A 244,484-nucleotide genomic window follows, 5' to 3' on the forward strand; every position below is an offset into this window, starting at 1 on the left:
CCTGTTTGAGGTGTTCTTGGGCACATAAGTCATCCATACAGGACAGACAGAGATGACACAGAGCCTGTTAAGTCATCCATACAGGACAGACAGAGATGACACAGAGCCTGTAGAACAGCTGTGCCCTCCTGGACTGGCAGCTGCTTGATGTCTGTTTTTTTGCAACTAAATCAGACCTTGAACACACCAGTGGGAAGCCTTTTGCTTCAATCCTATTTTCCACTTTTCTCCCACTATCCTACCCCAGCATGGCCACCAAAAACATGTTGGTGATGGAAGAAACACTAACAAGAGTGTCAGCAGAGCTGACAGCCAGGTCACTGAAGACACCTCAGCAAAGGCAAGGAGGGCTGTCAAGGTGGCTACAAGCAGCCAAACTGGCATAAGTGATGGGAATCACAGAATTGTAACATTTTCCAAAATATTTGAGATATTAGGAACAATTGGATATTAGAAAGAAATTCTTTCCTGTGAGGGGGGTGAGGCCCTGGCACAGGTTGCCCAGAGAAGCTGTGCCTGCCCCACCCCTTGAGGTGTTCAAGGCCAGGTTGGATGGGGCTTGGAGCAACCTGGGATAGTGGAAGGTATCCCTGTCCTTGTCAGGTGTTTGGAACAGGATGGTCTTTAAGATCCCTTCCAGTCCAAACCATTCTGTGATTCTATGATATCTACTACTAAAGTAATTGCCTACTAAGACGAATTCTCATATCTTGCAGTAAATAGCCTGAATATAGAGGAAAATCAAGCTTCCAAGCGAACATAGGAGCAGAGAAGGCTGTTGACATTCAAGGATCAGCATTCAAAGAGCCCTTTTGTACGTTCATTAAACACACGTGACTTGGTGCCAGAGTTGCTCATTGTTCCTTTGCTCAAATAGAGGGTTTTACCTTTTTTATTCACAACATCCTAAATATCTTGAATAATGTTTGCCTCCTGTTGACCTCAGATAAACAATGCAATCTCTTCTTATAGGAATTTATGGTCCAAGCACCCCTTTGCTCCCACATCAGGGAGGTGCCAGGTCGCACTGCTGATGTTGCAGGTCATTGTAGAACATTACTGAGGCATCAAATCTCTGCTAAAACACTGTCACTTGCTGCATTATATGTAATTTCAGTCACTGCCTCACTGTGAGTCTGTAGATTGCGGTTAATTTGGAGCCAGGCTTGACATTTAAGTATGGTTTAGACTTGTTGTCAGCTTCCTCATTTACAAATTCCTGGATCTTCTTTCTCTAGAGGTTTATCACTCAGTTTGGTCCAGTTTATTACTTCGTTTTCAAACCTTCATGTCAAAACTCTCTACATAATTTCAAATGAGTTCTCATCGCAGTTTTGTGCAGAAAAATTAATAATTTCTTAAATCTACTGAAGACACCTCTCTGAGCAACCACAGCTGCTTTTCACACATCTGTGTGCTATTGAACCCTCTCCTCCTATGACTGTCAAGAATATTCTGATCTTCTTCCCTTAAGATGTTACTGAGTAATGACCTAGAAGTTTACACAGAAAATTCTTGCTATTACTCCCTCGGCTCATGAACTTCCATATCTTAGTAAGACATTAAATCATCTTTACACTTTACTACATTACTGGTTTCTTCCTGTGTGGTATCTATTTTTATCACTGCATTGACAATGTCTTTCTCACTCATCTCATCAGCAAACTTCATAAGCAATCTCCTATACTTCATGTCAAGACTGTTTAAAAACTAACAATGCATGAATCCAGCCTCTTTCAGTAAGATGCTTCTAGCTTCATATCACCTCTTTTAATAGAGTTTCTTACCTCTTTAAAGCTCTTGAAGGAATTCCCATTTTCTGTCCCTTAAGAGCAAATATCTTATGTGGCAACAACTGAGCTTTATAGTATGATTTAGGTCTACTGCATTGACCTTTCTTTTTAACAAAAAAAAAAAAAAACAACAAAAAAACCCCAACAAAACAAACAAACAAACAAACAAAACTATTTTATTTGAGAAACATACTGAGTTTCTTTATATCATTTCTCTATGTCCATCATTTGATGGACATAGATGGACATTTGTTCCTTGGAGGCTCCTGAATTGCTGAATTCTATTGAGATTAAATTGACGAACCTGAAGTGTAGTGGCTGATTTGCTTTCCCTCTGCTAGGTATGGGTGCCAAGTTTTTTATTTTCCACTTGTTATACATGATGACATCTAACTTAATGCAAACACATTGTCATTCATACATGGTGTGATTCTTTGGGTTTTCCTGTGCAGGGCCAGGAGTTGGACTTGTGGGTCCCTTCCAGCTTGGAATAATCTGTGATTTTGTGAAACATTTTTTTATAGTGTCGTTATTTTAAGCAAGTTTAGGACAGTGTCCCTCACACCTGTTATGGGAACAAAACTATGAGGCATTGACTCTGTGCTGGTTTAGGTCATTTCAGGGCCCATATCTTCATTACAATTCCAACCTTAATATCAAAATGATCTAAAAAAACACAACGGAAAAGTGTGCATCCATACTTTTATGGATGTTCTAGGACCAGTCCTGTGCTGACCATGCTTTCCTTTGTCTTAGGAGGTGGAAAATTAAGGATTGCACTAAATCTCTGTTCCTTCCCCACCTCCCTTAACTGATGCTCATAGGAGGATGTCCCAGCTGCTGAGAGTTGTATCCTCTCTACACTAGTAGCAGAAAGAGACAGATTTTATTCATACAGGGGTGTGTGGGGGGGGGCTGTCTGTCCCTTAGCCCCTTGATGTCTGTTTTGGGTTATTCAGAGTTTAAGCTCTCAGTCTCTTTGGGATCTGACTTGTTTGCAGCGTGTTTCTGCCAAATTTCGTGGAGTTAATTCAGGACTCAGAATGAAAACTCCCTTTTACATGGCAATTTTATTGACCCCCACAGTCAATAAATTTCCCCTCCCTCCAATGAGTGAGTGAGCACAGCATACAACCCATTTCTCACCACTGTTTTTCTTTGGTTTCATCTCTTAAGAATGAAAGTTATTTTGATTCCTCTACTTGGCCTCCGTAGGTTAAAAAGACAGATGAATTTGGGTGAAATAGTACAACTGTCACCTACTAGTTTCAAATGAGGGTTTGGGAAAAGACTGCTCAGGACTTCAGGTGGCAGATGACTTTTTTTCTCATACTGCAAATCAAAAATTAATTTGTGGGAAGAAAAAAAATGCTCTTGAAGAAAAAAATAATAGCTTTGGTGTGATATTGTAGATATTCCAAACTTCACTTTCTATTCTTAGAACTCTGATACTCACACTCAATAGCCAATTAATCAATCCCATTCTCTTATGGACTATTATTACTTCTGTGTGTAGAGCAATTAAATCTCATGGACATGACTCTCCTCATTTTCCATCTGTCCTGTGTCAATGAGCTTTGCCAATGACCTTTTCTACGACCATGGCCATACTCTGTTTCTACTGAAATTTCCCCACTTGTGGAGTGAAAATAATGGTAACTTTCTTTCCAAGGGCATAGAAAGATATTACAATGAATAATGTCCCATTGGCCTAATTCAAAGTCCACTGAAGTAGCTGAGAATCTGAATTCAACATGCATTCAATCAGGTGCTACAAAAGGCCAAATAATTTTATTACAGAACAAATCTCAGGATTAATGTAGCCCCATTTGTGAGGCAGCAAATCATTTAGCAATCAACACTAATTTCTGCAAACAGATTTGTTTATTAATTTATTCATCATTCATTTTTCATTCCATAATTTTCAGCCTTTGGCAGGTTCCCAGTAAAATTATTCAGAGCTTGTTGTCCGGAATGCTGTTCTGTGATTGCCCATCTGAATCATATGGCAAGTATTTTAATCTATTTGTTGCAATGACTGAAAGATAAGAGTAATCAATTGGGATAAGTTTTGCTTTTATTTCCTTTTTTTTTTTTCCAAATTATGAACTCCTAGACATTTTTCAGACCGGTGCAGATCCCTGGATAAATTTTACTTACATAGATTACTATGTCAAATGTCCAAACATGACTTTTCTTTGTGGCCTTGCCTGGAACTTTTGGAATTAGGCAACAGATTATAGGCTATGTCTGTTCTGGTAAATTAGGTGTTTCTGGTACTGTTGTTTGACAGTAAGGCCAACAGCCAGAGATCAATCCACAAATAACATCTCTTACTGTTCAAAGCTGAGTGGCTGTATGCAAAATGTCTTCTCAGATTGGCTTATTGTCCATGGAAACTTCCAGCATATTTTGCTTGTAAGACGATGAGTCAGCCAAGGTCAATGTCACACAAGGGAAAACTTCTACAAATAAACATTTTAAAAGATGGTGCTATTCCCAGAATCTGGGAATACTCTTTGGCAATCGAAACTGCTGAGTCCAACAGAATGAAAAATGAAAGATGGTGCCTTTAGATGAATAAATTATTTTACTTAACATCAGAAAAGGCTGATGGGCCCAAGTAAATTCAGGCATATGATTTGGTCATCTAACATCATCTTCAGTTTCAGGTATCTCTGTTTATAGTTAAGGGAGAAAAGCAAGTGCCTCCAGAGACTCATTTGGGGAAACCACATGATGTGAAGAGTTTTGGTGCCTTTAAATAGTTGGAATCATGAACACTTTGATTACATGAGACTTGGAAAATTTATGCTTCCTTAAATACGTTAAAATCTCTCTCTTGTTCATGTTCACTTCTATTTCTTTTTTTCCCCCCCGAATCTAGCCTTCTGTTTTTAATTCCTGATTTTATAAAATTATTTGTATTTAAGGAGAGTAAAAACTATGCCTGAAATTATTTGAGCTTATTCATAATGAAAACTCAAGAACATATTTCATAGCAAGGATAGGGAAACATGGGTGGTTTGCCTGGGGAAGCTGTGAAATCCCCAGCATGGGAGGATTTTAAGAACAGACTATACAAACATCTACCTGAAAGGCACTGTCTGAGCTGATATTTTCCTGGGGCAAAGGAATGGATCAGAAGATCTACTGGTACCCTGATTATCTTAATATCTAGGAGCCAAGGATTTTACAGATTTTTGGTTGTTAAAATCTTATGACTGGAATTTCACCTCACCGTCCTGGACAACAGACAATTAAATAAAACTAATCACATTAGACTTTTCAGTTTTGATAAATGTATACTTAAGTCTTTTTTTTCCGAATAAAAAATGTCAGTGATTATTTTAGTGGACATTTTGCATAATGTTATCCTTTCAAATAAAGTTGTTCAATAATTATATGCTTTTCTCCAGTGATTTTCATATTAAGATCTAAAAGTGAATTAAAGAAACATTTTATCTACCAGTGTTAACATCATAATAATTATGGATATGGAGACAGAGGCAATGTGGGGAAAACAAAACAAAACAAAACAAAACAAAACAAAACAAAACAAAACAAACTACTTCTGAAATCCTTGTGAATCCTGCAAAGACAATTTTATATGTGTTTTCAAGGATTAACAGCCAGTTTGACATCAATAACTTGAGTCAGTAAAATACTTGAAATACAAATTTTGACACCATTTTTGACAACATACTGAGTCCTATGGATATGTCTAAAACAAAACATTTGGACATCCAAACATCACTGTGGGAGAAGAAGGCCTGTGGACCTGAAAAGTAGATACACTTTGTGTTTGTTGAAATAAGTTAAAACCCCTTCAAACAGAGCTTAAAGAATTGTTCCTTGACTTTGGGATTCAGCATCACAGATTCAGAACAGTGACCCTGTTTATCTCTGATGAATTCTCTCACATACCACCTCAGTCACGGCTCCCATCTTCTAATTGAGCTCTTTCCAGTGTAATCTAACAAATTCATTATTTTCTACTGGAGTTAAATCTTTCATTGTTACTCATTTTTTGTGACTCCACAGAAGCAAACAGAAGGACTTCATTCAACCTGCTCCACCAGTGACCAACAGACCAACTTTTAAGGTGTCCAGAATATTCTTTTCTAGTGAGTACAGTTTTAGCAGAAATTTAATCAACTTACCACTGTTAAATATTTATCCAATTATGCAAGTGACAAGCGAAAAATGAATGAATTCCTTTTAACGTAATATAAAATAGCACATAGCAGAAGGGAATTTTATCATTAAAGATATAATGAGATCATGAACACCTCCAAAGGGGTGAGTTAATCAAATAAGGCCATAATATGACAAGCAGCCTGTCAGAAGAAATTCTATTTGCTGCAGTACGCGAGTTGCATTTGAGTTAATAATTGAGTCGTGTAACCACCCTACCAACCTTGTTAGAGGATGTCACACTCAGCTTCATTGATGAAGGAGGACAAAAGTAGACTGTAGTTGTATGAAAGGGGAATTCCAAGAGCTGATATTGGCAGTGGGTGTAATTACAGAAACTGCTGACAGTTACAGATACAGACCTTTTCCTCAGGTACATAATGGGTATTGCCCTCCCTTCCCCAAAATAATAATCACCCCCAGGTATTAAGTATTATAGATATTTTTATACACATACTTAAAGTACTGGCTGTATAGATAGAACAGCCTGAAGCACATGGTGGAGGAGATTCAAGATGCTTATTTTTCTTTGGAAAAGGAAGAGTTTAAGGCTCATATCTTTGAAGTCTGAAGTCTTATAGCTCCACTGGCTTCAGCTGAGCTCTGGTGATTTACACAGTCTAATGCTCTGTCTCACAGTACGTAATCTTTTCCCATTAATATTTACCTGCTGTGCCATAATGACTACAAAATGCCTGACAATAGCTAGACAGTGGGAGTTCTGCGACTACACAAATCATAATCATGCTACTGGTACCTTGTGCTTCCTCCATTTATTTGTCATATCCATCTGGTGTTCCTCCTACATAGGCTAAGAGTAGACACTGTCTCCAAGTACAGTTATCCTGCATTGGGAATGAAAATAGTATCACAAGAGCAATAGGCAAAAAGCAGCATCTGATTTCTAAGAGCAACCACATGATAATATAGAAGCTCTTTCCCTCCAGAAGCTCAAGGCACATACAATTTTGGGATGATTTGCAAGTTGTATTCTGTAGAATAATAAATATAATGTTCTAAGAGATAAAAGGATTAGCTTGTGATAGTACTATTGGCAGATCTTCTTCCAGCTGTAAAAGCAAAAAAAAAAAAAAATAAAAAATGAGGAAATTCATGCTATATTAAGAATAACTTCACTACAGGTACAAAATATTACTGAGTCTAAAGCTGCACAGTAGCTGTCATAATAAATCATGAATCCTGTCGAAAGTCATTGAAATTCATATTTCGTGGACTTTCTGAAAAAGCACCAAATAACTGCTGACACAGTTTGCTAGCTTTGGATAAGTTTGTCTTTTGAAAACTTCAGGAATTAAAAACAGCTCATGCAGAGGGAACTACTGTGCATTTAAGCTGAAAATCATGTTAACTTGTCTACAGTGACATATCTTACTGATATTGTATTGTCTATCTGATCTTGTGACCTTTGTATAAGAGAAGACATGACAATGACATCCTTGAAACTTGTCCACCTGAAACACAGCTTCATCTGAAAACAATCATTTTCCAGGAACTGGAATGTAGCAATCATATGTATCTGAAAGGGCTTAAAAAAGAAAATACTGTCATAGCAGTGGGTAGAAATAACACCAGCAACGGCACACAGACGCATATATATTATAAAAAATATATATATATAAAAAAATCAATGTTCTACATTGGATTTCAGATGATCCTTATACAAGACTGTCTTTATCACTTATCTTGTGATTCTACCATAAACCCATAACTCACTATTTGTTCCCTGTTTTACTGAGCCTTGCAACATTTTATTTGTGAATCAATTTCTACATGTCAGTTCAGAACTACTGTGCTTCACTTCCACCACCCTTTGTTTCTATCTATTCTTAGTACCTTTAATATAGAGAAAGCCACTTTTATGAGTTACTGCTATGCCTGATGCAATGGAACACTCACCTTGGATGGAGAAGCAGGCACAGTTGATTACAAACACCAGAACATCCTGACCTCACCAAGGAGTGAGTTATAGGGCTTGCAGGACACCTACAATATTGTCCCCAAAGGGGAGGACCCCTCTCTTCAGTCAGATGGAGCTGACAGCTGCTCAACCTTTCTGCTTCAGCTCCTCCCTAATTTTGCATCGTGACACTTTGCTGACTTTTTTTTTAGTAAAATATACATTAAACCAACCTGGAGGGTTGCTTAAGTAGCTGCAAGTATGTCTTTTGTATCCTTCATGAAAAAGCAAACAGCTCCAGAGAGGAATACTAAACGGCACCCAGTGAAATCAGGTAGCAAATGAAATGATGGACTTGAAGGAGATGGCTGTGCATTAAAACGCATCTCCCATGTCTAAGCACTCAAGATGCTAAAGCACTGAACGAGCTTCTGGAAGTTCAGGCTGGAAAAGATCACACAAAGAGGCAGCAATTTTAGTCTCAGGAACTGGCAGAACCACTCTGTGTTCGTGAAACTCCGTATATAGGGGATAGGTACAAGCCATAAAGAAAAATAAGTGTATAGGAAAACATCAACCACAATAGAAAGACTTCGTCACCTAAAACAGAGTCTAAGGGGGGACATCAGCACCTCTTTTCTTAAGCTATGCAAGTTATCAAGTACAGTTGTCCAAGCAACTCAGTCTGTGATTTGATCTTAATTGAGCTCAATTTAGGCCTCCAGATGTAGGCATTGAATGTGGGGTAGATTTCTAAGCTATTTTTGCAGTCAGTGCAATGAGATAATACAATCCCATTGGTATTTCGTGCACAAATTCAAAACCAGGTTGGACAGGGCTTTGAGCAACTTGATCCAGTGGAAGGAGTCCCTGTACCTGGCAGATGGAACTGGGTGATCTTTGAGGTCTGTTCCAGCCCAAACTATTGTAGGATTCCACAGTTCTATGAATTTAGATGAGTAGCCAGTTTGTGGTGATGATGTGATTTGTGGCAGAGAACAATCCAACAGGACCAACCACCCTGGCAAGCTCTCCACTCAGTATAAAGAGAGTTCATCCTCCAGTGTAAAAATAGACACTTATATCCAGGCATTTAATTTTGGATATTTTACCCAAAATCTCAGTCCTACTGACTGGGGTGTTATTTTTTGGAGTGGAGTTCTGTGGTTTGGCGGGGGGGGGCGAGACAGTTTCTTTACATTTCAAAAATAAGGTGTGTATTGCATCCGGACTTTTCCACTTTCTCCTGTTAGAGAAGCTTTTGGAAATTATTCTCTTAAAATTACTTAGACTGTTAATCTGACTGAGTGCTGCCCACAGGAAAATGTGTTTGCCGTAAGTCTGACAAACTCAGAAGAGCCGTGTATTATTGCTGATGGGCAGCACCAACTCACTCAGATTCTCCTGTCAAGTATTAGGGCAAGGACAGTTGCACAGCAAAAGAGGATGTCGAAATATGGTATAAAATGCTACCAGATTCCCATCAAATTGTTACCCATTCCAAATATCAGTATGACTGCTACGAGCATGTCCCCTATTTCAGTCATAAACTAAGCTTTCTGTTGCTAGTAAGGCTACCTAAGAACTTACATATTCAGTAGGCATTCTGGCAGGGTACCACAGCATGAAGACACAGAAGGCTAAACAGCAGAGCTATAAATAAAGTGGGACCCTGCTTCCCAGAAATACTAACACCTACACAGCTCACTATCTGTAATTAAACAGAGTACTGAAAGACTGAATTTTTCCTTACTTGTCTTCAGACTGGGCAGCGACAGGGAAAGGGTACAACAGAAGTGAATGAAAAGGAGAAGAAACTTCCATGAGCAAATAAAAAAATACAAAAGAAATAGTTTGTGCCTTGGGGAGATTTAAATTCTTTATCTTATGGTATAGCTGCAGAAGAGACAATGGGTTATTCACAGCATGCTTCCTTTGCAGCCAATATATTCCAGACAAGGCATTTTGGTCACACTTTCTGCAAGTCCATGTATTGTCAGAACTCTAATTATTGTCTCTGCTTGATCAGATGAATTGTAGTTTCTTTAGATCGTTCCTGCATTTCAACTTGTTTATTAATTTATTTCCTACCGGGTACAAACTTCTTCAGAACAAACTCTGGAAAGGGATCTGGGGACAGTGCTTTGAAACTTGGTCACTCCGTGCCCCTTTGAGCTGTGTATTTGCACTTGATGGCCCTCGAAGATTTGTGAATGCTGCAGAAGGTGTGGAGCTGAGTTAGATGGCTGCAATTTTATGTATCATTAACTTCTCCTTCCTGAGTTGGAACAGATCATCTCTGTCCTTTCAGTAATGTTGATAACAGCAGAAAGAATTTTTTCCTTGTCTAAAGATTTTGAAGAAGCACAATTGCAATTCTAGTCCTGATGCCATTGTGCTGCTTTGAAGAGCTGTGGTAGACAGGGCTGTTGTAAGAGAATTATAATTCAGTGGGTATAATAGTGCCTTCTAGAACAGGAAAATTTCAGACTTTTTTTTTCTTGGGAATTCAGGATTCTCTCTTGAAAAGAGAAAATACACTCTTTAATAGAGTTGGAGATCAGTGACAGATGTACAGATTTAGCTGAAACTACATTCCCACAAACATACTGGAATAAGAAACTCAAAAGCTTGTAAGCACCTAGAGAGGAAAAGAGAAGAGCAACAGTGCATTTACATTCACCAAAGACAAATCATGTCAAACTAATCTGATTCTTATTATGACAAGCTAACTGGCTTTGCGCATAAGGGAGAAACAGGAAATATAATATACTTTAGCAAGGCTTTGCCACTGTCTTACATGAAGGACTTAGAAAAAAGTTTGAGAAACATTATCTAGATGATCATCTAGAGTGTGGGATTTCATAGCTACTGTCAGAGCATCAAAATGAGATAGCTACCACCAGTCAGTACCATGGGCTATTTAGGATTATGTCCTAAGTGTGATACCATTCATAATTCCATAAGTGGTTTGGATGAAGGAATAGAAAGCATATTTATTGTAGTCACAGAGAGCACCAAAATGAGCATCTGCAAGCAGTGGGGAAGAGGACTAGAATTAAAAGCAATCAGAGAGAAGTGGAAAAAAAAAAGTACAGTGCTGTTTCAGAAGGTCAAATGTAAAGTGAAACTCTTGGAAATGCAAAACCACACACATACTAAAGGGAATTTTTGGCCTGGCTGAGGTGTGGCAGAATAGGATCTGAGTAACATTAGGCTAAACTGAGCAAAAATCAGAGATGAAGTTGCCATAGAAGCACAGGTTGGTTTGGGTTGGAAGGGACTGTCTTGCCCAAAACACCTTGTCATGGGCTGGGACACCTTCCACTAGACCAGGTTGCCTCACCACCCTCACAGTGGAGAACTTCTTCCTAGTATCTAGTTCAAACCTGCCTCTGAGAGTTTAAAGCCATTCTCCCTTGTACTATCAGTCCATGCCCTTGTCCAAAGTCCCTCTCCAGCTCTCTTGTAGCCAATTTAGGTCCTGGAAAGTGCTCTAAGGTGTCCCTGAAGCCTTCTCTTCTCCAGGTTGAACAACCCCAACACTCTCAGTCTCAGCTGGAGTCAAAAACCCTGTGCTGGTGCACAGAAGGCCAATAATTTAGAAGAATGGGGACCATTTGTAAAGGATCCTCAAAAGAGGAGGAGACTGATTTGGTGTAGAAAATATGATCAGGAGAAAGGTTTAAAAAAATCTAGTGAAAAGCAAAAATGGGAGAAAATGTGGAAATGGTCTTCAATGGTAAAAGGTAGGTAGAGGAAAGAAATAACCTCTTTTCTCAGTCTACTGTTGTTAGACCAAGCAGTAATAAAGCAAAGAAGATTAAAATCCAACATCAGGAAAACATGTTTTTATCACTGAAGATTTTTAAGAAAAATTCAACCAGCATTTGTCACAATTGACAAAACTGACCCTACCTTTATGAAAGGAGATGACTACATGACCTATTGGTATCCCTTGTAGTACCATTTTCATTGATTTCTCCAAGAAAAACAAAACAAAACAAAACAAAACAAAAACCAAATTTCTTTCTATGAAAGATACACTTTTCACAGTAGCATAAATACTTTGAAAGTAATAACTCTGTCTAGTAGTTATGGTTCACCAAATATGTAACATCAAACACTATAAAGCAAAACACTTGCTAACAGAGGAAGCATCTCACTCACAGGGGAGAACTATGAATGGAAACAGATAATCTCAAACATTTTTAATGTGGGAATTGCTAGTTTGATGGGGAAAAGAAAGTTAGAGCAGAAGAGCACACACCCCCTACCAACCTAATTTGACTAATTGATTCACTGATATACTACATTTACTGACCTATTTCTGTAAGACATCTGAGAATGGAGCAAGGGAGAATTAGTGGTGTTCTCTCTATAATCCTGAGAGGTACATGAGTGACACAGGGGGGAGAGGCTCAGATAGCACATGGAGTTAATTTGCTTTCGTTGTTACTGCTCTGTTAGCTGGAAATCCTGTTTGAAAAAGAATGGAGTATTCAAACACAGGTCTGGCTCTATGACTTTCCAAGACTTGTTGGCTTCTCAGCAACTAGAATTGAACTATTCCAACATTACTGTCCTTGGCAGATGTGATGACCTCCACTCTCAGGGGCAAAGAACATATCAAAGCAAACATGTCTTGACTGAAAATTGAGATAGATTGAAGAACGAAGAAGGACACTGCTAATTGGTCATGCCTTCCGCCAACTCAATATCAGCCAAATTCCCAAGAAAAGACACCCCCCCAACCTGTCCCCCCAAAATGTAAAACCAAAACCAGAACAAGATATATCCTTACAAAACCAGCTAAAATAATTAAATAATAACAGAAACAAAACTTCAATAAAACTATATTTAAGAATTTCCATATAAACTGCATTAAGTATTTAAATGTGATGGCAGTTTTTTCAGAATCCAAACAATCCTTCAAAGAATTGGAATTTTATTGCTCTACTTTTTAGCCAGTGTGACAGTTCAATAGAATAGATTCCCTGAGATGCTCATTGCAGCTTTATCTTGGGAATTAATTAAAATTTGATGAGGTATTCTTATTGTGATCAGGCTTTCAAAAATGAATTTTAAGGATGCACTAGAACCATAATAGAAGGGGATAAATAGATATGTGAAGTCTTAGCAAAATGTATGGATTGCCCATGTGATATATCCATCTGGTCAGACTCACCTCCTTTTTGTGACTGGGAATATTTATTTTTTTTTTACTTCATTGTAATGATTAATTAAATTCAGTATTCCATGGTGTGAATAGAAATAGTATTCTGCCCTTCCTTAAATCTTATTTCCTTTCACTTACAGTAATAGCACAGTTAGAATATAAGTAATAGCAGAATTTATCCCGTACATGTTGATTGTACTAGGGAAAGGTACTAACAGATCTGGTGGGGTCTTTGGGGTACTGCAAGCTGTGAGCCCAAGGATTATTAAACATTCGACCTTTTCAGTTCTATATAACATTTTTTCATCAAAAATGAAATGTTTCATAGAAGAAGAGTGATTACAATGGCAGTGGTGTTTCAAGGGGTGTTGCTTTCATCTCCTGAGTTAACAACTTAGTCAGCAAAAAGGCGGGGCAGAGATTTCCATAAATGTGACAAANGAGTGGTGGAAAATATTACATGAGACACAAGTAAAATCCTAGCACAGATGAGACACTGTTGGTGACAGAACCATGTACAGCATAGCTGCCATGAATGATTTTACCAATGAAGCATCTTGGTCTCTTGTTTTCCTGATGCTTTTGTGACAAGAAATGTGGTTTAACTTTCAGATAACTGTTCTAGGGTAAAAAAAGGGTGTTGAGGATATGAAAGATACTGGACTCCCTTCAAACAGTGATCAAATGATAACTTGATTATCACTGCAAATCTAAGTACAGAAGTAGGAATGAATTGGCTCAGGTCAAATGCCTGCCCCATCAGGCTACCTGGTCTTTAACAGCATCTATTAGTAGATAGATAGGAAAAGGAAAATCAAATTGAAGCTTTTTTCCCCCTCTGAATGGACTTCCAGCCTTTTGTGCTCTGCTGCTCCCTGAGCTGAAGTTACTGTCTTTCATTTAACATGCCTGGACAGCTGCACTTTCCATTAGTGAATATCCCCCAATCACTTTTGAACCAACGCAAAATTTAAACACCCACTGTGTCCATAGCAAACAGGTTCAAAGCTCAGCCACAGAAATAGAAAAACTATCATTTAACAGCCCTGTGTCAAAGTTGCCAATAACAATAACAAAGTCACAGGGTTTAGTATGGAAGGCAAGGTATGTAAAATCAGCCTTATACTCCACCAGATTTTGAACAGATACAAGAACAACAATAATTTGGACCTTGGGGAAGTGTGTTGAATTGGGGGTGTCCTGTAAGTCCAGCTGCTCTAAAACTCAGAAATTCCTGGGGAAAGACTCTGTGAAGGCCTGGGGGGTTGTACAAGGTGCAATTTTAAAGTGCAGTACTTTGAAGATCGGCCTGAACTTCGCTGCCAGGTGCCTGTGTTAACCACTTCAAAAACTGGCTGGGGTCTGTCTGGAGGCAATGAGCTGCGTGTAGGACAGACACATCCTCAGGAGTAGGAACCCAGGGTTACATGTGGGCCTTCGCTCCTCCACTGTAAACTCTGATCTACTGACAGCTGGTACTGAAAGCGTTCATTCGTCTCAGTTAAATCATCAAAAAATACAGGAGAAGGTCATAATACACATATATCACTGACCCAGGTCACATTCATTTGGGCAACATAAAAGCAAAAGCCCTAAAAACGTGTAAATCTATGATTCTCTGGCACTTCAAGAGTGCCTGAAACATCCATTCTTAAGAGTACGAAGCTGCCAATGGCTGATCTATGTCTTATCAATTCTGAATCAGAAATAATGAGGTAAATCAGTTACATCTAGGCTGGTGCAAATCTTTTGGGTTTTTTTTAACTCCTCTCCTTTGGAACCAATTACCAAAGTAACTGTGAAACAGCTAATGTGAAATACTGTCTTTCCAATCAGCAGATTTTGCGGGAGCATCCATCAGTCAGCTGTCTGCAGCTCTGAGATGGAGCTTAACTCTCTCTAAATTAATAAAAAGAAACCATCTGGAAGACACTTTCCTCCTGAGCAAGAAGACATGCTGGCTGTTCTCTGGTGTCATTGCAGAGCACTTGTAATATGTCAGGAGCGGTGGAGATTGGTTTCACATATTTACCTGTGTACTTGACGCCCCTAATTTGAATTTCACTAGCATCTTTGTCTCCCATGAGTTTCTCCTTTCTCAGATTGGAATTCTTCTACGTGGTACAGAGGCCTCTGGTCTGCCCTGAGCTGATTTGAGAGGATCCTGTGGTGGCTTTCCTGCAGCTCAGAAATGGGCAGAGCTGGGATTTGCCATGATCCTCCCAAATCAGATTAGGGCAGACCAGTGACCCCTGGTAAAGCCAAACACAGAGAAGCCCTGAAAAGAAGGTTGCAATAAAGGAGAAGAAATGCAATAAGGGTGACCGGGCATGGATAACAATAACGCAGAAAACACAGTTTAATTTCTAGATGCCAGAGTGAAACAGATGTAAAATGCATATATACAACAAATGTTTACCAGCTAGTCCATAGTGAAATGAGTCTGCACAAATGGGAAAGCCATTTTCTTCAAAATATTTTCTAATGTTTCTTGACTCTGGGGTGCAAGAGCAGCTGGGAAACTCTCAGCACCCTCTTTTGAGTAACGGGGCAAATGAGCAAAAGGGTTTGCAGGGTTTCTGAAGGAAACTGAAAATACTCCATACTGTAGCCAATTATGTATTCCCACAATGTTTAGTTTCCTTGCTCTCATATAAATGTCCATGTTTTCATAGGAATTTTTTCAGGAGTTTTCTGAGAGAATGTATTCTCTATCAAAACATGCTAGAAATGGGTTCAGCCTCACACAGGTCTAGTAAGAAAGTAATTTTACTTTGAGTATGATCAACTAAAAATTAATCATCAATACACACAAAGCAGTAGAAAAGGGGTGAGACTTTCACTGTAAAAGCTCCTGAAGGTAATATAAAATGGACTAATGTTCCTATTAGGCTTATCACACTTGGAAGATTTCAGAGTCCACACAAATTGATTTCCTCTTGGCACTTAGCCTGGACATTTAGATGGACATTTAAAAGGATTTACAATTCAGACAGTTTTAAGATTATCCAAAAAAATCCCATATATGATTGGAGGTGTATCTGTTTTACAAACCAGAAGTTGACTGAGCAGTTTTAATGGACTATCTCCTATATTCATACAAGATTCTAACATGAAAGTCATATAAGTGACATTGTAGCTCAGCTCACTATCCCTCTTTTTGACATTTACCTCTTATTTATGTGTGCTGCAGTACGCATACTTTGAAAAAATATTCTACATTTTATCTATCTTTCACTTTCTCTTATAAAATAACACAGACTCTAACCAGGAAAGAATTAGTCTGAATTGCCTCCTTATAAGTGAGAACAATAAATATTTTTCACCTAAAAAAAAAAGAAATCACAAAATCACAAAATATGCTGAGTTGGAAGGGACCTACAAAGATCAGCAAGTCCAGCTGCTGGCCCTGCACAGGACCATTGCCAGAGTCACACCATGTGCCCGAGAGTATCATCCAAACTCTCCTTGGGCTCCATCAGCCTTGGTGCTGTGACCACTGCCCTGGGGAGCCTGTTCAGTGCCCAGCCACCCTGGGGGCAAGAAACTGTTTCTAATATCCAACCTAAACCTCCTCTGACACAAATTCAGGCCATTTCCTCGGGTCCTGTTACTGGTCACATAGAGCAGAGATCAGTGCCTGTCCCTCCTCTTCCCCTCCCCAGGAAGTTGTAACTGCAATGAGGTCTCTCCTCAGTCTCCTCTTCTCCAGCTGAACACACCAAGAGCCCTCAGCTGCTCCTCACACGGCTTCAAATCAAGGCCCTTCACCATCCTCGTGTCCCTCCTTTGGACACTTGCTGATGGCTCAATATCTTCCTTATATTGTGGTCCCCAAAACTGCCCCAATATTTGAGGTGAGACCACCCCAGGGCAGAGCAGAGCAGGACAATCCCCTCCCTGGCCCGGCTGGTGATGCTGGGCCTGGTGCCCCCAGGACAGGGTTGGCCCTTCTGGCTGCCAGGGCGCTGCTGACTCATGGACAACTGACCACTGACCCCCAGGGCCCTTTCCTGGCACTGCTTTCCAGCCTCTCATTCCCATTCTGTCCATACATCCAGGGTTGCCCCATCCCAGGTGCAGAATCCAGCACTTTCCCTTGTTGAACTTCCTATGGTTGGTGATTGTCGAGTCCTCTTATTTCATCACTGTTTAGAGAGCAGGATGCAGGCAGGATACTGTAGCATTTTGTTTAAACAAATTCTACTACCCAAAATGATGGACAGCCTTTATAAAATATGCTAGATGTAAGTCAGGCCAGTTTCTGAGACCAGAAAGATGGTGGGTGTAAGGGGGAGGGTTTGCTACATCCCAGTGTAGTTATGGAGGGTCACACTCACCATTTACCTTTAAACTTCAGTGAACTCTGAGGACTTTTGCTGATCCTCTGCTCCAACATGAGCCACACTTGAGAGTGTATGGGAGCATATACTTAAAAAAAAAATGCATTCGCCTTATCCTTTTTGGTTTTTCTTCTTAGAAGACATGTTTCTTCAACACAGGAGATTGGAAAGTATTACAATTCAATATTTTCTCTCTCACTCTTTAGATTATTTCCATGAATTTCCAGTTAAATGGATTTGTTAAACACAAAACCCATCATAGAAATATTGAGGTTGGAAAATCCCTCCAAACTAATCAAGTCCAACCTCTAACCCAGAACTGCCAAGGCCTCCATTAAACTATGTCCCCAAGTGCCACATCCACATGGCTTTTAAATCCCTCCATGGATGGTGATTCTGCCACTGCCCTGACAAACCTGTACCAGCACTTGACAACCTTTTCCATGAAGAAATGTTCCATAGTATCCAATCTAAACTTCACCTGTCACAACCTGAGGCCATTTCTTCTCATCCTATCAAGTTCCTAAGGGACAGGTTTTTTCCAGCAGGAGAGGTTTTGCTTTTTCCTGAAGGGTTTTGCTCACTACTGCTAAAATTTACCTCAGAAGTAAAGACTGACTTTTTGTCCAGATGCATAGTTAGAACCACTGACACAAATGACACCTTATTACAACATCAGAGGGAATGACTGCATCTAATTTCTACCCATAGTTTCTTGGTTATCACTATGATCAAACTTTTTTTGACGAGAATTCACCCACTCTGTGATTTTCCTCCAGGATGTTTCCCCAACCACTTTTCCACAGGGCTGTAAATGAAAGATTTCTCCTCTCACAACACTATAAGTAAAGTCAGCAAACTGTCAGCTCTGGCACATTGTGCCTGGCCTCTGTAATTGAGTTTGATTAAGAGTTCTGTTGCCATCACTGGTTTTATTCCCTTGCTATGTAAACACTTTACATCTTCTTATTGTTAAATATTGCTTTGCTTTGTTTATTTGGTAGAGCTGCCACAGAAGATGAACATTCAAATATAGAATTAATGAACATTGATGTCATTGTTTTGAAAGGAACATAAGGTTGGGAGGGGGAAAAAAGACATTCTAATTATTGGAGTGTTTGGTAGGAGTTTATTTTACAAACACTATCATTATGTTGACAACAGTGAGTCAATATGTTCCACACGGTTTTTGTTACTTCCAGGAATGGGCGGATGGAGCATGGATGTTGTTTGTTTCATTGCATAAATTCTACTTGGCGGTCACAAGCAGACCTAGCTGCCCACAAGCAAGAAGAAAACAGAGTTTCTACTTTCTTCTATCTCACCATCATTTGGATAATGTAAATAGAGTGGAAACAGTCCAACTGAGGTGCGTGAACAGGCTGCAGAATCATGGAATCACAGAATGGTTTGGGTTGGAACTTGAAGATTATCTCATTCCAACTCCCTGCCATGGGCAGGGACACCTTCCACTAGACCAGGTTTGCTCAAGGCCTCATCCAACCTGGCCTTAAACATTGCCATCCTTGAAGGATGCTGTCAGAGCAGAAAGGTTTTCTGGGTTCCGTGCAGCCACACTTTTGTACGTGATCACTTCCACATCAGATGAAACACTTGCAGCGCGACAACTCTGAAATGGAGACCTCTTGGAGCAGCACCCAGAGACCAGGTAACTCTGTTGCCTAAAATCACTGCAACAAAACCAGGTGTTGGACCTCTTGTAGTAGCAAAGAGAGAAAGATATTTTTCAAAGCATCTATAAAAACATCTTTAAACTGCAAAAGGAGATGACATTTTCTTCTAAGACTTTGAAAGATTAGCCTTCCTTGGAAAGACAAACGGTTCCTTGAAAAAGAATTGTTTTACCAGCAATTTACTTAAGAGTTGTGTGTCTCATTATAACAGACACATCCAAACTACAAGCATGTCTTTCAACAAAACTGCTCAGATCTTCTTTATAATGAAAATAAAAAGAAATGAATGGTTATACTGGATTTCTTGGAAGAAGTAACATTTTTTTTTTTCCATTCTGAAGTGGAAATTTTAAAATACATTTAAAAAATTGTCAAGGCCATGCCTAAATTACAATTTTAATATTTTTTTTTTAATTTTATAAGTATCAGGAATTCAAAGATCTCTGAAAAATACATGTGGAAGAGAAACAAAATCATCTTTAAATTTTCCATCAAAAGTACTAAACAGTTGTTTTCAAATGAATTATTCTCCAGTGATGTCAGTACCTATGTCACCAGGGTCTGTTTCTACCCTCCTGAATTATGATCAGCTCTTGCGAAATATATTCTGCTAAACACTTCACTGAAGCTATAGGATTTGTATAAATTAATCCCCTTCTCTTTTTGTGTTTAATAAAAACTAGATATCCTATAGTGCTGTAGAAATAAACCTTTCCAAATTAACTCCTTTAATATCGTGGCCAAATAAATGGCATGCTTACCCCAGTGGAAGCTCTATTACACCCAGGTTGGGGTCATACTTTCTCATTAATGAGGTGCCCATAAAAGGGCCAAAAACAGGATAAATGGTGAGGGAGTCTTCAATCAGCTGAAGTTTGTTCTCATATCAGTACACTGCAGGCATACCTAGTTAGCTTTCTATTAGTGTTAATCAAGCATGGTAGTTGTGCATCAGCTGGGAGTTAAACCTTAGCCTGCACTTTTGTACCACTACGAGTCTTTGATTTAATTTCTTGCACTGAGTATCAATTCATGGATAGCTCTAAACTGATTTGTAGTTATAGTGCTTAGACCACTGTAATTGATATATGATTAATCAATAGCTATGCTGTAATTCATCAATGTCACATTTATGAACTGCATGCTAATTAATTTCTTCTGTGCCTTGATGTTTTAAGCACATGAGAGTTCACATCTTGATTATTGTTTGTATTTTTAACCTTAACAGCCTAAAACTGGGCAAGTGTGGTATGATTAAGCAAGTCAACCAAGGATGTGCAACCCACAGAGGTGACAGGTAGGAGCTGTTTGATACTTCGAGATGTTCTCTGTGGTTCAGCCTCAATTCACATGAGCAAGAAGGCAGACCCGGAGCTTTCTGAAGGGAAAGAGCCAGACCTGTGCTAGCAGGCCAGCTCTGGGCAGCCAGGTCATGGGGATGTGGTCCATTGATGCCACACTTATCAACAGCAAAGCCACCTCGACAGCAACAGCCTGGGCAGGGGCTTTCTTCCCATGACGGTGACATCTGGCCAATTTCTTTCACTGAACTCCACAAAAAATCATTGTTTCACTAAAATAATAATCCTTCCCTTGGAACTCTCATTGCTGAAGTACTACAGGCAGATGCTTCTACGTGCAGCTCCTCGGAGGGCAATGAGTGTGATCAGCCGAACACACGTGGCTTCCACCGTTAACAGCAGCAGCCAGACACCAAAACTAACTTTCAGACATTGATCTGGGAGGGCTAACAGCAGATTTGCTTTCTTGTTTTTCACTCCAGGAGCCAGAGGAGTTACATGTTTGCAGTCAAAATCGCAACTATTTGAAATTCATGGGAAATAGAGCAGGAAAAGGCAGCAGATAGGGACAGGGACTGAACAAATTTCTTTATTGTTTTGCAGTTGGCTGGGATTGCCAGTGCTGTGGAAATGCTCCCCATGTCTCCCTGACTTGTGAGTGAAGTGAGCTGCACTGGGGGGAGTAGAATTGAGCACCCTCCCACTTTTGCAATATGTTGTCTTGCTCCCTCCCATCATTTCTTTTAAAAGGAACATAAATCAACTGATAATGTTCATTCAGAGTGAAAAAGAAACCTCAGTAGTAAATCTTGTTTGGACTCCAAAATCCTCCAAAGAAAAGCCTGAAAGAACTGTCTTTTTTTCTTTTCAATTGTTACATATCCCATGCCACACATACACACACATTAAGGGCAGTTTTTTAAACCATTTACACTTTCTTTAAATTTAATACCACACTCCAGTACCACCCCAGAGAAAATCCAGTGCCCAAGCATCAGATTTACAATAATGCATGGATACAGTTTAATTGTTTTGTTGAATCCCTAGAAGAGAAGAGGAAGAAAAATAATAATTTAAAAAGGAGACTGTGAGGGGACATGGGGGAGAGTGGAGCACTGTTGGGAGAGCAAATTAGTCTGGATTTATCTCCAGAGAGGAGGAATTAATCTCATTTTTATCCTAATCACTATGTGCTGTGTCTAACTGGGATAAATATTTTTTAAATATAGATGTCAACTTTTGCTGTGTGACCAAAATGTGTATTTGCCACAACAGAACTCATCTGATGTCACCAGCCCATCTCCATGGCTGTACATCCACAGGCCATCCCTGGCCATGTGGTCCAGTCCCATAGCCCTAGGGTCTACCAGGCAGTGGTTTGACTTTGTGTTAGTACATGTGTGTGAAAACAGAGCTCCAAAAAGATTAATCATTGCTATATTTTCTTCCAGTATATGAATATTATCCATCCAACTACTCACTTGACATGGTAGATGCAGTAACATGATTTTTTTATATGAGATATATATATTTATACAGAGAGACAGAGAGAGGGAGAGAGAGAAAGAGTTGATGTACACGTGATTCTCTTTGATTGAAGGATTGTATTTCAAAGAACTGGCATTATAACTCTATCTATTTAAATTTGCAAACAAAGGGTGTAAGCACCACAGACTCAGAAGAGCATTACAGGCTAAAGGGCATTGATTGCAAAGGGCAAACAGAAACCTTAGGTCAGTGTCATAAGGTCACATTGTCAGAAGAGGAATTTTAAGTGTGGGGAAACCTAACAAATTTCAAAATGAAGTTTGATAACTGAAAATTCAGATCATAATACATGTAATGGAATAATCTGTAATACATGGCCCATGTATTCTTCTACTACTAATAGTAGTAGTCTATGCTACTTAAGAAGCTTCTTCCTCTGTTTTCATGCTTTCTTCATTGGATTTTCTCTCTAGTCTTTTACTTTGTTCCTGTTATTATTTTTTTTTTTAGCTTACTGGTTGCCTAGACAATAAAAATGGTGTGGAAAAATTTTTACTCCATTTTATATAATAGAACTAGAGCAGGAGAATATTAAATTCCCCTGATTGTTAAGATTTACACAGGCAGTTTACAGTAAAATTCTAAAATAATACCCTGATTTCCTGAAGCCAAATTCAGGTCTTTAACTGCAATGCTTTGTATCCCAATAGTGATTTTTATTCATCTTTAATGAGATATTTTTTTAACTTTAACAAATATTACAGTTAAATCCCAGCCAAGCATGCAGAAGCAAAGCATTGAGGTCACACTTAACAGCCTAAAGATGGTGTCTCAGATAAAAGTAACTCTACAAGGAGTTTGAGAACATGTAAAATTCTGGAACATCAGTCTGAGAGATTACAGGTCATCCGGGGATGTAAATCAAGGGGAACAAATGGTCTCAATAAAATTGAGACACAAAGACAAAGCCACCGTCATGTAACCTTTCCAAACATCGCTCGTGCCGTGACTGGGATACTGTGTCCAGCCCTTTACATGACATGTACAAAACACTTCAACAAAAGGGTGGAAATCCAGAAAGAACTGCAAGGTTGACCTGAAACTGGGAAAAGGAAAAAACCTTTTGGTGAGTCCAAGGAATTTCCCCTTCTCAGCCTTATCCAAAAAAAAAGGGAAAGGCTTGATTTGATCAAGCTGAAAGAATCTGCAAAAGAGAAGATAACTGACTGTCAGGTCTTTAATCTAGGAGAGGGAAAACATAATGAGTTTCAAAGGTTCATGGTAGAAGATAAATTCAAACCACAAATTGCTTCACTTCTTTAACACTGAAAGTTATAAACCACTGGGACATTTTATCATGGACCGTGATGGATTCACTTCAACTCGAAGTCTTAAATCAAGACTAAATACTTTTATAAATAGATATCTAGCAGCTTAACCAGATGTTATATTCACAAAGTAATAACAAGGTGAAATTGCTTTTGTGTGTCCTATGTGGGAAGTCACATACTATCCTCACAAAGGTCTGCATTAGTTTTATGTATCGGTATTATAACTGTGCTTTGGTAAGCACCAAGACCTGCATTTTGATACCTGGCTCAGGTTTTGTGGCAGATGCAGTTTCAGATATAAGGCCAGACCAGGCATGTTTGGAAGTCGTATAACCACGTACAGCTCACATACCCAAACAGGAGTCCACAAGATAAATGGGGAAGGATTACAGACCCCTTGGGAGAGATTGTGACAGGAAATCAGTTGCTGGAAAGTTTATCCATCCTGAAATCTGGTCCCTTCCTATACATAAGGGACAGTTGAGAAACAAAGTAGTGTAATATAATACAGCAGTTTATGCAGACAAAATAATCCTCCTGCCTCCTTCTGCTGGATTACAAAGAAATGGGAGCCAAGGGCTCAGTGAGCACTAGGAGTTACCTACTTGCCAATCTGATCAGATTACCACACACACACACACTAGGGGATAGAATCATGGTTTGGGTTGGAAGGGAGTTAAAGGCCATCTAATTCCACCCCTCTGCCATGGGCAGCGACACCTTCCACTAGACCAGGTTGCCCCAAGCTCCGTCCAACCCGGCCTTGAACACTTCCAGGAATGGGACATCCACAACTTCTCTGGGCAACCTCTGCCAGTGTCTGACCACCCAGCTCAATTTTGGAAAATTAGGGTCTTAGTATTAAACTACTCGATTTCAATCCTCCATTGTGATCTATGAGACAGAAGCATAAAAGAAGCCCAGAACAACAGTTAAAACACATTTTTTCTGTCATCCAACTATAAGCTTAATATTTAATATTACAAGCCTTTTCTTTTTTTTTTCTCTCTTTTTTTTACCAAGACTTGTTTCTTTAACTAAAGTTTTAGAAAGGCTGCTTTCTCCTGTTTAGATAACTGCACCAAGGGCTCATGTATTTCACTGAAAGGTTGATGAGTATTTCTCTCTCCATCTTAATTAAATTTGAATTCCAATTACGAGATGGCAGATATTGCATTTCTTGTTCTGGCTGAGATCTCTCATGTTGTTTACATACCACCTTTGGGGAGGCTGTTACGCCTGCTAATTTCTTCCTGGGAAAGATATAAATAGTGTGCACATTCAGGGCATTCTTTCTGAGTTTATATTGTCTGCGTGGATATTGCTAGAAATGTAGGGAGTACTTAACATGTGCACTGAAGTCTGAAGTGGGATTTCATTTGACAGAGAAGACTTATGGATGTCTTCAGTGTTGCCCTGAATGTCACTCCCAACTCTAGTGGACAAGAACTAGCCAGAATTTTTTTTGCTAATGTGTTTTTCATCAACTAGATCAAATTTGTTGAAATCAGCACATGTGGGGGATGTATGTGAGTACCTGTGTGGAGAGAGGGGGTACATTTGTCTCTCCAACTTGGATTTTCTCAGGAAGGCTTCCTGGTTCTTGGAGGGACTGTCCCAACAGTGACTATCACTAGTCCTGTACAGCTTTAGTTTCTCCCCTTGTTCCCTTCCAGACGTATCCCAAAGGATCACATTCCAATGGAGAACATAAGGCATTTCAAAATGCTTCTGAAGAATGCAACCTTTTACTTCCATAGCTAAAGGTAAGGATGGGAAGAACGGGGGTTTACTCAGACAGTTCCCACCACAGTACTGTGGCTTTTTTCCAAATCATATTTGATCCTGATTCCCACTTGATCTGTGTATGTTACAATCAGCACCCTAATATTTGGAAAGTCTCTACAAACAGGTTGTTTAACTGTGAAACAAACAGGTTACTTTTCCCTCTCCTCAACACTCAGAGCCTTTCAGCCTGAGTTGACCTGTGTTGGCTACACTGGATCAGCACAACGCTTTTCTTTCCCAACAAATTCTCCAGGTGCTATTTGGGTACTGGGAGGTTTTCCTCCAGAGGCCCATTTTCTCATTTTCACATCGTATTAGGCAGTCCTGTTTGTAATGCATTTTCTAAGCTCCTTTTCCATACAGGTTCTTTCTCTACGGCATGAAGTGATGACTTTGCAAGTCCTGGGAAATCTCAGCAGAGAGTTCTTTAACTTCTCTAAAACATCCTCCATAATGAAACCTCTCAGTCATTTTTGGCCCTTTCTCTGACTCCCTCTCAAAGATAGAAACACTTTTAAAAATGTCCAGATTTACCAAATAAAGCATCCTTCTCTGTCTAGCACACATATACCCCAACATACTAACATTCATCTTATCAGTCCCTATAGCTTCTTGTTCTCTAAGCTTCTGTCATCAAACAAAGCATAGTTTGTTTGCTCTTGGCTCCTTCTTCTAAAAAGAAGAAAGGGTTTTCCATAAAGATAATATGTCGCTAGACTAGCAGTTTTAAATGGAAAAATGTACAATACACCCATATCTGTATCCCCCAGACCACAACAGTGAAAAGAAATCTGTGGTAGCTCTCTGACTACAGGAGTGCAAAGCATTTAGCCACAATATGTTACAAAATGACTACATAACCATAGAAAAAAAAGGAGTTCATGCCTCCTTGTTGTGGTTCTCCCTATCTTGCAGTTTTACACTTCACTTCTTTTTATACATCTTAGTATAATATAAGCAAACTCAGTCTTTCTAATCATTCTTCTTTATGAGGTTGATTTTTTTTTTCATTATTTTGTTTTGTTTTTCTCCATGATTGTCATCATTATGGTGTAAGGAGACAGAATCCCAACTTTAAGGCAAATTCTCTTTCCTCAGTACGTGCCATGGATGGAGTGATGCACTTTACTTATTGCAAGACAAGTAGCAATATGTTTATTGATATAAACCAGGAATTTAACGAAGTTTCATAGTAAATGCAATGGTGGTTTGACAGGATTCAATGGAAAGGTAAACTTCATTATTTATTGCATAGAGGACAAGGGCCCACAGAACTGTCAGGGTGACCCTCCCACTGAGCCATGAGGTTCAGAAAGGATTCATTTGTGTTCTAAATTCTTTCTCAGAGAGCAGTCTGGATGCAACTGGATCCAGTTCTAGTCCCAGACTTGGACAATGATTTACATGCAAAGGTTTATCTGTGCATAATCAATCCTTTATAGCCCATAGCTATGATTTCAAAGTTTACCATTCTATTAATCGTTTACTGAGGATCTCACAGAATAGAATCACAGAGTCACAGAATATGATGAGGTGAAAGGGATGCACAAGGACCACCAAGTCCAGCTCCTGGCCCCGCACATGAAAACCCCATGTGCCCTAAAACATTGTACAAACCTTTCATGGACTCAGTTATAACAAGAGGTCTCTTACCCTGGAGGAGTAACCCTGTGAGACATCCCTGCCCAGTGGGATAGCCTGGCATGAAGCCTTAAGACTTTTAGCCATATTTGCACTTCTGGGTCACTGTTCCCCAAAGCTCACAGTAAGATGGATCCTAGCCCCCAGTGCTGCTTAGGGCTGAAGAAGGGGGGCACATTGCCACAGCATGGCTTACAAATTTTGCACACAAACTGTCTGCAGCAAAGATTTACTTCACCTAAAAAGATAACTGAATTATCTCAAAGATTAATGAGATGTGCAGTGGGTTTTATGTGACTTTGTACCGTTTGTTGATTTATTTATTAGGAAATATAATTTTAAAGGCTTTTAGAAGTCACAATATCTTTCTTCATGAAGGCAAACCTTCATTTTCCACAGGTGCTTTCTTTTTATTATCTTTATGGAAGTTTAATTGGCTAAACAACAGTACCAGAAACAGAATAAATGAAATATTCTCCTATGTTGTTTTTTATTTCCCTACTGATTTTTTCTTTTTTTTTTTTTTTCTTCCTTTATTGACCTTTAGAATCCAATTGCTGCAGTGTTTTGTTTTAAATCTCTGGTAAAGATCATGTATTTGGGTGAAGGAACAAAAGTTATATAGCACATCCCATAAAATGGTCTATGGTCTCTGAAAATGGTATTAACCTTATAAATCTATTTCAGTTTATCACATCAGATTGAGCAGTCTCTAAACGTTGCCTTAAATATATTGATGTCCCTCCTTACCATATCCATTGCCCCCTGGTTTGGTTGCATGGGAAAGCTATTCCATTACTCTCTCACACCTAGACATTTTTTAAAATGTTAAATGCTAATGTTATGAAATACTTTGAACAAACAGCCTGGACTAAATAACACAGTGAAGCAAATCTTCTAAAGCCTGCAGACGCTGCTCTGCCACTGTGTGGCTGTTGGACACCAGCAGGTTTGGCAATTCCTTTTAAGAACAAACAACACGTGTCCCCCCGAGGCTGTGGTTTAACCCCAGCTGGCAGCTGAGGTTCACACAGCCCCTGGCTCACTCCCCTCGTCCCATGGGATGGGGAAAGAATCAGTAGAGTGAAAATGGGAAAACTCATTCGTTGAGACAAAGATAGTTTAACAGGTAAAGGAAGAGCAGCACACACAAGCAAAGCAAAGCAAGGAATTCACCCATCCTCTCCCAGGGCAGGCAGGTGTTCAGCTGCTTCCAGGAAAGCAGGACCCATCACATGGTGGTGACTTGGGAAGACAAACTCCGTCACTCCAAATGCCTCTCCTCTTCCTTCTTTTTCCCCTCAGCTTTATACACTGAGCATGATGTCATATGGTCTGGGATATACCTTTGGTCGGCTGGGGTCACCTGTCCCAGCTGTGTCCCCTCCCAGCTATATAGGGCAATTAAGACCCAGCATGTTGTGAAATAGGAAATAAATAAATCAGCCATGGATCTATGTCTTTACTTAAAGGAACAAACTGTGAAAAAATTCACATTTTTATCCAAGGAAATGGCTGATTCATTGCTTCCCCCTTATATTCAAGAGGGAAAGGGGTGACAGGAGTTTTATCAGTGATCTTAAACAACATCTTCACCAGCATGTTTGGAGGGTGTAGGTGCAGATGCTTCTAGCTGCAGTTTTCTGTGCCATGCCATCAAGAAAAGTGAGCTCAATGTCCAACTTCTGCAAAAAGTCAGTCGGGACTGAGCGGGTGACTCCCTTGGAAACCTTCCACTGGTATTTCCTCCTCACTGATGTTTAACCGGAGAATATCTTTGCACTCATAAATAAATACAAGCAAAACATCTAGATTTGTATTCTCTGATTCTCCCCCAAAAAAAAAAAAAAAAAAAAAAATCAGATTCTGAAAAGTAACACATGCCATGAATTTAAGTCCAATTTAGCACAGATGAAGAGCTGCACTTGTTTGAAATTATCAGCTTTTAGAATAGGAAGATTCAAGGTCACTGCAAGCTCAGCCACTTTCCATTTTATGATGTAGATTAAGTGTTTTGCATCTCAACTTGTATAGTAAATAAAAAATAGTGTAGTTAAATATATGACTCATCTTTAGAGCTGAAGGTCATGTAGGACTTGAGACTGAATACAGAAGAAGTAGAAGGCTGTTTTACACAGCACGGGGACAAAATTAGTAATTCATCTTTAATATTTCCTCGTTTATGCTTATTGCATTTATTTCCTGGTTTCCCTAGGCTTTGATAATTTCTTCTGATACTGAGTACTTAGACAAAGACTTTGTTTCACAGACTTGACTTTTTCAGGTTTTGGTGTCAGAAAATTAAAGACCCTACAGTACAAAGTATTATGCAGTTAAGCAAGCTGTGTTAATCCCTGTGAGTACTTTCCTCAGAAATAAAAAGGAAGAAAAAAGAAAGGCTCAAATAAGTGCTTAGATTTCACTTTACAACAGCAAGAAGGAATTTAATATTATATTAAATGATCTGTGCTATTGATGCCAAAAAAATCAAGCTAGGTTTTGAATGAAATTTTTGCATTACTGGGTACTAGGATAATTTTTCCTGGAAAAAGGCAAAGCGATTGATTGTATTAATAATTATCATTCATATTTTTTGTGTAAAGTTCTCCAAACATTTTGAAAACTCTAAGTACCTATTGTGCCAGTTGTGCCAATAAATAACCGTACTAATTACTAATCTCTGTTAATTTAAGTCTTGGTGAGAAGTCCAGGATGAACTGTGCTTCAGAAAGGACAACCTTTCTTGAAAGATGTGCCTGTGGAAAGGAAGTTTTCAAACTGGCAGTGCCTGAAAGAATAACAGGATATCAGGCACTTCTGCAATAACCACCAGAAAACTCCTTCAGATCTGTGAAAAATAAATACTGTAAAATCTAACCCTTGAAAACAATTGACTCTCATTATTCTGTTTCTGTTTTATATTACATATAAAATGTAATACCCTTAGCAAAGTGATTAATTCTTCATGCCATATGCTTTTGACCATTTAGCTGCATTGTGAACAACGTGAGCTTGATTCTCTGGTCCGTATCAGACAACAGGAACTTGACCCTTGGGTCATTTGTATATAAGGCCACTATCAAAAGCTCAAGATTCCCAGGCAATTTCCCAGTACATATTTACCACCTTCAGGCAAATTTATACAAATTCGGGGTTGCTACACCTTTGAATTAGTTGTTCATATCCTTTCATACCTTGAAAAACTTTTCTAATATAATCCAGTACAATCAGTAACCCAGCACTGCCAACGCCATCACTAAACCACATCCCCAAGTCCCACATCTACACGTCTGTTAAATCACCACCACTTCCCTGGACAGCCTGTTCCAAAGACTTGACAACCCTTTCAGTCAAGAAATTTTTCCTAATAGCCAATCTAAACCTGTCCTGGTGCAACTTGAAACCATTTCTTCATGCCCTATTGCTTGCAACTAGAAAGGAGTACTGGAAAGACTGGAAAGACACAAGAAGCAAGTATATGCAGTCTCCAGACTGTAAAGTGATCTATTTAGTTTGTGTCACTTCCCATTCTCATTATGTTCCTTGTCAAGAGAATGGATTTATGTGCTGCCATTTTCTGCACTCATTACAGTGTTTGTCAAGTTAATGAATAGTGTGAGGATTTGAATTTCCAATATTGTGGAGTGAATTACGGCACACAAATTAAAATAACTCCTCTTCTTGCCCAGGTTCTGCATCCCAAACCAGGAGACCCTTTCTTTATTTCTTATACAAGATATCAAGAGTAACAACAGGACAAGTTGCAATGAGTAGTCCTGAGCAGATCAGAAAGTGGAAGCTCACACTTCTGTAATATGCCAGGCTGTAAACCTTCAGCACCTCATTTTCAGGGCAAAACCAGGACAGAAAATGGCATGAAATTAATTGCTAACACTTTTTTATAAGTGACAAATAGTTATTAATTTTTTTTTTTATTCCTTACAAAAACATTAATCATGGTAGGGTCTTTTGGACTCACTGTGACTGCTAATATGTGATTCCAGTGGAGTTCTGGTGTAATTTAGCATTAATTAATGTCCACTTACTGCAAAGTGTTACCCTATTAATCTATTTTCTGTGAACGAGGAAGAAAAGGAAATAAAATAGAGTTAATGAGATCCCAATGTTTCAGTCTTGCAGGCTGCAATGACCTAGATTGCATCATATGCCAAAAGTAAAAAAAATTTTTTCATACTCTTCTTCATGTCAGAGGTCAAGGTCAAGCTGATAAAGAGAATACCAAGAGAAAAGCAGAGACAAGACACAGAGACTTTTACTTTATGAAGGACTGGCTCGTGTAGAACTTGGATATGCAGGAAAAAAAAAAAAATCACAAATGATGCTGCCACCAAATTTTTTTTTCCCTGGCACAGTTGGCAAGGAACTAGAGAAATCCCCTGAAAAGTCTGTGTTGTTTCGACAGCAGCAGTATGACTGCCAGTGTGACAGCAACAACTGCAGATCATGTGCAGGGCCAATGCACAAACACTTGGTAAGAAGCAACCCACAGCTGTTGGCACCAGCTGTGCAAAGTACAAGGTAAAATAGAATTTATCATGTTTCCTCCTCAGTAAAATGAGGAAAATAGAAATGTAAACGAAGGTTTTGAAATCCCTGAAAGTTCTTTTGAGATTTATCAGGGAAAAATCACGTGGTTTTGTTTTTGTTTTTGTTTTTTTTTCTGCATTTCTTGAGGATATCACAAAAACAAACTGCCCCTTTGTCTGAGGGAGCCTGCAAAACTCTATCTGTCTGAGTATACCTCCAAAACAGTTTTGGCAACTGAAGGCAGGCAGGACGAAACACGCCTTTCTTATGGCAACAAGTTGTTCTACTGTTGGCATTCAGTGGAAAATGACCCCTTGCCCAGGGCTTGTCATTTTCTCTCCTCCTGCTCCACGCACCATAGTGGAATTTCCTTTTTGTCTTCACAAGTAGGTATTGCTGGTTATGTTTCAGAGAGGCACGTATGAGAAGCCCCCAAAGAATAGATACCGGTTAGACTGACCTTGTCTAATTTTAACTATTTAAAAATTAAAGATTTGCTAAAGCTGGTTGTTTCTGGCCCCTCTGTTGTCATTGAAAAAAACAGAGTGATCCAAGGAGACATTCTTCCCGGTCTGAGCTAAATGGCAGTTATTAGTAGGAATCCTTGAACATTTCCCTTGTCCATCCATTGACTGCTAAATGAACAACCATGGCCTGTTTAAACGAAATAATATTTGAGATAGCTAAAATAAAGCATGAGAAATTCCAGTTTTGCTCCACTAAGTCAGTTGCCTGCTGCTCATCTGAGACATGGCTGCTAATTTTAGCAGTCCTTCTCCTCCTCTTCCAGTTCCAAGCAGACAAGGAAACACCTGTGCCCCACAGCTCCTCTAAAGCAGATGGAAGAGGTGTTTCTCTCCTGCTGCAGGGTAGCAACAACCAAAGGGTCAGGTCTTCGACAGATGAGTTACTCTTTCTACTTAAGAAAGCAAAATGATACAAAGTCAAGTATCCACAGAAAGTCACCTGGAAAATGCCAACACCATGAGTGACATTTCAAGGCAGGACTGCACGCCCTGGGCTACTGTTACTGCTCTCTTCTTGCGTGTATATTAATTAACATTACCTAGCCTTGTTTTTGTCACACCCTGCTCCTTAAGACCATCTCACCTATTGAACCAAAATAAACTTAGTATCTTTAGGCCTTTCCTAACAAAAGAGCACAAAATGCATCAAAAATAACATTATAATGATGGGGGGGTGAGTTTTTTATTTGTGTTTGGCGATTCAGCTGTCTTGCCTGATTTTCCTCTCTTTTTTTTTTTTTTTTTGTCCTTAATAATTAGTCTTCTCTTCTTCCAACTTCTCTCTGTGGGAAAGAAGGTCAAAAAAAAAGAAAAAAAAAGGTGGGGAGAAGGTCAAAGTTAGAAAGAGAGGAGCTGGGACAATTTTAAGCACAGACTGAGATGCTCAGACTATGAAGAGCTCTGCTAGCTGGGCATACAAATACCAGTTAGGGGCATCTGTTGTTTTAATAGCAGAAGACTTATTTGGCAAGTGGTTACCTCTCACCTGCCCAGCCAGACACTGATTTTTGGCTGTTTCTGCTGTGCAGAGGAGCACACGTGTGTGTATGTGGTCATTTCTGCTGCTCTCTCACTCTGCACCCTCTTTTCCTCTGGTTCCAGCAAGGCCATATCTAGAGGCTCTTGATCCTGCCCATCATTCCAGATGAAATCCTTTCTCCTGATCAGAAAAGCACCAGAGTCTATGTTTGCCTGCATTGCTTAGGAACCCTGAGAGGGAGAAGGGAGAAGCTGGTATTTGGGTTAGCCCCAGGCTGACTAAATATTATGTGGAAAGAGAAGATTGTTTATTAATTCTCATCTCTTTAAACATTTAATGTGTCTTAATTCAGACTGAATGTCAGGATTTTTTTTTTCTTCTTGAGATGACAGTGACAAATGCACTCCTGAGATATGACGCACCAGACTTTAGAATGGTTACCAAACTTAAAATTTACTAAATAAGCCAATTCCAAGAAGAGGAACAGAACAGAAAAACACCAACATCATAAGGCTTCTGGGTAATCTGCCAGCACTAATAACTCCTCTTTGCTAGATCATGTAGATGATCAAAAGGGGAAAAAATACCTGACAGCTCCTTTACATGTTCTCCGGTGCATTATGAACCAATCACTCCTAAGTATTCCTGTGGTTCCTTTTCTAGGATTGTTCCAACACAAGGCACCCAAAACTAGGGAGATGTTGTGATACTCCGACAGTGTGGATTCTTGTTTTAGAGGTGAACCAGAGGATCTCTTTGCTTTTTTGGTGTGAGGATTGCTATATGAAAAGAAATGGATTAAATTCTCAAAGGCTACCCATTCAATGAATATCAGAATGAGTCTAAAAATAAATTACACATGGAAGGAGAGAAAACTGTGGAGTAAGTCATGCATGGGTCTTCCAGATCTTCAGCCCAAAATTTCCACCAAGAAATGCATGAACCACTCTGGATGTGTTGGACCTGCTCTACAGGCACTGGGACAGTGTTTTCATTTTCAAAAACATAAAAACATAAAGCATGTACAAAAGAAGGCCATATGAAGCTCAGTCATAAAAGTCAGATTTTCATCAAGCCTTCCCTAAATTTTTTGTTTGGTTGTTTTGTTGGTTGTTTTTTTTGCTGGTTTGTTTTTTTTTTTTCTTCTTTGTTTAGTTTTTTGTTTGGATTACTGGGTGGGTGTTTTTCTTAGCATTTACAGGATCCTATATGTACATCATTTGGAGGACATGTTTCTCTGGGCATACAGTCATCTTTATTCAATATATGTCTGACTAGTTTAGAACAAATTAAATAATTTAAAAAATTAAATGAAAGTCAATTCACTATCTGTTGGTTTCCAAGTTGTGTTGGTGGTTTGACACTGACAAGCCTCTAAAGCAAAGTCCAGGGCTCAGAAATGAGGAGAAACCTCTGTCTTTAGTATCCTTTGAAAGTGGGTTTATTACAGGAAAGATTTTTACTTCATATGAATATAATATTATACCCAACTCCAAGGCTCTTTCATCACTCAACATTCCCATTGTCAACTGATGCACCCTGGCTAAATTGAAGAGCATTATATATTGACCTTAATAACCAATTCAATAAAATAATAAAAGATGAAAAATAATGTGAATGAGGCCAGGGCTGAATTAACTTTTCAACCTCTGATGAAATTGTGTTACTATTTACTTGGAGTGCTTTATGCTTCTGCAGTGCCTTGCATTTGTCAGTGGGTGCAGACTACATAATGATATCATCATTATATTTAGACAGTTGACTGGGTTTAAGACACTTAAATTTTTTTCTTTACCAGAGATGGAGATAGTTTACTTGGTTATGGGTATCTGTCACCCTAATTCTACCATCACATCATCTTACTGCACTTCACTTCCCCCCCCTCAGCCATGTGTATTCTCGACAGATGAGAGCTTTCATTTTACACAGCCGTGAACCCCAGTCTGCTACACCAGATCTTGCTTTTTATACATCCCAACTCCCACACTGCAGTTAGAGAGTTTCAATCTTTAAAACATTTGTCCTTTTAACATCCCTGGCAAGCCGGGGAATGATATTATTTCCTTTAAACACGGGGGAAATGGTAGCACTGAGAGATAAAGTGGCTTTTTTTTTTTTTTTTTGAGAAAGCCTGCAACAAAGCGAAGACAAGAAGGAGAATTTTTCAGATAATAATAATAATCACAAGAAGTCATTGTATTCACTGTGCAATCATACAGTGACAGATTAGGGGCATTTGTTTGTTTCATCCACTAAAATAGCCTTCTCTCTTTCAGATAAGACTGTACCTTATTCCTACATATTTATTGGTTTTCATTTTTTAGGTTAAGAAATGCAACAGAGATCTTCTTTTAAATCAAGTCAGAAGAGACATGGTTATGAATTATTTTTTCTGAAAAAACTAGTCTGCTAATGCAGAAAAGGGATGCTTCAGAGAGAAAGCTATCAATTCTGTGGTTCTGTGATTACTGCAAATTAAAATTCCAATTTATAGACCTTTACAAAAATACTTTGTAAAAAAATTACCAATAAGCTGATGATATTCATTATGATATAAGGTAAATGACTTATTTCCTTAGACTTTCGAGATCATTTTGTAAAGAAAGAGATCTAAATTACAGTTTGAGCTGGTGGATAAAATTAAATCTTTCCCTCTTCCTCTTTTATTGTCAGTCTCCTGAAATGCCTTTACACTGAAGTTAAATTCGAAGGGATCAAACAAAATTAATGATTTGCTTCCCAAGAACCCTTCCAAAGCAAAACAAAAAAAAAAGAGAAACAAACAAACAAACAAGCAAATAAAAAGTAATAGAAATTATACCATAGCTTAACACAATTCTAAAATCTAGTAACAGATCCAAGTCCTGACATTACTCATGTCAGCTGATTTTTACACGGATTGAAAGTATGGACGTAGTAGGTTAAAGGAAACTCTGGTCTAATAGGAAATCATAGCATAGCATTTAGTCTACGGAAAGAGCTTGTGTGGCATCAGCCTATGTGAATCACTGCTGCCAGAATTATTTGGAATTGCAGAGTCTCTCTCCTAGGAGAGAGGTCCATAACTCTCCAACACCAGTCCCTGACTTTTCATCATGAGCTCTGTAACACTGCAAGCTTCTTTAGCTTAAATTTACAGCCACAAACTTTCCTGTCTCCATTTTACATCCAACAAGATTTTTCTTCTTCTCTTTCACCCACTGAGAAACTTTCTATAACCCTCCAATTCCAGTAGCTAGAGAGACTTGTCAGATTTCGCATGTGCATTTACTCATCTCTCATTTATATCCATTTATTCTTGGGCCAAAAATTTCCTCCAGTTTGATTACTTGTTGGTTTTTTTTCTTGATGTTCAGTCACAGGGGTTGCTCTGAACAACCACTGTATTGTGTGAATAGGTAAGTGGGTTTTTTGTGCTTGTCCTTATGTTGTGTTTCTTAGCCCATTTCTGTTTTAAGCACTTAGTCTAACCTTTACTACATGTAACAAGGTTACCCTTTCTCTAAGTCTGATAAAAATACCTTCTGTCACACATCCTGAAACACCATTCACCTTTTTGATTATGTTATTGTATCTGTGGTCCACAATCACTCCATGGTAGTCTAAAACAGCCAGAACCAAATTTTTCCTAACTGATATCCCTGTGTTCTCAGAAGAAACTCTTATTATTCATCCCCTTGCACTTCCCAGGTACATTCTGTGTTTCTCTCCCGTCATCTGTTACAGATTTATTTCATCTTTCTCCATTACATATGGCCAATCTCTACATAACTCCCATTGAGATGTCTCAGTGCCTTGTAAAATGTCTTTAATATTTCTCTATCTCTACTTACACTGACAGATGTCAGTGGCATTTCTCATGGCCTCTCCACATTGCTGCCTAATAATCTTCCCCTTTAGTCTCCCTGGTTGTGTCCAGCTGAGTCACCAGGCTTGGGCAGAAAACCTTGTTATAAATGTCCCAACTCTTTGCACTAGCACATCAACACTACAGCACCATCTTTAACCCTTCTTTGCTCAGTTGCATTGTGGTTTTCCTTTAGGATATTTCCACCGGTTCTAATTCCTAAGTCAAGAAAATTCCATACTTCAGTTTTGGTTTGGTTTATTTATTATTTTTTTTTTTTTCAATTCTAGCCACCCAGGAAACATCTGTTGTCATTTTTCCCTTACTTCCAGAGCATGGATGATTTTCTCTGTTGAGAAAGCCTCATATCTTGTTATAATCAGACCAAATAGCCTCATTTCATGGATTGCTTTTCCTGTTTCTGAAACATATTTCATAAATCATCTTATCTTCATGCATACAGCACTATTCCTTAACTTGATAGAATTTCAAATAAAAACTTTTATGCACTTAAGATTACTGACATTTCTAAAGACTTTTCAATATGTTTGCCCTTTGTGCAGCAGAGCACCTTTTGCTTTCGAGAGGTGAAGGTAAACAGAATTTTAGGTGTCCATATACATGACCTGTTGCCATTAAGAAGGGTTGAACTAATCAACACGCTTCTAAGAATCTGAAAACCTAACAAAAAAATGTAAAGGAGAGCAGAGGGGGTTGGAGGGCAGCTGCCAAGTGGCTTTTCCAACTGAGATGGGGCAGCCAGTGCATCCATCGTACAGAAGGGTCAACCACCAATACATCCCAGGGGTCTTCAGCTTGCATGGGCTGAGCCCCTGCACATCCCAGAGGAAGAGCAGACCTGAAACATAATCATCAGAATGATTCTTGAGGGATGATGGGCCATGGAAATCAAATTTTATAGGAAGCTAAATCTTGCGGTTGTGAATCATTATGCACCTGCTGGGTGCATGTGAGGCAACCAGACTTGTTTTCTTAAGTCAGGAAGGCCTCACTGACAAGTCCACGTCATCATCAGGATGCAACTCCAGGCATCCCTCTGAAGCTGGGGCAAGACACTGGATAAGAATCTCTCTATGAGGAACTTACCCTCCCCAAGGAGCTTACAGACACTCACCTCCCTCTCCTGCAGCCTCCATCATCTCTGCCTCAGTTTTACCGATTCCTGCCTGTATTCTTTCCCTTTATGGGTTTGACTGGTGTTTATGTGCCAAACATGTTTTATGTCTGGATTCCCTAGCCATAAAAAGAGCTAGACATGCTGTTATGGGAATCTCATGGGAATACAGCTAATAAACAGGGTGATCAGAGCTTAATTTAAACACATCTCATTAAAATTAATAACAACAAAGAATGTGAGAAAGATCACTCAAATGTGGCCTGGAAAACTGAGTATAAATTTTATGCTAAACAATTGTAAAACAGAAATATTTTTACTCTTCCAAATAACATGTAGTGTATAGCACAAAGTACCTCTATAAAACCTCACATTATACCCAGTGAATTACTACAGACATGTTTGTGTTGTTGAAACTGGATTAAAGATGGTACTTGTGTATATCCAGATAGACCATAAATTGAATTCACATGTGTTTGGGTTTTTTCCCCCTCTATGAAACAGCCTTATGTTAATTTATTGCTGTTAATTTACATAGGACACTTAGAGCACAGAGACCATGAAAAGAAAATACAGTAATCTACACCAATGAAAAATACATAGTTATACAGAGGAAATTTGTGTTTTCTGGTTGGTCAGTAGTGAAGTTTAACCCCTAGGATTCGGTATTTTGAAGAGAGGGGATATTACTTCTTGCCTGATAGCTTTTTTTGCTGGTTAAAAGTCACGCAGTTCCTATCAATGCTGGTTATTACTCTTGTTTTCTAAAGTGAATGTGTTTCCTGGGGGAGCTAATTCATATTTATAGCTCCAAACTCACAGGAAAGTTTCATTAAAAAGACAAAAACATAGATACATTCTAAAACTATTCAAGAACATCGACATCTGACTAGAGAAACCCCATTCATGCCCAATGAAGGTAAAAGTCTCAGCATAATTTTTGCATATCATAGGGATCAGAGAATCCCCACAGGCACACTCTGCTGAGACAGTATATGGATGAGACACTGGGGTTCAGCTTTTTGCTCCCCAGAATAATTATCACTCCCAAACCGGTCCTAGTCACAAATCTCAGCAAAAAACAAACCTCTGTGAATTCCTCTTCCAAGAGCCCTCAGTCTTTACCCAGACTGTACAGAGTGAAGAGGTGACAAACCCGTACAACACAAGGAGATTTGGTGTTTCACCACTCACAGCAATTAAGATTACTAAGATTTCTGCTGGAGTAACTGAGGCACATTGCATATGCCAATTCCACTACAGCTCGGGAAGTCATCTCCCATTCTGCAGATATCACCAATTTTCCTCCTCACAGGAGGCTTCATGAATAAAAATCAAGCCCATGAGTACTGAGGGATCACAGCAATGAGGATCAAGCCAAGAATGTGAGACAAATGCAGTACACTGAGTGTTGGAGAACAGAAATTAGACATGTTTACACCAGAAGTAATTCCTCCAACAAGAACAAAGCTCTGCCAGGATTGAATTTGGCCAAACATTTTGATACAGAGAGATGCTTTATGCTGTGACAACAAGGGAAGGATAGTCATTTTTTGGAAGATGACAATCCAGGCACAGCTAAACTCCAGCAAGCCTGGGAGCAAATCTCAGGAGACTGGCTCTCTTTTTAGGATAGAAAGCAAACATCTGCAGCTCTCAACAGCAGCTGCTTCAGGCCCTGGACAGGGCATCAGCACCACTAATCCCAGCTCTGTGGCACAGGCACGAGGCTGTGTTTAGGGCTGACAGTCTGTCGCTGTGCTGACAAGGAGGGATTGAAATATTCGTTCAAGTGCTCTATTCTCTTAAGGCTTGATTGAGAATTTTGGCAGAGGTAATTTGCAACAGTTCATAGGAACAAAAGGGAGCCCCCATTTCACACACACACACCCCCACCCACCCATCTTCCTCTGTCTCCAGAAATCAGGCAAAACCCCAGACAACTGTAAATACTCATATATATTTATTTCTCTTACTTAATGGCCCATCAGTGCCTTCTGTGCAGTCACTTGGTCTCATTCTTTTTTCTAATGTGAAGATACCCGCAGGGAAATTGCTACTAACAAGTGGCAGAACCTTCATTAGTTGCAGGAAAATATATTTGCAGCCAATCATAGCTTTAATTAAGAATTTGACCCTGCTCCTAGTGCAGACAATGTCAAAACAGGTACTAGCTCCAGAGAACAGGAGGAGGCACTGAATACAGACCATTTGAACCTGGAAGCAAGTTGCTCTCAAGAATATCACAATTTACATCAATCATTGAATACAGGGCTGCAAGGGACCCCGGAGGACTGACTGGTCAACCCTGCTTCTCCAAAGCAGGCAAGCTATTCCTGAACCACTCCTGACAGTTGCTTGTCTAACCTCTCCTTATACCCCCCTACAGCGCTGCAGGTTCCTGTGTTTCCCCACACAATGTCTCACCATGCTTATCAACCCCTTGTCTTAGAAAATCTGGATTTTATTTTTCCCTCACCTACTGTCTGACCTAAATCTCCCCTCTGGTTTTACGTGCCTGGTGTATCCTTGCCCGGGGTCTCAATCTCTGAATTCCTGTGCTGGTATTAAAGCTGGAGAAGGTGGAAAGACGAACACCACTCATTTCAGACCCACGTTGAATAAGCTGAGCTCATCCCACAACACAATTTCAGGTGGGACGTGGGTCACCTTGGCTGGACCTTCACTGAACTTTGCAGGAACCCTTGCAGTTCTCCACCTCTGGCACCATGAAGCTGTTTTGATCAAAGTCACCATTTCCCGGGACTGCTGCTTGAGGACGATAATTGTAGCTTCAGGAGGGCTGACTTTCTGGTGTTAAACCTCCCAACGAGCTTTAAGAACAAGGAGCAGGCAGAATAATCTGCTCAAAAGAGGCTCGTTTTGAATTCATTATTTATGCCAGCCTGCAGGGGGGAAATTGTTGTTATTCTCAGTTAAACACCGTTTGGCGACCCAGGACTCCTCCCATTACCTGCTGAGCCGAGTTAGTATGTTGCAAGACGCAAAGTAAAACTTAATTTATTATGATTAAGAGCCCTGTGACAAGGAAACAGTCCCAGCACAGCAGCGGCCAGAATGACTTTGTGTCTGAAAGCTCTGTCTTCCCTCATCTGATACTTGTTTTTGTTTGTATCCTTGATGTTTTTATTTCCTTTTTTTATTGTTCGACTCCATGTGGGAAAGATTACATATGTGTTTTCTTTCCTTTCAAGCTTTTATTTTCCCATGCTCTAGGGTTGTTTTTTTTTTGTGTTTAAGTGCTGAATATATTTTGTTGTATGAAGAATAATGAGGAGGGAAACAAAATTTAAAAAGCTCAAGAAAAAATGCCTCCAAAGTTAAAACTCTATCAAAGTTTATTACAAAAGTAAAGGAGCTTCCCTTGATGGTGCTATGGTTAAGAGTCAGCTATAAAGAGCTCTGCCTGCTGCTCCAGGCTCTTTCAAACTGAATAAGTGGAAATTTGGGTTAAATACACAGAAGAAATTCTTCCCTGCGGGGGAGGTGAGGCCCTGGCACAGGTTACCCAGAGAAGCTGTGGCTGCCCCATCCCTGGAAATGTTCCAGACCATGTTGGACAGGGCTTGGAGCAACCTGGGATAATGGAAGATGGCCCTGCCTATGGTAGGGATTGGAACAAGATGATTTTTAAGGTCCCTTCTGGACCAAATCATTCTGTGATTCTATGACTGTATGATTCTATGATTTTACCGTGTTACTGCTTTACCAATGTTCTTTGTTTTCTCTGGACCACTCCTGTTTGCTTATTAAACTCCAGTTTTTTCTCTGCTTCAGCCTGGTCTTTAAGCTCCTATGAGATGACCACAACTAAATTATTCCTTCTTGTCTGCTGTTAGTGCAAGATAGTCTTGGAACTGATCAAAGGCTCAGTAAAGATTCCAGACCTGTTGATTTCAGGGAACTTCAAAAAGAGTCATTAATTCTCATCGTTATGATTTATAACCTTGGCAGGTAGCTGAGCATCATTCATTAGGCACTAGAAAAATGTAGAAAGGTAATAAATTGTAAATTTTTCTGGTGGAAAAGCAGATTTAACAGCTCAAATCATTGTACAGTTCAGAATGGGTTAAAAATTGAATAAAATAAGTATTTTAAATGAAGCAGTAGTCATTTGTAACCTTAGACCTTCAGACCTACAGAACATTGTAACTACCCTTGTGCTCCTCTTAAATGGTAGGGCCCCAGTGTGTCTTTATTCCTTAAAGTTCCAGGTCTTGCAAGACAGAGAGACAGAACCAGGGGTTATACTGCAAAAAGCTGGTTATTTTTTTTTTCTTTCACTTTGATCCAGTGAATTTCCCAATACTCATCTTAATAAAAATTTGGCCTTCTCATTTCCAGTGTTTTGCTTATTTCTGTGTTTTATGCAGAAAAACAAATGCAAAGATTACCATAAATGCTATTTATGCTTGAGGAAGGAATTTTATGTCTTAAATATCCTGAAAAAAAGGAAAGTTGTTCTACTTGCTTGCTTGTGCATTTTTTGCATCTCAGTTAATTATTCTATATGTATGCTTGGCACACTCTCAAATGTCATCCACCCTTGAGCCAACGGGGAACTTTCTACAACTTTTAACTAGTTCAGGTGCCACCAAAACTAGTATTTTTTTTTTTGAGGCTGACTCTGTAATATTCCTGTGGCTTCTGCATTTGTGTGAGTGAGACAAAGAGGTAAACCTGTGGCACTAAATGAATTGCTGCAGCACAGGTATTCTTTGCTACAGGGAGCAAAAGTACCTCCTTTTAGTGAAAATAAGTCAGGCTGCCTGTAGATAGAGGTTAAAAACGGGTTGGATAGGAAAGCACAGCCTGTGGTTAAGGATTTACCATGCGTGTCCTGTGTTAGTGCTGTAGGACCAAGTTTCAGCTTTGTCACTGCCCCCATTTGTGATGCTGGGTACCACTGCTGTGCTGCTGCTCAGTCCAAACTCACACAGAAAATGTGTTTGTCTGTCTACTCACAGGATACTAAAAATGGAAGAGGAGGTTGAAGGGGTTCAAGGATGATACAAGACTTTTTATGACTCCTATTCATATCCATCAAAGACAAAAGAAAACAACTCCAATATCTTATTTTAATGCTTTCGTTTATCGTGGAGTTTAGTTGCCATAAAAAGTGTATGTTTAAAATGTCCTTTAGGGAGTTACAGTCCCATAAACTCTTGTAACCAAGTGACACACGATAATGAAACTCCCTCTGCAAAGTACAGCAAAATGAGATTTTTATTTTATGATAATTATCAAATTGCTTGCCTCGAGGTATTGATTGAATTATACAGAAACCTTATCCACTTCTGGAAGACAAAGAAGAAAAAGAGACGAAAAAGAGAGGAAAAAGAGATGAAAAAGAAAAGAAAAAAGAAGAGGAGATGGTCGGAGAGGGTCGGAGAGGAGAGAAGAGTAGAGGAAAGGAGAGGAGAGGAGAGGAGAGGAGAGGATAAAGGAAAGGATAAGGGAAAGGATAAAGGAAAAGAAAGGAAAGGATAAAGGAAATGATAAAGGAAAAGAAAGGAAAGGAAGATGGGAGGAGAGGATAAAGGAAAGGAAAGGAAAAGAAAGAAAGATGGGAGGAGAAAGGGGAAAGGAAGAATTTAGGGGAATAGAAGGGGGAAGGGGAGGGAAGGCTAGTCTAGCAGAGGCAGTGGCTTGTTAGACAGACATGAAGCAAATGATATGAAAAAAAGGAAAAAAATCTTAATTTAAATATTTTTAGGCAAATAACAGCTTCTTGCATATGGTTGTGGTTTTATTACTTACCTCCCACTGCTGTAACACCATGAAAATTAAAAAAAAATAATTAGGAGCATTTTAGGTTAAAAATTAATTTCCAGTTGGAGCATATTCATTCAGGCAGATAGAGCCATTCATCTAATAAAAAAGTTGTTTGTAACTCTTTAGGAGGAGGCTTGTTATAGTCTCAATGTTTCTAAAAACTGTATTGCAACACACTTCACACACTTACCCCTTACCTAGACACCTACCTTGGATCAAAATTCAGATTTATAAGACAACAAAACTATTAAAACTGCAGCTCAGTTCTGAGCCCAGACTTCATCAAACTTCTCCATACAGTTTTGTGCAGTTTACTTTTTATTTCAGGTCTCAGCATATCTAATTTATCTGACATTCAGCCACCACAGTTATCTGTGGAATACAGCATTTCTACACATAATGGGTAATGTGACATATGCAAATGTTTTCTTTCCATATATAGCTAGAGCAGTAGTAGAGATACCACTGTAATTATAACTGGGAAAATGAAGTTGATGACAGTATAATATAAACAGATAACAGGCTACTTACTTAGGGTTCACTTTTTGCAGAACTCAGCTATCACAGTCATACCAAGGCAAGACCAAATGCCCTGTTTGACATTGGAGCTGTGCAGTTTTTGCATCTCCTGTCTTACATCAGAAGAAGCTTTTTGCAGAACGTATAACAAACAAACAAAATAAAATATGGACTAATACCTATGGGTCATAGCATTTAATTGAATATCTATTGGATTTTGGTTGGTTAGTTGGTTGGGTTTTTTTTCTGTAAAATGGAAGTGCCCAGGGGCTTCTTTGGAAAACAGGAGAAGAACTGTGCTCTTCCCAAAGTGATTCATGTGAGTGGAAAATGCCTGACATCAAACATTTTCTCATTAATCGACAGAATTTTCTTGCTTCTCATTCTCTTAGCATTTGTTTTCATTTACTCTGATGCAGTACAGGATTCTTCACTAATAGGTATTTGCCCCTGCAAAACTTCTGGCAGTTCATGACTTTTCCATGGACATTGGGAAGTTCTGGCCATGGGACATTCCCACCTGCTTCACAGAGGGCAAAACACATTGCCAGCCATGTGAAGAGCAACACAGAAAAATGAGACATCTGACAGAATCCTCAAGCTGGGAAAATTTTGTTTTACTGACTTTTTAGCATGAAAAAAAAAAAAAGTGTTATCCCTAGTTACATTTGTGTTTTCCCCACAGGTTTCTCTGAACATCCTACATAGCACAACGCAGGTCTGAGAGTCACCAACAGGTTAAAGGCACCTGTTGAAGGAAGGATTTTACTTTTCTCCCTGCTGATATTTCAGCAGTGGCATTTATCAGGGCTTCACTAGGCACTCCATGAACCTGGGACACAGCAAAGTGACAGTTGCCTCTGGCACTCAGCACCTGTCACCAGAGCCACGATGATCAACGTTTCATTTGTCCTTCATGTCAGAGAGGATGTTAGATTTTTTTTGGTGATCAAATGTGAAACTTTCCTCAAGTTTGAAAGCATTAATACAACAGCGGGGATTAAAATGGAGACACGGGTGGCAAGAAAAGAGGGGAAGAGGAATGACATTTGCTTTAAAAATCAGCCAGCAGCAGGAGCAATCACAAAAACTTCCAGGTCCCTCCTGCCTTGTCAGTCTGCTCCAACCACCATAGATGCAGGAGGTGATGGGTTTTTTGTGGTTTTTTTTTTTTGCTGGGTACCAGGAGGAGCCATGGGACTGGAAGAGAGAATCCTACACCAGCCTTTGTTCATACCTGCTCCTGACTGTGCACAGAGTTGATTTTAATTTTTAAATCTGTATAAAAAAATATTAAAAGATTGGTAAATGAGCAAAAGTGAGACCAATGCTTCTGAAGGACATGTTATATATGCTCACTTCAGTGTTGCTCAGTACATCACCAGGGATACCTTCATTAGTGAGCCAAACAAGGCCAGGCAACAATTCCAGACAAGAGAACTTTATTATCTGTACAGATTTTTTTGCATTTTGAGGTTTTTTCTTTGGTTGTTTGTTTTAAAACAGTTGTTACAGTTTTGACCTGAATTAGTAAAATAAAAATAGGTGACCGTGGTTTCAAGGAGGCACGACGGACGGTGGCCACTCATGGTAGTTCGGATGTGGATGCCTCATCTTGAACAATAAAGGTGTTTTCATCAAGACACTAAGGTGCTGCAGCGTGTCCAGAAAAGGGCTGGGAAGGGGGCTGGAGCACAAGTCTGATGAGGAGCAGCTGAGGGAGATGGGGGGGTTCACCCTGGAGAAAAGGAGGCTCAGGGGGGACTTTTTCACTCCCTATAACTCCCGAAGAGGAGGGTGGAGCCAGGTGGGGATCAGTCTTCTACCCCAGGTACCAAGTGACAGGGATAAGAAGAAACAGCCTCAAGTGTGACAGTGGAGGTTAGTGCCATGGTCTAGTAACCACAGCCGGGTTGGATCAAGGGTTGGACTCGATGATCTCAGAGGTCCTTTCCAACCTGGCTGATACTATGACTATGATTCTATGATATGGGGAAAAATTTCTCCACCAAAAGGGTTGTCACTGGAACAACCTGCACTGGAACAGCCTGCCCAGGGAAGTGGAGGAGTCATCATCCCTGGAGGGATTTAAAACATATGTGGATGTGACACCTGGGGCGTGGTTAGTGGTGGGCTTGGCAGTGTTGAGTTGATGGTTGAATTCAATGATCTTAGAGGTCTTTTCCAGACTAAATGATTTACTTGCATGGCTGCAGGTTGTTTTGTCCTACTGATGGCAGTGCCTGTGGGATTTAGGTTTTTAACAGATTGTTTGAGGCTCAGCCTACTGCTACATGCCAGATAGATGCTGTTTCATTAGAACATCTCAACGAGGTTTACGGCAGGCACACCTTTTGTCAGGAAGTCATTACCTATTTTTGCTGCTTTAATCATCTATGATACTGTTTGGAAAGCTGACTGAATAGCTCAGAATGAACTAGTTATAAAATGAACTGTCTCACATCAATTGCTTCTGCAATACCTGTCACTGCTTGTAATATTCTTATATGTTCTGCAGTGTTTTGAGATGGATTCTTATACAGATAAATACAGAAATACATACTGTGTGTATGGTTTCTTTCATGTTTTGTGACTTTAGGTTGACTGCAAATGTTTTTCCACAGTTTCCAAAGATTTTCTTCCCTGAAAAAAAAAAAAGATTAAAAAATATCTAAAAGACTGATGATAATAATATAGTACCCCCTTCTCAAACTGGTACAGCTCTATTTCTCTAGTAATATTTGTCTGTAAACTAGATAAAAGACTGTCTCATAGCTGTCAGGTATCTCTAGGTGAATTATTTTATACTTAGCATGTAGGTAGGAAAGGGACTAAAGAAAGAAAAACAGTGACCATTTTCTCTAATTGATGATTAGATGACTCACGATGAAAGAGTACTTCCAGGGTTTGAAATCCTGTAAAATATAACTTGTGTTATAACAGAAAATATTAGAGCTCTGTATTATAAACATCCCTCTCCATTTAAATGAGTCAGAAATAGTACCTTGATGAGAATTCCTTACAGCAAGGGCTGGCATGCAACTGGGTGGAATTCTTCCTTCCTTTCATCTAAACAAAAAGTTTCTTCCTTCTGGAAATTGGACAAAATAAGAATCCAGGACATCCACTCCAGTTAGGTGCCTGTGCACATCCCCAGATTCTGGGGATGAAACTGTTCACCAGCACATCCTCCCAGGCTGCCTGAGCTCAGGGTGCTGTGTGGCACCGCACTGCTGCTGTATCCAGCTGAAAGGCACCCAAATATTGCAAGTAGAAGGGACACACTGGCTCCAGAGGTCCTATCGAGTCCAGTTTTTCAGTAGGCAGGTTGGTAAACTTGATATGAAGTACCTGGAGCCCAACTGGTGGCACCTGTCATTGTGATACCAACTGAACAGAGACGACTCAGCCTCCCTCAAGAGATGATGAGAGAATAAAGCCAGTTCTGACAGGCATTCAGAAGTTATGCAACAGTTAAGCTTTTACAGACTTTTTTGGGGGTAACAGTTAATTTTAACACAACACATGTACACACCATTTTTCTCTTTTGTTTTTGGGAGTGTAAAAGAAAAACCCATTTCTGTGACAAAGGACAAAGATCTTCGGCAAAATTGCAGACTCTTTCTAAAACAAACTTTATTTTCTGATTGCACACAAAAACAAAAACAGAAAGAAAAAAGGAAAGACTAATTGCAGTCAATATGGCATTTTCCTTTATTGCACACAAATGACAAACCCTGAGAACGCAGGAGGTTGTAAAAGGAGGTAGTTTTCTGCTTCTATTATAAGAGTTCCAAAAAATATCTTATTTAGTACATGACACTCTTGAGGCAGGAATATGGTTGCTTACCAAAAGAACGTAAGTCAAATATTTTTTAAGAGGTTTTATTTTTTTATTTTTTTTTTTTAGTTTCAGACTTAAGTGCCTTGCCATTAATCCTGGGATTTCAATGCAATAACTCCTGAAGTGGCAGAAAACAGGAGATGAACTCCTATTATACTTCTATTTCCTAAAAAGTGGCTTTTCAAGCACTACTGAGCTGACAGCAGAGGATTTTCTAGTTTATTATTTAGACACTTGTAAGGACCTTTATTCTCTCTGTCTAAAAAACACAGAGTTTCTTTATCTGACCAACCAGTGGAGTGCTGTGCGCCTCTAGAAAGAGACACTGTATTAGCAGCTGAAAACCAAGAGTTTCCCAAGCAAAAAGCTGTCTGAGGCGGCCTTAGTTCTCCAAGAGCTCCAAAAGCTGTCACAGGATGGTACCACTGCTCCTCCCTGCATTTGTCACTAGGGCCAGGCCAGTTTGGGATGTGGACCTCCACGTTTTGTTTGGAATTTGTGCCTCTCGGGGGGAAAGGAAAGCAAAGTATAAAAGAGCTTTGGAGGGAAATAATAAGAAAGAGCTATGATGACCCCAGGGAGGCTAAGCAGTTCCCTGGGCTGAGGTGAAGGATGTCCCTTGGGCCACAGTAGGAACCTAGTTTCTGCAGGGAATTTTAGGATGTTCCCCTCCAGCCTCACTGCTCCTTTAGTGATTGGTGCACTTCCCCAAAACACTAGTTGATCCACGTTCCTGATTAGGACAACCTTTTTTTCACACGTCCCAGGCAAGTCCTCTTGCAGCTGGGTGTTCACATACCAAAGGCAAGTGGTGCAACCCTTCTGTCACTCTTGAAACAAAAATAGCTTTGGCAGTCTGGGGACATGTTACATGTTCTCTAAAAATTGCCTGACAGTTTGGGTTGAGGGTCAGGTCCCCAACAAGACTTGCAGTTTTAACCTCCATGGGCTTCTCTGCATCTCGTGCAGCCTGTTTAGTTTATATGGCCTTCTGTGAGTTTGCTGTGTGCAGATCAACAGAGCACAGACCCCTCTTCACATGACAGCAAAGAGAGAATTAATGCACATTTTCCTGCCTAAACGGCAGCTTGGTTTTCATGGTCAAATTCTGTTGGACCTCCCAAGGGTGCAACCCTACTGTGATTTTTGGTCTGCTCATTCTGCCACGAAGCGAGTGTTTCAGTTCATAAGATATCCTTGTGCAAAAGTGATAGTGTTTGTGCCAGTACCTACATCTTACAGAAATTTTGGATGTGGCCAGTTTTACTCAAGGGCTGTTTGGCTTGAAGAGCACAGCCGTGATCTAATTTGCACCAGGTGGCCTGAGGACTGAATCTCATTCCTCTGGGCACATCACAGAGGGACTGCAGCTACAGTCACAGGAGATCACCCTCCTCAGCCACTTTCCAGCCATTGATCTCATCACAAGTCCACTTTTTTATTACACCCCGTCTGAGATTTTCTGCTTCCCTCTGGTTCAAGGAGCATCATTTACTTACGTAAAATATGAGCAGGTGGGGGAGATGTGCCCTGCTAAAGCAGACTCCAGCTGCAGTGGCCATATGCTGGTTTGTTAGCAGTGTTCCACACAAACTGGAAGAGTGGATACGTAACTCCTTGGTGAAGGCAGTGACATATGGAGTTCAGCATGGCTTTGCACCAAAACGGTATTTAAACTTTCAACCTTCAGGCACAGACTGCAGGCTGCATCTCATTTTGCTTCTTTCTTTCCCAATTTGCAACCAGCACTTGATTTAGTAAATGCCAGAATTCGACTTTGAGGATGAATGAAAAAGCCCCAGGAAACTAATGACCTCCTTAATAAAAGAATACGATAACTTTACTAGATTTAATATTTCAGGGTTCTATAAGGATTGAATTGGCAAGGTTGTTTTTTTTTCCTTCTTCCTTTCTGCAGGGGGAAAATGAAAGCACCTGGATTTCACAGCTGGTTACTAACTATATACAGTGATAGAAACAGAAAGTATTGGCTTTCATTACAAGTAAGAAATAGGCAGGTTACATAAAGAAGACTTTTGAAATATCCGCCACAGAAGGCCAAAGGAATATTTACCTTTCCATAGGTCGCTCTTATTTAAATGGAGATCAGGTAAATATAAAATTCATCCCAGATGTATTTACACTCACTTTCAGCTCCACTGTACAGAAAGTTTTAAGGCATTACTGGTTTCACTTATCTTCTCAAATAGTTTCTTGTGAAGCTGACATTATTTCCTTCCAAACTGCAAGTGAGGCTGATTCTTCAGGCGCAAATCCCCATCTGTTGAAGTTCTGGGGAATACATGGGCTAAAAGTTACTGCAAGATCAAAACTCATCACTGTCTTGTGAGGAATTTTTTGCAAAGCTTCATATTAACTGGATCATTCAGGTGGCTAAATTATCCACGTTCAGTGGTCAGACAGGACCTAAAATGAGATTATGCCAAAGCAAACCCACGAAATCTCTCAAACTCTGCACCAAAAGGGTTGTCCAGCCCTGGCACAGGCAAGGACAGTGGTGGAGTCACCATCCCTGGAGGGATTTAAAAGCCTTGTAGCTGTGGCACTTGGAAACATGGGTTAGTGGTGGGCTTGGCAGTGCTGGGGGAATGGTTGAGTTCAGTGATCTTAGAGATCTTTTACAACCTAAATGATTCTGCAAGTCTATGGAAAAGCTGATACCACCTATTAACATTATTGTACTAAGCCTGGGATACATCTCACCTGGGTTAAACCATACAGAAGTGAAACATCTCACCTAGACAGACACTTTGGTTTCCCCTGTAATTAAGAACAACAGATATGGAAAATAGAAACTCTAGTGGATGATTAATTCCTTCCTAGAGTAGTTCTGAAATAAGTGCAAAGAATTACCCTCCAGAGGCAGATCTCTCCACATGTCATCAATAAATGGAATATACATCATTAGTTTTGACTAGTTGTTGTAACTTTTTAACAAGGTTGTTAAGTGAGGCAATTGTCTCCTTTTAGCATTTTACTTAAAATATGCTTAAAATGCAGGACAAGCCAAAATGTTTCTTGAAAAACTTACTGGAACCACACATGAGGAATTGTGACTGAGTTGTCACAGTGATTTTCTACCCTGGCTAACAGGACAAAAGTAAAAAAATCTTAAAACCTTGGACTGACCTTGCCTAACTTAATTTGGATCATCTGAAGAGAATTTTTGGGTTTTTTTAGCCTTTGAAAAGGTTTACTTTGCCTTGATTTTATAATATAAAAACTTTAAAAGTCAGAACAAGAAAAGGTCAGTTCTACTGAAATTTATGTATTTTATTATTATAATTCTGTCAGAAATGAGGTATTTCAATTATTTGAAAATACAAATAATTAAATAATTCAAAACAGAACAATGCTAACAATTTAAATTTCCTAGAATATTTATTATCTGGTGACAATGGTTTACTAAAAAATTCCCAAATAGACCTACTTGATGTAGAAATATAAGTATTACAGAACACATGCAAAGAGGGTGGAATAAATGAGATCTCATGTGTCTATTGAGGCTGACTTCTATTTGTAAGATTGTTTTAAAAATTGATGATGATAAGGTTTTTTTTATCAAAAGAGAGCCGGAGGGGACTGGTGATGATCAGTACTGTCTTTAAACACCCCATTATCCTTGATCCAAAATGCAGACCTTGTTGCACGATCCAGGCAATGTCAAGCAGAGCTCCATGAGAAACGCTGTGAATGCTTCCAGGTATTTTCTTCGCTGAAAGGCTGCTTGCAAAACCCAGAGACTACTGAAAGAGCTTTTTTTTTTTAAGTATGAAGTAAATTTATAGTTCACAAATCAAGTTCACACCAGCAAGTTTGCTGACAACAGAGAACTGGGAGAGGTGGCTGATAGCCCAGAGGGCTGTGCAGCCCTTCAGAAGGACCTCGACCGGTTGGAGAGATGAGCAGAGAAGAACCTCCTGAAATTCAACAAGGGCAAGTGCAGGGTCCTGCACCTGGGGAGGAATAATCCTGGGCACCAGCACAGGCTGGGGGTGACCTGCTGGAGAGCAGCTCTGGGGAGAAGGACCTGGGAATCCTGGTGAACAACACTGTCCCTGAGCCAGCAATGTGTCCTGGGGGCCAAGAAGGACAATGGGATCCTGGGCTGTGTTAGGAAGACCATTGCCAGCAGGCCAGGGAGGTCATCCTGCCCCTCTTCTCGGCCCTGGTGAGGCCTCACCTGGAGTGCTGTGTCCAGTTCTGGGCTCCTCAGGACAGGAGGGACATGGAGCTCCTGAAGTGGGTCTGGAGGGCTATGAAGGTGATGAAGGGATTGGAGAACCTTCTTAAAAGGACAGGCTGAGAGAGATGGGCCTGTTCAGCCTCAACATGGGATGGCTGAGAGGGAACCCTGTCAGTGTCTGCCAGTGTCTGCAGGGAGGGATCTGAGGATCGGGGGGGACCAGCAATGGGACAAGAGGCAATGGGCAGAAACTGGTGCACAGAAATTCCACCTGAACATGAGGAAGAACTTTGCTGTGCAGTGACCGAGCACTGGAACAGATTGCCTAGAGAGGATGAGGAGTCTCCCTCACAGAAGATGTTCAAGAACTGACTGGACACAGTGTCGTGCCATGTGTTTTGGAATGACCCTGCTTGAGCAGGGAAGTTGGGCCAGATAACCCACTGTGGTCCCTTCCAACATCATTCATTCTGGGTTTCAGTGATTCTGTGAAACGTATCTTATACAGGAAATGTTCACACTAAAGACAACGGGAAAGCAGATGCAGGAACACCAGTTCAGGCTCTAATGCAAGGCTATTTTCAGCACAATTGTACACAAGTGAGCTTACTTAGATGCAATAAGGATCTGCAAAGTTGGATCTTTTACAAAATTATCCCTTAAACTTCTGAGAAAAGAAAATTTCTCTGGGGTGAAACACAGCAGTCATAGAACAGCTAAGCAGATAGAAGGGAGGGGAAAAAAATGCACCAATATATCAAAGAAAAGACTTGAGGGAGAGCAAGAATTCACACTGGCATGAAAAAAGGTTGGAATAAAGCCAGGTTGCCAGATTTGGTGCCCCATGCAAAGTGGTCTGGGAAGAAATTATGTAAAGTGTAACTTCTTATGTTAATAATACAGAAAAAAATATGAAAACACAGCATTTCAGTTTTAATAGTACCCTGCACTGAAGTTTTAATAGTGTCTTGCCTGTGTGCATAAGGGGATTTAACAATAGATAAATAAGCTGAATTTGACTAAAGGTAAAGCTTTAAATTATCTTGGGATCTTGGGAGGTGCTCAGAAAAAGATTTTCTGCTGTGGACAGAAAGCAAAAGTTGAGACGGTGAAACTGTTTTTTTTCTGGTCCAAGGCAGCAGCTCACAGTTCATGACTCCAAAGCCCAGCCTCACAAGTCTTTTGAGCCAATGAAATATCCCTCTCCCAAACCAGAAAAGCAATTGCATCTCTCTAAGGAAGGCCAAGATATTTAGGCTCTTACTCCATATATCCACACACGTTCAAAGGAAATTTATAAGTAACGATACATAGCACTGTCTTCAAAGTAAAATTCTTGATTCTTGGCAGAAGATTCAGTGTCTTTGTTTCCACTTTACCAACAGGAAAAACAGGGCACAGGCAAGGTCAGATTACACACATGTGTCATGATTCTCAAAGTGATCCTTCCCTTCTCCCTGCCTGCCTTTTGAAACTGCTTTTCCATATCTGCAGCCATCATTAAGTCTACCATACCTGTGTTTCATGTGCATTTCCACTCTGATTCAGGTAGAATGTATCCTTCTTTTTAAAACAGGATCAAAATCTTTGTAAAATGCAGTGAAAACACATCGAGACTGAGGCCATCCTTCTGTGCTGGGCATTTCCTGTGCACAGACACTGTATCCTGGCCCATAGCTGGAGTTAGTGCTTTGCCATGCATCCTTCTGCACTGATTCTGTCTGACTTTACATGACTGGGTAATTCACAGCATCAGTTTTAGTAAGGCATAAAATTTCCCTTCACTGATGTTGTATTAGTAAGGTTCTACTGTGCACTTACACTACAATTCTTTCCCAGATCTGAACTTCCTTTGGACCAATAATTCATCTTATGACAAGCAAAGGTTGAATTTATAGCAGGACTTTACTGGGGGAGGGAAAGAAAAAAAAAAAAGGAAAAAATAAAATTGAGAAATATGAATGATCAAAAAAAACCTGCTTCCAAGCCTGTAAGAACTTTTTTTTTTTGACAATTAATACAGAGGAGATTTTACAACTTCTAAATTAAATTAAGCTCTCCCTGTATGTTCTGCAAGTAATGTATCTCTTGTCTTCCACCACCCCATAAAGGCTGGCATCCTTACCACCCCTCTGCCTACTAACACCTTTCTCTACTGTGAGTGGACCAGCTCCCTTTTTCTCAAACTGCCTGACTGACATAACGAAGTTAAACTCAGAGCAATTGTTTTTGATCCACAGGCACCTTTTATATCTCCTGCTATTTCAGCCTGGCTGAAAAGCTTGTTGGTCTGAGACCCTCCTTTTCTGGAGTGGTTTGTTTTCCTCTTTGCTTGTCTCCAGCACAACTTTGGCCCTAATAGGACTCTGTAAAAGGTGGATTTCCAGTTTCTGCCTCCACCATGAAACTGCTGAGAGGAGAGCAACAAGCCTTACATGCTCAGCCTCCCTCAGTGGTGGTGGCAGATAGGATGTGCAGAGACTCTTTAGTCAGAAGCAGAAACTTTTGGGAATGCAGTATGCTTTGTCAGGGGCAGCATTATTTGCTCTGCTTGCCTATTAAACAATTTGGAACTCGGGTGAATTCACATTTTCTCGGGATAAAACTTTACAGCAAAGCCCTCATACTACTGCTTTTAATGCCACAGGAGGAGCCTTCATTGTGACACTTTGGAAATACAGAATACTTATTTCAAGAAACTAATACAGCAATTGATAAGTCTAAACACATAAATGTAGTAGTTTCTACAGACAGTAAATATTTGACAAATCTCCAGAAAACACGTAGATCCTGGTTTGTTAAAACACAGACTTATTTGCCTCAAGATGAGAATATTTAAAATTTTCTTTTTGAACACAAAATACCTTTTTAATTAAAGTAATTTAGTTGTTTTTTTTTTTTTAAGCCGACCAACATTCTGGTTATAATAGTCTGGTTCTTTCAAATTTTCATCTATGAATCCTGCCTGTAAGGAAAGTTATTCTATTACTTTTTTATTAGAATTTTTCATTATAAATCACCTATAGTAGTATAGTGCCTAAAGCTGTAAATGAAAATGATAATTGCATTGACTGTTATGCAATTTTTAATGGGCTTTACTCCCAGCCTGAAGGGATTTTCAAAGGAGAACCTTAATTCTTTACACCCGTTTATTGTTTTGTCTCTTTAACTTTTATTCTAAGTAGGTGAGAACTGAAGTGAGACTTTTCAGCTCAGTACACTTGTGGGAATGAATGTCTCTGCTCTGGAGACTGGTGGGGAGAATTAGGGTTATTCAACCTGGAGAAGAAAAGGCTCCAAGGAGCTCCTTAGGGCACCTTCCAGTACCTAAAGAGGCAACAAGACAGCCAGAGAGGGACTTTGGACAAGGGCACGGAGTGATAGAACAATGGGGAAAGGCTTCATAATGAAAGAGGGTGGGTTTAGTTCAAATATTAGGAAGAAATTCTTTCCTGTGAGGGTGGTGAGGCACTGGCACAGGTTGGATCCCACTAACACTAAGGTGATGCATTCTCCTTTTTTTCTGAATCTATTGTTTCTGCTACAACACACATTGCTCAGCAAGTGCTGTCACAAAAAAATGAGAGGTGGTTTCAGTTGTATCCTCTTCAAAATCTACCCAGAGGCAGAGTGATTATGGAAAAGAAGACAAGCACCATCTTGCTGCCAGTGATTTCACTGCAGGATGATGTCTGTGCTACTAAAGAGCTGTAACTCAATTTCCCCATGCATGAAACTGGAATACATCTTTCGAGGAGACTAATTTCAGCATCTAAGTGATGGTTAAGAGTTGAGACTGCTTTGTGGGCTCTGCCACTGATTCTTTGTGTGGTCCAACAGATTATTCAGGCTGCCTTCAACAAGGAGCTCTGCAGCAAATTCCCACCCTCACTGCCATGTTCTATCTTTCATTTCCTTTGAGCAAAATCTTCCTTTTTTGCAGTGCTTCACAGAAAGAAATACCAGTCTCTGCTAGCCTCTCTAAGCCCTTACCTGCTTGTTAAACGAGCTCTGATTGCTGCTGTGTCTTAATGCCTCGAAACTGTGTCAGGAGAGGCTTAGGTTGGGTACTAGGAAAAGATTCTTCACCCGGAGGTTGTCTGGGCGCTGGAACAGGCTCCCCATGGAAGCAACACCAAGCTAAAGAAGTGTTTGAACAACACTGTCATGGTGTGATTCTTGGGGCTGTCCTGTGTCAGGTCAGGAGCTGGACACTTATGATCTTTGTGGGTCCCTTCCAACTCGGGATATGCTGTGATTCTAAGGCTTTTTATGTTCTTTGCCCTGTGCGGGAAAACATCCTCTCTGAAGGCTTTAGCAGGTAATCTCTTCAACACCATCAGGGAAATGATGTCTGTGTTTTCAGACTTACAGCTCCTGCCTTCAGGATTTGCAGTCACCTTTCCAGAAAAGTCATACAGGGAATATTGGCAGTTGAAAGGAGCTCACAGCACTAAAAACCTACCCCCAGAGCAGAGATCTAGGCCAGCCTAGTCAGAGGGCAAGGTAATTTTTAGCTATCCATCTAATCCTTCTACATTATGAAGGAAATTCATCTCATCACAGGATATCTAATGTTAATTGGGCTCAATCATCCCAAACTAAAAGGTGTCCACTCTGTTCCTCATTCAGAGTTCATATTTAGTAGCCTATCCTCATCACTTGATATTTCAACAAATAAAAACAAATAGATCATCCTAATACTATGATGAGAATTGTCAGTCTGACAATTCTCTGAATTGACTTGATGGTTAAGGCAGTATCCTTATTTCCCCCGACTCATGTGAAACTGAGGAATTGATGCTGAAGGATGGATCTGGACAAGGTTGTGTGGGATTGGGTTTCCCACTGAGATCAATTCAAGGATCTGAACTATGCAGCCAAGGGAGGAGAGTTCCGCACTCTGCTTACAGAGCCTCTTTTGCCTGATTTGTAAGGTGGGGACAGGGCTACACAGACTGTTTGAGATTTGCAGGTGCTGGATATAAAGACAAAATATTACTATGAAAGAGGAATCAAGATTTCTTGCCCTCCACCTGGGAAAAAGAAATTGAGAGAAGACTGCTTTATTTTGCAGTATTTTGCAGAAGTGAATAGTCTTTCTTAGTCCAAAATAAGGAGTCACATAACATCCTTCAGGAAAACTGGCATTTGAGATACTTGCCAACTGTGAGCCCTTGTATTTAATGCAGTGATTGCTGCAACATCCTAACTCACAAACCCTTCCTCGTGTAGTGTTTGTTCTTACACGTCAACACCTCTAGGCCATATAGATGTGACATATGGATGCACAGACATGCCACAGACAAACTGCTATCCTTGGATCCTCTTCCTGTTTCCACAGTAACCTTACAGAAACAGCTAGCAGTCAATAGAAAAAATCAAAGGCAGGGATAAATCATAATTTTAGGTTAGCAAGGAACAGATCTTGAATACTGAACAACTGATACACAGCGTAATATAATTTAGGGCGATTATTATGCTAACCCAGGGAAGGAGTGCGTAGGCATATGATGTGGCATTTAGAACATACATTTGCTGCTGGGTAAGCAGGAGTGCAGAGGAGAGAGCAGGTACAGAGATCTTTGTGCTCACAGAATATTTAATAGCTTAATCCTCCTGCCAGACTGAGCTTCACCCTGCTTTGTACATGACGCTTCCACACACTCATCCGAGGTGTAACACTGAGACATTTATAAACAGATGCCCCGTCATTACCACTTTGTATGCTAAGGTTTGTTTGGGGAAAGTAACAATAACAAGAAAAGACCAATCAAATACTTTAACTTGAAGTGTCAAACTCGTAATATGAATTGTGCTCATTAATGTGACAAGTGTCACAGGAATTGAGTCCTTTTTTTGGTAGCTGTCAGTATACTGATGTGTATTTCACAAATAGTTTTTCTACCAAAACTGTTTCTCTCTAGGGAGCAGTTTGGGCAACAGTCAGATGAATTACCTAGTGAAAATTGAAAATTGTTTTTTTCTATTAGTCACTCAAGAGGTAGTACTCCAAATAAGGAGCCACAGCAGCTTTAATCCATTCTCCTCCAGGCCAGCAAATCCCTTTGGATTCACAGAGTGCAGTGTCTGTGGGTACCCCAGGCTTGATCTAAAGCACTTAATTCTCAAATTAAACACTAAAATTATAACTGGAGTAACATGGTGAGTCATATTTACAGGACCTATACTTCGAATATTTATTTAATATTATTCAGTCTGGATTTGAAACAAGATCAGGTTTCATGCTGATGGTATTAACCTAAAGCTTTCAGTGTTGGCTTGTGCATGCAAGGAAAAAATAGAAGGAACCATAGCACTACCATAAGCTCCACTCTGTGAGAAAACTGGTGCTTTGTTAGAACATTAAAAAAGTCCCTCTTGGGGGATCAAAGCCTATCTAACTTGACTCAGAGTGACATGTCAAATTGGAAACATAAGACTAAATATATATTCCTGCTGTTTGTTATTTTTAAATGCTATTTGTCCCTCTAATACTTTCTTTCCCTGACACCAAACAAAATAATGTTGTTTTAAGATGGATGTTGATCACTACATCACTGCTCTGCCTGGAAGAAATGCGTGTGCCTAAAGCCCGGCAGGGCACAATGTCACTCAGCTGGACTCATTAGCATGGCAAGCAGTTTGGCATTTACATCTCTGCACAGCATCTAGGGAAAGGCAGCTCCAGTTCAGAGCACAGCATGTGTCTGTCTGCAGCTGACAATGTAGACATGCCCTTAAAAGCCAGGCCATCCTTCAAGGAGCAAGGGAAGCTGGCAGCTGCGGAGAGGAGGTGGCAGCTTTTGTCGGGCAAAGGACAAGGGCTGAGTGAGTAACTCCGGATGAAATCTCTTGATCCATTGCAGACAGTCTCTATGGCCTTGAAAAAAAAAGAAAAAAAAAAAACATTTATCAGCACCTGATTCACAGAAGCACGTAGTTGTCCAGGGTTCAACTTTACATAGAATTTAATTGCCTGAGCACACAAGGACTGAGGTCATTTAATTTCTCCCTGTTGTGACAAACCAACGAAGAAAAAAAATCAGCAGGAAAGTCAAAATAGAATTCCTTCATCTTTTCATGCTTAAATCTCCTGAAAAACCTTGCCCTGCAGACGTACTCAGAACACGCCTCCAGCATGCAGCAAGCACTGAGCTGAGCAGCCGCAGTCATTTCCATCATTAATGAGGCTGGTGGGAGCACCACATCCTGGTCCAAGCCAGCTCTGTGCTCTGCACACTCAGACAGAATAGAAATGATCCTCCACACCTCTTTTTATGAAAGGGCTTCAAGCTCCTAACTCCTTTTTCCTAGTGGATGCCAGGCTTTTGGCAAGCCTATGAAGAATGGATGCCCCATCCCCAGAAGTGTGGACACCCACCCCTGGAAGTGTGTCAGGTTGGATGGGGTTCAGAGCAACTTGTTCTAGTGGAAGGTGTCCCTGCCCTTGGGAGTGGGGTTGGAACAAGATGATCTTTAAGGTCCCTTCCAGTCCGAACCACTATGTGATTCCATGATTCTAAAGACAAAAATGTGTATGTGCTTCTGTTCTTTCTGTACACATTCATAACAAAGGAGATGAGATTTCAGATGTCAGTGAGCTAGGAAATAAATACATGTAGAGACGCTTTGGTGCAAGAAAAAAAAACGCTTGAGCATCTCCCACTCAGGGATAGAACTGAAGTTGGGATATTTTAGGGAAGCCTCTCTTGACCTCATTCAGGACTCCAGGCTTGTCTCCCAAACCCAGCAGTGGGAGGAGATCACAATATACTTTTGGGACGGCTGAGTTGTCGTTTTTGTCATCAGCACCTGCACTGACTGCCTGGAAACCTAATTGCAGGTGCCTAACCTTTCCCACCACTCCACAGGAGCAATGAACTCTGTTAGGAACTCTACCATGGAGCTGGGCACACAATGCCTATGTGTCCTTGTGGGCTTTGCCAAGTTTCTTCTGTTGATTCCCATGTGGGATTTGGGGATTATATCTTTATTCTACCTCCGGGATCTGTTGTACTAGTATGCTAAAAACTGCAAGTTCTTCGGAGTGACAGCAAAGCACGAATGTGAAAACTGAGGAGAGTCCTCTGGCATAGGCAGAAAGGCTTTGTGGAGTGAGTCAATATCAAATTGCTTAGAATGAAAGAGATGTTTGAGACAAATGTTGTCAACACAGGAAAAGCGAGAACTTGTAATTTTACCAGTATTTCACAGGTTTCCCTGATCTTTCCGGGAAATCATGTGAAGAGATAACTTCACAATGAACAAGCCCTCTTGGGCAGAATTTAGAATGGTGGAGGATGTCGCTAAATGGACGATAGTGCTTCTGCTTTTTTCCAACACAGGTTAGTGCAGATGCAATTGAAAGACTGGCCACTTTGCAATAAAAGGGCTGAATGGGCTATTATTCTTTTCAATCAATCCAAGGTTGCTCTTCACGAAGGAATAAACATTCCCTCTTTGACCTTAGTAAAAGCAAGGAGGTCAGTGAGTAAAAAAAAAATAAAAATCCCAGGGTTTTTATCAGAATAAAAAGAATGGCAGGAAAGTGCCCAAAGTGTGCAATTAACAAGCAAATTAACAATAAAATATTGACCCTATTTTTTCCCCTCTATCTTTTCACTCCCAGTTTCAAGATTTGAAGAAATAATAATAACTAACAATCAATGAGTTCCTAATGAGAGCAGCTCAAACTACACCCACAATAATTATCTTTTGAAAAATCAATAGGGAAGGAAATGTGAAAACAACTTCATAGAAGGTGTGACTTCCTCTATTTCTGTTTCTACTTACATACAATATCTCCCGCTCCTTGCAACTTCTCCCACCTTAGAGGCAGGAAAGATATCTCCATCTTGGAAGATAATCAAATAATTAAGATGTATGAGATGTGCCTGCCTGTGACACGTGAAATAAAGTATAATGAAGGAAACAATAGAAGCATGTATAAAGGGCCTCCTCACCCTTAGCAATAGCATTTGCTGCCATGAACAATATTCTTAATCAGGAAAAATACTCCTTCATAATAATCATGCTGCATACAATAATATTCACAACAGACCCAGGATGGCATGGCTGAGGAGGTATAAAAATATAGAAGTAATTTTGCTATGAAATACCTAGAAAATTACATTCTGCTGTGGATGTTTCTGTTGGGACTGGATCATCACTGTTGATCCAGTTTTCACCGGAAAATAACATAATAAAGGTGGAATGAACACAGAATTTCAGCCTACTTCCATAGGCAAAGGCTATATCCTGCGATTCCTGGGTGATACTGTGTAAATTTTGAGAATTTATGAGTCTATTTCAATAAATATCACGAAACACTCCAGGAACTGAATATTTCCATGGTTGTAATGAAGGATAAAAGTTCTTTATGCTACCTTTGCCATACCCATCCTGGTGACCTTTATGCATCCACCACCTCAGCAAAAGAGTTTGTTTTTTAATTTGAGGTTGAAAGCATGAAAAGATTGGCTGCAATGAACACCTATAATGAGATATAAAGATTTTTGAACAGAATGAGATTGGGAAATGCGGGGAACTGCATTTCCATCTGCAAACTACCAGGGTTGATGTGAGAGCTGTGGATATAACCAAAGAAATCTTCACAATGTGCTACATAAATAACGCCGGTTACGATGCCATCTGAAGCTAGATCAGATTGGCCCTCCCTAACATTGCCAGGCAACAACTAACATAGGCAGGAGTGTCATTGGAAAAGAATTAAATCTGAGATTTACATCTGGCTAAAATATAGGATGATGGTGGGCAATTAGACCTCATCTACAACCCAGACAAGTAGGGAAGGAACGGAAACATCCATCCAGAAAAACTGAACACCCTCCTACTCTTACCACTCATGCTCTGCTTTAGTATTAGGATGTCTCAGGCTTTAAATGAAATGTCAGATTTAATTTGGCTCTGGATGCACAAGATATATGATTGCCCTTGGAGAAAGTTGATAACTCAGCGCAGTCTGTGTCAAATGTGCATCTACCTGATAGCTCACTCCATAAAAAGCACCAGCCTGCTTTCCCTCAGCTGTGCAAAGTAGTCAGGCCTGCCTGCAATTTACACAAATAGGTCCATTTTGAAAGAAAACCTTCCTATCAGAAAGGAGAAATGGCTTATTGAAAGTTGACTCCAACTTAAATTTCCAAATGGCACCGCTGCACATTACATTATCATTCAGTGACTGGGAGGCAGTTACCGAGCCCGCCGTGGAGGCTCAGCATCAGATGAGGAATTATGTTAAATGGCACATTTGGATCTCTTCGAGGCTTGGTTTAGAAACTCTCATTTGGAAGCATGGCGTACTTTCAGAGAGGTTTTAACTGCTTGGAATCCAAGAAGGGCAGCAAATACAGAAGGGAATTTTGTGATTATCGATGGCTTCAGCGTTCTTTACAACATCTACTGCATCTAAATTTGTGCTGAGAGAATGAACCCATTTTCAAACCTTCTGGTTTAGATGATATTTTAAAATCAGTTATTTTCCATGTACACAAGAAAAGTAATGGGCCTGCTTTAAAAAACAATTTAAAGGAAAATAATCAGAATATAATTTTGTTATGTATTTGTACTTGCTGTGTTCATAGGCCACTGGAAAGATATATTGCCAGTGAACATTTTCTGCACTTTTACCTGTTGTTTCGCAGTCATCACTCAGAAAATATTACTGCAGTCTGGTTATTTTGTATTTTATTTTTTGCTTTTGATCTCTTATGCAGGCTATATTCAGGATTGGAATGCATCATGCCTGTTCCACTACTAGCATGCAAAGTGCACTAGCAGAAAAACTCAAAACTTTGCACCTTGCCATTTAGACTTTGCCATTTTTGAAAGCCATGATCGTTAAATGTAGAGTCAGTGACAGATACTGTGCAGAAAGACATAAATAGGCAATATCCTTGTCACTCACAGAACATGAGAAATGCCTCATATACTCAATAAAAGCTTGGAATCTAAGCTTTGCAGAGATAAGGTTACATATTTGATATTTTGTTACTTTGTTCCAAGAGCAGTGGATATCAAGTTTTACTCCTGTATCTAAAAAAACCTAAAAAAACCCTCTATTTTCTTAGTAAATGTAGTGAAACTCATGCTTGAGACTGACAAGACGTTCAATTAAAACAGCAAGCTATCCTCATTTTGTTCTGTTTCTTAAATAGAGTAAGTATTAGCCCCCTCTCTGGCATTCCTCCTTTTCTTCATCCTCCTTTACTCCAGCCTGATATTTTCTTCTCTTTTTCCCCCACATTCTCAGCTCTCTGTTTCCTCATTCCTCCTGTCTCTGCTTTCCAGTCAAGACCTTCTTGAGCAGTTTTGCTTCTCATCTCAAATTCTCATCTCAAATTTCCATTTTCTGGTCTACCTGCACTGTGTCACTCACTTCATTCTAAAGCTGTTGTATTCTTCAAAGTAAGAGCTCCCAGGTGTTGAAGAGCTTCCAACAGTACTTTTTAATCCACATTTGACTCTGAATTTAAGGATGAAATGTAATGGTTAACTCTATTCTTAGGTATTAAAGTATCTCAGGAGAATACAATTCACTTCAAGGTAGAGGGAAGGACTGGAAATAAAAAAGAAACACTTATAGAAATCATGCATTATGTCAAATTTCAAGAAAAATGAGAAGTACAGATGTAGGAAAGAAATATGCCTAGATCACTAAGTTTACCTCTTTTCTCTCAACTTTGTTTCAGCAAGTCTTACACTTAATAGTTCTTCTGATGTGTGTTCCTAGGGCATTTATGCTGCCATCTCCCTTGAGAGTTAATCACAGAATCACAGAATGGTTTGGGCAGGAAGTGTCCTCTAAAGATCAACTCATCCAACCCCTTCTGCTCCAGCAGATTCACCTAGAGCAGGTTGCACAGGTTCACATCCAGGTGGCTTCTGAATACTCTCAGGGAAGGAGACTCCACAACATCTCTGGGCAACCTGTTCCAGTTCTCTGTCACCCTCAATGTAAAGTTTCCCTCATATTCAGATGGAACATCCTGTGTTTCAGTTTTTGCCTGTTGCCCCTTATCCCATCACCAGACACAACTGGAAAAAGCCTACCTCCATTCTCTTGATACCTTCCCTTCAAATACTTACAGACTTTGATAAGAATCCCCTCTCTGTCATCTCCAGACTAAACAGGCCCAGCTCCCTCAGCCTTTCCCCACAAGAGAGATGTTACAGTCCCCTCATCATCTTCATAAAATTACCAGTCTTTTGATGGAGAAAGGTCTCCCTCTTTTCTATTAATTTTGCCATATACTTAAAATCCACTGTAAGTCTGTGGACAGCTTCCCCAACATTTGATCTTGAAGTTGTCATTTCCACTGGCCTGCCTTTATAATGATGTGGTTCTATTATACAGGTTCATTTATTTCTGCAAAACCAGTGCTCTGTATTCCTTGTTCCTCTGTAGTCCTTCCTGTACACTTATTCTTATGAAATAATTTCATTACTATGAAATAATAGTATCAACACAAAAACAACCAATAATACTTTGGCACTGCAGCACAGCAAGCTCAGTCTATGTCCTCCTCAAAATCTTTAACAAAAAAGGATGGAACTAAAACAGATAGCTTTGCAGCATGACCAGGAGGTGAACAAAGCTACACCTTTTCCAATGAGCTATAAGATTATTGTTTCTTCTCTCACTAGACCAACATTGATTATATGTTCCAATTTCATTCGGATATTGAATTTGTTTTATTGGGCAAACAGCTGCAGCCTCTGTTCCCTGTCCCTTAGCAAACATTATTTGAAACTTCCTTTGAACTCACATTGCACTGGTGTGACCCTGCCGCACTCACAAAAGCTTTTCCATCACGTGATACTGGTCTGGGATCGTGTAGTTGGTCCTAACATAAGTTGACATACTGGTTTTACTGAAATATGCATTCCCTGGGTCTTTTTCGCCGTGTTAAAGAGTAACACAGTGGTCCTGCTCCCATGTGCTGCATAGCACTGGTGGCCCAGCATGGCAGACAGGTATATTGCTGTGAGAAAGCATATTGCTTGAATATTGTTTTCATAAAAGTTAGAAATTAAAATATACATCGTACCTCAAACCAGAGCACAGTAAGCATTAAAATTAGAGGGCAAATTGTTGTCTGTCACCTCACTGGAGAATATTGAAGTTGAGCATTCTTCTTCAATCACAGCCTTAATCTGCTTTGGTTTTATTTTATTTTTTTTTTTAATAAGGATTTTTCAGAAATAAATGGTGGATGAGTACAGACCTTTTGAGCACCATTTCACTTGACTTCCTGTAGTTAATAGTCTCCAATCTATTCCCTGTGGTGCTTCGTCAATGTTGTTTGAGAAAGCAGAGAGAGCAGATGTAGAATAAAACAGTCTTGGAGTCAGAAAAAAAAATACAGTTGTAGGTAATGTAATGTCACAGAACTGAAGAGATATAATTGCAGTCATTTCCATTTACATAAAGAAGAGTATGGGAAGAAAGACCACTATCATTTAGAGTGTGGCTGGTTGAGCACTTTGAGATTTGGAGACCAGTCACTGTCATGAAGCAGCTGGGAAGTGATACTATGCAAAAAGTATCATCCCTTCACACTGCTTTCAGGATTTCAGTCTGTTTTCTTAAAATTATAATGAATCTGAAACATTAGGAAGATCTCTTCAAAGTCATACTTTTTAGTGTTTTGAAATGTTTAGATTTCAACATTTTTTTTTTAAAAAATTATAATATAGAGGAAGAAGCATAGCTTTGAACAGTTCCTTCAAAAACATGTTCAAAACATTTCAACTCCAAAATGTCTAAAGGGGGTGCCAAAATATTGTCAGAGCTTCATCCCTTCACTCAACTCCTTCCTTGCAATTTCTCTGAAAGAGTGTTCACATAATGTAAAGACACATTTTGATTACATTGGGACTGCAATTTTTTTCCCCATTATTTCTAAGAAAAATATTTCAGGAAGCTTTACTATCCCATCCAAATGAATAGTCTTTTGAGGTTGGTTGAGCAAAGTTATTCCAGATCCTGTGCAAAGCTAGTTCTGAAAAATACCAATTTCAGAAACATAAAATTGCAAAGCAGATATTTCATCACCCACTTGTGAGATTTTTCCATACATCTTCTAATTTGACCTTGGTGCTTGTTCAGTTTTTCTATGAGGAATTTGAATAAGTAGGCTTAAAATAAAGGATATTCTCTAGGAAAAACAAACAAAACAAACAAAAAACCAACCAACCAACCAACCAAAAAAATCCCAACAAAACCCAAACAAACAAAATAAAAATAATAAAAAAAAAAACAAAAACAAAAACAAAAACAAAAAAAAAAAAAAAAAAAAAAAAAAAAAAAAAAAAAAAAAAAAAAAAAAAAAAAAAAAAAAAAAAAACACAACAAAAAAACCAAACCAACCAACCAACAAAACAAAAAACATCTTTTCTTGTCTTCTTGTCCTGATTTCTGCTTGTTAACATTTTACATCTATAAGAAGACTCAAACTTTAAATGGCCATCAAAAAAATTCTTAGGTCTGTAGCAAAAGCTGAAGGTGTTGTTAGACTCTATAACACAGGCTGACAAAATATGTATTTGAAAGGTTTCTATTCACTAGAATACTGACAGAAAGCTAACATACTTGCAAAAATGAAACAAATTACTATGGAAATAATCAGCATTTATAAATGAATTGCAGATGTGTACTGAAACTGCAAATCTTTGTCTCTTGATATGAAAGAGGGCAGACTTAGAGTGGTATCTTTTTTATCATCACTCCGTCACAATTCTTGTCTCTGCAGAAAAGCACACAGAATGAACAAAGCATTCATACTCAGAGCCACCCATGGAATATCAGACTCATAAAATTTGACAGATATAAAAATGGAGGAAATATCCATTACATTCTGATACATTACTGAAGACACGCAAACAGGGAGCAGACCAACTAGGTTAAGTATTGGTATAAATTAAACAGAAAGCACATTTGCTCTGGCACTGGCCTTTCAAATTGAGAGTGATGGCATGATTAAATAATTGAACCGTCTCACCTTGCACAGTCAGACAGAATTCCAATAAGAATAGTTATTCCAAAATGGATACTAAGGCAAATCAAGCTCTTTGCCAGCTAACACAGCAATCTGCAGCTTGACTTTTTGCTGCCTTGTGGATGAAAGTGGGATCAGGATCAATGGGTTGTTTTTCTTCAGTTTTGCAAATGTTGCAATTACTCCATTAGGGCCAACCCCTTCATCAGTAATTTTCTTTGTGAAGAAAAGGTCTTTATGATTGCTCATGTTGCCTAGTGTTGCAAAAAGGTGCCCTTAAACCATTCTCCCAAGAATTAATTCACGTGTCTGCCCAACATATAATTTAAAACCCAAGAATCATATCTGTCATCTTTGAAGGCTTTCTTTTCTCAAGGTCCTGTCACGAGCTCTGGGCATTGTAACTGCTGTGTAGAAACATCAGTCATCCCATCCAAAGCTGTCCCATCCTTGGGTGGCCACATCCCCGTAACACCACAAGGCTCATGATGGTCCTTTGAGAGTACATATGTAGTCATCTGAGTCACAGCACAGGTCTCTATGAAAGTGCACAGCTGAAATCTCACTTCATAAAACTTGTCCTTAAAAGCATAGAACGAAAGAAACTGAGTCAAGAATTGGCTGCTGTAGTTTTCAGATCCCTTTAGTTCTGAAATTTTAGTTCTAATTTTTTTCTCTTTCATTTTTTTGCTAACATTTAAACTGACATACTGTCCTCCTGAAGTATTTTTGTACTAAAAAGTGCACTTAGAAGTGTTTTTGTCTGTGATTAGAGGTATGTACCTGTGATACTGAGGATAAAAAAGAGGAAAAGAAGGTGTTGTGTACCTGCACAAGACCTTCCCTTCTTTCTCTTTTACCATCACCATTGCTCCTCAAATTTCTTTGACTTCACTGAGCTCAGTTCCCATGGTTTTATGAATTTGATAGATTGTAGTTGCAACCTTTCTCCCTAACTTTCTGTATTGCATCAGGCTGAGATTTGTGTTGAACCATGAGGAATTTTTCATCTTATTTTCCTCCCCTCTCTTCAGCTGAAGAGGGGAGTATTAGAGCAGCTTGATGGGCACCTGGCATCCAGTCAGGGTAAACCCACCACAGATGTGGTAAATACAGGTGTATTCAGTCATTCTTTGCAGCCTCATGTGAAAAGTAGCGATTCATTATCCTTCTCTGTCTATCTGCCTGCTTTTCTTCCCTTTAAACTCATGAAAAATACTATCTATGAACATCAAAGTTCTTGGCATCAGAGAGTTCTGATGTTATTGCTGTGGTTCTTCCTCTGAGCCAAATCTTTCTTTACTCCTGCTTTAATGACTATTGTCTGGAGAAATACTGGTAACTCTTCTTCCTTCTCAATCTCTTTTTTCAGTTCCACAGCTTGGTATTCATTTAGGGCTTTTTGGTTTTTTGTTTTTTGTTTGGGGTATTTTCTTTTCCTCTTATTTGGAGACTTCTGGCAGTTTTTCTTCCAAACAGGCCATGCAAAGTCCTTTCTCATCCTTTCCTCTCTCCTGGTGGTCCAGTAAAAGTCTGAACTTGATCTTTCTGTGTTCCTGGTTAACCCAAATTCTTACCATCCTCTTAATATCCTTCATATTTTTATATACATCTACACCAACCTCAGAAAGTCAGAAAGAAAGGAAATATTTGTAAATAATTGTCGAAAGGAAGCGGACAATATTACCTGTCACAGCCTGAGGAACAAATGGTCTGACTCGGGATAGAGGTGGAACAGAGTGAACCTTTAGTAACAGGGGACAGGGACTTATATAGGGCTTTGAGGAAACTCTCTGGGAAAAGGGGTGGAGCAAGGGCGGAGCATTCTAAGCAGGACCATATAAGGGAAAAAAGGGGAGGGTTGTATTAATAACTGGGTGGAGACTACCATACATGGAAGGGGAATGGTGCATTGCACCAACTGGGAACCAATCAGCAACAAGGAGAAGAACAAGGGCACAGACCATGAGGGATTTTTCAAACTCAATAAAAAGGAGTGTACCTAGAAAGGGTAAAATACAGACTACAAAGCATGACTTTCACATTTAGTCCAACAACCATCTCAGTCTCTGAAGGTAGAAAAGGTAGCATTATTAGAAGTTCCACAGGTTTTTCCAAGTCTTCAAGTTCAGATTTCCATATATCATATTCATCACAATTCCTGTTTTCCATGTCTCTGTCACTGTTCCCCAAAATTACCTGGTGGATATTTTTTTCATTTCAAGTAAGGTACATATAAGGTGTATTTTAGACCATAGAAAAGGAGATTTCAGGGGGAAACTTATCTTTCTCTATCATCTACCTGAAGAGAAGTTGTAGACAGATGTGGTTCAGTCTCTCCTGGGTAACAACTGATGCAACAAAACAGCCTCAAGTTGTGCCAGGGGGAGGTTTAGATTGGATATCAGAAAAACTTCTTCACTGAAAGGGTGGTCAGGCATTGAAACAGGCTGCCCAGGGAAGTGGTGGATTCACCACAACTAGAACTGTTCAAAAGATATCTGTTTGTGGCACTTGGGGACATGGTTTAGTGGTGAATATGGCACTGATGGATTAATGGATGGTTGGACTCAACGATCTTAGAGGGCTTTTCCAACCTTAGAGATTCTATGCGGACAGCCATGACTTCTACTTTCTCCAAACCACTTATAAATATTGCCAATAGTTCAGTACCTAAAAAAGTATAACACCGTGGAATTTTTTACTTTCTTTCCTGTTTCCCATCTTTCCAAACTGAAATTATATCTTCACTAAGTGTTCTAATATCTTAGCCTGTGCAACAGTTGCCCCTTTAGGAGAGATGAAGACCTCAGGCCTGCACATTTCCAGTTAGATTGGAGACTATATAACAGGAAGTCATCCTGCATGAATAGAGGGATGGGGCGTGGTCACATTACAATTCTCTCTTCTCTCTAGCATTTAGGACTTTGGGATGCACCTCATGTTCCTCCTCTCTGTGTGATATCTGTGGCTTTTCCGGCAGAAATGTCTCTTGCTGAGGGCGTGCTTTGGCAACACATCGACACAAACGAAGATGGAGCTTATTGGAGTGGTGGACTAACACGGCAAATAGTCACCTGCCTTTGAAGAAAAGGTATTTAAACCCCACAGAGGTGGTCAGCCTGACTCTGAAATCACCCAGGTAACCACTGTTGCATTGTGGCTTTCTCTTCATAAACGCCAATTATTTTCAAGGTTTGATGCAAAGCAGTGAATAAGCTTTTGACATTTTGATCAAAATTATTGTTAAACAGAGAATTCTTTATGCTTTTGTGTCATCTCTTATAGGCACAAGCCACTCATTTTTGGCTGGCAGTGCTGGTGAATAGCCCACTAAAAGAAAATATGCATAGTAAGAGCTACTCTTTACCTTACAGTTCACTTACAGGTCTGCTCTGGGTTAAGAAGAAAGGAATAAGAAGGAGTCTGAGATCAAGAATTAAGTCCTTTCCCTCCAACAACTAGTCAGCTGGTGTGGGAATAAATCCTCAGCTGTGTGTGTTTAGGGAACTAGCAGGTTTTGACAACCTATATCTTAGTTTCTGAAGCTCCATTTATGTTGCACCAGAGAGCAGTTAAACTCTGCAGTCAAATTTAAGGTTTTCCCTCCTGTTGCACCAGGTGGTCATCTGAAACCTAACCACTAGCCCCAAGTAGCAGCAAACATCGAGGACAGTTGGCAAATTAGACCTTAGGGCTGCCTTTGAAACAGTGTGGGTGTAACCTTATTCCATAAAATTATTAAAACAACAAAACCAGTTCCCTGTAGAGGAGAAGTATTGTCAGGATACCTCTAGAAATGATTCTTAAAGGCTGAACTCCAAGTGACTAATTAAATACAGCTTGTTTTATGAAACAATAAAAAGCACATTTTATTTTTCGAAATCCTTTGAAAACAGTGAGATGCTAATGAATTCACAAACTGCCTCCTGTTTCAAATGACTGATTCTAATCTGCATGAGATTCCTTTCAAGAGCAAGGCACCTAAATGCAGATGTTCACAGGTCATTGGGGATCTGCTTAGTTATATACTCCTTGGAGATTGAGCCATTCACCAAAGCAGTCATGGTGTCAAGCTTTAGAAATCTACATACAGGTCTCTGGTGACCTGAAACCTTTGTAGAGGATGGCATCTGCAATCTGGGACCATGTTTTCAGCAGCAGTTGAAAATCAGTTAGACAGCACCCAAAGACATCTCAGATAGTTCTGGCTGGACATGTGTGAACAACTGAGCTCTGAGCCACCACTGATTGTGACAGGAGGTACTTGTAGATCCCAACATATACATTGGCTTTTTTAATATGGAGATAACTCGGTTGGCTCAACCCTCAGCATCAGTCCAGGCTGGAGGGTGAACTGATCAAGAGCAGCCCTGTTGACAAGGGCTGGGGGTGCTGGTGGATGAGAGGCTGGACATGAGCTGCCAATGTGCACAATGTTCACAGCCCAGAAAGCCAAACATGTCCCGGGCTCATCCCCAACAGTAAGGGCAGCAGGTGAGGGAGGTAATTCTGCCCCTTTGCCCTGCTCAGGTGACACCCCACCTGCAGTGCTGCCTCCAGCCCTGGGGTCCCAGCACAGGAAAGACTTGGATCCATTGGAAAAAGTCCAGAGAAGGACACGAAGCTGATGAGAGGGATGGAGCACCTCTCCTACGAGGAAAGGCTGGGAGAATTGGGATTGTTCAGCCTGGAGAAGAGAAGGCTTTGGGGTGATCTCAGTGCAGCTTTCCAGTTCATGAAGGGAGCCTACAAGAAAGTTGGAGAAAGGCTATTTACAAAATTATGTAGTGACAGGACAATACTGAAAAAGAATAGGTTTAGATTAGGTATTATAAAAAACTTCTTTACTGTGAGAGTGGTGAGGCCCTGGCACAGGTTGCCCAGAAAAGCTGTGGATGCCCCATTCCTGGAAGGATTTAAGGTCAAGTTGGATGGAGCTCTGAACAGCCTGATCTAGTGAAAAGTATCTCTGCCCATGGCAGGGGTGGTGGAATGAGATAATCTTTAAGATCCCTTCTAACCCAAATCATTCTATGATTCTAGGATTCTATGAAGTAAGAAAATATTTAGTTTCACAGTTAAAATTACCCTTAGTGTCCCAGTCAAGAATGTGTCTTCTGAACTATAAATCTCCAGTATTTAGGGGTTTTTTTGGCTATATCTCTGCTTTTTTAGGAGTGCAGGGCTCAATTACAGTGAAATCGGATCAAACACCTCAAGGTTAAGTGGCTCGGGCTCATTGCATCTATGCTGTGTGCAGAGGCAGAGCAAGAGCTGAACTGCACCTTTTGCTGACATCTTTCTGCCTACTCCCCATACAAAGCAGAACATGAGGAAAATTTAGGTAGCTTGGACTATCTGAGCTTTCATGTTGAAATCAGGACCGAGGCCAAGAAAATACAGGAATCTAGATGTCACCACTTTTTTTGTTCCTCATCCATGAAAGAGAGGTTCTAAAGGTTTGACTTTTTAATTTCAGCGCTAATCTGAGGTTGCCTCAGTTTTGCACTATGTGTTTGTGCAACATCAAGTGAGAAGAGCCCCAAGCACTGTTTTGAACCCTCCTCCCCATCCCATAGACGAGTCAGGTGCACAAATTCTTCTGGCTCCATAGTGAGCTGCCCTTTGTGTTTTGGCATACAGTATCACTAAATCCCATTTTATTTTCCCTAGGTTTATAATTTAGCTGATTCCCTCATGGTGACTGCTGCCTCTTCTCAAGCCAAAGAGAAGACTTCAACAGTCAGACCCAGCAGATGTGTCCAGACAACTGGAACTCCCTTCTTATTTTTACATCAGTGACTCTGCCTTTAAGCAGCTCCTTTTGCTCATTGTGTCTTCTGATTCACTTTTGCCAGCTGACCACATGAAGCTGATGGTAACATTTCCTTTCAAAGGGCAGGTGTCTTTGTGTACCAGCTTATTCAAAGGTCTGCGTTTTTACCTTGTACAATAGAATGAAAATTCATATTTCAAACTGTTTTGTATTTTTATGTGTGTATAGAAATATCATGTTTCCTCTGCATTTCTGTAATGCAACAAATAAATGAAAAAATCCAGAGATGGAAGGAAAAGTAAAAAGCTTATTCAAATTGTGGGCTTGTCATAGGAAAATAGTTCTAAATCATCTTTCTTAAAATCAAGAAAGAGTGGTAAGATGACACAGTATTTTCACACTTATTTGGCATCTCAGCTTGTTAGTAATGCCTCAGTTATTGGATTCCATTCAGTGAATTATCAGGTCCTAAGTTATATCTCCAAGTCAATGTTGGAGCACCAAACACATAAAGAGGACACAGCTGGTTAATTGTGCCTTCCAGCTGTATCTAAAATCACAGAAAGTGTTATCTGTTAGGCTGTATTAGCACATCAATGAACTGGTAGTTGTTCTTCCAAGAGTTCTACAGATATCAGAAAGAGCTATCAGCACTCTAATTAGATAGTGGAATCTGACTGTCTTTCTTCCAGAAACAAACAGTGACCAGTGCAGTATTTTTGCCTTTAGTAGCTTATGCACACAGCAGAAATGAAATAACTGGACACTTCTTAACAGACAGAAATGATATTCTGTACTGAAAAAATAAGCCAAAGTTGTGCTTGTGTGTTTTTTTTTCCCATCTGTATTAAGTATTTACAATATTATCCTAGTATAGTATTAAGTAATTACAGAATTTAAAGGATTACAATATTATCATGGAATCATAGAATGATACAGGTTGGAAGGGATCTTAAAGGTCATCTAGTTCCAAACACCCTGCCATGGGCAGGGACACCTTCTACTATCCCAGGTTGCTCCAAGTCCCATCCAACCTGGCCTTGAACACTTCCAAGGATGGGGCAGCCACAGCTTCTCTGGGCAACCTGTGCCAGGGCCTCACCATCCTCACAGGGAAGAATTTCCTCCTTATAGCTAACCTAAATTGCCCTCTTTTGGTTTAAACATATAACTCCTTGTTCTATTGCTACAGAACCTGACAAAAGCTTGTCCTCGTTTTTCTTATAAGCCCCTTTTGGAACTGGAAAGGGCTCTAAGGTCTACCCAGGCTGAACAACCCCAGCTCTCCAAGCCTGTCTCTATAGCACAGGTTCTTCAACCCTCAGAGCATTTTGTGGCCTCCTCTGGACCTGCTTTAACAGGTCCATGTTCTTCTTATGTTGGGGATTCCAGAGCTGGATGCGGCAGTTCAGGTGGAGTATCATGAAAGTGGATTAGAGGGAGAGAATCACCTCCTTGACCTGCTGCCCACTCTGCTTTTGATGCAGCTCAGGACATATTTGGCTTTCTGGGATGCCAGTACACACATTAAGTTTCTTGTCCACCAACATCCTCAAGGCCTTCTCCTCAGGGCTGCTCTCAATCCATTCTCCTGTGTTTGTACTTGGGGTTGCCCTGACATAGGAGCAGCACCCAGCACTTGGCCTTGTTGAATTTTGTGAGGTTCATATGGTCCCACCTCTCAAGCCTTTCCAGATCCTTCTGGATGGCCCATCCCTTCCCTCCAGCAAGTGACCACACCATACAGATCGGTGTTGTTGGCAAATGTGCTGAGGACACCCTCAATCCCATTGTCCCTGTCTCTGACAAAGATGTTGAGCAGCAGCAGCCCCAGTACTGACCCCTGAGGACACTACTGGTCTCCACTTGGATCACAACTTGGGCACTTGAACAACAAAAACAGTCATTGACCACAACCCTTTGACTGTGTCCATCCAGCCAAATCCTTGTCCACCGAATGGTCCAGGTAGGTGGTGTCTACTTCTGTCTCCTTCCTCATCCATCATTGCTATAACCCCCTCATAGAAGGCTACCAAATTTATCAGGCATAGTTTGCCCTTAGTGATGCCATGCTGGCTGTCACCAATCACCTCCTTATTTTCCATGTGCCTTACCACAGCTTCCAGGAGAATCCACTCCACAATTTTGCCTGGAAGTGAGGTGAGATCGACTGGCCTGCAGTTTCCTGAGTCTTTCCTATTTCCCTTTTTAAAAATGAGTATTATTCTTCCCCTTTTCCACTCAGTGGGAATTTCACTTAAGTGCCATGACTTCTCAAATATAATGGATAGTGGCTTAGCCACTTCCTTCACCAGTTCTCTCAAGATCCACACAAGTCCCATGAACTTGTGCATTTTCAGTTTCCTCAGATGCTCTCAAACCTGATCTTCTCTGACAGCAGGCAGTTCTTCATTCTTTCACTCCCTGCCCTTGTCTTCTGCAACTTAGGCAGTGTAACTGGAGCAAATTCACAGTAATTCACAGTAAATGAAGTCTCCTGTTTCCTTCTGGAGAGGGAGAACATTTTCCATCGTCTCCCTTTAATCACTGACGTATCTATAGAAGCTCTTCTGGTTGCCCTTGATACCCCTAGCCAGATTTAATTCATTCAGGACTTCATCTTTCCCAATCTGATCCCTGGCTGCTCAGACAGTTTCTCTGTATTCCTCCCTGCTTCCTGTCCCTGCTTCCACCCTCTGTAGCCCTCCTTTTTCTGTGTTTGAGTTTGTCCATGAACTCCTTGTTCATCCACGCAGGCCTCCTGGCATTCTTGCCTGACTTTGTCTTTGATATTCCCAACTAAAACATCAGGGACAAAAAATCAAAACCCAAGGAACAAAAAAAGAGTGTAAGATCATAACAAAAAGAGCAACATGACCAGTTACAGCAGCAGAAAAAGCCTGAGGCATGAAAAACAAGCTTAGTCCTTTGTATTTGTGGTACAATGGGACTTTTTGACGGGTTATCACTATGATGCCAAGTATATAGGAAATTGGTTGTATTGTAAATCTCTGAACCTCCAGAAAACAACTCTTATAGGTACCTTTAATCTACTAAGGCACACAAAGCCTTCTTAACTCACCCATGCATTGGTCTGAGCTAAACCTGCAGCTGCAGCTGTGTTTCCTCTGAGGCCCTGGGTAAGGGTCAAGCTTTTGCTTTTGCTTTTTGACTCGCTGATTTTTGTACGTGATTCTCAAAGAAAAACAGGATTCTCAAGTCACTGCATTATCCATGAACCTGGGGCATTTAAAAATAACCCAGCGCTGATATACAAGATAAAACTGTGGATGCTGGCAACAACCTATTTACATAGATCACAGTTCAGAGCTTCAGTCTGGTATAAGGGGGGTTTTGCTCATGCAGGTATCCCTATAGATGCCAGTATAGTGGATCATGTTGTGTAAGAGTTACCAAAACAGCAGTGAAAAGCCATTCATTAGGATAGTAGGAACAGAAATATTCGATCTGCTTCATGATATTATGATCCTTTTCTTTTAAATCTACAAATTAAATGGTAAAATATAATACAGAAAATAACAGAAGTCCAACAAATTCTTGGACTTTCCCATAATATTGTTCAAAGGTAATGTAAATAGGGAAAACAGGGACAAACCCCAAGTTTTTTTAAAACATACCCCCAGCCCACAGTTACCTTATTTACCCTTTCATTTTATACTATAGGAACAGTATAAACAGTATAAACATCAGCTGAGACCTTCTGGTATCAAAACAATAATGTGAAACTATCCTTAACTATCCTGTTGGGGTCTTTTGTTGGTTTTGTTTGGCTGGTTGTTGTTTGGGTTTGTTGTAGGTTTTGTTTGCTTGTGGGGTTTGTGGGTTTTGTGTTTTTTGGTTTTTTTTTGTTTCGGTTTGATTTTGGTTTTGGGGTTTTTTGTGGGTTTTTTGTTTGTTTGTTTGGATGGGGTTTTTTTGCAATTAAGTTAACTGAGTTTACTGCGGTAGGACTGGAAGAAAGGAAGGAAGGAAACCAACCTGACTAAAGGAAACACAAAGCAAAATTATTAAATTCTGATTGGATGGAATCAAAGTGAAACCTCTTGTTTGCTTCAGAAAGAGTAGAATTTCACCCTGGAGCATTATGAGATGGTGAGACAAGAGAGATGGAAAACATGTCATGACTTATGACAGGGGGAAGAGCCTCACTGGTAACTTCTGCTCTCCTTCAAGTACCGACACCTGCTCACTTAGGATACTTGATTTATTTGAGAGCTGTGTTTAGCTGCAGAAAATGACAAGGCTGTTGCTGCTCAAAAACTTAGTGTGGCATGTGGAAGATGTGCCTTTATAAGTACAAAGATGTAATGAGGTATGATACGGACTTTTCAAAGAGATCAAAGTGCCCATGAAGTCAACACACATTTTGTACAAAATTTCAGCCTTCTGTCCCACACTTCCCCGGAATTTCTTTCACTTTTGAAGGTCTCCACCTGCTGCTCTTACTCCGAGAGGTTTTCCAGCGAAATTACCTCCCTCTTTGGCTTAACTCCACCTCCCTCTTGTCAAAATTCCTGGTTGTGCTAGTGGTGCTAGACCACCTTCTCCTGCCTACTGGGCAACAATCCTCCCAGGGACTGTGGCAACCAATCTCTGTCTGAAGCCATTTACCCTGAATTTATCAAGACTGCAGAAAAGATTACATAACATGCATCCCATTAAACTTGTAAGACTTCAGCCACTGACACTTGAGAAATCATTCGTCGCTGTTCTGCACAGAAAGTCAGAGTGTGCTGGATGGTTAATCATCTCTCTTTTTAAATATGTTGAAGGTATTTAAACTGTTAATTTAAAGTAGTTAAGTAGTCATAGTCAGATGGTGATCTGTGTGGCTTAATATCACACTAGTGTCTCTGAAATATGTTTTACTCTGTCAGTGAGAGAACCATATTATATTGACGTTTTAAGCATTGAAAATCATTACTCCCATTAATATCAGTTTGCATGCTGAATCTTAACAGGGAAATGTAACCTTAGCAATTGTCAAATCTACTGCAACCTTCTGATACAGGATGCAGAAAAATAACAACTATCAAACCCATCTTATTTTCCTGAAAAAATCTCTTTTACTCATGAGACTTTTTAAGATCAATCTTTATATTCCTCACATTAAATTTTTCAATCAGCAGCTGGGGTATCTGATATTGTAATAACATGAATGAATATTTTAGAATGAATTCTTTCATTACTCTAAATGGAACATTGTTTTAACACATACCAAGTAAGTGACAAGGGCTATCACATAAGTTTGTAGAAAGAAAAGGTAATGGTTAAGCTTTTGTAAGTTCCTTTCTTAATCATCATATCACAGAATGGTTTGGGTTGGAAGGGACCTTAAAGATCGTTCCAACTCCCTGCTATGGGCAGGAACATCTTCCACTAAAACAGGTTGTACAGGGCAGCCTGGCCTTGGACACTTGACAAAGTCTGGCCTTGAACACTTGACAATGTCTGGCCTTGAACACTAAGAGGTTTGGTACTTGCCTACCTTTCTTTCATGTCAGCTGTATCCCAATTCAATCATAGTGTTTTATTATTCATTATTTACTTTCCTCAGACCTTCACAGACATACTCTTACCCCACAGTACTTTAGCTCTTAACTCCTTCAGAATGAACAGCACTTTGTCCTTGTGGGTCAAACATTTTCCCTCTTCTTTTTGTCACTGAATTGGCAGCAAATGTATTCAGTCCTCCTCTGCAAATACTCACAGACACTCTTGAAGGCCCATTACTGAAATCAGCAGTACTATCCGCACAGACTCCTTCTTTTCATATTTGTAGCCCTGAGAGGTTCAGCCTGCAAAATAAAACAGAGACCTGCCGTGGCATTATTTTATTTTGATTTTGCCTCATAAAGTTTGACAGTTGTGAGGAAAATATCTGTGGGATCCATCACTGCAAAAATCACTTTTTCCTAGAGATTTGCAGATCCACTGAACTTAAAGTAAAAGAAACTGATAATTATGTGACAAAGGAAATAACACAGAGAATAAAAACTCTCCTGGGGAGCTGAAATTCATACTGACATCAGCAGAGGTGGGTAAAGATTATGATTGCAAACCTTTTGTAAGTAATTACTCTCTGTAGTTGAAAAACTCAGGCTAAATGGTTAACAAGCAGCAATGACAGCGTGCATTTCTCTAACACATTCTAGCTCAGAAATACACAAAAAGTCCATAATATCTTGAAAAAAGACATGTTTAGATTAATGAAAAGTTTATTAGATCCTCAAAGGTAAAAAACTTCCAGTTTTAATTTTGAAGAGTGAAACACCATCCTTCATTTATGATAGATTCTTTCCTACCTGATGTTTTAAGCTTATGTCTACTTGAATTCTCTGCTGAACATCCTAAATGACAGAAACCTTACTTGAGATTCTCTCAGATTTAATTCTTTTTTCTTAGTTGTTTGATTTTAAATTACAGGTTTAAAATTAGAATTAAAAAATTTATTAAGGAAAGTATTGGAAACATGAAGTGCATTTGCTTATCAATTCCCTTGCATTAAAGAGAATTTTATTACTGATTACAATGAAAACATCCTGTCATTAGAGAGCTATTTTGAAGTTATTGAATTTAAGAAAAATATTTCACAATTTATCATATGCAGTAAAACAGGAAAGGTGCGTCCCAGAGCTGAATATCAATTTAAAAAAATTAAGCAATTAACAAAATAAATATTGTAAATCTTTCCAGCTCTGAAGTTTCTCTTTTCAAAAAATGAACTAAAACTGGTTAAGGGCAAATGATGTAACCAGTGTTCATGACATTTAGAGCATGTTGCCTTAGGTTACCTTCCTGTCAAGCTGGCAGCTTGCAATTTCCCAACCTGTTTGTGCAGTCCTTGAGCAGGTTGTTCTGGGTGTTTATAAAAGACCTGTCAAAACACTTTTGGGAGCTTGATGCAGCATCCAGAACCCCTTGACCCACTGCTGGGCACATTTTCCAGTGGCAGGGCTGTCCTTCAGTGCTGCAGACACAGCTTCCAGCCTGATGGAGAGGTAGATGCCTGGTGGAGATCTGTGTTCCTCTCGGCACCCCTGGAGCTCAGCCTCCACCTTATGGCAGCAATGCTCTCAAAAGCCCTAAGAATTGTGATCCAGTTCACTCTCATTTGAGGTTTAATTAGTGTTACTGCAGCTTGCTCTTATAAGTCCTCTGAGTTAACTAATTTTTGTAATTGTTTTTGAACTGACTGGAGCCATCCAGGTGACTTCAGGGGAGAGAAGAGTGTGACTCCTTTGTGGGCTTGTAAGTTTGTCTCTTTTGGCTCTGTCTCTTATGAGATGTTTTTACTTATTTGAGCCCCTGAGTTTTGCAGTGGGTAAAAAACGCAAAATAAATAAATCAATAAATAATTTAAATTATACCATGTTTTGATTAACATATCTTAAAGGTTTTTTTGGGGGAAGTTGTTATTTTTTTCTCTTAACCTAATAAATTTCCATTTTACAGTATACACCTCTTGAAATAACTGATGTTTCCTTGTTAATATTCACGGTTTTGCACTATGGTACTTAGCTCCATCCTGAGACACGTTGATTATTGCTCTAACTTGTGTTTGATTTTTCTGCTCTCTTCACAGCTAGTAGCCCTTTAGATGAAGGCAAGTTTCACTGAGGAAACTTTCTCCTAAAGGACTTGCAATTGTGTTAATCTGTGAGCCACATCTGCAGTGTGGTGCAGCATATGCAAATATTCACACAAAAGGCTCTGATTCACTGAGAGGAGGAGGCCAGGAAGAAATGAGAGTGACACAGGACTCCTGAGCAACTTTTCTATCCCTTGGTAACCCTGTAAAAGCCTGTGGAAGCGAGAACAACAGGTGAGGAAACTGACCTTTACAACTCATATTTGGTCAGGTCATATTTGTCCTGGGCCACTGTCATCGAAATGTAATGGGACGAGAGGGTCTGTGTAAATCGCAGCACTTCTTGGTCAACAGCTGCATTTTCAGAAGTGGTCGTAGTGGGGGATTCAGTGGCAGAATGAAAAATATTATTTCCTAAAGTTTTAACCTTCTACCCTTAAAAAATAAGGTTTTAGAGAAGGTCGTCCCTGCTGTCCTGTCCCGCCTATGTGCACAGCTTAAGGCTCAGCACCTTGGGAACTGCACGACAGGAGGCAGGTAGATTGCACGTGGCTCAAAGCAGCTCATATTCAGCTACCTGAAATGTATCTAAGCTACACCAGGAACAATATAAATGAGATCTTTTGCCTGGTTCTTCTCCACCATAAAGTACAATGTGGTGAAAGAGGCATTTGATGTTTTAGCAAGGGCAAAAAATTTACGTACTGTAATCAAGGTGTTCTGTGATTAGTCTTTGTGAAAGGAAAAGAGGAAAACTAAAAGTGTTTCCAAGATTTTTAAAGGAGGCCAACCATCAAATTCAAGACTGTGACACCTAACATGCTTTAGCTAAAGGAATAACTGGCAGAAGTAATAAACTGTCATCTTATCTTTTTGGGTGCACCCACACGAAAAGAAGACCTTTTCTGACAGCAGATGTCAAGACTTCAGAATTTGACTTCACCTTGAAGACTCTGGAAATCAGCGTCATCTGGAGAAGTCCCCCAGTTCTACTTCTTTATTTCCAGAACTGATGTTTTAGTCTAATTCCACCCAGACATCCTTTCTCTGCCATTCATCTCAGGTAGCTAATCTAAGGTAGCTGATCTGAGATGCACTGAGACAGCAGTACCTCAGTTTTCATCCCATCTCTGTACCTTTGCACAATTTGTCCCCCCCTTAGCTGCACTGTCAGCAGACATACCTTCTATCAAATTTCTTTTCCCACATCTCCTAGATCCAGTCCTCTAAGGGCAAGTGACCCAATACAGGAATGACCCTTGCAATGTTTCAGTTCCTCTGTACTCAGCTTGGAGCAGATGTGAGTCCCAATCTTTTCATCTACAAGCACAGGCACCAAGCTGAAACCACTAATGCAATTAGTTATTTCACCAGGCTGTGACTGCAAAGTGGGGATTAAGCTCTCTTTGCACCAGCAAAAATTACATGAGATGGCATGGAGAAATGTGCATTTTGAGTGGCTGTGAAAAGCTCAAACTGAAGGATGAAGGGCTGTGCTGCAGGGAGCAGCTGAGCCCAGTCTTCCAGAAAGACAGTCAAGCACATAGATGCTAAATCACTGAGGGATGCTCAGCTTCCAGGATACTTAGCCTCGGTCCTGCCGCTCTCGACTGAATTTAATAAATACCTCCCTCCCCATATTTCTCAAAGAACAAAACAAGATCTGAATAGCAGAGTCCATTATCACTCCATATGGTGAAGCAAGGCAAGATGGACAGGATCCAAAACACAGAGCAGATGATTTGCTTTGTTCTTCCACCAGCTGCAACAAGGAAAGCGTGAGGAAAAAAAAGAAGTCTGTGTGAAGGAGAAAGAATATTTGTCAGAAGACAAAGAAACGTTGTTAGCCAAGCCTATATTACGACTTGATATTTCTGATGTTGAAGGCCTAGTTTTGCAACTTCCACTGCATAGCTCATAGAGTCATTAAGGTTGGAAAAGCCCTCTAAGATCATTGAGTCCAACCATTCCCTCAGCACTGTCAAACCTGCCACTAACTCATGTTCCCAAGTGACACAACTACACAGCTTTTAAATCCCTCCAGGCATGCTGACTCCACCATTTCCCTCAGCAGTCTCTCCCAACACTTGACCACTCTCTTGGTGAAAGAATTTTCCTTAATATCCAATCTAAATCTCCCTTGGTGCAACTTGAGGCCATTTCCTCTCATCCTGCCACTTATTAGCTGAGACTAGAGACCAACTCTCACCTGGCTACAACCTCCTGTCAGGCAGCTGTAGGGAGCAAGAAGGTCCCCCCTTAACCTTCTTTTCTCCAGGTTAAACACCCCCAGCTCCCTCAGCTTTTCCTCATCAGATTTGTGCTCCAGAGTCTTCCCCAGCTCTGTTGCCCTTCTCTGGACATGCTCCAGCACCTCAATGTCCTTCTTTCAATGAAAGGCTCAAAACTGAACTTCCCAACTAAATAACACTAACTCTGCTGCCTGGTCAGAGTCATGACAACGGAACAGTTTCTCTTTGTCATGATGCAACAAGTCTTTTGATGGCAACTGGGCTGTCCTGTCTAACACCACGCAAGTTCAGAGATGCTTCTTGCATAAAGCTTTTCCACAACAATTATCCCCCTTGATTTTTATTTCTTATTTATCTATTTATTTATAGATTTGCACAGGGAGTTTTCCAAAGAAAATCTTCTAAAGCCAGAAACAGCTGAAGACTTTTTCATTCCTGGACAAGCTCAAAAAGTCCAGAGAAGACTTTTCTATCAGTCTAGAGAAGCAGTCAGTCCCAGGGGATACAGAATTGTCTTTGGCATTGTGTGGTTTTCCCTTGTCTTTTAATCAAAAAGTAGAAATTGATGTTTTCTATTGTACTGATACATGCAAACCCCCCCCCAAAACCAAAAATCCAAACCAGAACAAGAACCTTAGTGAGGAATGGCAAACTGCAAAGCAACCAGATGCCAGCAAGATGTTATATGGAAAGTCAGAGAGCAGCATTTTCTGGCTGTCAGATGGAGTACTGCAATCCAGTGCAGTGATGACAGGGAGGTACATGTGCCCCAAGAAGTGTCTGATAGGCTCAGACACACTGAAGTCATCTCCTTTTCCTGATTCACTAATCACAGAACAGAAATATTGCCCGACATGTTTTTCAATGGAACTGGCAATGGGTATTGACTCGGTATCACCCCTGCTCTAGTGTTGTTGTGCTATTTGTTTGGTTTTTTGTTTGTTTGTGTCTAATGTAAACATTAGGGGAAAAAATTAGGTAAAATTAGATGGATGGAAAGGTTTCACAAATTTAATTTCTGTATGTATTGCATTTGTGTGGCCAGGATTCAGCAGCAGGGGGCCTACAGTGGTGGCTTCCATGAGAAGCTGCTGGAAGTTTCCCCCATGTCTGACAGAGACAATTCCAGCCGGCTCTAGGATGGATCCACAGCTGACCAAGGTTGAGATAATCTGGAATGACAGTAATGCTTCTAGGATAACATATTTAAGAAGGGGAAAAGGTTATTGCATAGATGTAGTTGCACCTAGAGTAGAGGGAGACTGTGTGAGAGCACCAGCCCTGCAGACACCCAGGTCAGTGCAGAAGGAGGGGCAGGAGGAGCTCCAGGTGCTGGAGCAGAGATTCCCCTGCAGCCCGAGGTGCAGCCCATGGTGGGGCAGCTGTGCCCCTGCAGCCCATGGAGGCCCGTGGGGGAGCAGAGATCCACCTACAGCCCGTGGAAGAGCCCACATTGGAACAAGGGGATGCCCAAAGGAGGCTGTGACCCCATGAGAAATCCATGCTGGAGAAGGGTTCTGGCAGGACCTGTGGCTCCATGGAGAGAGCAGGTCACACTGGAGCAGGTTTGCTGGCAAGACTTTTTCCTGAAGGACTGCATCCCGTGGAAGAGTGACCAACATTGGAGCAGTTCATGGAGAACTGTTGCCCATGGGATGGACTCACCCTGGAGGAGTTCTTGGAGGACTATCTCCCCAGGGAAGGACCCCACACTAGATCAGGGGAACAACTCCTCTCCTTGAGCAGTGGCAGAAGCAACTCGTGGTGAAGTGACCATGACTCTCATTCTCTGTCTCTCTTGGCCACTGGGGAGGAAGGTGGCAGAACCTGGGAAGGAGGGAGGAGTGGGGGAAGGTGTTTTTAAGAGTAGTTTTCCTTCTCATTATCCTGTTTTGATTTTGATTGGTGGTAAATTCAACTAATATCCCCAACCTGAGTGCTTTGCCTAAGACGGTATTTGGTGAGTGATTCTTCCCAGTCCTTATCTCAACGCATGAACCTTTCATTATATTTTCTCTTCCCTGTTCACTTGCAGAGGGGAGTGATAGAGTGGCTTTGGAAGGTGGCTGGCATCCAGACAGGGTCAACCCACCACACCATGGACAATAAAATCTGAGCTTCTTTGACCATATTGTGATGTCTTTGAGGCAAAGGATGAAGCCACGATTACAGCTTCTTCTAATGTGTGAAGAAATAAATAGATTTCTACTATCATTCTAGTAAATTAACTTTTTCTAAGCCAATATCCAAACATTTTGCAAATCTTTGTACATGCTATTATTCCTCTCAAGTCATGCCATAATTCTACAGAAACACATCCAACAAGGTGCAGCATCATAAAGTCATAGAATATCTCATCACGAGTGCACGGACTTAATTGCATGATTGGATCTAAATTAATCTCCCTGATTTTCTTGCTGAGCTCCCCTAGCATCCTCTAAGGCAGGCACTTTGCAATCCAGACTCATCCAGATTTACAGTGTAGCAGACTGTGACCGACTGAAGCTTTCACATACTCGTTGAGTCTTACCCGTTGAAACTTAGTTTACAGGGGGGTAAACAAAAGGTAAATAAGCCATTAATAACATTCCCCGTGTGAGGGAAATGCTGCCCCTTTAATGATCCAGCAGCTGGAACAAATGACTGCTCACTCATAACATACACATTGCAGTTGTCATAGAAACGCACTTAGCAACAAAGAATCCTTGACCTTTTCCCCATCTGTTTTGAATCTTCACAAAGGCACATTAATTTCTATATATTGATTTTTCCTTTTATTTTTTTCCCCAAATGCCTCATTTTGTGTGGCTCCCAGACTCCAGCAGAAGTCTTCCATAACTTCAGGGGCAGTACTGCAGAGGTGATGCCTCTCCTTACCCCTGTTCAGTGCGGAGCACCAGCTAGTTCCTGAAAAAGGTTTAGATTGGGTATTAGGGAAAATGTCCTCACAAAAAGGTCTGTCAGACACTGGCATAAGCTGCCCAGGGCGATGGTGGAGTGTGGAAGGATCTCTGGAAGGATCTAAAAGCCACATAGCTGTGGCACTTGGGAACATGGGTGGGCTTGGCAGTGCTGGGGGAATGGTTGGACTCGATGATCTTAGAGGGCTTTTCCAATGTAAACAAACCTGTGATTCTATAAAAAAAATTACTGCAAATTAGGCTGTGCAGCTGGGAACTCCATCTCAACCTGAAAACTTGAAAAACAGTGTTTCAGTTTGGGAAGAGTGAAGGAAGCTCGGAGCTCTGTGGTTTTAGTCATAACCAGAGAGGGTATGTACAGTCACAGCCTGTAATTAAATCAGAGCATCCCCTCCAAATGGATGCAGACCACCTAGGAAACAAGATTGTATTATCAAAGGCCAATATGTATATGGCAACACCACTGTGATGAAAAGAGTCTTGCTATAAAGGGCATAGCTAAATTCCAGGAAGAAAGAGAAATGGATGAAATTAATACAGACGCTGAGTAATGGTGAAATCACTGCATGTTCTTAGGGCACAGATATTTTAGATGAAGCTTGTCCAATGTAATCACATTAACCATCAGATTAGATCTGAAGGGTTTCAGTATTTTTCAGTAGGTATGACCCCATGTTTACCAGTTGTGATAAATAGATAAACTTCATCACAAATTGTCTTAAACTTAATATAATAAAAATGAAAATAAACTCTCTTCCTATTAGAATAATTTTGGAAAGATTCTACCTCACTTTGTGGTTGGTGTTTTTTTTTTTTATTTTACACCTTCTCTCAAACGGATGATGTTTACAGGAGGATATTTTCTCTTTTCCTCTTCTCCTCTCCAAAAAATTATACAGTGAAGAAAAGAAGACATCGCATACACACATTATCACACACAGTGTGTCACACAACATGATTATCTGTTAAGAAAATAAAAAATAACAACTTTAAAATACCTAGTGCTTCTTGAGGAAAATTATTAAATACATTATTTTCATATTAAAACAGATTTTTTAGATACTTTCAAATTACCCTTATCACCCACCTCAAATGCTTTCTGAATTGCACAGCAGAGAAAGGACCGTGTAAGAGCACGTGGGATGCAACAAGGCACTGGCAGCTTTATCAAATCTCCCAAATCAGTGGATTACTGTTTAGCCTCAAAATATTTCCTGAAACACCACACTTTCTTACTGTCAGAATTTTTATCTGGGAAGGAATATTACAAGTTATTATGATTTTGAAGATTGGTTAGGGATCACCTCCTGGGTCATTGTTGTCTGCAGAGCACGGCTTAGGTACTGCTGATGGAGGAGACTTTTGTCTTGGTTGAAGAGACAAACAGCATGACTACAAGTTACCTTCCATTTTACCTGCTCTGAGTGTACAAAAAGGTAAATAAAAGAGATACATACCTGTGAAGATCTGCAATGTGATCTGTGAGAAAAACCTGCATTTTTAGAACTGAGAAATCCTGAGTTCTAAGCTTTAAGTGACATGTCTGCAGTTTAGCTAAAAACAGATGCATGTCTGGGTCTCATGATCCTCAATACCTGTCATTTAATTGTCAGTTGGAAAAGTTATTAAAGAGGAGAGTCAAATATTTCAATACGAAGTAGAAGACAAAGAGCTAAACTGCACTCAGCAGTAACAAGAATGATCCAAGTGATGCAAGGATACTCTCAGCGTGATATAGCCATGTAGGAGCACCTCTGTACTCTGTCAATCACCTCAAAACACCAAACACATTTTTACCAGCATTTCTGGAGACATCAGAAATGTGGTAGGCATAGGGAGGATCTGGCCAGCATGTGATCACAGAATCACACAGGTTGGAAGGGACCACAGTGGGTCATCTGGCCCAACCTCCCTGACCAAGCAGGGTCATTCCAGAGCACATGGCACAGCATTGTGTCCATGGTTCTGGAATACCAGCAGAGAGGGACACTCCACACCCTCTTTGGGCAACCTGTTCAGTGCTTGGTCACTGAACAGGAAAGAAGTTCTTCCTCATGTTCAAGTGGAATTTCCTGGGCATCAGTTTGTGTTGTTGCCCCTTGTCCCACTGCTGGGCCCCACCTAGAAAGTCTGGTGGTATCCTGACATACATATGTGATGGCATCCTAATAAAAGCACTTTACTTTTCATGCCTGGAAAACAAGCAGAGCATGTAAAAGAATAGCAAGGCAGTGTAGAGAGAGAAAAGGTGGATTTTCAGAGCTGACAGCTGCTGATTTTTGTATGAGCTAGTTTGTGCTAAGCATTTTTTTTTAAATATTTGCATGTGTGTCTAAATGAAGACATCAGAATCACGACTGGGTTCCCATTTAGAATTACTCATAGTGATACATCTGCAAATCGGCACCTGGATGTTAACTTTGGGCAGCTCTTTCTGAAGAACTCACAATCAGACTCTCAAAAGCCATCAGAAATTATTGTTTTGGCTAGAGCTGACTTCAGGTCTGGTTTCCTTTGTTAATACTCTGAAATCCTCTGTCAGGTTGGATGGGACTCTGAGCAACCTGGTCTACTGGGAGATGTTCTCCCCCATGGCAGAGGGGTTGGAACTAAATGATCTTTAAGGTCCCTTCCAACCCAAACCATTTGATGATTCTATGCTTCTGTGAAATAGTTAATTTCCCAAAGAGTGCTAATGGAGACCAGAAACAAAGTATTTTGCAAACCTGTACCCTTGTTAGATTTTATGAGGGTTTTTTTTAGAAACATCAATAAAAACAAGAGCAAACAAAAATCTTTTCTCGTCTAAAAATGGCATAGACATTCCTGAATTTCATGAAAAAAAAAAAAATATATCATTATGGAAACATTTCACTCCAACACTGAAATACTAGTTTTGGAAAATGTAGTTTTTCTGGTGCATTGTGATGCTCAGCATCAAGTTAGCTCCCTGAGTTTAACTCAATGAGTCAATGGGCTTAAGTCTATTCTCCAAGTGTTATTTCTGTGCCCAGGATATTTCCTGGTATCCTGAGATATGCAGAAAGGGTGCAAAAACAACTGTCACCGTCTGGTGTAGTAATACCACTGGTGACTCCCAACACAGCTCAGACACAACATCACACACTCCTGAACAGGGCCAGAAGAAAAACTTCAGGCAATGGGAACTGGAAAAACTCAGTTTAAATGGAGATGAGACTCATCCCATTTTAAGTATCTGCTATGTGTCCAAAGTCTTCCATGAACCTAGCATGTCTGATCTCTAAATTGAAAGAGGAGAGGTTTATATCAGATATTAGGAAGAAATTCTTGGCTGTGAGGGTGATGAGGCCCTGGCACAGGTTCCCCAGAGAAGCTGTGGCTGCCCCATCCCTGGAAGTGTTCAAGGCCAAGTGGGATAGACCTCTGAGCAACCTGGTCTAGTGGAAGGTGTTTCTTTCTATGGAAAGGGGGATTTGGAAGTAGATAGTCTTTAGGGTCCCTTCCAACCTGAATCATTCTGTGATTTTGCGATACTATGACCTTGCTCAACTTTACATCACCAGGAGCTTGAGGCAAGTTTTCCATGTTTTTTCACATAGCTTGAACCAGCCCTCTGCCCAGAGAACTAAATGACCCCACATGTATTTTTTCAGTTTTTCAGTTCTACAACACTTTTAATCTTGCTGGTATTTAAGCTGCTAGCATGAAAGACAGCTACTGTGATTGCAGATACATCTGTTTATAGGGATTTAACAGAAACTTTCAGCATAAAATTCACCAAGCAGCCTCTTGCTATTGGAACAGTCATTTCAAACACCGTTAAACTTGACGGAAATCACAGCACACAGCCTTACACAAACCTTTTGGTAAACTTAAATGCAGAGGCGAATTCCTCTCCAGGACGGGTGGGACATTTTGGGACATGGTTTCAGAGGTTGTCTGATAGTTAATAAAGGCATTCAGCCTGAAACATGTCATTTTTCCAGCAGTGTCTCTCTTATGTAATTTTTCTTCCTTAAAAAGCAAGGATGGAACTAGCACTGAGGAATTAAGTAGCTGAGAGGTTGTTGGCTCGATGTGCTTTGGGACAGAGGGTAGTTTCTGCAATCCCAGCCCCAGTGAGCTGGGCTGCTGCTGTCTCTGTCCCCAGCCCACTGCTGACTCTGGACTCTCATGCCTCTGAGACTCATGGTCTGTACTCAGACCTCTTATCCTGCCTGAAGTTGGCTTGTGTGACACATGACTGTAAAAAACCAGTCAGAAATATTGTTTGATAAGGACAGAGGACAAGCACAGGGCAAGGGTGCCTGTCAGTCACCTGTCTGCTCTTGACTGGCCTCTTTTATCCTCTTTTCCTTGTATTTCCCTATGCTTTTTTCCTCCCCATCTCCCTTGAACCTGTTTCTCCACCTTTGGCCCTTCCCCTAAACACCCAATTAGTAAATCATGCCCATAATCCCCTTTAAATGTGCCACCATAAATTTCACTCAGTTCCCCAGTTCTCTTCCCCACACACCCTATGATAGGTCCTGTATTCTTGTAGGCAGCACAAGGCAACACAGGGCCCTGTAGCATTTAGTCTGAAAGGTTTCGGGGGAGAATTTCTTGGGTTGTCTCCCTTTGGTGAGGTTCACAGGAGGGGCAATGAGATGATCCTTCTTCTTTTATGGTCTCAGGAGTAACCAATTCTGTGTCCTCCATGTGCACTAATTATGGGGACCGCTTAGGTTCCTTCACCCAACCCTCTGCAGAACTCTGCTTACCATCATTTGACTTTAATTAAAAAAAAAAAAAAAAAAAACAAACCAAAACAACAACTAAAAAAAAAGAAACGACAACAAAAAAACCCAACCTAAAAATTTCCTTCCTACTACAAATAACACATGGAAAATGTGAGCTGGAAAGAGGATATTTGCAGCATGGACAGTGAGTTCATTCTCTGTGCAAACAGGAAAGGCCAGTCCAGTCCTGACATGACATGAGTCACATCCACTGCCTGCTGCCCCCCAAGGCAATATTTAACTGTTCAACCTCACAGCCCCATGGACCAGCACTCCCAACGGGGTCAGCAGAGCCACATTGAAACAAAGTTCTTTGTTCCCTTCATCAAGATTTACTCTGGACTGGAATAGGGAAAGGTAATTTATTCATTTGAAATAGCTCTATCAAATAATTGCATTTGAAATGCTTGCCATAATCCTCGGGACACGAAACATGGGCCTTGGAAGAACAGTCCTAAAGCTCTGCTGTGATTTTAAAGGCTAGTGATAACTTAGGGAAAAGTAATATCTGCTATGGATAGGGAAATAGCCAAGCTTTCTGACACACAAGTCATTCTTTGGGTTTGAAAGAGAAGCAGCAATGTGCTAAATTCATGTGAAGAACAACTGCTATGAGTTTAACTTGATATGATAAGGAGTTAAATCACCTGAGGGAAAGTGTTGCTGGTATCCATGAAGCAAAAATTAGTGTTCTCAGGGAGAAAGGAAAGCAGAGCCAGGTGATTCATCACCTTTGGGAAAGGTAGGAGGTGGCAAGGGGAAAGAAAAGGAAAACAAAACACTTTTGCTCAGTATCTTTCTCGAGTCCAAGATTTTTAGCATTCAGTGCAGTTTTGGATTCCAGTTCACACACTCATTTTTTGAACAATTTTGAGGAGCTTCTTTGGAAAGAATGGGGTGTAGAGTATCTTTCTCTCGAGATTCAAGACTGAGAGGTTGGAGCTAGAATGGTGATTCAGTGAGAAATTCCCTCTCCCTGATAACCTGATGCTTCTGTCCCTTATTGATCACCCTCAGAAGCCTGTGTTGGTACATACTCGTTGTCTGTTTCTGCACACACAGTTTCCAGGAGAACACATTTTGCATGGGAGGATATACATACAAGTATTATCCAAGTGCCATATGAGTCAAATTTACTAGTCTTCAAGGCTGTATCATGAGAGTAATTTATTGTGATGGCTGTGAAAATATGTTTTCAGACTTTATCTCCACTCTTCAGGAAGAGCCTGTCTTCATCCAGACTGTTGGCTTTCAGGGGAAAGTTTTGAGAAGCTGGTGAACGCCATGAAAAAGCTATGGAAACTTAGGAAAATATATGGAAAATCACAGTGTAAAAAAGACAGCTGCCACTCAAAGCACAGTGAAACAGAGAATAGGTTGTTGTTGCTCCTAAGAAATGATTCTTATGTACATTATAAACACGGGCAAACACATATGGATGTACACACACAATTTTGTTACACGGGTGACTGCCATCAGGTGGCTCCAGGAGTAAACACAATCAAGCCAAAAACCAACTGCAAGCACATTTCCTGCCTGGACAGGTGAGGTGAGGAAGCATCTTGATCGAGTAAAGCTGTATACAGGTGGGGGTGCAACTTCCCAGGGCAAAAAAACCACAGAGCTGGAGTTCCCCTGCCTGCTTGAAAACATGGAGGTGAGAACTCATGATTCTCTACATCATTGATATTATTTCTCTTCCTACTTATTCTTCCAGGAATTACTGGAGTGACTACTTCTCTCATGTTAGAATATGACCCTCCTGGCCAAATACAGCAACATATGATAAGCTACTGATGTAAGATATCATTGTCCCTCTTCTCAGGGACGCTGGGTCTGACTTCTGTGAGAGTGGAAGAGCCTTGGCAGCTCCTTCCCACCCTCCTCTTCACAGCTGCACCTGTGCTACATGTGATGAAACCTAAAACAAAACTATGAAAGATCATCAACATGAGTGGTTTTCTGTCCTGTAAAACTTTGCATAGTGCAAGTTCACTATGAACCAGCTTTACAGTGGAAAAGTGAGAGAAGCTCTTTAAAGCTGGAACTTTAAAACAACAGGTTTTTATGAAAGAGCCAGAAATCCACATGGTTTGAAGTTCCAGGGAGGTTTTCTAGGCTCTCCTTTTTGTTCACAATGCAAGACAATAAAAAAATACACTGGTCATAATTCTGATTTTAACTTATCAGTTCCATGGACTGTTAGAATTACTCCTGTTGACGCTAGCACAAAAGGATATTCTGACAGATCCAAGAAAACTCAACTTATTAAAAGCAATAAATAATTGTTATGATCCCAGAGAAGCAAAGTCTACTACTCTACTTGTTTTGTGTATGACTTCAGAGATTAGGGGACCCTGCTACTTAATTGCTCAGAGGGACACTAATCTTGTAAAGCTCTTTTCCTAGCAGAAGTTATCAAGTAGAAGCAGGACTCCTTAATAAAATTACAGTTATTAAATTCTCTGTTTTGCTGGGAAGTTACCAGTTCCAAAAACAATTGCCAAAAACACTCTTAAAAGAAAAATCAGGCTGCAGTATCAAGATCTGAAGAATTCAGATAAGTTAGAACCGAGGGTTTAGTTCACAGTCTTTTCTGTATGTGTGTGTTATCTGGTCATATATGCTTTGTTTTTTTCCCCACAAATTAAATTTTCACACCAAGCAACAGCAAAGGAAGGGAAAATTATTTCTCAGCCTCAGCCAACCTGGGAAGCAGCAGGCACAGTCCCTACAAAGGGCTGCACTGAAGGGGCATGTTCTAACCATATAAGGGTGTCAAAAATGTTGTTCCCACAATCTCTTTTGCACATGTGATGTTTTTCAGACACAATACATACAATTTCTGATTCAGCAGTTACTTGCAGGCTAGTACTTCAGCCTCTCTTGGAGAAATTCTGAGTAATTGCAAGTTTTCAGTAAAACAGTAGTAAGAATGTATTTTGTCTGTTAAAATGAAAAATAATAAAATTAAACCTAGACCAAAACAAACCATCTGACTGCTGGATTGAATGGAATTTGCTATGGAAAATGGGGCTCCTGGAGGCCCCTTGTTATTAATAATTATGGCATAATAGAAAGCACACAGCTAATTGCTGATCCCCTGCTACAACCTGATAGATTAATAGAAACAGTTCTTTCTTCTCGGGAGAGTAGGCTCACTTTCACATTAGAAAAATAATTAAAGTGTAATCAAGTACCGAGAAGTCACTCAGGAGGTCTGTACATAATAGCCCATGTACACGTTTTGTCTTTTGTGCCAAAAAATGCTCACAAAGGACCAAACCTGTTCTGCCACCAGGTCCTGACTCCCCCCTTGCACGAGAGAAAGGAGCAGACTGACCTTGACAGGTGTCACACAGGGTCCAGCCCTGCTGCTGGCCCTCTAGCAGTCCCAATCAGATAAACAGAAGGATCTCCCCCCGTTAATCTGTATCCTGTAGCTGCACATCACTACGATTCGCTTTCAGAGCTGGAGCTCGGGAAGGGCCTCCAAGAGGAGGGTGTCTGTCTGTCTGTCAAATGCTGCACCTACTACTCTTCCTCAGGAAGCCCAAGTATGGAAAGGACATATTTTTCCCTCTTCTTGGTCACTTCAGCACTACTTTCTGTTTCAGTGCAGGTGTTAAAGATGCCTTCCCAGCACCCAAAATAAACCCTAAGATTGCTGCAGCTCCAAAAAAAAGCAGCGCAAACCCCAGGCTCTAGACTAACCAATAAATCTTCTTGTGGCTTTTTTATTCTCCATCTAATTACTCTTTTAATCTTAGAAGTAATTTGCAGAGGGAAGATTGGTGGAAAATTTCTGCTCACACACACACACACAGTTAATTCTCTCTCTATAACCAGTTTGCAGCTTCCTTCACTCCAGAGTGAAAATGCACTGCAATCCTCATTGTTTTTCTTCCCTGCACCTGTGCATGGAGGTAAACCCCACCCCTGCAATAATCACAACATGTTTACTCACAGAGTTTCAGCCTGGACATATTTTTAAGCAAGAGGCATGAGTCACTTATTCACACAGTGGTCTTCTTTTTTTAAAAAAAAAGGAAGAAAGCAAGCAGAATGCATATCCGAAAGTTAATTATTGTCATTACAACTAGGAAGAGGGAACAATTTTAACCCCCCCCATTTAGGGTGTTCTGTTTGGATTTTTGGACAGCGGGGAAAATATTATAGAAATATTTTATTATTATAAAAATTATATACAAAAAATACTAACTCGTCAAAAGACCAAAGTCTACAGGTTGAATTTTACAGATTTTAAAGGGGAAGAAAAGGGAATCATTACTTTATCCTATCTGACTTTTGAAATTCTACAGACTGTTGTATGTGTTTTCCATATTTTATCCTGATTCCATACCTCAGTTAAAGTTAGGAATTTTAGTCACTGAGAGTCTAAACTATTGTCTTTCACAGAAGAAAAAAGAAAGACAAAGATAGTAATAATGCCTGAGGTCCTTCAGTTACCATATTGAGTTCTGCTCAGTCTGAGTTATAACGTAAAGAAAAAAAAATTAAAAAATTAAAAAGACTCCTACCTTCCCCAAAATCTGAACCAACATGGTGATTCACAGAAATAAAGTCTAGGGAAAGCATATTTCCAGACCTGAATCCAGCAAGTGTTGGTTCTGGGTGTGTGGGCATCAAACAATCCAGGGCTTTGGAGAAAGAGGCTTCACCTTTCCTTTTTTTCAATACTATTCCAATTTGGCTAATGCCCCTGGGCTCCTGCTACTCTGAGGTGGTGTTCATGCTCTGAACCATCTTCTATAATTGTTGTTGGGGCTCCCAGTTGCACCTGACTTCTTTGCTTTTGTGTCATTACAGATCCTTTATCTTGGACATTTTTGAAAAGTATTGCTGCATTGAAAAGTGTTGAAACTGCATTTTGAAATGCTATGTATTCAATATTCCGCTTTCACAGAATCACAGGAACACAGAATGGAAGGGACCATAGTGGGTCACCTGGTCCAACCTCCCTGCTTAAGCAGGGTTATCCCAGAGCACATGGCACAGGATCGTGTCCAGGTGGTTCTGGAATATCTCCAGTGAGGAAGACTCCACATCCTCTCTGGGCAACATGTTCAGTGCTCAGTCACTGCAAAGGAAAGAAGTTCTTCCTCATGTTCAAGTGGAACTTCCTGGGCATCAGTTTCTGCCTGTTGCAGAACTGTTTCTTGTCCCATTGTTGGGTCCCACAGAGCAGAGCCTGGTCCATCCTCTGCCCGCTCCCTGCAGGCACTGACACACATGGATGAGGTCCCCTCTCAGTGCCTCCTCTCGAGGCTGAACAGGCCCAGCTCCCTCAGCCTTTCCTCCTCAGGGAGATGCTCCAGTCCCTTCATCACCTGTGTCACCCTCCACTGCTCCAGGATCTCTTTGTCTCTCTTGTACTGAGGAGCTCAGAACCGGACACAGCACTCCAGATACCCACTTTCCAAGGTAGCACATAGTCCTCAATGCAGCAGGAATCTTGTCCCCGCTGTAATTTGTCCCAAGGAAATATTTTTGATGAACATGACCATGCCTGCTGGACTGGGAAAAAAGGGCTGAAGAGTGTTGATGTCATCCCATGTTGATGTCATTAGGAATATCTTCTCAGGCAGAGCTCTGAGCTGGTCATTGATTCTCATTCGGGTCAACAGTGAAATTGTTTTTTCCAATCTCACACATGGGAATTAATATACCCAGGGAAACTCCTTCTGAAGAATGTAACTCCCATGTTTCTGAAGTTTTCAGTGGGTTCTAAAGAGTGGGGATAGAGGATGAAAGAGGCAGTGATGCACCTGAATACTTTTAAAAGTTTCCTGCCTACTTGACTTCAATTTCACAAACATTATATCCAATTTTCATGTCTTGCATCTGCAGTAAAACGATGGTGCTGCACTTCTGTAAAACTAATAGGACAAGAATTGTGGACAATAGGGGGATTTTTCTTTAATTTTTTTCCACATGTATAACACACTGACTTTCACATTTAATTTTTTTTTTTTTATTACTACTTGCTTGGTGATTATTTACATGAGATAAGAATGTTTGAAGGCTTCTACATTAATTAAGTTTCATTTTTTAGACTGTTCTTTACATGTAAAGGTAATTGCTTTTAGTTGTTATAAATCTTGTGTAAAATTCCTCAAGCAATAAACACAAGCTGTATCTCAGTAATTGTCTATTGACTACACTTTCCAGTATGAATTAATTTTCAATTACAAACTTCCTTTCTTACAGTATCAGGTTGAAAGTCTGCATTTTGAACACGTAGACATTCTCATCTTGTGCAAATTTGTCTCACATTATACTGGGAAAAAGAGAGAGAAATTCATTGAGCAACCATCAGTCTGAATATCAATGCAGCATGACAACAACAGTGTATGTCAAAATTCAGGTTTCCTCCTTCTGTTTCCAGACAGCAACAAAGACCTGTTTCCAACCCTAATTATTTTTATTGCTGTTACATTGTGTTCTTCTCTGCTGCTTCTTTAAAAGTTAATGGCTTGATTAGAAAGGGGACTTAATCAAACTTTCACAGCGACCACAAATGAGATCTATCCGTACTGACTTAACTAGGAGTATTCTAGGGGTTGAGTACCTGAGTAAAAGGGGTAAGATAGGCTGAGTTTTCATGTCTCTTTCTGAACAAGGCTACAGCAAGACTTTCACAAGTGCTCATCTGGAGTTTGGTGCCCAGTTTGCTGATGCTTTCAGAAATGCCCCGACATGCCTACCTGCAATTTTAGGTGTAGGATACCTTTCACATAAAAGCAGTTAAGTCCCATCTCCAAAATCCACAACTCCCGCAGCACCACAAAGTGTGTAACTCCAGCGGGGGTATAAGCCATGATGAGGGATACGCCAAATATCCTCCCAGATCAAATCTGGGGGAGAGATGCTGGCTTGGGGCCTTAAAACAGCCAGCTGGTCTGGTGGATAGAGTGCCAAAGCTCTCTGAGGGGAAATACGAGAGGTGCTGATTCAAATGGAGGAAATGCCATGATGGACTTCTGCTGCCAAAAGTGGAGGTTTCCATCCTTCTTACTCATCCCTCCCTCACAGCCATGAGGTTCCCACCCTCCCTTGAGCTGATTCTGGACCTGTGCTGAACCAATACAATTAAACAGAATAGCAGAAAGCTGCTACCACTCTTTCCTCCCCTGGGACTTGGCCCTAGGAATGCCAAAGGCAGCACCAAACAAATGACAGGAGAATACACTGAGGAGGGGGAGGTGGAAGGAGCCCTACCCCAGTGCTATGTGAGCAGCCTTTACACTCTTTCCCTAGGGAACTGAGGCATCCTGAGTTTACAAAGGGAGAGATTATCCTATGTGGTTTCCTACTTGGTACCCATAAGCTTTGCAGTGGGACAGGGCTGCTCCAAATTTCCTGCGCCTTACCTGTCGCACAGCACAGGCGTCTTGGATCTAATTTATGGCACCTAAGGTGTCCCTGGACTTCTAGGTTTAGGCACTTGAATCTCTCCATCAGTGACCTCAGTTGATACCACTAAAAATTCCATAATCTCAGTGACTTTAAAGAGGTGCATTTAGTCCAAGAAAGTGGGATATATTAACTCTTAATTATTGCTGAAAGTGTGAAAAAGCAAGGGTGTCTTCACAAGCAGGTTCAAGTAGGAGCATATTGAATGCTTTTTAAGGTATAAAATAAGAAATAATAAATAAGATATTTCAATCTGTTCAGCACAGCTGCATTTCAAATTTCTGAATTTTTATTTAGGAATGCTAATAAGTTTAACAGAGTCAGTGTTACCAAATTTCTGATACTACAAGGGGAAAAAAAAGGGCACATACACATACACATGCACATACATATGGAGATTTTCATGTGCTTTGGCACTTATTTAATAAATTGATGGTTTTATATTTTCTGGTATTTGCTGTAACTGGGGAGGGGGGGAAGGCAAAAAGAAAAAGGGAGAAAAAAAATCAATACTCCCTGTGTGGGAATTCTGAGTGGGCCTGTAGAGAACAGGATGGTTTCTGTGGCTAGGCTTCATGAACAAAGATTTGGGGAGAACAGGATGGTACAGGCACATAAAATGAGGCTGGACCATGCATACTTGACCACTGCAACATGAAAACCTCCATTAGCAAGATTCGTCCTTTTCCTTCTCTTTTTCTTGCATATGATTTGTCCTTCTGTGTGTGAAATAAAGACTTCAGCTAACAGTGCCACCAGATGGACCCCGGGTGGAACTGTATTTGCTCAGTGACACCCTACGGGAAAAGAGAAGAAAAGGAAAACCCCAAACTTCAGCATTTCTATTAATTTCATCCTATCTTTTCATCTCTGCTCTGGAATTCTCTCCCCAGCAAGAAACCGAAGGTTTCATAGGGTCTTGCATAATAAGGTGAAAAGACCTTGGTTTTACTTTTCAATGCAATAACTTAGTGGCTTGCAAATTTCTTACTTGAGGTTAATTGTCTCTTCAGAACGTGTGACCCACATTGCAGGCAGACAGAATAAAACTGTTCTGTATACTTCTAATGGATTTATTTAAAAGGATGAGCAAGCAAATGTTCACTTAAGAACACCTATTAGTGAGCTAATATACTACATTTTTACTGGGACAGTTAAAGACTGAACAACGCAATGGTCAAATTGAGGTCACAATTAAAATTAAATCAGTAAATCAGTAGGCTCGGAATGATCAAATGGCTTCATGAATTCAATACATAATGAAATCAAATTAGCGGGTTGATGGCATATTAAATTACTAGTCTTTGGCTTTGGTTGAGTATAACAGAGGTGTTTACTTCCAGGAAGATGCCAGTGGTATTGTACCAACACGGTGTTGACCCAACAGGTAAAGGAAGCAAATATCCTCGTATATGGCTCTGCCAGTCTCTTGGTAGATTTTCCTGGGAGAAATCTAACAGACCATAAAGGAGGCTTAGACTAAAAAATACAGCTCCTGTTGTGTGATTTTAACAGTCCCTCCTCAATTCTCACTGCTATTAACACTTTGCTGCAGTTGTTCTTAATTACCACGCTCTGCTTTAGCAGTGTAAGACAGAAGCTCCCTTAGGAACCCACCAGAATTGATGAATTAGACATATGTAACTGGAGCTTTGGGATAGCAGTCTTTCTCTTACACAGAAGAATCCGCTCAATAAACCACCGAAAGTTTTCTGTTTGTTTAGGAAATTATTGAGGTGTCATCAATATTAACCTCATAGTGTGATTTTAAATTCCCGTGAGTACAGTTCTTCTTTAAATGAAGAAAAAATATAGAAAGGATGTATTTCAGTCATTTCCAATATGAAAGAACACAAGAACTATGCTTGTTCTGTAAAATACTGTAAAATTTCATAAGGATTAGTTTTGCTTGCTTTGCCTTTAGAGTCAACAGGTACACAAGCTCAGGTGCTCTGAATATTCAACGTGGTCCAGTACTTTGGTCAATACATGTTAATTTTAAAGGCTTTGTGTCATGGAAGAAAACTCAAGAATCAATTTGTCCATTTCTATCTGCCACAGTAGCTGCAGTGGAGATGATGCTCCAGAAGAAATGAAAGGTGTTTGATAGAAAAGTGGGGTGAAAATATTTCAGTCAACACAACACGTGTGAGATCTTGAAAATTAGGTAACCCTAAATTATTACTTAAAGCAACACAGTCAATCTGAATTAAAGCTGAAAAGCTTGATCCCTCAAACATCATCTCCATTCTCTTAAGAATATGCCATTCTTTCCATCTTTCACCATTTCACAGCTGTGGTCCTAACTTCCGAACCTCCTTGACCAGGTAGTCTTCTCTCTTTAACCAGTGACAAAGCTTTCACGAAGAATAAAATACCAAATTGTCATTCCACCATCTGATTGAAGAGATCTACCTTATTTTTAAGTGAAATTATAGACAAGTTTTGATAAGAACACTTCTAAGTATTTTAAATGTTATTTTTTTCCCAGTTACTGATCCCATTTATTATCCACTTCATGAGTGCTAATAGGTATTTCCCATTAAAACACTTTCAGAGAATAAAGTAAATGTAATATATACTTATAAAAAATAAAATAATGGAATAATAAATACAAAGTATAAATATAAAAATAAAATACTAAAAATAATTAGTGTTTCAATACCATAGGATTAATGCTTGGATATTATTTCAAGAGCTAAGCAACAGGCTTAGGAAACCAACTGCTACAAAGAGAAAACACACATTTCTTTGCTTCATGGTATTATTGAAGGGAGCAGACAGACTCAGGTCTTGAAATGGGAGCACTGACAATCCCACATTGTGGAACACTGGTTTGGTGCTTTGTTCTGTCTCTAGTAGCAACATGTCTCTTTGCAATATTCATGTAAGAAAAGAAAACAAGATTATCGAGTTTTGTTCGGCAGTGGCTGCAATGGTTTGGTTTGGAGTTGCAGTATAATTTTGAAACAAATTCCCTGACAGTCTCCATTTACTGTTCATTAGTTCAGTTACCAGAGCACTTTGAGATCTCACTGATTTCAGTAGGATGAGGAAGGAAAGAATGAACTTGCTGGTAAGGCACTGGCAAGGACCTTCAGGCTTCTCCAACAAGACACACTACGTGAAATTTGACCATCACATTCCAAACCCCCCTGACATGGGCAGGGACACCTTCCAGTAGACCAGGCTGCTCAGGGCCCCACCTAATATCTATCCCAAGCCAGTCAAACAGGCTCCTTGTGCTCCTGTCTGACATCTGCTTCAGGACCACGTCTGCTTCTCCAGTGAACGACTAACTTTGATTGAATTCCTACATTTTGAAGTTGTTTAAATGTACCTGGTTCCCTACCCATTTCCCTGAGAAACAGCCCGGTATTTCCATGGAAAGTTACACTCCAGACTTGTTTTGGATCAGTGTTAGGAGTTTTGTTTCAGGTGGATCACAGCCTAACAAACATGCAGATGAGAGAACATTCCCATACCTAAAAGGCCATCACATAACAGAATTCCTATGTCCTTGGTATGTCTCACAGGCTTTGTGCAAACCTTTATCTCTATGAGGAGATAAAAAGGCAGCAAACTGGGCTTAAGGAGCAGGACAAGCCTAGTTTAATTCCAATGATAACAATCACTTGGGGTGTCCACAAAGGCTGTGAATGGACAACCAGCAATTCCTAAGCTCTGCGTGGCTTCAGCGGGTGCAGGGAGGGAGATAATAACTCATGAACTTCCTAAACAAACATCAAAACAGATTTGAATGCAAGAAGGTTTTGTACCATTATATTAAATAAAATCCATGATAGATAGCTAAGTCACAGGAGGCCAGCTGCAAGCCTTTGCTGCTGTCAAGTGATTAATTTCAGTAAGAACATCAAAGAGAGGAAACAAGGAGAACGGATGAGGCGCTTACTGCCGAGGAAGAGACAGCAGTGGGGGATTTAACCCACATTAGAACTGCAGCCCCATGCTCAGAGCTGCCATAAAACACCATAATTGCCATTGCATGGGATCCACATAATCCTGACAAGTAGCAAAACTCACTTTTCTCCAGAGCAGCAGTGAATATCAGGCATTTGAGAGAAGCAGGATAACAATACTGTTATTGGTATTGTCTGTCCTTTCCCACCTAAAAAATGGTGAGATCAAGTTTAAGAATCACAGCATTCAAAAAGAAAACAAAATACTTGTGTTACAGTATTACTTGTGTTACAGGAAGCCTTCAGCTTCCTCTCAGACAGAAATTCTCAGTGAATTCTTCTCTGCACTTTAGAGAGAGAGATTTTCATCTTTAAAAGATAACCTAAAGATTCTTACATGAATAAACTGAATCCTGATTGCCAAGGCTTTATACAGAAAGGTACCAAAGAGATGGTGCTCATAACACTTCTGTCACATTTCTGTGGACAGCAGACTATCTGGGAGACCATCCAGTGCCACTAAAGCTTGCAGAAAGCTGTCAGAATGGTCTTGAGAGAGAAGAATGTTCTCACTAAGTTAGTATTTCTTTCCATGGGTCAATGAAACCTGGGGGCAATTGAAGCAGACCAGCTTAGCAGACAGAGGAATATTTGAACCCTGATTCTAGCTTCCTGTTGAACTTGGGGAGGCTTCAGGAAGAGCACAGACTTCAATGAAAACTGAAGACAGTGGAAAGGATAATTTCATAATGGAGATCATGAGTACATTGACTTTGGGGTTTTTTTTGTGTGTATGTGTTTTTTGGTTTGGTTATTTGAGTTTGTAGGGAATTTTTTTGTGGTGTTTTTTAGCTTTTTGGGGGGGTAGAGAGGTGCTTGTTGTTGTGTTGTTTTTTCCCTGTGAATGCTTTCTGATGTGGATTTGTTTTGGATTTTTTCCACGTGGATGCTACATCCTCAGCCCAGTTCTATTCAACACCTTCTTAAACGACTTGGATACTGGACTGGAAGGGATGCTAAGTAACTTTGCCAAATGATAGGGAGGAGATGTCTGCTTCCTTGAGGGCAGGGATGCCCTGCAGAGAGACCTTGACAAATGAGAGGGCTGGGCAATCACCAACCATAGGAAGTTCAACAAGGGAAAGTGCTGGATTCTGCGCCTGGGATGGGGCAACCCTGGATGTATGGACAGACTGGGAATGAGAGATTGGAAAGCAGTGCCAGGAAAGGGCCCTGGGGATCCTGGTCAGTGGCCAGTTGTCCATGAGTCAGCAGTGCCCTGGCAGCCAGGAGGCCAACCCTGTCCTGGGGGCACCAGGCCCAGCATCTCTGGCCAGGCCAGGGAGGGGATTGTCCCGCTCTGCTCTGCCCTGGGGAGGCCTCACCTCAAATATTGGGGCAGTTTTGGGGACCACAACATAAGGAAGATATTGAGTCATTAGAGAGTGTCCAAAGGAGGGCAGTGAAGATGGTGAAGGGCCTTTATTTGAAGCCGTGTGAGGAGCAGCTGAGGGCACTTGGTGTGTTCAGCTGGAGAAGAGGAGACTGAGGAGAGACCTCACTGCAGTTACAACTTCCTGGGGAGGGGAAGAGGAAGGACAGGCACTGATCTCTTCAGTCTCTTCATCAGTCACAGGACTCAAGGAAATGGCCTGAAGCTCAGGCAGGGAAGGTTTATATTGGATATTAGGAAAAGAGTGTGATTGGGCACTAGAAGCGGCTCCACAGGGATAATGGTCACAGCATCAGGCCTGACAGAGTTCAAGTAGCATTTGGAAAATGCTGTCAAGCACATGGTGGGATCCTTTGGGTGTCCTGTGCAGGGCTAGGAGCTGTACTTGATGATCCTTAAATATAAAGATTTGCATAGTGGGTCCCTTTCAACTCAGCGTATTCTATGACTCTATGATGCTTGTGGAGAGCCTGGTGTTTTGGATAAACTCCATCAGCCCAGCAAGGTGGAGTTTGAACTCCTGCTCCTGAGGGACACAACATGGAATAATCATGCGGAAGAATAGAAACAATCAATTTTGGGAGGGAGAAAAAAATAGTACCTGCTCTCTAGAGAGGGTTCCATAGTTGGACCTTTCACGGACATACATGCCCACTTCAGTCAGACACATCTCACCTCTCTGCTCCACTCAGAGGAGTAGGACCCATCTTTTTCAGTTATTAGATTCTCATAGATGTAAATCCAGGTTGCCTAATACTGAGGCTGCAAAACCCATTTGGGTGATGGGGAACAAAAGCCTAAATTTGAAAGATCCTCTGTCCAATATCCACTTCCTTCTCAGAAATAGGATTTAAACTTTTAGAACTATAACACAAATTCTAGGGCTCTAGCAACCTGAGAGTGCCTAGATGACACTACAGTCTGTACTGTTTGCATTGAGGTGTATGTTTCCATGGGCTAGATAACTTTTGGGAGATTAATACAGCTGCAGTCAATTTCACAGACAGAGGTCTGGGATTTCCCTTCACATATTCAGCAAAACACAGAGCAAATGGAAACCTAAAACACCAACCAGCAGAGATTCATAGATCTCGAAGGAGAATTGATCATAGCCCTCTGCAAGCATGACCTTCTGTTTAACACAGGCCATAGGATCTCATCCACCGTGGCGGAGGGAATTATTCTTTCTTTCTCCCTAACTGAACACTATCAAGCCCAATAACTTTCTGGGAGCTGAACTATAGCTTATCATTAGGTAAGACATCCAGTCTCAGTGTAAATACTCCACTGTGAATTTACCACCTTCTTTGCTAAGCTTACAAAGTGCTTAAACACCTTGACAGAATTCATTCTTTTCCATTTGAATTTATTTGACCTAACCTTCCTGCTATCCAACTCTATTATGCTTTACTGCGCTGGATTGAACACTCCTTAATATCATTTCCCTGGTTAAGACTGTTAAACAAACCACCACATGGCAGACACCAGAGACAAAAATGAGCAGTTTCAGTGCTAAAATCTTCTGCATCAACAGCCTGAGGTAGTTCAAAGGTGCTGCTCTATGGCAGGATAAGTTAGATTGAGACTGCCACAGACAGACACCCTGCCCCTCTTACACCACCCCTTGTGTTCCTGAGCTCGCTGAGTAAATCAGTTCAGTGAGTCCAGCCATAAGAAATCCAATATTATAAAAACAATGAATCAGGATTTTACTGGCTTGCTACCTGAACTGGGACTAACCCAGTGCTAACCAGGTAGCTCGGGCAGAATGGGTTAGGCTATGAGAATTCAGAGTCTGGGAGAACCACAGTAAATTTGCACCCTCTGTGAAGCATGGTCACACAGCACACAGCGAACCAGTAGCTTAAAGTTGATTTCAAGATCTGAAAATGCAATCCAGAACTTAGTGTTCAACTTCAAAAAAAGAAAAAAAAAAGGCAAACCAAACCAGATTAGACCAAGCCAAACCAAACCAAACCAAGCCAAACCTTCTTGCTCTAACTAGCGATTCCTAAATTAATCTTCAGTATTGGTCAAGCATTCACCACCATGTGTAGGACTTCTGGTACCAAAAGAGCATGGGAGGAGTGACAATTTCTAAACACAGTTTGAAAACCAAGATGGATGACCAATCCCAGAATCCATTTCTCAGACAGTATATCCTGAACAAACACCAAAAGGAGCTGCTGTGTCTGAAGTGAGCTAATGCAAGGCAGATTGATGAACTGACCTGAATAAAGGCGCTCCATTTTTCATATTCCTTTAAAATATTATCTTTCCCCCCTTCCTAAATAAAAGACTGGAATGTTAAATCAGTTAAGTGCATCAATTTGATAAAAACTATGCAAATCTTTATATTTATAAAGGCACCATCTATAACATTGACAGTTCAGATAAAGGTTTAGTTTTAGTGGAAAATATAAGTTCCCAGTATGGAATGTAAATGCAAACATTTGTGTTTGTTTGTTTTTTTTTTTAAGTACTTTGTATTTTGTACTCTGACAGTTACAAATTGCCTGGATAATTTATTGAACCTTTCCCTCATCACAAACACAATCTTCCCTTCATGAGAAGGCCCCCTAATATTGTAAGAGGCTGAATAGAAATACATAACTGGAGGGACAGTGTGAAGGAAGATAAAAAACACAGACAAATGACACAGATTAAAGTAAAACAAATAGCAGGCAGCAGCTCAAATTACAAAGTATTGGGGGTATTAAAAAGAAATCTATCATATGTGCCAGGAAAACGCATGCACCACACAACATTCCTGTGCTTGTTCTTCCCTCATAACTTGGAGGTCACTGTCCATCTTTTTTCCTTTTCGAAGGGAATTGGTCATTACAATGTGCCTAGCTCAGATCTTTTCCTATCAAGAAAACAAAGTGCACAGAAAGGATGAAAACACAGATGCTCTTTCAGCTTCCCTTCCCTTCCCTTCCCAAACCTCCCCTTCCTTTCCTTTCCTTTCCCAGACCTTCCCAAACCTTCCCTTCCCACTACTGTACCAGCCCAAAAGACTCTAGAGAGATGCTGGGCAAGGCAAAAACATATAAAATCTATGCCATAAATCAAAGAATAAGGTTGTGCTGTTTGGTTTAACCAAGATAATTTCGCAGCCCTGGTTTAAACTGCAGCCCCACACATGGCTGTATCCACATGGCTGAAGGGACAGCAGGGAACTGCGTGTGCTGCAGGAAAAATGTAGGATATAACTACTCCCAGCAGAGTCATTCAGTCCAATGGTTTGCCGTGACCATTCTGCCTGGGGAGAACAAACTTTAGGACAGATTCAGCTCAGTGTGATTGCATGGCAGTTAGGGCCTTGCTCAGTGCCAAAGTTGTTGTGTGATGGGTTTTTATTTCCCTGAGTTAATGTACATAAATGGTCTTTTAAAACTACAGCCTCTAATCTAATTTTGACTTTACAGAATCTAAACGAAGACGAGAAGAAATTATACAGGAAAAGTGGAAATCCAAGGAGTCATCTAAAGACCCAAGACAAACTGTTGGGAAAATTACTGTGAATTAAATAAATGCTCTAACTACTTTTGTGCCTCCCCAAACAACAAAGTATAAGGCAGGCCAGAAATCCTACCCTCTGCAGTGCACTCATGTATAAAACAACATACAATTCACCTTTGCCAGGGTCTTCTGTAAACTAAAAACATGGAGCCCTTAGCACTTCATGGGTCTGCAATCATTCCAGCACCATCATGAATGAGAAGCTGAATGTATTTCTTGATATTTAAGTGTCAGAAATCACTTAAAAGGTCCAATTTAAAAAGAAAGTGTCTTCATACCCTCTACAGATCCTTTTCTTTAAGAAACCACTGTTCAGAGAAATAAACCACTCCTTCCCCTGCCTTTTGGGTTTGTTTGGTTTTTTTAAACCACCTTCTTTGGAGAAGATTGAGTCATACAAGAGCCGGAGCACTGAGGTATAAACCACTTCATTACCTTTTTCTAAGGCATTACAGAATAGTTATTACTTAGAATCACAGAACCATTAAGGCTGGAAAAACCTCTAATACCACCAAACCCAGCCAATAACCTAACACTGCCAGGTCCACCACTGAAACATGCCCCCACATCTACACATTTTTTGAACATTTCAAGGGACGGTGATTCGACCACTGCTCCAGACAGCCTGCTCCACTGCCTGACCACCCTTTTGGTGAAGAAAATTTTCCTAACATACAATCCAAACATCCTCTGGCTCAATTTGATTACTTTAGGGCTTAGTCTTTGCTTCTCAGATAAGGTTAGGATTCAACACACATTTTCATCAGTCTGGTTGAAAAAAAAAGCTAAAGGTCGAAAAGGTGGCTTGATAAACTATCAGTCTTTATCTCACAGCCTACAGTTTTGAAAGTCAGTCATACAGACAGATGGTGGCACAAGCCAAATTCCATGGGAACCTCATAACTGACACCACTTTCACATCATTGTTAACTTACAACAGTAAACAGAAGCAGTAAAACAGCTTAATTTGCGCAAAGCACACGCTCAGTCTGCAAACAGCTCAAAAATTATAGTGGGTAACCCCATGGATTGCTAACACATTTTCCAGGCAGATGTTACAACATCAGCAGTGGGAGCCTGATGCAGCAAAGCTTTCAGATTAACTTACTTGATTAGAAACAGATATTACCCCTGGGTCGGGACGTAGCTCATCTTGAGTTGGCACCAAAGGTGGGAAGGGCCCAGCCCTTGTTGTGCTCAGCTTTCCACATTCTCCAGCGGATGTGAGGTCTGTTCTCCAGCAGCAGCTCAGAGCAGCCTCAGACTGCCTTTAAAGCAGAGGAAAGTAACCTCAAAATGGGTGTGTAAGGAGCGCTTGAGGCGACTGAAGGGCAGAACTGGTACTTGTGCGTGTCTGCTCAAGAAAGATCTCAGCTCAGTGCTGGTTTAATGGCTGGACTCAATGATCTTAAGGGTGTTTTCCAACCTCAATGATTCTATGATGGGGGCTGTGGAGTACACACATCTTTGGACCTCCACAGTTCACCTCTCCCCTCCCAGCAGCACCCACAGCACCCGGGAGCCTCCCTGCACATCACCAGGGGGTCTCCGTCAAATCCTACTGATTGCCTCAAAGCCCTGCACTGAGCCACATGCTGTGCGTTTATTTTCAGCACTATCCCCCAATCCTTGCTGTACCAAACTCTATAATTGAATTATTCCTTTCTTTCATCTTTCCTTCCTCAAGTGCCTCCTGGCTCCCCTGTCGAAGCCTCGTCTCACCTTCCGTCCCTGATCCAATTTGTTCCCACCGCACACCTGGGTTCCCTGTGCTGGACTGACAACTTCTGCAATGCACCAGTCTTTTGCTCAATTGCCTCAATTAGCTCCCATTGTACAGCTGGGTACGGCATTAATGTGACATCTGTACAGTTCAAGGAATGTCTGCTCCATTATGGAGCTCTTCCATCACCTCTCAGAAAGAGATTATTGTGCCCTTAACTGTATCCCTGCCTGAGCTGCAGGGATCACTCTCTGCCTCCTTGTCTCACCTACAGCCACTCAAGCTTCTCTGCAGATGCTGAAACCTGGAAAAAAATGCTTTCTCTGCGAGAGCTGTTAAATCACAAACCATCAAGGCTGTGGAAATAGTGATTTATTGGAAAGCTTGAAGCCAGAATCACAAAGCTGGATAAGGCTGTTACAACTGTTTCACTCTGATTGAACTTCATGTAATCCCAGCAAAGTGTAGCTCTTTGCCCTGTTTGGGCTTTCTGTAAAGTTGAGATGATCCTCAAGCTGCAGAGCAGGACTTTAAAACCCTATCAGGATCAGGCTGCTCAAGCTGCTTGCAATAAAATGCAGACAAGGATGTTCAAAGGGTAGGTCTAGGCTTTATCATGGATATTTTCCATTTGCACCCATGAAACTGCTGCCCAAATTTGCCCCATGGTCTTCAAAATGACACTGAAGGACAGTGGGAAGGGCATATTCAAAAGGTGAAATTACAGACAATGTTTGTTGATATAAGTTTGACATTAACAATAATAAAAGACGTAATGAAGTAGTTTGTTCAGTTCAGGCAATGAGAAGCGGAGGTTAAAGCTTCCTGGCAAAGATGAATGTTTTCACCCTTTATCCAAAGTGATAAAAGAGCATTTTTCACCAAGACATCATATCAGGTTCATAGATTTTTAAAAAAATAAAATCCAAGCTCCTAATACGCCCTATTTTAGGGATTGGTAGAGAAGAAATTAGCCAGCATAATTGTATTTGACAGACATCAAAGCTAAGAAAAACATTTTCAGTGATAGGAGGTTTATGTTATCACTTTTCATCCATCTGTCCTTCTTCACAGCAAAACTGCTAAAGCTGTCAGCTGATTTCAACTGTATCTGGTGGACTGGGGAGGTCTCAAAGAGATTTTATGAATGTATGTTTCATGGAAATGAATCTTTAATCAAGAAAGGAGGAGACTTTATTAATTTCTCTGCTGATTAAAACAGCTGCAGTATGAGAGCAAGAATCATTGCTCTCACAGTTGCACCAAAACTTTAAACCCCTTAGCTTTAGGAGAAAAAACCCAAAACTAAAATGAGAAACCTGTCACTATTTGCACTTTAGCAAGCACAAGAAAATTCAGCTGATTGACCACTCCACAACAGACCAGTCTCTTCCATTCTTCAAGATTTTCAGTGTTCAAGGAACGAGTTGTTCCAGTGCATTATTTTGGGTGTCCAAGAAATGCCAGCTTGGATTTGATCTGTACTTAGAAGAAAGCATAGCTAACACTATCTTTTTTCTCCTTTTGTACTGGATTCTGAATTTGCTTACTTTCCTTCACATGTGCACGTCTCCTAGAACATGGCTTCAGTTCACCTAATTCAAACTCCACAGCAGTCTCCTATAACTTTGCTGGCATGTCTGAGATAAAAAAAGGCATTTAACAGCTATTAAACCCCTTGTTTCTGAGAATTTTAATCCATCTCATTAAAAGTCTCTATGCCATTCATTTTTCCCTCTAGATTATTTGATTATTAATTAAATGACATCAAGATGAATGGGCACTAATCTTCTAAACCACCTTCAGCCCACAATGAAATTTCTACAAAGCAAAACTCCTTAGAAGGACTGAGCTTATTTTGGAAGCTCAGCTGCCTTTCCAAAACATAGAGACACTCCCCAAGGCCTGGAGTTGCCTTTCCTCCCATAGTACAGCTCAGCAAGTATGTACATCCCTCATCATGTAGGGAGTTTTCTTCACTCACATCACAACTTTTTGGAGCTCTACACAGTGCACAGGAGTTGATTTATATTCATTAAAGTACTAACAAGGCATATCTTTCTTTCAGCTGGTAATAATTGAACTACATTTGTCACTTCTCTCAGTTAAATTCTTTTTTCTTCCAATTTCTTCATTCAGAAGAGTCCTGGGTTTTTCACTGTGTTTCATGTTAATTCACATGATTTCATCACACGCAACCTTACAGTGTCATGCAGAGGGAGGAATGAGACCTTGGGACAATGGAATGAAAAGAATTTCCTAAACTTGGTTTGCTGCTAGGGAAAATCTCACGTGGAAAGGCACTAGGAATAAGATCTGAAATAGATATTCTGAGCCACAGCACAAGTGTGCTCTCCTCATCCTTTAGGAAGAAATAGAATTAAAGAAGCCCTTTTTCTCATGGACCTGTGCTGAGCCATTAAATCATTCCCCATGGAAGCAGCACATCATTTTTCATGTCTCTTGGACCTGCAGGCAGTAATTCCTTTTTGATTGGGGTCTCTTTTACATACTGAGAGACCACAGCACATGATTAAAGTGGAATCCCAAAATGAGCTCTACTGCCTTCAGGGGAAAACTACCTCTTCCAGAGCAGCCTCTCATGTCCTGCTGTGTCACTCTGGGTCTTTTACCGTGGCTGACATTATTTCAATATACTACAGTTAATTTGCCTAATCAAACAGCTCCACCAGCTGAAAACACTGCTCTGAAAACAAAGGTGAATGAAACATACATGTGCAAATATGTCTATAGTTTTGACATTCCCAAGAAGGAAGAAAACCCCAATACCCTCAATTCCATTTATCAGCAGGGCTGGGGTTTGCTTTCATAGCAAATTCCTCTGTAGAAGAGTGATTAAAGAGAACAAAATCACTATGTGCTGAGTTTTTAGAAAAGTCTGTCCAAACCATGTGGCAATTGACTCACTGGGGTGTAGGCTTGGCTTGACTGTCATGGACTAAAAGTGGGTTTTCAAAGTTCTTTGTGCTCATAAATGCTATCTATAACATCTTTCATGGTGCCTTTTCTGCAAGGCAGGATAATGTGAGCTCACACACAGTGAATAATTAACAGCCAATGGGCTAAGGATAATGGATATGGAAGCAGTTTCCAAGAGGGATATTTTTTCCTTTTTTTCTCTCTCTTGACTTTTCAGGCGAGTATTTGAATAGTCAAAGACAGGAGGGATTATATCCTAAAGGTAATTAATATCAATCAATCATGAAAACTAGCCGCTTTTGTGAGCTTTAATGACTGGGGAGTCCAGCAGCTTGGGGGATTACACCACACAGAGGGGGTTCTGGCCATCTCATTGCTCCATCCCCTGGAGTATGGTGGCACTTTCACTTAGTAGAGAGGTCTCTGAGGGAAATCACAGGACAGCCCCTGGAAAGAAGCAGTGCTCAGGGAAAGGATGCCAACCCCTGTTTTGCAGCCTGGAGCCCAGGAAGGGCAAAGCTTTGTCCCTCCTTCTTCTGGAGAACTTTTATCAGTAGCTGACAACTGGTGTGATGAGGCTGGTGAAACCCTGCACCATGCCAGAGTTTCCTGGAGGGCACATTTTTCATGTTTCTTTGGAGCAAACCCAACAGAATGAGACTGCTACAAACTGAGAAGGTACCCTAAGTCCTGATTTAAGTGCTGGTGTTGTTTAAACCTGGAAAAACAGGCATAATATCATACTCAGCCTGAGGCACAAACTTCTAAGGTCAAAGGGAGCGACTGGGAGATTTGTCAAGGTCCCGCCAGACTCAGTGGGGGGTGTCATCACCACAGACACTCAAATTCTTCTTAAAAGCCATTTAAAGCACTCAGGTTCCTCCTTGTATTTCCCTAAGATCTAAAACTTATATAAAGGTATTTTTTTACCCTGTTTCCAGCACTGTCCCTTTTTGTGTCCAACGCTTTAAATATTCTTTAATTGTCATCACACATGATGGAAGGATATTATCAAAGCAACCAAACTACAGACAAAGGTACTTAGAACAGTTACAGCTGTGTTCAGCTCTCCAGGTGAAGCTCATGACAGCTCGAAGACACATTGTGCATCAGGCTCAGGTGCTGGCCACAGCAGGACACTGCTCACTGGGGGCAGATGTGGGGGTAAAGAAAAAAGGAAAAAAAAAAAAAAAAAGCTGGAATATCCAAAATGAACTTAGAGGAAGGAATAGGTGTGATATTCCATGAGGCTTTTCCTGCCCAAACAAAACTAACAGCATTCCTAGGTCAGTAACCTGCAGCTCCTCCTTTTTTTACCATCTCTTTCCAAAGACTTGGCACTGCAGGAAAAAAGGCAGCCTTAAACCAATACAGACGTATAATTGATCTGGGTTCCTAATCACTGCTCTACAGGGACCAGCAGCGCTTTAAAAACAAGATGTATTTAATCACAGTGTCCCACTGACATCAGTTCAAAGGCAGCTTCAGCTGCTCTCATCTTCAAGAGAGAACTTTCTTGCCCAGACTTCAATTAATCCCCACGCTGCCTAATTTTTCAACATTTTCAACCTTGTACAGATTCTTTGCACAAAATCCTGTCACTTCCACTTGTTCTTTCTTCTTTGCCTGAGCACACAGGTCTTCAGACAAAAAGGAAATATGAAAACTCTTATCCAGAATTTTCCTTCCCTGCACTGCAAGTCAATAATGTAGATACTTTTTTATTTGCTTGATTTGTCATAATCAAGACTAAAAATAACCCACAGGGTTCAGTCTTCTCAATTTTATCCATTACAGAGATTGCCAATTTTCTGGCTTGTGCAAATCAATTTTTTGTTATTTTGCCTAAGAATTAATTATGATAAAACATTTCTTCAGCATATGCTTCAGATTTTCCTAAAACTGTACTATTTGCTTTTTTAAACAGGAAACTCTTCAGTCTCCTAATATACTCTTGTGTTTTGCAAAAGCCACAGACTTCCTAATTCCCATTTACACTGTGTCATTTAACTAAAGTACTTCAGAACTACACCAAGCCTCTGAAAGGTATATTAAATATTTACTTGTGATTAAGTAGTTTTCAATATGGAATTTCCTGTATTATGTATTAAATATCAATTAAAAAAATTAAAATACAGCATCATCAAAAGCAGATATAAAAAGGGATTTTCTTGCTCAACAAATCTGACCTCTGTGCAAACTAATTTCTCTTCTCAAGGCATATTTTCTTTTTCTAAGACGAACACTCATTTGTTTCATTTATTTGTTTTTTTTTTAACAGAACATTTGCAATGAAATGGATCACAAAGTGCACATGCATTATACCTCTAATAGGACCAGCTATGCAAGGTCAGCTGCATCATGTCATGTCCTCAACTCTGACAAGTAACAAAACTCAGGAGTGATGAGAAGGGTAAGACTATATTGGTAAGAATACATTAACATTTCTCTGTTTATTCTCTCAGCTTCCAATGAGTTGTAGGTTCAGGAAATTCAAGAACTGTGAGTAATACTGCATTTGGCTGACCTTGATGAATGTTTCTTCCATGCATTTATCTAATTGCTATTTAGCATCCACAAAACTCCATAATAAGGAGCTCCATAGTTCAATTATGCACTGTGTAAAGAGCTCTTCTTTTTATTTGTTTCCAACCTTTCTCTTGCTAATTTCCTTTTGATACCATCTGTTCACTAAGAAAGAGGAAAAACCAATAATTTCTTATTCACTTTTTTTTTTTTCCCATATGACTCAGGATTTTCATAAAATATATCAGGATAGAAGGGGCCTCTGGAGACCGCTTAGTCCAATCCTTCTGTTCAAGCAAGGTCATCTGGAGCGGGTGTTGTTCAGTTGGGTTTTGTGCAACTCCACTGATGGAGACTCCAACGCTCCTCTGGGCAACCTGTTCCCAAATTTGACCACCCTCACAGCCTCTTGTCCTGTCACAGGGCACTACTGAGAGGAATCGGACACTCACTCCCCTTTATTCCTTCTCACTGGTTATTTATGCACATGGATAAAACCCCCTGAGCTTTGTCTTCCCCAGGCTGAACAGTTCCAGTTCCCTCAGTCCCTCCTCACAGGAAAGATGGATGAGTCCCTGAATCGTCATTGTGTCCCTTTGATGGACTTGTTTCAATAAGTTTTTATCTTTCGTTTACTGGACACAATACTACAGATTTTAAATACCTCTGTCACATCCTTTCTCACCCACTTCTTTCCTAGCCTGAAGTTTCCTGGTTCAGCTACTCGTCCTGTGTTAGGAGGCATATTCTTCCCTTGCTTATACTTTCTACTCATCTTCTCATTCTCTAGACCCAGCACACCCATTTTGGAATGGGACAACCATAGTTTTGCTTGCACCCGTTTGTGTGGACGAACATAGGCAGCAGCATGAGGATGTTTTTTTGTACATTCTCTTTATTCCTACTCCAAAAAATCCTGCTCTTTGACTGCTACTGAGCATGAAAAGATGTTTTCCTAAAAATATTCTGTGTATCAGAACTCTCAGATCTCTTTTCTGAATACGCATTTTAACAGTTGGAGTTGTATAAATGCCAGCTTTTCCTTATTGTGGTGGTAGTATTATTATTACTGTTGTTGTTTTACTAATACTACTACTATTTTCAGATGCTTCCCACTATTCTTCCTTCAGGTTTTGCTTTCTCAAAAACATAAAAAAATAATTTATTTTGCATTAGCATTTTTGCCCCCTTTCAATTATTTTCCTAGGGCAAAACAGAAAAGTGAAAGAAGAGAAGGGAGGAATATAAAGAGAAAGATAAAATAGTAGCAATGCACTAGTAAAGATGGACTACTGAAGTAATATATTGATCCTTGTGCTGGTTTAAGAGTCAACCAGCAGGGGAAATGAACTCAACTCAAAGGAGAGACCACAAGTCAGAATAACAGTTTATTAAAACAACACAGCAAGCACAATCACACAAACAAACAATTGGTCCTAACCCACAAAACCCACATGTACAACCTGGTACCCTGGGGCATGAACAAAGTGGTGTTCCCTGGGCCCCGCTTGAGTCCAAAGTAAAGGGAGAGGGGAGAAACCTGCTGGTGGGAGAGCTGTTGCAGGCTGGTCAGAAGCGGTGATTGCAGTCCAGCAAAGGTCGAGAGCGATGAGCTGCAGTCTTCCTTCTGGATCCCAGGAGCGGTTGAAAAGTTCTGAAACTCCAGGTTTATATATTCTCTAGTTCAGGCAGGAATGGCCAGTACTTCCCTCAGGGAGTTCCATAAAAGGTAAGAGCATCCTCCTATCTCACAGGCCTCTTAACACCTAGTTTATAGCCTGAGGAGTCAGGCTCTTATGGGTAGAGGTGCTAATAGTCTATTGACAACAGTTTCTGGGAAATGGCATGGAAGGCTATAGAATACACAGTTTTGGGTTACACCCATACCATGATGAAGTGCTCTCAGCTGTGTTAACTAGGACATCCTACAAGTGATTTTTGAGAAGGCTACAGCACAGCTTATGAGAATGTCTTCTACACTCACAGTCTAGTCTGTGAAGTGACAGGAGAATTCAGACACCTTTATCAACACTGTGGGCACTATTTTAGTCACATATAGGGTAAACAGTTCAAGGGCTGAAGACTTCTGGCTTATGCAATAGAGAAGGAAACATGAAAGAACACCTATGCCTTCACTACTCACTCTACCTACCTCTGTGTAACTTGTTTTTCAAAGCCGGGGTAGGACTTGGAGTATTTTGGAATTTCATTCCAAAAGGGTGAGAAGTGCTCAAAATTCCCTGGAGGCCCAAGGCACAACTGTTTCATAATCAGAGGGCTAGAGGGCCTCTCCTGTGAAGCTGGGAGAGTTAGTGGTGTTTAGCCTGGAGAAGAGAAGGATCCGCTGGGAATTATTGAAGACTTTCAAAACATTGAGCACTTATAAGAAAAATGGGAACAGACCTTTTAATAGGCTTGCAGCAACAGGATAAGAGATAATGCTTTTAAAGTAAAAGAGGGTCAATTTAGACTAGGTATTAGGATGAAATTTTTTACAATAAAGCTCGTGAGGCCCTAGTACAGGTTGCCCAGAGAAGCTGTGGGTGTCCCATCCCTGGAAGTGTCCAAGGCCAGGTTGGATGGGGATTGGAGCAACCTGAGACAGTGGAAGGTGTCCCTGCCCATGGCAGAGGGGTTGGACTAGGTGGCCTTTAAAGATCCATGTAAATCCAGAGTATTATATCATTCTATGATTTTGTTACAGATAAATCTTAGATAACTGTTTTTGCAATCCAACACACAGCCTCATGGTGGGGAGTCAGATATTCACAGGAATGCATTACTGCCACCTTGATAATAAAATCTTTTCTAACTCAAGTTTTGGACAAGACATTTCTTTCCACCTCTATCCTGTGAAATGGTAAGGTCTCTGAATATACTACCTGTTTTGTTCTCCACCAGAAGTCATTTTGTGCAGTGTAGCAAGCTGACTAAAAGGATTTTACTGGGTGCTTATACCATTTGGTTGAAAAAAAAAAAATAGTTGGCAGTTCTTCTCACTTTGATTTAGAAAACAAAACCATCATTTTCTTTTCTGATATTTTCAGGATGACCAAAGCGAAAATGTGTGAGTATACTTTTCCTTCAGAGGGCTTCTCCTGTCTTCTGTGCATCTATCCAGTGTTCCTTCTCATTTTACAGTCAATTTAACTAGCAAGGTCTAGCTTTGTTATTTACATATGCCTTGTCATTTGGGCTTGAATTGCTGGTTTCTTCCATAATTACTTATATTATAGGAACGCTCATTGATTCCAGACCTTTGGTAATAATCACTATGCAAATGTAATGATATGGTCCTAGCTCAGAAGAGCTTGCAAATTTAAAAGGTCAAGAGAAGACAACACAGATGGATGCAACAGATGAAATAAGAACCACTTGGATCCCTGATGCCGGTTACATAGGATTTAAAGGAGACTGCAGAAACTCTTCATACATGTGAAATGGCAAACAGCTGGCGTGGTATCTATGGAGCACTGGGATCAAGTCTGTCCTTTACTGTGTCAGTAGAAATTCACTGTAATGATTTCCAATTCAAGTAAAGCTCCCTTCTTTAATTATGTAGCTTGATAATAATTAAGGATATTAAGAAATAAGAAAAAAAAAGAAAAATAGTCTCCTTCCCACCCTCTATCATGCTGGATTTTATGGAATTAAGCAAAATAGGAAGGGAATAATCAATTAAATCATCAAGAGACATTCAAAACTGCAGTATGAGTAGAAAGTAATGTTTAACATCAGATAATTCATGCAAACTTTACTTTAGAAAAGTTAATAATTTATACCTTGCCTTGCATCTTTCCACTACCAGGAACTAAACACACTTGTTATTTTAAGCTTCACAAAATACCTGAAAGCAGGTAAATAAGAGAGATTAGAGCAAGCACATCTGAAGCCTTGCTACCATGGCAATTGGATGGTACATGAAGATTTGGAGCCCAAAGCTGGGCATAACAGAACAGCCAGTTGATTTCCTGGGGCAATGTAATTATCTACTCCGTGATTCAAGCTTGGTTGTTGTGCCTAGTTGTGTGAAATACACTTGAATCTGCTCCAGCTTCTGAGAAGATGGCATTTCTAAAATGTGTTACTCTCTGCTGCCACATCACCCACTAATAAATTCAGGGAAGAGCAGTCTGTCTTCTTGGGACACCACCATCTCCCATGGGTCTGTGGGAGGCCGCTCATTCTAGTTATCACAGAATGAATTGGGTTGGAAGGGACCTTAAAAACCACCTACTTCCAACTCCCTGCCATGGGCAGGGACACATTCCACTAGACCAGGTTGCTCAGAGCCCCATCCCTGGGCGTTTCACAGAATCACAGAATATGCTGAGTTGGAAGGGACCCACAAGGATCAGAGTCCAACCCTTAGCCCTGCACAGGCCCATCCCCAAGAGTCACACCCTGTGCCTGAGAGCATCATCCAAATGCTCCTGGAGCTCTGGCAGCCTTGGGGCCACAACCACTGCCCTGGGGAGCCTGTTCAGTGCCCAACCACCCTCTGGGGGAAGAACCTCCTCCTCATATACAACCTAAACCTCCTCTGACACAAATTCAGGCCATTTCCTCGGGTCCTGTCACTGGTCACACAGAGCAGAGATCAGTGCCTGTCCCTGCTGTTCCCCTCCCCAGGAAGTTGTAACTGCAGTGAGGTCTCCCCTCAGTCTCCTCTTTTCCAGCTGAACACACCAAGTGCCCTCGGCCACTCCTCACACATCTTCCCCTCAAGGGCCTTCCCCATCTTCGTGTCCCTTTGCTAGACACTCTCTAATGGCTCAATATCTTCCTTATATTGTGGTGCCCAAAACTGCCCCAATATTCCAGGTGAGGCTGCACCAGTGTAGAGCAGGAAAAGTATCTTAGTGCTCAGTGATGGGGCTGTACTCCTAACACTTTACTGTTTGTGATGCTTTGAACTTCCGCTGAAGTTGAGCTCATGGAAACAAACATTTTTTCAAGGTAACCGGTTGGATGAAAATGTGGTAGGATCAACCCTTTCTCTGGGTTACACAGGGACATTCCTGTACCTGCGCCCCCTCTCAGAAAACAAGTGTGTGACTATACAGTCAAAAAAAATCAAAGCCTAAATGTGATTTGGATGCACACTTAATCCACATCTCACAGAGAAGTCCACTGCTCAGAGAGCAACGTGTCTGCATGACATGGCTATGACCTCCTCTTTGAGATGGAGATGGCCTAGTGCCTTGGACTTCAGACTCCCTTAAAACCATCCAAACTTCCCATGACAGGGACATCCACTTCGGGATGTCCTCTGTTTGGTCCTCGCAAGCAACACGGCAGTACTGGAAAACAGAACTGCCCCGTGCGTATTTCAGCTTCATATAAATACCTGACTCCAGTTCCCAGCATGGTCCACGGAAATCTATGCAGTACAGCCAGTGGAATTCAGTAATTTCAGAGTCAGCTTGCTCTAAAGTAGGCACATAGACATTGATTCAATTTGGCTAAAACTAAACACACAGTGTCATTTGAAATGGCCTGGAGTACCCCCTCCATGGCAGGGTGGCAAATACAACACGGAAAACATGAGTACCAACACTGTGGCTGAAAATAGCCCAGCCCACAACAACCCAACCCCAATGCAAAACAAACCCAACAACTTCTATGACTGAACAAAAGGCTCAGCACTAAAACTAATGAGTAGTTTTAGTACATGACCAGAAATAATAATATGGGCAACCAAACAATGAAATAGTTTGGAAAAACATATGCTAACTAAGCCTTTGGTGCACACACATAATGGAGATGTAAAACTGAGCTGGGGGTGTTCTGATTTATGCTGATTTCCAAGTCTTACATGAGTTGTTCTTCTTGCTTGTTATATATCTCAAACTCTAAATGAGAAAATAATGCTTGGGACTTGTAATTCTCAGTTTTTCTTGTACACACCCATTTACAATCCATGTGGTGTTAAACTAGAAAAAAACAGCATAGCTTCCAGCTATCCGTCTGGCTGGATCTCCTAATTGAATAAAATAATTTATCTGTTGCAGCACATTAAATCAGGATCAGGTGCCCATTAAGCTGGGCAATGCAGATGCAGAAAACGTGGACCCTGACAAAAAGGCCTGACAATGTGTCTTGCAGCTATTGCTTGCTTAAGCTGAAAAACTGCTGTATTTCAGTTAAGCTTTATTTGTGTATGTACAGAACTTTAGGATTAATTAGTGAAAACACAGAAACATTTTCATTTTCCTGTTTTAACTACAGCTTTCCAAGAAAAAAGAATGGAGAGAACTGCCAGAACACTGTTTGACAGACACAGGGGTTCCAGCAAGTACATTTCTTCAGGCACTTTTGAGCTCTAAGATATGGAACAAATACAAGCCAGTGAACCAAGTCTGAACGCAAAGTGCAATCAAAACACACTGCTATTTGGCAAGTGGCACTTCCCAGATCCAACCGAAATTAAAGCCCACAGCTATGGTACTTCTTGTGTGAGACAAGTTAAAAATGGGTCCTGCACCGGTGAGTTTACAGAGCTGGGAGGGAAATGGAAGTTCGGAAAGCAAAAAAAACTTCAAGGCTGATGGACAAGGAAAGCCACAGACATGATTGTAACACAGAGCCTCTCAGTTCTCGTTTCAAAAGAAGCATCTGTCAAGCTAGAAGCAGAACAGGAGCTAAAACCTGCCATCTCCTCATTTGCAAAGTAAGATGCCACAGCACCTTGTTACTTGGCATGTTGTTTCCAACTTGGAAGAGATAGGTGCAATATGGCCCAACATCCTTGAGAAGATACTACCTACAGGTTTTACTAAATTTTGTGGACTAACTATACAAAACAACTCTGAACTATAGAACAACAATTTTTCCCCATATTCAGGATTTCAGCAAGTACAGCTCTCAATGGTAGCCAGGTCTCTGCCATGTACTTCACTTTTAAGAAAAACTCATTTACCTCTCCCGAGGTTTGTTGCTGTGCTTTCCCTTGGAAAAGAAGCTGAATTAGCTTCCAGTGTAATGCAGCCTTGGCAGAACCTGATCAGGGACCTCAGCTGAACCACTCCTTTAAAGAGTGGGCTTCAAGACATGCAAGCTGCTGTCCTCACCCCTGAGGCTGGTGAATGACTCAGACAATCATCACAGCATCAACCATCTCCCCTTCACCTCCACTGGGTCAGAAGACTCAGCCCCTGAGTCTGTCACTGCATCATCAGATGCAAAAAATTCCAAGTTTTAAGCTGAAATGGAAGCTGCCTACTTCAGGGAATAGATAGTGCTCCTAGACCAGCTGTGCTTTTGTTAGAAATCTCTCATTTGTATGTCAGTTGATGAAAATACAGCATTAGAAAAGTGACAGGCAGCTGACTGCACTGAATGAGTACAACTGACATCCTCAGATATGGGGAAAAAAACCAATCCAACATTTAATGGAAAAGAAAAAAAGCTCTGTCCCTGCCCTGGGGACACAGCGTCCCATCACAAGGCACTACATCACCAGACAGGCAAGATGCACAACCACACAGATCTCTACACATGCACGCAGACATGGAACTTAAGTTACTCCACCTAAAGTTCAAAGGGGTGTAATTTGTGAATGGTTTGTTAAAAGAAAAGATTTTACCTAATTATCTCCCATCTTCTCTGCTAGAAAACTGTTTCCATATGCCTGAGAATGAAAATAAACTTACTTAATAAAAAAGCCATTTTTCTTTTGTAATGTGGGTTTTTCAGTCTCTAATCAGAGAGAGAGAGATGTTTTATTAAACAGACACGACAAAGGAAAGCCTTTGGCTACAATTAACTTTACAATCTGACTCACAGTGAAAGAAGACACACTGAAAAAAGGACTGTGGCTGGACTGGACTCATTTGATAGATCACGTACAGAAAAAGTAGTTTGGCACTACAGAATGTGGATCTGCATGATTCACCTATTACGTATTCCAATCAGCATCTAAGTACCCAGTCAGAGGAGGAAAGGGGCATTATCTGATTATCACTGTGAGGACCACAGGCTGGACCAAACTGAATGGCTCCACCACGGAAGAACAGATTCCAGAGCTCCCCAGAGGCCCATCCTGGCTCAGCCACACCTTCACAGGGCTTTCCGTGCACTGCAGGTTGTGAACACTGATCCTTGGCTGAGGCTGTGAAGCTGCCACTCTCTGATCCATCACCACAGAAGAAAGGCAGTAGGGAAAAAAATTAGGACAAATGCTTTTCTGTCAAGGGAAGGAATTCAAAGCGGATCTGTTAAACTCTGCACAGCTTCTAATTGTGGAGAGGTTTTATTTGGAATTTAAGTACCTCCCTGGGGTTTAGCTTAATCCCCTTTGGAAAGGACAGTCCCACACACAGCTTAACTGATTAATGCCTGTGTGTAGACGAGCTATGAATTCCCCCCCAATCAGTGTTCTTGCAGTTTCAGGTTTGAACCCATGCAGGTGAACTGTCCCAATACTTCGGAAGCAACTGGGGTTGGGCATTTTATCCTCCTAAGAGAAATTTCTTTCCCCCTGGCAGGGCCCAATCTAAATCACGGAAGTCAGGACACCAATATCACACTTCAAGTAGCTTCACCATTTCACAGAATCATCACATCAGCTGAAGAGGTTACAAAAATCTATTTTAACACAATCCACCTGCAATCTGTTTTCAATGACTCCCTTAAGACTCCTTAAATGTAGGCGCTTCAGATACTTCATAATAAGAACAGTATTTTACCCTCTGCTGATGACACCCGGTCTTGTGAGTAAAACCTCTCCTGAGTTCAAAAGGCAGCCCATTTAGACTGCCTCTCTTTCTGCTATCCCCGCTCTTGAGAGGAGGTGTTAAGATTCCCATTCTCTGTTCCTCCTTCCCCTTCCCAAAGCCATTATCCCTCTAAAGCCTTTCAGAAGTGCTTTTTATTTTAGATTGCACACAAGAACAACAAAGCCAGGTAACTGTCTATAAGAACTGGAACATTTCTTGCCAAAAGGGTACATGCCTTTTATATTAAAGCAAAGACCCCATCCATCTCTTTCTCACTCTCCTACCCCACCCTCCCCAAAAATTCTACTTTGACAATTATTGTTTCTTCATCCCCAAAAGAAAAGCTGACTGTGACACTTTCTGCTCTGGATGCACCAGCAGTTGAAAACAACAAGTGATAGTCTATAGGTAGGGAAGAAAAAAGAAAAGACTGATTTCTTTTGCTTCACCCACTCTCAATCCCAAAGAAAGGCCACCAGAGGTACCAGAATAAAATCAGGATGAAGCCAAGAGGGATGCTGAAAGGCAAATAAAGCACCCACAAGCTAGATTTGTTGTACTTTTTATCTCCGGTTATGTAAAATACAACCCGCTGGGCAAAACAAGCCCATGGCAAAATTACTGACTGTTCTGTTTCTTTTTCTCTGCAATGCTTCCTGGGGACACTTAACAGGATGACTTTTGACAAGTTGTTCTGTGACACAACTGGTACAGTCTGGTTTCCTACCAAATACTGCATCATGCTCTGATACACATGATGGAGCTCACAGCCTCACTCTATCCAGAATTTTGTGCTTGCGTGCGCACCACCCCCCCATGCATACACACAAATAAATCTGCAGGCTTAAACTCCTGTCTGACACTCCCCTGAAGATCTTTCCCTGACCAGGGATCTACCTTCGTGAAACATATAAGGATTTCAGCTTTAAGACTTGTACTTCTGAAGACAAAATCTGCAGTAGTTATTCAAGGGATTCAGAAGATATTGGAGACAACAGACACATAACATACTCATGGTATTACATAGAGATATTGAGCCATGATAGGTAATCTATCACACATATTTAATTTAGTAAGTCAAAGCTTTAGACTAACATACCTAAAAAGAAAACCTTTAATTTAAAACAAAATTATTCCCCCCAATGCTCCAGCTTGTTTGGGTTTTTCCTTTTCTTTTTTGTGTGTTTTACTTTAAACAAGATGCCACATGAAGCACAAGGAGCCATCAAATTTTGCCAAAAAAAAGTGAGAACCGTGTATATGAGTATTAAAAAAAACAAAAACAAAAACAAAAGACCTACTGATGTGTGGACTTGTAGGAACAACTTTCAACAATATCTGGTATTTAGAAGACGGGGCATAAAAATTTATTTACATGCAGTGTGTTGTATACCTGATAGTCTTCATTTACAAAGTTTTCAGTGATCTACAGTGAAGTCAGGGTCTTCCTAAGCCCTACCCACTGTGCACAAGTTCCATTCAGGCTCACATTGTAACATTCATAACTGAGTTAGTCTACAATTTTAATAGACTGCTGCATAGCCCAGCGTATGAACAGGTTAATTAATTTTAAAACACAACATACCGAACAACCATGTATTATTTTGTAGTGTGTTCATAAAAATTAATATTTATCACTTTATAAACCTCTCTGCAAAGTGAAATGGGCTCTATGATTGAGCTGATGATGTCTTTTGGGTTTTAATGAGGAGACAAACCTTGGCCTGTCTGAGCAACTGGTAATTAGTCTGCAGCAGGAAGAACAGAAAGTTTTCTTCAAGAAAAATAGAGGAAAAATCCTATAACATATACAGTTGAAAGGGCTGGGGGTTAGGAGACAAGAATTCAAGTCAAATAAAGTGTAGCTGCTTCATACAGATCAAAAGTTGTGTGAGCATATAGGATGCACCTTCAAAAAAGATTAAAAAAAAAAAAAAAGACCTTTTGCAGAATTTTCTCTGAATGTCTGAAAATTCCAGACTCTCAGAATCATACTTGGAAGATACCACAAAGTACTGCATGTAGAATGAATTCATGTGAAACAGAGGCAGTAGAGAAGTATGTAAGTGCGCCAGATGAAGCAAGACCAGAAGAAAACCTGCAAGAAAATGGTAATTACTACCTCTCCAAAAAAGAGTCAGTAAAGACAAAAGGTACTAGTGTGGCTCCTCTGTGGCACTGGGTGTTCCCAGCTGACACAAACACTACTAGTAACTACGGTGATGCAGTTCTTAAGTGACACATACAGGGGAAAAGAAAGGTAAAAGCATAAAGCAAGATTCACTCACAAATATCAGATTCAGATTCAAATCAGTCCCCTCTTATCTTTATAACTGGGAAGGATTTTTTTCTGGCTTAAATTGTTATATAAGAAAAATACAGGAGTATAAGAGCACCCTTTGAAGAGAGCCACACATTTATGGAGAGCTAATTACACTGTTGATCATACAAAACAGATTCATTACGAACTCAACATGTGGCACAAAAGTCATTTCAAGAGTGGCCTTATTTCAGCATTAAGCGAACCGAGAAGTGAAAATCCTCATAAAAAGCCAAGAGTTATAAACATAATCCTCCAGTATGCCATGTCTCAGCAGGTAAGATTAAAAAGACAAAACAGAACACTTCAAGACTGCAACAACGAAGATTTTATTAGAGCGAGGAATATATAATCACTGTACAGAAAACATTGAGAGTAAAAGTGTGAAATACTGAACCACTCACTGTGCATTCTGGTTGCTGAGTCTGTTAGTGATGATTTAATTGGATGCCTATGGCTGGGTAACTTATCAACACTTAAAAACATTTTTGTAAGCAGGCAAGAAATGATTGTCCTTTCTAAATGGTAACATTGCCCAAGGTGGGAAATAAAGGATCATATGACATTACATTTAAAATTTACTCGGGGAACAAAGTTGGTGGGAAGGGATGGGAGGAGATTGCCATAGTTCTGTGGGGTTTTTGCTGCACCAAGGAACTGCGGCCTCTCTGCTGTAACTTTGTATGTACTTATATTTTAAATAAGAAAATATATTAACAGGTACAAGAATTCCCCATCAAATCCAGCCTCTTCCAGTTATCTTTGGCTTGAGAGGAAGTTGCTTACTTCGACCTTTGAGGCCCCCAAGGATGGTATAAACAATCATTTTCCTTTAAAAATTAGTTGGTTTTAAACCTGTGAAGAACAGAGACTCAAAAAGCTTCTCTACTTTCTGAGCTCTCAGTGCTCCATATTCCTAAATCTGCAGCTTTTTCCTTCCAAAGCTGCTTGGTGAAGTCCACAAGGGCTTGAGAAAGTCTCTTTCTTGAGCATTTGGTTGTTTCCACCATGTGTAGGCAAAAGGCTTATTTTCTCCAATACTAAAAGAAAAAAAAAACAACATAGAACAGAGTTTATTCAACCTGGTTTACTCCCAAAGAACAAAAGTTTTGAGCAAATGGAATTCTGTGCTTAAAAGCATGGTGAAATGCCTAGGGGCAGGTGATTTTCACAACCTTTAAGAGAAAAACCAGCACAGAAACCAACTCTATCTGCCCCATGACAAATGATTTCAGTTAATCCACACAATCCTGCTGGTAGATATTCCCTATTTTATTTTGGCATCCAACAGGAAGGAAAACAGAAGCCTTGTCCTGAGGTCCCTGCATTCTGGGATACAGCAGCACTGGGATTAAAGTTTGGAGATATTCTAAAGCCATGAACTTCCACAGCGTAGTAACTGGTAACTGAGTTTGCTCCTAAGCAGAAAGCAGTCAAGCACTGATAAAACCTCAAAGCTGTACAGCTACACTTTAGGTGGGACATCCTATAACCTACAAACTTTCACTTTTCTAAGCACTGCTTAACATCACCCCTAAATGCAACTGACTTGATTTGTAAATTTACATGGGAAATAAAATGTGAAATTAGACACTTTATCTGGAGATTGTTTCCTGCCTCTGCAGAAATAAATAATGCTACTAAAATGAAAATGACTCTCCAGGAAGAAATGCCTATCCAGTCTTTGTTAGTATCGATTAAAATTAGTATGCACTTCTTCCTCCTCTTGAGCACTATTGTACAACACCATTATCTCATTCTAAATGTTAAATTTATTTACTTTTCAGACAACGTTTTTTAGATAACTGTTAAGGAGACAAATAGTGCATAAAAAGGTCTGTAAAATATCTGATAAAATAACAATTAGAAATTAAACCAAAGGCTTCGTAACACAGCTGTGAACTAAAATCAATTTACAATATTGTTACAAAAGAACAATACTGAACTGATTCCAAAACATCCTGAGTACTTCATCCAAGCATTTTACTTACTACAGAGTGACATACAGAATACTGAAAAACCGCGGTTGCTGTAATAACCAACCTTATTAAAAAGCTCTTAAGTGCTGCAGTAAACTGCACAGATTCCTTGTTGGCCTATTTTGGAGGCAGTAAAAGAACAAATATCTATTGATAAACAAAAAAAAAGTGTTGAAGAGCATTTAAAATTAAATATTATGTGGCATTAAGCTAAATCTGCTGTTTACACTTGTGTCATAACACTTGTGTAGTGCTGGGGTTTTTTTCAGTCAACTTATAATACTATTAAGAGCAAGACCATTGGCAATTCAATGCAGAATTATAAATGAACAAACTGAAGCTTCAGTTGGCCATTGTGTGAGATGACCCCTTTACAGCAAATTCAATGACCCATTAATTGTTCATTTAATGATTTACAGACTCCATGAAGACCACAGCAGCAAATTCTTAAGACCGCCTCAGACAAAAAGGAACGATAATGATTTTGACCAATGAAGTACTAAGTATCACTAAAAAGTGTCCTATTTCATTTGTAATATAAAGGGAATAGACATTAATTACATTAACTTCAGTGAATGTTTTGTAAGTTTTTTTTTTAAATACATGAATAGACCTCAGATTCTTAAGACTTGCCAACTGCTGACTAATTTGTGACTATTCTTTTTGCATCCTCCTCACACTTGCAAGCATCCAGTATCCTTGCAGGGGCAAGCCCGTAGGTGTAACTGTTTTTAGAGCATGAATAAAGGCAATAACTGGAACTCCAAAACTAGCAGAAGAATCCTACATCACATGGATGCAAGAGATGCCCTAAGCACTTACAAAGCAACACACTACTGTTTTCATTGTAGGTATCAGATGCCAAAGTCAGAAAGGAAAGCTAAAAGCACACAGCTTGCACACTCTGCAGCAGTGCACAAGGAGAGTTCAGGGCCTTAGTAAACACAACACCCAAGACTGTGCTGCAGTTCAGCACGGGCCACTGGAGAGGTAAGACCCCCAAAATGAGATAACTGTGACAGTAGTGACTGGCACATCTACTTATTTGGTATCCAAAGTGTAATATACACTGTGAGCTTGCTTTTTATCTCCCAAAAATATGAATGGAAGATGCTGCTGTATGTATCAGCTTGTTGCTTAGAACACCATTCCTGGGAGCTGAAATCACAGAATGGTTGGAAGGACCTTAAAGATCAACTCGTTCCAAACCCCTGCCATGGGCAGGGACACTTCCACTAGACCAAGCTGCTCTAAGGCCCATCCCATCGAAGCCTGGGATAACATTCTTTGGTACTTTTCCATATTCTGAACAATCTGTCCTGAAATTTTAAAAGCAGTTTTAAGTGCTGAAGAAAGATCAAGCAAGAACAAGCCTGAATGGAAAAAGTAAAGGTTATCTAAATCAAACCTGTAAACTCTGACTTACTAATACAGCTTCACAAATGCAATAACAATTATCTGGGAGAGTCTGGCAGTCACCTAAAGCCAATGAAGTAAAAAGACATGTCTTAAAAAGGTGATTAAAAGGAAGACCTACACACATATTGGAGGCACTTAAAATTTTGATCTTGAATCTTTGTAATGGCCTTTTTTTTTTTACTTGAACTCCAAGATAGGTGTGAGGCATTTTGCACTTTGTGTTATGAAATTACAAAGACCAAAGTAATCCATAGTAAATGACAACAAATTTCAGATCATTTTCATATAATTACACTTCCTTTTTGTACATCACCTTTATTCAATACATGTGTGGATGTAAATGACATTTTTCCTTCTTATTCTGCACTATATAGTGCAATTCTTCAAAATAAAAACTAAGTTTGAAGACAACAACAGAAGATCTTTAGCAAAATGGATAGCCATAAAAATAGTTCTGCTCAGTTATGTCAGAATTTGATCAGCATTTTGAAGAAAGAATCAATAAAAATAACTGGGATAATGACTGACTTTTCAGAGCAGTTTCATTTTTCCTCTTAATTCCATTTCTTGTCATGAGTCTAATACTTAAGGCAAACAGTGTAGTATCTTAAATCCTGGACAAGCACAAACCAAATGTCAGATGGTTTTAGAGGAAAAAAAAAAACCCACTGTAAATTTGAAGCAGAAATGCTTTTGTGAACACGGTTTTGTTCTACACGAGAATCAAATATTTCATTGTCTGACAGTGGGTTGAAGTCAGACAGCACAGAGCTGGAGGCAGCACTGGAGGCAGAGTCCCACCAGAGCACAGTAGAAGGGTAGAATCACTTCCCTTGCCAGGCTGCTGGGGATGATCTCAGGACACACTTGGCTTTCTGAGCTGTGAGTGCACAAGGCTGGGTCATACCCAGTCTCTCACTCACCAGCACTCCAAGTCCTTCTCAGCAGGGCTGCTCTAAATCTCCTCATCCCCCAGCCTGGATTGATACCAGGAACTACCCTGACTGCAGGTGACAGAACCTGCATATTTGCTAAGGTGTTTCTCAACTTCTTCTAGGATCACTGTTAGTTTGTTCTCTAGTCCTGGCAGTTAAAACAGAGTTTTATTCTGTAGGAAAATGAACTAAAACATCACAGACAGTGAAGTTATGTCTTAAAACTCAACCACTTGCAACCTCTCACCTTGTTCAGCTTTCACACAAACCAGCAACTGAGCAGAAGGTGATCTCACCTGTGCAAACTTGTGTATCTGCTCCACCACAGCTGCAAAAAGGGCATGAACACTTTCATCAATTAGACTCTGCATATAATGGACAGCTTCCTCATCAGATAGGTCCAAACGAAACTTGTCCTGCACCTGGAATCGGGCAGAAATGGCTAAAATTAGTTCAACACATGCACTATGCTATCTGTGTATACAGCAGCAGACAAAGTGATTTCAGCTAAGACAGTTTAGTAGAGAATCTCTCTTTTACTTCTAAGTTACAGCAGATTGCTGGAAATTTACAGTGCTATATAAAACACCTATTTCAAATCCTTTCATCAAAATTAGTGTTTAAATAAACTAGAAACAGACCCCTACATCTCATTGCCCCAACTACTAATTTCAAAGCTCAAGGCAAGAAAGTCAAGGGAAGTACTTGGACATAGGAGTTTAAGCAGAACTGAAGTGGTATGAGAAAAAAGAGAAAATACTCAACATTTACTAAAAATGAAATGCCACTTGAGAAAAAAACACACAGCTTTGCACATTAAATACAAATTTGGAAGAGTCTGCATGACCCTAATAATTTCTGAAAAGATGTAACACTTCCTTACTCTACATCTATTTTCAGGTAACACCATCTTTTAGAAACTGTAAGGCAGCAAGTAAAGAACACAGAATCAGAGGAAGGGTTGAGCAAATCAACTCTCTCAAAACTGACCTTTATGTGGTGGGTGTGAAGGTCATTAACTTTGATTGTATCCACCATCCACAAAAGGTTGGAGACACTGCTACCCCTCACATTGTTTTTCCTTTTGACAGCAACATAGTTTAATCATTAAGGGGCCCCTGGTGGTCTAGTGGTTAGGGTGCAGGACTCTCACCTCTGCGACCCGGGTTCGATTCCCAGCCCCCCGGGCAGATGGAGCTCGTTAGCCCTGTAAGGCAATCCATCTAAGAGAAGGTCACTCTAAACAAACCTACGTCCTGAGACCCTCACTGCCACTGTCCAAGTTTGCTTGGCCCCGGCAGATGAACCTCAGGATTAAAGGGTGGGCTCAGTTCAGCGCATGCTTTGTCTTACCTAAAAAATCCACTGCGCAGGCTCGAAGGGTTAATGACCTTTCCCAAATCTTCGCTCGCGAAGACTGGCCATACATACAGTTTAATCATTGCTCCAGTAACACAATTCATGTATGAATTAAAAGCTCAATGCACTATAATTAAGTATACAGCAACATCCATACTTCCTTATTTGCACCTTGGCAAAGCCAAGAACATTAATGAAGGGGCCTTTCTGTGACTTCCAACTAATTTCATGGCAGTTTTTCAGAACTGATCCAGATGGTAACACTCTCTAACATATAGGGCTAACTAACCTTAACTCTACTGAGCTTGGTTTTATCCCGTTCCCCTTTCAAAACTCTTTTCAGAAGTCTAGATCTGAGCACTGCCTAATCAATACTATCCCCTTAAAGTACTAGTTACCTTGCAAAGAAGTGCTAATCACAATATGTAAATTGCCCAGCAAATCCACATTAATTGCAGAAAATTTATTGCTGCCACCTAGTAACATGCTTTATTCCCATAAAGATAAATCTCAAATGACATGAGCTCTTCTGGAGACCATCACATTCAAGTACTTCAGTCTCCTGCATAATGAACTAGGTAAAATGGTATCAAACAATTTTTTCACCAAGTACTTATCTTCTACTTTATCTATGAGAATCTCCTTTATGGTATCTTTATACAAAGACAGAATGTTTCACATCCTCAGTAAATTGTTTCAATGATTAATTGCCCTATTTAACAAGCGTGACTTATTTGCTATCTGAATTTGTCCAATTTCCATCTCAAACAGTTGAGCTCATTAAAACTTTTTCTATTAAAGAGCTGCCTATCAGAAATCCCCCTCATGTAGGCAAATATCAAATGATTTATGTTTCTTCTTAACCTTCTCACGGCTGTGACTAAGGAGACTAACAGTAAGAAGGAATCAAGTCTTTCCTCAACGTTTTCCATGCATTCCCCTTTTTTTTAGGCATTGACAAAAACGTGAGCCAAATTATTTCAACAGTGCACTTAAAAAGGTTGGATTTGTGAGATGATACTGCCTTTCCTTCCTATTTTGTATGCTTTCTGTGCACCAAGGAAACCACACACTCAACCACACTCTTTATGACAGCAAAAATGCTCCAAGATTACGGTTTAGCATAACTCTGTGTTCCTTTCAAAGGCAACCTACTATAAAATAGTACCCTTCAGAGCTGTAATAAAAGCCTAAGTTAGCCTGCTAAGTATGGAAAGATCATGGAATCATAGAACGGTTTAGGTTGGAAAAAAGCTCTATGATCATAAAGTTGCTTTACTCAAAATACCATTGTAACTGATATGTTGGAAGTAAGCATAAATTGAGTTTTTCCTCAACTTCCTCTCAAAAAGAAGTTTGATCAACATGAAAGAATGGATTAAACAGGAAAAGTTCAAACTTTCAACAAAGCATGTACCAGGGAGAGATTCAGCAGATATTTCAGGCTAATAGTATAGAACTTTTATCTTCGTAACAAACACGATGAGAAGGAGGTTTATTATCTCCCACAGACATATCAGAAGTTTTTAGACAGCCAATGACGCACACAGTAGAATCCAACTGAAGTTAATGGACTATTCACATGCTTGCAATTATGCACAAGTTTAAATACCTCCCCAAATTACAGCGCAGATTTCTTTCAGATCTATTTCCATGCTCACAGAAAAGGTGATGCTAATGAGAATTCAGGAAAATTGCTCACTCCAGGCTTCAAAAAAAGGAAAAATCACTGTAATGCTCTTTTACACAACTCTAGTAATCAAACACTTCAGCGATCTTCTAATTTGCTCATGGAAGACCTTCTCAGAATTCCTGCAGTTAGGGATATTAAGATGCAGCTTAATTCTATGGAATTAATGACTAATTAAACCCACTTCCCACAAAATATACTGGCACACTGATACATGTGCAAAGAAATTTATCCATGGTTAGATCTTAAAATCAGTTTGCAATGAACAGCAGGATCAAATGCTGCTGAGTATCAGATCTTTGCATGAAAGTTTTTCAGCCCTGCATTAAAACTGACTGTTGGAATCTAGATGAGAAGAAACACGGCAAAACTACAAATTATTTCTTGAGCTGCAACAGCAGCAACTGACTTCGACTTCTTGTAGGAAACCAACAGTAGTCCTTATTTGAAATCCCTGAGTTCCAACGTAAATGATGTATTCTAAAAGCCAGTAGTTTCTCACAGACCAGGCCAACTAGGAAGAGATTTTTGCACAGTGTTAAAAATACAGGTGAATTTGGGCGGTGAAATTCTGATGAGTTATACAATTATCTCATTCTACATACTTATGAAGGCTTGCCACCATGAAGGCATCAAAGATATTCCACCTGAAGATTTACTTAAAGCTGTCACTTTGATATTTAAATCAAGAGCATTGTTTTAGTTTAGTATTTGTTAAATAGAAAATAATTATATTTGATGAATCTGGTTAAATTTTTGCTTTGTTTTGAGAAAAGGAAGTTTTAAACTCCACACCATATACAAACACTGTTTTTCAACATTAGGTCTCAACAGAAGAACTTGAACATTCAAGGATGAAAAGGCTGAATGAACAAGTAGAGTCCATGAAGATACTTACATTCAACTTGAAATATTAAACGTATCCACTTCCTATCCCGCTGCAGAGTGGATAGTTTAGTAATAAACTACAAGAGGATTGCAGAATTATATGAAACTATATAATTCTGGAATTAGAAATTTTACTATCCTTCAATAAAATTTAAAGTGCCTTGTAAGAAAGCTACTGTCAGTTATCATGGTAGAGCTTTTATTTTTCAAAAGACAAATAAAAATTAAAAGGGGAAGAGACCATGAGGGACAGCTCAAAAGAAAATATGGGGGAGTGAGGGTGAGGAGAGAAGCATTTAAATATAAATTACTTGTGGCTGCACTGATGATGAGCTAAAAAAATGCTGATCATCACCTGCAGCAGAATTCCATATAGGATGGGAACCTAGTAAGAATAGCCAAAGCATGGGAAAAATATATTTTACAGTAACAAAAAGAAAGAAACACTACTTCACACCATTAACCCAGCACAAAGTTAACTAAGAGGGGAAGAGCATAACATCTACCAGAATAACGGGCATTGTTAACTGCTAATAAATTTGGACTTTGTTTTTGCTTGAAGTGTCTTCAAGGAGAAGTAGAATGAGTATTGTTTGGAAAAGGGCACCAAATGTGTTTATAAAGCTGATTTCATAGAAAACTCTCAGGCCCATAGAGTTGTGTAAAGTACAAAAAACATGATGGCAAAAAGAAGACATGAAATACTCAAGAAAATACTAATCTTATTAAAAAACGTAGTTAAAGGTCTGAGATAATGGCAGGCCAATGTCTTCACTCTGTTGAATGAATCTCCCCAGGTTTACCCTTTTTTTGGCATTTTGCATTTTCAGAAGTGTGACAGACTTAGGATTGAGATATGATACATAAACTCAGTAGGGAACAGAGCTTATGTGGGTAAGTGCACTTTCTTGTAAAGTTGCAAGATTTTCACTTAGGCCTTTTGTTCCTTAACCACAAGACTGCCTTTTCTCTCTCACCAAAGAGCAGATTTGTATGGATTTTTATTTTTCTTTGTCCTCAAATTTGATCTACTGTACAATATGGGCCAGGGGAATCATATTAAACTCAATTTTTTTTTTCCACTAGAAATCATATTATCCCTGCTAAAAAAATTACCTAAAATTAATTGGGTACTTAGGGCTCAAGGTTATGATAAACTTTTTAGAAATTCTGTGGAAGCTTTTATCATCTTCAGGACAGCATCCTGAACACTCATGAAGCTCTGCTTTTCATCACTACTGAGGAAGGTAATAATACATTTTAAGATGCCATAGAAGATGTACATATGAGAACCCTTTCTCAATCCTGTTTAGGTTTCAGACAAATTGCAAGTCAGCCATTCTGAAGAATGTGCCACCAAGACTGGTCGCTGCTCTAGTATTTATTCTTCCAGCAATATTAAGCAGCACTGCTTGTGTTTTATATAATTTTATCACACCAGTATGGGATTGCTCATTGCAAAATCAGCTGCTTACAGAGAAAATTCAGTGTGCTTTTCCATTAGGTCATAATACACATTGGATGTCATCACAACTAAAACCTCAGACAAAGATCAATTTATAGTCAAAAAAAGAAAACAACAGTATTTAGTGGTGTTTTCATGATTATTTTTACTGCTTTTCCTTATAATTATTACCAGCACTTAGTAATCAACATTCATGTGGCAGAAATTGGCATTAAATTCTTTGCTTAACCCTTATCACATTCCATCTTTTTCAGTAAAATACTTTCTTGTTTTCCCTGTTGCTTGCAGCCTAAACAACTCACAGAACAAACTATTCAGATGTTTTATTTGCATGAACATTTTCATTTGGAACACTATTCCAACAACAGCCTTTGTTTTCAAGGGTTGAATTTGAACAAACTGCAGTTTCTAAACAAGCCCATGTATGCTTCTCTCTATATTTTTTTTTTTTAAGTAGAAGGCACTAAAGATGTTAGAGAACATCTCTAAATTGAATATGTGGGAAAATCAGGGTTTCAGCTGCAACAGTACACAAAGATGATACTATTCCAGCTCAGAATTTCATCATGCTGGCCAAAAACTTACAGTCAATTAGAGAGTGCGATATAAAGCAACAGGAGAACAAGAGTGTTCTCACACTCTTGGTTCACGTTGTGATGTTTATTCCAACTTTTTTTTTTTGTATTTTGAAATGAATTAATATACATGAAAAATCAACAGCCTAGAAACAGAAAAGCTGGGTGTGCAGCTGCAGCATCATTACCCAAATGGACACAGACATGAATATCTGTCGAAGCAAAATAAGCTCCGTAGCAATGTGACACTTTTACAAAGAATAAACCTCCCCAGAGCAGCAAGAAAATACGACTAGTGAAGCAAAGAGACTCTAATCATGCAAAACTGAGTTTATTTCTCCTATAAATGTAAATTTCCTATTGGCATCAGGAAGGTTTCCTAGTGCCACCTTCTAACCAATGCGTGTATTTTCAGTCAGGTGAAAACGGACAATCACTGCCTAAAAAGGCTTCTCAAGCTCCAACTTAGAGGTCCTTTCCATTTCACTAACTTGGGAACTCAACTCTCAATTATCCATTGACTGACTGGGGAGGAAAGAGGAGGGGAAAGAGCAGTAGGAGTTTCACTATAAACTGGATTAAAAAAAAAAGGAAAAAATTATCTCAGGCTTAGGAACAAACTAGCTCAGAAACTCCTTCTGTACCTTCAGTCACATCTCTGCTTCAGCTTTTATACCTGTACAATAAAAATAATTTTACTTTGATATAGTCAATGTTTCAGGAACAAAACAATGTCTGCTCCCTCTTTTTGATAGTTTCCAAATAACCACACTGATCCTTTTCTTATCAAGGGGGATGAGACCTCCTCAGACTTGGAAACACAGAGGGTGCTCCCAGCATTTCAGTCCACAGAAGGATTTTCCTCTCTTCTGAGCGGTTTGATTTTAGCCTTTTCTGTGAGTATCCAAAGGCACTGTCAAAACTGAATGGGCTGCTTTCACAGACAGCAGTTACCTCCTGCTTGCTGGGAGTCAGGTATTTGTGCTGCCTGTGCTCACAACCACCTCGTCTGTAATGCAGTGTCTTTGCAGAACCTTCTTTAATCAATGGGCATCTGAAACACAGCTCAGGCAATTAGGAAACTGTCCTTTAATGCCTGCTGAGTCCTTTGTCTGCCAATGAATCACTGGTCCCTGATGTTTTCTCATTTAAAGGTCAAATTTGCTATGAAGGACAGATAGAAACCATCTGGCTTTCCTGTAGAAAAATCAAAAGCTTTTTTTGTTAGGAGGTGACAATGCTGAATCCATTAGCTACATCTGAAGAGTGATGGTCTACTTCTTCCTTACGCAAAACTGGCTACATAATTGACTCCAGATTTTAGTCATTACTACTTAGGATTTATAGCACTGGCTAATTTTAAAAAGCCCAACAATTAGCAATTAGCACTGCAGCTGTGCTGGAAACAGAAAAATAAGGAGCACTGGCAGAAAAGAAAAAAAGTCAGAGTGGGGATAACTTCATTGTATTATCAGTTATGCACTGACAGGTCAATATAAAGACTTCAGTTCAGTCTTTCTCCTGAAAACTGAAAAACATATGTGAAGAGTGGAAAATTTAAAGGCAATTACCTCAGAGGCCACAGAAAGGGAGAGGCAAACTGGGGAGAATCTTCTGCTACTTTTCAATTTAATTTCATTTTGTGACATTTTTGAGCCACGGCAGGTTTTCAGAAAAGCCTAAATCAGAGAGTGGCAGTAGGAGATGGTGTCGTGAACCATGAGATGAAACACTATACTGACAGCTCTCCTTATAAATAGTTTGGAGAGGACAAAAGGAGATGAAAGGATCAAAAAGACAACTAATTTTAAGCTCTGCAGCTACTTTTTCTTGGTTAAAAATTGATACGTTTTTTGCTATGAAACTAAATAGGATGAATTCGAAGAGGATTTCTAGAGGTCTGAGGATGGAAACAATTTTGTGCAGCTGGTAATCCCTGTTTTCAGGTTCTTTTCTGTGGGAAAAAGTCGTGATCGAAAATGGAGTGAGGCAAGTGAGTCAGTACAACAAGCGTTTCTTACAACTGAAAGGGACTAGCCTATCTATCTATAAATATTGGGTATATTCACTGCAAGCGGACAGCAGTGGATAAACAGTTGTGAAACTTCAAACAGCTTTGTTTGTTTTCAGGACAATGCTGACTAACTCATTGTCAGTCCAATTTTAGCTGTGGGAATGCTTTGTTAAGGTCAGCACTGATTTAATTTCTGAAAACAAACGTTACAAAATGCAAGTAGGAAGGGAATGTCAAATTTTGGTGTGCTCTAAATCCACATCTCCAGTTGAAGCCATAGAGAGTTTGTGTTTCTTTTCACGCCAGCAGGAAAAAATATATCTCTTGTCACTTTTCTCTGATAAGCAAAATCAGTTTCTGTAGAGTTTGTTCTCTTTTGAACAGGAAGAATGTGAAAGTACCTTCAAGGAGGACAGGAACACACTTGTGCCATAAACCACGTCAGAGGTGCAATCTATACTTATTTTGCACAAAGTTACACATGACAGAAGCTGCTGTTCCAATTTGGACTTCACTTGATGTGCATTTCTCCCAAGACTTTCCAAAACCCTTAGACAGAAACAACACCTGGGCAATATGCCTTCAGTTAAGATTTTAAGCTTGATTATACAATTACATTCTGTCAGTGAGCTTCCTGGGATGCCAAGCTGTTACTAGATAGTACACAGTATTTTGAAAAAAGAAAAAAAAAATTTGGAAGAAAAGATAAAGAACCTGCCTTCCTTTTTGTTCCCCATGTTAGCCATGATATTCCTTATGAATACTTTCTGCATCAGATTTTTCTAAAAACTCTCGCTTAACATAGAAGTCTTAAATTTGTAAAGAAAAAAAAATGAATCATAAATCATCCAATGCCTCACTGAAGAGGACATGTTCTGTATAAGTTTCTTTACAATCTTACTTGATTTCCTTATTTGTCTGAACATCAGAAAGTCCAAGGATTGCTGACTTTCAACCATCTTCTCTTAACTAGTCTAACTAGCAAGCATCCCATAATAATACACCTATATACCACAGGAAATGACAAGAGAGAGTACAAGAAATTGAGACATGGACAATGTCGATAGTATTCTTTATTCTTTTTTCAATTTACTTCACTCTAGCCATCATTACCATATGGTAGACGCAAATTTTATGCTTATTTAGATTATGTATGTGATTACTAAGATTAAACCTACATTCTGGCTCTAAGATCTCAGCAGAAAGTTTAGGAAAGAGGAACACAAAAAACATTTTATTTCCAAAGGCAGCTTTACTTGCCAGCACGTTTTTACATCTGACTATATTTTCACTAGCAGGCAGATACTTTCTGCAACATAAAGCACCTCCCTCCCTACTGGAAGTGAGGATGACACATGATGTCTCTTTGTGAAAATAAAGATTAGACTTGAACTTGAGCTACCATCTAACATGGCAAAGAAATATTCTTTAGAAATAACACTTGGAGTAATTCATGCCTACTTGATAACAGCAGTATAGCTACACCTACTAAACTTCCAGTATCAAAGATCTTCATGCCAAAAAACTGTTTGACAAAATAACTGCAGTACAATACTTCAATAGGCGTTATAATATATATAATATATACAATACTTCAGTAAGTATTCCTTTGTTTGAAAAGAATTTTTTTTTCTATCATCATTCTCCTTGCAGTTTAATTATAAAACTAGTATTCTGACTAATCTCAAAATTTAGGTAAAGGTAACCTAACTAGTTACCCCAGTTATTTGACTTCAGATGCCTGTGAGACTAGAGCCTCACTGGCTCCAGTGAGTGTGGACCAAAAGGAGGGCTCTACAAAAAGGATTATGAGTGTACTGCAGCATCAATGAGGAAAATGCTGTCTGTGAACTTCCACCTACACTGTTTACCAGGACACCTTCTTAGATACAGAAACATTTGTAAATCTCCACCTTTGTCTCTGGTGAAAGTGATACCACGGCTGAAATGGCTATTGACTTGTCTCACACATCAAAGGTAATTTAATTTTGCAGGTCAGTCCAAAATAGATCTTTACCTAATTTGAGTCTGTTGATATATATATGGATTTTTTGTTAAAGCTTTAAGGAAAAAAATAAAAATCAATTGAGATGCTGAAAGCATTTATTCAATTTTCCTACAACAAGGTACAGTATTACCTTGTTAAATGACTGAACGAAGTTGCCACTCAACCCAAGAGATGCAAGACACCTTGTTCCTTTCTTTTATTAGTACTAACAAAGTTTATAACTGATTTGAGATGGGCTAACAAAGATACCCAAAATAAGTTTTCTAACACAATCAACAGTGACCTACTCACCATTATATAACAGGTTAAGATGATTCTGATTCCAGCCCATTTACAGCTGTTGTCTGGTTTTCTTGTGGTTCTTGGTTGGGTTTTTTGTTTGTTTGTTTGTTTTTGTTTTGATTTGTTTTGTTTGTTTTTGGTTTTTTAGGTTTCTTTTCCCCAGTAAAACAGTAAACCCAAAAATTGAGAACTAAATAAAACAATTGCTGTTGTATGAGCTTTCAACATTGTCATATGCACCCAGTAGATTATAATATCAGCAATTGCTTTATGGAAGGTTCCTCTGTTCACCTCATCTTTAGGGATCCCATATCACATATTATCTTTTGCACAGATTTTGGGAGTATATTCAAAGGCTGATTTTGAACCAAAAAGACTACATCTGAACCGCTAATAGTGGTCAAAAACAGCTGAGCAGTCAAGAAAAAAAAAAAAGAGTTTATATAAAATAACAATACTTGGGAGATCTGAAAAACTTGGCTATCTTTCTGACAATATTGTGTGGGTCTTCTTTTGTTTTTTAAAGGAACAAGCACACTGTAAATTAACTCAGAGAACCCAGAAAAGTAGGATCCTTTCCTCTCAAAGCATTTGAAAGTGATTTTTCATTCCTTGTCAGAAGCACTTGCCTTACTGCTTCAGTTCGAGTTTGAAACACATTTTAAAGCCTCTGTGAACAGACAGCCTTGAACTTACACGAGGGTAAAAGTCACAATTCACCAAGCTGCAGTCACTGCCAGAGCTAACAATCCCAGTAACTAATTGCTGCATTTGATCTAATAGTGATCTGTCATATAACAACTATGCTTTTCGTGCAAAGAAGGTACTATTATTTATACTTTGTAATGGAATTTAGAAGTAACCACATGGATCTAATTCATGGCTCTCACAACTTCTTTTTAGATACTGCTTCCTTCCATGATCTCCAATTGCACACAATGCCATCATGCTTTACATAATCTTGATTTTTAACCATTGTACATCAGTGAACTGTAACATACTTCTCAGCGGTAGAAAAGACTTGTTGGGTTTTAATTCTGTATGATGATTTGTTATTTCAAGAAAATTATACAGGAAATTTATATAGACTAAAAGAGTTTTAGAAGTGTCTGAAATACTCAAACGTTGCTATATTAAAATAATCCTTTACAAGTATTTTACAGAATCTGATGCCCTACTATCATTAATTACAGAAAGCATATACCCTTGGACAGCACTTCTAGAGAGTTTAATACCATAAAATGCAATGCCAAGATACAAGAAAGAAGGATATTGCATGTTAATTAGCAAGCACTGGGAAATTCTGTTTGATAAAAACATATCAGAGCTCATGAGAGAGCATTCAAGGCAGGAATGAACAATGCCACATGTCTAGTGGAAGGTGTCCCTGCCATGTCAGGGGGTTGGAAGAAGATAAATTTTAAGGTCCCTTCCAACTCAAATTCTGGGATTCTATGATCAAACGACGGGGAACTCTGAACAGATACTGAGTAAGATTAAAATACACAGCAAGTCTCAAACCTACTGATATAAACATGAAAGAACCAGCACTTCTGAAATTCAATGAAACCATTTGTTTGGTGTCTTGATGACTGTTTCAGTCAACAACAAACTTTCCCAAAAATTCCTCTGTGCTCTGCCTGTATTTGCATACTTCAAATTTCCTAGGATTTATGGTGCATCTATTTGTAAACTTTGCAACCTAAAAGATCTTCCCCTCCCTTACTGTATATCATGCCTTTTTCCAGTGGGTAGTAAGAATTAAACAAGTCTTCTTTATAAAAATGAAATTCATAGACAGGAGTTGCATACTGCTAGGAAGGTCTCTTCCTTCAAAAGAAGGTGTCTCTACAAAAATGTAGTTACTCCCAGAACCTGGTAGGTATTGAACCATTTTAGCTGGCTACTTTAGGCTTTTATCTCCCATGTTCTGTGTGAGTTATCTACTCAGTCTTTGTAGGGCATTTAGGGACAGAGGTGAGGTTCAAATATTGATATAGACAAAGAATTAGCTGTCATTTTCTCAGGAAGACAGTCATGTGGAAGGAGGACTGTCACCTTTACCACAAAACACAGCATTTGTGGCTAGCTCAGCCTTCCTGGAAATGAAATTGAATAGCTACATGAACTGTTTGTATCAATTTGAAACCAAGGAACTCTGAACAGAAATGCTCAGATTCTTGAAGGCAAAAAAAAAAACTTTGTTTGAGTCACAATTTAGTCTTCTTTAGGGAAATTATATTAGAACATGAAATATTAATTTAAAGATTCTGAATCTCTGCTTTCATAGCTTATTGAAAACAATGAAGAACAACCTTTTTTAGAGAAAATCCACAGCTGAAATAAAAATTACACTGAACTAATTTCCATTGGATACAGAGGCTCCACAAAGTCCTTTGTGGAATTAAAATACATAGCCCTTCACTATAAACCAGGTTATAAAAGAGCCAATATTTGTCTAAAATGTAAGTGCAATGAAATCTAGATGAACACGGATCCAGTATTTTTCATGTCAACTGGTGCTCAAACACCAAATGGAGAAGAATGGCTCAAGCTGGAGTAGAGGGACAAAGTCAGAATTATGGGACATCAGCCTGTTTTCACAATAAACAAAAATTTCTTGGTGATGAAGACATACCAGCCTACAGGTTTCAAACCTTCAGCAGACTGGTTTTATAAAACCATCCATGACTTACAGTAATCTAGACTAGATGGAACAACCTTTCATGATATAGTCAGTGTTGACTGCTTTGGTTATAAAAGGTTTGATAAGGTGGGAACAGTGTTCTCACCTAAAATACCCCTTGGAACAGAGTGCTAGGGCAGACTGTGCACCCACTACATGGGTGATAAAAAGCCATTCTGTATTTATGGGCACATGTGCTAAATGATCTCAAAGTACACGCTCCTATCTTTAACTTCAATGCTTCTAGAAATTGATCAAAATTTCCTGAATGGGAGCAAGTGTTCTCAGGTCAGATACAAAAGTCATCACAAGTGACTGAACATTTCTTAATGAGATGACCTACGTTACAGAAAGACAAGGAAAGTTTTTCAGTTACCTTTTTTACAGTCTTGTCGGGTTCAAGAGCAATATCTGGAATGTTGGCATCCACCATGAGAGAAAATAAGTTCAAGATCAAGTTGGAATACCTAAGCAGAAGAGCAAATCACGTAAAATACTTTGTAAACTGCACAAAAGACATTTTTTGTAAGCAACTTAAGAACTCATCATCTTAAGAGTGAATTGGTAATTCTTCAGAGGTCCATTTGCAACATTTAATTGAATATATTTATGTTAAGAAGATAAGATACTGACATTAATCATCAAAGTTTAACTCTCAAACTCTCTCACACAGTCAAAACTCAATAAATTGCCCTGATTTTGTTATAATTTGGTAAAATTACCAGAACATTTACTCAGAGACACATCAAATATAAACTGTGATTTCATATATTTTAAGATTTAATGCCATTTTCTACCTCAAGTAGGAAAAACATTTGCTAGAATACTGATTCAAAGGTTATTTTTTATTAAAAAGTGATACAGCAGTATGATATAAAATAGCATTCTGAGAGCTGAACTCTTCATAATTACAAGACATGATTTTTCAAGTCACCGTAAGGGCTTTTGACACAACAAGTTAAATATTTAACCAGATCCAAGTCTTCAGTTGCTCAGTTAAGCTCCAGTAACAGTGGTAGCATGCTACACTTATGAAGTACATATGTCATCTATAACCATTAAAACAGACAAGGTAGAGAACAGCTTTCAGCTTTGAAGTGGTGTTGGAAGCACTCAGTATTATTTTTTTTAAAGAAAACCATTCTGCCCTTGCAGGAAATTAGCTGTAAGCTGCTTTTTGAAAGGATAATTTTCAAGCTGTTCAACATAAACTGAAACTCCCCTTCCTCTGCAAAGAGGTCTAGTTCTCTTAAAGAGACAATGTATGTAACAGACCTCAAAATTTGAAATATTGCTTTGCTAAGAGCATCAGGAACTTCACAGATGATAGAAAATGAATTTTTAGCAGCAAAAATTGTTTATTAGGAAGCTGCTGAACATATATAAGCTGACAGTTGCAAGTACAAAGTATTTTAACCATACAAAATGATTGCTTCATGGGCATATTTTACAAAGTAAATACTGCTCAAAAAACCATCTCTCTAGACAAGTGTAATTCCATCAAACACTCATGATACTTAATTATTATCTGGAACTAGCACTACCTAACACATTCCCATATAAGATTTAAGGTTTTATAACGCAAGCATTTGAAATAAACTGTTTGTCCAGAAATCTTCAGTGTCTACTTTGTTTCAGCTGTTCTGTTTCACTTTCACAGGGGTGAGGGACTGGATTGGGGAAAATTACTTTTACCACAAGTCAAAAGAGAAGCAGAAAAGTTACTCTACCATTTTGCTTCAGACCTGGATAAGAAATCTGGCAGTCAAGTTGCTTTGCTGCCAGGAACAGACATCACAGATAGTACTGGTTTGTTTTTTTTTTCCCTACCTGTCTGAAACAAACAAATCTACTTTAAACATGCTTAAATCTTACACGTATGTGCTCTCAAGTCTCTTCGTGGGTTATTGGTAGCTTCCATCAGCAGTTTTTCCTTTGAACGGACCCTGAGACCCTTTCGCTCTTGAAAGGCATAGAGGACAAGAGCTTATGAGCACTGCAGGTGGTTACTGGAGATATTTATGTCATGGAGGCTTGTAAAAAAGATTTTAAAGGTCTACTCATCATTGCTAGATGCCAGTTAAGAGCTGGTTCTGTCCCCACAATCAAGTCTTTTGGTTCTTGAAGCATAAGGTCATCTACTAAAGAACCTCGTTAAAAAAAAAAAAAAAAAGTAGTTTTGGGGGAGGTATTGAGTAGAAAAAAACCCAGATTAAGAAAGAGTTGCTCACTATATTATTCACAGGTCTCTCCTCTGCCCCTCACCCCAGCATTTCTGTAACTCAGTAGTCCACTGTCATCCTTCTTACAGGCTACATATTTGGCAAATATGCCATGAGGTTCATAGCTGGAGAACTGACAGCCCAAATTCATCCTAAGAGGAGACACTCTGCTGACTCACCTGAGCTAGGAGGCTGACCTGTAAGAAACAAACACCTTTGTCAAGCAAGTGATATCACTCATCTTTGACATCTGCATTACAAAGTCCTCCAGAATGGCTGACTTCCATTCACAGCCAGAACAAACTTGGAGACAGGAATTCCTAGGTTTAAGAAGGTTCAATTAAGCACCTAAATCCAAACCCAAATCCTTCTCACACAATTTGCTTTTCTCAAAGCTCAGTACAAGCTAACTTACGAAACAGATGAGCACTTGGCTACACTGAAGGTTGATTAACTTACAATTTTAACATGAAGTGCTGTTAAACTTTAAGAAATCCAAGAAAAAAAACTCCTACATAGAAGAGGCCTTATGTATTAAGGTGGGGCCTCTGGTGGTCTAGTGGTTAGGGTGCAGGACTCTCACCGCTGCGACCCAGGTTCGATTCCCAGCCCCCCGGGCAGATGGAGCTCGTTAGCCCTGTGAGGCAATCCATCTAAGAGAAGGTCACTCTAAACAAACCTACGTCCTGAGACCCTCACTGCCACTGTCCAAGTTTGCTTGGCCCCGGCAGATGAACCTCAGGATTAAAGGGTGGGCTCAGTTCAGCGCACGCTGTGTCTCACCTAAAAAATCCACTGCGCAGGCTCGAAGGGTTAATGACCTTTCCCAAATCTTCGCTCGCGAAGACTGGCCATTATTATTATGTATTAAGGAAGAAATGCACAACAGACAGAAGTTCAAATTCGCACTGCTGTGTTTTCTGAGAACAGAAACTTTTGGTTTTAAGTGCTTAATATGTCAAATAAATGCTTGATCCTAAGCATTCCTTTATTTATTTTTTCAACATTTACTTGGCTCTTTTGCATATAGATGCCCAACAGCAATTAAATATTTAGGCTGTTGACACTGCAAATACTCTACCAAATTCGAAGCTACAAGACAAGGACAAGAGAGTTTACAGTTATTTGCAGTCCCAGACTAAGGCCCTGTTTACCTGGTCAAAAATTCCTAAGTTTAAAATGCAACTGCCTTTTTTCAGTGTAAATCAGGATCCCCCCATGGCTCACTTCTTCTCAAGACCACCTACACTCCCCAAACACTGTCATGTCCCAGTTGGCTTTCATAAATGATACCAACCACATCTTGCCCTGCAACACACTCAGAATGCAGAGGCTGCTCCTTTATTACAGCACTGCTGACAAACACACACAACCCATTACTGTTGTTCAAGGAAGTAGAAAGCATCTCCCCAACTTCCCGCAAAGCCCCCAAACAAACAAAAAACCACAAAATAATGATCATGATAATAATGCCAAAATGCTTACAATCTGGAACAATGAACAGAACTATTGTTTTACTTGTAACTTTTAAATTCCTTATATTTGTTTTCACTATGCAACACCCATTCCAGTAGGAATCGTGGAACACCAACATACAGTACTTGACATATGTAAGGAACTGGTTACACCTCAGGGAAATAAAGAACAAAAATGAAACACAAACTGGGGAACATGACAGAGAGTTTGCATTTTGTCTTAGCAATCAGAAGTTATGGTTTCACACTACTTGGCCAGAAGGTGTACCTGTGAGTGGGTTTCTGCCAACATACAGAGCTGTTAGAACTAAGGAGTTTCATATCCAGTTGTTCTTTTTTTTCAATAAGCAAGCAAGCTCAATAATTTTTAGTTCTAGCTGCTTGAAGTAATAGCTACAGTAATTCTACTATTCTCCTACACTATCTCTGTTGAAAGCCTTAAGGATATTTATCCAGAACCATTTAAAAATATTTCCCTATTAAGCTGAACAAATATTGGAGAGACTATAATTACAACTACAATCACAGACATTATAAATGAACCTATCTTGATTTACAGTTTAGGTTGTATACCCAAATTACTGCTATACTCCACACCTACTGATGATCTTTGCAGCAAAACATTACATAAATTAATTCAATGAATAATCCTTCACTGACACAACAGACCTCTCCATTGAAACAGCTAGGTTTAAACAATCAAAACAACTTCAGTATATGACAAATAAGAAATAAAGCATTACAAAATAGCTTTAAGCAATTCAGAACTTGGAATATGTATTAGCCTTTCTGATTGTTCTCTGACACCACAAGTATTGTTTGCTTATAACATGCCACTGTTTTTTCAAGTTGTTGAATTGCTTTTAAGCCAGTAATATTAGTTCTTAGACCAACTCCTTACTCTTTCTCCTTTTAACAAGTGGAGAACTACATACAGCATTTTACTTCATATCATTGACTGACTGCTTTTCATATTACATTGTACTTTTCACAGATGCTTTCCATATTACTGTTTTTTTCCACATATTTGGAGGTTTGCAATATGTAATCCTGATATTAAAGTGAGATTATTTCATCTCTATTGAAGATGTGGTAAATCAAATCCTTGGACAGACCAAGAGTGCTTACCTGTGTTCTGTTTAAACAGAACAAAGCTGAGCTACTTGGCTCAGAAAGCTGATGGTAAGTAATACAGTCACTGCAAAAGAATGAAGCTGATGCCAAATTTAAAGAAGAGATCTATTGGTCTGTAGATGCACAGAGTCTAAAGAGGTTTTAGCTGCCACAGTTCTGGGTATCTAAAGAAATTTCTAACATATTTGATTGTCACTACAAGCAGCTAATTTTTGTCCCACAGGACCTGAAGTCAACTAAGCATATGTGTGTGTCAGCTTCAAGCCAAAGAATTTGATTGCCACTAATCTAAACTGGAGGAGGATAAAGCAGCAAATGAGTAATGACTTAAGAGTTAAAATGACAATTACTTGATCATCAATAACCAGAGGAAAACATGCTTAAGGGCAAAAACATACCCAAAAGAGAAATATATAATTTGACACCCCATACAAGTTCTGAAATAAAGCTATTTAAGTTATTAAACAAGCAAAGCTGGGGGATTTAACTTGAAGAACAATTACATTCAAGCTCCACCACCGCTACTATGTTTTCATTCCTTTGTTTCATACAAATTCTTGAGTTTACGTTCACACTTAAACAAGTTTTGGGTTTTCCACAGAAACATTTCAGTGATTCAGTTGCTCCTCTTCTCTCCTGCTTTATGGCGGCTCTAACAAATTTCAGCACAAAACGAGCCCCGTTACCTGCGGAGATGCAGGAAGGCTGTGTAGCACTGCTTGCGGAACTCCTGGTACTGCTCACTCTGTGTCCCTCCCATGCCTTCCACCATCTCCTTGTTCAGCTTCATCGGGGGAGGAAGGGGTTTGGGGTCCCGGCCCAAAATGTAACCGAAGTCAATGTGGAACAGTTTACCTGCAGAGGAAAGAAAGGCAAAAATGTCACATAGTTCTTGATGCAAAGCTCAGAAAAATAGAATTTTTAAGTCTAGTCTCTAGAGACAGTAGGGAGCTCTCAGAAAATAAAATTCATTCTTTTCTGTAAGGTTTATAACAGTATATTTATATATTCATTTATATATTCAGTTGTTAACTTGAAATTGTGGTTTTCAAGAAGTAAAGCTGATTTCAAATTCACTAGGTGTACTAAAAAGCAAGATCGCTTTTTCTGCTTTTTTGATTTTTAAACATATGGAGTATATTCACAAAGACTGAACCAATATTTAAAACTGGTTAGTAGATATTTAATGCTCAATTTATATAATAGATACTATTAAATCTTTCCACTTTCCTTAGAATGTATTAGCAAATTAAAATAATACTAAAAGCAGTGCAACGTGTGCATCCTGTTCAGTTGCTGTGGCATGAAATATGGTAAACTTGACACAGAACTAATACAACAAAGGGAAAATAAGACTCAGGATCCTAACAACAACCTTTTTGAAGCCACTAAATACCAAAGAAGACTTCAATGTGGTTTCAAAAGTCTTTTGAATTGAGTAAGGTCAAAATTTATCAACAGCTTGGAAATATATTGAAGAAACATCACAACAACTCCAAATCTGAAATTGTATTGCAAATGCACCAAAGTCTGTCATGCACTCTTTCAGTACTAAAATGAGCTACAACACTTGATCACTACCTTCTCCCTTTCAACTGACTACATTTAAAACATTTCTGCAGCATTAATGTAACAAAAAACTTCTATATACCTGCTGTCTTCAAATGCACAAGGCAACTTCCCTTCATATCGAGAACTTGCACATGGCCATGCTTCTCACCCTGGTGCTCACACCTTTACTGTATTTCCCTTCAGTAGTACTGAGCCAAGTGTGAGACGCAGCAAGTGGCAAAATGGACAATTGAACTTCAGTTGGTAAACTGCAGTTTACCAGCAACTTCAAAAACCCTAAAATATGTGGATATACTGAAGACTAAATATTATATAAATACACAATGTTGTTAATAGAAATCAAAGTAGAACAATTCATAATTCTTAGGAGGTCATTTTTTAGGAACACTCTTGATTCACTTATATAAAGGAAAAAAAATGTTATTCAAAGTGTTCTGCAAACGTTTTTTCAGTTTGAAATGTGTAATTTAAGCAATGACTTGGGCCATAGCAGAACTACATCACAAAACGATGGTGAGATTGCAGATATTCACACAGATACAAGATAAAAGATCTTTTAAACAAGAATGTAGAAAATTTTAGCACGATTGTTATCTAGACAGAGAGACAGCACAGAACACAGAGTCTTGTTTCAGAATTATGGAACTGAACAGTACTACACAGGGATGCATTTGCTAAGAGGTGCTTTAACCTACAGCACCTGTATTCACTGAGATTTTCATAAGATTAGGTGCTCAGCGCTCCTGAAAAAAAAAAGGCTCAGTATTTTTCAATTAGTCACCCCTCTGACTATTTCACTGAATGGCTGGGCTTCGCGAACGAAGATTTGGGAAGGCTCTACCCACGTTTGCTACAGGCGCGCTGGTGGCTAAAAAGGCCAATATGAGACAGACATATCCGATTGCAAAAGGCACAGCAGAAAGACTCCTTAGATGCTGTATTCTGCAAGACACGGTTCTTTCTGCGTTGTCTTTTCTCCTCAAGGGTGATCCTGCGTGCGTTCTCGAAGGAGACAGCAGCGTTATAGATGGTGTGTCTCCAGGCCTCCCAATTGGAGGCCAGAGTAGACCAGTTATGGTGATCAATATGGCCAAGGCTGAGATGTTGTTTCAGGGAGTCCTTGTATTTTCTCTTTAGGGCTCCTCTCATACGGCAGCCAGTGGCAAGTTCACCATAGAGCAGGATCTTAGGGAGGCGGTGGTCCTTCATCCTGGAGACGTGCCCTGCCCACCGCAGCTGTGTTCTCAGCAACATGGCCTCAATACTCGTGACAGCTGCTTGCTCAAGAACAGAGGTATTGGTCACAAAATCTGACCAGTGGATGTTTAGGATTGCACGGAGGCAGCGTTGATGGAAGCGTTCGAGGAGACGCAGGTGGTGGCGGTAGATGACCCATGATTCGGAACCATATAAGGGAGTACACAACACTAATGCTCTGTAAACACTGATCTTGGTACTTTTCTTCAAGTGTTTATTTCGCCAGTTTCTGACTATTTCACTGAATAATAATGTAATATCAACAGAGAAGGCTGTTTGGTATCCGTCATAAGCACTTTTTCAACCCAAGAATCAAATTCCACCACAGCCAATTTTCTGTGGGAAATCACATGGAACCTTAAAAGGCAGGCAAAGTATTTGCTGATTCATAAGAGGCATAACCACTACATTTTGCATAACTCATTGTGCTATAAAAAAGCCTTCTTTCCTTCAATACATTTTTTCTGTGGTGGTACAGGAGCTACTTTTAGATATCATTTTTGTACACCAACTTTTTGAAGTTTGAACATACACAACCCCTCCCACTACTAAGTTACAAAAAATGTTTAATTAAAAAGTTTTGGGGACCTGTTTTCTGTTCACTTATTCAAACCTGTCACCTTGAAGAGTCAAGAGATAACATTTTGAATAAAATAGTGACTCTTGTGGCAGTATTTTTTTTTTTCTAGTTTGCTCTGGAGATAGGGAATAAAAGATGATAATTAATAATTTATATTGGTAACAAAGATGCTCCTAAAACATTCAAAAACATTCCAGTAATTGAGCGGTAGACACTTACAAAGTATGAGATGAGGCCATCTCTCCATTAACATTATAGTTTTACTAGCTGAACTTAAAAATCCAGCAGATTTTCTGGCTGACTCAAAATGTATGTCCAAAGCTTCCATTTAAATGCATTAAATATATTTAATACTTTTCAAACCCGTGTACTAAACACAGACTTGACTAATTTTAATGCAGCTCCTCCAAGATAACTAAACCAGCCCACCACATCACAGAACATGGACAGAGGGTTCTCCCTGGGGTCTGCCTGAAGCTCCTACACCAGCACAGGGGAGCAGCCTGAGAGAGCACTTCAATCCTAGAGATTTCCACAGAGAAACTTGACCCATATTCCCCTCAAGGACTTAATCATAACTGCAAAGAACAAGCCTGCTTTGGACAAGTTAAACTGGCTGCACATTTAATACCGCCAATTAGGTGATGTTTATATTCTTACTTATGTTAATAAATAATGAATTTATCAAGATAATGAAATTGATGCTTTGAAATCTTCTAGTATTAAGATATAAGGTTGCAAGTATCTCAAGTGATCATCTCAAGTGAAATTCGTATCAGGGTATAACAATGAATGTTTGTTCCACTTTCAAAACATTAATGAATGTGATGTTATCACTCAGCATAAGCCCTATTACAAGAACAAGGCTGGAGAAATTTTCTGGTATCTGTTTGACAAGGTTTAGTGTCAGCAAATACTAAATAGTAGCAGACAGAGCAGGATAAAAACAGCAATCTGGACAGTCTCTATAAAGCAAACTTTTGTTTATTATATGAACTTCAAGACAAATAAGAAAAACAAACAAACAAAAAACCCAAATCAAAACAAAAACACAAAAACCCCCACTTTGCTCTAAAAATTACTGTACCAAGAGTTCATTTTTTAAGAAGACAGAAAATATATTTAATAATTTTTTATTCTGTAAGAATTCACTTTTCACTGTGAAAAGCTCATTGCATTGTGTTGTAACATAGCCATCAGTCCCAATATGTGTCTTAAGGATGGGGGCAAAACCTGCCAGGAACAACTTAGGAATTGTTTTTTTGGTCAACCCAAAGATATTTGGTTTTGTTTGCTTGTTTATTTTTACATTACTCAAAACATTACTCATTTGAAATTTGTTAACCCCGGGTAAGACAATGTTTGTCTAGTAACCATAGTTGAAAAACAGTCTACAGCAGAATGAGCATCTTGTTTGGGCAGGTTTTGAGAGAGATTTTTAGTTCTGGAGAGTCACTAATTTCGTGCAGTTTGTACTTGACAGTTTCTTAGTTATGTAATATGGTTGGCAAGAAGCACATGCACACCTTCTCAACAGAATTTAGAAGATGATTCCATGCAACCTTCATTTCACAGAATCACAGAATGGGTGAGGGTGGAAGGGACCTCTAGAGGACACCTGGTCCAACCGCTTGGTTGAGCAGGGCCACCCAGAGCCAGCTGCCTTGACCAGGACCACGTCCAGGCAGTTTCTGAATGTCTCCAGGGACGTACCGTACAACCTGTACCAGCCACATACTCATATCATGATGTTTATATACAGTTATCACCTGACTGCTCACTAAATTAGACTGCAGGTGACTTTTGTGTAACACCACCTCCTCTAAAGGCCTTGAACTTCCACGTTTTATAAAACAATTACATGTCCTTCCTTCAACAGACAGTGCGAGTGTCATAACACATACACTTCTATCTCTTAGACCATCATGTTTTACCATGATCCAACTTCTTCAGATTTATTGCATCTTAATTTAAAGGGCTCTTAATTATTAGACATGTCTATAAATTACAGACAAAACTGGACCTTTAGCTTTGGTTCATTACTGTTCCCAAATGACTGCTAAATCATATGGGGGAGATTTTATTTTCATTTTGGTCATGATTTAAACTAAAAACAGGAGTTATTTAAGACAGTAGGTGAAACAGATTTCATCCTCTGAGCTCCTTAAATTCTTGTAGGGTTAGGTATAGAAGGCCTTGGATTTCTAATATATAGACTCTGAAATCTTCAGACACTTCTTTAAAAATATGGAGTTCCTCATAAAAGTGGGGGATTTTAGGTATCTGAGAAAACAATTCAGCAAACACCTCAAGACCACAGATAGGCATGCATGAAATTCCTGCTCTGTCTCAAGGTTCAGAGGAAGACTGTAGGCACCCACAAGGAGTCCGAGATAGAGAGCTCTGGAGAGACACTTCTGATGTTCAAAGTGGTTCACTCCTCAAAGTCTAAAAGACTTCTTTCAGGAAGCAGGAAAAATCTCTGCAGGAAAGACTTCCTGCAGAGTCTCTTACCTTAAAAACAGTGCCCTAGTAATGTATGTCCAAAGCTTCCATTTAAATACGTTAAATATATTTTATATTTTTCACACCCACTCTGAGCTCCCCATTTAAAGTATTTTACTGTAGGAAAAGCAAGAGAAGGCAGTTACTGACTGGAAGAGGAAAAAAAGCTTGCAGAAAAAAGTAATAATGCGGCATGCACACGAAATTATTTCATTCAAAACCTAAAAGCTGATACTGGTGAGTATTTTTAAGCTTGCCTTTTAAAAAAAATATTTATTTATTTCATGCGTTTGACTACATTTTTCTACTGAATACCTGGATTTCTAATATACTGGAATAAAGAGGACAGGCCCTCGGAGACCTCAAGGAAATGGCATGAAACACGGAAAGTTTCCCCGACTAGCAGTCAGGGCATCAGGGATTTCAAAGTCCATCTGAGTTCCTTTCAGCCTTGAGAGTTATCTTTGATTAAGTGAAGCATGGACCTTTAGAGACTAAAAATTGATACCTGGTGCTTGCAATAGCCAATAACACCTGACTGCAGCTGGAGAGGCTGATTTGTCCATCACTTTTACTGCTAATACCTAGATTTAGTAGAGGAAAAAGTTCTCATATAGCAGTAATTTTTCCATTTCACTAGAGGACAGTTACAAAAAACTACTGAAACCAGTACAGGACTCTGAAAACCTTAAATGAAAGGCAGAAGACAAAGCAAATGAGATGCAATTACTGAAATAAAATAAGTTTGATGACAATTGTCTTTTAACAGTAAAAAAGCCTTATAAATTATCTCAAACTGCTCTGTTCTCATTGTTGGAGGGAAAAAACAACCAACCAAAACACAACAAACCCCAAGCTCAGTACTTCAGTACTTTTCCTGTAACCCCCAAGCGCCACCATTATTTTAACAAGGCTCATAAAAAAAAGTACAATTTAGTGACTATTTTAACTGAATTCCTATTTTTAAACTTGAAATGACAGCATAAAAACTCCTCCGATGAAAATGGTTGGATGGACGGGGTGGTTTTCTGACTTTCCCAGCAAATTCTGACACTACTGTCAAAATCTTGCCTTTGTTAACAGAGCATTGCCACGCTGACAAAAATCAGAATTCCTAATTTACTGTCACCATTTTCATCAGCAGCATGTTACAACTTTTCCAAGACTATACAAAAGTGAAAGTAACATGAGTTTTTAATGACTTATTCAGGATACAGGTTTTAAAGTCATTATGCAGCAACAGCTGGGGGTAAAGCTTATCACTGTCATCCATACAATCGATAAGAGCTCAGCTTGTCCTTAGGATTGTAACTTCCAGCTTCTCCCCTCAAGCTGTCTATTCTCAAAATACGCTCGATAAATTAAGAAAAAATTCCATATTACAGGAAAAAAAATATGTTTGATGTATATTGTTAAATGAGAAATACTGTTCAAGATATCTGTAAGAGGAAAAGTTTTAGCAGATCAACAGCTAAGAGTTATGGTCTTTTTGCAATAAGCATCACAGAAAATGGAGTTGCAGGGAGAATCTAAAGGATAAAAGTATATGTTAGTTTTTTTGGTTTTTTTTTTTAAATAAGGATTTTCCCCTATCAAGACCAGTAACATTTGAAAACATGTTTAAAAATTCTACTACCTTTTACATACTATAGTAGTTTGCACCATTAATAAACAGATTTAACAATGTGCTTATCTAAACACTGACATAGAGGGAAGGTTTGAATCCCATAGTTCTTCCATTTTTGTAATCTTCAAACCTGCTTTAGGATAGATGGTTTTGACCATCCGGAAATACAAACACATGGTGTCATCTCACATGTGGATCTGTTTAGGTCCCTGCTGTCTTACCTGGCAACCCTTTCTAACCAAGACTGAAGAATAAATCTGATGTCAGTTGGGGCACTTCACACTGGAGACAGACCACAGCTCTACCTCTAAGCAATAAATTAGAAGACAGCACAGCCCTTTCACCTATCAACACATGATAGCACATGTAACATGATGCTAAAACCAAATGTGGTTTTCAAGTTCTGACTGTTCAGTCTTTGACCTGCTCTGAAGATATTTATAACCTGATTTTATCCACATAGCAATTTGCCCTCCTGCTACAGAACAATTTCAGGTGTATGGCTCAGGTCAAAGCACCTGTACTTTGGGAACGCACACTGGGAACTTGAATCTACACATAGGGATTATTGAAAGATGAAGCTGGCCAGTCACCAGGGTGGGTTAGCTCGTCAGACACACCACGTGCCCGGCTACTCAAGAAAGCCATTTGAAAGTCTAGGGTATCCTGAAATATCTACACACAGCCTGGACCTTTGGGAAATCTTTTTATGTCTATAAAGCAAGTTGAAATTACTAAGACAACTCTAATGGGAAGGGAGACTACACTTCTTTGTGAAAGCTGAAACACTACTGATGGCTGTACCGATGTCTTACTCTTCTAAAAGGTTTAGGAAACATGAAGACATCCATATCTGGGTATTTTATCAGTACCTAGATCCCAACTCTACAATCAAAATCAGAGAGTGGAACAAATGCAGAACAAAATGTTTTTTGGGGAAGGCATGAATTGCAACATACTAGCCTAGTGCGTCTTCCATGAAAGTTAACTGAACAGCTACACCTCATGTATCACAATCCCCGCTACACAACCATGCAGATCCTCTTTCCAAGGCAACAAAGAAAACATTAGCTGTTGATTCAGATGCTGGCTTTGATATATAAACCAGTCTGTAGCCCTAAAAGGAGGCACTGATACTGCTTAAAACTGGGCATTCAGCTGCAAAAGCGTCTTACTGTTTACAAAGCACAGTAATATTTGCTGCTAAAGATTTGGAAACAAGAAATTATAATACAGAGCAATTAATAATATATTTAATCTCCAGAAGAAGTAGAAAATTCAAAGTTTTCAGAGAAAATAAATATTCCTGTTATGCAATACTGACTATATAATATGACCTTCAGGTCACCAGCTAAGACCATTTATGAAACTGATGCAAGTACTCTTGCAATTTTTAACATTACTGACACATAAGGATGTTTTGCCTGAAGGTTTCCCACACCTCTTTCCACAAAAACTGCTACAGTTGTCCTTGAAGTAAAATGATACAGAGCATTTAAAAACCTGAAAATTTAGATGTCCTGCTCAACACTACTAAAAAAAAGTCACTGTTTCCAGAACTATAGGCATAAGAGTCATGAAAGACCGCAGAAATTACTTCATCAAGATAACTGACACGGTCACATAAAAAATACATTCCTAACACTGTTTTTTATGAATGTCAGTAACTACTGCTTAATATTTAAATTATACTGTATCTGTTAGAAGCATAGACATTTGTATGTTAGAAGGTGGTGCACCAATTCTATCGGAAGGAGTCAAACAGAGATGTGGCTACATTCACGGAAATAAAAGGTAGAGCCAAAAAATGTTAATGGTATTTATTGCCATATAAATCCAAGAGACGTATGTGAACCCACAGCTGGTACCCAGCATTCTTTACCATACTGGAAGCCTTCAATTCATTAAATAAATATCATCAAGAAAGGATGCATATAGGGTTATACAATTTTGAAGAAGGTACTTAGAGCATGGATCCTTCAAGAGAAGAATGAAATTAGTTTTTTCCAACTTAAGGCTAAGGGATTCTCTGTAGCAAGACACAAGCCTTTGCAGCAAGTCTTTGTTGTATTTGGAACACAAGGATTTCTCACAAAACCTCTCAGCATGTGGCAGAGCACATGCAGTCAGGCTCAGGGTGTATGGTGGATGTGCACTGCCCTCTGCTGCACTCCCTAAACTCTTCCACTAAGTCACTGTGCTGTTACTCTTTAACAGAGACAGGTAAGATGCATTTTATCCCAAAATCAAACCACTAAACTATTGCTACTTCAGGAAGAAGAGTGTGCTATGAAAAGATATATACTCATCACCATTGACAAATGACAGAGACCTCCCAAGACACATTTTTAAACTACTGTTTGTACATTTTCAAGCAGATAAGGAAAAACACACTTCCTTTAGTTGTTCCCCTGTGAGCTTGGAGAAAGACCTTTTACCATAATCAAGGCCCAGTGTTTATTTTCTACTCTTTGAGAGTATGCCTGTTCAAAGCAATACAAGCTTCAGCCTTATCTGTAAAACTAACAAGCCTCCTCCTTCTTTTTTCAAATAACATTTTTTATTTATATGTTTCTCATTCAATAAGCATTTCACTTTATGATAAACATTCAACCACGACTCTTAACTCTCCATCACTATGTAATGAAGGTATTCAAGGCATCAGAACTCCTAGGGAAGCTGTAGTTCAAAAGTAAGCCAGCAAGTAAAAGTAAGCCCAGCACAAAAATTGGAAAAAAAAAAGTCTCCTATAAGAAATGTTATTTGTAAAAACTTTGTGATGTTTATGCAGATACATATGAACTCATTTTCAACAAAAACACTTGCATTTCCCTCCCTCCCAAAGCATTGATTCTAATAGTTGGAATAGCTTAGCTTTCAAATCCTTCATTTCCTCTAATTAAGAAGTCTTCTTAATCACTGGATCAAATGTTACCTTAAAAGAGACAACATAACTTACATTTTAAAATATATTCTAATCTACAACATTCAGTGGGTTATACTCACAAGGAAAATGGAACAAAAAAGTGCCAACACATTACAAATTAAACAACTGCTGCTACAAAATTATACTGCTAAAAAGAATTACCTGTTTTTGTTAGCAGCAGATTATCCAGATGTCTATCTCCAACTCCAAGGATATAAGTAATCACACAATAACCAGCTGTAACAAGTAAATTGTAAACATCAATATAAGTACCCTTCCTGGAGAGCAACAAGTTCCACACAATTAAAGAAAGTATATGACATTATCTTAGGTCTTGTTCACTAGTAATAAATATAGCACAGAGACTCAGGCAGCAACGGTGCTTGCGAAGAATAAGCAAAATTATCAGCACCGTGAAGAAAATTTGAATAAAACACTTGAAATTTATTCAGTACTGCCCAGATTTTAACTTCTTAATACACAATTAACGTCTTTTACACTAAAAAGACTAAATTGGTTCAATATTGGGATTAAGATATTTCAAAGGAAGCTGAAATATTTTGAGCAAAATGACTCTAGATATTTCGAACTGAAGATATTGTAAGGGCACTGTAAACCAGCATTAGACACTGATATGAATCTGAATGTTCACGTCAGAAGCATTCACAAGCCCAGCAGTAAGTCTGGCAGTGATAAAGAGCAAACTCTTTTAACTGTTACTTTCACCCATTAACCAAAACAGTTTGAAGACCCTAATGTTTTCAAAACAAATTAAAATTTCAATACAAAAGAATTATTATATAAAATGCTTTAGATCTCCCCAACTCACAATGCAGAGGGGCAGAGGTAAGATTACTGCTGGAAAGCAAAGAGTACTTAACTTATCCTCAACTATAAGAACAAAGAGAGGACTTGTGTATGACATGCCAGGCTCAAAATGATCCTTTTCCCAGGAATTCTGACAGGAAGTACATGCACAGTGTCCTGTTTGCAGTCATCTAAACTGAAATGTCTCAAATACCTCATCCCCTTCATCCTTTAGACTTCAGGTATGAAGTTATCAGCTGTAAGACTGTAACTTACCACAGCTCTTAACATATGTGTCCATCACCTCTGCACTTATCCCATGAGGGCCAGTGTCACTAGGTGCATGTTTTCTGAAGAAGTTCTGGAGAGAATGTCATGAAGATATTTAGTTATTCCACATGATATGAAATTGGATCTTTAGAAAAAAATATCTGAACCAAGACCACAAATGGCCATTATTAAAATCTGTTAAACTAACGACCACTCCCAAAATACCTAGTAAGATCTTATTTAATAAGATCTTTACTTATGTTCTGTCTCAATCATCACATTCGTACATTCAACACACAAATTGAAAAGCACTTTTATTTATTAAATGTTTCATAAAATTACCAATGCATTGAAAAGTTACTAATCAGTGAGTGACAATACTTTCCAAGCAAATTGTTTAGGTCAGGTCAACAAAAACTAAACCAGGATTAAGGGTCCTGCTTTGTAACTTCATTTGGGGAGCAGTCTCCTACAAGGTTTATCATCATTATATGTTTCCCTATTACTCAAGAAAACCAGGTGCTGCTACTGAGTTTAAAAAGAAAATAAACCCAGGTTATTATAATATCTCAATTTATTATAATAAAAACTTGACATTTCCTGTGAAATGTGGATAGGGCCAAAACAGTCCTAACCACCAGCCAGAAGAAAATTGACTAAGAGAAAAGATCATTAAATTAAATCCAAGTCTAAGCACAAGTTTGTTCCATTAAGAAAAATCTAAGCAAGCACTGAGGAGGAGCACTTAAGAGGAGCATAGTGGCCACCTGGATGCGTACAGATGACTAAAATCATAATGAAAAAATTAAGACAACTATTTCAATGAAATTCTAAAACATGAACTGTCATTCTAAGACTGCTGATAGAAGGTAAGTAACACTCAAATATCAAAACACCTTTTCTTTCCTGCAGATCTGCATTAACAGCCAGTATTGGATTACTTGCTTTGAATCTTTTCAGAAGTTAATGTTTATATACAATGTTGATCTTTAATAGAACAGCTGTGAAATCCAAAATGAACATTTACAGGAGGCGTAAAACAAACATTTACAACACCTAATTCATTAGTTTTTATTTCCCTGGCCTACAATGCCCAGCTATTCTGTCATGCCTCAGCACAGGAAATCTGGGCTCTGTAACGTATTTTGCCATTGATCAGTGCAGCAAACTAAGATCTCATTCTTTTTGTGTTTTGTCTATTTGGATTAATAATTCTTTATAGGAACAATTGCTTCTTATGTCTCCACAGCAACAAAAACACCTATTTCCTATTGGAATTTGATGTAATAAGTAATTGCAAAATGACAGTTTCACAAGCATTTCTAAAGATCATGGCTAGGCTTTGCAAACAAAGATCTGAGATTTCTAAAGATATTATTTTATAAAAACCACATAATGGACTAAATTATGAATAGTGCACTTTTAAGATTACAAAGGATTGCCAAGAAAACACTCTAGGATCTGTATGATTATTGACTGTGCAGCTGTAGCTTATCATAACCTTTACAGAATGGAAAGCTACATAAACTTATGCAACTTGATAATAAACTTATGCTGCTCGTTGATAAATGACAAGCATTTTTATAAGTGATAAGCATTTGATACGCTTATCTGTTAAGCAAATGATAATGACCAATGGTAAGAAAATTTTAATCTCCATATTTTTAATATATGTAGTTTTTAGGAACCAGGAGCTAGTGTGCTTTGGCTCACTGTTACTGAGCTATAAACAAATGCAAACTTCATTATCAACTACAAAAAACTGAAAACAGGTGCTGTGACAAGTTGAATCCACATAAATATGTTCTATTTTCATTAAAAAACTTAATAGCTATTTACCTCATATGGCAATTCAGTATGTTTTTATCTATCTATATTTATCTCAACCAGTTGATCTCTGCTACCTAGCTTGGCTTGTGTGGTGTGCTTCGACCTAGCATGAGTTTTGTGTGCCACTATTGCTACGCGTCCCTACTCAATTCCATGAGAATTACAGAAAGTTTGCTAACAAAACCAAGTTATAGTATCTAAACATCCACTGTGTCAAGGAAACAGTCTTCAGAAATATGAACAAATTAGTTTTTACATCAAAAGAACCGTTATAGCATACTTTGACAAGGTGTCAAGTCAAAACTAATGAATGAATGACAAACATTGTGAAACTAAAAAGTTCAGAAAAAAGTGTCAGGTATCTCCCATTCATCATTACAGCAAAGCTAGAATTTCAATTTCACAACTAAATTACACTTTAATTATTTAAATCATATTACTTTTAGAACACAAGATACTCAAGCAGTCATTTAAGTACACATTTTTAAAGTAAAACATCTGCTGTAAATACTCTCAATGTTTCAAGCCGTAATTTGTATTCTAAGCACAGATAAAAAAAATTAGGTGATAGACTGAAGGAATTTTGTACAAGATCTACACCTGCAAGCTACACTGTTTGATTAGAAGACAACTTAAAATTCCCTCATCACGTACCTGTATTGTTTCCTCAGTAGCAAGAACTTCTGCAACTGGTACTGACTGAATAAACTGCATGAAGCCTGTGACAGAAAACAACCAGAAGGTTTCCAGCACACAGAATTGTCAAGCTACTCTATAATGTGTGTTTATGAACAGACAACACTAATACACACTGCTTCTCATCAGAAAAAACCCCCACATTTTTGTCCTATATTCCAATTTTCTGCCTTCAATAGTTTTAAAACAACTTGTTACTAACATCAAATTATCTTGCAAAAGGTCTGTTGTTCCAAGTTTTTGTGAGAAGAGAAAGAATCTTAATGGCTTTCTAAATATTTATCAAGAATGTATCTAAAAGCAGAGCCAAGTTTGATTCTGATTCGCTTTTCTCCTCAATTTCATGCAAACATCCCTAAATACGAGTGTTATTTGTTCGAGATCACACAACAAGCTACCAGCAAAGACTGACACACTACTGATTGTCACCTACTCCAAATCCAGACCAGGCCTCTTTTATTGAAGGTATCTGACTGACCTATGGAATAATGTGGTCACTTAGGTTGTTTATTTTCATGACTTGCATTGCAACAAGATTTTGTTACACACTGTCTACGAACATAGGGATAAGTTTCCTTTCCATACTGTATTTTTAGGAAATAACAGTATTCATACCATGTTTCGTACTAGTTGCCAGCACTTTATAGGGTGTCAGCTTCAAGTCCAGATTCTCTTTCCTTAAGAGCTGGAAAAAAAAAAACAAAAAACCCAACAAAAACAAAACACAGAAGCAAAGATGAATTAAACAGAAAGGCAGATTCCATTTCTGAAAGGATATGTACTGGACATTGATCTCCACTGTTTCTCACTCAAACTGATAATGAGTGAAAGCCTGTATGGCAATTTAAAAAAAACCAAAAAAATATAATCTACACAGGATAATTGCATGACTATAATGAAAAGAAAAAAGCCATCTAAGATCTGAGAACTCTGTAATGTATTAGCAATACAAGCTGCATTAACAGTGTTTAACAGTCTTGCTTTTGACAAGGAAAATCATGAAAACTGAAAGACAAGGATGGCGATTAATAATTCTCACCTTATCCATGAGTGAAATAATCTGAAGAATAAGTTGATCTTGACGTAAATCATCACCATGCTTAAAAATTACTGGATATTTGCCTCCATCTTCTGTCTTGAAGAATAACTGAGCAGGCATTAAGGCACTCTGGAAAAGGAAATATTCTACTAAGCTGGTTCACAGCAATGCTTATATGAACACACGGCTACAACAGAGTTCTGAAATACAAGCCTTTGTATTGCACTTGTAGTGACTCAACAGACAGAGTGTACCATTTCCAATTACCAAAAGTCTGATTCTAACCATATTTTCAGAAAGAAAAACACATTAAGGCTTTCCTTCTTTTTTTTAAATCAAGGAATATGAAGGATACATTCGCCCTCTGAACTTCCCACGGTGGTAGAACAGGAAAGAAGTATTCTATTTTTTTTCTGTATGCATGTAATTCCAATCAACAAAGAAGCAGTATACAAAGGTCACAACAAAACAAATTTAAACTGTCCAGAACAAGAAGAGACACAATTATAGGATAAGCAACAAAGAATTGCTAGGGGCAAGACATCTTAAACAATTAATTGCTTCCTTAACCTATTTAGTAAAAGCAAAAATGCCTTTTACATTCTTGTTTGACAAAGCCCATTTAATTGCTTAATATTTTTCTGCATAAAATGGTTTGAAGAGGATCAATTACCTACATGAAGGATATAATCCACTGCAACTGACCAAGTCACTTCCCTCCAAACCAAAACAAACAAAAATAATTGAGGATACAGGGTTTAATGTTGAGTAGTTAGATTAGATTTTCATATACAGTTAATGTTTCAAAACTATTAAGTTCCATAAATAAAGGCAAAATTATTCTTTATGTAGTCCTACAAAAGCTAACACGTAATGTCCACGGCACCAGAAATTACTCATTCTTCCCTTTTTAGGTCTGTTTGGTTTTTTTATCCCACAGCACAGAGTGAGATATTAAATGGAAATCTGTAACCTTTTAGAATCAGGAGAAGAAAAAATATATGATTTTGAAACAAGCTCATGGTTTTGGTCCTGAAGTCTTTGCATTCCTATACGAGACCAATATACAAAAGACTGATTCAAGTTTGCTCTGAACAACTTCAGCTGTTATTATTGATAGGAAACATTCAGATGCTGTTCCAGCAATCTTTTTGTCCACATTCTTTCCTCAAGCTTTAAATCACATTCACAAAAAATGCTGACTCAAATCTGCCAAACGTTGTTTTCCTGACAAAATCTTTCCAATGTTGCCTCCAATCAAAGGTGCAAGAGCATGCATACCCTTCAAAGAGACTAACAGGTAGCTAAAGAAGCAATCTAGAGCTGGTAGAAAACTATGCAAAAATATTCCGATTTTAAGTAAACATAAATCATATCACAGCCAACAAGCAGCCTGCTAAAACTACTGATGATAATAAATTTAGGACCTAGTAGAGATGCTGGCTGTCACAGTAGCTTGTATGTTTTTTTAACTGGCAGAGAATGCCTCCTGGACATAGGCCCAGCTTGTAAAGCATATTTTGGTCATCCTAAAATTACATTACAGTCACCTCTATGAATTGAAACCAAATTTGTAAAGAGGCCCTACATCATTGTGACCACAGGTAATAACTTACACTGCAGGCATTAACTTACATTTGAAGTAGTATAATAAACAAAACAACCCCAGCCTTTCAGCAGTACACTGGCTGTTAAGATTAAGGGATGGCCACATGATCACAAGCAGCTGCTACAGATTGGTTTATGGAATTACCAACTGTAGGGATACAGGATCTACCTGTCAGCTTACTGCAACTGCATGACAAGAACACTTTATTGCTTATTGCTCCCTATGAACTTAAGTTTTATTTTGTAATGGAACAGACACGCATGTGTAGCTGAGAGGTGGCACATCTGCCTTGATTTGCATCATTTTGATCCTAAGATCCTAAGTATTCCTGCTGAACATAGGAAGAAAGTTCTGGGAAATTCTAAACTTCATAATCTGTATCAGTCTTATAAAAGCTGCTTTTAAGTTTGGAATTTGAAAAAAAAAAGAACATAAAGAGTTGTTTAATCACTTTCAGAGCACACTACAGTTACATTTTGCCTCAACGATGTCTGTCCCTTTAAATCTTTCAACTGATGTTTCTAAGCTTGCTGCTCACAAGATTTGTTTGTATTTCAGCTATTCAGAAGATCTCACTTACCTTGAAGAGTGTGGCTTTTTCAGGGATAATTCCTTTAATTTTCACCTGAGGTTCCAGAGGAAGTGGAATAAGTTCCATATCTGCTAAATTCATCTTTTCATTATCAGCTAACAATGCCTGAAGCCTCTCATTCTAAAAGAAAGAAAAATTGTTTAAGAAAAAAACTTACAAAACATAAAACACATACTAGGTATGTAAAAGAAAGGATGCATTATTAACAAATATTCAATTTATTCAATTCTTTATATGTCCAAAGAATCAAGCTTTCGCTCATAAAATCCAGGAAAATAAAAATTCTCTATTTGTAGTAATCTGAATAAGAAAGGAGATACTCTATCTAGTGTTTATATAGTCAAGCAATTTTATAAATTATAGATACAGCTGCTAACTAAATTTCACTATCTATCCCCGCATAATACATCACAATAACCTCTGCTACCTTCCCATGTCCCCCACAGCTTGTTCACTGTTGTATTATCAGCTATTAAATTATCCTCACATCCTTCTTCTGCCAAAATACCCAAGAGTGTTCTCAAGGGCCTCTTCTGTTTTTCATCTACAAACTTTTAGAACACTTTGGAACCTTGGCCCATTGAAACCTCTCCAAAGTTTGTTTACCATTAAGCAAAATTATTACAGGACAATGGACACCTGTTATAAATCTCAGTGATAAGAATTTTTTTTATGGAAAGCTAACTTCTTATTGTCAGATTCAAGCCACAGGTAGGTTTTCCAAGCTTTCAGTTACCTTTTTCTTGCGGTTCCCACTTTCACGCTGCACTGCTTTCATTACATGAACCAGCCGGTCCACAAATGTCTGCTGGGCTGCCAACAGCGAGCGCATAACCCTGACAGACTTATCACCCTAAGAGAATGAAAAGAAACAGAATTAGTTCCTTGTTCTGTAATTATTTTATCTAGAAATTATTCCTTTGTTCTTAGACCTTTGCGCTTTTAAGAGCTAAGTGAATAGCGATCAATTTCCTGTCAATTCAAAAGGTATTTTCTGTAAAACACAATCAGAATCACTGCAGGTGGCAATCAATTATCTGACCTAACAGTGCACTTCAATTTGCATACACAACTTCAGTGGTGAACAGTCACGCATGACAAACCTATTCACACAGCCAAAGTAAGATAGTAAGGATAAGCGTGGAATATTCTTATGAAGCGTAAGAGTCAGATTGAAGTAACACCCCTAAAACTGGAAATAATATGAAGTATGAGATATATGAAAATCAGGACAGACTGTACATTTGCTATAAATTATAACTTCCAATTCACAGAAGGTTTTTCAGCTTTGTTTTAGCTATTCTTCCCCGCTGCTCCAGCACCCTCTGCTGCCGACACACAGAACAGCAAGCACTGTTTGTGAATTCAACAAATCGATCACTCTATTTGTATTTCAAGGACAAGTGCCTCCAATAAAGAAACAGTAAATAAACTAGCCTGATTACACAAGGCTTTTACAGGGTTTTAGACCCATAATAAGGCAGAGGATTTTAGAAACAGTATGTTACTACCAGGAACAAGCAACAAGAAAGAAGTGTTCTCAATATCTGTTCTTTTCCTTTTCAGTAGTTTCTTTGGTTTTGCTACAAATTCAAAATTCAAGCAAAAGCAGAAGCTTTTATAAAATTTCAATATATATGACACAAAAAAAAGTTTCATCCTCTTAGACACCTCTGCCTTTTTAAGGAAGGACTACCCGAAACCACCACATATTTCCTTACACAGAAGCATTACCTTCAGCAAAGCCTGACTGAATCTTCTCATCACATTTAAGTACATTTCGTGAGTCTTTGGGTCCCTCTGCTGAGTGTCTTGGTCTTCACACTCCACTATTACATACCTGCAGTGTAAAAACAACCCAAGTTATGCTGTACTCCTGTCCTACACAATTTGTGTGAAACACATTAGCTCTGTATTATAGACCTGGAACTAAAAATGAAGTCGATCTTGGAATGAGATCTCTAGTTCAACTGACAGCTGAACCCTTCAAAATTGCATAGTCCCAAATTCCCACTTGGATCAGGAGAGCCGGTTAAAGTTGCTGAGATATTTCACTTACAGTAGAGTGTCATCACTCAAACAGGACACGTCCGAAATCCAAACAATATGAACACTCCAATCAAGCAGTACAACAAGAGGAGTAGGCTTTCCACTGTACTAACACCCTCTACATAATACAGTGGCTGCAAACTTCCTACTCAAGGACACCTGCAAAACCAAGGAGAATCTCACAATACCTGCGCCCTGTTTTACCATTAGCAGTGGTGGAAGAGCCAGGTGTTGCCCCTAAAGCAGCTTGGAAAAGTCTACATTCCAAAGTAAGAATCCATTTATAAAATTACCAATCAGGTACAAGATTTAAACAGTTCAATTTGGGACAGTTATACTGAATTTATGTTTTGATATTAAGAAGTCACTTGGTATGCTTTTGTGCTTATTTCTTTTTGCAGCACTGACAAGCAAAAAGTAGCTATGCAGTGATGGTCTTTCTGTTGGTCAATATATCTCCCGGTACTATCAAAAACTTTTAATAAACATATAATAAAAGTAAAAACATATAATATAATAAACAGTAGTGAAAAAAAGAAGAAATTAGCAAGCCAGTCGATTTGCAAACACTGCATTTGGATTTAAAAGTGCCTCCCTCAGTCAAGAAAGTGACACATTCAAAAACTGGACTCGGACTTTGCACTGGCAGCTGGAATTACCCTTTCCTTATATAATTCTGCAGAATCTCTTTGCCACTGAATGACTGTGGGAGAAGATTAGAGGTCTGTCATTTGCAGATGATCAGATTTGACTAGTCTTATTTATAAATACTCAATATATTATATACATTAAGGTGTATGTAATTTATTCCATGTGCATTATCTCATGGAATCTATAACTAAAGATTCCCTCTAGGACTTGGCTAATATACTATTATACACTGTTCCCGTATGAATACATGTGTGAAAACAAGTCCATATTTATAAAATCTGAACACCTAAACGTCATGGAAAACTGGAAATAATTAATTGAAACATGCCATCTTTATCTTCATTTGTTAAAAGGCCCTAGACAGTCTTTCGAAGCTATCTTGAAATAAGGACTAAGAGTAATGCCTCATACTTGCATAGGTGTCTCATACGTCCACAGAGGAGACAGAAAAAGCAGTAGCACTGACTTCTGAGGCTGCTGTTAAAGCGTAGGATAGCTCTACAGTGACAAGTGACTGAGCAGAAGGTTTGATTTTCAAGGGTTATTGTACTTTTTCCACCGATTATTTTAGGTGCATGCTGTGTCTGGATAGTTGAAACATACAACTGATCAAGAACCATGAGGATTTATGGCTACGTCAGCTCAAACAGTGGCTGCAACATTTTTATTTTGTCACTGAGAAATTGAGATGTCTGGAAAGAAAACTAAGAATAAATTGACTGGGGTTCTTGGTTTGGTAGGCTTTTTTTGTTTGTGTTGTTGAAATTTTCTTAAGTCATAAGTCAAAAACTTCAGAGTTATGGATGTTTGAACTTTCTGTAGCCTGAATATCTGAGATGTAGTGGAAATGTAAGTGTACAATTTCAATCAACGTGATAGAAATATGGTAACATACCGATTACCAACATGTATCTTAATGAAAAATATTTGATTTGGTCAAGCACTTGGTTTCTACTCACATCGATTCATCCTGCAATTATTTTAGTTATTTGAATTTAACAGCATTTTTTTTTTTACTCAAGCCAAACACTATCTTTGGACACAGTAACAGAACTAACGACTCTTCGCAACTGTACATAAATCACGGACTTAAATATCTTCAAATTCAAGCTAGTAAAAAAAATAATGAAATAATAAAAGTTAGAAATTACATTTATAAATGGAGTCTCTCTCAGGACAGGTCGTAGGATTCTTGTAAGAATTTTACAAGAACAGTCTGCTATGTTGATCAATACCAAAGTGCATAACTTCAGTGTTCTAGCCAACACTGTCAAAACCATAAACACAAACCAAACAGAGAAGCAGAGCAGAAGATGAACTTTATCTCCTTCCCAGCACCATAAACAATCTGAATGACAACTTACAGCCTGTAATTGGGCTGTTTCTTGTAATGCTGTACTTAATTCCCAAGACATTACCTTTCTTTGTCTAACAGTAAAGGATATTTTTGCATTTAAAAAAACTCCTTTTAATAATTATAATGTCCAAATGCATATTATTACATGCATATTATTATATTAAGAGAAACAGATATTCTCTAGTTCTCTAGACAGGTCATCTTTTGCTGAGCATCCTTCTGGGCATTATACTTTGATTTCAATTACATATTGATACAGTATGAATAAATAACCATTTCTAACAACAATAAACCATTTCTAACATACCAGTATAAGTAGTTTGCCAACGTGGAATTTTTGCATGCTCGTGATATCAAGAAAGTGCAAAGGTCTTGCTGGAAGAGATTTAAGAAGAGCAAAATTAAGTTATAAAGAAGTCCCAAGCACTTGAGAGACAAACTCAAGAAAAAATCCCAAATAAATATAAGGGAGTTTTGAGAGATATATTCCCTTAAAAAATCAGAATACAACCCAACCTAATATCCAAATCAAATTAGTTTTAATATTACTTCAAACCATCAACACCATTAGAAGGAAAAAATGGTCTGCTACTCCAGTAATTTATTTACCAATATTTCAAAAGTACATGGTGTTCTCCAAAAATAAATCTTTAATGTAAAGTTTCTATTTATGTTACTTTTCTCCTATGTAACTATCCCTTGCCGTAAAATTCAATGCCAAAAGAAATTTCCTACTCTGTTTTGTATCCAGAGAATCTAAAAATCTTGAAGATGTTCTACATTTTAAGAAAAAAAAAATGTAGAAGATACATAGCATTTAGCTGCTTTTCTAAGGTTTAATATTTCAACTAACAAGAAATCTGTGTATCTTTACCAATATGCTCAGTTTGAGGCTTATTTTCTCTGCAGTACTGAGACTCAAATAGGACGATTTGCAACAGGGAATAGGTCTTTAGTTCAAAAGCCAATTAATCTCCATATCATATTAAACCCAGATTCCCTCAAACTTTTTATACCTTCTATCTTTCCCTCCATCCAGTCCCATTTCTATTACTATTCTCATTTTGTGGTTTAAACTGAGAATAATCCTTTGCAGAAATAAATCAACATAGTGTCTCAGGTTCAAAAAAGATGACGTGCCAAAGAATATGGCTACAGGAAGAACAGACTGCAGAGACTAAAACATTTGGATAACCGTTTTCCATTAAAAAAACCCCTGCTTTACAACACCTTGAACACATCGTCAATTTTTGATAAGTATGTGGTAGCCTTTGCAGTAATTTTCTTCTTCAAAGAAGAGGACTTTCATTTTATGAAAGATTCAATGCCCAGTTCCCCAGTTTCAGATACTGTGACCATGCACAGAAACACATGGCCTGTATTGCTATTTTCTTAGCATCTAGTTTACATTTATATTCTTTGGGCACTTTAAATATTCAGCAAGATACTGGAGAAAGACCAATAACTATGAAAGTTAGAAACAGTACCAGGTCAACAAAAAGTATCAAAAATACAAGGTAAATCTGACTTACATCAAGGTTTTCATTTTCTGCAAGCTCTTTTGTCTTAGAAGTAAGAGGTGGAGAGGAGACAGGTGGAATAGGACTCATAATCTGGGAACTACACAAAGGAAAGCATGTAATTGGCATGATTCAAAGTTCTTGCTTGGGGGCCAGGGAGCATGCCTGGAAACAACAATGAATTTCACTTCCACAGCACATAAATTCAGAAAACTGAAAGAGAAGTATCTTTGAAGGTAGCATTCCAACCCTGTTTCAGAACAAACTGCTAAACAGCAACTTTGACAGCTGCAGTTCCTGAAAACAGCAAAAATCTGTGTCTGTGTCTGTATACAGTTTACGACTGCGAAGGATATTCACTTACATCAAACTTTGCATTTTGTTTCATCTTCCATACAAAATAAGCAGACATAGATAAGAATTTAACAGATCTGCATTTTCAGGAGAAGCTGTTGTCAAAACTGCTTAAGATGAAGCTGCTAATACACAACACCTGCAAGCACTCGTCTCTGGAATGCAGCTACACATAACAGAGCAGACAAATGAAATATTTGCAAGGCAAAATTTTCAGAGAGTAAATTTACCTGAAAGGAAGTAAGCAAATAGCTCTACTTATGTTTAAGTATCATGGCAGCCTCAAAATACACCATATATTCCAAGACACTCACTCTAGAGCTTTGCAGCAAGATCAATGAAAAGCTGCAGAATTGTAACATCAAAAAATATACCCTAATGATACAAATGATGAGAAGCTTAAGACTAAAAATCCTGGCAATTTGTAACAGATATTCACAGGAGACTTCAGTTAACTAGGTTGGTTTACACTTTGCTTAATACTTTATTAATTAGATATCTCAGTCTTTCTTTTGCATTCCTGCAAGAATAAGAAGCACGATTCCCCAGGTCTCTCCCTACACCACCTTTTGCAGGAGTAGGAGGAAATTTCTTTCCATTTCAGACTGACTGAAATTTAGATACACATTCTGTGAATGAAAGTAGAACTTCACTGAAGACATCCTAACTTTTGCAGAAGGAAGTAACAATGTTTTTCCTGCTCTCCAGAAGTTGTCTTCCTTTTCTGCAGTAAAGGCCACAACTTCAAGATTAAGAATGTTTGCTGTGTAAACTATCTGTAATCAGCAAACAGATTCATTTTCCTTTTCTGTCACTGCTTCAGATTATAAAATAATGGGTTGAATATGCAAATGTCTCAAAAAAAGAAGAAATAATTTCATTGCTTAGAATGTTACATGTTTCTGACTTTCTACGGAAGTCTACGCTTCTTACCTGTCTATTTCTGCACTAGTTCCAGATGTTGACATAGTTTCTGACATTGAACCTTGACTGTCCCTTTTGCTAGGCTCTAGTCCATTCTTTATGTCATCAAAATTTTCATATTTCAATGCCTGGACTAACTGTAGCAGGTACATCAGCAAATCCTTATGGAGGAAAGAAAAAAAAAAAACAAACACAAAAGGAAGTAAATTAAAGGCATCAGTTAAAGCAAACTAGAACTCCATTATGTTTTCAAAATTCTAATTTATAAAAAAATATGGTCAGGATTTAGTGACTTGTAAACACGGAAACTGAGGTCTCCCTAACAACTAATATAGAACAGAAAAATTGTTGTTGGATGCAGTTTGACTCCCAAAAGATACTGAATTACCATACTATTTTTAGTTACTCAAAGACAGTAAATGCTAATTTAGTGAATATTTAAGTGCAATTAGTACTTTAAAATTCTCTTTAGCTAAGTTGCCCTACTTGTTGCCAGCATCCACAAAAAAAATCCTTTCAGTTTGTGTCTCCCAAGAAGAAAATTCAAACAAACTCTGGGCCATGGTATCCAGAATGGAGACTGTCTCCACTCTTACGGAGTTTCATTTTAATCCTTTGTGTAGTAGGGGATTCAAAGAGAAAAAAACACATATCTGATTTATTTTAAACTGAAGAACAGAATTTTAATCACATGCTGCTTAAAATGAATTTGCCTCTACTATTCAACTTGCTTCATTTACCTACCTTCAAATACCTTGTAAAAGGTACATTTTTAAAGTCAAAGAAGTATGACCTTGGCTATTGAAGCAGGCTTGAGAAAATATATTTATGCTCCCTATTTTAAACTCTATTGATTGTCAAGGATTCAAGAGTTACTGTAATACATTCAAACCTGGCTTTTTTTTTTTAATGTCAGTAGAAAATAAAATATATAAATCATTGAAAATTAACAGATTCTATTATGTGGGCTCTACTCACAGATCAGAGCTTATCATATGCTAATCAGTATACAACTAGAAACACCCTATTTCCACGGATGCTCTTCTGCTCATTTTCTTTAGCAAAAGAGTATGACGATATACGGCTTCATTTTACCAGATGGATTTGTTGCAAATCCTTTAGTCGACTATTTAAGTTCAGAGCACTTCTATGCAGGTTAACAATCAAAATTTATCACTGGTTTCTGGGGAGAACAACGGTTGTTTTATCTTGTTTGACTAAACCAGCTATTACTGGCTCTTCATGCTAAGACAATTATCAGTGAGTGACATTTAATAATGTGAAGACTTTGCTCCTCAGAGAGCTTACAGTAAATAGCAACAGTGAATTATTTTGTGTTTTCCTTCACTATTACTCCCTTGAATGCCTTGAGAAGTAGCAAACATTTCAAGTACTCAATGACACTAAAACTCCTGAGACCAGCTGACTTTTCCCTGCACCCACAGACCAACGAATACCTCATCATCAGCCTGCTGAAGCCTGGCAACAGCATAGCGCCGAACCGTTGGGTTGGTGAAGTGGGATGACAGAAGCTCTAGAGAGTCTTCCACATCCATGGGCTTCCACTTGCCCAGCAGCTCCAGGGCTTGCTTTGCCTCTTGTGGTAGATCCCAGTTGACACATTTTAAGAATTTTGTCAGGGCCTAAACAGAAAGAGGTGGGACAATTCATCAGTAAAACAGCAGACTAAACAAATTATTTCAAAAATTAATGTTTTTCATTAAGGTAGAACTAGATTCAGATTATATTTAGAAAAGCACAGACCTTGTTGATATAAGTAACAATACAATATTGAGTTGTTTTAATATGTCCCAAAAAACAGGAGTTGAGTTATCCAAAGAAAATGTAAAGATAATTGTTACTGCTCTACCACAACTACCGCTACATAAAAAAAGTCCACTGATGAGGGATTATTTTGTTATTCAATTTACTCTAGGTTTTCGGTGTGCTGCTCCTTACTCTGGTAATGCTAACCCTTGTCTAAAATGGATGAAGAAGCTCCTCTTCAATAATTTTTTCTGCTGAAGACAAAACTGGCGAAACTGGCATTTTAAGCTGACAGTCAGTGTTTGTAGAAAGACTACTGCAGTAATAGCCAGTTCACATGATTTAATGGGAAAATTTTCAGTCACTAATTTTTAAAACAGTAACATTACAGAAAAAATAGAATAATCTTGACTAGTTTCTATGACATTGAAGCTCTGTATGTCTGCAAGGAAAGGATGTTGTAGAAAGACTGCCAGATGATGCTCTTGCACTAGTTTTATCAAACAATTCCAGATCATTACTAGATGATCTTTAAGGTCTCTCCCAACACAAAACATTCTGTGATTCAACTTACCTTCTCCTGATGAGTTAGGTAATATCTGAATTTCCAAACCAAATCCTGTTCCTCGTAAGTTAGCTGCTTTGTCGGTGGATAACTCACTATGATCTATTAGATACATGGTCAGAAAGTGAGTTTAAAAACATCAACAGGCAAATGAGCAGCAAGTTAACGGAGTACACAGTGACAAAGCCCAACACTGACAACACACAAAAATAGCTAGGGGTAAAAAAAGAGCTTTCCAACAACACAAAGTTCTCATGCTATCACGGTGATGCTCCTCAGCTATGTTTGACTGAACTAGCAGTGAAGGCAAACATACAGAGTTACTTTAAGACTACCATTCACACCTACATGGTACATACAAAAGACACATTCTCACCCACCCAAAACTGTTTTACAAAAAGATTAGCAAGTACCTTCTGTTCCTTTCTGAGCTGGACCCTTCTAACTACACCTTTGTAACAAATGCTTAACAGCATTTCATCATTAACGGTTTTCTATAAACTGAAATTAACTTGTCACCAATTAAATATATTAGGACTAACAATATATTATCAAATATATTATCACTAACCTACCTATTAAAACTGAATTTAGCCATCATATGACTGACTTACATTAAGCTGATCTCGTGTAGTTGCATTAGGCTTCAGGTCATGATCAGAAGGTCCACTTCTTAAACTTCGAGCAAGCTTGTGATGTTTGCTTTCTACTAAGTTCTCCTAAACGCAGAGGGTAAGTCAGTATTTATAAATACTCAGTCAAAGAAAATTACTACTGAAATGAAACCATCTAGCGAAGATCACCAGCCTCTTGGAAAACGCATGGCAGTTAAAATTCACATCTAAAACTACAGCGCCTTCTGGCCTTTTGTTTGTTTGTTTTACAAAAAACTGCTTTAATACTAGGTGAAGGGGATTTTTAGGGTTTGTTTTGGTTTATGACTTCACACAGTTAACAAACTCTACCTTGCCTTCTGGTGAATTGCTGCAAAATGTAAGCATTTCAGTCAACACATACGTGATTGACAGCACTCAAACGTGCTAGACACTTCAAAAACATCTTTTCAGGATGATGTTTGCACCATAAAGCTTTGTATGCAAGAAAAACATCTCAAAAACTTGTCCCACTGTTAATACCATGTTAGAAACAGTAGGAGACACAATAGGAGCCACAGTGCCAACGAGATTTCAGCAGCCAAGGCAGTTTCCAGCATTGTCAGACTTGCTCTTGCAGTGTTAGATTTCAAGGTGCTCAAACAGTGTTGCCAGTACAAGCCCACTTACATTAAGGTTCCCAAAGCTGCCAATACCTGTCCCACTGAATTGGCATCCACAATAATGGAAATCTTTTCTAGAACTGTATTTAGGCACTGTCTACATGAAAGACAACATACAAGAGAGTGTAGGGAGAAAATATTTTAACAGATGAATTGACCAAGAGTTACTGCACCAGCCTCTAAATTCTACTTTTTGCTTCTTCAGCTCCCTCTTACCTTACATTCCCACCCTCTGACCTCTTTTGCCAACAGTCCCCCTTCTCTGCTTTCCTACATACACATCAGAAGCAAGCAGATTAAGTAAGGAAAGGAGCAGATGAACATAAGCATTAAATCAATTATTTATTTTAAACTAGCAGCAGCAGAAAAAGAAATTATAAAATTCGAAACCACTGATATTTCTCAACTGGTCAAATACATCTTTCCATTGGAATTTTAAAGTATTCAAGACAGCAAGCTTTCATCTCTATAAAAAGTTCAACAAAAATACAGATGGCATTACATGGAGCATGCTTACCATAGACATCTGGGGATCTGGAATCTTAACAATTTCAGGACTTGTTAGAATTGGAGATGACTCATCACCATCCTGAATGACAAGAAGTTAAAGACATATTAACCACATTAACCAACTTATCTTATTATTGCACAGTGAATTGTACTACAGTGAAAGAATGATGCAACTGCACCTTATTTGAGAGTTATAAAGGGAAAAAAGAAAATAAAAGATGAAATGTTTTTATTTTTATTTTTCCCAGATGATACACGTTGTGGCAAGAGAGATGGGAAGTTCACCCGAGGAGATACAGCTTGGCAACTCACTACTCTGCTGGCATCACAGGTGAGTGGAAAAATTTGCCATTATCGTTACACATGTCCTGTGGAAGCACAAAAAGAAACTAAACCAGGTTCTGTATTTCCACCAAAACAAAATAATATCCTAGAAATAACTGCCATGTTGAAGAAAAAAACTCCCTAAAAGTTCAACACAGACAAATTTAGGAAGATATATAAGTACCTATCTAGAGGGGTTCCAGAAGCCTTCCTTAGATGGGTCTAACCTGTGCGTCATAAATAAAGGAAGGAGAAGGTAAAAGATTCCTGCTTGAATCAGGGAGAAGAAAAAGAAATTAAGAGCTTGCCACCACATAACAAAGCCAGCAACTCTGTTGTTCTTCCTCAGTTTATCACAGCAGTGTGGTTTTGGGCTTTTTAAACTTAGAAGTGTAAAGAAGCATTAATTGCCATGAGTTACAAAAGAACATTTAATTTAAAAAACAGTATAAAATAGTAAAACACAAAACAAGACAACATCAGCATAATGTGTGCTATGATCTATTTATACTTAGTTTGTCCTCATTTTCTTTGCTGCAAATTTCAGCCCAGAATAAGGCTCTTTCGACATACTAACGTTTCCCTCGGTAATGTAACTTTGAGGTAACTTTGCGGTAATTTCTGCCCCCACACTCCTTTTTCTTTTCTTTTTCCAATCACATATGCCTCTTGGGATAGCTTTGCTTCTATAATTTTCAGAGGTAACTTTCAAAGGAGAGGCTTGTTTCAAGGGGAAGAAAAGAATCATTCATCACCAATGAGAAACATGAGTTAAAACTGCCATTAACCTTCTAGGAGAAACATTTTTTTCTCCAACTACATAAATTTTGTGTCACTGACTACAGTTAAATATCTCTTATTATTACAATGCACGTTCAGAAAGACACTTGTATTACATTTCTTAGTGTCCTATGCCTTTGTGAAGTAACAGTAATTTTACAGTAAAAATAAAAGCAGTAAGAGCACATACATCATTCCTAGTTAAGAGAAATAAACATACAATCTGGTGGTTGGTGACGATCCCAAAACATGAACAGGACTGCTTTTCCAATTAGTCTTTAAAATAAAAGCATGCATGCAAACATTGAAGAGGACCATGAGGACATTTGCTTACAGTTTCTTTGCCCTAAAACCATACTGCCTAAACAATGAACTTAGCTTTGACCTAATTCCATAGAATTAACAGTATTTCCAAAGTACTTCTATAATAACAAAGTACTGCTGCCTCACTGTAACAACAGATTGAACTGAGCTGGAGCCACAGTGACAGATCAGCATTCACATTGTACTAAACCTTTGCCATCTCATCAGACAGAATGTTCAGATCATGCTGATGTAGTTTTACAAAGTCTAAGTATATAAAAAACAATGGAAGTGTTGGGGATGGGAAATCATTATCTTCATAAACACATCTGGTGACAGGAGACAACAAGTAGATAGACTGATTTCTATCCACTAATTCTTTATCTTCCAATTCAAAACCATAATAAGACTGCAGTCTGATTTCTCCTTAATGTAACGACAAAGAATTCCAATGTCCCAGTGACAAGTTTCCACTCCGTTTAAAACCTTCACATAAAAATCCTGTATGAGAAATTGACACAGGAGTGGATTCAGTACTAACACAAGCATTCAAAATCCTACTAAGGCACTTTTAACATCCATGTCCCACGTGGATTCCCTAGGGATAAGCACCCTATACTACTACATCTTTCCCTCAGTGAAAAAAATTCAGTTTTGTAAACTGTAAAAGGAAACCTTACAGGCTGGTGAAAGTGGAACACCTACCCCACAATCAGAAGCCTATGACAGCTACTAACAACTCAGAACTCATCAGGATGAGAATGACAAAAGCACTATTACCTAAAGTTTGCTTACCTACAAAACCAAAAAAAGGTGCAAAGCCTTCCAGTGCCTCATGTCCAAATGTTTATAACACCCTCTAAAATAAAGATTGGAGATTTTTTTCCAAGACTAGTGTTAGAAGAATGATTTCTACACTCTTTGCTGGCATCTCTTTCTTGAACCTTTCAAAAGAATAATTATAATGACTGCTCCTTAAACTCCTTGAGTGCAGTTAGATTACACTTAACAGAAAAGCTGAAAGGTTCTAGGCACTGAGGTCAAGCATCAGGAAAACTGTTCCCAGTGTTTCATTGTGTTACAGAACAAAGCCTCAACCAAAGGCTATGAAACCAAGTTTTGCCAAGATTTGTGGGACAAGTAACTGTGTCAGGAGTCAACATTTTCCAGGAGATTGTTTCATGAAAACCTCAAGAAGGCACAATTACATGAATTTTCTTGTAAAGGATGTCAACTGTTGAACTACCCTTTTGACTGGATTAATATACAGCTCTAACTGTCATACCTGGAGAGCATCATATGCAGCACCACAACCCTGACCATAGAAACTTACTAAACCACACCAGTGCCTAAATTACCACTTGAATTTGGTCAGGTGTGCTTTTGAAGTGTCTTTCCTGTTATCCCCATGTAGTGAGTTTTAGCTCACATCATGGAAGTTTTAGAAATCCCTGACATTCTCCACCTGCCAACAGTCATCCAGCCCCGTGGGACGTGATGAAAGCCAGTTCCCAAAAACAAGAACATGGTGCAGACACTGGGCCTGCAGCAACCTCCTCACTTCATGAATCTGCTGCTCTTGGCTGCAACACTTCCCACAGCAACCAGAACCTGGGATGACCTGCTATTCTGCCACCAGAAAAGCAACATCAACACTAAACAGCACTAACTTGCTTTAAACTGCTGTGTTACAGAGCTATAGAGGTATTTCACTACATTAAGGTCAGTGTGTGTGACTTCATATAAATATTAGAGTCCATTTAAGACAGTTGACAAAATTTGCAAAATTTTCCAAACCAACAGCATTCTTCTGTACTTGCCTGAAAATCAGTTTTGCAACACTGGTAAATAAGGAGGTTTTAATTATCTTATTATTTAACCAAAACATCATTTCAAGTAACACCAATGAGATCCAACTTCTCCCACACAAAAAGTAAAAGGACAAGCAGTGCTGCAGGCACTACTTTTTCTTTCTTCAGATCCATGAAAAGGTCTCTGATAATCAAACTTCTCCTTTTCTTTTCAATAAACTGGATGCAGCAGTGCAATCATTTATTCAAACACAGGTTTCACTTGAAATCTGCCCAAAAATACATAAATGATAAATGCTGATGTTATTTGTTCTTGGTAATTCACACTGAATTTCTGCCTAAATGGAGAACCAGGAGAGATGCTCTCATTACTCACTGACTCTATCCCTCACGTCTTGGGTGCTGTATTAAAATGAAGTCAACAGAGAACATGGAAAGAGACACTGTTACTTCATCGTAATTGAATGTCGAGTCAAAGAATCTCAAATTCTATCAGCCACTGTTTAACAGGCTACTTCTTCCTAAACACTTGAAAACAAATACATCAACAAAAGTGTGACAAGTAATCTCCACTTTGACTATCGGTCACAGGCAGGTGACAACAGAACCCACTTTCATTATGCTCAGTGCACTGGATTGGTGATGCCCCATACATATACTGCAGGCTGTAATTGGAAGCATGACAAAAACGAGAAAACAGGCACTAATTTATGTACCATTTCCTACTGCTGTCAGAAAAGGGTCAAGAAATTGTTGAAAAGCTACTTAATAACAACAAATCCCTCAAACTGCAGTTAGGTATAGCTCTAATATGTACTACTACACATTCAATTACTTTATTTCCACAAGAGCAGACAATTCATAGTTATTCTGTTCCATGCACTCTTAACATGCTTCAGAAGCATCTGTCAAAAGAAAGATGCGTGCTCGAAGTCTGAATCTTCTTTCCTGCACCTTGCACATCTGTAAAACTATAATGATGGGGGAAAAAAAAAAATGTCATGTGTGTAAATCAGGAACAATTCATCTATAATGGCAGGTTGCTGGGGGTAAGGGAGAGAAGTCATTTTTAGGAATGTCATGCTCTTTTACGAAAAGAAAAGAGCCAAGAGGACACAAAACTACACAGCAGGCATCCTCCTCTGTTTGCACCTGAGAAATGTACAGAACATTCTCATGTAAAAAGCTAACTGTTAGTAAAACATTTAAATGTTTTTATCATATTCTGTTATGCTCTCCAGACAAATATTTCCTTGACTTCCACAGAAGTAAAGAGCTTTACTTTGTTTCATGGGGGAATCTGATACATTGTAGGTTTCACTGTGATTTGTAACAGAAGGGAGTTTTGTCCCCTACAATTGCTGGTTCTAGGATAAGTGTACAGAAGCACTATGAAACGAGCAAAAAGATTTTTGAAACATGGAGAAAGGTCGCATGGTCAGCTACAGTCCACAAAAAGAAATGCTAAAGAGATAACCTAGACATCTGCCTAAGGCACAGTTTCACTACAATTACCAAAATTCACCAAGAAACTAAACTAAAAGAAAAACAAAACAACAAAAACAAAATCAAATCAACTGCCCCTTCCCAAAAAAACCCAAACTAACACCAAAAAAACCAACTCCAAAAAACACACCCAAAGGTCAAACAAAAAACAAGCTTTCACTTGCAACAGATCATACAGTTGAAGCAGATTCCAACCTGTATCTTCTCAGATTTTTATTTTATTTTTGGAATCCTGCTTTTTGCCATTTGTTACTGTATTTTTCACTACCTTCTTCAAGAATTTTAAGATGGATCACAGCTTTTCTGTCCACATCAACTGGTAATATTGTCACAAACAGAGAAATACTTGTAATCCATTTCCCATTGTATTAACATTTTTGTGTACTGAATTACAGTACGACTCTTTAAAATTCTCAGAATAGATGCTCCTTAAACTTAGTAATTCTAATCTCAGAAGGACTCCAGCCTCTTTTTCTACCCTCTTTCTCCTTCTCATGAAGCTGCATTACTCAGTAACTTTCTGACTTCTTACAAATCTAAACAGGCTGAAAAATTTAAGAGGCATTTTTCTTTGAGATTACAGATATACTGCTTTTTCTATCTGAGTGGGTCTTTCCACAACACACAGGTCCATAAAAGTAATGATAATGCGTTCCAATGCCGCACTGCTGACTGTTAATCTCACTGTTAATCCTTCACCCCATTAAATTATAACTCAAAAAAATACTGAAGGCATCACTTTCGAGATCTGTTTCGTAAACAGCAAGAAAAGATGCAAGACATTACAGTTCAGAAGTGTTTTACTCAACTACTTCCACAGTATTTTCAGCATGGAAGACTAAGCTTCTATATTTGTTCATTTTACAGAAAATATTCACCAGTAGAGATCCTGTGCAAAGTTTTAATAACTCATCTTTTAGAAAGTCACCACTCAATACAGGTACGTTTCTTCCTGATCTAAGTCATAATTCTACATACTGCTACTCTGAAAGTACTGCTGGATGACTGAAGGAACTATAAATCAGAAACTTTTTAATCACTCACACTTGTTAAATTCTGTAATCTTGAACTCCATTACACAAATGACTGACTTCTGCAATCCTGTTGCATTTATACTGTTTGATTTGTATGTACATAAACAATTGCCACTGACAGCTGTCTGCTGCTATCCTGCAGCAGAATATTTCACCTCAGCAGAAAAAAAAGCCATTTTAGGTGCATATGTTGCCTTTTAAGGACGACCATAAAGCCTGCAAGGCACATACCTTTTCGTAGTAAACTATTCCATATTCTTTATCATCACACTTGACGCAGTGGAATTCAATCATCAGGTACATAAAATTGGAACTTCGCTTTTCCCTCTGAGAAAAGAACCAGCACAGATGTGTATCATTTATTGCAGGGCATCAATCTTCAGCATTCTCAGTACAGCAATTACCCTACTTCCTTTGTGCTGCAACTGATTAATTAGGTTATCAGTTTTTGCAGCAATTATTCAGTTAATCATTTCACAGCACTACTCGAGACCATATCACCTTTTTCCTGACATTCTTACTACCTCACATTCCCACTTCATGATAAACATCCACATGTAACAGATAAAAACCTTTTTTCATCAGAGCCTTCCAACTCACAAAGGTGTGAAAAAATGCAACAAAAAATAACCAGGTGACCACCAGGTTGCTGGTGCTTGCTTCCCCCCTCCCCAAACCATTACATATAATTATGCACGTCAAAGACAAAAAACAGAAGACATGAAAAAAATCACTTTTTAAGACAACACCATAAAAAGGGTCAAGTGAGCCTGGACTACAAGATTTGATTTGCAGCTCATTCACTTTCAGAGGAAGATTTGCTCATGTACGCATTTTTTAGATGCTTTAGTAACCTAGAAAAAGTGCTTAGAATTTTAGAATCTAGATGGGAAACAAGAAAGAAGTTATTATACATAACCATCACCAGGAATGTACATTTAATAAAAAACCCACACATCCCTTTCAACAGTGAGCAATTTCAGTTCATTTAATGTATTAATAATGGATTGACTTTCTAGCATAGGCAAAGTGGTTCTCTATTTAAAGTACTGCTCTAGGAACTAGTAACTTTTATTTTTCTGTACTTTTGCAGTAAGTAAAGACAGGAAAACAAAAAAAAAAAGGGGGGATAAAAAAGATTATAGGCTTGTTTCTAAAAAAAACCCTAAAACATTCTTATGAGTTTATAAAAACACAAATTTCAGTTAAACAAAAAATCTGATTCCAAAAGGCCTAATTATAAATTAGACAACAAAAATCTCAGAGCACAAAGCAGAAAACAGAGTTCTGTGGTCAAGAGGGATATAATGAGTTAAACAGTTTGAAGGTGATTTTGCTCAGTCAGGGTTAATATCTCACTCAGATATTGAACTACAAGATTATTATTTTTTTAAATATTCATTCAAATCTTACAAATGTCTTTTCTCAGTACCCAAAATTAAAAAAATAGAGTTTGACAGGTCTAAAGTCAAGGACCAGACCATATGTCTAAAAAGCTTCCCATCACAACCTAAATCCTAGAGCTAAGTTAGTCATGCCCAACAGTGTTTGTTCCAAGCTGTTCCAATTTATTAATAAAGTCTGTCTTCTGTGATCTAGTTTACTTGAAGCTGAAAACACTTAAGACATTTGTCTGTTCTGGTGGACGAAAAGCTGGACATGACCCGGCACCGTGCGCTCGCTGCTCAGAAACCAACTGTGTGCTGGGCTGCACCCAAAACACCGTGGGCAGAAGGTGAGGGGGGAATTCTGCCCCTCTGCTCTGGTGAGACCCCACCTGAAGTGCTGTGTCCAGCTCTGGGACCTCAGCACAAAAGAGATGTGGACCTGCTGGAGTGAGTCCAGAGGAGGCCATTAAGATGCTGTGAGAGCTGAAGCACCTCTGCTACGGAGACAGGCTGAGAGCTGGGGTTGTTTAGCCTGGAGAACAAAAGGATCCAGGAAGACCTTAGATCCCTTTCCAAAGCCTAAAGGGGCTCCAAGAGAGCTAGAGAGGGACTTTGGACAAGGCATGAAGTGACAGGACAAGGGCAAATGGCTTCGCACTGACAAAGGGCAGGGTTAGACTGGATATTAGGTGAAGTTCTTTACTGTGAGAGCGGTGAGACACTGGCACAGGTTGCCCAGAGAGATGGTAGAAACCTCATCCCCAGAAACACTTGAGGCCAGTCTGGGCAGGCCCAGAGCAACCTGATCTAGTGTAAGATGTCCCTGCTCATTGCAGGGGGGATGGACTAGATGCCCTTTAAATGTCCCTCCCAACCCAAACTATCCTATTATTCTTATTACTGCTGAAATAAAATCATCTTTGGAATCTTACAGAATTATTTATCATATACAGTGTCAGTTAAAGAAAAACAGGACAAGTACTTGAGAGTTGGTCTCCTAAGCAAGGGAGGGTTCCATATTAGCAAGTTAAAACCCCCCAAAATTATAAATCTGATGTTCAATGACCTACCTCATTGATCATTTCTATTTCTCTAAAGGTCAGTCTGTCCAGCCAGTCCACTTTTACCATGTGACCTTGCCGATGAGACTTGGTGAGCTGCACGAAAAACCACAATGATAACATTTAAATTGCTCAGAGCAAGAAAAAGAATACCAAAGTTATAATGTAACAGAGACACTAACACGAAATCAGGGGAAAAAATAAGGGAACTGGAAAAAAACCCCACAAAACTTTGTACAGTGTACACACAGTAAATCCTTGATAACAGCCGAGCTATGCCATAAAAATAATTCTACAATCTAAAATACCAGTCACAGCAAACACCATTATCCATCATCTTTGCATTTTTAACACATCGAAACCATTTTTGAAGTAAAGTCACATAAAAAAGATATTTTGTGTTACTGTTTCATACACTAAAATTACCAAGCCAAACAAATATAAGCTATTTCAAAAACTATCCATATTGAATAATTCTGCCCTTGTCAGCCTTACCTAAACAAGTTTCCAGACTGGGATCACAAAGGGTCAGCTGAAGACTTAGAGCAAGTCATAGACAGCTTCTTCTCTCTTTGTTTTAGTCACCTGATAAACAGTTCAGGTTTTGCTCCTACATCTACAAATTGCTGTAGTACTAGCAAGGATGTTGATTTGTTTGAAGGACTACTTAAGAGTGGAAGAGAAGATAAGATGTGAACATACTAACTGCAGTTTCAGATGTACTATCACGTAATTGCTTACAGGACATTCAGCAGCAGACCACATGAATACAAATAAGATCATCTTTTCAGCTCCTCAGAAATCACAAGTGATCTTCAAAAAATCAGTAATTCTTGTGGTATGCAAGAGGAGATGCAGAGGGACTAGAAGACTAAGTTTCTTCATGTCTTAAAGAAATCAGTATCTGTCTAGAAAATGGTTAGTGAAGAGACCTGTCAGAATTGTTCTTATTAAGGGAAAGATTACAACTACTATTTCATTAGCTTTGTTCTGTGGTCAACCTACCCAGCCAGGAGCAAAACAAGACACAGCAGATTTAAGACTTGTCTTTTCACACACCTATCAACTGCCCCTTCATACTGAACAACAGATCATCTTGCTTGGTCACGTTCCCCAGTGACATCCTGACATTTAAAACAAGTCCTTTGGGTTCTTTTTCCTCTTATTCAACTCCCCAGGGTTTAATTTGGGTCTAGCAAACTTTGGATACTGGTTCCTACCTCTAAGTAGGAAATGAAACTCCAAAATAATCTAGTTTTCTTAGAAAAAGTTTATGCTAGAAAGAGCCAGAAAACACTACAAGCCCACACCATGGCCTCTGCACCCTCTCAAGACTGGAATTAAATTTTAAGGCAGATTACTAATGAAAGCAAGCACGGCATTAGCTCTGAATGCCAACAATCATTCATTTCACAAACATGTCATCTAATTTAGCTTTTCTGATTCTTAGTTCCTACTAAGTCTACTAGAGATGAGGTTTAAAATTTTCCACTGAATATTAATCCTCAACTATAGTTCTTGGCTCTACTAAAGTAAAGGACTAATCAAAAGCAGCCACAATTTAAAAAGCAACTAAAAAGCTATTCAGCTGGGAGAAAAATTCTGCCTTTTTTATTTTTTTAACTGATTTCCAGATTTGCTCAGGATTGGCCATTTCAAGAGGCACTAAAATAGTAAACTAGCCATGACCATCTGATGCCCTTTGTTCTGAACCTGTTCCATGAAATACAGAAACACAATCCAGTAACAACTATGAGACTGTTTACTTGCAGCACCTGATTCACCTAGCATTTCTTTAGGCTCTAGACCACAGCACACCTTCATACAAGGAGTTACATTTTGATGCAAAGTTTGGAAGACCATTGCAACTTCGAAGAATTAACTCCATTCAGTATATAGTAGGGGCTTTTCTCATTTAGTTTGTCTCCAGTAATCTCTGGAACAGCTCATCTTCAGACTCCACAAACTTCAGAAACTTAACAGCACAAAAAGAAAAGGAAGGACAAGACAGGGGGCATGGCAAAGTCTAATCCTTAACAAAACTTCAGGATGTTAGATGTAAACAAAGCACAAAAATTCAGTTTCTGGGTTCTTTCAGCTTAGCTGAATGTAATGTAAACACAAGCACAACACAGTAATAATTTTTTTGCCATCTTTTGCTATATTCTGCAGCCAGTTCATCAAATTTCATCTCAGCAATATTGCAGAGACAGAATGTGGCAGGATTGTACTAAAAGGATAATACAGGACTTGGCCTTTGCCTCATATGCAACTTCATAATACACTTCAAAAGCAGAGAACCAGCAGCAAGTACACCAGTTATAACCCAAAATGCTGTTTCAGACAGGCTGGACATCACCACTTAATGCATTCAAAAATGTCCTATGTAGTGCACAGAACAGGTCTTCTCACTCTCAGCAATGAAGAAATTCCTTAGCGATGAAGAAATTCTTTACCCTTCCATGTCCACCACTCTACCCACTTCTAAGTTACTCTCCACTGTTTTTTTAATCTAAGAAAAATATTTTTCTTACTTACTTATTCAAGGCAGCCCCTCTAAGCCCCATCTTAAACCAAAGCAACAAAGTTTTCAGAATACCACATATTTGCATATAGCATTGACACAAAGATTGAGGATAGCATTTATCAAAGTCCTGGGGAAAAAAATGTTATTTAGATAACTTGGTCACAAATTCTTAGTTCATTTTCTTGTTCACTGCACTAGAGTATAAAGAAAAAAAAGTAATTTTGTATGTTTTAGAAGAAAATCATTAGTATCTTAAACCTCTAAGCCTCCCTTATAGAGGAAAAAAAGTCATAATACAGCAATTAATTAGGTCTGCATACAAGACCCAGGAGATCTGTAGGCATATATGTACACATGAAGAACTGTTCTCTTGGATTAATATTTAAAGCTTAAAATAAGAGAGAAGGTAGTGCCTTCCCTTCAGGGAAAGAACTAATCATCATCTGCTACTAAATAAGAGGCATCTCTTTAGATAGCGTCTCAACATTATTATTACCTAATTTCATTCAGCCACAGAAGGTGGGAGGGAAATGAATGGATCAAAAAGAACTTAAGAGTAGTTTTAGTTTAAGCAGAATAAATTAACACACCACTCATGGGAGGGATATCTTAATGTCATTAATATTTGAGCATGGTAAGGTACTCCACACTCTTCTCATTAATATTCCTTAGTACACAAAAAATCTACGTTCAGAATGCCTCCAGGATGCCAAGCCATGGCTTTTTCATCAGTAGCAATTTTACCAGCAAGATTCATGTGTTTTGTAAGAGCACAATGGTATGCTACCTCAACATGAAAAGGGAGACTTGCCATAGTACCAATTTTTCAAGGTAAAAGGATGCAACTCCTTCACCAGCCAGTCACTGATTTTATAAAAATTCCCTGCAATAATAAATACCACATACAGACATGAACTAAGAGCATGTCCAGAAAAAAGTTATCTTTTAGATGGAGAAAAGGTCCTTCAACAAGCTTTTCTCAAGAGCTACTTGTTTTCCTCTTACCTATGTTTAAATATACCTTTACACAGAATAGCATGAGGAGGCATTCAGCAACTGATGAGTAACCCTAGAAAAACTAAAGCTGATTGTGCTCAAACAATGGCTATTTAGGAATGCCACATCACAAGAACCTCCTCTGCCGTGTAAACAGCTGTGCAAATGAAAATTCCCACAGATACACCACCCAAAAACCCTACTCATTTCGTTGGCATCTGATGGTAAAATGTTTTTATAAAAGACCACAACAAAATACCAATGAGAATACTCTCATCTTTCAGAAATTAGTATCTCCCAAAACAGCTTTCAGAAGAAAAGAATGGGGGCAGTGATGTTATCAGCTTTTTGTTAGCCATTAACTACAACTCTCAAATGGGATGTGAAAGAAGAATTCCCTCCTATTGCTCAGAGGCTTTGAGAAAAAGAACAGGTTACAGCAGAACCAGCTATTTTAAGACCGAAATAGTCTACATTATTTGTGCTTCTTGAGCTAGACAGTATAAATAAGAAAGTGCTAAGGTTTGCTTAACAGAACTAATATGAAAGGGAAGGCCTACACTGTAAAACCCTTTCTCAGAAACCCACTTCATACATCATGTAACCATTCAATGAACTGTAAGCAAGCCCTGATATTTAGTGTCTCTCTACAGAGATTCTGCAGGCCAGAGGGGATTTATTCTACTATGATCAAGTGGCTTTAATGAGTTTTCCATTATAAATTCTATGTGAACTAATAAAAGACAGACCCTAGATGAAAGTTAATTTATTGCTGTGATAACTGTCTAGATGAGAAAGTGAATGCATTTATAGCACTGGACTTATTTTCAGTGGAAATTGTACAAAGGTGAGGATGAAAACTAAGAGACCAAGACTAAGAAGAAAGCTCAGAGAGTAAGTGGATTGAGTGGTTTGCAAAGTTTGGGGTAATCTTACCTGAATAATCAAGAGATCAGCTAGCAAAACATTTCAATAACTAACATTTTCTGATCAATTGCAGCAGTAGTTTTGATGGCAAGAATATACTCTGTCATCAAAAGCTTGGAGAATAAAATACTAATATAAATACATATTCATGAGCTGAAACTAATATCTATTTATATATTCAAGTTCTTTCTAACTTAGAGGTATGTCACACACATGTAAACACTACATCAGACAGCTTTAAAGCTGAAAGATGGCTTCTGAAAGAAACTAGACTGTCCTCACAAGTTACTGGTAGGAGATGTTCTTACTAAATCTGATGGAATTTGGATGTTAAGCTGTTGCAACAGAATGCTCTGTGTAGTAGAAGTTACTCGTATGTCCCCTTTCAAAAAACACTTCAGAGCAAGATCTAGTTCACTCCTTCGTATAAATCCTGTGAAATACCTAAACAACCAAAGGAAAGGAGCTTTCACGTGAGAAAACAGAATGGGCAGCCTGTCTTCCTTTCACTCCAGTGAAGTGCAAGTGTGTCACATACATTTTAAAAGTTACTTGCTATTCCATTACCTTTGCTAAGCGGCTCATTTGATCTTCAGAGACTGTGCTGCTGGTTCTCCCAGGAGTTTTGGTGGGCTCTGAGCCATCAGCTTCCACGTTGGGCCAGACTTTCAAGTCATGCATTCCTTGTCGAAACATCCTGCAGGGAAAATGCGGAATCACTTCAGTAAATTCAAAGTAATGCAGCTGTCAGGAGTCAAAATACATCAGCAGCTGCTACAAAATGAAGCAGCTTGCTTTGCCAAACTACAAAAGTTCGTAACTGAACTCTACTGCAAAAGTGACTTGCACCTTGTGCCCCCTACAGCCTTCATTTTACTGGCACATAGAGTTTAGAAGAAATATTAAGCCTGAGATAATTTATTTGGCAAGTGGAAGATAAATGGGTAATTCCCAAAGTCAGTGGGGGTGGTACAAACACAAATTGAGGACAGAGCTCAACCTTCGTAGCTTTATTATTTGTAATGAAGCAGAAAGTATTTCTCTTGATGTCCAAATTATAATAGTAACTTTAGGTCTGCCAAACCCCCAAAAACATCAACTAAAAAGCTACCTAAGTTTCATTTGAAGGTCAACTGACATAAAGCAGCCTTATGAGCTGCCAAATAAAAAAAACACACAAAGAAAAAAAAAATCCACAACCCTCCACACATTTTCTCCATCTATGCTTGAAATTGAATTGATAATTGAAAGTGTGCAGTGAACAGAACTTTGCAGGGTAATCGACCACGTCTTCTCTCTGCAAAACCCTGCTTCCCTTGCATATTTGTGCTGATCCACCTATAAAAGACGCTCCAAGAAATCAAGTGCATTACCTTTGCCATAGCTGATCACTTAACTCTAACAACTTCAGGTAAATACAACTGAAATGAACACCTTAAAAAGTCAACCCTTAAAAATGAGAAATAACAATGAGAAGGACCGTCTGACCTTAAATTTACACATCACTTCGTGGAATACAACTACCAAGGTCCAACATGTTGCAAATAAGATTTATAAATTTACTTTACTTCTACCTTTTTTCATGTGCTGTGCTCTACCAGCAGTCTTTGGGGCACAGTCCATTTTACCCAGTACAATTTTCTGCCCTAAGACTATGTCAATCATTTTTGTCAAAGCAGTATCCTCAATGACAGAGATACAACCTCTCCCTCTACAATCACTTTCTGCATTCAAGCATCATTAGAACAGCTTTCCTAATGCTAATCCAAACTTCTCCTGCACTTCCGTTTAACCTTGCTATTTTTTATCCACTGGTTAAAACAGGCTATTTTTTCCCATTTTCCAACATTATGTACTTACTAGGAAAGTGTTCCCAGTCTTTTTTTCAGCCTCATTAGTCTTTACACCTCCTCCCTCACACCTGTTTGCTAAACACTCAATGATACAGACTCCCAGTAGTCAGAAACTTGCTTAAAGTCAGTTGTATAGAAGGGAACATATCCCAGCTGAGTGGATTGGAAAAGAAGGATACAACAGCATCCCCTGTTGCATATACTTGTAAATAGTTCATGTCACATTTTACAGGAACACTACAATGCTGAACTATCGAAAATTTAACATTCACTCTAAACCAGAAAAAGTACCAGCACCTCATGATTTTCCTCAAACAACATCCTATTTTTTAAGTCTCCTTTGCACTCAGTCAAGATCCTTTTGATATACCCTCCATTGGACCATAGAATATTAACTTTGAAAACCTCTGATTTACTGAGTGATGTTTTATTCCCTATAAATAACACTACATTAGCCGCCCAATTGCAAGCCAACTAAATCAATTATTTTAGTAATCAGTACTGGCATCCAGGCGCTGCAAAAGTATAGATATGAAGTGATTTCAGCATTTGCTACCTTTAAATCCAAACCTGCAGATCTTAAAAAAAGCCTAAATTTTAGTGTTACACAGAAGAAGAGTTCATTTATACTACACTGTAGCATGAATGAAATTAGAGTCAGGAAGTATAAGAGTAAATAATCTATGCTTCTGATTTTTGAAACATGTAATTGTTAACCTGGTTTAAGAAAGATTTAAAAATGTCTCTCTCATAACCACTGCTACCTTACTACTCACAAGCAAGCTTCAAAAGTGCACCACAGAAGAAAAAGCAGTTTACCCATATTTCCCAAAGAGCGAGACCGTTGTTCCTCCCACAGGAACTGCTTTACCAGGGCCATACACATCCCAGATGGTCAGAGCCACCTGTGCATTGCGAGGCAAGTCTGGATACTTCACAGGCAGCTTCAGCCACTCATTCCAGCTGCAGAGAAACACTTTTTATTAGTCATAAAGCTTTAGAATTCAAGTTACTCTGTATTAGTTTACGCAACCCAAATTCTCTTCAGAATATGAATTTCCAAGGGCAGAAGGACTATTTTCCTGCAGGTTGTAAGCATTCAAATACTTGTCTTAAGCATGACTAAAAGGCAAGAGACCAAAAAAAAAAAGTCTGGCTTGATGACTAAGTGACAAGGCTGTCAGCAAACAGTCTGAAAATGTGCTAGTCCGGGCCTCAGTAGTCACTTAGATAGTAAAACATGCCCAGGTAACAATTTTAAAAACAACAAAGTAACAACAAAGGTAACAATTTTATCACTTACCTATTTCACCAAAATATTGGTATTGTGCTGTCAGGATAACACTAACCAATACAGACACTTGAAAAAACATAACTCATTTGAAGAAGGCAACAGAAAACAAATCTTTCTGACAGAAATAAAAACCATATATATATCTATCCATACTACTTGATGCCCCAGCAATTAAGAGGAAATAAAAGGCAAGTCACTTACTTCCATCTAGTGCTGAAAGCCTTGTAGGAAGTTCTAACTGGAAGAGCAAGAGGTTTCCCCTCTGCAAACACCTGACAAGTTACATACAAGTCAGAGCAGGTATCTTGATACAGTCCTGAGAACTTCAGCATCGGATCTTCTAAGAGAGCTTTGTAACTCTTCTGTTCTCTTTTCCCTTCCAGACTTCCTCTACGGGAGGGACAGAGGAGAAAAAAGAGAAAGAGAAAACATAGATAAACCAGAATTTGTTTTATCCACAGTAGAAATGCTATTGTAGTTCCACAGATCATATTTAGATTGCCCAGTACTAAGGCTATTCTCACTTTGCATGACTTGCTGGTAGTGAAATCCAGATACCAGAGAGGAACAGAACGCATTGTTATTCTGATTTAGAGGTGGGAGAGAAAAGCAGGGCAAGAATTACTTGTTTGCCTTTTCAATGGAGATAACTTCTTCTAGTACAACCTGCAGATTCTCAAATTAGGAACCTTAAATAGGACAACAACCAGATGCCATATGCTGCTATTATCAACAAACCAAACTAAACATCAGATTACATGCACTCAAAATACTGTTTGGAAAAAACAAACCTCCAAACCAGCAATGGTAAGTAAATCTTAATTTTTAAGATTTATGAAATGTATGATTGGCTTTGTATGTCAGTCATCTCTCAAATCAACAACAAAACAAAGTTCAATTAAGCAGACTGTTCAAAAAAAACTTGCAACACTTTTCACAATGTTACTATTAAGACAGAATTTCTTAGGCTTCAGCTAGACCATGATGAAAACAATCAAACACATTAAACAACTGACAGTGGATGCACATGTTAAAACAAAAAAGGAATTGTTGTGGTGGTGACAGGAAAACACGTAAGATCAACCTTCCAGCAAACAGAAATCTATCTGTACCACAAAAAAACTTCAGAGCAGATGAACAAGTTACTTGCAAGAAGCTAGCACTGCACATTCCAGGATGACATACAGTCCAATGCAAAAAAAAATAAAAAATGCTAATTTAATTTTGTTTGGTGGAATGAAACAGCAAAGAGGACACATGCCTCTGACTCAGGTATCCCAGACAGGCTCAGTTGGAAAGGAACTTAAAGATCACCTTGTTCCAAACCCCTGCCATGAGAAGGGACATCTTCTACTACTATCACCTGTTCAGAAGTTAAATAACCCTGAATAACCTTCTCAAAGTTAGTGTGCCAGAAGAGTGTAACGTACTTTAATGTATCACCATCAGGCACACTACATTTTAGAGCCAGCTACATCCCTCCTGCCCAACTGTTAACATCCCATTGCTGTGATGCAGAAAAGTGACTTAAAAATGGTAAATACACCAGTGAAGGATAATTCCAGCTTCAGAGGAAGTCCTTCCATATATGCAGCTGGGAACATACTTAGGTGCTGCAGCACCTGGACCTTCCAATAAAAAACCTGGCTAAGAGCATCTTGCTTTCACGGGAGAATGGGAAGAAACAGGAAGGGTGTCACCAGTTTGTGTCCTTCCCGTATCACTGAGGATCAAGCTATGGCAGTGTGGTGGCCTTACAGCAGGTGAGAGGAACTTACACGAGAGACAGGGCAAGGCTGTGCACAAAGGCCTGGAGTGACAGGACAAGGCGAAATGGCTTCAAACTGAGAGAAAGAGTAGGTTTAGATGAGATATTAGGAAAAAATTCTTCCCTGTGAGGGTGGTGAGACCCTGGCACAGGTTGCCCAGAGAAGATGTGGCTGCCTCATCCCTGGCAGTGTCCAAGGCCAGGTTGGATGGGATCTGGAGCAATCTCGGCTAGTGGAAGGTGTCCCTGCCCAGGGCAGCGGGGGGGGGGGGGGGGGGGGGGGGGTGGTGGTGGGGAGTGTGGGATTGGATGAGCTTTAAGGTGCCTTCCAACACAAACCATCCTGCGACTCTATGACACCGGCAGATGAAAAGTTACCAGACTGCACTGACAACCAATCTTTGCCTCAGAGGACCTGAACACACAGATATCTGAGTTCGCAGCCCTGCTCCAGCCCGGCCCCTCGCCCGCCCAGTCCCGTCTCCTCCCCGGAGAGCGGCACCCGCAGCCCCGGGTGTCGTGAGGGATACGGGGCCGGGCCAGCACTGCCCGCAGCCGGGCACCGCCGGACTCCGGGGTCAGCACACCCGTCCAGGGGCGGGCGGCCCAGCCTCCCCCCACGGCGGCAGCGGCCGCTCCCCCGCAGAGCCGCGGCGGCGCTCACTCACATCTTGAGCTGCACGTTGATGTCCAGGTCGCAGCTGTACACATAATAAAGCCTCTCGGTCTCGCCCATGGCCGCCGCTCCCCCTCAGCACCCGCGGGCAGCACCGCTCCCCACTCCGAGCATGCGCCGCCGCCGCCATCTTGAGTAATGGAGGAAGGAGCGGCACCGGCCCTTTACCAAAATGGCCGCCGGGCCGTGGCGCGCCCTCCCCCGCGGCCCCCCGCGCAACGGGGGGGGGCCCCCAGAGGGGCGGTGAGGTGAGAGCGGACGCGGGGGATGCAGGAGGGCTCCAGTGCAGCCTGCGGGCGGGGAGGGTTAGAGCAATTTAGCAGCCTCACAGAATCAAAGAATATGCTGAGTTGGAAAGGATCCACAAGGATCGTGCAGTCTTACTCTTTCCCCTGCACAGGGCACCCCAAGAATCACACCACGTACCTGAGAGCGTTGTCCAAACGCTTCTTGAACTCTGGCAGGCTTGGTGCTGTGACCACTGCCCTGGGGAGCCTGCTCCTGCAGACATCCACCCTCTCAGTGAAAAACCTTTTCCTGATTCCAACCATGAACCTTTCCCATCTCAGCTTCATGCTGTCCCCTCGAGTCCTGCCACTGGTGATAAAAGTGAAGAGATCAGTACCTGCCCCTCTGATTCCCCTTGGGAGGATGCTGAAGATCACAATGAGGTTTCCCCTCAATCTTCTCCAGGCTGAACAGACCAAGTGCCCTCAGCCACTCCTCGCACGGATTCCCCTCAAGGCTCTTCTCACCATCCTCGTGGCCTCCTTCGGACAGTCACAGAATGGTTTGGGTCGGAAGGACTTTAAAAGCTCATCTCATTCCACCTCCTGCCACTGGCAGGACACCTTCCACTATCCCAGGTTGCTCCAAGCCCCATCCAACCTGGCCTTGAGCACTTCCAGGGATGAGGCAGCCACAGCTTCTCTGGGCAACCTGTGCCAGGGCCTCAACCCCCTCACAAGGAAGAATTTTTTCTTCTTCTCTCTGAAGGACACCAAGCAGAAATGACTGTGCCCTTCTGCCACCAGAGGACAGGTTGATTGCTGAATTTATTGTGATTATTTTGTTATCACTATGCTGACTTTGGGATGATTTTTTTCTCATTTTTTTAATGTTTTTTCCCCTGAAATCTCATCTGTCAGCAGCAGCAGGTGATCAGCAATCACCAGATTGGTAACAGAAAACATGGTAAGATGTAAGTACAGAATGCATCTGCATCTGGCACAGGCAACCAGAAACCACCAACTTTCATACTGTAAATACTCATACGATTTTAAAAAATCATTAATGTTTTGCGTATTAATACAGGTTGTGGGCATCTTTAAGTGACAAAAATATAGATGTTCTATACATGTAGTTATTACTATCCTACGCTTATTCTGTTTTGAGGAGAAAAGACAACGCAGAAAGAATCGTATCCTGCTGAATACACCACCTAAGGAGTCTTTCTGCTGTGCCTTTTGCAAGGAGAAATGTCTATCTCATATTGGCCTCATAAGCCACCAGCGTGCCTGTAACAAACGTGGATAGAGCCTTCCTAAATCTTCGTTTGCGAAGCCCAGCCATGATTATGCTTATTCTGTCAACATAGGCAAAGCAGCTGACACTGACAAAGAGGAGTTGTGTGTTATATGTTCCACCACAGCTGCTGAAATTCTCAGCATTGATAAACAAAAGTACAGAAAGTGCTGTTTTGCTGTAGCTCATTGTACTTAGAGCAGGATTGGTCCTGAGGAAGCATCCAGACAAAGGTGCTCTCTCCCAGCATAGCTCTTACTAAAAACAAAGATAATTGTCACTTGGAACCACCATGTTCTCTTCCATTTTCACAGCAAGAATGAGTTAATGGGTGGATGTGGAAGGACATGTCAGCTAATCCTGTTCTCTTGCAAACCAGTAGCTCTGAGGGAAGAGGCCAAGACAGGGGAGGAATGCCTCTTTTTAGGAAAGAAGGACTTTTTCACCTCAAAACTACTTTTTTCCCATCAGGTTCTCTGACCAGGTGGTCTTTTCTTCCTTTTTTCTCCAAAACCATTAGGACACTAGAGAAGACCATGACCCAGAACCATATATCACTAAAATGAAGTCTTCCCTTTCTAGCACTGCCTCACTGGTACATGTCATGAGACCAAAACATAACTGAAACATAATTAAATTAATAAATTCCTTTACACACGAAAAGTGATCTTTTACCCAGCTTTTTCTTTCTTAATTTGTCACTTTTTGATCACATTTGCAGTTTCAACAGCCCCGGCAGCTGCCATTCATGTATTGCCTGCCTCATACTTTTTGTTGATTTCCGTTTGCTTGTTAGTTTTGTTTCTGCCCATTCTTTTACGTAAAATCTCTGCCTTCCGTAAAAAAAATAGATAAGCATATTGTTCTTCCTGGATGTGGAGAAAAAGAAAAACATAAAACTGTAAAAATTTAAAAGACAAATCAATCTCACAGCTCTAAAGCTATCTCTGCATGTACACAAAGAGTTGAGTACCATAATATGCATGTTCCTATTTTGGCATTATTTTTTCTCAGGAAAAATTAGGTTCTTTTTCAAATAATCGAATGAGTAGTATCAGTTAAACAGTCTCACAGCCTGTCTCTCCAGTACAGACATTTGTAGTTCATTGTTGAACTTTTGTTTATTTATCAGAGAAAAAAAAAAAACCTAAGGAAAAAAAATTACAGAAGTAGGCATTAAAAAAAGTTTTTTGAAGTGGTTTATTTCTAACTTTTTCAGATTCCAGTGTGCCTTACTAGTTAGGTAAATTAGGTGAAAGAAAAGAAGACAAAAATGTTTAGGAAGACATTTTTGACAATAAAATTGAGGAAAGGTGCTATTTCAATAAGAAATGTCTCTTTATACCACTGTCTCATATAAATAACCTTACAGTTATAGGTTCTCAGATACTGCCATAGACGCAGATAGAAAGAGTATTTTTCACCTGAAGGATACTGAGGCACTTGGAAAAGGCAGTGATGAACATACTGTACATGTCTGGGAGTCGTCACCTACGCTGCTGACACAGAACCTGCCGGAGGTGACGGGTGTCTGAGCAGGAGCAGTGTCTGTAAGTGCCACACACCTACACTGCAGGAAAGCTGAATGGAGCCCTTTGGTACGGAGCTACTGCTACTTCTGTCTGTCCTTCAGGGCACTCAGCATTTATGGCATCGTCTGTACTGATGAAAACAGCCGCCATGGGCTGTTGCCCTTGAGTCAAATAGTTTGCATGAGTCACACCTGCCCTTTCTTGACTTGGCCCCTGCAGACTGGTCCATCCACATCCAACTGCAATAATATTTGGTCTGTCTCTTCTCTAAGCTTCAGTGACCACTCCTGTGCCCAAAAGACATGATTGCTTATATGTGTGTTTTCCAGCTCAAAGTGGCTGATGTAGTGTCAGACGTTGTGTGAGGTCCTAGCACAAGTTGTCCAGAGAAGTTGTGGATGTCCCATCCTTGGAAGCATTCAAGGCCAATCTGGATGTGGTTTGGAGCAACCTGGTTTAGTGGAAGGTCCTGTGCATGGCAGGGTGTTAGAACGAGGTGACCTTTAACATCCCTACCAACCCAAACCATTCTGTGATTCTATGATTTTATGGTATAAGGGTTGTTTGGCTGCCTACAGGAAGTTCTTTATAGCATCACATCTAGGGCTTGGCAGGAGGGCACTTTCTGGTGTTTGAGTGTTTCTGTTTCTGGCCCACTGAAGTAGGGCAGAATTATTCTGACTGTTGGGCGTCAAACAAGGCACATCTGTTCTCCTGTTGCTGATCTGTAGCACTTCCATAAGCAAACTCTCCTGGAAACTCTGCTTGGGTTTCTTCTTTAAGGAGACTGATTATTATATTCCAAAAGGAAGTCTGGGAGTGAACTAGCATGAACACTGTAGAGGCAACTGCATACATGTGATAGCAAGAACAAGTTCTGGAAGTGAACCAGAGTGTCAAGAGTGCTGATGCTCCAAGTGCATTGTGAAGGAAATTCTGACCTTCGTCATGCCAGCAGGAGAAGGGGCATCTGTCCCTTCTGTACTTTGGGTGAAATTGAAAGCAATGTGAGGGACTGATAGGCCTTGGTCACCTGCTTATGGCCCAGGACCCCATTTCAAGGAGTTCTGTGTCCCAGCAGGGCCATAGAAATCAGGCTCCACCCCAGCCCTACCTGGTTCAGGTATGGACTCCACTGAGCCAATTCCCGCTCCTGCACTAATGACCCATCCCCATGGAGATCCCTGATGCCCAGGTCTGGACCTGACCTGGCTGCCCCACAAGTCTTCCCTGCTTTCTGGCAGTGGGACAGGCTCTGGCTTTCTGCCACAGCACAGCCCAACCACATGTTCTGTAATGACCTAACATTTACCTGAGTGTCTGATCTTGAAACACCAATTTAACTCAACACGTGAGCATTTACATTGTCTTTAAGAGCAAAGTATACAATCAGTAACTGGTTAGCAACACCTAGATTTAGTTATTTGCTAATATCGTGCCATTCTTGTCATTGGAAAACATATATCAAGCAGGAGATTGACATTTTTCATTGCTTTGCTCATGCGTTAAAATCTCCCCCATCCCTTTCTGGTTTTCAGTCTGATAGTTTGTCAGGTCCCAGAAGTCTGGTGAGGTGAAGCATCAAGAAAACAGTGGGAGCAATAGAGAGGTCTGCTACTGACACAATTCTCTTTGGAGGGAATGGAGCTATTTTTCTTGTTTTGAAGCAGAACTATCACTTGCAGTTCATATTCGATTGATAGCTACAGAGAAATATGTAACCTCTCAATCCTACCAAGAACTATATACCATCTTCCAGAGAATGACATTGATTCCTTGTACACCATCTATTTTCTGCCCCTGGGACTACCACGATACTTAAGAGGACTGATCAGTTCAGATGTTCAGCCAGGGCCCATGTTCTTGGTGAAGATTTTCAGCCGAGTTGCTCTGTTGTCAGACTTGTTTTGTCTTTTCTGAGTGTGGACATCTGTCCACTAAAAACTGGACTGAGACAACTAGGAACTATACATAAACCTTAGTACATCTGTCAGACGATAATGACTTTCGGTCACTAATGAACTGGAACAAAACTGACTTGGCAACTGCTTTTTTCCCCTCTAGTAATATCCTGAGAAAGACTTTACATGCTGGATGTACAGCAGAGAGAGTTTCTGCTATTTGGATAACACTGCAATGGCCAGGTTTTCAGAACCACAGTGGAGACGTGTTTAGCTCGTGGTTGTTGTATTTCCTTTAAAAATGGATAAGAATGGAGTTTTAGAAAAGAACACACCCTTCCGTTCCTCAAATATATGTTTTATATTTATTTATAAGGGCATTAAAAGGTCACTGATTCTTATACTGTAGATACTGAATGATATTAAGTGTCCACAAAAACAGTTATTTTGGAGTTAAATTCAAACCTCGTAGTATCATTTGGATCTAAAAACTGATTGTTCTCACAGTTCTAGCCTTGGAACAAAGTTGTCCTTGTAATGTGCTGATTAGAAACCACGTTCTTTATTTTGGCACAACCACAAGAGTCTCACCTTGCTCCTGGGGCATTTGTCATGCCAGTCAGTCAGCCCCTCCCTCAGTTGCCACTGATAGAATTTAAAAATCACAAAATCTTTTAGGTTGGAAAAGACCTTTTTAAGATTCTCAAGTCCAACCCTTCCCCCAGCACTGCCAAGCCCTCCACTAACCCAAGTCCCCAAGTACCACATCTACATGTCTTTAAAATCTCTCCAGGCATAATCATATGGTGGATAAGATGGTCATTCTGGTTGGCCATACAACTCAGAGTTCTCCATGGAACAGGTAGACATGAACAGGTGTATTATTAAAGGAATTCTTAATAATATTTAAATATTTGTTCTAATCCATTAAAACAGGGTATGATTTTATGTTTTTGTGCTCAGTATACTCAGATTTCATCCCATCAGCTAAATACGAAGCGCTGGACTTCTTGCAATGTTTAATTTGCATTGAAATGACAACAAAGCTGTGGACTTCCCTTTTGTTGTAGAATCAGCCTCTGCAATAACCCCCTTTGGAGGAGTCCCTGAACTCATTCAACTCTATATAACTTGAACTCAATAAAGTTGCACTAGGGAAGAGTTTGGCCCATTAACTTTAGTTTTCTAATGCTGTTTAGTCAATAAGCCATATAATTCCCAAAACAAAGAAGGAGAAGGAATAATAATAATAATAGGAAACATGAAATGTCAACACAGCCTGTTCAGAAGGGAAAAAAAAGAAAAGCTAAACCAAAATAAGAATACTGAGGCAGGTCATCACTTAGGGAAAATCAGTGTAACTCCAGTGAAATCAAGTAAATTATGTTAGATTACCCCAGATGAAGACCTGGTATGTAATTTTAGTTTTTTCAGTTATTTCTTTCCCTCCCCACATCGTAAAATTTGTTTTAAAGAAAAAACCCCTGGTCTGCCAGATTTTGCAAGTTCAGTAGTCTGTTAACTGAGTAAGTAAAGATATTATGAAAGCAATAAGTGCTGAAACATCACACATGCAGTACCTATCTCCAGCCAGTCCAATTTTATGCCTAAGGAGACTGGCAGAGTTCCTGCTGCGATTCAAATCTTATGTCAAATTTATAAACTTGTTTGCTCCATTCTCCTCTCCTATCCCTGTGCCCCATCAATCAGAGCTCATACCTGCACAAAAGGCCGATCCATCATTAAGGAGGCAGGTTGCAGCCAAATGTAAATTTGCACTTAAAAAAAAAAAAAAAGGAGTAATACTCAAGCTGCAGGGCAGGGTCACCCTCTGACCTTAGGCAATCTGCCTCTCAATCTGCAGAACACAGGCTAAAATAATGTGTCCGTGGAACAAGCAGTAAACTTTCCTGCTTCTGCCTTTTTGAAGATTCTTGGAGTTGCTGCGTCTGCTGGCTGACACTCTGTCTGACTTTTAAAATATGAAAATCTCCTCCATATGCATTGAGCTCAGTTTTCTGCTTAGCATTTCAAGAGCCCTAAGGACCTTCAGGGAAAAAAAAAAACATATTCTGAATTTTCAATTTTGATGACAATTTGCTTTCCCTACAGGATGTGCAGAAACACCTTGAAAAACTTGTCAGCTGCACTAAAGGAAATGTTCCTTGCCATGGGAATGAGGGCACATCACTTTCAACTAACTTAGGGAAAACAAGTTTGACTCTGCACCCCATGCTTCTGCAAAGTAGCTGAACATCTCTTTTAGGTTGTTCTAAATAAGAAGCAACAATAATAACACCTTAAAGAAAATAACAAACATAAAAAGCGCGAACATAAGTTTTGACCATACAGGAAAGACAAAATTTAGTCCATCCATCCATCCATGCAGTTACAGTCCATCCATCACTCCATCCCTCCGGTTACAGAAGACTCTATTTTCATAGCTTCCAAATCCAAATAAGGATTCAGGCCTAAAAAAAAAGATTGTTAACTTCTTTAAAATTAAATTGTTATGTTGGGATACATAATTTTACCTTGTCTGGGCTGGCTTCCCCTTGCATTAGAGTCAAGGTAAGGCAACAGTAATATTCAAGAGCAGTATAATCACACCTACCTTCAATAACTCTGTGAGGTCAGGGTGTACCACCACTTGCAGTCCTGTTTTTCTCAAAAAATTGACTTACATGACCTACTTGTATTAAGCCCTGTTTTTATAAGCTAATTTTGAATAGGGTGAATCCCCTCCCTTAGCTGAGATAAATGCATTTTCTCTGTAACCTCCAGATCCCTGAACAGCACACTGGAAGTGTTAGTTCTCTAAGCATCAGACACATCCAAATTTTTCAAGATGTGTTGAATTTTGTATCTTCTGTGCCACAGATGAGAGATGATGGAGTACAGGTTCAATGTTTCCTGCTCCAACTGAGATTAAGGACAAAACCCACTATTGACCCGAAAGGGTTCAGGTACAAGTTATAGACATTCTTATTCAGAAAACACAGAGGTTACAGAATTCCAGATGAAATCACTGGATTTCAGTAGTCTGGATGCTCAGTATTCAGCCTTGATTAGCTCACTCCTGACAGATGAACCACAAACCAGGAACAGGGGTGATAAGCCTTGATTTCAGGGCTTGTGTTCCATCTATTAGACAGAACTTATCTTTAATGTTAAACTCCTGGTTTTAGAGACTGGAGCGATGGCAGTTGTTTGTTTTGTTTGGGGTTTTTATTTTTTGTTTTTCAGGTTTTTTTACATTACCAGTATTTCCATGTTCTACATGGACTACACAAAATTGTTTGAATTCTAACATCATTTAGTATTTCTGCTGCTAATCCTAGTTTAGCCATGACACAGACAAATCTGGTATTAAGCAAAGAAGTTGTTGCATAAACACGGTAAATGCTGCCTCTTTTCCTTTTAGTGGACTTAGAAATTCACACCAGAGCAGTCAGTTAGAATATGCAATTTATGCTGCAGACTATTTAAATGTTTTAAAATGGAAGTGTTCATTACAAAGGCCTTTGCTAACCTTTTATGCAGCGTGAGATGCAAATAAAGCAGTGGCTGATAAAGGGAGACATGTAAATGAATATGTATGTTTGCATAAGCTGTATTTCTTTGCTGTTGTGGAACAAATTCTCTTAGTTCCATTTAAGCATCCGCTGTTGATTTCAGTGTGGTTATGAACACGCAGCTGAGGCCAAGATAAATCCATCCATCCACCTATTGACTGATCAAACCGTATTTTTGATTACGGATCCCATTTCCATGTAGAAGTGAAGCAGGCCTTGTTCTCGAGGGCAGGCTCTGCACTGCAGCACCGAGACAAGATTTGGGTATACACCTCACTCCGGTGGGTGCTCATGTTGGGCACAAAGGGAAAGGAGTCACACATGCCTCTGCAAAATCCCGAGGACCAGTTAGGCACCAGCATTTATAAATTCATTATTTCCTTTTAAAAAGCGTTTAATAAATAGTAGTGCTATGCTTTAAAAAAGCAAGTTGAAAATTCGTAATCGAATTTGTCATTCTTGCTTTTCTTCCTTATTGGTAGGAAAAAATTACTCACTTTTCTCCCACCCTCTGATAAGACTAGGCTTTTGCACTCTATTAACCCCAGGGGCTAAAAGATAGACTGTTTTCTAACAGGTGAATTAGTGCTAGATAGCATTACCACAAATGCCAAGTCATTAAACATGTAATTGGATTTTTTTTTTTTTGCTATCTTAACTTTTCTACATTATAAAGGATCTTTACAAATTAATGACAGAATATGAAGCTGCCCTGAGAGCTATTTGCCCATTAAAAACAGGCATGAAAAACTCCTATCCCCATCACATGGAGAACTATCCCACCAATTTCCAATTACTTCTGCCACTGACAGTTCACTGGACTGTTAAGTTATATTCTGCACCATGCTGCTTAATGTGGTTAAGTCAGGCAGGTATTTGCTGCTTTTCTTTTTTTCTTTATTCTTATTTCTATTTTTTTCCCCTGATTGAGAAGCAATTAAGCTATGCCATTAATGAAAAAGCAGAATTTTAGTACTATAAAGGCACAGTTAATTTAAAGATTGATCCCTGGCAATAACTGAATAAATCCTCACAGCATCATCGTCCAAAAATGTTTCTGGAAGTTTATTCAGGACCTCCAGTAAAAGCCTCCTATGTCATTCACAGATATCCCAAGGCAAGAAGCCTTAGTAAGAAGCAAAAGAACTTACTTCTGTGTCAGGTAATGACAACGATAATATTAATGTTAATGGTAATAAGAAGGAGGATACACTGTGGATTTTTTCTTTTTCGTTTGATGAAAACTTTGAACCGAAAATGCTGAAAACAAACAAACAAACAAACAAAAAAATCTAGGGCTTTAGAAGCTTTGTGATGTGGAAATCTACATGACAATATGTGTTAGCTTTGTTGTTAGGTAATCAAGTCTTTAAGCAGAGGTATTGGAGGTATCACTGGGAACTGAAAGGCATTTGCTCTCTGTGGGTTGGTGATTAAGTAACATGCATTTCAGAAAATTGTTATATTTAATTTCTATGAGCTAAGTGGGAATATTTATTAATTAAAAAGTAGTCTATCTCAGCATGGTCAAGGGTGAAATAGCCACAATGTAAATGGACTTTATAAAAATATTGTGTCAGATGTGGATCTTTCCTTCAGGTTGCTGATAAGATCCCTTTTCAAACAATTCTCTGATATCATTCATAAGCTTTGGAGGAATTTTAACTTAGCCATTTCTGATGTAAATAGATCATCAGTAATCATTGAGGAAGGGGGAGAAACCTGGGTTTTATAGAAGTTGTGTGACGTCTGCAAATCATTAAAGTGATGCAACTAAATGAAAGGCAAGTACAGGAATTTTCTGTCAGGACCTTGCAGGCACTAATGGCCACAAAAAGAGAAATCCAAAATGGAATGTCTACAGAGAAGGACTACTAAATTTATCAAGGGAATATAGAACCTATTTTATGTGGAGAGATTGAAAGAGACTGGACTTTTAAAGCAAAAGGGGCAATGTCAAGGCAGGAAAATAATATTATTACCGTATAATTACCTCTCCTTGTAGGAACAAATGATACTCAAGTTAAAGAAAAACAGTGAGAAATGCAGATAGGTGCAGATAAATTGCACATCTGGGTGGAGGTGTCCTCTGGACAAAGAGGACTGGAAGCATTCACGTGCCACTTTGAAGCATCCTCTTTGATCACTGTGTTCTGGAGTATCTCCTTTGTCACGTATACTCCACATGTATTTTTCAGTACATCCTAATAGGTGTCATTTTTATAATTCCAAACTCCAGTAAGTTTCTCAAGCAGATTCATGCTGGGATATTGCTGGATAAGGTGCTGTTTGTACTGGAAACAGCAACTCATGCCATACTGGCCAGATTTACAGAATGTTCCATTTGCCAGACTTTTTTCCATCCTCAACTCTCTCACTGTAGTTTGATTTGATATTTTCAAAATTTGCCTTGGCTGTCTGAATCTGAGGATTTAATTTGGCTTACCCAACTAAACAGAAAAAATAACCAATATATTTTCTTCTCTTGCTTCTTTTCCCTTCCTTGTATGCTGTTCCCACTCCTTTGGTTTCAAGGATCTGCAGCCAGAGGTTTGAGTTCAGGTATTCCTTCATTTTTTAATCTTGTGATTATTTACACTAGTGTGATTACACTGTGGAATATATTACTAAACCAAGGGGAGATGATTTAACGACCCTTTTCAGGATTTGGTATGATTTACCAAGGCTAATCATTTCAGAGATGAAATGAAGAATTACTGTTTTAAATACCCATGCTCTGTTCAAGCACTCCATTGCTACTCTGCAGAGCTGTATACAAATAGTATAATTTAATAACGAGTGGAAAACATCCTGCTCCAACCTGTAAATTAGTAGCTGAAATTTACTCTTGAGCAGACAGCCAGCGCCTGGGCCGGTTCACACCTGGTATCACTTCAGGGCTTTTGTGAAACTCAGGCAGGCCGCAGGCTTTGTGCTGGGGTTTTGAGCAAAGCTATTTTCACTCTGCAATGAGCAAGTGCAGTCATATGTTTCAATAAGGGACTTATCTGTTAGCATGTGAAAATGTTACTGCTAATTTTACACCTTGAGAACAAATCAGAGTTTCACAGTTTGAAAGCAGAAACCAACCAGCTATAAACCGTCAGATTGACTGTGATCTCGGAATTGAATAGGTCTATTTGTTCTAACAAACAGTTAGGCCATTAAATTGCAAAGCCTTCCAGTGTTTGTCCAGGTAAATAAGGACACATCCAAATTGATTATCTGTTGTTCAGAGGTAATGATACGTAATAAACTATTCACTCTGGGTAATGTAACAGAAATGTGCTGTAGCCCACGGATGTGCCATGTCTTCCTGTGTAAGAGCAGGATCTCGTCACTAGTTTAGCTTAAGATCTCCACATCCCACCTTCCTGCCTCCAACCCTGCAGGGAAAATACATTTGCCTGATAAAACAAACATGTACATTTTTCTTGCTTAATGAACATATATGGTGCTGCTGCTTCTGCTGATGGGGATTCCTCAGAAATCTGCTTGTGGGTACATCTCCAACTCACAGAAAAAGACTTCAGGGACATTAAGTTTGATCCTGTTCTTTTCAGTGTCATTATACTCATTTGAAAAAAGAATATCTGTCATCACAGACATCAGATCCACTGGCTGCCCAGCAATAAATCTTGTGCTCATGTCAAAATGTCTCCAGCGGAATTTCTAGGATGAAAATTCACAGCTCAACATTAGGCAGCAATTTATGATATATGATACAAGCAGCATGAGTAGTATTCTTACAGGAAAAGGGGGGAATCTCTAAATTTTTTCGAATGGAAAGTAGTTAAATGATGGTTTTCTCAGGAACTTTATTGACTTTTTAGACTGTCATAATAAGAATTCTTCTCATGCACGTATTCCTGATATCTCCAGAGTTAGATTACACACAGATCTGGCTGGAAATCTCCTGTGTGGATGAGAGGAAATAAGCAGCTGAGACTGAGAACCAGGAACAGAAACATTTTGCATCAGCAGCAGGACCTTCTTTATGGGATCCTGCTCCATCACTTGTGACAAACGCCAAATTGAATGTTTGTGGGGACAAACTCAGAGAGGGTAATAACCCGTGCTGAGGCAGTGTGAGAATGATAAATGTTTTATTGTCTTTATTTTTCTCACATCACTTGCCAGTTAGACTTACAAGGTGAAATTAGTAACCTTCTGTGGTGGAATTTGTCTTGCCAAATTTTAGCTGACTGAAGTATTGAGTGGGATATTGTGTGTAAGTAAAACACTTGAATTTAGACACCTAGGGATGTTTATGCCCAGGCTGGTGTTCAGGCTGTCCTTGTAGCCGGTAAGGAGCCAGTGAGGGCTGCTGGAGGCTCCTGGGGAGTTACTGGGGCAGTCCTGGAGCCTGCAGTTGGGTGAACAGCATCATTCCCTCGCTCCACGTGCTGCCCTGACGGCTCTGCCCTGCACATAAAGCCTGAGCACGCCAGGACTCAACTAATCATACCTGGTTTTGGGCTCTTTGAGCTGCTGTTGTTCCCTCCAGCCCTGATCAGGCAGAGGAGAGGTCTCCTGAGGGCTCTTCCGTAAGGAGCATGACCAATGCTGGACATTGATGGCAAGGAACTGAGTCATGGTCCAGGGGCCCCCTCTGACCTGCATCGATGAGCAACCTTTGTAATCACGGGGGAAGCCAGGTGCCTTAAGCAACATTTTCATGTAAACTGTCATAAACACCTATTTTAGAATGAGACAAAATCTAATTTCTCCCAAACAATTGTTTGAAGGGGACTGACATTCAGAGCCTCATACTGGAAGAGAATCACATAGATTTGGTGGAGAAGAGGAGGTCACCTCTCCCTGTTCATGGTGTAACTTTGCTGATATCGGGGGAGCAACACCATGGGTACATTTAACCAATGTCCACTGAAATAGAAAGCAGAATAACTGATCGAACAAGCAAACCAGGCTTATCTCTCAGTGATCACATAACAGATGGCAGGCAATATGGAAAGGGGAACACACAAAGAGAGATATTAATTTAAGACAGGCAGATAGATGGAGCAATACTTTCAAAAGTAATAAATGGCTCAAATTGAAGGCCAATTCTCAAATGCATATTCGGAGACATATGGGTCGGGGTCTCAATGGAAAAAAATTACCTATATAAGGTAATGCAGGATCATGGTTTGACATTTATCTTCTGTATGTAAAAGAAAAAAAGACACAGCTACATTTTTCTTGAGCCCTTTTTTCTCTGAAGTTGCTCTCAGTGGGACTGAGACAAGGTGGGTAAAAAGACATGAAGATTTTATGTTCTTTTAAAAAAGGGGAGGAATAATAAGTGGAAGAGTGTTGCTTTTTATTGCATTTCAGAAAATGCTAGTTCAGCTCTAAAAGATACAGGAATCTGACTCTGAAGATCCTCCAACAACAGAAATGCAAATATATTTGTAACCACTAGATGGTACTTAAAGAACAGGGTTGAAATGAGCTGCTCTGCTGTGAGATGTGTAGTGAGGGTACCTGTGTCAGAGGCTTAGCAAAGTCGAGGCTGGTTTTATTTTCTCCATATCCAGTAGGAAGGGAAAAAAAAATTGAAAAAAAATACATGTAAAAAAGAAAAAAAAAAAAAAGAAAAAATGAAACTAAATCTCTCCTGTGCCTCTTTTGACTTAAGAAGAAAAATGGACATGGCAAAAGTGTTCCTGATTAGATTGGTACAAAAAGATGATGCATTCTTTCTGGATGAATCAGGAGATATGAGGTTCTGTCACTCTTTAGATATAGACCTGAAATACTAAGCTTAAATTTATAGCCTCTTGAATGAGCCACAGGACTCTGTTTACTCATAGAGTAGAATTGGTTGCAGTTCCAGCAGTTCTTCTGTGTGATCAGTTACTTTATCACCTTGATCAGTTCAGAAGATACAATAACTCTCTTTTTTAATACATCCTACTACAGTGGATTCTTTATCAACCTGCTTTGGATTTAATCACACTTCTGGGTCAGGAATCCTCTCCTCATCTGTCTCTTTCACATGCATGCAAACACATGCCTGCATAGGCATAAATGCCTGTGTGTTAGTTTTTGACTTTTTGCAATTTTTACATTTTCTGGAGGAAAGGCTGGGAGAGATAGGGAGCAGGTCTAGAGAATCGACAGCTCAATTACAGCAGCTCTCTTTTTCCACTTCTAGTTTCCAGAACCAACAATGTATTTCACAAAGTAATGAGGGGAGGAATTTCCAGCCATGGGAATGATGTTGCGGTGGCTACCTGGAAATTTGAGAATGTGCCTTGCCTGCAGATTTTGGACTTTCAGCATTAACTGACTTCATAGCATTAACTCAAACCTGTTCACTTTGTGCTAGGTAACCTCTCCCATTCCATCCCAGGCACAATAGTTTAATCTGGTGCTTTGGTTTGGCTTCATTCCCCCAATTTTTTTTAGAGCAGAGAGTAGCACCAGAGAGGTCAGTGAGATTTTCCAGGAAATTGTGAATAACAAATATCTCTCTCAGGTTCCTCCCGATGAACACCCTGCTGTGCAACTGGGAGCATTTCTTCCTGACCTCTCCCGCCTATAAGCTGTCTCTGGAGGTTTGCAGATCAATACTGTTGCTTAATGTACATGGAAAGGTTAGGCTGATTCTTATTCTCTGAAAAAAAAAAAATACCACTAGGTCTTTTCTAAAAGTATCTCAAACGATTTATCTCTGAAGTATTCTGTGCCATTGAGCTCTAAAACCTCCAAATATTTGTTTGGTGTCTCTGATTATCCAACTAAAAAAAAAAAAAGGCAAACCGAAACAATCCTGTAATATCTTTATACAACAGTAAATAACATTAAGGTTGGAAAGGTGCATCTAAAAATGTTATGCAGTTTTAAATGATACAGAGAGTTAGCAGGGAAAGACTTTGTTACCTAGGCCTAACTTTTCTGTAGGAAAGGTGAGTCTCTGTGTGTTGCTTCATATTTCTTTGCTTGTCCATGACAAGCCTCATCACAGAAAACCAACAGCTTTGGACCTGACCTAAAGCTCCTTGAGCACAGGACAAGTTCTCCTAGAGGACAAAGTCTATTCATTAGTCTCATGGCAGCCCCTGTGAGCAGGAACATTTTTCACAAAAACAAAGTCTCAGGAATGGCTGTAGCATTGATCTCATCACTGAGATTTGCTCTTGCATAATGGCTTTGTACCAGTGGGTTTGGCTTTGGTAATAAGACCTCGGGTGAAATCTCTGAATGTGAGTTTTACCCTGCAGTTCCTCAGTTTGACCAGCTGCTGGCCGGGAGTTACTTATGTTCTAGGATGAAGGTTGTTCAAAAGTAAACTTCTGGGCAGTTTTTATTTTGTTCCCTCCTGTTTTATAAAAATGCACCCCAACATCTTCAGAAGTCACACACTGCTTGTGTCTGTTGGCCAGGTGTGTCCTATAACATCAGAGGGGGTCAAGGAGCAGAACCTGACATAAGCATGCCTGAGAACTCTTTGCCCTTCACTTGGTAACATCTATTTTATTAGTTGCAACTTGCCTCCCAGTCCCTGAAATTCCTTTCAAATATTTGTTCCATGGCTGCACTGCTCCTAGCTCAGCCATGGAATTATTTGCCATTTCTTTTTCTGAGATAAAATCCTATCTGTTCCTGTCTGCCTGCTGCTCCATCTGTCTGCCTGATCTGCTGCTTCATAATCTGGAATGGAATACCTTTTGGGTTGTTTCATATATATCTTGTAACCACTACAGAGCTTTGCTTGAAGGGGCCAAACTCATCTGTGATGGTGAAACTTCACTGACTGCAGGTAGTTTTAAGGAATGAATCAGGTCTTCCCTTGGGACCACTGCAGATACAAAATGTGTACCTGTGTGTATGAGCAGTCCGAGGTGGGGAAGGGAATCAAAGGTAAGGTTTTGCAGAGACTCTTCCAGGACAATAGTAAATCATACACTCACTGCTGCACTGCACAGAATGCGTTAAAGGAGAGCAAGAAAAATGAAGGAATATGCAATTCTGCCCACTTCAGCAGTTAGGCTTTTGTTAGAACACTCTTAAGCAATTACAAAGCTGCCAGGACTGTGTTTAATTAAATATATAAGTATTCATACAAAAATAAAACCCAAGCAACACTTACATCATGCCTACAAGGTGTTATTGTTCCATTTATTTTTTACAGATGGACATTTTGTCAGGAAGAAACTTGCCAAGTGTTGTGAGAGAGAGAGAGAATGAGAGAGAGAAGGAGGTAGAGGGATGTGGTGAAAAGAAATACGGATGCTACAGGAAAAATGACAGCGTTTGTATTTCAGAGAAGCAAGCAAAGTACAGTGCACATGTGACAAGGAAGTGTGACTCGAGTTCCCTACTTCAGGCTTCACTGAAATTGCCCAGTACTTACAGGAAAACAGATGACAGAGTAATTAGAGATGGTGCACATAATTTATCATCCATGGTCTTGAACTTCCTGTACCTGATTGGAATGACCAGATGATTTTTACTAGTAGACAAGTAGAGGGGGAAAGGGGAGGAACATAGCTTAAGTAAAAATAATAATTCTTTATTTGCTTAGAATCATAGAATGATTTGGGTTGGAAGGGACCTCAAAGATCGTCTAGTTCCAATTCCCTGCCATAAGCAGGGATGCCACCCTGTAGATCAGGTTTCTGATTCAATGAATCCCGAATCTTTAAACCCCAAAAGACAAAAAAACATTCCTGCAGATTTTCAGGTGAAGGGAGACACAGCCAGCCAGCACCTGTGACTCTGCTGCTCTTTCTGGGACAGGATTTGCACACCCAGGAAAGTATGGGGCTGCTTTTGCTGCCAGTGGAAGAAGGGTCCAGCTGTCTACAATGTCATGAGCACACTAAGTCTTGGCCTACAGGTCAGGCAGGTTCCTGAAGGGCTATGTCCCCATAGGGTTGTACAGGCTGATGAATTCTGCCTAGTGGAAAAGCTGGCACAAGGTTTGATCCTGGGCTTTCTTTGGCATTAGTGAGAGTAGTGAAAAATTTGCATATAGCCAATATGTTAGACTGTCATTAGCGTGAGGCAGGATATTCAGGGACAAAGTGGTGCAGTATATAGTTTATATCCTCTCGATTAACTTGTGTCAGAAACACGGGTGCATTCACATAGAGTGATATTTTCTGAAATGTTACTGTGCTGCATGAGGCAGCCAAGACGTGTCCTTCTCAGCTACTGGTAATGCAAAGTATTTTGAGTTCACTAAGCAAAACAATTTTTAATGGCACTCAAATCCATCAAGTACTGTCTGGAAATCATATCCACCTAAATGTGCCATTGTTGTGGGAGTTTTCTTTTGCCCTGGGAGGGGGACCAGTTCTGTTACTGCAACTCACTAGTTGCAGCCTCAAGAGATGCACTTGCAGGTGCCATGAGTCTCTGATGACTCTCAGGCACAGAACTTAATACTTAGGCTCAGTAACGAAGGGGTTTTGCTCTAAATGCTGGAGTCCTGGCCTGAGTGCCATTGCAAAGGAAGATGATGACCCCAAACTGATATGGTCTGTGTGCGAGGCTTTTCCATAATTTCACATGTGCTTCATTTCCTCCCATTACCTATAAGAGTGTAAACCTACAAAGGATGGGGATATTTTGACAGCAGGGGAAAATGTCTACACTGTGACCTAGGCATGAGGCTTTCTCAGTCTTCAGAAGGGAGAAATAAGACAGGTTAAGATGAAGTAACAGTTGGATTTTTCTTTCACTCCCTAAATCTGTGGCTATAGTTTTCAGAGAGGCTAAAGCAATTAAGTATGCATTTCTTTTTCAAGTGAAGAATCCAAATCTCAGACCTAAGCCTAGAAGGTAAATGTTTCACTTGCTGTATTTTAGCCTCAGAACCAATCATGTGTTGAGTTTATACAAATCCCTTTATTACCTGAACAATGCCATGGTATTCATTATCCTAGTAACAGACTGTTATGTTAATTTACAAAGAGAAAAAACTGGGGACATCCATAAGCTCCTACAGAGAAGGACTGATGAGGAAACAACTTGGTGTTGGGTGTGCTTTCTGTGTTTTCCTTAGACTGTCTCAGGCGGTGGCTGCAGAATGAAAATGCTCCACTGATAAACACTTGTGAATGGTGGGGGAAAGACACAATCATTTTAGGTGCAAATCTGATAGCTTCCCATGCGGATTGAGGGAGAGGATTAGTTACCTTCTCCACGCTCCTCTCATACCTCCATGCACCCCCCAACTTCAGGATCTATATCCAAACCCTCCATCTGAACCAAAAGGCTTTATCTGTCCCTTAGTGAAACAGCTTTTATTTGCCAACTTGTTTTTCCCACAGACTCCCGCTCCCTTTTGTGTTTGCGCTAATGTTCTGAATGTCTACACCGCGTAGCCGATGATTATTTGTGAGACAGAGTGAGTTAATGCAGATTTGCAAGCTGTTCCCATTTGTTAAATGTCAGAAAAACACATGCAAGTCACTGGCTTTAGCACTTAGCTGCCAGCTGGCTCTTCTGAAAGGAGGGGACAAATGACAGTCTATCAAACAGCATGCTTTCAAAGAAAGAGGAGACCTGTTCCAGAACTGCAGCTTCAGAGGCTCTTTTAACAACATAAGCAAAACTAGGAGCCAACCTCATTTTTTCCCCCTGGCTGTAATGAACACATAGCTTAGCGACAGCATTCCCCCACCCCCAGTAAAAATGTACTGGAATTACAAAGCTTATGAGGAAAACAAGTGTCTTTTTTTTTTTTCCTCTCCCTCCTTTTCCCTTAAATTCTTATTTGTTTTTATTTATTTATTTATTTTTGGCTCAAAAGTAAGACTAAAAATGTCAAAAGGGAAAGGAGTGGGGTTCTGAGATCAGTCGCAAATCTCAGAAGATTGCAGGAAACTGTGCCAAATTGAAGTGTTTATCCATGGGTAAGTGCCCAGTGTAGATTAACATATTTTAATTATGGTCTCCGGGTTTGCTGCGCTCCCCAAAGATTACATGGTTTAGGCCTCACTGGTGAGCCAAAGTTGTCGGGGAGCAGGGGGAGGGGATTATTTTTGGTTGTGCATGCTGATGGGGAGCGCTGTCCTCGCTGTGCCCAGAGTGCCGGGACGTGCCGTTCTCCTGGAGCAGCTGCCGCAGGAGCAGTGGCGGCAGTGCCGGTGTCCCTGTGCCACCCGACATGCTCCGACCCTGACCCGGAGGCCGCCAGTGCAGGGGCTGGGGCGCAGCTCTGCTTCCCGGGGTGATGTCCACCGGGACCCCCGACATCACCCGCTCATTAGGATGTCTCTGAACAGCTGTCATGTGGTGCTGACTTTTTGTCACAGCTGACAGCGGTGAGATTAAAGCAGGTAGCCCGAGGCTGGAAAACTCTGTGTTTTGTTACGAAGCCCTGAGTCATCTAGTCTCCTGTTATAAATATTAGGTGTCAGATTTGGATTCACAGAGTCACTCGTAGCCTTGGGTAGATCCCATTACACAAATGGTCCAATTTATTACAGCAGGACTATTTGTATACAAGATTGCCATCATTGTCAAGATGTCAAAATCTGGCCTCACATGTTAAATGCTTCATAATTAACAAGCTGCACCATGCTAGTGAACATCTTCCAATTACAGAATAAGATTTTGAAATAAGTGGTCAGTTTACAGAGTTTTCTCTGGTTAAAAGTCACTGCCAGCTAGGAGAGGGCTTCGGGAAGAAAGAGTGTGGTTCAATGCAAGGTCCATCTTTTCTTCCCTGTTCTTATTTTAAGCTGAACATCCAATTTCCTTCTCATAGGTGAAAGAGGAAGGCAGAACTATGAAGGAGGTAATTCACGCTGCATAGCTTGCAGAAGAAGGGTATTCCTTCTGCTTATCTCTATCACTGGAAGGAGCCCGAGTTCAGTGCTACCTGATGGAATGGGAAAAAACTAGGTGAGATGAAACCTTTTCCAATTGCAAGCAGTGCCAGCAAAGCTCATTGCTCTGTTCCTCATAAATTTATCTCAGGATCACTCACAAAGAAGAAATTTGGTGCCAAATATACATTTAAATTGTCATCTAAACCACACCTTTCAGCTGTTTAATCTATGGGAGTCATAAACTCTCTGGGTGTCTATGCTTTTACTCTGAAAACATACACTGGGCACCCCCAAATTTGAACAGTGGTTTGACTAACTCTAGCCTAAATCCCAGTGAGATCCATGAATTAGGCAAAGTTAAGCCTCTGAATCTGATAGGTATAATTTGAACCACCCCTCATGTCCTCAACTTCAGCACAAGGCCTTACTTTACTCAAGGCCCCTTTCATAGATAAAAAAGGTCTAGCTATTTAAACGAAAAAGTGAGATATCCCAGGTTCCAGGCTGTCCTCATTCAGATGAATATGAAATAAGAGACTTCAATTGCTCTAAATTTCTCATTATAGTCTCAAACTCCAGACTTTGAGACTGTCTGGGGAAAAGGGCTATAAAAGTTATTGTTCTGCAGCTGGAGGAATCTAACCCCATTTTGAATTTTGAATGCCCAGAGTCTTCAGAGCTATGTCCACAGAGATATTCAGAGATATTTAGGCACCCAACTGCTCTTAGTCTCAGTGCCTTCATCAATAGAAATCATAGTCAGCTTGGATTTAAAGCGTAACAGAAAATGAAAGCACCAAGCAATATCAGCCTGTGGAGAGAGTGAGAAGACAGTTGTTAATCTGAAAATTTCCTCCACATTAGATTCTTATTATCTTTCCTTTTGCACCATAAACTGTTCCCTGCAATTGTGCTTGGGATCATTCAACTGAAAAGAAAAGCTCCCCTGTCCATCTGCCTGACAGGACTATCCAAAGGTACCTCCTTTTCTCCTTCCCTTCCTCGGATCTGGCTGGCAAAGCTTATCAAACAGAGCGTTACGATGCAGTAGTCTCTCCAAACCTCCAAAATCTGACTCTGAGATAGCTGAATTTGTTTCAGGTTAGCATATGGCACTGCTGCATTTTTAAGTGGCTTGAGAATATTGTTAGGGAAAGACCAAATTCAGCAGCCTGGTGGAGGTTGCCTCAGATCCACAGCAGAGATCCAATGAGTACAGAGGCAGAGCATGTATTCCCAGCAGGCACACAAACGCATATATACACCATAAGTATTTATATAGAGGTGGATCCAGATCCATACACCTCACACACACACGGAGCATTCGCACAAACACAGTCAGCACCAACAACCCATCACATCCCCCCTTCTCGGCACAAAATATGCACATATGGATAAAATATGGATCCACCAGTAGCTGGGCTCAGACACTCAATCTGACCAGTAGCTGCCTGTGAATCCCAATCTCCCCCATGTTGCTGGCACCTGGACATAGGACATCCTGAGCCTGCAGCCCCCTTCCAGGGTGGTACAGGCACCTTGCACACAACATCACAGACACACACACAGAGGATACAGATAAGAGCACTGGCCAGTCCTATTTACACACAGCTGTCTGTTTTGTCCCCTTTCCCTCCAGTTTACCAACATTTGACTCTCTCAGTCCTCTTTCCCATCTTTTTTTTGTTCTTGACTTCCCCTGAACATCCCATAGTAAGTCTCATTCTATTCCAAAACACTCTTCCCAAAAGTGTCACTGGGTAGTAACCTCTCTCTGTCCCTGAGGGGCTCCAGGGAGCAGCTCTTGTGACTCACCACAGTGCGGTGATGCTCCTTATGGACAGCCCTGAAATGAGGCATGACAGAGGTGCATTTCTTTCCTGAAGTTATTTGGGTTCTCCCCCTCCCCAATATTATCTCCGGGGCTCTTCTATGTGTGTGTAGATGAGCCTTTTATCTCACAACCTGACAAATACCTGCTTTATGTGAGATATTTTTGTTGCCTGAGTAGATCCTTCTCTGTCTCTGAGGCATATAAACTCTGTCATACTTGTTACAGAAAGAGCATTGGGGTGAGTAAGCCCTTTCCTTTCATTTCCTTGAAGAATGTCAGGCTCAGACTTAAGTAGTAATTGCTGGTAACAGCAGCATGTGGTTCATGTGGGCAGATGGTGAGACAAGACCAGTCTGGTAAGTTGAGTGGGGTGTAGCCAGTGTCACCATGTGAAGGTCAGTATCCCCACTTGGCAAAAAAGGTCATTAGTGCTAGATTTTTCTTGGGACATCACTGTCTTTGAGTAACACTAACAAAATACTTCGACGGTTAAGGGTGTCAGACATGCACAGACATCTCATTTTTAAGAGCACACAAGACTCAGATTTTCAAGGATGCTTAGATTAAAGATCAGCAGACACAAAGGAAGATTTTCAAAAGTGTTTATGTGTTTCATTCCCATTAACTTCAGCAGAAGACAAGCATCTTAACTTCAGTTATCACTTATTAGCATCTTTTAGTATCTAGATGTCTTAAAAGACTTGTCTGAGAACTGCTATATAGAAAGTCTCTCATTTTAAAAATGAGCACTAAAAAGTATTTCTCCTATTTACGAGTTACACTGTTGGTATCATAAAGCAATGCTTTTCCTGCCAGAGTTCTCTCTCAGGCATATGGTGTGATTCTTGGACTTGTGCTGTTCATGGTCAGGAGCTGGACTCAGTGATCCTTGTGGGTCCCTTCCAACACAGGATATGCTATGAGTGCTTTTTCTATGGAACAGTTATCACAAAATCACGGAATGGGTGAGGTTGGAAGGGACTGCAGTGGGTCATCTGGTCCACCCTCCCTGCTCAAGCAGGGTAATCCCAGAGCACATGGCACAGGACGGTGTCCAGATAGTTCTGGAATACCTCCAATGAGGGGGACTCCACACCCTCTCATTGCTTCTTGTCCTGTTGTTGGGCACCACCAAGCAGAGCCTGGCTCCATCTTCTGACACCTCCCTGCAGATACTTACAGACATTGATGAGACTCCCTCTCAGTCATCTCTGATAAACTGGATTTTTAGACATGATGAGAGACATGATAAATATGGCAGAAGACTCGAGAAGAGACGAAATCAAAAACAATGTCTAACTTTCAGTTCATCCTGAATCCTGTTTTATCAGCATGGCAAGATATGCTTTAAGACTGGATGGTGGTGAAGTACAGTTTACGGATGGAAACACTATTTTCTCATTTTACTGCTTCCTGTGTTGGTTGAGGAAGATTATCCTGGGCATTTGTGTTCAACACACCCTGGAGTGCTGTACATTGAACCAGCTCTGAATGAGGAGGCTGCAGGACCTTAGTTTACCAGCACCAGGCTGGGATGACCAGTCTGCTCCCACAGCCAGAACGAGCCTCTCCTCGGGTGGTGATGCTGCAGTGCAGACACTCAGCTATTTTGGAGCCAATTTAAATCTCTGTCTCACAGTGATGTTTTATGCAGAGCAGGCTTATGCTTAGGGCCTGATACAGAGCCCACAGAAATGGATAGGATGCTTTTGACTGTGCTTCAGCAAACTCCATCTAAATCATTAAATTCTCCCCACCTCACTTCCCTTCCTTGAAACAAGGATAACCACCTTTTTCTTAACACAGTACCCGTCTTGCTCAACACAACAGATTTCTAATCATACAGGGAGGAAGAGAAGAGAGGGGAAGGAAGGGCAGATGGTATCATCCTAATGCAAATAATAAATAATCAGATTAATCCCTGCATCATGACAAGAGTTTCATTAGGTGCAGAACTAGGGAAAAACACTGCTGTGTTCCCTGGGAGCAAGTCAGAGGGGGACGTGATAAAAAGTGTTCCCAAGCTTGTTTTCTTTTCTTATTTTCTTTTCTTTTTTTTTTTTTAAATTATTCTCACGTGCTTTTTACTGGGGATAGAGCAATGCAGAAGGGCAAAAACATAAAATTATGGTGTTGGAAATCAAATTCTGTATTTAAAAGATTTTTGTCAGCACCTCATAAGCAGGGTGACCAAATGCTCACATTGTAGGGGTCTTGTTTTTGTGATCTGCATCCATATGTCACACACTTAATCAGAGGCACGACTGTGGACTAAAGCAGACAGACCTGAAATGTCAGTGCTCAGGTAGGAGGAAAGTCCTCTTTTCCCTGACTTCTTTAGCTGAAATGTTGAGTGTTTTGCACTGCTATTGCTGCTTCTTGGTTGGACTGTTTCTATTTCCGCAGTGTCCTCATGCCTGTCATTGCCTGGACCTGGTTCAATAAACACATTAGCCACATCTGAGAGTACAAATATTTCTTCAGAGGCTTAAATGTCTATTTGAACATGTGATTGCAGTAACTGCACGTGCAGTCAGAGCCAGCCCTGTATGCAGCATCAGTACTGATATGTCCGAGTTTAGGAGGATCCCACATAAGAGGAGGAGCTATACCAGTGTCAAATGGTAGGGAATACAGGCTGGCTGCATCGATGGGTCTGCCTGAGGCGGTCCTGTAAGTCACATCAGAGGTCAGGTGGGATTACCAGTCACTTGAAAACCCTCCATGTGGAGTATGCTCATCGTGCCCACCCTGTGGCTGTGCTTCTCCCGAGCTTGGCTGTCCAGCTGCTTGCTCCGGACCACAGGCTGGGAGTGTCACCTCCTGCCTTGTTAATGTAGCACTGGCACTGGGATGCCATGCAGCAAAAGGCCCGTGGTGGCATTTGTTGCCATACTGCAATACAAAAAGTCAGTGTGGAGAAAATTTACCATCGGCAAACACACTACGAGAAGGAACTCATCTGTGCTCATCTTCCCAACAACACTCTCTTCTTTTGCACTTCTGAAATAGGGGGTTTCTTCTGGTGCAACTGCTGCTAGTCCACACACACTTTCACAAACAACATGAACTGAGCAAAGTGAGTGTTTAATATCTGCAGAATGATTTATAATGTGCTTTACAGAAAAGTTTTCAGCAAGTCTGAATTCTCTATTAAAAGCTGCTTGCTTCATTACAGAGTTACCAAAATAGGCAAAGAAAATATTCCTTGCTTATCCCAAGACTCCTTAACTCCTGACAATTTTAATAAATCAAGGAACATTTATAAGTACTAAATGTTAAATGTGTATTCACAGTTAATTTTTAATCAACTAACAACGGTGATGTGTTAATTGAATGCCATTAAGAAACCATAACTTGATGCATTAGCTATTTTCCTATGCAGAGGAACTTTTCCCAAGGCTTCCAGTTGTTGCCCAGGCTGCTTTTGTAAAAAGAAAAAGTATTTTAAATGTGTTTAGACCTGGACTGTTCAAACCCTAAAACTGAGCCAAGTTCACAGAGTTCACTGAGGTTTGTAGCTCTGTGAATGTGAGCTGAATTTAAAACAAGCCTGGGCTAAGTTTCAAGTTATCTTGTGCCTTAAGGTATGACTTACAACCTACAAAGTGATCATGTAGGCTCGACATGTAGACTCCTGGCTTCAATATGAATTGCTTAATTTTTGGGATGTCAACCAAAAGATCAAACTCAGAAGGGTGACATTCACCCGTCTCTGAGACTTGTGAAAGAAACTTGCTGTTTTTTCATCCACCTTATCAGGTGGCTCCTTGCTGGTGTGAAATCAATGCAGCTGTGGCACTTTTATTCCAAATGAGAATTTGCACTAATGCCTTGATCACACATCTCCGGGCTGCAGTGCAAATAGCTGAAGAAGATGCTGCTCTTTGTTCTGCCCCATGTATTCCCTTCTGCTCTTGCTGGCCTGCAGGATGGACTGTTTGTGTTGCCCACTTCGCTCTTTTTTTTTTTGATGAAAGCAAACTGGGTTTGCTTAACCTGTTTAATTAGGAGTTCTTTACTAACCTGGTTGAATCTCAGTGAAGACAGGCATTCTTCACAGAAGCAGCTGAGAGAGCAAGTCTTGTGGGACAACAACTTCTGGCAGAGCAAATGGGACTGGACTGAGGCTACTCCTTTGGTACAGATAGAAAAGAAGGTGGTGAAGCCCCCAGAGTCCCTTCTGTACATAGTCTTTGCATGGATGTTTTACATATTTCACCGGGCTCTGAAGTAAGTCTGATCAGAAATGCAAGGAGGAAAGGAGGAGGAGAAGTGTGAGACAAAAACAGCTAAGTTATAAATATCTCTATTTTTAGATACTCAGATGAAATTTGCTATGGGGTTTTTTAGTGATGGTAATCAGGAGAAGAATGAAGGGCATCAGTAAAGATGATTGAAACCTATCCAACAAAAATAATCTACTGCAGTTGGCTCATTTTCTTTCTGATGTTGTGCTCAATGAAATGAATTTAAGCTGTTTATTTTACAATTAACATGCAATGTGCATTCCTGAAGTAATTTATGAGAAACAATTTTCTTTTTATGTGGGGCTGCAGCAGACAGAGAGCAGAGCTTCAGTTCACAACAGCAAGGTGAAGCTCCAGGGAGGTGCTTTCTCATATATGAATTTTGCCACTCTCCATATAAGTTGTGTGCCCTTTCACGTGTCTTTACCACAATAACCTCAGGGTGCCAGGAGGGGAAGCTGGAGGAGGAGGATGAGGGATGGCTCATGAGCACCTAGTACTTGCAGTGTTGCAGAGAGCATCATCTGGTCCATGAAAGTCAGAGTACAATCAAGGCAGACATTTGCTATTAGGTTAGAAACAGGTTGAAGCCGAAATATGGGAAACTCTGTCTCATGAGAGGCCACAGCCACACATTGCTGAGTTCCTGAGACATTTGTGTGCTGTATATCCAGGTCTCTTCTGTGGAGCTGCAGCTGCCACATGCAGTGTGTATGACTGGAGGAGGCAGAGGTAGCACTGTCCTTTCTCATAGTCCCACCTGTAAAACCCTTTATACATGCTGCATTAATAACTATTATCCATCCCCATTCTCCAAAGTGCTGTCAGCAGCATGGATGAGCTGATGATCTGGGCATTATCCTGAGATTTCAGAGTGTAAGGTTTGGTTCCTTGCTCTGTTATATATTTCCTCTGTGACCATGTGCAGGTTGCCTCCGAAGGGAAATATGCTGGGTTGTAAAAGGATCTTGAATCTTGAAGATAAAGTCTTAACAAGAGTGAGTGGCTGGAAGCCAGGCAAATTCAGATGGGGAAAAAGGTGCACATTTATAGTGGAGAAGGGAATTAACTCTCAGAACAAACTACAGAGATGAGGGAAATTCTCTTGCTTTTGATGTCTTCAGTTCAAAACTGAAATGTAGATGTAGCCAAATACAGATTAAGTTTAAGCAAAAGCAAATGACTGGGTTTAGTACAGTTGTAATTCTGTGGCAGTAAATAGCTGATGGTATCCAAGTGGTTAGACTAGATGAGCTAATACTCTTTTTCCAGGCTTTAAAATTCCTGAGCCTATAGCACAGGAGAATTTCTGAAGGACTGTGGCCAGTTCCCAACTCAACAGTTAAACTGAACAAATATACGTCCATAGGAAATATCTGGTATGGAATCCATCTCACTCCACTTAAGTTGACTAAGAGTAAGATACCTGATAATTAGTTATCAAGGTTTTTGCTAAAGTTGATGGCAAACATTGGTAGATGCCATGAGTGTTTCAGCTGCCAGTAGTGGACCCTCTGGTCATGCTCTTTCCCTCACCCAGAAGTTGAATGAGATGAATTCCAGCCTGTGCACCCCTAGTTCAGATGTTTAGCAGCTGTACTGTTATCTTCACTCTTCTTGTCTCATAACACCTCTCCTTCTATTTATCACTGTTTCAAGACAGTCCTACATTTCATACCCATCTCAAGATGACTTTCACTTTACCAAAAGCAAGACAGAGCCTGTGGATTACCTCTTTCCTCTGTGATGGAGCCTAGGTGCCTAGCTCAGACCTAAATAATTTTCTGCCCTGAATAGTAGGTACAGTATTGTAAGAAATTGGTAAAAACCCACTGTGTTTCATCCTGACTATGTTTGAATTTTAAGAGGTGATTTTGCAAGGAAATCTGAGATTTACCCAGCTGAGTGGAAACATGCATATGTTAAAAAGAGGAGGGAGAGGAGTACCTCATGTAACTTCAGCTGTCAAGAAGTTGTAACGTTAGTGTCTGAGGCCAGTCATGTTGAGCTGACACCTCTAGAATTGATGTCACCAGTCCCAGATGCCTGTCCCCAGATGAGGTCAACTACTGTGCAAACCAGGCGAAATTTACTGACTTCAAACAGCTTTCTACTGATCTGCCTCAGAAAAAGAAAAGCATTGTTTTATTTGGCTGATCAAGGAATTGGAACTAGGGACCAAATTCAACTTCATTTTTTTTAGCCAGCATGCTAATTAAGAAGCATTCCTATATTGGCTTCTTAGGCAGGGATATAATAGGCACCTTCAGAGGGTGATTCAACCCAAAAAGATCAGAGTCACCTTCTCAAAGAATAACTTCATTTCTTTCTCTCTTTCAACTGTAGAGAAATAGAAGGGTGACCAAGACATAACTTACAGCAATTAACTAAATATATAAAATTAGAGAGTACAAATCTGTACTGAAAAATCTTAAAAACCACACCAGCTGAAATTTTGTGCTTCATCTGTTATAATTTTGTTGACATTGCTGGAATAAATATGTATTTTAAAGCTTGCTCAAATCTCTGTATGTAAAGATATTTATACATTCATCTGTAGATATTTGTACATTTATTTATATGAATATTTATGTAGTCATAGAGACAGTCACATAGATCTCTCACCAAGAGATTCTCAAATTTGGTGCCGTCAAAGAAGAGCAGTATTACAAAAAGAATTAAGGGAAAGTTTCATGAGCTGGCAGTCTAGGTCCCAATCCTGTGAACACTTTTTGTATATTAACAGCATTACAGTGGAATTCATGGTAGCAATTATGTAATTAACTTATTCTATATGACACTAGATCTCATCAGACTAGCCAGGGCACTGGCTATATTACTTTCAGCTATAAATCATATAGAGGAAAATCATAAAAAAGTACTGCTAGGTGGACTACTGTCTTGGTGTGGAAATTTCCAGTAGCATTTTGTGTGGTTGGGCATCTTTGTGGTGTTTATTGGCTGGTCACCCTTTTCCTATCTGAGGTAGCAGATGATAATCCAACGTATCTGCTGGCAGAGACACTTAAATGTTGGGGGTTTTTTTATGATCCTCTGTGGTGTCTTCCATTTCATAAGTTTAATTGATGTTCTCTCCTCCGGGCAATTATCTCTGCAAGACTCACCTCAGTCAGTTTCAGCCTTAAATTCACAGACTGCCCCCAGGAATGAACATGTATCTCCACCCATGTGACCTCTGTGAGAAGCAACAAAGCAAATTTCCAAACTAATTCTCTCATCCCCTTCAGCTTCTCTGTGGTCTACAAGGGAAGGGTAAAATTCCTTCTTCCGGTGCCTGAGATGCAGATTCTTTTCCTCCAGCATCTCTCTACCCCTCAGCATCAGATCTTTTCTGTAGAGCACGTTATCATGGCAGCCATGTGATCCTGGAACTCCTTGAACGGAATGGTTTGCTTTGATTTCCTCACTCAACAGGAAGAGATATCTGGATCTATGATGGAGAAAAACAGCCAAGCAACCACTTTTTGGAAAATCAAGGAAAAATGTGGTTTTAGCAGTTGGCATTTTGCCCCCAGACTACCTATTTTTGCCCCAGGTACCATCTTCACTGACTCTACCATGCTTGTGTTGCTGTACACCCAAACCAAAATCATTGGGAGAGGGAGGTATTTTCCACAAGTAAACAGTGGATGTGCAGATTGCTGGACATCAGAAGGGAGTTAGGAGCACTTGAGCCCAAGATTCAGGAGCGTGTCCGTCTCTATGTAGTGGGTAGGATATAATTTTATCTGTACGGTCAATTGACTGTAACGGAGCATGGATTGCAATTTTTTCCACCTACAAAAGCAAGATTTAATACTGCTAGGTCCTGGCATGCCTGAGCATTTCAAAACACATGTTAAAGGTCCACAAGAGTTAAGCAGATGCCCACCTAACAGTATGGGTATTTTCCACAAAGCTCAAGGTCTTTCATTTGTGGAATAGTACAGGTATGCTGATGGCAAACTTTGATTATCCCTAATCCTCTTTTGTCTGCAGGGGAATAAATCAGGAGGAACGTGAAGCACACAGCAAAGGAATTTTTATTTATTTATTTTTTTTTTAACTGAGGAACATTGTGCTGTATATTCCTTACCCAGCAAAGTCAGGGATAAGTAGATTTTACCTTGGTTTGCATCTTCACCCAGAAAGCTGTGGATAAACTGCCAGGTCTCACTGCCCCTGATGGGAAGAAGGAAAAATGTCTCTTCCTGGTATTAGATTTTCTAATATTGCTTGTCTGACAAAAGTTATTTTGTCCTGGCTTCGTGCCAGGGAGATGAAGCTTAGGTTCATTATGAACTCTTTTCCTGTGTCCCTTATTCTTCGGCCGTGATATTAACAGATATAAAATACGGTGGTTTGGATTTAAAAATAACCTTCTGTTTTCATCCACCTTTCATGCTTGAAAGGAAATTTGTAAATTGTCAAGTTGACTTAATTTTTCCTGTGGACTTGCACCTATTTGCTGTAATAAGAATTTCCCCCTTGGGTTTCACTCATCTCCAGTGTGTGGCAGGAAAAAGGGATTAGGATTGTATTTGTCTTCTTTCTGAAGCCAATACCCTTTCAGCAAGTCTGCTATTAGTTCTGGCTGCCAAAACAGCATCTTAATGCCTTACCTGAGAGTCAAGTATTTTCTATTAAGTTAACTTTTGCCTCTGCTGACTTTCTGTATTCTATTTACTTTGGAATCCTCACTCCTTATGGAGCTTACTATTGTTTTATGTGCACTCAAACCTGTATTATGCTCTTTGGTTCCTCCTGCTAACCTGGCAAAGAAATGGGGAAGGAGTCTTGGGGCTTCTTCTTTCTCTAGTAATGGCCCATTTTAATGAGTTTATCCTCTGATTTGGAGAGACTCTTAACCCTTTGGCACCAAGAGATGGTATTTCTTGACGCTAAGTGCTCTGCAAATGCATTTTTGTCAGAGCTATGGACCATTGGTACCTGGGGGGATTTACACAGCACTTAGCAGACCCATTTATTTGCAATACAAAATAATGTTTTGTTTACAGCATCCTCCTCGCAGGGCATCGATCATAAAGCACCTCATTCCAGCTGCAAATTATCAATAATCCAGGGTTTGGGGTTTTTTCTCATTTTTTTTTGTCATAGTATAGAAGATCTCTAATGTCTTGTGTTAGGAAGAAGGATGTGCCTGTGTGAAGTTCTATGTGGAGATTTTTCCAAGATGACTTGCAGTTTTGGGAGGTTTTTAAGTTCAAGCTCACAGACACCTACATCCAGTACATAAACTGGATGGGCACTGTGACCCACCTCTGACCACCACAGATTGTCAGTGAAATGTCTGTCACAGTAATTTAGAACTTGACCATCAAAAGGGAAATTTTTTCTGTCCACAAACTAGTGACATCTATTGTTCTACCTGAAAAATCAACTATAAGCTATTCTACTACAGCAATTATCTATTTTGCTAAAGAATATAAGTCAAAGCTGAGCAGTTATGTTTTTTTTTTTCCAAGGGAAGTCTGAGTTTTACATTCCTTCTGTCCAGTGAATTGGGTTATTTTTCTGGTGTATAGCATAACTTTATCTACTGATTGAAAATGTATCAATAAATTAGATAGATAGGTCAAAGTATTTTAATATTTTCTGTCTATAATTTTTTCAATGGATTAAATAGAATTTTTTAAGTGATCATAAGTTGTATTAGTTTCCTTTTTTTTGAAGGTGAGCGAACTGGCACAAGGAAAATTGATGTAATTTTACCTAAGGGGATACAGTCTGAGTATTACAAATGTAGGTATCATTTTAGATTGTCTTTGGCACTGCAGCATCCACCTGTGGATGTTGTGGATGTGTCCGGATGTGACACAACCGGACACAATGGGCACCTGAACTGCTCACTGGGAACCCTTACATATTTTCACCTCAGCAATGCATGTACTGTGAATTTATTCATAGTTAGATCCTTATTTGGCTTTTTCTCCCTACATATATTCAATCTGGAATGTGGGCATGTAGCAAAACAAAATTTAAAAAAACAGCCAACAACCAACCAAAACCATTGATCTTTCTTTTCTTTTAGGACAAGAAAATAAATGAACTTATTACTGCCTATAGGGGATTTCCAGTAAATCTACTTAAGTAAGAATATATATATATATATATATATATAACTAAAATTTGTCTTTCCAAACCAGATTAATATTTGTTTATTTGAGATTTTTGTTGCAAAAGTTTTATTAAAAGTCTTCAGCTGTAATTTCATTTTTCTAAGTTAATTTCTCCTTTCACAATAGAAAAATGGGATAGTAGGAGGATGAAGACAGGAAGAAAGGGATTAAAAAATAATGGTGGAGGGAGGAAATGTCCACTTAAAAAAGGGAACTTTTTCCAGAGAAACAAATCATTAGGGGGCAAAATACTTTTCATAGACTCACAGAATGGTTTACGTTGGAAGGGACCTTAAAGATTATCTTGTTCCAACCCCCTGCCATGGGCAGGGACACCTTCCACTAGACCAGGTTGCTCCAAGCCCCATTCAGCGTGGCCTTGAACACTTCCAGGGATCAGGCAGCCACAGCTTCTCCAGGCTGGTTGCTCCACTGCCTCACCATTCTCACCATCAAGAATTTCTTCCTGTTAGCTACTTAAACGTACTCTCTCTCATTCCCTAATTTTGAAAAGGAGGCAGATTCGTTAGAGGCTTTTTTTGTTTGAAAAGTTTTGTGTTAACTTTACTTTTCCTTCACTGTTGATTTCATCTATATCTCAAAACCTTCCCCTCCTGCTGGCTCCTGATCCTGTCCTGCTGCACTGTGTAAGCAAGCTGGGCTTGGATAGACACTGTCTACTCTTGCTCATCACATCTTGTCTGCTGTGTTTTTATTGAGCTGATCCTGGCATAGCCTGAAGTCTTGCAGACTGTGCTGCACGAGGGTCGGTAAATGTGGATGGTTCTGTACCAAAGTGTTTAAACTGCAGCATTCTGTACTGAAAATTAACAAGAACAGTGATAATCATTTCCCAGACCAGAAGTGGTTTTAAGTGATAGGCTGAGATACCTAACTTTGGAGGACTTTTTTTGCCTGGGTTTAGCAGCTACTTATTATGGGTTTGGAAAGACAGATAGCTCCCAGTTTTGGGGCTTGCTGCTTCACGCACCATCTCCAAGCAGGATCAATCCCTGCATGTCAGCATTTCCACAACCTGACAGTAATCAATGTGCATTTTAATTAGATCAGATACTTTCTTTTTTTTTTTTTTTTTCTCCCCCCCCTCCAATTTATGAGTGACAATTTCTCTTTCTACGAGATTGAGTTTTAGATTCACCTGCTCAGGAAGCAGGTGAATATCTGCTACCCAGGATGTCATACAGCATCAGGACCATCCACTGTCTTGCATGAGGTTATTATGACAGGTTCCTGTGTTTTTGTGGCCTGGCTCCACGAAGCATGTCACATTTGATGAATGTCTGACAAACGTGAGTTGCTATTTGTAGGCTTGATTTAGATGGGAAGGAAGTTTTGCTCGGAGAGCTGTTCCCCCTGGACGTGATCTGATTCCAAGCCTTTCAGCTCAGGACAGTCAGTCTGCAGCCCTGACTGAATGATGGGTCAATATCCAATAACTCACGATCAAAAGCTGAAGTCTTCTTAATCAGCAGAGTTTGGGTTTCCTTCAGGGGATGAGAACACTGTGCAACTCTGACAGAGATGCTATTTCCACTTTCTTTAATCTGAGAACATTACAGGCAAAGCTAGCTTGGCATGAAACATTCCTTACATTAATTACCACAGCAAAATAAAGAATAATAGAATATATATTTTGATGCTCAGTCAGTTAAGACCAAACCTGATTCATTTTAGGTCAAAGCTCTTCAATTAGAGTCGCTTTTCTTTAGGATGTGTTTTTTCCACTTAATTGAGCTATACTATCTGCAAGTTAACTTTTTTCTTCCAGCTATGAGCAGGAATTTTAATAATGACAAATGGATATAATCTATTGCCTTTCACCATGACATCTAGGCATAGAGCATGAAAATTTATGACAGTCAAAAGATTCTGCCATAAAAAACCCTGCTGTCTCCTGCCTAGTTGAACCACACTTGGAGATTTCTCTTGTCTTCCCTGTTGGTATGAGTCAGGTGTCAGACTTGGCTTCAGCTTTGCTTTGGGGACAGCATCTGTCAAAAGTGTATGACACAGAGAGTATCTTCAGACTTGGCCAAGATCTTCCTGAACAGTTCAGATCCTATTAATATTAAATTGCAGGTATGCCTTCTTCTTTCATGGTTTATTTATTTTACAGAAGACATCTTCTATTGTTTAATGATCAAGTGATTTTTCAGGCATATCATTTGCAGTATTCAGCATTTTTTGTAGAAATTTGTCATTTCTCTGATACTGCTTTGTTAAGTTTGTCTTGGAGAATTAGTCCATGTGTCTGCCAGCAGAGGAGAGGAGAAAAGGATTTGACAGAACTTTTGTCCTTCTGAGTTCTGGGTCCTAAAAGGGGAAACAGCACCATGTAGACATTACATGTGGCAAGATGATGATGACACAAAAAGCCTTGAGGGTCTGAAAGTAAAAGACAGGCAGCACTAGCCAGAGCTAAACACGAAGTGGGGAAGTATTTAATGACCAGTGTTTCTGCTAAGTCTGAGAAAAATGACACTTCTCATCCTTAGTTGGCCAAACATTGAATCTACAATTTAAATGCCCCTGTTGACCAAAGCCATTTCCTCTTTTTAACAGATGGAAAGGGACTCTGCTAATAGTTAAATTTTTTGATCACCAAGTTTGCAGGATACATTTGGGATCATGGCAGTTCTCCCATGAGGAAGAGAGCTCATTTTGTTTGCACCTGTAAACAGACTATGGTCTGACACTGTTGAACAGCTCATGCCAAAAGCCATCTAGCTTTGCACCTTGTCCTTTACATTTCTTCCTGTTTTTAACTGTTACTCATTTTTACAGCACCTCAGGTGTGTAAGGTTTTCTGAGCTATCATAAAAGCCAAGCGGTCCCAGTCCATTAGTGACGCGTAAAAGCTGTTTGCAGTTTTATGTCTGCTAGTTTAATCGACTTTTCTGCAGACTACCACATGGTGTTCCTTCCATTATATCACACTGAGGTATAGCAAGAGAGCATTCAGCGTCAATAGGATCAAAACACAATGAGCAAGAACCATATGAAAACTGAAGAGCTGCTCTATGAAAAGCATTTCCCTTTTAAGATGGTTTTAAGAGGTTTAAGACCCTTTCGTCCCTCTTGTTGTTGAAAGGTGGATCCGAGTGGGACAGTCTCTCATAAAAATCAGAAAAACTCCCAAAGAACAACAGGTATCATATTAGAAAGAAACCTATGGTTTGTTTGATAGCAAAAGGGGAAAAAATGGTACTGGATAACTAAAAGAGATGTGTTATCTCTAAAGCCAGAGGTAGAAATTGGGGCCACTGATGACATTGTCTTGAATCAGAGCATCTCCCTGACTGAGAAGAGCAGAGACAACAGACAGCCCTTGAATGGGAACAGGAGGATGACATACAGCTTAATGACTGCAACACAAGGCTATAGGTCCTCCAGTTGTCTTTTGCTTAGAGAAAACTGAAGTCAGTCCTTTCAATAACAAGCATTAAGTCATCAATCTTGGAGACCCTGATGTGTCTGAGAAGTCCTAGAGTTTGTATATGGTGGTATATGGTTCCCTTACGGTTAGAGGTATCTACCTAATAAATAAGGAAAAAAAAATATGCTTACAGAAGTTATAAAGATCTTGAAGGAAATATTTCACAATCAGGAAGGCAGTCCTTAAATCATTTTAGATACCTCTCTGCAAACATCAACTCAATGCTCAGCAGTGGCTGAAATGGTTAATAGCATGTTAGTAAGGAATAGGAAAGGAAATGGTCACTGAATGGAAGAGCCCTGTGCTTGCAGGATGTTAATAGATCTCCCTGATAAGTTCTGGGCAGGAGGGGAAATTGTAGGCTGCAAGTCTAAACTGCTGCATGCTGTTATGCTGTTTTACTTAATGCACTTAGCTGAGAGCACACTCTACCATTCTAATTCAGCAGCACAGTCTTGGGAGTAAAGATTTGCCTGATCAAACTCAGTTCACTGACAGCCTCGGACATAAAGATATTGCCTACAAATATCAGCAAAGTAATAAAAAAATCAAAAGAAAGGAGTCATTTGGGTCAAATCTTGCATGACTGAATTAGCAGAATGGGAGTCAGCTGTGGAAAACGTAAGATGAATATTTTGCATTTCAGCGCCACTAAAACAGCAGAGAAGGTGTTCAAAAGAGAAATATCAAGAAATATGCCTTGATATAGAGACGATGAAGATTTTTTTCCATCATGTAGGTAGATGGTAGGAGCTCTGAGTCTGGTTCTCAATCTGTTATGACAGTTTGCATCACTGTTGCTCCATTTACTCCAGATTTACGCTTCAGTTAGCCTAGACAAGCATGAGGATTCCCAAAGTCCTATCTGTGTTACTAAATGTTCTCAGCATTTCAGCATTCACCCATGTGTTTCTGGTGCATATCCTGTGGTTCTGTGGGCTGGGATGCTTTAGTGTTATTTCCCATCGAGTCATTTCATTATTTATCTGTCCCTGGAGGAGGATTTGTGGAAATGGCATTGGAGAACTGTCAGCACTTATATGTTCTTGTTTGCATCCTCTTGGCAAAGTGAGTTCCAGATCAAGCAAATCACAGGCTCAAACTTGAATTCATATTCCAGGTAAGCATATTTACAAAGCGCAAAACCTGCACACTTCTGGGTTTTATATGCATTTGGAGGGTGGGAGGAAGAAAAGGATTCTTGTTTAAGAGCACAGTGCAAAACTGTGATGTGGCCTTCCCTGGGTAAAATCAGCAGATAACATGTATGTTTCCTGTGAACATCACTAAAGTAAGGGTTAAGAAAATGGATTTTTCTTCTCCTGATTCGTTTTGGTTTGCATCTCATTCTGGCTTCTGAAAGTCCAGAAGAAGCCTTGGGAATTTTAAAACAATCTAATTAGTCTGGCAAAAGGGTAGGAGAGTCTCATGTGGTGATAGGTACTGAAATAGAAAGGCAAGATGAACAAGTAAATCCTTTTTGTATTTCACCTTGTGGCAAGAACACTTAGTAGAAGCAGAGAGATTTGTGATCCATGTTTCATTCTCCCCTTGACCTATCCTATAACTTTGGCCAGATGCCTCTGTGGACATTGCCTTACTCATCTTTTGTCTCCCTTGCCTCAGTGCTTCAGGGATGCTCTGACTCATGGCATGTTTAGCTCTTACCACAATGGCTATGCTGGAGTTTGGGGAACTGGTCTCTCACATCCTTCAATCCCAAACTCCCTAAATATCCTCACCACACAGAATACAACTCTTGAACTGAAAACTGATGACACAGGTAAAGCAAAAGACATTTTGCATATGCTGCAATATTGGCATTCGTCAGGAAATATACTTGGTAACGAGGGCGAACAAAGGCTGACTTTCATAATGGTTGTGAAGCAAAACAAAAATTGGAAATTTCCTCCTGAGTACTGTCTGAAACTAAATAATTCCTAATGTTTAGGTATTTATGAAATTACTTATTAACTTTTGTATTTCTGGGGGAATATAGCATATCTGTAGTCTCCTAAAGATTTGTAATATCTAGATGTAGTATTAAAAAGAGAAAAGGCAGTAAAGTTGAAGGGTAAACATGTTACAATATAGCACTGGTTGTGTCAGAGTGGAGGTGGGTGATTTTCAAGGGGAGATAACTGAACTCTGGAATAGGGAGACATTTCAGAGAAGACTTTATGTGGAAAATGGAGTAACTGATGGAAAACATATCTTCCACACGTGGAAGTGATTCCTTGTGATCTGTGGTCAGAAGATGCAGATGATTTGGATTCTGTTTCTGTACTGGTGACCCTGAGTAAGCAGCTGAGCCTCTCTAGACTTGTTTGTCCAGAAAACTTTGTAAAAAATACTGTTAATAAAACAAAAGCAGGAGTCAAAATGTCACACAGACTATAAACACACAGGGAAAGACTGAGACACTCAACTCTGGCATCTCAATGTCTGAAAAAATAGATGACTAAGAGCAGCAGTGCAAACCAGGGTGGGTTTCAGCTTTACATTCAGGCCACAGTATCCAGTGCTCCATATGCTGCTGACTGAATAGCAGCTGAATATAACAAAAGCTCAGGCTGCCAGGCTCAGCTGTAGGCTTTTCCAGCCAGACAACAAGTGTGAAATCCTGAATCTGGCCTGACACTTCTCTCAGGTCATAGTCACTCCTCAGTGACTAGAGGCAGATAGCTCTGATCTGTGATCCAGGGGTCAGCTAAGTGGGGATCACCGAGAGCTATTCCAGGAAGAGAACAGATGCAGCATGTCTCCCTGAGGTTTTACTCTGCCAGCCCTGGCTTTGTGACTTACTCCTCTCCGCTCAGGATGTCCCTCTTGGCAGGGAATCCAGGGTACCTTCCCACTTTGAGTCTGTGGCAAGCTCTCCAAAGAGACAGTTGTGCTCCCTTTCAGGCAGTGGAAGACCCCAAACTCCACCAGGGAGAAGCTGGTGATGTGCACTTTTGATTTCTGTGGTACAACTTCTCCTCCCGATGAATTAACTTGATGTCAATACTAACAACAGTCAGTCAGTTGGTGTTAGGAGCCTGATCTATCCAGCATTGCCGTCAGCATGTTATATATCATGTAATCTGTCTTGGCTCAGAACAATCAATATATTGCTCCCGAATTTGCTTAAAACTGATGGAGTTGAACCAGTCATAGCAGGACTGGAAAACACTTGTAAAACTTCCCCTTAAGGTACACGAACGTAAGATACCCTCCCCACTCTTCCTCTTCATGGAAAGCAATGAAGATAATGGCTGGATTCCTGTCTCACAGGTGTTTAATGAGGTTAATGGCTCCTTTATAACCGTTTTGAGATCTTTGAATGGAAAATGTTACTGCAGACCTAGGCATTGCATTATTATCCTTTCTGATCCTTTTTGAAAGGGGAACATACCCTTCAGAGTGTTCTATTTTGAAACTGCATTGTTATGGTTGTTGGTGTATAAAATTGGTGCTCGGTGTGTATAATTTATAGCCTCTAAAAATGATAAATAGCCTGAGAAAGAGGAGGGATTTGTGTGTTCAAGTACTAGAAGTTTCAAGATGAAAGGATATTTTTGGGAAATGGTCTATAACTTCCCACAAACTATAATTTAACCTGCTTCTTAGCAGTGCTGTTTCTACTTAGACTGATGGAATTTAATTTTGGAGGCATCCTAGCTGTGATCTTGCTGGTGAGCTCTGTTCAGGCCTTCTGCAGTCAGTGGGAATGGAGGATCTCAAACATCCTTCAGAAAAATCCTAAGAAACTTTAAGGGTTTAGATGTCATTGACATTACTAGTATCACCAAGATCTATTTTATAGGGTGAACTATAAATTAGTATATTTAATGTGGAAAAGGAGATAAAAATTATACCTGTTAGAGGAATATGGCTGTGGAACTTGCCTCCTGTTAGAGTCAACTGGACTCAACAAGGTTTTCAACAGTGTTCATACACTTATATGTGTGACTAAACTATAAACTTTCCTGAAAAAAACCCAAACAGGGAGCTGGACTGGATTCTTTCCAGGCTAGATTTCTGATTTGATTAATCTACGTGGGTTACTGTCCCTTACCTTTCAGTTTAATGGGCTGAGTGTGTTATGTTGTACTTATTAAAAACTGGAGCTACCCACCTAATTATTAACAATTTAATATACTTGACAATTGCTGAGGAACAGTGTGAAAAAATGTATTACATCATGAATCGGATTAGCTTTACTAAGAGATTTACTAAGAGATTTCAGATTAAAGAGGGAGGAAGGTAAGGCAAGGCAAGGCACGACAAAGCAAGGCAAAGATTTAACTAGAAACTGTCATCAGTAACGAGTAAACATACCATGGGTTTTGTTTCTTTTATTTTGGAAATGTCTTCAAATTCCTACGCACCTCTGTTGCTATTACTGTAACTAAAACATTATCTTAATATTTTAGATTTCATCGATATTGATCTCATAAAATGCTGAGCATGTCTGTGACGTTAATGGAAGCTGAGACTATTCAGCAGCTCACAAGTTCAGGCCCAAAATGGTTGCATTTGGTTATATAAAATGCATCAACCTCCTAACCTCATTCTACAAAAGTTTCACATTGTTATGGAATCAGCTTAAATGGTTTGTCTTAATGGAGCTCTTGAGTAGTGGTTACCAGAAGCTCTTTCACAGGTCAGCAAAACACTGTTATGTTGATGGCTCCTGCTGACAGAGACTAGCAAGAAACAAGTCTTCATAGAAGATGAAATGCATATTTCATTGGAGGAAGTGGAAGTGTTGCTCTGTATTTCAACTTGCTCAGACCTACACCGCAACATTTAACCTCATGGTAACTCTGTTCTTCCCTCTGTAAAAGCTTGAAGTATTCACAGAAAAAGCACTTGTTTTGTCATGAAAATGGGATGAATATATGAATCCAAAAGAATACAGTTTAGAAAACTTCCAAACTTACCAGCATCATTATTTGCAGAATTCAGACAATGCCAAGTGTAAGAAAAAATGTGTAAGAGCAGCTGCATCTGCTTGTCAGCTACAATTGGTATAAACAGAGATTCCTACATTATCCTGTTAGACCTCCTGCATCCAAATAATGTATAAAACCAACTGCTGATGTCAAAACCTGTTAGGATTTTTTGGTGAAAAGTTATGCTTCATCTAAACTAAGACTTTTGCAGGAACCTAACAGGTTTATATGGCCAGGGAATTAAGGGAGGAGAATGAGCAGATGTTACTGGTCTGTGGGGTCTGGGGGTAGAAGGGGATTGCATGATATCCCTCCTCCAGGAGACATACAAGTGCTGATGGAGGTGAGGACAAGTTTCTCCATGAGACTTTACAGCTCCTCAGGGTAACTACTTTCCATCTCACAGACACCTCAGGGCATAGACAGCTTCCAGCACCCTTCCAAAATGACAAACTGTATCCAAAGGCCGTGAAAACTAATCCGTTACCTCAGCCCTTTGATAGTGTCCAGAGAAGCCTGGGCTCTGTTTACAGTGGCGTAGAGAAATTTGGCCTTGCAGGCAGAGATTTAAATAAACCAAACTCCTACAATGCCAAATGAAAGCAAAGGTGGATAAGGGACCATCAAGATTTACTCAACTGGTCAGGAGCAAAACCCAGCCCCCAGACTGCAGAGCAATGTTATGAACTCCAGACAGAGGTACCCCAGGGAAAAGGATCCTGTAGTCAGCTCCACAGAGTCATTTAGGTGCCAAAAGTCATTTGAAGCCCACAGAAGTCAATAGTTAACGAGATGCCTGGCCCAGAGGCGGGTGTCTGCATGTCTTGGAAGGTTTAGCTCTTGGAGTTAATTCCAATTTCTTTCCCTTGGGTGCTTTGAATCATCTGAGACAATCTTGGGTGTTTAAAAGATCCACATCACCCTGTCAGAAATCATCTAGGATTTATGGGGACCTGTAGTTTTTTGGAATGACAGTGAGAGACCACAGGCATCTCCTGGAGCATTTCTAATGAACTCAGATTTCTACATAGGCAAGTGAGTTCTTTTAAAAAAGAGTGCCTTTGCTTTGCTCACCACTCTGCCATTAATAAAGTATAATGAATGTGTTTTGTTGCTTTAGCAAGGACTGTATTTTAAATATCATTCTCCTCTCCATTTTTCTTTTTTTTTGATGTGTGTGTTTTGTTTTGTTATTTTTTTCCCTCTAATCCCCTGGAGGTCTGAAAGGTAAAATAAAGCTTTCCTATTCAACTGCTTGGTTCAATATTTGCTTGCAAACACAGGGCGTGGTTCAGGGTGTGATTCTTTTCTCTCTGGCCACAGAATTACTCACGCCAGTATACAAGCTCTAACTCATCTGTTCACATTATTGTCTACCAATATATATGTATATATATATAAACTAAAAAAAAAAAAAGGCAACCAAAAAAACCCCAAAAAATAGCCTGTTTCTGGTGTTGTTTCCATTTATTACTTGGTCTCTTCCTCCTTTGTGAGAATCATTAAACAGTAACTCTTTTGTTCTTAAAGTTTAGGTGACCATCAGCAGAGCAATAAAAGGGAACTTTCATAAAATGCCTGTATTCAGAAACTTGAAGGGAAGAGGGAATTAATTGTCTTATGCCACTAACCCATTTATATTAATGGTTGGATATACCTAACAACAAAAAGTCAACAAAATCTCAGGAAACAAAAAGGGGTAAAAAACCAATTTGTTCCTCATTAAGGTGCTGGAAAAGTCCAAGATAAACCTGTTTAAAATTGATCTGATAAGCTGGGGAGCTCTGATTCACTGATGTGTTTTTCTCTGCTAATGGTCCTTTGCTAATATTTATCCATTGCTTTGAGTAACTATTAATCTCCTAAGTTGAGAAACTCTACAAATGCAATTTCTAGAGCATTTAACCTTTCATGTTTGCTGCCTCCAGAGTTTGGGTTGACTTGGATACCAAGCACTACATTTTACTTAGTTTCTATGAGCTCTAAATTGCTAAAATACTGGCACAAAGACTACTTAAAACTAGATTTTCTTTTTCTTCTCCTGCACAAAAATATGATAGTTTTCCCAAAGTGTAAGAAGCTGAATTCACTTCTGCTTTCCCACTTGCTCGCTTCTGTCCGTCACTGAAGCACCTTCCATTGCTATGTCCTTTCAAGTGTCATTTTTTTATTCCATAATTTGACATCAGAAATGGCCAGAGAGGTAACAGCTCAGCAGCATTAATGTTCTTCTAATGATCTCTTGGAGAAAAAAAGAAAAAAAAAAAAAAAAGAAGTATCTCTCTACCAGCCTAATATCTGGCAATAAATCTTGATTTTTTAAAAAAATGAAAAATTTCCATAAACTTCTTCATATATGCAACCACTCAAGTTTATCTTTTCACATAGGAACTTTTAATCCTTCTCTTTTTCTCTTCTTCTGTCTTTTTTTCCCCCTTTCTTTTTTTTTTTTTTTTTCCCTTTTTTTGTTTTTTTTTTTTTTTTTTCCCTTCCCCTATCCTATTCTGGCCATGACAACTAAAGGCTTTTGAAAAAAATGGCCGGGGCTCTGAACAAAGCCTGTTGTTGCAGGTAATTGTTGAAATATCAAGGGTATTCCGTCCTCCATTACTTAAGCTTTCATTTGTGGCTTTCATGGTTTTGAGGAATGTTTATGGCTGACAATCCTTTCTTTACGGCTCTATCCTTCAAGCTCTGGCTGATACCGCTGAGAATGACCGCATGAGTGACTGATAAAATGTCAAGATGCCATTGTTTCCAGGAGAGTGTTTGGGAGCAATAAGATCCGTTTCAATTTATCTCATCCACCTGACTCTAAGGCTCCAGGTTTTACTTCTTGGACTGCTACAAGGGATGGCAAAACAAAACTCCCCTCTCCCCCCCTCCTGCAGGCAACACGAAACTTTTAAGTGCTCCGATGTGGCATTCTGCAGATGGGTTGTAACAGCAGCACTGCTGTGACGTTGGAGGCATATTTCACAAAGCACGTCAGTACAATATTTGGGACTTAATTAATAATCTCCGTGAAAGCTGGTTTATGGATCATAATAACCGTATTTTTAAACTTGTGAAATGCAGCAACAAAAAAATCTAATTCACAAGGCAGATGGTGGAGCAGGGTCTGTGGAGCAACAGAATGGGAGGGCTTTACTGTGAGTTTCAGAGAGTCTTCTGCTAGGATCCAGTCCTTGCCAAGACTGTGCCACTTCTCAAATGGTCTTTGATGGTTGCCAGACTACTGATAAATCTGAGTGAAGAGGAGGCAGCAAGACAAACTGCCAAATGAAGTAAATAAAAAATATGAATTAATATTTTGCATAGATGGTTTTTGCAGTGCAATTACTCTAAAGACATTATATTCAAATTGAATAGCATTGATGTAATTCAATTGTAAAGTTTAAGTGGCAGTTTTCTAGGATCTGGATTGGAGTTTACACAGGGACTAGGACAATTTGGGTCTTCTTCCTGTCTGGTACTTTTGTGAAGAACTGTCACAATCATGATAGTGTTAATAACAGCAACAAAAACCCCCACCTGTTTAATGTGATCATTCTACTTTAACGACTTTTAAGGCTCCAATCCTGTAGAATCATAGAATAGTTTGAGTTCGAAGGCACCTTTACAGGTCACCTAGTCCAACCCTTCTGCAGTGAGCAGAGACATCTTCAACGAGATCTGGTTGCTCAGAGCCCTGTTCAACCTAATCTTGAATGTTTAAAGGAATGGGGCATCCACTACCTTTTTAAGGTTTCAGTGTTTTTTGCCATTCCTGTAAGTCATGAGGCAGTTCTTGATCCTTCCCTGGAGAAGGCAACGATCAGCTGAGCTGAGCCACCTCCTGTGGCTGAGGATGGTCCTGGAGTGCTGATGGGTGCTTAGATTTGCCCTCTGTGGGGCAGAAAGGTGTTTCCACAGTGAAGGGAAAACTGCTGCTCTGACTCAACTTTTGCAGAGACACTTCATATACATCCTGTCCAATATGTAAGCTACTCTCTGAGCTACAAGGATGTAATTAACTGTCATTTAACTAACAACTGCAGTTAAACTAGCATTTAAATTTGCTGAGGCATAGATTTGATAAAAGGTCCTGAGGTGTGGCAGAACTGCTGAGGCTGACAAAAGGCTGGTACCACTCAGGTTTAAATTAACCAATTTGGTTTTAAAACCTCAGTCTGGTTTAGAAAAACCTTATTGTACCTAGACTTCCTGGAAGGCTGTGTTTCAGACCAGCTTGTAACTCCAGCCATTTTATTACAAAGTTTAAAAATTGAGCTGAAGTTTGAGTGCTGGGTGTATTTTCCAGGAAATTTTAAAAAAGACATGTTTTCCTGACATTGTGGAGGACTCATGAAGTAACTTCGACTTTTCTCTTTTGCCAGAGAGCATTATTGTCTTTACCAGGTCTGAATTGTATCTGCTGTGATCACTGAGGCTGCTTAGTGTCCCTGAAGACTCTCAGACTTTCCGAATCTTAACTTCCTACTGTGTAAAGTAAAACTTTTGTGAGAATGAGTAACAGTTCGGGCAAGTTCAACCTTGCTGTAATTCTCAAAAGATTGTTCTTCCTGTGTTAAGCTTAGGTACTCCAAAAATGTTTTTATTTCACCCTGTTTAGAACACTAAAACATGAGTTTGAGGCTCAGCAGAATATATGATGATCAAGTTCAGATTTACTAGATACCATTTTAACCTTCCAGTAACATCATGAGCAGCAAGTAGAAAACTATCAATATTCTTGGACAATCTGCTCATAGATTTCTTGTCTGATTTTGCAAACTGAAGCAACTGATTGCACATTCAGCCAGAAGACTCTTCTCAACCTAAAATGGAGTCCTCATGGTTATTGCTCCTAATTGCATCAGGTAGACTTCTCTGACACCAGGGGTTCACCTGCTTTAGCAGACAGGTCAGATGAAAGCTGAGAGAAAGCTCTGCTTTGTGAAACTGGTCACAAAGCAGATTAATGATAGAAACAAAGTTCCTGACTTCCACTCCTATAATTTGGCCACTGGAGCATTACTTATCTTCCAAGGCCAAAAGCCTGTGCTTATGGTAACTCCTATGTTAGTGATACAAAGGCTTCACTTGGGCTTGACCTATACTGGGGTTAATAATGGAAACAAAGGTATAGATTAATCAGAAAAATGAAGCTTCAGTGTCTAAGGATCATCTGTGGCTGCTGCTGGGTTTGACTCTGCCCTGTATGCCCATTCAAGTCATCCTGGTTAGTTAGGATGGCACAATCAGGCCTAAGAACATTTAGCCTTATGCCAGACAATAACTTACTTCCTGGGCATGTGCCATCTCTCTAACTAGATGCACTTTAAAATTGAGCAGTCCCTTATACTACAAAAAAGGAGGTTTTTTTCTTTTCTTATGTGAATAAAAAAAAATAATTGAAAACCACTTACCTGGTCAACATTATTTCATAGGGTGCTGAAGTATAAATCAGACACAGTGCGACCTTCATAGAAATTTCAGATTTATTTACAGTGGTTTGCACTGATCGCTTTATCTACAAGGAGCTCAGTTTCCCCTTGGTGACTCATAAGTAATGTGGTCCACGCAAACCCGTGTAAATAGATCCAATATTTCAAGGAAGGTCATGCTATATACTCTCTTTGTTTCTCAAGAATAGATGATGGCTTACTGCAGGGCTGATACGACATTTATCTTCGTGAGTGAGGAGGTTGATTGTGTGGCCCAAAGGGCACTAGTCATGGCTGGTGGGCACCCAACGGGAATGAAACACACCCCATAAAACTCTCTCTATTTTTGTGTCTGTGTGATGAAAGCTCCTTACTCTCCAGATAGTCTGCAGAACACACTAAACAGTAAAGAACAGTTTTCTTTCAACAGGAGCAAGAAACAGGAAATAAATCCTTATACTTCCAGGATTGAGAAGACCTTAACCAGCTGTGGGAAAGTAGGAAAGTTCCCTCATGAGAGAAATGTCTTGAACCTTCCTCTGGTGCCTCCTTGGTTCCTGCCAGGTGGCATACTCAATAAGATTGACCACAGGCTTCATGCAGTCAAGCACTGCCTGCATCCCCTCTCTTTTGCAGACAAATTCAGATCTCCAGGTTGGGTATATCACCTGGAAAAGTCCAAATCCACTAAATGGAGACAGTGGTGTGCTCTTGGGCTTTTTTTTTTTAGTTTCATATGTGGTGTTGTGATTTGTTTCAAAGCCTCCCCTTCTCAAATAGCAAAGCTTCATGAGACATAACTTACCACAACACAGCACCGACTGTGCTGAAGAGTTTGCAGCTCAGTGTCACAACACCCCCTGGCTAAGAACATGGCTCAGACCATGATTATCTCAAGGAACATCTTCTAATAAAGTGATGAACTCAAGAACCTGCTCTCTTCCTCTGCTGTGTTTTTGCATGAATGTGACAGTGTCAGACTCCTTGGTGGAGGAGATCTCCAGGTGTGTACAGCACGTCTTCTGCACACTGAAATAGCATTTAACACTGGCAGTGTTGGGTAGTTTGTATTTGCCCTGCTGGAGCAACTCCTTGCTCACAGGGATCCATCTGAATAGACTGAGCCCTCACACAAAAGATGAATTCAAATTATCCATCAGTTATACTATCATCATGTAATGATTTTATCCAAGATATCTAGATCGTATAATGTTTCATCACTGGGACGATACCAGATTTGTCCAAGCATTTCCATTAGTAATACAAATGTTCTGTCTTGTGTTATCTCTTAATTTGGTTTTGCATCTAAAATAATGGGATTATTTTTTCCTTGAAGTAGCAATCTAGGACTCTGGAAATGAGCGTTGAATTCTCTGTTTCACCACAGATTTTCCAGGTGATCTTTGTGGAACTCTTTAAATTGACTGGAGAGTGCACTTCCAGGTGGGTCAGTACCCACAGCTGATTTCCCTATGCCTCAGTGTCTCACTTAAAAAAAGGATAAAGTTATTTCCTTTTTCTGTTTCCATTTCTATTTCTATCTTAGCATTGCCTATTAGACCTCATCTGTGTTGATCCTAGTGTAAGTGAAGCTAGTAATAAAAATACCTTCCACTCATAAGATAGATTTTGGAAATGAGCAGTGGCACGCAAAAACAAGAATATAAATTTCCATCATGTTAACAATTTAATCACTATAAATAAAAGATTATCACCATGTTCTCAAGCCTGTCCTAGAATACTTTTAGGACTACATCTGTGAAAGAAATAAGATGCATAATGCCATTGGCCCATCATATTTTAATCAGTCTTTGCTCTGTGTCTTTTCCAATCACCGTAACTGTGTAACTGTCTGCGGAACAGACTGGTAGTGTATGAATTTTTGTCACTTGGTCTGTGTTTATTTTTAAGATAGATGGGGAAGACAAGAAAAAAAGCCCCACAAGGCAAAAATTCCATTGTTCAGGAACCTCTGCCAGGTCTGACAGCTGGTGAGGAGAAAGGTCAACTCCTGCTAACTTTTGCAGTGGGTGGGAGAGAGATATGGAGAGCGTGGAGATCAGGAGGTGAGCAGGGTGCCCCCATAGACAAAATAGATGACTTTAGGGTAAGGGAACATAGAAAGATTAGTTAATAAAAAGAATTCCCCCAAAACCCCCTAGGCTGCTGTTCAGGAACAACCTGAATGACCTCACAAATGTCAACAAGTAGAAAAGAAGTGACCAAAGTATTCAGGTTAGGGGATTTCTCAAGATGCGCAGTGTGGGTGTACAGGACTGTGGTGGGTCTGCTGTGAGTGAGACAGTTGAGACTGGCCTTGCACACATGGCATTTCCTGGGATCTCTGCTTTAATTCCAGCAGGGAAGATGCATCTTATTTGGATCCCCTTTCAAAGCAAATAGAGCTCTATAAATCTTGCAAAATGCTTTCTGGTCCTTCAAAAGTTCAGTGAGTGCTCTGCAGCACCACTTGGCAACCCATGCAGGAGTGGTCTGGTAAAAAAAAAAAAAAAGAAAAAAAAAAACCAAGAAACTCTGAGTTTTATGAGCATAAACACCTGTGGTATTTTTTCAAACTGGGCATGTGACTTTTCTAGTTGACAAGTGTGCAGACAAAGCATCACCTGTGTTCTGTTATGGAGTTTCTGAAGTGTCTGGTCCTGATTCCTGTCAAAGAAGAGGTGCTGGAGCAGGTAGATGGCTGCCAGGTATAACAACATATGAGTCCAGCAGATGAGATTTTACGTGTAAGAGTAACTACATAAATAACGATTGCTTTGCAAGTCAGTCTTCCCTGGCAAGACTAGTGGTCACCATGACAACGTGTTAAAATAAGCATGGGTTGTTCTGAATCTGGGACGATGGGTCACGTACTGGCTCATTATGAGCATGGAAGGTCTTGGGGACAGAGACTATGAGCACAGCTCAGGGGCCAATGCTGGCTGTCCTCCCACTCCTTCTCCTGCCCCTTCTGCCAGGCTCCAGCACAAACTGTGGGCTGACGTAGTTTCACAGCATCTTTTCCACCCTGTGACCCCATGCCAGACCCACCAGTCCACGTTGGGCTGTGAGGTCATGGCAGTGGATGGGGGCTGTGACACCATACCTCACTCAGGGGTCAGGAGATGACTGCCAGAGGTGCTCTGGAAAGCCCTACTAAGTTCCATCCTGCTTGTCCACTTCCCAGCACAGTCAGGTCACCTGGTCATTGCTATGAGATGTGATTTCCTCTGCTGGAAAAAGAGCAAAATTGGAGGTGTGGATGTGTGGTTTAGGACAAGCACTGCCGTGCTATGGCTGCCTCCAATCTTGTGTCTCCTGGGTGGGTGTCCGGTCCCTGTTACTGCATGGCATTGCTTTGTGCACGGGAGATGTACCCTTGGAGATTCAGGAGGATGGTCTGGTGGCAGGGTGGGTGCATCAGTGCTCCATCTGTCTCCTGCTGCAGTACCCACCAAGCAGAGCTCTGCAAAGCCTTTATACAACCCTTATGGTATGTTATAGCAATAGATTTTTGGTTATCAGACAGTTTTGTTCACTCTGGAGGTGGAGTTGATGTCAAAGGAGTACAGAGTAAGCAAAAGGCAGATTTGAACTGGCCCATCTTGAGTGCTGTCACTGAAGCAAACCTCTCCAAAAGACAAGAATAGATGGAAAAGAAAGCAGATGAGGAAGCTGGGGCTGTTCAGCCTGGCAAAGAGAAGGCTCCAGGGAGAACTTAGAGACCCTTCAAGTGCCTAAAAGGGCTCCAAGAGCACTGGAGAGGGACTTTGGACCAGGGCCTGCAGTGATAGGGCAGTGGAAAAGCTCTAAACTGAAAGATGGCATGTTTAGATTAGATATTAGGAATAAATTCCCTGTGAGAGTGATGTGGCACTGTGAGAGGGTGGCCTGAGAAGCTGTGGCTGCCCCATCCCTGGAAGTGTTCAAGGTCAGCCTGGGCGGGACTTGGAGCAACCTGGTCTAGTGGAAGGTGTCCCTGCCCGTGATAGGGGGAGGAAGAAGATGATCTTTAAGGTCCCTTCCAACCCAAACTATCCTACGATTGAAAAACCCAAACAAAACAAAGCAAAACAAAGACCCACCAGAAAAACTCTCTGCAGAAGAAAAGAAAAGAGGACACACAAGCAGAGCACGTGAAATGCTGATCAGTGCAGCCCGTACGGACACCGTGGGTGTGCTGAGCAGCAGAGAGAGCTGTGTGCAGGAAAGGAATGTCTTGTGACACACAGATGCTTCCCTGCCTGCGGAGCCTTCAGCAGCAGGCGGGTTAATTTAGCGATGTCGCACTCAGAGCGTATCCAAATGTTCCACTGGTCGCTCTTGAGTTACTCTGTGTCTCAGGTGTACTCTTCAAGTATTTTAAAAGGGGTAATGATTTTTTTTTTTTTTTCCTAGTAGCGAGTACATCCAGGCAGATATAATTTTAATATAAAGGGGAAGTTTACTAGAATAGAAT

At 39.7% G+C, this 244,484-nt stretch overlaps 1 protein-coding gene and 1 long non-coding RNA gene across 4 annotated transcripts; one reads left to right on the forward strand and one right to left on the reverse strand.

Moving 5' to 3' along the window:
- Window positions 1–125,302: 125,302 nt before the first annotated feature.
- Window positions 125,303–194,466, reverse strand: PIK3C3 (phosphatidylinositol 3-kinase catalytic subunit type 3). Of its 2 annotated transcripts, none has more exons than XM_017819798.1 (25): window positions 194,277–194,466; window positions 191,409–191,597; window positions 190,733–190,876; window positions 188,628–188,757; window positions 183,620–183,706; window positions 181,393–181,488; window positions 175,411–175,482; window positions 174,232–174,336; window positions 173,627–173,719; window positions 172,743–172,928; window positions 171,295–171,446; window positions 170,020–170,107; window positions 168,795–168,862; window positions 166,165–166,270; window positions 165,167–165,283; window positions 164,419–164,550; window positions 162,230–162,358; window positions 161,806–161,875; window positions 161,149–161,213; window positions 158,671–158,755; window positions 157,750–157,824; window positions 147,807–147,975; window positions 142,666–142,756; window positions 129,619–129,744; window positions 125,303–126,029 (listed from the first exon to the last, which is right to left on the reverse strand). In XM_017819798.1, exons 2-25 carry the CDS (start codon window positions 191,537–191,539, stop codon window positions 126,015–126,017), a joined length of 2,532 nt encoding a protein of 843 aa, XP_017675287.1. In that variant the 5' UTR covers window positions 191,540–191,597; window positions 194,277–194,466; the 3' UTR covers window positions 125,303–126,014. The 2 variants fall into 2 exon arrangements, with proteins under 2 accessions (XP_017675287.1, XP_017675286.1); XM_017819797.1 differs by lacking the exon at window positions 194,277–194,466 and adding an exon at window positions 193,644–193,777.
- LOC108499676 lies at window positions 193,798–235,759 on the forward strand. Of its 2 annotated transcripts, XR_001875627.1 has the most exons (7): window positions 193,823–193,899; window positions 194,800–194,852; window positions 196,554–196,725; window positions 203,291–203,345; window positions 204,719–204,745; window positions 213,912–214,048; window positions 234,305–235,759. It is a non-coding gene; the product is annotated as an uncharacterized LOC108499676 (long non-coding RNA). The 2 variants fall into 2 exon arrangements; XR_001875628.1 differs by lacking the exon at window positions 194,800–194,852 and having other exon boundaries at window positions 193,798–193,899.
- Window positions 235,760–244,484: the final 8,725 nt, after the last annotated feature.

Source organism: Lepidothrix coronata, unplaced genomic scaffold, assembly GCF_001604755.1.
Source record: "Lepidothrix coronata isolate B3197 unplaced genomic scaffold, Lepidothrix_coronata-1.0 Scaffold77, whole genome shotgun sequence".
Taxonomy (NCBI): Eukaryota; Metazoa; Chordata; class Aves; order Passeriformes; family Pipridae; genus Lepidothrix; species Lepidothrix coronata.

Bases quoted from the DNA above. Each gene is read 5' to 3' on its own strand.
- PIK3C3 (XM_017819797.1), bottom strand. From the start codon at position 193,711: ATGGGCGAGACCGAGAGGCTTTATTATGTGTACAGCTGCGACCTGGAC. The intron at 164,551-165,166 runs GTAACTGAAAGC...TCTTTCTTTTAG, and splicing joins GTGGGAACCGCAAGAAAAAG to AATGAGAGGCTTCAGGCATT. The intron at 162,359-164,418 runs GTAAGTGAGATC...TTCCTTTTCCAG, and splicing joins AAAAAGCCACACTCTTCAAG to AGTGCCTTAATGCCTGCTCA.